The sequence below is a fragment of the Coturnix japonica genome, chromosome 7, assembly GCF_001577835.2.
Source record: "Coturnix japonica isolate 7356 chromosome 7, Coturnix japonica 2.1, whole genome shotgun sequence".
NCBI classification, from domain to species: domain Eukaryota; kingdom Metazoa; phylum Chordata; class Aves; order Galliformes; family Phasianidae; genus Coturnix; species Coturnix japonica.
Window position 1 is genome coordinate 24,095,597 of NC_029522.1, and position 266,909 is coordinate 24,362,505.

The window sequence follows — 266,909 nt, forward strand, 5'->3', positions numbered from 1 at the left end:
GATCAGCAGTTTCTGCCTGGAATCAAAGTCCGTCCTGAATTAATGCAAGTATCCAGAAAGAAATTTGGCAGATGTCAGCAAGTTTGCTAATAATTAATGATGCAACACATGCTGCAATAGACACTAGGCTAGGCTGAAGGGCAGAAACAGTGCTCAAGAAGAAGAAATGTAAAAAGAGAAAGTGGCTGGAGAAGGAAACTGAAGGCAATGGGGGAAGAAGCAGGGCTTTTGTTCTCAGCTGGCGTTTCAGTTCTATGAGGAGAGACTGCTATCCTGGATTATAATCTTTATGCACTGGACCCGAAGGCTCCTACCCCATCACCTATGCAAACCCCTCATATCTGACCCTACTTTGGGGCCTGCATTTGAAATACGGCTCTGTGCTCCCCAGCCAGCTGTTTGCAATACCACTGCAGGGCTGCATTCTGCAGGCAGGAATGTGCTGCTTGCTCAGATGCCCGGAAACATCTGTGCAGACAGTGAAACAGGCACATGGCAGGGTGGGAAGTATGGGGAGAGCAGAACTAGGGGGTGGGGAGCGGACTGAAGGAAGCTGTTTCAGATGAGCAAGCAAAGTTCTGAAAGTCTTCACAGCCAGCCACCAGCTCCCCAGCTCACCCCAAAGAAAGGGTCACTAAAGATCTGAGCTCCACTCCTGCTGGCTTTCTCTCCCTCCATGAACCCCTTTTGTCCACAGAAGAGCAAGGTCCCCGCTGTCGCTGCAAACCCCAGAGGCCAGCTCCCATGGAGCAGTTTATAGAGGCAAAGTCATTCTTGCAGCTTTGGCCACCACAGGGACAAGGATGAGAGCATTAGGGTGGTGGCCTGGCAGCCCCTGCTGGAGGCAGCCCTTGCTGCAGGATGCCCTGCAAACCCAGGCTTTATTCGTACTTGAGAAACCCCATTTCTTAGAGCTAGAGGCAAGTGAGTTGGAGAGATGCTTCAGGAAATGTGGAGTTCCAGGAGCGGCTCAGGCCTGAATGGGGTCGTGGGTAAAGTCAAGGCAATTATGAGGAAGTGCTCTGACCACGAGCTCTTGTTGCCTGTCAGCTCCACTAAGAGACATCTTCTGACATGAGCAGGGATCTTGTTAGTAGAACGGAGCCTGAAAGCCATCCAAAGCTGACAAACCTTTTCCAAACCACTAGCCTGGGCTCAAAATGCAGCATCACGGGATTTCCCTGTACCTATATTATGGTGCTGCTCAATTATATGCATTATGATATTTTTATCTCTCCCTCAGAAGCCCTGGGTGTTGATCACAAGTGATGACAGGAGAGTGGGCAAGGATAACCATCAACTTGGAGCCAGTGCCTACAACTTTGGGAAGCAGGCTAGGCAGCCTGGCCTCACAGAGCAAAACATCACCATTTCCAAGGATGTGCAGAGTGAAAGATGAAACAAGGAGCTTGGGATGACTGAGAGAATCTTTTCTCATTTTGCCTCACTGCTCTGTTGCATCTCACTGGGACTACAACAGGATAAGAAGCTGGAGGGGGAAACCCAAGAAGATCTCACCAATGCAGCTGCCCCTGCTCTGTCGGATTGCCCGCTGCAGTTGTATTTTCAGTCCAAAGTCAGATGCACCAGCTGTGATTTGGGATGGACAAAGATAGCACAGGAATCTGACAGTCATCAACAATGGAAGTGCCATTTCCTCCTGCAGCTAATGAGATCCATATTAGAAGCAACAGTTGACCTCAACAAATACAGTCAGCAGGAAAGAGGGCAAAAGACAAGGAATAATGTGACTTGCCATCCTTGCCAAACGGATCTAAGACTCGTTGTCCCCATGTCTGTCCAGGCTGGAGCCAACCCTCATCACCTGTTTGAAGCCTCACTTTCTGGCCAGCCAGAGAACAGACAGTTGGAAAGACCTCCAAGTAGAGCACAGAGAAAGATCTAGAGTTTCACTGTTGGTTGAATGGAATGAGCTGCTTTTGCCAGTTGTCAGGCAGCAATCACAGCCCAATGAATGGCAGAATAAACCAAGTTCTTTCTGCAGCCAAATTCCGTTGACACCTCCACAGGGTTGGTTTCCACCATCCATCACAACATCTGCTGAGATCCACGGGAAGGGGAGAGGGTGTAGCTCCCTGTCCCACCCTGGGTTATTTTCACAGCTGGGAAAGGAGGTGGTGGACCTGGATAAGAAGGTTTGAGGCTTTTCCAAAGCAGCTCACAAATGCTGTGAAACCAAAGCCAGAGCTTAAAAGCTGGAGCTCCAGATCAGCAGCTCCAAAAGTGTCATTGGCACTGAACCTAGAAGTGGATTGTGCCCCAGAAAGGCATTTCCCTGGTCCTGCCCAAGCAGGTTTTTTCTCTGCACACACATAAAATCTCCCAGCCAAATACCTGCCTCCCTCACTGGGGTAGAAACCTGAAAGAAATGCTCAGAGCTCATGTGCATTTGCAATGGCTCTAGAGGACACAGCCTCAGGAGGCACAGGCAGGGCAGTAGCTGTGACATGCAGACCTTCTTCCTGCCCAGATATAAGACTTTGGGAAAATAATTCAAGAGAACAAAGATGGAGCTGCACTGATTTACATCAGATGACTATGAGTCCCTTTAAAATCAGTTCCAGGTGAGCTGCGTGGAGCTGCCCAGAAGCTGCTCGCTAGTTTCTCTCTCTCTCCATGTTCCTCAGTGCCAAAACACGCTGAAGCTGAGGATTCACAGGCAATGAAAAATGGTTCCCTTGGGAGAAGCCGTTCCACGCATGCCTTCCCTATAAGCTATCCCAGCAGAGTGGCAACGTTTAGAAACCAAATTGGTCATCACTGGCAATGGTAGAACTGGACAAAAATAGCAGGAAGAAAAAAAAAAATATCACAATTTCCTGCACATTTTTCTGATTGTCCCACTAAAAGATGTCGGGCTGTCCAAAAGAGAAGAATGGTTTCAGCAAGCAAAACAACAGCAATCACCTGCTTTGCTAAGTGTTTGCAAATACCATGAACTGCTTTTCTTAGCCAAATGTCATTCCTTTCCACCACCATCAGCCACTTCACCCAGTTACTCACTGTGACTAATGGGAGGGGAAAGAGATTGTTGCCTTATCTTCCAATGGAGAAAAAAAAAAAAAAAAAAAAAAAAAAAGAATTTTAACTCTCAAACTTTCATTTTAGTTGGAAAGTGCTCTCCTCATCATTTCTTTGCCCCTCTGAACGGGTGATCCCATCACATTTGTGTCGTGGAATCATCTGGCTTTGGTCACTTAAATATTCAGCAGCAGAAGACAGCATCGAGCTTAATCCTGTCTGGCAAAGCATCAGGGGTGCCAAGACCTTTAAAACACTTCTCCCAGACCATCAGTGCTCTCGGGTACATCCTTCATCAGATCCTCCATTCTGCTATTAGAGCTGCGTTGCAAGGGAAATTTGTTTATATTTATTCCTTTCTGGGTTGTAGACATTGCCAGTACAGTCTTCAAAATAAGAAAAGAAAAACCCTCTGACTCGCTGCCCAGAAACTCAATCCCAAAAGCCTCCTCCCAACCTCTGTTTACAAAATTATAAGCTTTCTTTGTCCTAACCATTTTCCTGTTACAATAATATTCTTCATCTACTATCTGACTTTTTTTTGTTGTTGTTGTTCGTGGAAAATGTGATTTCATTGTGAAAGGATTTCTTATGAATCAATACAGCAAAAGGAACACAGAGATATTTGCAGTAAATCAACCTTGAAGCAGACACATGTAGAGAACGAGTTACAAGAACAAGAAGTAGATAATCCCAAGCCATTTCCAGAGAGAAGGAGGTTATATTTTCCATATACTGTATCTGGTTTTTGTGTCACAAAGCACGTCGGTATTTATATAAAGTCTTTTCTTCTTGTACCGTAGGGTTATGATTACATGAAATGAGTTTCCAAAAATTACAAAAATTGGCCTCCTCTAGGTAACAAATGGAAGAACTGAGATATTGAGTTCAAACCAGCTACAGCTCAGCCCTTTTTGAAGTTCGGAGCAGCAGAAGGCTGACTTCGATCCAGTGAGTTCCCTCCATGGCTGGAATGGCCGCAACCAGCTCAGAGCTCTGATTTTTCCAGAGCTTTGTAGCTATATTCACCCACTTCTCCACAGCTGGCTGGGTCTCTGCTTGGAGGTAGCCTTGCTTCTCCCCTTCCGTAAAGCAAACTCTGTCATCACCGTCTCCTCGGAGAAGATTTGGCAGGGCCCAACGCCTGGCGACTGGAGGAAGCCGCTGGATCGCAGAGTTCTTGGAAGCACTGGCGGGGAGCAGCCTGTCTGAGCCACGCACTGAGCTGGGTGTTAGGTACCAAGCTGTTCCCCTCAAGGAGAGACAGCTGAAAGCCATTTGGAGAGCATCTGGATGGAATCAGGGCTGGCTGCTGCCCAGGGGACTGAGACACATCCTCTGAGCGATTCACTCCCACAGTGACCTAAAGCTTGGGCAGGTAAATGAAGAAACTACACCACCTTTCCAATAACTCCAAGACCAGAGAATCAGGTGAAAATCATTCTATGGACTCTCCATTGAAGCATAGTTTGTGGACACTGCAAGCGTGCAGCGTTCTGCTCAGCAGCTGAGAAACCAAAGATAGTAATAGAAGCTCAGACGTGCAAGCACACAAGCATCCTGTAAAGAAATAAAAGACTTATCTCGGCTGAATCCAGCTGTAGGCAGGCATTTGGGGGTCATGTTCCAGGAGGGAGAAAGGTTCCTTGAACTTCAAAAACCACTGAGAAAGATTGGTGTGGTGTCTGGGGTGCCTATGGTGTGGCTTGTAGCCCATCTCCAGCCATGGTGGAAAGTGGCTGGGACCTGGACCAAGATGTCATCTGTGCTGTATCCTCAACACAATTTAATCTTAGAGTCTTATAAAACACTGGGCCTATCTGACCTGGCATGGGAATACAGCACCTATAAGAAGAGCACAGGACCACCAGACAGGAGGGCTGTGTGATTTTGAGGACAGCATCTGGTGTACCAAAGGTCTTCATATTCCATTACTACAGTGCTCACAACCAACTTGCCACCTTCTGTTCACAATTTTGCTGGGCTAATACTTGCTGTTTAATTACAGTGTGCCATCTCCCATGCCCTCACCACCAGTACAGAGCACTCAGCACAGCTGCAAGCTACGCTAACCCAACCTCATCCCTTTCTCTGTAGATGGACAGAAACAAGCAAAGCAGGAGCTGGATCTTCATTAACCTCTCTGGCCACCCCTCTAGAGCTAATTGCACTGAGGACAGGTGGGGCTCAGCCCTTACAGGTTTCACAGTCAGTACAAGGGACAAGTCACCAGTTCCTACAGATCACCGAGCAGCAGGCAGAATGCAACCATCACTGAGCCCCTCTCTATGAGGCTGAGGATAACTCTTCACCTTTCCAATGACAGAGCTGCCAGAGCTCTATGTGCACTGGCTGACTGCATGAATCTTTTTTCTTCCCCCCTCCCCCTCATTATTTTCCAGGAAAAGCTGGCACTCCAGCTGTCCCAGCGCTCCCTTGCCCTTAAAAACCTGCCTTTCTTCTTGCGTGTCAAATACACCGATCTATATGGGGAGCAGCACCAAGCCTGGAAAGCTGGCCTGAGGCCGGGAGAAATGTCAATAGGAGAGGAAGTATCTGTCACATCCACACACACAAGGCTCCATCAGCCAAGTCCTTTTGGCCTGCTGCTCCCACCTCCTCCTTCCAGTGGTCCCATCGGTAGGGACCGGCCGACCTCTAGTGGTATGAGCTCATAGTGCAAGGAACATCCAGGCTGGGAGGTGGCCTAGGTCCGTAGCTGAGCATCTCATACATGCAGAGTTTTCTTCCCTGAGTAATAAAAGGTCCCACACAGCTGGAGAAGTCTGTGGCACTGAGGGACACGGTTAGTGGGCATGGTAGTGATGGACTGATAGTTGGACCGAATGAGTCTTTTCCAACCTTAACGATTCTATGAAATGTGATGGGGAGACAAAAGGAACTGATGCTGATCATCCAGAGATGATTAAAATAAATAAGGAGGAAGTGGGTAGGACAGTATTACAGGATGGAAGCTGCTCCAAGAGCTCAGATCTCTGGCGTTGCCTTAGGATTTTGCATTACCAAATCCTTCAGCATCTGCAGCTCCTGGTCCACAAAGACCAATGGCTCTGAGATAGCACTTAGTCCAAATGAAGGAGAGAAGAAAGATGGGACAGCAGCAGGTTGCTGAGCTTGGAGAGCTGGAGGTGAGCATCCTTTGTTCATGCTCCATGCTCTACATGGTGATTTTGGAAAGGCTCCACATACTCCAGCAGTAAAGAGGAACATGCACCAGGGCCCTGTGGAAGCTCACAGTCATTGCACGAATGATAGATTAGAAAAGACCACAAGGATCATCTGGCACTATCTCCTTGTGGAAACACATAGGATAAGGATAGCTGAGGCCGGTGCACTTAGTGATGAAGGACAGCCATTGCCTGCAGCCCAGCAGCCAAGGCAGATAGCAGCCTGCCTAAGCAAGGCTGAGATTTCTCTCCCAAGGGAATGTGAGCTATAAAGATGTGTGAAACCCTATGCCCAGCACTATCTGTATCAAAGGGCTCAAGGGGGCTGCTTCAAAATAGGACCTTGGCACAAGGATCTTCTTCTTCTTACATCTTAGCGAGAGGCACAGTGCCAAAATGTCATCTTGGCTGCTCCACACATCCCAGGCATCCCAGACACGTCCTACAAATCTTTCCGGTGCTCCCTGGGGATCTCTACCCCCACCAACAGCCTCTCCCCGCTCCTCGCAAGGGAAGGCCCTGAGCACTATCACTGAGGAGCAAGGTTCCCAAAGCGCTACAAATAAGAGCTGTGGGTATGCTTGTAAAGGTCTTTAGAAGATAGCACTGTGGGCACAGACCTCCCTCAAGCGAGTAGAAGGGATCCATGGGGAAATGAGGAGCACAAAGAGATGCTGGAAGGAATTAATCTGACTGTAGTATCAGTTGAAGGAGAGATTTCCAGTGAGGTGATCATGGCTTGAACACTCATGACAAGCCAGAGACAGGCAAATGTGTGGCATTTTGTATGCACAGAACGGCTTCCAATTCATGGAGTCATCCACGGGTCATCAAAATCCCTCAGCAAAATCCTAGAGGGACCAGACTAAGTCCAAAGGCAGTACCAGTAGATCAATCCAAGATGCCTCATAGAGAAAAAAACTACAAAGACCATACCCTGAGTCACTGCAACCATTTGTTCCCACCCCACCAGACCTTATCCTTCTTGTTTTTGCCCCTGCCATCCCACTGCACTTGAAAAATCTCAGCCCAGAGAAGGAGCCCACACATGCCAAAGCCATTCCAGATTGCCTCAGCATTGGCAGGACATTCAGCCACAAATTGCCCCTCTCCGTGGCTCTCCCAAGTAGCTGCAGCACATCCCAGCAGAGCTCTGCCGAGGGCACTGCTGAATTCCTGCTTCTTCCTGCATACGGCTTTCATTACAGCCCCATTCTTCTGGCAAGGGCTCTGTGCAGAGTCACGAGAAGCTGCTCGCTGGTGGCTTGTTTTATCCAGTTGATGGAGGCTGGAAACAATGAGCTTGCAAATATTGCATTCCTCTCCTTCTGTTTTTCTTTCTTACAGAATGAAGGAGGAAATAAAGAGTGGGTAGTGCTGGAACACAGTCTGAACAGCGATGGGAAAAAAAAAAAGAGACCAGAGGGGCATTTCTGCTCTGTACTGAATATAGATGCATGCAAGCGTACCTGCGTGTGCTTTGCACATCCCCCTCTGGGGACCAACCAGGCTGTCTGGCTCCACACATAACTACAAACTCCCTGACTTGGAGGAAAACTCAGAGCAGAACCCCTACCACCAGGGACAGAAAACTGCTACCACAGTCACACATCTGTCCCAGCATTATCAGGATAGATGCACCCCTCTGTTCCTTCAACCTAGCTAGCAAAAACATGGAAGGAGTCCCACATCCAAAAGGATGACCCCAGATTTGGAGATAAACACTGTCTTACCTGCCATCAGCTGAGAATTTTCTGCTGGATCCAGCTGCCATCAGAGTAATGGAACAGTGCAAAGGCAGGTTGAGAGCCAGAAGGATGCACATCTCCCTAAGAATAGGGGGCTGCAATGAGGAAAAGTTGGGTCCCTCTTGATTATCCCACCACAAAGACACACTGGTAGATCCAACTGGAGGCCATCAGCACTACAGCTCAATACAGACAGGAGATAGAGCATGAATGAGATAGGAAATAAGAGCACAGCAGAAGCATTAAAAGAACTCCTTATTCTGAGCTAGGACCTTCACTAAATACTGCTTTTATTAAGCTAAGTGGATCAGGCTGGACTTGTTACCACTTCATGCCCACCTACAATTGCTTGCAGGTGGAGGAATGAGGATATGGTTGAACCTCTTCTAACTAGGGAGAACAGAGGTGCTTCGTGCTGCTTTATCACACCTGAGCATGTGAATTAGGCTGCCTTGATGAGACTTTGACCACCTGCCACGGGCTGTATCCCCCAGGAGATCCTTCAGGCTTCAGCCCTAGAGCCCAGAACATCATGTTTGCAGTAACCACAGTCCTCCGCTGGGACCCAAAACAGGTCTGTTTGGGGCATGCGTCAGCCCAAGGGCTCCATCCGCATCTTGGAGGCATTTCCCTGTAGATGGAGCCAGAACCTCACAAGGCAGAGGACAGCCCGGCCCTATACCCACCCCCGGCTCTCCCGGACCTCCCACAGCCGCCCTGCTCCGACAGGACAGGGGGGAGCCCCTCTTTTCTCTTTCCTCGGACACTCCCGGGGTTCCAGCTCTATTCCCTCCCTGGGTGAACGATCGTAGAAAGCCATACGATCCCTCTTTCTTCAGTATTTAACCCTGATCCTTTTTGTTGCCATTTTCTGTCCACTGTGTCCATGGAGAATGGGTAACTGCTGCACTGCAGATCGTATCTGTGCCCACCCCCAAGCAGGGACACATGCCCAAGATGATGATGCCCCTTGATGGCTTTTTTTCTCACCAGCAGCTCTATTACAGGCTTAGAATCATAGAATCAAGAAGGGGCTCTTAAAGGCCATCTAGACCAACTCTCCTGCGATGAACAGGGACACCTACCGCTTGATCAGACGCTAAGAGGCCCTCCAGCCCAACCTTGAGTGTCTCCAGGGGCAGGGCTTTGTACACTTGGGTTTGGCATTGTCCACATGGATGAACTTTGGTGCTGTATGCGTTGCCTATGTAGAATACTTTGCACCCATTACGCCCTGGAGATGCCAGCTGGTCCTTCATCCATAAATGATGCCCATGAAAGGCTGGGCTGGGTCACATCTTCTGTCCTGATGGGAACATCACTCAGGAGCCCCAGCAATGCAAGCAAGTCTGGGAGAGGGTAAATGAGAGAGAAGAGGAAACTGCCCTCCTACCCACCAGCAGCACCTGGTTTTACCCCAGTGTGCCCATCCAAACCTTCTGCAGGTGTGTACAGGGAACCCTCTTGTAGAGAATCCCCCCAAGAAATGCTCCTGGGTGACCCCCCCAAGCCAAATGAGCAGGAGCTGAAATGAGAGGGGAAAACATCTCAGCTTTAGGAACCCAAATGAAGGGGCCTGATGGGCAGGGGGGAGGCAATGGAGGCTCCCAGGGTAAATCTGGCAGCAGCCTGTGATGGTGACAGCAGGGTCACCAGCCTGGCCTGGGGACAGCAGCAACCTGCAGAGGAGGAGCCCTGAAATACCAGCACTGTGCAGCCCAGCAAGAGAGCGCGAGCGGCAGATAAGAACATGTTGAGGAAAAACACAAACCAGAAGCTCCTGAGGAATTTTGGAAAGGAAATGGGGAATTAACTGCAGAAGAAAAAAAAAAAAAAGAAAAAAAAAAAGAAAAAAAAGAAAGAATGAAAGGGGGAAAAAAAGCAGAGAGGGAGCAGGAAGGCATGGTGTTTGCTGGCACATAGCAAGCCTCTCATTCCCCAGTGCACAACGCACCCACCTGCATCCCTACTGCTGGTTTTGGGGTGCCCATAACCCACCCTCTTTCTTCCCCTCTACTTGTTTTACCCCTCCATCTCTGCACAGGCCTCTCAGCACGGGGTCCTCTGAGCAGCCCCCTCCATCCGCTCCTCGCCCCGCAGCTATTTTGGAGGAAGGCAGGAGGTATTTTTAGTGCTGCCGGCTCCCAGGAGAAGCTCAGAGCCTCTGAGCCGCAGCAGTGCTGGCGCCAGAGAAACTGCCGCTGCTCTGGCTGATATTTCTTGTCTAATTAAACTCAATCCATCCCGGGGGCCGGGGCTTGGCCACCAACTCAGCGAGGGAAGGAGCAGAGCAGAGAGCTGGGGGCTCTGATAGATGCTGGGAATTGCTCTGCAAGCACAGGAAAAAGCAGGGATGCGACTTGGGGAGGGGGAGGCTGCTTTGTTTTGCCAAGTATGGGGGAGCAGGATGGTCCCTAAAGAGGCAGTGAATGGAGTTTGAGGGGCACAGAGCTCAGCTCTAATGTTGGCGTTGGGTTGAAGGGGACATTGTTCATTACCCCCTCAGTGCCAGGAATAACAGGATGCAAAGAGCCCGCGCTGCTCAAAGGGAGCCCCATCAAGGAGGGATCCCCCCTTGTCAAACAAAGGCCAGAACAGAGCTGGAGCCACACGGCAGCACCAGCACTCCCCAGTTAACCCACATCTGGTGAGCAGCACTGTGGTTATGCTTTCCCCAGCCCACCTCTGAGGACTGGGGGGGGCAAGCTGTAGAAAACACAGCACCCCTGAGCTGACTGTTGTGCTTTCCGCCCCCCCCACCCCACCCCATGCTAAAAGAACCAAGCATTTATTCCTGTGCTCAGAATCCCAGATACACTCCCAGCAACCCAGACACCAGGCTGGCATTCCAAGCAACAGTATATTTTATATAACTGAATTTTGTTTTGTTTTGTTTTTTTACCACTTTATAGAGCCATACAATGAACTGCGGAGAATCAGACATCTGTACAAAGGGGAAGACAAAAGCAGAGTCACATTCACACGCGGACACGGTGCGACCAAAGTCATCTTTACACGCGCGACGACGCCATGGGCACAAAGATACAAAATATAACATATTTCTTTTCCATCTATATAAATACACAGAAAGGGGCAAGTCGGAAAGTTTTAAACTGTTCATTAACACTGATTAGCAAATAAATCCATAACGCTCCCAAAGTAACAAAGACAACAGGAAAAAGATAAAACCACACAAAAAAAACAGCACGGCGTTGGATCCGCCAACAGAAATGTTGGGTTGCTTCCTTTCGTTTCCCCCCCCCCCCCCCCTTTTTTTTCCTCCTTTTTAAGGAAAAGAAAAAAAAAAAAAAATAGTAACCCCAACCCAACCTCGCAATTTGCAAAACAAACGAACGGAATCAAACAAGCCCCTGCGGGCTCTTTTGCTGTCTGATCTCCCTGCCTGCTCCAACGGGAAGGGTTCCCATTTGCCGATGATGCCGTCTGGGTTTTTGGGGCGGCCGGCTCTGTACCTGCCCGACCTGCTGGGCAGGGTGTGCTCCAGTTTGGCTGTTTCACTGCTAAAAAATCAATGCCCGGAGGCTGCGGCCACATCCAGGTGTTTCCTGGAGGCTGGGACAAAGCCTGGCTCTGCTCGTGGAACCCCCTTCCCACAGCATCAATCTGCAGGAGGGGCTGGAGCTGGGTTTTCTCCCCACCAGACTCTTTCAACTCCAACAATTCCACAACTCTTATGATTTTCCACGCTTGGTTTGATCAGCACATGTTACACATCCAGAGCAACCAAAACCTGGCTTCATTCAGTTGGTTACATCCAATGGGGATGAATGGCTGGTTGCACAAGGGGTGCATCCCTCCAGCAGACAGTGACACAGCCAAACCCCCAGGTAACTGCCAAGTCAGATGGGAGACCCTCAGGAGCCTTCCTGTAAGGCAGCAACACTGACAGCGAAGGAAGGAGGGGTGAGAATGGGAAGGTTCTCCAAAGAACAAATCAACACAAAATAAGTGACATATGACAAATGTACACACACACACACAAAAAAAATTATATATATATTTATATATATATGTGGGGAAAAGTGCGTTTTTAAGGATATCTTTGGCAAGAATATATGCAGTTCTTTGTGCAGGAAGGAGGGATGTGTTGGTGTGTGTGAGAGAGAGAACGCCTGGCGGTGTGGTTACAATGGGACACGCGCAAGGTGAACGGCACAAGCTCAGCTCTCCGATACCGCGACTGCATGGCAAAGCCAAAGAAAAACCAAAGGATCTCTTCCGTCCCTTTTTGTAAGGAAAAATATTGATGCAGCGCTGGGTCCCCGACAGCCCGACTGGTGGGGAAGTTACAGCCAAAAAAAAAAAAAAATGTAACTTAAAAGGAGATAAAGAAGGAAAGTGCCTTAAAGGGAGCTGACAAACACCCGCTGACATCATTGGAAGAAGCTCTATGTTAAAAACTACACAATGGTTAACGTTCACCATTCGGACACAGGCTAAATCTCCGGCTTGAGCATCAGCATGGAGCCTTGAAGCAGGCGTGATGCTGCCAGCACCTCTGGGTGCTCCGATCTGCTTTGCCCTATGGGACGGGAAGGTGAAGGGGAGGCTGAAGCACCGAGGCAGCAGATTAAAATAAAATTACATTATTATCATCTCTTTTCTTTCTTAGCAGTGAGAAAACCAAGTCTGAAAAATAGAGACTTTCAAAAAATATATCTTTATATATCTATAAACACAGTGTTTCCTCTAATCAGTTACCGGCAGGGTGAGGAGATGATGGGTGAGATCGTCTCTCATCTCGCTTGAATTTCGCAGAAGGAGGGAATCGTCATTAAAAAATAAGATAAAATACGAAAAGGTCTTTGCATCCATGCGGACAGGGGGAGCCAGGAGGGGGGGATGCCCCGTCCTCCCTGCATCCCATCGCAGTCTTGCACCCAAATCCCCACTACGCATCCATCTCCTGCCATACACCAACCAGCCTCCGGCCACGCCGGCCCCTCTGCGCCCACGCCGTCGCTATCTCATGCACACACACACACGGTCACACGCATGTCCCCCGCGTGGCACCCGCACACCCCATCGGCGCTTCCCTTGCACCCAATTCACTTCTGACGTGCAGGTGTTTGCCCCCAGGGCGGGGGAAGGCAGATAGAACGGGGGGGGAGAATCGATGCGCGGAAAGCAAAAATATGGCCAAAAAAAATAATAAAAATAAAATAAATATTTTCAGAGTGTCAATTTAACCTTTTTTCCTCCTTTAAATTTTGTTAGCTTACAGTATTTTGTCAGTATAGCTCCTATATATATTATAGCTATGAAGGCAAGGGTGGTCTGAAGGAGGTGAGCTCTCTGGGGGGCTGCAGCAGTAGGAATCTAATTGTCTGCCCCCAGCAGGCTATCTGGGCCACTCTGCTCCAAAACTTCTCCAAACACAAAAACCACCAAACAACCTCTGGGCTTCTGCGCTCACAGCACAGTGCTCAGCTCTGCCCCAAACCTGCACGCTGCTCCCCACCAACCACCATCAGAACCATATCCAGGACTGGGACCTCTGCTCCCCAACACCACAACGCTCAACCATAAGGGCATGGGGCCCTCAGCCTCTGTGCATCCCCACACACAGGTAAAAGCCTGCAGTGCATTCAGGTTGCACACCTTCAACCATGGGAAAGGCAGAGTGTGGCTCTCAGAGGACCTGCGGCCTCCCCACCGAGCCGAAGCCGCCCAGCAACTGCTGATCCTTTGTTGTTGCTTCTTTTTTCACCCCCCCCCCTCAATAAATTTTCTTCCTTCTCTCTCTTTTTCTTTTTTTAACGTGGCCTCCAAAAATAAAAACAAGAGAAAGCGCCTGAGTTACTTGGAGTCATTCGCCTTTCGTGCAACTGGAACATCCATGCAATTTTAAAACTGCTTGCACATCTCCAAAGAGAAAGATAGGGCCGGCCACGGGTCCGCTGCTTCACACAGGAAACCCACCTGTGCAAGCATCTGCTATTATTATTATTATTATTATTACTACTACATTTTTCTGTTTCTTTTTTTTTTTTTCCTGTTATGAGAACGTGTGACAGGCCACAGGAGGAAACTGTCAAAGAGGACTGGGGACAGGAGGGAAAAGGGGAAGATGGGTGAGGAGGTGCTTTCCTTCCTCCACCAGCCTAGAAGCATCCTCCTGCTCCAGGCATGGAGCACAGGAGCTGCCCAGGAGTGGAGGAGATGCTGCCCCTCTGTGGGTGGACGTGCACTGTCTCACCTGCGCTGGGCTCTGGGCCAGCAGCTGAGGGTAGCCCAAAACCAAGCACCCAGGGGACAAGTGGGTTTGGGACCAAGGCATTGCATGCCCCAAGCAGGATGGCCAGCAGGCTTCAGTGTAAGCTGGCAGGACCCTTCTGCTGCAGCACAGCAAGGGGAGGTTTCCAACGGCATCTCCTCCAGTGTCCTGCAGACCTGAGCCCACGCTGCAGCAGGGCATTATCCCCTGCAGGCTGTGTCAAACATGCAGCAGATGTTCACCAATGAAGGCTTCTTTCGTGGCTTTTGCTGTTTTCTGTTTTTTTTCTCTTTCCTCCAAATGACAACCCTGAGATCGGTCTGGAGCAAACATCACCACTTGGTGAGGCCTCAAGACTGCGATGCCAAAAGCTGGGAACTCCTCTCGCTGCCACCTTCACTTTGGTCACCCTTCCCTGCAGTGGGACATGCATCCGCATCCTCTCCCTGTTTGGCGTTGACTTCGTGGCTCTGTTACGTAGGTGTGTGGTTTGATTCTTCTATGTGTGTGTTAAGCTTGTGTTGAGTTTTTAGGATTTTGGTTTGTTGGTTTTTTTTGTCATTGTTTGCTGTTTTCCTCCACAATTCCAACCCTTCCCCCCCCCCCCCAATTCACTTCCCTCTTCCACAATGCACTTCCTCACACTCCTTCTCGGATCAGCTCCAAGTCCTTCTCCAAAATTCAAGAATCACCCGCAAGCACCAGCTCATCTTTTCTGGCCGGAGCCAAGCATGACCCTGGAGACAAAGTTGACGATGGCCGCAGCTGGCTGGTCTGGGTCCAGCTCTGCAAAGAGGTGGCAGACGTTGTCTGTGGTGCTCCCTTGTTTCCTGGCCACGAAGCCAAAGAGCCTGGGTGGGGAGAAGGTGAGAGGTTCAGTGAGGTTTGCCAGCACTGCTCACCCAAGGAACAACACCACCCCCTTCTTCCAGCACGGCCAGGTCAACCCTCTGCTCTTCCACATCCATCTCATGCAGCCCACAAGGAAGCATCCTAAACCCCAAAGAGCCCACTTTAAGATCAGCCTAATCCTCCTCTTGCTGATGGTTCTTTGAAGACCAACACTGCTGGTCAAACCCTCTTTGCCCTGACCATCCCAGCCACTCACCCCATGACTGTCCCCAGACAAGGACCCTGAGGCACGTGAGGGATCCCGTAACACTGGAAAGGCCACATGGGGACAAGAGTGCAGACCCACACAGTGCTGCCCACAGAGCTGGATGAGACCATGTAGTTATTTCTGTCTATCTCTCCCCCAATAAATGAAATGCCTTTTTTTTTTTTTTTTTAATTAGAACGTGCAAACTGAAGTTATAAATATGGGGGAACAGAATGTGAGACAGGCCCAGGCTGTGGCATTTCTAATTGGAGAGGGGAAGCATCCCAGCAGCTGGACATCCTAATAAAAACTCCTTCGCTAACACAATAGCTAAAATTAGTGGGAACTAACCCCCGGAACTGGGCTCAGTTCCTGGAGCTGTGCTCTCATGTTTGGGTGAAACATTCCCATAGCAAGGAGAAGCGCCCATCCCTCAGGCAACTAAGTCCACCATGTGGGGGCATCCCCCAGTTAGGGGCCCTGGAGGAGATGCTCAGACCCAAGTGGGATCCAGACTGACAGCAAATGGGAGGAACTGAGCACACACTTACTTGGCTGGGCCACTGCCGTCAGTTTTAGTCCACCTGCAAGGAGAGTAAGTGTTAGGGATGGTGCCTCCTGCACACTATGGGGCCAAGGGGAACAGAAAAAAGCAAAGACCCTGCTCCAAGCAGCAGGGTGGTCTGGGGGAGGGAAAAGGGCAGGGGAAACATGCTCCCCAAGGGGCAGGCACTTACTTTCGTTCCTGGGGGTCCAAATCACAGAAGGTGACAGTATTGAGAGGATAGTGTCGTCGGAAGAACAATCTGAAACACAAGGCACAGAGCGTCATGGCCAGTCAGCCCCCACCTCTTCCCATCACAGCTCCCCTGGGTGTCCCCCAGGACACTCCACAAGTCAGGGCCAAGGACCGTGACCAGGCTCACATCCCTGAGGGACATCCTTCATGCTCCCAGTCCAACACCCTTGTCCCACGCATGCCTGGACTTTGGGGACCCAGGGACGCATTAACAGGAGGTCTTACTTCCTCTGGTTGTCTGTTAAGGTGATGCCTTGTGCAGAGACTTTGAAGTGGACAATTGTAGCAGTTGGCGTGGGGTCAGCCACCAGTGTCTCTGCCACAGCCTTAGAAATGGCCTGGGGGCCAGTGAGCGACTCCATCTCCACTGAATTGATGAACAGGACATTGCAGGCTGGAAGCGAAAAAGCAGAAGTGGGGTCAGCCACTGCTCAGAGCTACAGTCCCCCCTGGAGCAGGCCCCCTCTACTCACCTGCACCCTGTTTGAGAAGGTCTGTGGCCGAGTTGGTGGTTGATGCAGCATCTTTCTTTTCCTCCATGGGATCTAGAAGAGATGGGACACGGTTTCTGCACCCTGCCTGGAAACCTACTGAGTTCTGGGGGCAAATGCACTACCCCCCTTTCCAAGTGCTGAGCATTGGATACCGGTACTGATAGGGCACTGGGGGATAAAGGGAAAAGCTGAGCCTGGCTCTGAACCATCTGAGCACAGGAATGAGCCACGGCTCATAGCGCAGAGCATGTTCCCACTGTTGCTCCAGATGGAGAAACACAGCCCATGTGTGGTTCCTGGCTGGAGGAGGAGCTCCCTGCAGAGGGGCAGTACCACCCCATGCTGCTGGCCCTGGTTCTTACCTCGGTCAGGAATGACCAGCTTGCAGGGCAGGGCCAGAGGCATGATGGAGTGCTGGTAGACCAGAGCCGACAAGCAGCCTGCGGAGAGAGGGAGAAGGTGAGCACAGGGCTGGGGACAAGCCTGCCCAGCACAAGAGCTTATCAGGGTGTTGGTACTCTGGGTGGACAGAACCACATGTGGCATTTCCCCTCCCTGAAGCCACCCTGAAGTCCACACTGCCCAGCAGCATCACATCCCCCTGAAAGCTCAGGGGCAGCTCTTCCAGATACCTGATTGCTCTGCTCAAACATTCCAGCAAAGAAAAGGCATCCCAACCACACCTGGGGTACTCACCAAAATAAGGCTCATTGGGGCATCCTTTTAGTTTCACACCCCGTGGGCTGGTCTCGATGAGGAAGTGCCTCACCAGCTCGTTGGTGATGTCTCCTGAGAAGGGACCAAATGTTGCCACACCAGAACTGCCCTCATCTTTCTCCTCCCTCCACCATCCCATCTCAACCCCATGGGCTCACCTGCAGTCACCCTCCTGGAACCAGATCCTCTGCAAACCCCAAGCTGTGCTGTTAGTGGGCCATGCCCATTTCACTGTGCCAAAGCCCAGGGGGAGATGTCCCCCAGCCCTCTATGTTTGGTATGTCCCCATGCCCTGCATGCTGCCACATCAGCACATACCCAAGGGCAGTCTGGCTTGGTAGCCCCAGCTGCCCTCTCAATAGAAACAATAGAAAGCATCTCAGCGTGGGAAGGAGGAGGACACATAATACCTTTCTTGTTCTGCTGCATGACGGTGGGAGGTGGGGAAGCGACTTTCATGGCAAGGCCATAGGCTCCTCGGAAGGAGTGGCTGTCCCGGATGATGAAAGCCCCCGGCTCCCTGTCCTTCAGCAACGCGATGGCTGGGGGAGAGAAGGGCAGAGCTCAGACCTGGTGTGCTGAGAGGTGGCGTGCCCTCCAACACCAGCAGGCACACCCCAGCTCACTCCAAATCCTTTGCCACCTACACACCTTGCTCCCGGGAGATGTCTGGCTTGTACCAGTACTTGGAAGTGTCCTGCACAAACTTCACGTTGGCACGAGTCTCCGGGCTGATGTCTGCAGAAAGGGAGGAAGAGAAGGAAAAAAGTCAAAGGAGACTCTACCTAAAATCTCTGTGTGAGATTTGGGCAACTCCCGCTCCATTGGGAGTATGGGTACCTCCACCTCCACACATCCCCAACATTTCACCTTAACCCCAACCTCAACCTCACTGGGTAGCTCATGCCTCCCATGGGCTCTTTTCAGAAAGAATGGTAATGCATTGGCACAGGCTGCCCAAAGACATAGTGGAGTTGCCATCTGTGGTTCAGGAACCACAGAGATGTGGTACTGAGGACATGGTTAGTGGGCACAGTGGGGATGAGTTGATGGTTGGACTGAATGATCTTAGTGGTCTTTTCCAACCTTAATTATTCTATGGCTCTATTTAAAGTTCAGTGTGGGGCCTGGGAAGAGCCCTTTGTGATCTGGTAGGAGAGGCTCAAGCGCTTCCCATCACACTCACTGCTATACCAGCGCCAAGAGGTCCCTGCTCCCCATGGTGGCTCCTGGCCACAGCAGTCATGAGGCCTCTGCAGGTGTCACCGTGCCCACAAAGGGCTACCTGCTTGGCAGCCAAACCAGAGTGGCAGCTGGAGTCACTGCTGCCCCAGCACTTTATTTCCCTACTCCTATCAGCCCGATCTTGGCGTCACGGTGGCAGCTCGTAACGGGATCAGGGGACGGCGATACAGGCGTGGCAGCACACAGGGCACAGCACCCCTTCAGAAACAAGGATGGGGCCTGGAGCGTAGCACTGGGAGCTCCCTGGGGTGCAAACACCAGGAACGGGGCCGGGAGGTCGGCATGTCCCCACGGCAGAGAGATGCCGGGCGGATGCGAGCTGCCTGCAAGTGCTTTGATCTTCCCCATACACAAATCCCCATGCTGTTTACACCAGCATGACGGCGTGCTCCCCATGCCGAATTGGTATTTTTCCTGTTTGGATTCACCGTTCTTAAAAATAAAAAACATGAGGAAACAGTCCAAGCCTCAGCAATGCCGCAAGTTCACAGCTGGGAAGGAGTACATCAGGACATAACCTTGTGGGATGGGGATGAGAAGGGGACATGGGACAGCAGGCAGCTGCAGAGGGATGGAGGTGACAATATCCCTTACCTGGCATGGAAAACTTGGAGAAATCCGGCAAGGTGTGGGAGAAAGCCACGGCGCTGCCACTGCTGGGACTGGACATGCCACTGGAGAGGGGCGAGGAGGCCTTGCCATTGACCGTGGCATAGTTGGGCAGGCTGTTGGCGCGCTCACCGGCTGACATCCGCCTCTTCTCAGGCAGCGCGGGCTGCAGAGTGGGGCTGCCCTGGCGGTAGGCGGCGGAGTCTGGGGAAGAGGAGTGTGGCGTGCTGGTGCCAGGATAGTACGCCGGTGAGACAGGGAAGGATGGCGTGGAGGGAGGCTGGTAGCCAGATGCACTGCTCTGCCGGGACAGCGTCGGGCGCCTCTCCTCCGGGCTGGAGTAGCCGTACATGGGGCTGCTGGGAGGCACGGCCGTCATCTGATGCCGGGCAAGGCTAGGGCTCCCCGGTGGTGCATGAGGGGACATGGTGTGCCGGCCTAGCCCAGGGCTACCAGGTGTGCTGGCAACAGCAGGGTTGGCAGCTCTTCGCCCAAAGCCAGGGCTGGGCGGTGTGTTGGTAGCCACTGTCCGGTGTAGGGTGCGGGGGCTCCCTGGCAGCGCATGGACACCCACCACGCTGACCTGCGGCTGCTGCCGAGCCTGGGGGTCCAGCTGGAAACCGGCTCGTCCGTCAGGGTAGTCAGGACTGGCATAGGGAGAGCCCAGTGTTCCCGCTTGGAAGGATGATGGAGACGAGGTTTGGTAGCTGCTGTGAGCAGAGGGCGTCTGCGAGACAATGGGTGACCGGTAAGCTGGCTCAGCCACAGCGTGGGGAGGTGTAACCGTGCCGTGGGGGCTGCCCTCCGATGGGTAGCTGCGAAGCGAGGCACTGAGGAGAGATAGGGAGAAGATTCAGCTCCACTGTACATCTGTCGCTGGTTGGCCCCCTCCTCCAAGCAGGCACAGGAAAACTGAGGCATGGGACCAGCAAGCTGCTTGATAGCAGCAGTGGGATGGGTCCTGTCAGCTACAGGAAGCAACTGGAGGCAGCTTCACAGTTCCCACACACATCAATTCTCCACCAAAATATGGGAGGAAAGAGCCTTTTCCCAGTTCCTCTCTCAGCAAAACACCTGGATCTTTCATCTCCAACGGGCAGGGTGGAAGGGACAGGGATGAATGGCACCATCACACTACAAGGGAGCAAAGCTCCCAGGGTTATGGGGTTAGCACAGACCCTATGCCTCCTGCAGACCTACACCCCCATACTCACCCGTCCACGCTGTGGATGGGGCTGCTAGTAGAGACGGGGCTGGGCACAGTGAAGGAGTTGCCGAAAGCACCGTTCCTGGCAGGCACCTCCATGCCCACAGGCTGGGCAGCTGGAAGGTTCCCTGCCCTGCCAGTTGTGGCTGTCCTGGCCACTGACTCAACATAGCTCCTGGGCTCTGCAGAGAAAGAAAAGAGGAAAGAGATGAGCCGACATGGGAACTGGGCCATGCCCTTTCCTGTATCACCATTTGAGCCAGAAAAGATGCCTGAACTGAGCTCCTCCAGTCCCCCACAAGCTGTGCAAAAACATGGGGCTCATCTGTGCTTTAGTGCCCCTCCCTGGCACACTGAAGACCCTGGGCACAGAGATGGGAGGGTTGTGCCCACTACCATCCCCAAGGAGATACAGCACACAGGGCCAAGTGGTGTGACCCATCAACGCTCAGTGCCATGCCACAGCCCCCTCGACCAGGCTTTGAATCAGCGTCCCTCCCAGGCTGGGATGCCACAGGGCACACGTCGTGGTCATAATCATCCTCAGCCCCTAAAAATAGTCAACAGCACAGCACGGTACAGCCCACGCTGACTCACGGCGGGACCAGGGTGCTGCCCTGTACAACCCACCTCCCCCAGCACCTCCAGCATCTGGGAACAGAGAGCAGCCTCAGCTATTTCCACTGAAGCATCCAACGTTTTCCTCCAGCCCTGCTTGGAACTGGAGCCTGTGAGCACTCCCAATAAAAGCAGTTTGTCCCGTGCCAGGAGCTTGGGCTGGACATCCTTGCAGGTCCCCAGCTCCAGGCTGGCCATGCCCAAGGCAACTCCACAGCACTAATTAGCATTACAAACATTATTATTATTAGTCATAACAGCTAGGCTCTGGCTAATCCCACAGGCAAGAAAGACAGTGAGGCCAACACACAGCTCTATGCTCAAGACTGCAAGGAAAAATACAGTCATAGGTTTCCCTGATCCTCTCCAGGTCCCCATGCTAGTGTCCCATCTGCCCATAGGAGGAATAGATGCTGCGGGGCTCATTTCCCTGCCCAGCCCAGGAAAGAGCCAAAACCAGACTGAAGACGTCAGCTTGGGCTGAACACGCGGCAGGACACACAGTCAGAGTGACAGGGACAAGGCAGTGCCCAAGGAGACAGCCGGGGCAGCTGCAAGAAACACAGCGCTGCTTGGGTAATTAAATTAATTTTGCAGCTACTCACATCTCCCACCCGGCTCCCCACCCCAGCCTAAAATTAGCCAGACAGTACATATGAGTCAGCCTGCAAGAGGTTAAGAGCGAACGGCTGCGAAAATACCAATCCCTCCTGTTAACGTGGAGGCTGCAGGGAGGCAGGAACAGGGCTTAGGGACAAGGGCAGCAGGGAGGAGAGCCCACGTGTGTGCACGTATACGTGCCATGGTGACATGTGACACTGCAAACACGTGTTGGAGTTGTTTTGGTCAGTACAGAAAAAGAGGGAGGCGGGAAAAAAAAGAAAAGTTTAGGGCAAGGTATTTTTCTTTAGGCTGAAAACTCAGCTCTTGCTTCCTGGAAGAGGCTGCAGAGACGAGAAGACAGCAGGGGAACAGAGAAACCACGTGTCATCTGAGGGGTGGGCAGTGATTTGGGAACCCCAGTCGGGGCTGTGAAATACTCAACCTTGTGCCTAAAGCCTGTCCTAAAGCCTTCCCAGAAGGTGCAGGCAGCCCCATGCTCCTGCACTGCCCATTAAGGGGATGGGGAGGGGCTGAGCACATCCCACTGATCCCAGCAGGATGGAAACCCCATGGAACAGAATGCTGAGAGTGTCCTGGGATCAGGGGAGCTGCTGGTGGGGGCTGCATCCTCCCCAAACCATGTCCAACCTCTCCCATCCAAGCCACAATGCTGTAGGGTGAACCACTCTATTTTTTTTAGCACCCAAAATTACATCTTTCCCAATGAGCCCAGAGCAGTGCCATCACCCAACCGTTCCCCATCTTGCTGTTTGTCCTCGTGTCCTCAAACCGTCATTTCCACATTTCCCATAACCTCCCCAAAGCCAAAACACCAGATTCAGTCCACACACACCACCACATTATCCAGGAGGTTGCAAGACAGAAGTAAGGCAAGAGGTTGGCAGTGGCTACTTTCACAGCCACCACAAGGACACCCACGTTCTGGGCTAGCCACCAACACACCAACCAAGTGGGTTGAGAACCAAGGAAAGGAAAAGCAGAACTTCAGAGAGTGGGAAGGGAGAGGGCTGGGAGACACAACACAGGAGGAAAAAGCTGGGATTTGTCCCAGCTCTTCTTCCTCTGGTGCATCCAAGAAGCTATCACTGAAAAATCAGCCCTGAGACTGGAATATTTGTGTTGTTTTCCCAAAGCAAACACTTTCTCCAGCGTTACACAACGTGCAGGTTGGCGTTATTTGCATTTTGAGGAACTCCCAGGGAGAAATGCTGACAGAGCCGCAGGAAGTGCGGCAAACATGCTGAGAGGAGACATCCCCTCCCTGAGAAGGATCTGGAACAAATAGTTCCCTATCCTGGCCCCGAGGGCCCAAAGTTTCATTAAAGAAGAAAGTAAAACCACCCAACAACTGCAGGCGGCACTTGGGTAATGGAAGTCACTCTGTTCCAAGGCCACGTGCCACCCCAGAGGCACACCATTGCTGGGGGGAACCCAGGCACTGAGTACCCCAGGGCCAGACCGTGGCATCCTCAGTGCTCTGAGTGATGGACACTCACAGGGGAGAAAGCCAGGGAAGGAAAAGCCTTTCTTACCTTCTTCAGAGTCAGCTCCCGCCTCCCCTTCTAGCTCTGAGAGATGGAGGGGAGTGATGGGAGCAGGGCAGAGGTGGAAGAAGGGAGGAGTGAGACAGAGAGAGAGAGAAATCTGAGTTAAGGCAGCACTGCTTTGCAACAGGAGCATACAGAAGGCAGAGAAGAGCCCCACACCTTCCCAGCCCCACATATACCTTCAGCATCCAGACTGGCCATTCCAGAGATGATGTCCACAACCCTGCATCCCCATATCCCTACGGGAAGGTCCCTACAATGGCCTGGCCCAAGCACAGAGGAAGAAGTGCATTCTCCATCTGATGGAGCCTCCACCCAAGAGGTGTCCTCACAGATGCCCCCCAAGGAAAGCCACCCACCCACAGTCCCCACCCTGCACTCACCTCCCACTGGGTGCAGCAGGATGTCAGCTGGGTTATGAGGTTTCAGCCCCAGTGCTGAGAGAGGGGTCTTGGCCAGGCCGGGTGGAGAGCGCACTGTTGGCACCAGGGTGGGGGGAAACAATAGCGTTAAGGGCCGGATAGGAGGGGAAGCTTCAGAAAGGCTGGAGCTAGTGCTGCCCAGGCGGTAAGCCCCATCCCCACCCACTGTCTGGGCTCAGGACTGCCAGAAAGAGGGGATGCCCAAGTTTGTAGCAGCATCACCACTTGCTGACCTGCAAAGGTCAGAGTGTGCACAAGAAGTCTGTCCCATTTGGAGAGTGGCAGGAACAGAGAAGGGGAGCAATTCCCAACAGGGCAGGCCCAGCCCCCATCCCTCGACCTTGTCCCACCATAGGCACGAAACCTCCATCATCATCCCATTCCCCCTCCCCAGCCCTCCCATCCAACCCACCCCTCTGCCCACCCCTACACTCGGTTGAGTTGAGGCTGGGCTGTCCCATTACACCCCATTGCTCTAGGACTGCTAATACACCCACTACCCACAGAACAGCTCAACGGGCAGGTGATTATGTTTGTATAGAGCTCATTCCCCAAGGGGAGCCAATGCACATGGAAGCTCTGCACCCCCAAGCCCATACATACATACCAGTGGGAGCTGCCTATGTATGCATGGCGATGGCTATGGCTGCACCGGCAGTGCAGGATGGTTAGAATTAATGGGGCACGGTTGTACCTCCTATCCCCTCCTACCCTACAGATCTGCCTCATTTCCCTAGTGCTGCTTTCCAACAACCCTGCCAACACCCCAGAGCTTGCACACCCTCCCCAGCATTCACCTTGGAGCTTCTTCCACCATCAGCATTTGAGCATCCCAACTTGCAGCAGGGATGCCAGGAGGCGGTGGGTGGTAGGGAAGGCAACCCCCTCCCCTGAGGTCACATCTCAGGGCATCCTCAGTGTGGAGCAGCCAAGTCACTGGGAAACCTAGCTTTGGCAGGTGGCTGATTTCCCCCAGTCTGGTCCTTTGTCAATGCTGGCAGACAAACTATGGGGTTCTCCCAGAGCCAGGGACAGTGGTAGCAGTGCCCCCGTGGAGAGAAACAGTTCCTGCATCACCCCTGGAGAAACTCTAGTGAAGCCTGAAAGCTTGAGCTTCAGACTTCCTCCTTGATTTTCACTGGACAAGAAATGCTGCCTCTGGGCCACCTCCCCTGCCAGGCTGTTCTGCCACCTCTGTGAGTGACTCATCCCCCAAAATGAGTCAGTGTCCCGCTGCCAAGGGCCTGCTGGGCCCGAGGAACAACAGGGCCATTTCTGAGTTGCCAAATGCCCCGGGGACATTCCCACACTCTGATTGCTGTGTCCCATGAAACAGGACTCAAACACCAGTGGACAGACAGCAGCAATATGGGGAAAACAGCCTGATCTGCAAAGGGCATCAGCATTGCCGAGTGGGACCAGGGCACGGGCTGATTGCCAGCTCTAAAGCATCCTTCTGCGGTCAGCCTACACAAAGTTATTTTGGGAGGGCAGAGAAGTTACCATCTTTCCTATGGGTTTCCCAGTTGACCAGCTGCTCCATTGCACTGGGGGTCGTCACCAGAGCGAGTCACACAAACCCGGTCCCCACAAACCCACCACAACCGCACAGCTGGGGTTAGATAGAAAGGAACCAGAGGAGCAGAGACGGAACACATGCAACACCCTTTGCAGCCCTATGCCATTCCTGCCCTAAAAACAGTCAGTCAGAAGTGGGACAGCGTGCAAGAGTCTGCCCTGAGCCTCCAATCCTACATCCCCCGCTGGCCCCTTATTGCTCTGTAGCTTTTGTGCCATGCTGGTAGAAAAGATGGGGAGGTGCAGGAATGGGATGGTGCCATCCTTATGACCCTGCCCCTCTCCTCATTCCTTCTGCAGAAACACCCCAGTGAGCAGAGGATGGAGAAAAGCCAAGGGGACAGCGCCAGGAGTGGGATGCAGACGGTGGGATGAGAAGGAGAGAGGAGGAGGAGGAGGAAAGAGGGAGAAGAAGAGTGAGTGATTATGGTGGCAGTGGGTGTCTGGAGCCCGGAGCTGTCTGACCCTTGGCAAATCTCTGGTTTGACAAAAGCCACCCACCGAGCCCTTCCGCCTCCCGGAGCCGTGGCACTTACGGGAGTCGGAGTAAGGGGTTTGTGGCGAGACAGGGAAGGCTGGGGTGGGGGGAGAAATCTCACCGCCGCCAGAGGTTGGGCTGCTGGGGGAGGCACTCTCCATCTCCTCGAAGGCTTCCTTGTAGCTGTGGAGGTGAGGCTGGGGAAGGAGCAGGAGAAAGGGTTGGTCCCATCTGTGCAATGGGCACAAACCTCCAGAGGGAAAGTTTTCACCTCCCCATCAAAAACACATCGTTAAACCCCGACCCTCCAGGATGCTGCCTCCCAGCCTTCCCCCTCCCCACCAGCACCAATACCCAGCGCACCTCCTTGGGCCTCCCTCCCGGGTTGGCTGCGATGGTGCTGACCACCTCAGGTGAGAGGACAGTGGGGCTGCGGGGAGAACCAGGCTCCGGTGAGCTCTTCTCATAGTGGCTGTCACTGGGGGTTCGCCTTCGAGTAGAAACGGTGCTCTCCTCTGGGGACTTCTCTCGGGACTGCACCCCTATGGACAAGCACAGGGCATGGGAGAGGGATGAGGAGGTGCCAGCTAGGATGGGGCTGCTGGGAGATGCTCCAGGGCTTGTCCGAGAGGGTCTGGAAAAAGAGGCTTTGCCCAGCAGAGAGGGCAACTTCAGCACTCACCTGCTCCCATCCCATGGCAGCAGAGCTAGTTTTGAGCCAGATCAGATCTGCTCAGCAGCAGCAGCAAAGGGGCAAGCGAAAAAGCAAGCCAGGGCTGCGGCTAGGAGCTGGTTTGCTGTGTTACCCCAAACAAGCACTGTGAATCCTGACTTGAGTCCATAGCATTCCCTAGCATCAGGTGTGTGAGGTGTGAGCACCACAGAGCATCCTGCAAGCAGCACAGAGCTCAGTGTAGCACATCGGGTCCTGGCTGCCTGAGGCTGGTTAGCTCAAACCAGTGATCTCAGTGGGCTGGGAGAAAGGCCAGGAATAGAGGAGCTTCAGGAGTGGAGTGAGGGATGTGGCATGGCCCAAACACAACCTTCACCCCACCCAGCCCAGCACTGCAGCTTCTCATAGGAAGAAGTGCCCAGGGTGGTTGTGGTGCTGGGTTTGGTGCAGTGGGGGCCATGCAGAGCACAACTCATAGCCCATATGGGGACCATCCTGGGGGTCTGCATGGCAGCAAAGCGATCCCCAACCTCAGACGTGCTGCCGAGGTGACACAAGGTGACACAAAGTGACACAGGGACTGGCAAAGGTGACAGCACTGTCCCCTCTATGCTTCCTATGCACTCTGCTGAGAGGCAACTGCAGCAGGGTAGAAAAAGGGAGGGGAAAAAAAGAAAAAAAACAAAAACCAAAGTAAAAGGCCAGCAGAACACTCCAGGAAATGCACTTCTCCAACACCAACTCGTTTCCCACGGGCTGTCGGAGCGCAGGCGGCCATCAGCTGCTGCTCCTGCTCGCCTTGCGCCCGCTGACCTCTCCTCCCATCCACCCAGCGCACGGCCGCAGCCCCCGGCTCCAACAGCAGCGAGGGAGGGAGGGAGAGAAGGAGGGAGGTGGCCGGGTGCATTTCGAGCTAATCAGCGCAGTTAATGGCAGCAACAATAAAATCAACGCTCTGGGGAGCAGCGGCCCGGCTGAGAGGCGGGGGACGCGAGCCAACGGGGCTGGCTCGAGTCGCGGAGGCGGCCTGGAAAATTCCACTCGGAGCAGCTTTGAAACACAACTCCTCGATCCCTTCTGCAGGTGCTCGGGGGCCGAAGGCTCAGAGCTCGTGGTGGGGGGGTCCCCGGGATACTGTGCCGCAGGGAGAGCATCGCACCGGGACACCCCAAACCTGCCCGGCTCCTCTGGTTGCACCCTCCTGCCTTGGCTCGCTTTGGGCACCTTGTGCTCCAGCGCTGTCCCCCCCAGCATTGCTGCTCTGGGGTGTCCCAACCCTGAGCTGCTGCATGGGGTCAGAGAGAGGAACGTAGGGCCAGTCCCAAAAACAGGCTGCTTTTCGGTGCTCGGATGTCCAGCGGCTCAATCACAGGCTTTTTGCTGCTCCACTCCCCAGAAATGGAAAACAGACGGGGACGGCAGGGAGGGGAGGGAGGAGGGGAAAAAAGGGACTCATTGTTCAGGAGTCAGGAGTGGGAAACTTCACAGGCTGCTCGGAGCGAAGCCTGGAGGAAACCCAGGCTCTGCACACAGCCTCCCGACCCCTGGGTGATTTATGTGCTGGAAACTATGCTTGAAAAATAAACCCTCCTTTCCCGCAAAGCCGTGCCCCCTCGGCAGATGTACAGCCCTGCTCGGCCGCACAGCAGCTCTCCAAGGACGCCTTGTCCCTCTGTAGGGGCAACGTGCCCCATCATGGCACACCAGGAGTGGCCAAAAATGGGGAATACAGCATCCTGTCCCCATTCTCTGCTCTGCTGTCCCTTCCCCGGGGTGATGTCACTCCCAGGACCAGACAGAGGTAAAAACTCGTTCCCTCTCGGTATGGAGAACAGCAGCAGACGCTGCCCTGTAGTGCTCACCACAAGACCTACATTTTTCCATCCTAGAGTACTTCATCAATGTGGCATCACCCCAGAAATCACCACGGCACCAATGCAATATCCCCGCTGTGAGCAGCACACTCCAGCATTCAACCTTGCCTTCGATTTTCCAGCCCATCCCTAAAGAATTCACGTCAACACCACAGACCAGAGCCCAGCCCGGTTGGGGACAACTCAAGGACCAACTCAGCCATGTTCCCCTGTGCCAAGGGCTTGGTAGGCTCAGATCTCTTCCATCCTCCTGTGGGGCTTCCCCTCCCTCCATCCCACGTCCATGCAACACACGGAGCACTCAGCATGCAGGCAAGGAGGGGGAAGAGAGAGGGAAGAAGGGAAAAGGAAAGAGAAAAGCAAGGGAATAAAAGAGGAGACAGGAAGGAGAAAGAAGAATGAGTAGGAAAAAGAAAGGAGGAAAAGGAAGAAGGAAGGAAGGAGGAAGAAGTCTTGAGGAGGAGGAAGGTGGAATGAACAAACCAGAGGAGGAGAAGGACCGTTGCTGGTTCAGAGGAGGACGGGGGGCTTTGGTGCTCTTGTTGAGGTCCCTGAGCTTGGCGTTGTACTCTGCCAGCATACCAGGACAGGGTGCAAGGAGTGTGGGAGGTCACAGGGACATACACAGACCCCATGGGGAGAGGAAGGGGCAGACAGGACAAATGTCACGAGATACAACAGGGAGACAGAGAGAGAGAAAACAAGAGACGATTAGTCGGGCTCCAAGAGATGAGCCTGAGGTCGCCTGGGGTCCAAGGGAGCTTAAGCCCCACTTGGAGCTGCCCTCACATCAGCCAAACTGCCAGGAACATTGCTTCACCTCACCCCTCCCTTATAGCTCTGGGCACTGCTTATACACTAATGGAGAACTCTGTGGCTCCCAGCCACACACGGCCTTGTGCAATGCCATCGAAAGCCTGATACCATCCCCTTGAGGATGGCACCATACAGGGCCCATCCATCCTGAGATGAAAGGATGGAGGAAGGGGGCTTCAAGCACAGTAAAATCAGGGTGCTGAGGATGTAGGAGGTGTGAGATGCTCCTCATCACCGCGCCAGCACACGCAGGCAATTTATAGCAGCAGAGAATGTAAACAAACCCGTCCGTGCCTGACTTCCAACAGCGTCCCCTCCCAGGGCCAGTGCTGGCTTGGGGACACTTCGTTCCTGGTCAGGGGTCAGCCCGTCCACCCTGTCCCCACTGGCACAGACAGCCAGACTGGGGACAGGTGGATACAGGCTGGGGCCAACCCCATTCATCTCTCCTCCACGGGACACTGAGGTGGGACGGAGCCCAGCCCTGCACCCTGTCCTGGACCCCCTACACTGGGGCAGGATTTCCAGTAGATGCCACCGTGCATCCATTTCCCACCCACCCCAAACACTATCCCCTCCTCCTCTGAGGGCTCTCCTCTTCTCCACTCTACTTTTTTCCCCTACTTGTATCTGCTCAGTGGGTTATGGGGGGATCTTGTTAAAAAGTTCAGCCCAGTTGTACAGCGCAGTTTGTTCATCTCCATACCCTTGGATCTGTTTAAAGCCCTGGCTCCCTGAATACCTCTGTTGGTCTTGAACTCTCAAAATGGGGCTCAGATGGATGCAAACTGTCACCAATGCCCCTGTCCTACCCTACACAGTGCTGCCCCCCACCCTGGGGCAGCAGTGACTCAGCCCCAGTGCTGGGTGGGTTGTCGCTGTTGGATTTTTCCAGCCAAGCCCTCTTCCCCCTCCCTTCAATACCAGGCGAGTTTCTGGACTGAGCACAGAGCTGGAACGGACGGAGCTGCCAAGCCCCAGCATCACAAGCTGGCCCCAAGCCTGGACACATCCCCAAACTTTCCTAAATGTCGCTCTGCAATGAAACAACTGCTTGCTTGAGCAGCAGGAGTGAAGGCAACAGTGCTGCAGCAGCTCTTTCTCAGGGGCTGTGAGGGACCCTCTATGTCCTCAAAACCCCCATGCTACCAGACTCATCCCCACACCACCCCTATGAGCTGCAGCTGCTTGGGACACACGTCCCCTTCCCTGTCCCCCCAAGGAATCAAAGCATCCTACCTGCCACCCTGTGGGCCACCAGCCCCTCCAGATTCAAAGGCTCTTCTCCCGATCTCGACAGGTCTTCATAGCTCTCCAGACCCTTGTGGGGCAGCTGGCTTTGTGCTGGCGCAGTGGGGGACGGCGGGGAGGAGACGAGAAGCTGCTGAGACCCTGCAGGGCTGTACGAGGCGCTGAGCGGGAGGATGCTCGCTGGTGCACTGCTATAGCTCCGAGGCTCTGGCACTGGCTGGTAGCTATAGGGAGTATAGGTTTCCCGGTACTCATGTACGGTGTAGTCTGGCTCTGCAGTACTTCGAGCCGCAGGAACCAGTGGACCAGGAGAGTAGGCTTTAGCCAAGGGATCAGTGCCCACAGAGGTACCGAAGGACCTGGGCTGGACTACTTGTGGGGCTGGCTGAGCATAATGACCACTGAGTGGCTGTGCCGACAGCGAGGAGAGCATGGCAGCCGGCTTGTCCTGGCGGGCGGCTGAGGAGGGGACACTCTGCGACTTATGGACGGAGGGTGCAAGGTCCAGCATGAGGACATCAAGTGCTTCAATGGACTGCTCGATCTCCCGGCGCGATGGAGCCCGAGGGAACTCGGGCATGCTGTGGCTATGTGGGGGCATGGGCTGCAGCGGGCTGGGCTGGGGGCTGCAGCTGGACAGGCTGGGGCTGTGGCTTTCCAAACCTCCATCATGCAGCTGGGATGGTGGTCGGCTGCCACCCTGCTGCTGCCAGGAATTAAGGCCCCGCTGCACGGCCTCCCGGCTGCTGGTGCTGCGAGCCGGAGCCTGCGGTAACGCCGGGTTCGCTTCGTACTTGGCCGTCCCCACGGCTGGGAAGGACTGTGAGCGGTGGGCACTCGGTAGGTCATAACCGTACAGGTATGGCTGTGGCACCGGAGGCTGGAGCCAGGCCGGTGAAGCTGAAGCTGGCTGCCGCTGTGGGTATCCAGCCAGGTGCTCCTGCGTGGATGCTGAGGGCCGTAAGTGAGCCAGCGGGTCACGGAGGTGGTGGCCCATCAGGGTATTCTGGTTGCTGTAGGGGTACGCACCATTGGAGAGAGGCTCAGCCTCATAAAGCCCTTCCTTCAGCATCTTCTCAGCCCCGTTGTAGCTAGCTGGGCCATTGGGCAACGAGGAGAGGCTGCCCACCCGTGGCGCCTCATGGAAGCCAGCCTCGCTGGCAGTGGTGGTGCCGTCCAAGGACGAGAGCGTGCCCAGGCTGCCCACACTGTGCCCATCCTGGTTGGGCAGTTCATCATCCAAGATGTCCGTCTCCCGCTCAGCCAGCAGCGGTGTGCCAGCACCATTGACGTGCACCTGGGCCGGCACCACGTGGCGGCCTGGCCCGGAGGGCAAGCGGGCAGGTGCAGGGCCTGGTGCGTGGTTGTGCATGGGCGCCGTGCTCTCCAAGCCAAAGCCAACAAGGAGACGGTCCAGCTCCCGCTTCTCCTCGGGGCTCAGTACCGTGTGGCCACTGGGTGCCCCGGGAGCCCCCGGCTCATCCGTCCGGTCGGTCTTGGTGGAGGCGGTGGAGTTGCCTGAGTCGCTGCTCACCGACAGTGTGTGTTCCACGTGGTTGGGGGCTGCCGAGAGGGGGAGGCGGGCGGCGTTGACAGCGCCGATGCTGCCGTGCAGGGAGTCTTTCTTCTTCACTTTAGCGTAGAGGCTCCCGTCCAGGGGCCCTTGAGTGTGCCCAACCTCTGCAAGGGGAGAAACGAACACGAGACCCCAAATCAATGGCTGGCTCTCTGCATGTAGCTAATGGGTCCCATTAGCCGGTGGTTTCGATCTCTTCCGTGCCGCCGGAGTGCTTAACTACCAGCATGGCCGTCTCCTCCGCACCTGGTGCGGTCCCGTGGGCGCCGCCACACACAGACGCTGGTGCCAGGCCCCCTCCCCGCGCCCCCATGGCTCCGTGCTGTCCTTCCCTGCCCCACAAGCACTGCATGCTCCGCCGACGTCCAGCAAACAGCCCCCCGGCTCCGTGCAAAGTCTGTGGCTGTTCTCCTCCCGGCCCCACCGGTGGGGAGGGCTGGGGCTGCTGATACCATTGGATGTCGCTTAACTGCTGCACCCAAAGGGACGTACTGGGACACTGGAGAGCAAACAGGGACTGTGGGGGCAATGCATGCACACACACACTGCAGGAGGCCAGGTGAGGAGGAGATGCACGCAGTCAGACATGGGATACAAATGGACCCAAGACCCTCCCGCCCCCTCCCACCTGCTCCTTCCTCCCACTCTTCTCACAGACCACGCATGGATCCAGCCCAGCCACCCATCCTTGACATTTTCTTTCCTGGCTACAGCAAGGCTCCCACCCTTTCAAGTTCTTTCCCTTCCCTCTTTCAGGGCGGGTGGATCTGCTCCAGGCCTTCTCCAGCATCTGGACACTGCCCCAAAGCTCCCACACAAGCAGCATTTCTCCCCAACCCCAAGCACGCAGCAGCTTCTCCCTGGGGAGGCACAAGACATCACACAACTCGAAACCATACTATGGCAGTGTCACCAGTGGTCTCATGCCCTGCCCCAAGCCCCCCAGATCCCACCACTTCACAATGGGTCAGCTAGCCCCTTAGGGACACAGCGAGACCCTGGTCACTGCTGTGGCACTGAGGACAGCCCCTTTCACCATGCCTGTCCCCCGCAGCAGCACGCATAGCACCGGCTGGGCTGCAGACTCTTGTTTTTCCAGCTCCCCGACAAGGTTTCCTGGAAGGGGCTGCGAGCAGCATTAAACACTTTCTTTTGGAGGAAAAAATGACTCTTCGCTGGCCGGGGGCCAAGCGGCTGAGTCAGGAGCGGAAGACAGCCCTAATGTGATAGTGTGAAATCAGAGCACTCCTATCTGCGAGCAAAACACTTCCGAAAGCCAGTCCTGAGCTGGGGCACAGGGCCGCATCAGCCAATCCCCGTCTGCCCATGGGGACGCACTCACCCCATGCCACGACCCCTCCCCACCATACACAACGCCCAGCACACAACCTACCGAGCCAGCCTGCTTCAACCCCAGGAAAAGCCCCCTCTCAGCATCAGTTTTCCACTTGCAGATCTCAGTTGCCAACCCAGGAAGGCAGCTGAGCCCCAAATATCCTCCCAGTCTCAAAGGTGGGGTGATGCAGCAGGGACAGTAGGGTCCTCTCTGGGCACACAGTGAGGATGAGGATTTTTGTGCTCCTCCACGCAGCCACGAACTGGCAGCATTTGACTCACAGCAGGGAAAGGGGGAAAGAGGGAGGGAATCCCTTCCAGGGGAGGAAGAAAGGAAAAAGTGGCGTGGCCAGTGGCAGCGTCAATGCCAGAGAGGCTGAGACATCGCCCAGCCCTTGTCTGATGGCAGTGACGGGTGCTAGCCAGTCCCAAGAAATAGGGCAAGAGCCAAAGGGGGCTGGGATAAATAGGGCAAGGGAATAGAGAGGAAAAGGGAATAAATAAATATAAATGGAAGCACGTGGTTCCAAGGGAAAAAAAATAGATGGGAAAGGCTTTAATTAGTCTGTAGGCTGGGAACCACCCCACTGCTGGGCGAAACATCTCGAAAGCAGGGCCTTCAAGGGGCACGTCTCACCATGAGTGCCTGTCCCACCTGCCTTGCACCCTACAGCCTGATGAGAACACAGCAGTTTGTTGACATCCCAAGAGTGGCTCTGGAGAGGCAAGAGAGGAAGGCCATGCACCCTGCCCCACACCTGACTGCACACCCTGTCCTCAACCCCACGGCTCCCCTGGGCTTTGATGACAAGAGGTGAAAATCTGCTGCTCGCTGCCTCCTCTCCATACCACTCCTGGACCATGCTGCGGTGAGAAGTTAACTCCCACAAAAAACAAGAGAGGAGGGTACAGGCTGCCTCAGCCAACACTGCCATACCCAAAGCGGCAGGAATCCAAGTCCCCGTTTGCAAGTGGCCACAGCTCCCAACAAGGTCAGCCTTCATCCTGAAGGTCAGCACAGCTCCAGCCCAGAGGGCTGTTATCTGCCCACGCTCAGCTCCTGCTGTAGCACAGGGCTGGCTGGGGGAGAGTCTGGGGTCCTTCTCCTGCAGCCCCCCTCGCTCAGACTGGCAGAAAACCCAGCCCACAGCAAGTAACATCAGGAGAGCAGCTCAGCCCAATGGGTGGTAAAGAACACACGTCCCAGATCCAAGAACCCTATCTCATGTCTGTGCCCCACACAGCACCACGCTCCCACATAAATCCTGCACTCGTGCTGAGGACAAGGCTGGGCTACTGTCACATCTCCCCCAACCCAGTCCCCAGCAGCATCCCATCTGCTGCCACCGCCCCACCAGGTAGGACAACTCGGGATGAAGTAAAACAGGGAAGAGCTCACCTCTCCCCAGCTCTGATCTATTTCATGTGCCGATACAATGGCAAGGAGTAACCCCAGCCCCTGAACGAGGGGTCACTATGGCCATGAATTTCATCCCCCGCACCCCAAGCCCTCTCCTCTCCCAGCCCATCCAGCTCGAAGAAAAGCAAACGCGGGACTTACCAAACGGCACAGAGAAGAAAAAATCCTGAATGAAGAGAAGGAGTGGGCAGCAAAATCCCTTTCCTTCGCTCCTTCCAGGAGACCTGGCGAGGTGGCAGCTCGAGCGGCGCCTGCAGCCGGCTCCGTGCGACCGTCCAGGACAGGAGCTGATGGCCGGCGCTGGCTTTGGGCTGGCGTCTGTCCCTTTGGCTTTGCTTTCCCTCTCCCGGAGCTATTCCCCACCGTAACGCTGTGTCCCCGGGGCCAATTTAGGGGCACCCCGAGCGCAGTAGGGGGGGGATCGTGGGACTCAGACCTGGCGCAGCAGCAGGGAGCGAGGGCAGGATGGAGGAGGGAAGGATAGAAGAGGCTGGAGGCGAGGAGGTGCCGGTTCCCTCCCCTCTGCCCAGACCACACAGAGGCAGTGGGGAGGCGTTCGGGGGCTGCCAGAGCCCCAGCCCTGTTTAACCCAGCGAGGGGCGAGCCGCCATGGAGGGAGGGCAGGGAGGACAGCCGGACAGACAGCTCCTGGTTATGAATATTAAGTACTTCCTCCAGAGGCAGCCAGAGCAGCGCCACGTTAACCATTTCCTCGGCGTTCCAGACAGATGGACAGATTCCCCCCCCCAAAAAAGAGCTGGACAAACAGCCTGCTCCCTTCACACAGCAGCAAGGAGACCCCCAGCCCAGGGACCCTCCAGCTCAAAAGCCCACCCCCCATCCCTGCCCGGCTCTGGCGTCATGTCACACCTGTCCCCAGAAAGCTGTGACACATTCCGTATGGGAGGAGGGGGGTGGCCTTTTTGGGCTACACGTGATGCTTTAAGGAGGCAGACCCAAAGCTCTGGCTGGAGATGCGAGTTTCTCCTTCTTAAACAAGTGCCCAGATCAAAAAGGCACAGAAACCCTTCCAATGGCCCCCTCGGCCAAACCTGACCTCCCCTCGCACTTCCCACACCTCCACGAATGACAGTCATTTCCACCCAACTCAGAGCCCTGTTTCCTCAAACACTGGTGTGCACCATGCATCCTTGCACAACTTTTTTGCTTGCTTTTCCACCTTTCCATTTTTCACTCCACGTTCCACAGCTCTGGACGCACCAAGGACCCCCCTGACATACTCCAACAGTTTAAGGACCATTTAAAGAGGACAGAGAAGGGGCTGAGCTCCTACTGCCCACCGAGCACCCTGCCTGCATCCTGCTGTGACCCCCCCGCTCCAGCTCGACCATCCAGCCAACCCATGGATGCTTTGCCATTATCCCATGGGGAATAACCAGAAGAAAAGAGGAGAAGCTCCCCCTGGATCCAGCCCCAGCTCTCCGTGCCCTCCAACACCCACCCGCTGAGCCCTTACCTCGCTGCGGCCGGAGTGCGGAGCAGCAGAGATGGGCGGGATGGGGAGGGGGAAGCAGATTCCTTCGGCTTTAGTCAGCTGGCGAAAGCGAGAGCAGAGCCAGCGGCTCCCTCCCTGCCGAGCCCGGCCAGGGGACAGAGCCAGGCGCAGGGGGGAGAGCCTCAATGCTCTGCCGATGGCTTTAACAGCCCCAGCCTGCCCCATCTGCCTTCCCTGCCTTCACACAGCCCAGCTCGCCTGCTGCTCCGTGTGCCCCAGCTGTCCAAGTGGGCCCAAGGCAGCAGCCCAGCAAGACGCCACCCCCTCATGCAGACAAACCCACAGCCCTGACCCTATGGCAGGGACAAACCTGGGGCACCGACCCAATCCAGGGACTCTGTGACCAAGGGAAAGTGCAGGACTGATGCCCAAGCTGCTCCCTGCATGGGTTGGGGAGACAGGAGGGCACCAGCATCACCCCAGGTGGTTTTGTATCCAGGGCTGAAGCAGGTTGCTGGTACCCCCCATAAGCATGTCCACTCACATCCCACTGTGCCATCCTAGCCATGGGCATGGTGGGAGCAAAGCACAGGCACATGAGCACAGTTGAGCCAGCAGCATTACTCAGGTGGGGATTTAGCAAGCCCCCTGCAGATGCTGGGCTTTGCCTGGCCTCAGCTGTCCCCATTCCAGCAGCAGAGACAGGGCTTGTATAGAGGGAGGCAGGGATGGATATCAGGTTCAGCAGTTATGGGACCTGCTGGGTCAGGGACATGCATGGCACTTCGGCACAATTTCACGCTGCCCCAGCATGGCAGAACCCTCGGCCCCCTTGCTTTGTACTACCACAGCCACACATCCAGGTCCTAGGGATAATCCCTACCATTTCTGTGCCAGCCCCAGCACTCTGCTCTCCGCCGATAACAATCTCAGCCAAACCAAACCAAACCAGATAATAATCACTCCCCATCCACAATGCCAGTGTGTAGTACCTCTCTGCAGCAGCTCTCCAGCAAGCTGCAAGACCCACAGTGCTCCAGCTGCTCCCTGGAACCAACCTGGCCCCACCAGGAAGGACAAAACATCCTTCATCCACCATGAACAAGGGAGACCTGAATCCCAGTAACAGCCATCCCCTCCCTTAGCTTTTTCAGCTGCTGTAAGTATGGGGTGGGAACTCATTACAGAACCAGAACAACCACAAAGCTTCGAGGAGGAGGCAGAAGGGCAGGTGGAGCCACAAGCCACTACGTGGGGACAAACGACATGCATTGGGATGGGAATGGGGGGGGTTCCAGTGTACCCTGCTCTCACTAATAACCATGGGGCAGCCCAGGCCAGGCGAGGACATGGATAAAGCCAACAGAGCGGGTTGTGGAGCAGCCCAGCTGGGCCACAAAGCCAAACATGAACATCTGCTCGGTCAACCAGGGATCTTGCTGCACCTCAGTTTTCCCCACATCCACGAGGATAAGCAGACAGGCGGCAAGCACCAGGACAGCACCACCCGCAGTGGATCCTCTGCTATCCACCATGGGGTCACCCCGCAGCCAAGAAGCTTCTTTGCACCCAGCACGGACCCCAGACAGAGCCAAAGCAAGAGGGGGAACCCACCAGTTTGTGGCCGATCCTGACCTCCAGGCTGCTGCCTCCTCCAGGAGCCTTCGCTGGGCGTCAGGGAGTGGCAGTGGCAAAGCAGCAGCGCAGCAGTTGATCCCACCCCGGTGCTGGTCCCGTGTCCCCCCTCCCTGCGCCAACCTCCCCCCCCCCCCCGCCCCTCCACCGCCGTTTGCTTGCGCCTGGTGTGCCAGAAACGTTGGTGTGCAATTCTCTGACCAAATAAGGCGAGAACAACCATAAACAAGGACCCCCTTGCGCTGCCACCTCAGACACCGGCAGCCCCAGCCCTACAGCCGCCATGGCAGCCTGCTGCAGCCAGACATAGCAAAGCAGGGAATTGGGCTGTAGAGGAGGGATCCCGGCCTTGCTCCCCATAAAAGCAATGTCATCGTTCCCCAAGGCATGGTGACATCTCATAGCCCTACCAGCTGCCCGCGGTCCTGACCTTTCTCCAGGTGCTTCCCTGGCAGCGCTGGCTCAGCCCAGCTCCCCTCGGTGCTGTCTTCACGCTGGATGTTGAAGTTCTCGTAGGAGTCCCAGCGGATGAGCGGGTCGGATGTGTTGTAGTCCACTGAGACGCTGGGACCGTTCTCCAGGTGCTCCATGCCTGGGAGGACAAAGGACAGTCGGTCAGGGTGAACACAGAGCTGGCACATGAGGGATGGGGCCAAGAGATGGCACAGGGGATGGAAAAAGGGGAGGTAAGGTAGGAGGGTCATGGGTGAGTTGCCTTGGGACAGAGAGATGGATGGTCCAGTTGTATGAGAGGAGGTTCAGGATGGGTATCAGGAAGAATTTCTTATCAGAAAGAGTGGCTGAGCATTGGAACAGGCTGCCCAGGGAGGTGGTGAAGCACTGTCCCTGGAGGCGTTCAACAAAAGGGCAGACGTGGTACTGAGTGACACTGTTAGCAGGCAACAGTGGTGGTAGGTGAACAATTTAACTGGCTGATCTTACAGATCTTTTCCAACCTTAAAGATTTTATGGTTCTACAGGCAGGGATTGCCCTAGGGCTGTACTTTTTGGGGTGTGGATCCTCCTCGGGGGTTGAGCTGGCCTTACCTTGGATCTTCTCAGGGCCATAGGAGAACACAAACTCCACCTTTCCATATTCGGGGAAGCGTTCATCTGGCAGGGAGAGAGCAAAGCAAAGGGATATCACCATCTGTCCTTCCAGCAGCACATAGACAAGCACAACACACCTGCCCAAAGCACAGGGCACCTGCGCCACAGTATCACAGAATGGCTTAGCTTGGGGGGGACCTGAAAATCATCCACTTCCAACCCCCAAGCCATAGGCTGGCAGCCAGCCACTAGACCAGATTGTCCAGGGCCCCATCTAACCTGGCCTTGGACAACTCTCCAAGGATGGGGCATCCAAAACTTGTCCAGGCAACCTGTTCCAGTACAACACCACCCAGCCAGCTCAAGTGTTATCCTTGGGCAACAACACCCAGATTTGGGATGGTGCTGTCACCCGTCCCCACACCCATCATCGCATAGAGCAGGATGGCCCTGGTTCAGCTCCACCATGGCCAGGAATGGGGTAAGATCTGCCCAACACCAAACCCTTCCCTAGATCAGCAGGAAAGTCCAGTCTCTTGCAGCCTGGCATTTGGCATGGTCATTCTTGTCTGTGGGGGCTGCATACCCCAACAGTTCCCAGACAGTGAGAACAGCACTAGAGCCACAAGAGGAGTGGAAAACTGGGAGAAAGGAGAGAGAGAGGCTGCATCAGGCAGTGCAGTTACCTCTGAATGCCTCATCCAGGTCCTCCTTGCCAAACACAATGTCCAAGTCATGCACAGCACAAGTGTGGAACTGCACACGGAAAATGACATCACGGGTTGGGCTTCGGAACTTCTTGTGGTAGCACTTGAGCTGTGGGGATAGCAAGGATTCAATGAGCCCCCAGGCTGCCAGCATGCCCCTAAGGCACAAGGACCACTGTCTCCCAGCTCCCCTTGTGGATGGGATGAACTCCTTACCAAGATATCGCCTTTGAGCAGCAGCCCTGGCTCGATGGTGATGCAGATGCCTGTCTGGCTGTCCCCTTGCACGTTGCTGTGGAGAAGAACAGCGTGAGGACGTGAGCCCCCACTGGCCCCTTCCACCCAACCCCCCCAGTCAGGAGCCCAAAGCACAGGGCTCCCTTTGCCTCAGTTTTCCTTCCTGCAGCCCCACTGTGCACCACGGAGCTTCCCATAAGAAGTGGCGTCTGCACTCAGTGTTAGGGGACAAGCACAAGGGATGCGGGAAGAAGGGAGTTGGATTTCACAGGCAAGATAAACCTGGAGTTTATTATCGGCGTCCCATAAACAGTCTATTAAAAGCTGAAAGGCGAGGCTGGGGTGGCAGTAAATCTCAGCTAACGGGGATAGACGGATGGCGGAGATGGGAGTTCCTGGTTCAGGGGGTGGGATGGGAATACCCCAAAGGCAATGGGCTCTGTTCCCCTTAAAGGGGCCCAGCTGCAGGCTGGGTGTGGGGCCAGGAGCTGGGGGATCCGCATGGGATGCGGTCCCAGCAGAGCATCCAGGCAGCTGGAGAAATTAGCTACTTTGACTGCTCCCAGGGGCCCTGGGGCTGAGAATGGGGACACAAACCCAGCTTCATCTGGTAGCATCAGCAAAATGGTATTGGGATAAATTGCACAGAGGTTAAAAAGCGGAGAACTGTTCTGGGGCAGGAGGAGAAGGAGACTATTCTGCTGGCTCTGGGGAAGATGCTCCTCACAGCCGCCTTCCTGCAATCTGCTCTGTACCCAAGTGCCCCCCAGTGGGGTGCTGGCAGGGCATCAGCCCTGTAAGAATCCCATAGGGAGGGAGAACCATTAGTAAGGAAGTGTCTCACGTCATGCTGCAGCACAGAGATGGGTTTTACCCGGATGGGAGCAGCCCTGGCAGGAGGAGCATGTCTCTGGCTGGAGGCAGGAGAACCGCCTCTGCCCCCAAGGGAGGACGAGGTGTCCCCAGCCCCAGGCTCTGCACAGCTCCAGGCTCCCTCTGCTGATGCTCAGAGTCACTACAGCCCTCCAGCAGAATGGGCCAGGCCAGTACGGTCCAGTACGGCCAGTTCCTCCCTCAAAGGAAGTAGGGAGCCCCCCTTTTTGGTGGCTAAAAGGACTGAGCACTGGGATCACTGGGGATTTGGCTCTGAAATATCTCCACCCTCCCCCCCCCCTTAAAGCTGCAAGCCCTCCCCCGAGCTGGGCAGGAGGGTGAGCACCCTGCCAATGTGCAGAGATAGTTACTAGATCCCCGATGTGTAGACAGGCTGCATGGCCTGGTAGATCTTCAGGAAGGGCCGACAACCTGGAAGACATCAATGGGGGAGAGAAGGCGCGTTGTTAGCCGGCAGGGTGGAGGGGCAGGGATTAATCACGGGGTAGAAATCCAAACAGGGACGAAGCCAAAGCAAACAGCCACTCCCACCCCAGCCAGCCCGCACTGGTGAGGCCTCCAGCAGTGGGCAACATCTGGGATGGGCAGAAAGTGATGCTCCTGACTGCACGGGGCTGGGAGCAGTGTGGGAGCTCCCAGAGCCCAGGTGGGTCCTGCAGGACACATGTGGAGTTGAGATGGAGCCTGATGGGCTCTGAGCATGGCATCTCCTCCAGGTGCCCCAGCAGGCACTGGCAACCCAGTACTGCCCCCCCTGCCCAAAACCCAGTCTGGTGCATTCTCCAAAACACCATCAGAAAAGCCTTATTGCTGATCAGTACCCAGCCCTAAGCTAGAGCAGCTTCAGAGCGCATCCCTGCAGGGTAGCACCCTACTAAAGAAAAGGGAACAATTCTAGAGGGGAAAAGAGTAGAAAGCATTCAGATTTCCCAGAGTATTGTGCAAAGTAATGCCCTTGAAGAACAAGGAGCAAAGGCTCAGGGGCACCTACCACCCTTCGATTCAAAGTTGGGGATGCCGTGCATGATGACGTGGTGCAGGAAGAGGGGCTTGTTGTTCATCTTGATGCTGCCAGAGAGGAGCCCGCTGAAATAGTGGATGTACCTAAAAGGGAGGAGAGATGGCTCAGGGACAGGTCCCACAACCCCAGCCATGGGACAAACCCAAGGCCATGTGCCAGAACCCACCTCTTCTGGGAGGGCTGTCCCACCGGCACCACCTTGTCCTCATAGAAGCGCTTCATGGCAAACCTGTCCAGAGCCTGGTCAGCACTGCAGGAACAAGGGGGTAAAGAAGGGAAGGAAAGCATTGGTACCAGTAAACTGCAGTGCTGAGCAGTGGGTAGGGAAGCTTTGTGACTGTGCTACCGCTCTCACCTGGCTGAGATATTGCTGTAGTGCATGTAGGCAGCCACAACTACCCCCAGGCGGCCACGATTCCCCTGCGGGCAACAGAAAGGATATCACAGGGGTGACAGTGCCCATCAGCATCACACATCCCTAAATCTTACAACACACACCCCAATCTGCACACCAAGCCACAAAACACCAGGTTTCCTATGCCTCTCAGCTTGCTCAATCCCTGCAGCTCCCCCTCAGGGTCCAACCCACCTTGTTGTGCAGCACCACCACGTTGTGAGCCGCCGCGTTCAGCCACGTGTCCATCGCTTTGCAAATGCTGCAGATCTTCTCCAGTGCTGGTGTGTGCAGGTCGGGCCACCCAAAATCCAGCACCTGGGCAAGGAATGGGGGGTAGGGGGACAATCAAAGGTCAAAACCACATCACTTCTACCTCTGTAGTCCACTGTTGATGCCTCTCCCAAGCTCTCCACCAGCTCTCCTGCTGCCAAGACCCTGCCCTGAGCTTGGGAGTGTTGGGTCCACATTTCCCAGCTCCCCAATGCCCATCTCAGCTGCTCAGGGGACCCCGGATTCCCAGAGATGGAGATGATTCTCCAGGGGAAACAAGGGAGCACTCCAAGAGATTCAACCTTGGGCTGGTGGGGAAAGTCCTGGTGCTCTTTTCCAAGCTTTCTTTTCCCTGCCCTTTCCACTGCCCCTCCAGTGAGGCAGGAGGGTGGCTGTTGCTGCCCTGGGAGTTTGGGCAGGGGAGCTGTTCCTGCTGCCTTGCCCCAGCCTCAAAGCCCTCTGCTCACCTTGGGGTGAAGTTTGCTGATATCATGTCTCCGTTCTGACAGGTTGAAAAGCTTCAGGGAAGAGGAAAGAAAAAGTGAGGAGGTATCTTCTTCCCCAGTGCCAGCCCAACCTCTTTTTCACCCTCAAGCCTCCCCAAATATCCATTTCCCCAAACACATTAACTCCAGTAATGTCCTGCCACAGGGCACTGCCATGGCCAACAATTCCCATGGGGTCCAAAAGGGGCTGGAAAGCTCCAAGAAAGGAGAAACCATCTGTGTCAGTGCAAAGATCCTCACTCTCCAGCTAAGCACATCAGGGTGAAGACTGACTGGAGGTAAAGACGTGGCACCCTCCCGCTCCAGCATCCCAGCCCCATCCCCAGGCTGTCAGGTCCTCTCACCACGTAGTTGTCCCCATGCTTGGACTTCAGCATGTGGGCCACCTCACGGAGGTTGCTGCGGAAGCTCTGCTCCTCAGCTGTGCTGGGGTAGGAGACGGCAATGATGCGCTCCGTGATGTACACCAGGTCCAGCTCACAGCTGCTCTCCATGGCTGCTGTCGCACTCATGCTCCTGAGCAAGGAAGGAAACTGACATCAGGACAAAGCACTGACGAGAGGACACGGTGACCCTGCTCACCACCACGGTCATCTGGGCAAAGCGACGTGGGCTGAGATGCCTCGGGATGCAGGGATAGGGCTACCCTAAGGCTTTCCCCTGCTCCCTGGTCTCACAGTCCCCCCACCACCACAGGTCCCCATCCCTGCGGTACAGGCGTTAGGCTCTACCTGGATGTTTTGCGGTGTGCCTGCCCACCTCTGGGGGACCTCGTGGTGTCCTAAAGAGAGGAAAACAAGTTACTGCCATGATTCTGAGCCCATCAGTGGCCACAGGTCACCAAGTGCAGTGACACTTGGAGCACCCATGCCTGACACAACATCACCAAATCACATCTAATGAGCATCCTGGTGGCACCATGTTCCCACATGGACACAAGCAGCCCCCCAGCACACACAGACCTGGGGACAACACAATGGCAGCCCAATAACACCTGACCACAGGACAGGGCAGGTCTGCGGCCCACAGGAGGCTCACAGGGCCAGGCAGTGCCGTTTGCTTTGGCCGAGCCTAAAGCTGGGAGGAAATGTTTGAGCTCTCCAAGCAGGAAACTTCTATTTATGCATGTTCTCCAGCCTCAAAAATTTCATCTACAGTCGGTTTGTTGGGTGACTTTGTGACCTCAGCCAAAAAACAAAGCAAGGTTTCCAAAAAAAACCACTAAGGGAAAATACACTCACACCTCATTAGTTTTAGGATCTCGTACTAATGAGGAGGAGTCCTTTAAAGACTCATCTAATGCGGGTGGTGCATTCCGACTCCTAGGAAGGATCCAAACCTCAACAACCAGTAGAGCAACCATGGGGCTGCAGGAGGTGCCACCAACCCCAGAGGCTGGAGGAGATGCTGCAGAGACTCTCCATCCCCCCGGAGTGAGGGCCTCAGATCCCCATCCAAACCTGTCTCCCACCCTATGTCACCTCAGCACATCCCCACTCTCTTGGCAGCATCCAAAAGCCATAGGTCCTTCCTGCCTCCAGCCGCTGGCACGGTGACCTCAGCCACAGGGAAGGACGCAGAAACACTGAGAAATTCCCCAAAAGAAACAAAGCAACAAAGGGGGTTCCTGACTCCTCACTGGATATTTCCAGCCCTGGTGTGTGCGGAGGCGGGTGAGCAGAGGGAAGCTGTCTGCGTTGACTTTGGCAGGGCGTTTGTCTACACTGTCTTAGCAATTTCATGTCCACAGATTAAAAAGCGGATCCCTAGCTCTATGGACAGGAAAGCCGGCTTTGCAGCAAAAGCCTCCACTCCAAGGCCTCCGCTGGGCTCTACCACTGCCTCTGCCCATCACCTTAGGCATCAGCTTGGCCCTAGAACGGGGATCCAGCAGCACTGGGGGGTCATTGGATAAGGAGCAGACTTTTGGTTGTGGGATAGACATAAGTAAATCCCAGTAAGGTCTCAAGGTAAAGAGCAATCTCTGCCAGCACATGGCACTTACCAGGGTGTCCACCTGCCTGGTGACGCTCTGCCCTGGGGATGGCTGTGGAAGGGGTGAGAGTGAGAGAAAAAGGAGAGAAAGAGAAGGAGAGAGGTGTTGAGAGGCACATGCACACATGCAGAGTGATGGCTGGGGTCAAAGTTCCCCCCAGCTATTTCTGGCCCTTCCTAGGAAATGCTCCATGATGCCGCTTCCTTCCTTTCCTCCACGTGTCCGTTCTTCCTAAAAGCCAGGAATCCCTCGAAACCCAAGTGCAGCAGCACAGCAATGAAGAGCCCCACTGGGGGCCACTGCCCTCCTGTATCACCCTCGCATCCCCCATGGCACCACCCCGTTCCCATCACATCCTCACCCCATCATCTGCAGCAGGAAGGTCATTTCCAAGAAAAGCAGCCCCCAGCTTCAGCTGTGCCCCAAAACCAATGGGGTAAACAACAGCACAGCCCCACCTCCAGGAACTGCTCCCCAGGATAAACACAGAGCCACAGCGGAATGGCCAGGGTCCTGAGAAGGGGGTGCTCAGGGAGGAATGACTTCACTAGGATGTCACTGGCAACCTCTGGAGAGCTCTGAGAAGGGACTGTGGACTGGAAGAGGGTGTTCTGACCCCAAGTATAGGGGCAGGGGACAGTCACTGCCTGAGGACAGCCAGTCAGGTGGCACAGGGGAATCTCAGCCCTGAGACCAGGAGACAAAGGGGAGCTGTGCCCTCCTGCTACGATTGCTCCAAGCAAGGGGGCACTGCCATTTCCAGCACAAGCGACAGGGCAAAGCCCTTTCAATTTCCTCCCAAAGCCGCAGTAACGGTCCCAGCTCAAAGCCAACACATTTTTGCCAGCGATAAGTGCCTGCAGCAGCACAGGCAGAAATTAAACCCAGGGTAGATAACCACAGTGGGGCTCACGTGCTGCCCTCATGAGCTGGCAGGAGCTGCGCCGAGCACCCGCTGTGCCACAAGGTGCCCAGCTGGGGTGACAGAGCACAGCACCCAGCACCATGCCCATGTCCTGTAGGAAGGGCTCCTGTCACCCCAGCAGCTCTCCAGACTCACGTGTATCTGGCTGCTCACTAAATATCCCCAGGAGGGACAAAAAGAATGGGGTGACAATAGCTGGGGATGCTCACACTTGGCCTTAAGAGCCTGCAGCCAAAGGCACATCTGCTACAGCTATCTCCGGGCGCACAAGAAACCACCTCGCTCCAAGCCAGGAGGAGGGACACCAGAGCCTGGGATGGTCACGTCCCACTGCTGTCCCTCTGAAAACCCAAAGGGAGACAGCTTGGCACAGAGGCATCACTTACCAGCTCATAGTTGACAGCAGGGGAGCACGGGGTGGCAGCCTGCAAGGGAGCAGAGAGAGGCACCCATTAGTCCCTGCAGCACCAGGTACAGAAAGCGTGTAACATCCCCCTGTGCTCAGAGCACAGAGCTGAGCATACTGCAGCCCCAGACGGGCAATACCAGCCCCAGGTGGACAACCCCAGATGATCATTCCCAGCCCCAGGTGGGCAGCAAAAGGCTGATGCCAGGAGCACCTGGCACAAAACCCAGCCTGGCCTTCTCTGAGTACTTCTGCAGACGCCAGCTGAACAGCTCGGCTATTGTTACCTTAATTACCAACGGCAATTACTGGCAATTAACCTTGGGTTTTGCGTGCACCCCAGCAGCAGCATGCTGCAATGAGAGAGGCAGTGCTGGATTGGTGGTGGTGCTCATGAGGGCACAGGAACAGCACTGCAGGCTGGTGGGGGCCTGGGGATGGCAGTGGTTGTGGGAGAATGCAATTTGAGGCACCTCATCCCCTCCATCCCAAAGAGCATCCCCAGTTTGGGACTCCTTACGAGTCACCCCATGCCAAGCACTGACACGCCCAGCAATGTACCACCACCGTGGTATGGGGATCCCCTCACACCCTGCCCATCATCTCCCTCGCAGTGGACCACAAAATGGGGCTTTTGCCCCCAAACACCGCACTCCCAACAGCCGTATCCCACCCCATCCCAAAAGCGGAGAGCCTCCTGCCAGCAGAGCGTTCCCATCCCGCCTCTGTGTTTTGTTCAGGGGTTCCTCCTCCTCTTCCCGCTCCCTCCCTCCCTCCCCCTGCACATTATTATTATGATTTTATTCTAATGCAGAAACGCTTCCATAAAAGGCCCCTTTCCCTGCCCCGCAGCGCTGGCCCTACGCCAGCCTCCCTGGAATGTTCTCCGGCAGCAAAGCGGCCACGGACGGGGCCGGCACGGGGCCGCGCTGCACCCCACGTCCCCCAGGGGATGCTCACATAGGATCCCCCCACAGCCCAGCCCCCCCCAGCTCCCGAGGCTGGGGGCAGGGGTAGTCCCCCGACTGTGGGACACTGAGAGCAGGTAGGACACTGCCCAACCAGCTTCTGACTTCTGCACCTAAAGTTTTTCAGCTGCAGAATGGACAAAAGTGGGGTGGTTGAGGTGGGACCTCCCTGCTCTAATTCTCTGATGTCTAATATAGGGTTAGCCCATCCTTGGGACACTGAGCTCCTGATGTAGGCACACAGGAGCACCCCAGGAAGATGGAGAGAGACCACGCAGGTGACAGGGCCACCACCATCTCCTACGTCCCCCATGAAAAGGTGGGGGGTCCCACACACCCCCTGGACAGTTCTGCCCGACCGCAGCAGACACAGCCGCCTTTCTTCTCCCCGTGCCGGTGTTTGCATTCCTGCCGCACAGCTCGCGCCGCCACGACCCCTCCACCCGGCAGCCCTGCCCAGGAATGTGAGGAACGAGGCACAGTGGGGTGGCTGCCCAGCCCCCTGTGCCCCCCAAGTCGCAGCCCCCACCCCAGAGGTCCTCACAAGGACCCAGACATCTCCTCCAAAGTGAAGGCTGGGCAGCAAAATGCTACACAGCCCAAGTTTCCAACACAGCCCATGTGGACTCTCTAATGTCTCACATGGGATTGCGCACAGAGCACCACCGGGCTCTCTACATCCAACCATCTCACATCACCACACCTACACAACTTCACACCCTCAGGATGCCACTGCCCTGTCCCTGTGTCCTGCACAGCTCCCTCCCAGAGCCTTCCTCTCCCTCCTCCTCCAGGTCCTGCCTGAGCCACAGCATCCCCACAGGGCTCCCCCCAGTGCCACACAAACCTCCTTGTAGGGAACAGTCTGGTTCAGCATGGGACAGGCTGGGAGGCTGCAGGGGTTCCCCCTGGCCGGGCTGCAGGCACTGAGGGTGCAGCACTGCTGCTTACAGGGCTGGGTGAGTGCTGGCCCTCGTCCTGGCCGGCTGCCGGTGGGTCGCCTGGGCCCATCGCTGACGCATATCCCTTCCTTTGGGTGGTGGTTTTTGTTTTTCCCTTCCCCAGGAGCTCTGATAAACATCCCCAAGCTGTCTGATATCCGGGCCGGTACTGACCCTTGCAGTGCCAGGATCACCAAGCCCCGCTAAGCAGGGACAAGCAAAGCTCCACGCTGAGGCTGCAGTGGGGACAGTCCCTGTACCCAAGAATGCAGAGTCCATCACAACTTGGCAGTGGGCGGGAGGATGCCGGAGAGGATGGTGACTCAGTGACACTGTCCCGCAGGACAGTGCTGGGGTGGCACCGGAGGCAGCTGAGTGGAGATTCTGATTCACCCCAGCTGTCTCCTTGCACTCAGTGCCACGCATCACCGCACATCCCAGCTGCGCATCACCTCCCCAAGCACAGGGCTGGATGGCTCAATGGTGGCACCGAAGGCGACTGATGCACACAGTCACCCTCTCCATGCCACCCTTGGTCCCACCACGTGCTCCTGTGGCCAAGCCCAGCTCTGCACCACGCGTCCCTTGCAGCTCCCGCTAATCTCCTGTTTATGCAACAAGTCCCAGGCAGGAGGATGGCACATTTCCAGCTGCGATCCCACCCTGCATTGGGCAAAGCGCTGAGCTGTCTGCACAGGGCTCCCAGGACTGGGGGCAGCCCCCTGACACAGCTGCTCTGTGGGTTCCCCCCTTTGCTGAGGGTTGGACGTGTCAGCAGCCCCGGGAGAGCTTTGGCGGCAGCTGGGGTGAGTCAGGAGCCCGGGCGGACGCCGGAGCACAGAGGTCTCGCTGCTCCCAGGCTTCCCCCTGAGCATCCCCTTCCCGCTTCCTCCGACCTCACCATGTGCCTGACCCTGCAGCCTGGCTGCGCCCATGTCAGGCGCTCCCAGAGCAGGGTAGAGGCCATGGGCTGGGCAGCACCCCATCCTCGTGCCTGTGTTGTGCAAGAGGTACCGGCGGTTTGCAAGGCGGAGGATGTTCTCCTCCTGTCACTATCCCGCAGGCTTGCTGTGGGGTGAACCTCCAAGCATCCCACTGCAGTCACCCCGTAACTACAGTCCTGTTCTCCATGGGGACCCCAGCAGCATCCTTCCCTTGGGGACAGCAATGATTTCTAGCACTGCACGCAAAGCCACCACATTGCACAAGCCAGCAGCCCCGATGACGTGTGGGTGCCTGGTTAAGCTCACACCGGGGACGTGCTCCCTGCCTCGCGCCTCAGCACCATCCCCTTTCCAGCACCTCCTCGCTGCCGTTTCCAACAAACACCTCCAAGCACCAGCCCCATAAACACCCTCACAGCAAAAGTCCCCGGCCCCTGGCACCGCAGCAAACCCGAGGGCACCATGTAAGGGAAGGCAGAGGGACGCTGTGCAGCCGCCCCATGGTGATAGACCCAACCGGGATGGATTCCACCCTGGTGTTCCAGCAGTGGGGTCAAGGAGGGTAACAGCCCCAGGGCTCCTGGTGGCATGTCACTTGTCAGGCCGGCAGCCCCAGTGCAGGGGAACTGAGTCAGGAAGGCGATGAGCAGGGTAACTGCGGGGCCTCGGGCTCCGGCTGGTTTCAATTGAACCGGCAGCACCAAAATAGCCTTGATTTCAACCCAAATAAGGGTTGCTCCTGGCTCCCAAGGGTTTGAGCCATTGGCCCAGAGGTTGCAGAGGTTGGACTTGGGAATGAGGGAGGAAGCCAGCATCCCTGGATCTGTTTGGGATGAAAAGTGGCTTTTTTGGATCAGAGTGGAGCAGAGGAACTCCACATGCCCCAGAGTTGGGCTGGTCCTGTTCTGCCTCCTCCCGCGGGTGCTGGGCTCGGCACGGGGCTGGCCACGAGCAGAGATGTGCTGTGCTCCAGCACCTAAAAAGGCAACGTTCCCAGCACCGCTCCGGCCCTGAGGCCAGCGCCTGCTCGGCTGCGTCCCCACAGCCTGTCCCATGGCTGCTGTCCGTGCCCAGCTGCCACCCACAGGCGCTGCAACACCTGCGGGTACTGCCATCCCTGGGTGTAGGGACACCCATCACCTGGGTACCTGATATAGGGACCTGCTCCCAGTGTGCTCCTGGATGCTGGAGGAAGCCCTATGAAGGGTAGGAATAGGGCTGGGGCCCTTGTAACAGGGTCCCTGTAGTCACCAGCTCCACGACAGCTCTATCCAACAGGGCGAGGGGGACCCCAGGTTCCCCATCTCCCCAGAATGGCCATGGGGATTCACTGGGAGCAAGGTCACTCAGGGCTGCTTGGGACTGGGCTGTGCATGGATTCTTACATGGGACTGGTCAACAGTTGGATTCCCACAGTCAATACAGGGATTCCCATGTGGGATTGGTCAATACATGAACTTTCCCATGAGATTGGTCAGCTCCCTAATAATCACGCGGGACTGTGATTACAGTCTGACTACAGCAGGGATCCCACAGCAGGATCAGACCCTGCATGGATCCTCACATGGGCCTGGCCAGCACCTGGGTCCCCAAGTGGGCTGCATGAGAGCCCTGCATCACCCTGCACCATGTTGACAGAGATCTCAGTCCCATTGCAGGCTGAAGGCTGCCCCATACTGCCAGTCCCCCAAACTAGCCCCTCTTCTGGTACCCACAGCCCAAAGCAGATGACACCAGGGCCAAGCAGTGCAGGTGGGCACAGTGGACAGCTGTCACCAGCACAGGGTGCCACAGGGACACGGTGCACCAGGTTGGCACAGCACAAGCAGGAGGACAACACCATGCAAACCCCTCAGCTCTACTCCAGCAGCCCCCAAACCAAGCCAGGGCGCAAAGAGAGCTGCCAGCCCTCAGTGTGTGCTGGGGCAGCACCACGCGATGCTCCAGACCCCAAAAACATGTGACATGGGTGAGTGCAGCACCAAGGAGCAGGGCAGCGGGCCAGCAGCCCCATGGAGCATCACGGCCAGCCCTGCCTTTCCTGGAGAGGGGGCCAGCAGCTAACAGACACTAACAGAGTCCTCAGCGTCCTTGTCGTGAGGCTTCAGAGCTAAAACTTTTGGGGCTCACTTCCCCTGGGGGTGCTCCTGCTGCAGGTGGAGTGCATGGAGTGCACGGGGGCTGCTGGCACTCAGCACGCCCTGCAAGGACCCAAAGAGGGGGGGGACGCAGCCACCACCCCCTGCCCACGGCAACTCCATCGCGGCTGCCCCAACCGACGGGCACCCAACCTGCAGTAGGACCGACCCCGCTGCCCCCGGCCCCGCTGTCCCATTCGGAGCGGTTCTCTTTTTGTTGTTTTCCCCTTAAAAACAAAACGGCTGATGCCTCGCTCGGGCCGTTTCCTCTCCCAGGAACACAGCCCAAAAACATCTGCGCCGGGACCTGCCCTGGCGAATTTAACCCTCTGCGGGCCTGGCAGCACTGAGGTGAAGGAGCCGTGGCCGACGTGCCCCCCCCCGCTCCCCCCCCCGGCCCCTCACCACTCATTAACTCGTGGTTTAACCATTGACGGTCCCGCAGGAGGAGCGGAGGAGGAGTTAACCCCTGCGCTGCCACCACGGAGGGGCTGTGCGGGGACACGTCCGCGGGGCGGGGTAGGGCTGCTCGGGAAAGACCCCCCCGCACCATTGCCCGGAGCTGCGAATCCTCCTTGACCCCCTCCCCAAATCCCCCTCCGAGCTCGCCACGCCCCGCGGGACCCCCTTAAGCAGGGAACCGACCCACCGTGGCGTCCCCAAACAGAGCGGGCGCGGGGCGGCCACGCAGCGCACAGATGTCACGCGTGGGACCCCCCCTCCTCCAGCAGGACAGGGGGTGTGCAGGGGATCCCCGCGCCTTGGCCGTACCTGGTTCATGACGCTTCCGAAATCCATCCGGGGTCTCTCGTGCCTACATCCGAAGGGGCCGGCAGCGCTGCCTCACCTGGCCGAGGGGCGCGGGGGGCGGCCGGGAGGCTGCCGGGGAGGGGGGGTCGGGGGCAAGAGGGAGCCCAGCGTCGGCAGGCGTGAAGGCGGACTGCAGGCTGAGCCCCCCTCCCTCCCCGGGACAAGCCCGGAGAAGGAAGGAAGGAAGGAGGGAGGGAGGAGGGAGGGGAGGGAAAGGAGAGGGGAGGGTGGGGGGGGGAGAGAGAGCCGAAGGGTTTCGCTCCCCGCAGGCGGGACCCCGGCGATTGAGGGGTCCCCGCAGCCCCCCTCGCCCCTCCGCACCCCCAAGGCCGCCGGCTGCCGGGAGGTGCGATGGGGCGGCCCCGGCCTTGGGGGAGGGAGGGGGGTCCCGGGTGGCTTTTTTCCACCGCTCCCCTCCCTCCTCTCTCTTCTCACTCTCTTTCTTCTCTTCCCTCTCTCCGGCGCGCTCCCAGTCGGACGCGCACACGCCCAGCCCCGCTCCCCTTCGCCTCCCCCGAAAACGCCCTTAAAGGCAACCGGGAGCCGGGCCACCCCCGCGCCCCGAAATGCGGAGCGCACCCCCCGGGCAGCGCAGCCGGGAGGCCCCGGGCGGCGGGGTCGGGCCCTTATCGCCCCGCGTGACGCCGCGGCGTCCCTGTGCCCTTGGCGGGGGGGGGGGGGTGGGGCCCGGCTCGGGGCCTCTCTGCTTGTGTCCCCCCCCCGGCAGGGGGCGGTTCGCTAAGTCCAAGGAGGGTGCCCAAAAAGTGGCCCTTGGGTGCTCGCCTCGATGCCGGAGTGGGGTGAAGGTTTACCACTCCTCCTCCATGGAAAGCAAAGTGATGGAGAAGCCGTGCACCGTGGGGGTGCCCCGCGGCCCCACATCACGCTCCACTGCCCCCACCCCTCCTCTCCAATCTCGAGCCCCAGCTCAACCATGCGAGTAGGCGTGCGGGCACCGAGGACCACAGCCTGCCCTGCAGTGGCCCTCAGAAAGGCAAACAGGCTGGGGGGCTGTGAGCCAGCCACCAGGCCCAGCACTGTTGACATTTTCTCACCCAACACCTCCCCGTTCCTGTTTGCATTTCCGTCCTGGTGCTACAGGCTCAGCCAGAACACCAGTGCTGGCCCAGATTGCAGCCAGGGCACAGAGTGGCAGCAAGGGTCCCCTGCCTCTCTATCTCCGGGATGGGAGTGAGCTGCAGAGCTTTACATCAGCAGAGCATCCTATGGATTGCACTCCCTGTGCCAGCACAGCCAGGAAGTGCCCACATCCCATCCCACTGCAACCAGGGAGAGTGCTGCCTGCATATGGAGAAATTGAGGCACAGAGCAGCTGTGCAACCATAGGGATTTCCACTCATTAGAGCCAGGACCAGATGGGAAAGCATCAGCATCCCAGCAGGGTGAGTCGGTGAGCGGAGGGCACTGACAGCACATCCCTGTCCCCAGCCTGCAGGAGCTGTCCCCGAGGAGGAACGGAGCTGTCCCTCGGGGAGGTGATGTCACAGGACACAGCCACTGAAGTCCATAAATTGTCCCTGAACTTCATCCTTAGCCAAACACCAAATGCATCCCAGAGCCATCTCAGGTTTTGCGGAAGTAGGTTTAGTGCTAAGCCCCGTGTCAACCTACAGACACCCCCAGCACCCTCAGATCTGGCCAGTGACCCCCACCCAAAACAGCTCCTCCACATCCCAAAGCAAGCACACAGCCTGGGAGAGCACCTACACCCAAGGTGCTAGCATAACAAGGGACAAGGCAATGAAGAACCAGGAGAGAGGCTCGCCATGCCCTATGCCCCTCTGCTCACTTGTGCAATGAGCGTGGGCAGACTCAGCATCCCCACTCCCTTTCCCCTCCCAGAGGGTACAAGAAGGGCCCCAGCTCCTCCAGCAGCAGAGCCGACCCCCCCGGAGCTGAGACAGAGGCTGAATATTTTGGTGGTGACGTCAAGAAGGGGAAAAAGGAAACAGCAATGAAAAAAAAACCACCCGATCCCCTCCAGGACCCGCTGCATCCCCACGAACTGGGGGCAGTGCTGCCCCACACAGCCCCCGATCCCACACCCTGACTGGGCCCGTGCCAAGGACAAGAACACATTCCTGCCTTATGCTTCCTCCCTGCTCTGTTGTACAGACCCAGAGGTGTTGTAAATTACCTGTCTTGAAGGCAGGATTTGAACGGGACATCAGGGACAGGGATAAGTGTGATGGACACGTCCTCCCCTATGCCGTGCAGCACAGAAGCAGCAAGGCACACAGCCTGGGGAATGGACAGCCTGTCCCACAACATGACTGGGACACTGCTGTCCCTTCCCCATGTCCTATTTACCTGCCCATGACACAGGACCCAGACATACCCCATACATCACAGTGTGCCCACCACCCCGCATCCAGCCCACAGCATCCCCCCTCCCAAAGCCAAGGACCCAGTCCCCGTCAGAGGGGACAATAGGTGCCACGGGCACTGGGAGCTATAGCAGTGGCCAGGACGCGCCTCGCTGCCCAGCCCTGGCCCTACTCCAGCACCCAGTTTAATGATGGACAAACCCCCCTCCGAGACCCTGCAGGGGGCACTTGGAAAACAAGCCGGGTCTGGAGCGAGGCCAGTTGGGAAAGATCAGCCCCTGTGCACTGCTGTGCGATGTGTGCACACACACACGTGAGATGTTCTTGCACGGATGTTTTTGCACGCGCAGGGGTGAGGATGGGACCCAAGGGATCACACGCACCCAGGCTGTGCTCTGTGACTCAGTTTCACCACTTTTAAAGGAAGCTACAGCTCTGGGTAGGGGACTTAAGTGCAGGGAGGGATGGAAGAGGCGGACTGAGGGACTAAGACGCACATCAGTGTCCAGCCGTCTGTCCCCTTAGAGGGAGGGGGGAAGGTTTGCTAAGCAAGGAAAAATCCCTGAGTGGAAGGGCCGGGTGCAAGAAGGGCCTTACATGGGCATGGGAACGGCTTCGTGCTTCCCAGATGATGTCTGTGCATCTGCCCCAGCCCCCCCCAGTGCCGCCCACAGGCTGCAGGCACCCTGCCAGCCACCGCTGTCCCCATGGCCACCCCAGGGTCCCCAACACACACACCCCTTCCCACTGTACCCTGTCCATGTGGAGTTTTTAGGGGGCAGCAGGACGGGTCGGGGCAGGTTCCCCCACAGTAACTTGTGGCGTGGCCACAACAGCACTGGGGGGTTCCAGAGACAGCAGTAGCCAGGGGTGCTGCGGGTTCCACAGCATCTCCAGGGCAGGATGAAGAAGCACTGGGACACAAAGTACCATGCACCCTGGGACAGTCCCGTTCCCCAGTTCCCCCAGTTCTGGGGGCTCAGGGGTTAAATGTGAGGTGCTTCAGGTGGATGTGAAACTGCTTTCTCACTGTGCCAAGCCCCCTCCCCACTCATGCCCTCCCTGGAGACCCTACAATAACAAGCGATGTGAGTCAGCTGGCTGCTCGCCTGGCCAGAGGAGCCCCTCCCTGGGCACTGGCCCAGCAGAGCTGCACAGAAGGCCTTGGCCCCATGCAGCACCGCATGGGAGGTTCTCCAGCCTCCAGCAAGCATGGGCAGGGTGACAGAGGCTCACAAACTGCAGCCAGCCACAGGGCCAGCACCTTGGGTACTGGTACACAACCCCTTATCAGCCACCTGAGAATCCTCATCAGACATAGACATAGGTAACACGAATGCCACTTCAATCAGACAGCAATGTGAGCACCCCCCCAGTGGGAAGGTGGACCCCAGTAGTCCCCCAGACATCCACAGCCCCTCCCATGCAAAGCGGGGCATCCCACGAGGTGCCAGCCTTACCTTGCTTTGGCATTTGGTGTGGCAGGAGAGCTTGCAGCCTGTGGGAGGGGAGAAGGGGTCAGTGGGGACATGGCCACAGGGCTGCTCACAGGACAGGGTGGCAGCAACAAGGGGGGCACAGGCAGCAACAGTGCTGGGCACAGAGCACACACTGCGGGTGCACAGATACACACACCTTACTCATGTGCACACACACAGCCAGATGCACGAACACCACATGCGTGACCCATCCACCCACAGTGACAGCGTGCCAAAGGCGCTGTGCCTCCGCTCCCTCCAGCACTCAGAGATGAATAGCACAAATGCATGCAAACACAGCTTGCGATCTCTTGCACATGCACACGTGTGCACACACAGCTGTGTGCAGCTGTGCACATGCACAGTGGGGCTGGATGGGATGCTGACAATGCAATGCCAGGCGCTCCCCAAAGGGACACGAGGGTCCCTGTGCAGCATGCCCCATGGCCACACTGCACCCCCCCACCCCCGAGGCCTCGTCCCCCTCGGAATCATTTCCTGCAATGCAAGGAACACAGGAAGCCTCATTGTTCCCACGACCTGGAACGTTTCCTCCCACCACCCCTCGCACGGGGCTCAGCACCGTCACACACGTGCAGGGGGACAGGTCACCGCGTGTGCCACCGGGGCTTCGATGGGGACAGGGCCACGAGCACAGCAGGGGTGTGAGCATCTACACACGTGATCCTGGGACAGCGCCAGCACACGCTTGGCACACTCACAACCGCATGCATTAGCGTGCAAAAGCATCGCTGCATCCCCCTCACCTCGGCAGGTGCTGCCCTGGCGGGTGATGGCCTGCCTGCAGATCCCACACGCCTTCACCTTCTTGAAGCTCGTCATCTTGAAGGCGTGCGCCGGGGGGGACTCCAGGTCCTGGGGCTGTGGGACATGGGGACAAATAAGCACGAAGACCCCTATCCTTTGCCCTGCCCCACGCCGAGCTCTGCAATGTTCAGTTTCCCTCTGGGTTGGGGTCTGCCTCCATCTGCTCTCACCCCCCCCCCCCCCCGTGTAAACCTTGTGCCAACAACTACCCCTGGAGCAGCGGCCCCTTTAAATAGTCTCTGCCGCCCCCTGGCGGTGTGCTCCGGGGCTGAGCACTTGTGTGTGCTTGCACACGCGTGTGCACACGCACGGACACACCCACACGCACACATGTCCGCAAGTGGAAGCATGGGTGCATGCATACAGATGTGCGTATATACTTACACGTGTGTACTGCAGTGTGTGTGCATTTGTGCACACCTGACTGCACATCTGTGCTTCTGTGTGCGCGAGCAAGCACACGAGTGCTCGTCTGCAGGTCTGCGTGTGCGAGCACATCTGAACGCATCAAGAAGCCTGTGCAAATTGGCGTGCAAGCACAGGGAGTGTGCACGTACAAACGGGGATCCTGGCACTGCTGTGGGATGCCAGATAGAGGGGACAGCCCAGACTGAGAGGGGGGGCGTGACATCTATGGCATTGTGCCAGCCATGCCCACCCACCCACCATCAGATGAAGATGTGAGAGCCACAAATACGCCTTTTCATGCCAAGACTAATAGGATTAAGCAGAGGCCCCACAAACCCCGACTCTCCCTGGGCCACCTGGTACCCAAGTGTGGGTACCACCCCCCTCCTGCCCCAGTTTCCCCAGTACAGACATGGGGACACAAAGAGGGGGCACAAGGGCCGTGTACATGTGTGTGAGTGCACTGTATGCACATTCTATGGACATCCCCCCTAGCAGCCACGGGAAAAGCCCCCCCAATGGATGCCCAAGTCGGGCTCAATGCCCCCCCGGCCGGGGCTCCCACGCCGCAGTTGCTGGGTGACAGCGAGGCCTCCCGATGCCATGAGCTCGTTTGCATATGTAAAGCGGACCCCCCCCCCCCATCCCCAATCCCTCAGGGTGTCCGGGAAGAAGCAGTGGTCCCCGCTCCCAGGGACCCCCTGGAGATGTCAGTGTGTATCCCGCACGCACATCCCCACCGCAGCCCCTGCTCTGCTTTGTTAACGTCAATTATCCTCATTAGGGAAAGCGCAGCCCCCTCTGTTCCCACCCCACGGAGACCCCCCCCTCCCCCCAATTTGTCACACTGCCAACACGTTGGTGGGGGTGTCCCCAACCCATAGAACAAATGGGACCCGGCCCTTAGCTGGCAGGATCTGAGCATCATCCCTGTCCCCAGGGCTGCGGGGCACTTATGGGGGGTGAGGACCGCCTGGGGATGTCACCTTGAGACCCATGTCACCAAATAGAGCGGATGGGGGGGAGGACAGGGGACGGGATAGACAACCCTACCCACGGCTCCGCTAAGCAGAGGGACCCAGGGATGTTGGGAGGGGCTCCATGGGCTGGATGAGGCTCCGGGGAGAGGTGCCAGCTGCATGGACGCCTGGGTTCACTGCCCAGCACTGCAGAGAGGTGCGGGCTGGAGGGGGGGCTGCCTCCCCCCGGGGGACCGGGACACCCGCTTGCTCCATTCGCTTCTGCTGGTGCTGCAAAGCCGGGTTGGGGATGGGGCACGGGGGGTCCCAGCCCGGAGCATGGGGCACCCTGCAGCACAGCTGGCCCGGAGCCGCAAGCCCCCAGCACCCCCCGGCTGCTCCCAGTCTGCCCGGTTCCCCGCCTCCCAGCGCCGAGAGACGGCGGACTACGAGGACCGCAGTGGGATCCCGGATGGTCGTAAAGGGGAAACAGCCCCCAATCGCAACAACCCCCCCTCGGAGACACCCTCTCCATCCAGCCCAGCGTCCCTCGCTCCCACCGCTCGCTCCCCACCGCCACGCAGTCCGGAGCTGCTGCCCCCCCGCCCCCCCATCCCCAGCCGCTCACCGGATGCCCCCACCCCCGGGCCGCCCCCACCGCTCGATGTTGCGGGGAAGGGGGGTCCCAGTGCCAACGCAGCGCTCTGTCTCGCTTCTCCCGACCGGCTCCCGCTCCACCACCGTCGCTGCCCCCTCCCCACACGATAACACTCCCCACCCCGCTCCCCTGGTCCCGGAGCCGTACCCAGAGCAGGCAGGAGAGGCACAGCCCGGTCATGCTGCCCCGCGGCCCCGCCGCACCGCCCGCAGCCGTCCCGCTCGCTCCGCCCGCCCGGCCCGCCCCCGACCCCCCCCCAACCCCCCCCCCCCGGCCCCCGTATAGCTGGGGGACAAAGAGGGGGCAGCGCCCTCCCGCAGCAACCCCCCCCCACAGCACCCACCGCTGAGCCCTGGGGGGAGCTGGCAGCGAGACCCCCACCCGCCCTTCCCAAAAGGCTGCGGTGGCGGCGGAGTGGGGAGGGGGGTGGGGGGGGTTGCGATTGTCCCCTGGGTGGTCCCGGGATGGGAGAGCCGGGGAGGGAGCAGAGCTGTGCCAAATCTGAGCCGAGCCGGGGGCCTCGCAGGGGGGGCAGGACGGGAAAAGGCTGGGCAGCCCCTCAGCTCTATAGGGTGGGATTGGGGTGCTGAGCGGCACCTCCCCGCAGCCACGGGGGGAGGAGGCCGGCGGTGACTCCCGCAGCTTTGCGCTCAGGCGGGTGGCAGCACGGGGGGGTGAGTCAGGGCGGCAGGGGACACTCAGGGCGAGGGATGAAGACAGCGGGGAGCACCGGTCCGTACACCCACCCCCCACTCCCTTCCTTCACTACAGCCTCTCGTTGTTGCCCGCAAATGAAAGCCCCCGGGGAAAGCGGGGTCCCCGCCCCCCATAAATCACGGCGTCCCATTCAGCGCCGGGACAAGCCTGGGACCTGCATAAGGGCAGGGACAGGGGCATGCAGTGAGGACGGGGGGACACTGTCAGCGTGACGGGGTTCATTTAGGGTTCATTTTCCCAGCAGGGGGGCACTACACACAGCGTCCCCCTATGGGTATCAGTGGTGCAGGCTCACACCCCTTGCTCGCAACCCCTTCTACGCATAAGGGAGGCATAAGAGTGTCATTGGTGGGGTCCTGACCACAGCCACTGTGTCCCCAAGCCACCCCCATCTGCTTCCAGCAGCAGTGCCCCCACACTGCCCTTGGGTGCACATCCTGCACACACATAGGTGCACGCCACGTGTCCCATGCATCCCACACCCCAACAAGCTCACATACACACTCCATAGAGGGGCACAGAAGGGGATGGGACCCCCATAACACAGCGATGGGGACAGGGTGCCGTGTGGGCACAGGTGTTCCCCACACTGGGTGATAGTGGGGACAGGGATGCCCCATAAGGAGTGATCTTTTGGCACAGATATTCCACACACACTGCTTGTCCTCAGGCACAGGGCACTTTGCTGAGGACAGGGATGCTGAGCACACCTGGCACTGTATGGGAATGAGGACCCCTCCAGTGCTGGTTGCTTCATAGGGTCTCCTCACAGCGTGCGTGGGGTTCCCCCATTCCAGGTGCTATAAGGACAGAGGGATCCCAGAGCACACACCAGGTACTGCAGGGGCACAGGGATGCAGGTTACAGGGTGGGGGGGTCACAGTGCTGTGCCAGGAGAGACACAAGGAGGGACAAAGGACATGCCCTCAGCCCCAGGCACACACACACACGGTTTAACCCCTTGATGCCCACAGCCAGCTGACCCCCCAGCTCCATGCACCCCCCAGAGCCTTCCCCAGCTCCACGCTCCCGTGCAGCCCCCACCCTGACCCGGTGCACCGTGCATGCACGGCACCGCTTACCTCAGTGTGCCGGCAGGCACGGCAGGGCAGGAGGCAGGATACCAGGTATTTCCCCCAGCGAACCAAGGTGGCAAAGCACCAGCTCAGGCGGGTCATGGTGCCCCTGCGCGGGGGTCACCCAGCCCACGGGGGGGCACCGATAGCGGGGGGGAGCCAGCCAAAGCCAGCTGTGCCCCCCGGCTGTGCCGGGCTGCAGTGCCCAGGGGGTGCCCAGGAGGTGCCCAGGAGGTGCCCAGCAATAGGCACGGGGCTGTGCAGCAATGGGCTGGGGGCTGCGGTCCCACCAGGCCCTGTCCCCCCCCCTCGCTGGTCCCCCAGTGTCGCCTGCGCGCTGGCAGCCAGGCAGGGAGCACCGTGCCCGCCCATGTCCTGCAGTGCTTGGGAGAGAGCCAGCTCCGCCACGTTCCCCCTCCTTCTCCTCCTCCTCCTCCTCCCCGTCCCCCCTGCACGTCTGGATTACCCCCCCCACACACAGACCCCTTTTGTCAGCCCTCCTGCACACACCAGGTCCTGCTGTGGGGTGGGTGCTGGGTGCTGGCAGTGCCCCCCCAGCCCCTTGTCTTTTAAATGTGTGAGAATTGTGATGCTCTTTGAGTGCAGCCCCCTCTGTGCACCCAGCTCTGCCTCAGTTTCCCTCCGGTGCTCCCCAAGCCACAGGAGGAGATGTCCCTGCCATCATTCAGGGACCCCCTGGCCCCAAGACCCCTAAACCCCATTGGGAGGGGCAGATGGGAGGGGACTTGGAGAGTCCTCTATGTGCCCCAGGGTGGGCACAGGAATGGTGTTGGGAGTGGGGGGGACCAGAGCGCAGCCCCCACACCCCAAGCAGAAAGGAGGTGACATCACCACTCACTGCACTGTCCCTCACCCCCATTTAATTAATTAGCAGATGGCCCCCAACCCCCCCCCCCCTGCTGTGCAGCGCCAGGCCTGTGCGGGGCCATTAGCGTTATTGGCTGCGCTGAGCACGGGCCAGGCCTCGTTAATTGAATTGCACCCGCGCCAAGGGCAGGCGGGTGATGTGTGCCCCCCCCATGGCCCACCAGCACACCCCCTGGGGACAGGGACAATGCTGCTGGGTGCCACTACAGGAGAAGGGGAGCAGGGGATGGGATGCTGGGGGGGACCATGGCACACGCGTGTGCATCCATCCAGCACTTTATCCCCCTCCCACCCCCCCATGCAGGGTGCCACCTTACTGCAGGGTGATGTGGGGTGATGGGGACAAGGGGGCACTGCCCTGTGCTGGGGGGTACCTCACATCCTGACACTCATCAGAAAAGCGGCCAGCCCCCACTCAGCACCACTTCCTGCTTTCACTTTGGTGCCGCGCTCAAGCCCTGGATGGGGGTGGTGGTGCTCCCGCCCCCCCAGCCCCCCACCCCCCTGGCATTAAAGGTAGGGAAATGGGGTGCTGGGATAGGGGGTAGGATGTAGGGGGGCTGTGGGCCTTTTTGGGGAGCTCTGCTTCTCCCAAAGGGGCTCTGTACTCAAGGGATGTTGTTCCTGGGGGCTTTTGTGTGGGGGGGTCATTTTGCCAAGGGATGTTGCAGCTCCTGTGGCTGCTCTGAACTGGGCATGGTTCCTCAGCCCCCTCCTCAGAAGATGAGGGGTGACACTCAAAGCATTCCCAAACCATGTGCCCCCCCTGCCATGGGAGGGACTGGGGTCTCTCTAGGCCTGGCACTGGTCCTACTCCAGAACACCAGTCAGGAAGGCCTGGTAAGGTTAGCACCCATCAAATCAGCACCTGGGAGCTGGGGTTGGTGGGGCAGAGATGTGGGGCTGTGTGGGGCATGGGGGGTGGAATCAGCCGCTCCCATCCTGAACACTTCCTCCTGGCCAAGGTACAAAAGGAGAAGGAGTGTGAGTGTTGGGAACAGTCAGAGGACAGCAGCACCCAGCAGCACCTCAGGGCAGCCCACAGCTACCCAGGTAAGGGGCAGCTCTGCCCAGGGGAAACTGAGGCATGGCCATGGCCATGGGCATAGGCATGGGCAGGGCAGGCTGAAGGGAACAGACATCCAAGGGCACCCAAGGGCACTGGGAAGGGAAGCCAGGCATCATACTCTCCTCCCCTGCCATGGCCAGCCACCACCTGTAGCGACTAGCCCTACAGGTGTGCTACGCCCACAGGCAGTGCCCCTCATCCTGTCCCCTTGGTGCCACCCCCCAGCACTGAGCCCCCTATACCAAGCCTTCCACACTCCCAAACACCATACCAGCCCTGCAGGCAGCACGCTGTGCCAGGGGGCACTGCCCAGTGGAGGGCTGGTTTTGAGGGTCTGCATGCTGTGGGCCCTGTGCCCTCTCTTCCTGATGAGGGAGGGAAAATCAGGGGCCCCATGCACTGATCAGGAGGTGAGTAAGCAAGGGAAACGAGAGCAGAAGCAAAGGCAGTGCTTCCCCCATACCATAACCACATCCTGAATCCTAGGGGGAAGGGGATGGGGACAGGGATGGGGACAGGGTGGGGACTCAGCTCCTGTATCATCTGAGGAACGGGGCAGAGGCTTAGGATGAGCTGGGCATGCCATGGGACAGAGCCCACGGGCATTTTGATCAAGGCACATGGACAGCTAATGGGGCATATGGTGCAGCACCTTCACCCACTCAGTGCCCCACATTAATGGGATGGCATGGGCAGGGAAATGGGTGCCTGAGCCCACCCCCCTTCTTACCTTAGCAGTAAGCAGCCCCAGTGTAGAACCAGGGTGGTGAAAGTCTCCATCAGTGGGGCAGCGGGAAGCCAAGCTGGAATTTGGGGGTGCAGCGGTGCAAGCCAGCTCAGCACTTCCCATGGGTGCCCCTGCCTTTGCAGAGCCCCAGAGCTGGAGCCATGGCAGGGGATGGGGAGCTCAGACGCGTCATCAAGGACCTGCAGAGTAAGTGTGCCAGCATGTCCCATGCCAGCGTGTCCCCACGGGCACCCTCAAGCCATCCCGCAGCCACCTCTGCCTGTACCCCTTGCTCCTGCCGCTCCTCCTCTCCATCCCTGCGCCAGTTCCTCTTTAGCCCTCGGGCAGAAATCCCCGAGCTGGGAGCCGGGAGGACGTGGGGCTGGGCAGGCTGCCCAAGCCGTGCCAGCTCATCCCTGCCGCCCGACAGAGACCATTGCTGAGCTGAACAGCAGCTACAGGGAGCAGAACCTGCCGGTGACGGATGGCAGTCGGGAGCTGCACAGCCTCTGTGCCCAGCTGGAGTTCCTCCTGCAGGTACTCCCTCTCCTGGGGGGCACTGGTAGTAGAGGGTCCCCATGCCAAGTTTTCTGGGGGACCCTGGATGTTGTCATCTGTCCGTGGGCATAGAGACAGGCTGAGGGGCACAGGGACCCTCCTGGCAAGCTCGTGTCTCTTCCAGTTTGACCTCAAGGAGAAGAAGAGCTTCTTTGGGCAGCGCAAGGACTACTGGGACTTCTTGTGCCAGGGCCTGGCACAGCGCCGGCAGGAACATGACGGCATCCGCTTTGTCAGCTCGCTGGACAAGGTGGGCACGGGCCAGTGGAGGGCGTGAACAGGGCACCCGCTGGGTGGGCATGGTCATGGTCACTGGCCACATGGTGCACGGGCTGTGCAGGGGGTGCAGGTTGGCATGGTAGTGCTGCATCACCCTGCTCCCCTCCAGCTGAAGACCCCTGTGGGCAGAGGCCGTGCCTTCCTGCGCTACTGCCTGGTGCATCGGCAGCTGGCCGAGTCCCTGCAGCTCTGCCTGCTCGACCCCGAGAGCCTCAGGTGAGAGCATGGGGAGCATGGGGGGGGCTGTGCCACTGCAAGGCATGGCTCCCTGCTCTGCGTGCTTGGAAAGGATGTGTGAGATTCTGTTCTGGTTGCAGTGAGTGGTACTATGCCCGCAGCCCTTTCCTGAGCCCCCAGCGGCGAGCTGAGATCCTGGGCAGCCTGTACGAGCTGGATGGCATCACCTTCCACCTGGCCTTGCACAGGGCTGACCTGGACACTGCCTGGCCCATGTTCTCTGAGTGAGTGCTGGGCACATGGGGGGACGCTGGAGAGAACAGGGGAACCTGGGGCTCAGCATTGCTGTCTTGGTGGCCCTGAGCCCCATGTCCCCTCTAGGACGCTGGTGAGGCCCAGTGTGGTGAAGATGGCCCTGCAGACAGAAGGTAGCAGCACAGAGGTACACGAATGTCCTGACGGCATCACTCAGCCAATTGCAGTGCCCCACAGGGTGCCAGCCTGTCCCAGCCCACGGGAAGGGGGTGAGGAAGAGGGTGATATTGAAGCAGAAGAGGATGAAGACAAAAAGGAGGACATGCCCAGCACTGCCGAGGCAAAGCATGGCACCAATGCGGATGCCAGCCTGACCCCAACACCCAACCAGGGGCTCACACCAGGCTCCCCAGCCCATGGTGGAATGGAGGCATCCCTGCGAGCACAGGTGTCCCAGCTGCGCTCCGAGCTGGAGCAGCAGGAGGAGGCCTGGAGAGCCCGGCTGGAACAGGAGGAGCGGCAGCACCGTCAGAAGGAGGAGCACAGTGCCCAGCAGGTCCAGCTGTTGGCCCATGAGGCCGAGACACTGCGGGACACCAACGCCTTCCTCAGCCGAATGCTGGCCGAGGCGGCGGGTGGCCCGGGGGAGTTGGCACAAGCACAGGAGGAAGCTCGGCGGTGGCAGGAGGTGGCAGAGGAGCGGGTAGCACGTCTGGATGAGGCAATGGCAGAGGTGGCGGTGCTGACCTCACGCCTGCAGGAGTGCCAGGCTGCCATGCAGGCACGGGGACAAACAGATGCCCCAGCCCAGATGGCCGCCCTGGAGGAGGTGCTGCGGCGGGCACTGGAGCTTTCCCGTGGCCCACTGATGGACAATCAGAAAGAAGGGGACCCCAGCACTGCTGCTGGCATGGCGATGGTATGGGCAAGCCACAGGGTGCCCCAGTGTGGGATGTGGGTCTAGGAGACCTGAGCCCTGCTTATCCACAGCGCCTCGCAGCCCTGGTCACAGCAGCACAGGAGGAAGCCTTGCAGAGCAGGCAGCAGATCCAGGCTCTGCAGGAGAAGGTGGTGCAGCTGCAGGAGCAGCTCAGCAGGTGGGGAGGGGACACACTGCAGGATGCCCTACAAGCTGCAGGGGTCACCCCTTAGTGCCCCACTGCGACCCAGGGGATGGGCAGGGAGGGAGGGAGTGATGGAGTTGGGAAGGGAGGGAGGTAAAAGTTTGGGGATTGATGAGTTGGTGGAAATATGGAAGTGTCAGTGGGCAGGGTGATGGGGGAATTAATCTGGGGTGAACTCATGGAGGGAGAGATGGATTTAGGGTAATTTGATGGGTGGGCAGAGGGATGAAGGGATGAAGCTTGGGTGAACAGAGGAAGGAAGGAAGGAGGGAGGGAGGGAGGGAGGGATGGATGGATGGATGGATGGATGGATGGATGGATGGATGGATGGATGGGCAGGCAGAAAGGCAAAGGGATGGCTTTGGGGAGGGATAGATGGACAGCTAGGAAACAGGCGGATGTATATTAAGGTGGTTGTGAGGATGGAGCACTGGATGGCTTTAGGAAAGGATGGAGAGGCAGCCACCAAAGGGACAGACAGACCTTCTACCCACTGTCACCCTGGGGCTGGACTCAAAGGTGCCATGCCTGCCCCAATACCAGGGCTCGTCAGGATGGGGAGCGCTGGGCATCAGCCCTTCAGCGGACACAGAAGGAGGTGCAGGAGCGGGAGGCCATGCGTGGTGCAGAGCAGGCAAGGCAGCAGGAGCTCATCCGTGACATGAAGGGCCGGCTGCTGGAGCTTTTGCGGTGAGAGCAGAGTCCTGCCCCCTCACTGCCCTCTGTGCACATCCTGCCACCCCCTCCAATGGATGTGCAGCTGAGCTGCATGCACACGATTGCTCCCAAAGCCCTTTGCCCAGAGGAGGGCACCAGAGCCCAGGGAAATCCCACTTGCCACCCTGGGGAGGCTTGGTGCCCATCTTGGGTGCCCAGCTTGAATGCCAACATTAGGTCACTCACATCAGGCCATGTTCCCAGACATCCAACACTGCGTGAGCAGTGCAGAGACAACAGCAGTGACACTGTCATATGTGGGTTATGGGATAAATCTGGGCACAGCCAGCTGCTGCAGGGGGGCTGTTGCACAGAGCATGTCAAACACAGGAGCTCACACACACATACCGATTGCACATGCAACCCACCTGCAGTGGCCTGGTGTCCCACCAAGGATGACCTATTCCCTCCCTGCAGGGAGAAAGATGCCCTGTGGCAGAAGACAGAGGGCATTGACCCACAGGCACCCAGCCTGACACCCCGCAGTGTGGGGCTGTGTGCCCGCTGTGGCAAGGATTTCCGCCTCCTGTCCCGGCGGTACAGCTGCAGGTGGGCATGGGAGGATACCAGGGAATATAGCAGGGACACCAACCACTACCACACACCTACTGTCTGCTCTCTCAGCAGGCTGTGCCAGGACAAGGTGTGCCACACATGCTCCATGGACACGGGGAAGCAAGGGCGATGCTGCCTGCTCTGCTACCAGCAAAGGCACCCACAGGCTATGTGAGCTGGGAGGACATCCAACTTGCTGTGCCCAGGACATGGGGCCAGCGGGAAGGTCCTGCTGCTCTGGTTTTCAGGGTTGAGATGTCTTTTGCATGGCTGGCCCATGGAGAAGGAAACAACCAGGTGCTGATATCCCAATGGCTCCAGTGTCATCAATCCGTCGTCACTGCTTTGATGCCCCGAGGGGCACTGGGAGTGGGCGCGCTGCGATGGGGAAGTCTGAGCCCCCCTTGGGGAGAATGTCTGTTTATGGGGTGTCCTTGCCAAGGACCAGCTTCACCCCATCCTGACACAGGGAGTCTGCAAGGGGAGAGGGCTCTTAGCCAACAGCATTGGTTTCCTGCCAGGCACCGCTTGAGCAAGAGCTTTCCCAGACATAAAGGTGATGGGCTGGCCCTGATCTGCTGCTTTTCTGCCCTGCCCAGCCCCCTGCTGTCCCTGTCCAACTCCATTCTTCCTCCCTCTGTGCCAGGGACCCTCACATCCTGTTCCCAGCCTCACCCCTATCCCACACATCCCTGATATCCCCAGGATTAAGGATCCCAGGAAGCTGTGGCAGGGATGACAGAGGAGTGGTATGGGACCCCCATAGAGAGATGCTGGGGGATGCTGGGACAGGCACCATGATGTCAGAGCACATAAGGGGTGGGAGGAGGGATCCAAGCTGGGCCACAAGCCCCTCTTTGCTCTGGTACCAGCCCCAGTTGCCCAAGCTGGGGCGGAAACGCTCCCTCCACCCCATCCCAGTTGTGTAAGGGGCAGGTTCCTGGATCTTTGCACAATGCAGCACTGTGGGCAGAGGGTGTCCCAGGTGCTACCACCTTCATGGATTGCAGGGGGGAGGCAGGGATGCTTCAGTGTCACCAAGGACAGGGAAGGGCCACTAAAGACTTTTGCAGGGATTTGCTTTATTTGAGTTCAAATGGGTATTGGGAAGAAGGTGATGAGGGCTTGACCCCAGCCATGACCCAGGTGGGCAGAGGTGACACAGAGACCCGGTGCTGGGGAAGGACTCAGTGGTGGCACCAAGTGACGCCAGGTTGTGGTCCCCTCTGGGGACATGCAGGATGCAAAACCTCTGCAACAGCCTCTTGGGTAACAGCACTTTCCCGCACCCACTGTCCCCCGGAAATGCTGTGGCTGTCACCCCCCAGTCAACAGGAGTCATACAAGTGTGAAAACCTTGCCACCTCCTTTATTGCTGGGCAGCTATCATTGCCACACCAGGGCCATGATGTCCTCAAAGTCATAAGCTTTATCCCAAAGCACAGGGAGGGTGGGCAGCGTTCAGCATCTTTCCACTGGGACACCCGTGCTGATGTGCCTTTGCATGTGCAGTGTGACCGTGTGCAGCCCACAGTGGCATCCATCTGTGTGCCAGGGGGCCGTGCCCACTGCCCAAGGCTGAGTCTTGGGTTAGAATGCTGGGGTGCACAGGGTGTCAGGACTGCATGCACTGGGTCTTGGGGAGCAGTGGGGCTCAGAGGGTGGTGGAGGTGTTGCCAGAGGTTGAAGTGTAGGAGGCGCGGCCGTAGCGTGCCACAGCATCCTTGCTGATGAAACCACGTTGTGCCAGGATCTTGAGGAAGCTGTTGCGAAACTTCTGCCCGATGAAGGCATAGATGATGGGGTTAATGCAACTGTGGGCGAAACCAAGGACCTGCGTGATGGAGAGGGCTGTGTCAATGTGTTTCCTCCTCTCACAGGTCTCAGTGATGGCATGCGTCCTCATGAGAGTATCGCTCACCAGCGTGATGTTGTAGGGCAGCCAGCAGACAAGGAAGACCAGCACCACAGCTAGGATGACCTTCATGGCACGCTGCTTCTGGACGTTCTTGGTCTGCAGGAGGGTGTGCACGGTGACACCGTAGCAGAAGAGCATGACCAGGAGCGGCAAGGCAAAGCCAAAGGTCTGCGGCAGCACCCGCAGCACCACCCTCCACTTGGTGGTATTCTCATTTCCAATGCGCTCGTAGCAAACTGTGCCATTGCGGTCTGAGACAAACGCCTCGCGGAACAGCAGCACAGGCAGGGAGAGCAGCACCGAGAACACCCAGATGCCCACGCAGACAAACTTCACCCAGTGTCTCTTCTCAGTGGCAGCGCGGGTGGCGTAGACGATGGCCAAGTAGCGGTCCACGCTGATGCAAGCCAACAGCAGGATGCCGCTGTAGAAGTTGGATTCCTGCAGCACCGAGATGGCTTTGCACATGACGGTGCCAAAAACCCACTCGTGGGCCCAGTAGGCAGCCCAGAGCGGCAGGCTGAGGGCAAAGAGCAGGTCGGCCACAGCCAGGTTGAGCAGGTAGATGTCGGTGACGGAGCGGTTCATGTGGCTGGAGGTGACCACCAGCACCACCAGCCCGTTGCCCACCATGCTGAGGAGGAAGACCAAGCAGTAGATGAAGGCTACGAAGTATTTGTTGGCTACAGAACCTTCATTACGGCATGGGGAAGAGGAGACATCGATGTCAGGCAGAACCAGGCTGTAGTTGCCATAGTCAGAAGTGTAGTTGTATAAGATATCGAAGAGTTCATCGGCGTAAAATGTCCCCATTTTGCCTGCAAAGCACAAAGCAACGTGGGCTCAGGGCACATCCAGCACTTCCAGCCCCCATTGCTCTCCCACACCCCATAACCTCACCACACCATACAATGAACAGGCTCATGCCTGAAAACTATCCCCATACGTCCTCCTGCCCAACAGCCCCGTGTGGACTGCTTCACCTCAGCACTGTCCCCTCCAGGTTCAGCCCCAATGAAGGATCCCTCCTGAGTCCCTCCGGTTGGTGTGAGTCCTTTGAATCCTGATGTCCTCCCCAAAAACCCTTCTCACACCAGCTCCCCGAGTGCACCACAGTACCCAGAGCAGAGGAAACACGCTTCTCCCCACTATATTTTTGGCTTCTCCTTCCGATTCCCCACCCAAATTCCCTGCAGTTCCTATGGGGACAGATTTCTGCCCACAGAAGGGGAAGTCTCCATTTCCTCCCTGGACCCCACGCAGAAAACTACTTGGGGACATCAGCTCCCCCCAGGGTTGGGGTTACCCTACGTGGAGCTCAGATTATGCTATGCAGAGCCCTCCCTGCACCCCTTGCCCAGGTAAGCAGGGTGCCCCATGGCACCCCATAGCCAAGCATCCCACGCACTCACCGCCTCTGCTGCACCCCAAATCTTCTCCCCTTCCCAGCTCCAAGCCCGGCTGAGGTCTGCCACGGGATGTTACCCCAAAACGGAGACCCTGGGGAGCACGGGGACGTGCCAGCAGGTCCCACACCTGCACCAAGTGAGCCAGGCTCAGAGCTGGCACTGCCGCTTTATGCAGCGCAGGGAGGAAGCAAGGTTGCAAAACCTTCTGCAGCACGAAGAGGAAGCGGCAGCAGAGGGGACACCTTCCCTGCACCCCCAGCCCAGGGCACAGCACACCCGCTTTGCACGGCTGGGGGGGGTTCGTGGGGCTCTGCTGGCCATGGGGCTTCACCCCATCCCTATGGGTGCTCCGGGGACACCCCATATTATCCTGGGGCGCTCTCACATCATTAGTATAACGCTGGGGGGGCACTGTAGGGACTCCATCATCACACATAGGGACTCCATCATCCCACACAGGGACTCCATCACCCCACATGTAGGCAGTCCCCATTCCGGCTCACCCCACCATTCCCCCTTCACACCCCACATTCACTCCCGACCCCCATCATGTAGGCGGTGTGTGTTGGGGGGGGGCGGGACGAGCCCGGAAGTGACGCGCGGGCTCGAGAGCGGAAGCGGCGGCGCAGGCTCGGGCGGGTCCCCGGTGCGCGCAGCGGGCTCGGCTCCCTCCGGCCTCGGAGCGCTGAGAGCCGGTTCCCCAACCCCGGTACCGACATGATCCTGCTCGAGGTCAACAACCGTATCATCGAAGAGACCCTCACGTTGAAGTTCGAGGGCGCGGCCGCCGGGTAGGGCAGGGAGATGGGTCGGTGAATGAGGCCGGGGCGGGGCGGAGGAGGAAGCGTTGCGGCCTAGTGAGGCCTGAGGGAGGGGAGGGGGATAAGGAGCTAAGGGATAATGTCTATGGGAGAGGCGTGGGAGGGGCGGGTGGCACCGAGCTGGGCCTTGGGTGTGAGGTATGACAGGGCAATGGGGACATGGGGTGGGGCCGGCAAGGGTGGAGGGGGCTGAGGTGGTGGGACTGAGTGGATGAATGGAAGATTGTGTGAGGCCAGGCTCCATGGGGTGCTTAGGGCTGGGATTAGGTGAGAGTGATGGAGCTTGTGGTGTTGGGGTGTGCCATTGGGATGGGAGGTGTTGGCAGGGTCAGAGGATCCGCTTGTCCTGGCTGCTGGCATAGGGCTGCTGAGCATCTTGGCTTTGTGGAGGTTGTAGGGCAGTTGATCTGCACCTGTATCTTTGGTCTGGATCATATAGTCCCCGGGGAGCCACTGAGTGTTACTGACAGCAGCGCTTCAGTGCTGGGAAGATATTGTCTGAGCATAGTTCAGCTTGAGACAGTCATCTCACGTGAATGCCCTTATCTGCAGCCATGCAATCTCCAGAAAGAGATGCTGCCTTAGTGGTGGTCAGCCCTTAAATGGGATCTAGGAGACGTGGAGTCAAGCTCCACCCCTTCCAGGAGCACAGCTGAATTACCTTCACCTGTGCTCCCACAGCTCCCACTGTGCTGCCTTGTGGGATCACCACGCTGCTCTCTTCCCTGCCATCAGCCTCTTCATGTGATTATTTAGTGCAACATATCCCCAAAGCACCACACTGGGAGGAGAGAGCTCTTGGGTGCTGCATTTTCCATTAGGAAAAAAACCTGAAGTATCTGGAGGTTAATAGTGTGTGTCAAAAAACACTCGTTCACCACAAGCTCATATGGAGGCGTTCTGCTGGTGGGAGCCTGTGTGCGTGTCCCTGCATCAGTCCAAGTGCAGCAGCAGCAGTGAATGGAGGATGCAGCCATCAGGAGACTGAGTGCAGCTCAAAGCCCTGACTCAGTGCAGCTAGAGCTGAGGTTACTCACTCACCTCCAATCTACAATGTTTCCATTTTGCTGTACAGCAAAGCTTGTTACTGCCTCAGCGTGCTTGCCTGGCATACCAATCCTTCCTGGATCAATTTGCTGTGAGTGTGGCCAATGATATTCTGCCTCTTGTTCTATGGGCCGTCCTTTCTTTTGCATAGAAGACCAGCTAAGTGCTCCTTCTGGATGAGTGTTGCACCCTCAGAATGTTGCTGGAGGGGAGGAAGTAATTCACTTCTGCATTTTCTTCTGTGCTTGTGCTGTTCTGCTGTCCAGGAAAGAACAAGGCATGGATGAAGGTCAGAGATGAAACCAAGGAAAATGGAAATCTACTTCTCTGAACAAGTCTTTTTGGGTACTGGTGCTATGCCATGCCATGTTTATTCATGAGATATTTCTTTTCCATCCAGCTGGTGTTCCAGGGTCATCCTGTGGCATTGAGCTTGAAGGCAGGAGGGGATTTGCTCTGTTTGGGTGACCGTCAACCCAAGATGTGTCCTGGGGATGGACCCAGGGTGGTCAGGGCAAGGACACACTCCAAGGGATTAAGTGATTGAGAGGAGTAAGTCACTGTGAGCTGACCCTGAGTTATCTGCCCTGCAACTTGAATTGTGCAGATGTGATGCACAGTTTATCTAAACTTGCTCCATGATGTGGGCACTTCCCTCTCCTTCTGTGACTGTGCCATGGATCCAGCAGCTCCCTGAGCTGAAAGATTAGTCTGTCAAAGTGCTGAAGTGGGGGAATACCTGGGAACAATAACCTATTTTCAAGGTAAAACATTTCTGTCTCCTGTGTTCACTTCTTTTTAAAGCACAGCAGAGAACTACCCCCCCAAAACAGATTTGCCCTCCAGTTTTGGTCCACTCTGATCCCAGCCAAACTGTAGCAGAGGGCTTGTGTTCTTAGGTATGGTTCTTCAGCCTTACATTGCTGGCAGTTTAGGGCAAGCTAATTAATCATCTGTCTCAAATTGGTACTTACTGTTTACCTGCTGTGCAGGAGAAGAAATTGCATAGGTGGAGAACAGTGTGATTTTTCCCTTGGTTGGAGGTGGAGGGGAAACATATCTCATTCAATGTTAGGTTTCTGTAAAGCTTTCAATAGGGGCAAATTTGCAGGGTTTCATGAGTGCTGGTTGAATGGGAAAACAGCTGAAGCTTCAACTTCTGTGCTGTAAACCAGTTCCTGTAGGCTGCTTGGAGAGTTTGGCTGCAACTGCATCCACATCCTCTGTGGTATTTCCCATTTGTGGTCCCTGTGGTGCTCACCTGCTCTGCAGTGGAGTGCTCTGGCCTTGCTGGGTGAAGGTGGGTGATACGAACTTTGTGCTGCCAGTGCTGCCTGGGAGTGACTTCCTTGTGGGGTAGCTGGGGACAGCACAGGGATGGAGGAGCTCAGGCAGCCCAGCATCTGCAGAATGGCCAATCCTGGAGCAGGTGAGAAGCGTTCAGGTGATGTTTGCACTTTGGGGTTCGGTGCAGGATCAGCAGCACCTCCTGCAGCTGCCGCGTTTGGTGCAAGACAAGAGCAGATATCAGCAGAGCCTGCAGACTGGCTGCCGTGCTGACAGTGGAAGCTGGGGTCCCAGCAATGCTGTGGGTCAGCACACATGGGGACTTCCATTACCGCACAGCAAAGTGCTTCTCAAGTTTGTGGCAGGCGTGCTGTGGGAGCTCTTTGATTTCATGCACGCTTACAGCTCACGCAAAGTAGCTTTTGTTAGTCGAGTGGGGCCTGGGGAGAGAGGGGGGGAGGAACAGCTTTGGATAATTTTAGACATTGCTCATAATTTTTTTATTGGGGTGACCTTTCTGGAGCGAGAGCCTGCAGTCTGTCACTGAATCTGGCTCACTCTCATCCAACAGTGCATCAACTCGGTGATCTGCAGGCTCTGCTCAGAGCTGGAAGCTCGAAGCTTTGAAATATTCCCCCCACTCCTTTCATGAGGTTTTTTTTCCCCCCCCCTCCTCTGGAGCGAGATATTCTAATATCTGTGTGCCTGCAGCTTTTAAAATAATTGCCATCTTCCTTTATTGGGTACAAACCTTAATTGCGATGTGGGAGCTGCTTTAGTCATCTATCGATGTGGTTGTTGGCCAGGCTCGCATTTGCATGCAGGTCTGTTTAATGCAGGAGATGAGGGCTCTGGCTAATTACACAGCCTTCGTTCTTCTGTTCTTCAATTTGTTGTAACATATGGCCGAGAGCCTCCGTGGCCTGAGAATGAGGCAGGGAAGTTTGGAGGCTGTCCGAATCAAAATTGAGGAACTGCTGTCAGGAAAAAGGAGATTTGTTGTTGCTCTTAAGTGCTTGTTGGCATCTCTCCATGGGTTCTGTGGCTCCTCTTGGATGCGCTGCTGTGGGGAAAAATCTGATTTGGAGCTGGCTTTGCGTTAGATGGACTTTGGTGCAGGAGCCATTTAGAGATGAATAGGGAATGCAGGCAAGGGGGAATGCAGGCAAGAAGGAATACAAATCCATCAAGGCCTCTTATTGTTCTAAGCGGGGAGCAGCTGGGATTTGGTGTGGATTTGACTTCAGACCTGATAAGCGTTATCAGAAAATGGGCAGCCGCCTGTGCTTGGAGCAGCTGCCATTTTAGCTGTGGGGGTCAGGCAGGGTTTTGCAGAGAGCTCTGGGTTTGGTGTGTAGCAGGTTGAGGAGCTATCTTTGGCTGTTCCTGGTGGGAGAATGGGTGTTACTGGTCAGGGAGGGAGGCTGCAGTTTGGGTGGTACAGGTTCAAGTTGCTCCCAGCACCATAATGGGGGGCGAGAGCTGCTCTGCTGCGCTGGGGTGATGGTTCAGGCTCCTTTTCTGTCAGGGTACTTTTGGGGCTGAGAGATATGCCCCATGAGGCAGGAGCATCCTGCAGCACGCAGGGGCTGTGTGGCTGCGAGGAGCTCTGCATGCTGCTCACGTGAGCGCTTCCTCCATGAGGCTGCGTGCTGGTGAATATTCAGCACCCCAAAGTTCCCTTCCCTTACCTGCTTCTCCTTTAAGCCTCTCCTCTCTTCACCATCCTCATCCTGAGCCACTTGGGAAATCCATGTGAAAAGAAGTTCTGAGAAATTCATGCTTGCGCAATGGAACACACTGGAGTCACATCGTGGCTGCCGTAAGCTTTTGTGTGCAGAACAAAGGCTCTTGCACACAGCTGTTAACCAACTTTGGGCCTGCAATGTTACAGCTCCCTAAATAACCAAGTTATCCTTCTGTTGTCTCCCAAGCTACTGTCCCTGTTGCTCATTGTCTGTAATTGTTTCCCTGAGTTCTTCAGGGTGAGGTGCTGTATTTGGAGGGAGTGCTGTGAGCTGGATGGCAGCTCTGTGTGTGCATATAGAATTGGCTTCGAGAGATGGATCTAAACTTTAAGGGTACATCCTCTTTTTAATATTCCCAGCTCTTCTGTGCCTGACTGTGCTATCTTTAAAGCTTCCTACATAGTTTTCTTTTTTTATAAGATGTATATTGCCATCCAAGCTGATTTCTAAGTCTGGGTGTGGTGCTCTAAAAGAAGAACGTGTCTGCATCGACTGACCGTATGATATTGGTAGGATTTTTCTTCCATCTCTGCTTTCGTCAGTCCTCAGTGAGCTTAGATGCAACTTGGGGAATCGCTCCCCTTTCAAAACTGAGTGTTAAACGTGCCACAGGAGAGGCTCCAAACTTCCATCTCTGACCAGCAGGGAAGAAGGGAGGATAAGAGTGAAAGAGGTCTCAGGTAACTGGTGCGGCTCAAACTAAAGGAGCTGCTTTGGGTGCACTCACGCTGCTGCTTTCAAGTCGCACAGTTTTTATCTTCAGTGATGCAGCACAAAAGACAGAGGCTTTCCTGTCTCCCAGCAAAAAGGGATGTTGCTTTTCACAGCTGTAACAACTCTCAAGAAGCAGCAACGCCTCATCCTTTCCACTTATGGCCTCAATTTCCACTCAAATAAGGTTGGAGTTGGTCTCTGGGTAGGGTAGTTGCAACCTCAGGGCTGCCTTAGCACGCTGACTTTGACCTGGGGAGCACATTCAGTTGGTTCAGGTAGGTGTGAATGAAAGCTGAGACTTCTCAGGGCTGTAAAACAGATCCAGCATCATTAGCCTGTACTCTGTACTGGCTGCTTTTAAAACCTAAAAGGATGTAGGCTGTGAAATAAAGCAGTTGATTGGCATTTTGACCCTGTTCTCATTTTCTGACCTGACTGTCAGTGCTGGAGGTAGCTTTGCATTGCTCCCTCATGGAGGATGACCCATTAATAACAGTCCTCTCGGAGCTGCTGAAGCACTTACATAGTGCCATCCTCAGCAGATTCACCTTTCAGAAGCAATTTAATTGTTCACAGGATCCAACTCTTCCAGAGATCTTAGACTTTGGCACTTAAACTGTAAGATGTTATAAAATCTTCATACCTCAAACATGAGAGGCTGCGTGCCTTAGGTTTGCAAGATGCTCTTGTTGCTGATCCTACAAATAATAGCAATCTCTGCCAGCTTCCACGACTGTTTTATATCATTTCTAGTAAGACTGATTGTTTTAGGAATGAGCTCTCAAAGGTTATCTGCTGCTTGAACAGCAGGGTCTGGGGGAGTTTTCAGGTAAAACTGTTTGTGAGAAATGAAATGAATCACCTTTCCTTCACAGCTTGGAGACTGCTGTTGGACTTCTCATTTACCTCTTCTATTCTCTTTGCTTTTTAGAAATAAACCAGAGGCAGTAGAAGTAACGTTTGCAGGTAAGCTCCATAATGCTTCTGACTTGAATAATAGGGGACCTAACTCAAAAGGCCTACCCGTGGTTATGCCTGGTGTGCTCAAATGCAGCCAGGCCAGTTGGGTGGGGGGCAGGGAAGAACTGCCCACTTTGCTTTGTGTGAGTGCTGGATAGCTGGTTTACTTTGCCCATTCCCCAGTCCTGCATTTGGTGCTGTTATGTTATTAGGTCTTTAGCACTGTCTGGTTAGGACTGTTAGAAAACTGGCTTGGGGTGACGGGCAGGATGAATTTATAGCCTGAAGTTTGCTCTCTAGAATGGGAAGTGTCAAGGAGATACAAGCATTCATTCAGTAGCTGATGTGTTGCTTCTGTTATCAAGGATCTATGTAAGCTGTGGAGCTCTGTGGGGAAGTGGAGGTAGCTGGAGGGCTGCCTTTCTCTGCCTCCTGCCCTGGCTGCCTGTTCTGCAGTGAAGTGAAAGCTGTCTCAGCAGGCACTGCCTGAGCTGTCTTTGCTCTGCTAATGGAGGTTATTTCCTCCTCCAGGCTGTAGCTTTGGCCTGGTGGGCACGTCTGTCACTTTGTGTGCTGAGCATCCAGAAGGCTCCCATCTCTGCGTGTTTGTGTCCTTGTGCAATGAACGTGAGCAGACTTGAAAGGGATGCTAAATGACACTAGGCTAGATCTTCCCATGATGGACAGGTGTCATATCTATTTCAGCTCTTTGAATGGTAACAGGTTTCCCTATGTGACAGTAGTTAAGTACAGCTTTGTCATGTGTCTGTGAGGGCTGAGGCAGAGGGAATCATGTCACTATGCAATTCCTAGAACACCACTGTTTCTTTAGAAATAGGAACTGTTCCTTCCCAGGTTCCTCACGTTTGTCTCACTTGCTTTGTAGACTTTGATGGAGTTCTTTACCATATTTCAAACCCCAATGGAGACAAGACAAAAGTGATGGTCAGTATTTCTCTGAAATTCTACAAAGAACTTCAAGAACACGGTGCTGACGAGGTGAGTGAACTTCTCTGGGCATCTGGGGCCTTGAGGCTACAAGTGCTGTATCAGAAGAGGCCGTGCCCTTGTGATGTTCAGATTTAATGTATAGAGAAGTGTCTGTATTCCCGTCTCATGTTGAAGTTTCTGTGCTGACCAGGAGTCTTGCTTTGCTGGAACACAAGGACAGAGTGTGTTCCCACACTGTTGTGAAGAAGTAGTTATCTTTTATGAGCCGATAGCCTGAAAGGTAAAAGCACAGCTAATTCTGAAAGTACCTTCAAAATGACTATGAGGCCTGGCAAAAATAGTTTCATTGGTTGATGATCTGAGCGCAATGGCAAGAGAAAGCACCAGATCAGCTCTGGATTCCCACTGCAGTACTCTTCTGACTCTAAGCCCACTTGAGAGCAAGTTACAGGTTCCAGCTGTGTGTACAGACCTTGATCTACAAGCTGGCTGGTTCCCCTTTTGCTGCTGCTGGGTGAAGTTAGCAGGTTCAGTTCCTGTTGAATGGGCCCCGGCTGCTGAGGGCCATTTATGGTAGAAAGAAGGCGCCTCTCTGAGCTGTGGTTGGGTCGCAAGGCAGGAAGTGTGACTCAGTTCCCGAGTTAGTTTTCAAATCTCCTAATGCTAGTAAATGGAGTTTACCCTGCAGGTTTTTGCCCTGGGGGAAAACAAAGAAACTGCTCTGTGAGCTTATTGAGAATCTGGCAAGAAGCAGGGGATTCGAACCCAAAGGGAATTCCTACACGTTGCTACAAGACCTACTGAAGTCAGAAAAAATGTGACTGAGCATCCTGCTTTCTAGGATCAACATTGCCTCCTGTACTGCAGGGCAGTGGGAGCAGCCCCACTGCAGGTGCTGCTGCTGGGAAGCCAGAGAGCCAAGCAGCACAAATGCTGGAGCCTTCCCAGCACGTTTAGTGAGGATCAGTACAGTGGATGTTCCCAGGTGAAGCGCTATGGTGGGTGAGGGACTGATGTTCACTGCAGCCTTACACCAGTAGTCACAGTGGTGGCTGAGCTGTGGTGTGTGTTCCTTTTCAACTCCAGCTGCTGTGCTGAGAGTGAGGGCAGCTGCCAGCCAGCTTGTCAGGCTCTGAGAGGAAGACAGGATCTTCACAGGACTGCCTTGGAAGTGCTGACTAAATAGAAATAACATTTTTAAACCGCTGTTTAACAAACTATGTGTCTCTGTGCTTCCGTGGAGAAGATGGAGCTTGTTTCTGCACTTCCTCCACTTGGTCTTTGGTGAAATCCCACTGTGAGAAGCCAAAGTGGGGTTCCTGCTAAGAGAGAGCGTCTCCCTAGGCCAGGCAGGCTTTGTGCTGGGGAGGTTTTGGCATGCAGAGAGCCTGTGCATTCTCTCTGTGTGGTGGAGGGCGTCATCCCAGGAGGGCCGGTTCTGCCACAGCACTGTTCCATTCTTCTGTGCGAAATACCTCCTGTTCCCAGCCCCCTCATTGATACAGAGCTACAGCTCAGTTGAAAATTGCCATTGATGTAAAATTCAGCAGTGATTATGCTTAAAGAAAGGTTTTTGCTGTGCTGTGGGCGTCTCTGTTTCTGGGAGGCATCCAAGTTGCCTGGCAGTCTCCTCTCCATCCCCATCTGTCCCATGGAATAGACTAAGACTGGGCAGGTAACTTCTTGGACAGGCCTTGCAAAACCCCAGCTCTAAATGTGCACAGGAAAGGACAGGGTGTGCTTTGTGGTGCTTCTCCATCCCAAACCCCCCCAAGAGCTGCCTTTGTGATGAGATGGAGGGTTGTAGCCCCCAGAGCTGCCGTACCAAACTGACAGTTCTCTTTGGAAGATACAAGGCATACAGAAGAGATTTTCTTGCCCATGCAAGTTCAAGACCGACAGGGAGCTTTAGAAAGTTCTAGTTTTGACTACTGTCATGCAACATGCTCCCTGTCAGTGGAGATCAGACAGTAGGAGCAGGTAATACTACTAAAAACCGATGACTTAGTATTTGTCCAAGTTCACTTAAGAGTAGGGAAGGCAGATGCCTGTAATTTGATGTTTTTACATGGAGACTGAGCATTACCTAGGCAATGCAAGAGGAAACAGCTCTGATAGCTTATGCTCACAATGTCTATGTTTTTTTTCCTAGGTGTTGAAGAAAGTCTATGGAAGCTACTTGGTAAATCCTGAATCAGGTAACCCTGCTGTAAAACGTACAGTGCATGTGATTGCAGTTCCAAAATGGCTTAAGTAAACTCCAGAATGCTCAGACGAAGGCTATACGTCAAGAGCTTAATGCTTGGGGCTTTCTGTACAATGAGTGGCAGTAAAAAAGGTGTCTTGCATACATCAAGGCTGAAGTTCCTTGCAGTATAAGCAGTAACTCTCAGTGCAGCCCTCCTCCAGGAAGCCTCTGTTCCTCACAATTGGGGTCTTTGTTCTTCTCAAAGACATTTCATGAGACACAGGAAAACCATGGTTACCTGTGACAGCATCTCTTCCTACTCACTGTGAAAACTTAGGAGCGGTGCATTAAGCACGTGTTTCAGAGCTAGAGAAAGAGCCCTGGGAACGTTTCCATGGTCACACATCGAGTTCAGGCACAGCTTCTGGCAGTGGTTGTTGTTGGAAGCAGTCACCCCTGGGGTTTTTGGAAGGCCTTAAGGCGAAGGTGGGACCGTAGCAGCAATGCTTGGACTGTAGGTGCCTCCTTCCAGAAAATGTGTCTCTGGTTGTATTAAGACCCTGCATTAAGGTTACTGTCTGTTCCTCACCAGGTTACAATGTCTCTTTGCTTTACGACCTGGAGAACCTTCCTGCAGACAAAGATGCTATTGTGCACCAAGCCGGCATGTTGAAACGCAACTGCTTTGCTTCGGTCTTTGAGAAGTATTTCAAATTCCAGGAAGAGGGCAAGGAAGGAGAGAAAAGAGCCGTCATCCACTACAGGGATGATGAAACGATGTAAGTGTTTGAGTGGCACAGGACTGGAGTCTGACAGCTGTCACTATGCTCTGCTTCTACTTAGAGCTGTAGGATGCAATGGAAAGTAGGGAAATCCTATTGCTCAGTGCTTTGGTATGGTAATAAGGGCCTGTCCTAGGCTCTGAGGATTACCCAGTGACTATAATGCTCACCCCTCAGGCTGCAGAGGTGTTATACAAGAGTCTCTGTTAGCAATAGCATTTGTGGCTGCGTGCAGGAAAGGTATTAGCCACTCCCATCAAAAGTGTTTTGCTCCCTGTAAACACTGTCTTGAGGGAGGGGGGGAGTGTTTCAGCATCTGTCTGAGCTTGTCAAGCAGCTGCTTCCTCATCCAGTTGCAGTTCTGGCAGTTGTATTCACAGCTGAGTTCTCCTCTTCTTGCCCACTCTTGCAGGTATGTTGAGGCAAAGAAGGACCGCGTCACGGTTGTGTTCAGCACGGTATTTAAAGACGATGATGATGTGGTGATTGGAAAGGTGTTTATGCAGGTATGGAAAATATCTGATCCTCAATTCACTTCTCACTTGGAGCAGCAGTGCTGAACAAGCACATGTAAGACAGAAGGGATCTCAAAGGCAATTTAATGCATGTAAGTGCCCTGCAGGGCTCCAGTCTGCCCTGGGTTGGCAGAATGTGCTGGTAGGCACGGAAGTGTAACTACTAATCCAGGCTCTTGCATTGTTGTCTTAATTATTGATGGTCTTGCTGATGTGCACAGTCAAACATGTTATGTATTGCAGATGAAAAACACCACATGAATACTTCAATATCCACACTAAGGCCCTGGCACATAACCAGCTGTGGTATAGAGATCACCTGGTAGCAGAGGAAGGGAGCATGACAGGGAGGCTGTAGGAGTAGAGGGGATGAGGCAATGTGCTATGCCTAAGAAAGTGCTATGAGTTTGTTTCTGCTGATCCTCAGAAGCTGCAAAAGGACTTGGATCAGGAGCAGCTCAGTGTAACTTCTCATGTCCAGCAGTGGGATCCTGGATTTGAGCTTTGAAAAGCTCTGGATTTGCTTAGTTTACATACTTGAATCGGTTGTCATAATGCCGAGTATTTCTGGATTCAGCTGCCCTTTGAAACTGTCACTTAGCTGGGAAGCATTCAGAGGGCCATAGTAAACACTTTGCACTTCTGCTAGTGATGGTGTCCAGCCTGCAGAGATTGAGACATTTGCTTACACCTGGGGATGGCTCTCTGATCTGATCTGAGCTGATTTGTGTGTTAATCCATGTTGCCTTTCTGTCTCACCTTCTGTCTTCTATTGGGCTTGTGGACAGCATGATGCTGGCCCAGTTTGCTGGATACCAGTTTATGTATGTTGGAGTCCATTCTAACAGGGTCTGTTGTAATGGCAGTAGTGTGTATTACCTCACAGCTTTGCTCTTTGTGTGCTGTAACTAAATGCAGGGCATCTGCTCTGGCTTTGAGGTTTCCTCCCCCCCAGCATATCCCACAGCCTGAAATTCAGCTTTATAAATCCAGGAGGGAGGTGTGAAGTAAACAGAACAGGGTTTGTGAGGCTCTGGGGGAGATGGCAAAGCTTCAACAGAGCAGCTGTTCCAGAGTCTGCGCGTCCGAGTTCTTGGTTTTTTACAACAGCAAACCTTATTCCTGCCTGGCCACAAGAGTTTCCACTCTGAGTCACACTGGCTCCTTCCCTCCAGCTATTTCTGTTGCGTAATGCAGCAGCAGCTGCATATCTGTTCTCTCATGGAGAAAATTTGGCCATTAACTAACCAGCAAAGCCATTTGAACCATTTCAGCCTCTGGTATAAACAGGGGGAAGTGCAAACTAAGCATTTCATGAAGGAAACCCCAGTGGTAAAACTTGGCTTTCCAATAGAAGAGTTCCAGCCCTTCCTGGGGTGTGCTGTGCTGTCCTGAGAAGGGAGGAGAGGCCAAGGGTAGCTGGCGATGCACAGGCTGGGCAGGTCAGCGAGGCAGAAGGGTGTTTGCTCTGCCTTGGGGCAGGGAAATAGGGTCTGGACTTTCTGAGCCCTGTTTCGAGATGCTTTTGAAACTACATGTGAGATGGATGTTGTGCTGCTGTCAGAGAGGCTTCCGGTGGGAAATGGTTCTCTTTGCATCCAAGTGTTGTTTCAGGGCTCTTTTAGAGTTAGGAGAAGCAGGTTTCACACACAAGCTTCAAACCCTTTACATGCCTTTTAATGCCCAGGTAAAGATATTTGGTGGGAGATGGCTGAGTCTTTAAAACTGGCACAGTTGAAACTCTGCAGCTCTTTCTCATGTGTTTCCCTCCTTTGGAATGATGGCTGCTGCCCACTTTCACTGGAGGTATTTGGAGTAGGAGCTGTGCTTTCTCATATCTGCTTGCTCAGCCCAACGTGACCTGTCCATGAAACACTCCTACGTCCCATGACAATAAACATGATGCTGAAATCGACACGAGCTGAGGGCTTGTACTAGGTACACATAGAAACTTGGGAGAGCCATGCATTTTAGTTCGATTTTACTGGAGAAAAAAATGATTGTTTTCCAGAAGCTTGGCCTGTTTAGATTGGCCCGTGGAGGGAAAGCTGGGAAACCTTCTGTTCAGATGCCTTGTGGGACTGGGAGATGTTTGCTTTTCTCTTGTGCTGCCTGGTGTGTCGCAGTGGGACTCACCTTATTGTTGTTTTGTTCAGGAGTTCAAGGAGGGTCGCCGGGCCAGTCACACAGCCCCACAGGTGCTCTTCAGCCACAGGGAGCCACCCTTGGAGTTGAAAGATACAGACGCAGCCATTGGCGACAATATTGGCTACATCACCTTTGGTAAGCAGGCAGTTCTGTGGCATGGGGATGCTCAGGATAGAGAGAGGTTCTTGCTGCTGCGTGTTAGTTCACCTTCCCTGAGCGTTCATGGGAGTTATTGGGCCCAAAGGAAGTTGCATTCCCCAATGGTCAGCATCTCTGCTGCATCAAGTCACCTCAGCTCTGCTCTGGGCAGCAGGGGAATAGATAGTAAGCCATGTGAGATCAGCCTATAAATTGGGTTCAGCACTTGGGAGTAAGAGACGTTTGGCTTTGTTGTGATACTGCAGGTACTACAGGCTTCTTTCTCATAGGCATGTGATCTGTAACTGTAGATGCCTGGGCTGCAAGCTGTGCTTCTCCTGCTCTGCCCCTCTGTTTTAAGTCTAATACATCTATCTCTGATGAAGTACCTTCACCTGCCTGCAAAGGTGCTGCTTTGCTGGCTAGCAGTCATTTCCTCCTGGGCAGTAGCACTGATGACTGACCTGAGGAGTCCAAACCCTGCCCCTGTTCAAAGGGAGCGATCTCTTACAGAGAAACTGGGATCGTGGTTGAATATGCCGTTAGGATCTCCCAGGCCAGCATGCCTGCACGTTGGAGCTCAGAGACAAAGCACAGACATACAGACACTGCAGAGGAAAGCAAAGCCTGAGCTGCTCTACTCCCACGCTGGGAATGGTGCCCTGGGTTCAGGCACTTAATCAGTCATGGCAGGGCTGCCTAGTGGCAATTCTTGGACTGCTAGCAAGACTTCCTCCTTGTCTGGAGGCAGGCTCTCTGTTATCTGATCTGACAGTCCCAGGTGAGATCATCACTGAGACAAAAGGTCTTTCAGCCCTTGGATCTGGGACACTTAGCACAGCACCAGACTGAAGTAACGTGTGGATGTCGTCATCTCTGAGCACTTGGCCTTGTCTGTGTCCTCCAGCTGCATCCAGGCTGCTACAAGAGACATGAGCGTGTGACTGTGGGTGGGAAAGTGCTGCTAAGCCTCATGTTTAAAATCGCCAGAGCTGCTTAATCCCAATACGTGTCTCAATATTGGGCACAGCAAACAGGCATTCAGAGCAGCATGCCCTATAGCCTGTAGCACCAGAGCACCCTGAAGGGCCCGTTCATAGCTTCAGGAAGCAATAACAGTTTATGTGGCCTCTTTCCTTTCAGTGCTGTTCCCCCGTCACACCAATGCTGCTGCCAGAGACAACACCATAAACCTGATCCACACATTCCGAGACTACCTGCACTATCACATCAAGTGCTCAAAGGTACCACCATGGGGATATGGCTGGGGAAAATGGGAGGCTTGGCCCATCTCATCTGGGGGGACTAAGAGGGAGAAGCATGGAGTAGGAGTACCCTCGTTCCCCCACCCTGGGAGCTGATTAGTGCATAGCACTGCCCTGCACAATAGTGCTAGGTTGGCAAATGGTGCGTCATCGCCTTCTTCCTGTTCCTTGGTACAAGCAGTGCCTGTTCGCCTCCCATCCTAGCAGCAAAGTAGGATTTTTTTTTCCCCCTTTTCAATCTGTGGTTTCCTTTCTGGGTCTTAGCTGTGAGTACGGGATCCTGAAGCGGCCCCGTTTTGTTCCTGCAGGCCTATATTCACACACGTATGAGGGCAAAAACATCAGATTTCCTCAAGGTGCTGAACCGTGCCCGTCCAGATGCAGAGAAGAAAGAAATGAAAACAATCACGTGAGTAGCAAAGCAAAACCTTGTTAATCAGGCTTCCCTGCCTGCAATCAGCGCACTTCTTCACAGCTCAGCATCTCTGCTCCTAGGTTTGGGATAGTATGGGATGGCCATTTTGGGACCTGATGTCCGGTACTTGCAGAGCATCTTCCTGCTGTGAGCGTGGCCTGGCTTTCCCCAGATCCTGTGGCCAATAGCTCACTCAGGCTGTGAGCATTCCTGGCAACTGACTCCCTTTGGCAAATAAAGCAGCCCAGAGCAATGCACACCAATGACGGTGGTTGTGTAGCATGTTTCCATCATGACACTGGCCTCTTGATCCCAGAGCTCCTTTGCATCCTGCTATTTCCTCTTTGCTTTCTGCTCTGGGGTGTTGGGGTTGTACCCTCTGTGAAAACCAGCCCCTCCCCATAGCAGTGTGGTCCAGTTGCTTGCTGCAAGCAATGCCTGTGAGCTCTGAACCAGCAGTACCAGTATATCTTTGAGAGCTCAATGCAAGCACGTGCCCACAAGTCACCTTGGGGCAACCCAAGGCAGCTCTGAAGGCCGCACTGACCTCTCTCTGCATCCTTTCAGGGGGAAGACATTCACGACCCGTTAACGCTGGGGGTCACTGAGGCTACTGTGGAGGACGAAGGTTGGGGCACTTGCTACCCGATAATCGTAGCTTTTAATGTTGCACCTCTGTGGGCTCATAAGGAATTCAAGCAATCGGGGTCTGTTTGTACGACAGTTTGGGAAGTAATCTGCAGAAACGAGCTGTGCTTGCGAGGACTCGATCGTTCCAAGAAACAAACCTTAATTCCAGTTTGATTGACTTCATTTCTTTTCTTTTTCTTTTTTTTTTTTTAATTTTGGTTTTTTTTTCTTTTCGAGCTGTTTCGCTTTGCAATATGTTACCGGAAATAAGTTGCAGTATTTCTTATGAGAATAATGCAATATTAACTTGTTTTCTTCTGAGTATTTGAGTTCAAAACTCCTGTATCTGAAGAAATACTGTTGGGGTTCATTAATAAAGGAGATCTTTCTATCTTAAGGAACCTGTAGGGTTTTGGTTTGTCAATGCACATGGCCTTGCCAAGGAAAGGGGCTGACTGGAGTCAGCCAGGCTGAGAGGCAGCGTTGTGGTGTAGGAAGAACAGCCCCTATAGCTAATGCCTAAAATCCCTTGGTGGGACAGAGCACATCTCATAAGGTCACCCTTCCCCCAGCAAACAGAGTGGATGGGATCCAGGTTAAGTGAAATAATTTATATATAAGACATTTTCATACAAAACCCCAGACTCGGCCCTCAGTTTGTGAGGGCGAAGTAGGGCAGGCTGAAAAATTACAAAGCACGTGCTGGAGAAGGGGGGTGAAACCCATCTCCCCTGTCCCGCTGTACATGAGCAGCATGGCAGAGCCAGGCCGCCATCCCTCAGCACTGCCGCTAGCGGTCAGGGCGCTGCACGCAGAACACTTTGGCTTGGTGGTCTCCGGAGGTCGTCACCACAATGGAGGCATCCCTGGAGGAGAGAGATAGGGCTCAGCAGCCAAACTGGTGGCCTTGGACAGCTCTAGCTGTGAACACCCGTACTCCATCCCCTGAGACCCTTCAATGTGAGCATCCGTGTTTGCAGATGATACACTCCAAGGCTCAGGCGTTTCCTGCACCCAGCAGCCTCAGGGAAGGGTTGGTCCGGGGGGTCCCTACTCACTTGTTGACAGCAAAGTCGAGGATTTCAGCAGAGTGCCCTCGATACTCGCTGATCATCTTCCCTGAGCGGGCATCCCAGAGCCGCACAGCCCCATCCAGGCTGCAGGTATACACCACAGCGGAGTTCTCCTCCCACAGCAACTGCACAATTCCTGACTGGGAATGAGCACGAGGAGGAATAACACTCAGTAACAGTCCCAGCACACCATCAGACTCCACTCCATCCCTCCCCATAGCAAGGGGTCAGCCCTCGTGACCAAGATGCGACACATCCTCTGTGTGGGACCACAGCTACCTCAGGGGAAGCCCACGAGCAAAGAGAAGCACGAATTGGGAACCAACCCCAGGAAAGCCCCCCCAGGCTCTAAAAGAGGCAGCGCTGGGCTACCAGAGGTGGCAGCTGGGCCCAGAGATAATGAGGTACAGGGTAGTACCTCATGTTGGCATTTGTGCCTCAAGGTCTGTGTGGAGAGATCGTAGATAGCCAGTGTACCATCCAAGTAGCCAACAGCGGCCAGTGGCATCCTGCAGAGAGGAGAATGAGTTTTATGAGGACCTGGAGTAAGCAGGGAATTAAGCGTGTGAAGGATCGGGGTTGAAGGAGCACTGAAATGAAGAGGGACAACCCAATGATCAGAGCTGGAACCACAAAACATCCCATAAGGAAAATCATCAGTGCCCCACTCACACGTTACAGAAGCCCAACGACTCCACTGAATTGGACTCTGCCTCCTCGCCCTCACTCACAGGGGCCTTGGGAGCCGCACTCTCCATCTTGAACACGCACACCACCTGGGGGAGGAACAACGTGAGTCCTCACGCCCCAACCCTCCCAGCAGCAGAGAAATGGCGGTAGTGGTGGCCAAGCACGCCTCCTGCTGGCCCCAGATGGCCATCGCATTTGGCTGGCAAAGTCCAGCGCCATCCCGATCTGGACAGGTCATCCATATCCACTACTGAGCCCCACAGGTGGGCACGGACTCACCTTGCCCGTGGCAGAGTTGACCAGCTTGGCATGACAGTCCACTGAGCCTGTCAGGATCAAACTGCCATCCTGGTTGGTGGCCACACATGTCAAGGGGTCCTGGTGGCCGTCCTGGCCTGTGGAGATTAACACGAGGAATAAGTTACGCCCATTCCTACTTAAACTCCACGCACCTCGAAGCCCAGCACACCTCACCCTGCAGTATCTGCACTGCACCCACCCCATGGTGGCATCCCCAGGGCAAGGGACGGCTGCCACGAGGACACTGCACCCAGCACCAGACTCCTGGCAGCCTCTAACCTCTGTACATGCTGCCTCTTCACCAAGGCAGAGCTCAGAGTTTGTTGCATGGGGGATGCACCCCAGGTGAAAAATCCCTTTCCCACCTTTCAGAACATGCAGTGAGGTTCCCTGTTTCAGATCCCAGATGCGCATGGTCCCATCCTCGTATCCCACCACGGCTCGTTTCCCTGGGTAAAACAGAACGAGCAGATAGAGGCAGAGCTTCCCACAGCCCTTGTCTCCCACCTCCCTGTTCCTCACCGTCAGGCAGGATCTTGCCACACGTGGCAGGGCATGCAGGGCCCTGGAAGGTTTTGCAATCTCCACTGGGGATCTTCCACATCCAGGAATTGCCATCAGCCGTGCCCGCTAGAAGGACGTGGGCCTGAGGGTGCCACTCCATCCACTGTTCAGAGAAGGGGACAGGCAGCGTCACAGGGTTGTGTCCTCACAGAAGGGAGGAGAACCAGAGCTGGGTCCCACTGTTGGCCCCCACGTTTCCATCAGGAGCAGAGCTTCAGCCACTCACCTCCAGGTCCCCCACCTCAAAGGACCACACTTCTTCCTTGGTGTCCACCCGCCACACTTTGACCAGACCAGACATGTCACCCGTGGCCACAAACACAGAGTCATGACTGAAACCGGCACAGGTGACAGAGTCCTTGTGTCCTAGAGATGGCAAAGAGTACAGACCATTCTGTTAACAAACACCAGATATGGAAAACAATCAGGAGCCCAGCTCCAGAGGAACATCAGCTGGGGAAGAGCAAGTGCTACCAAGACCCAGACTTCCTACTATGGGTCCCCTACTATGGGACCCATTTGAGCAGGGGCGCCTGGCCCCAGCCCCTCACCTGAGCACTCGAACAGCAGCTCTCCATCGCTCAGGCGCCACACGAAGGCTTTATCATCTTCCCCACCCGTCACCGCCAGCGTGTTGGTCTTTGGGTCGAGGCTGACGCAGAACACTGAGGCTGCAGAGCGGGGACATGCAAACACCACAGAGTCAAACCCCCCGACGGCACAACAGCTACTAGAGAGCCCTCAAATCCCCTTGATAGAGCCAGGAGAGGGACACAGTGCAGCTTCCCAACCCAGGGAACCCCCATGGCTCACCTGAATGCAATGAGAACGTGACCTCGCTGTCATCCTGCACCTCCATACCATCCTCCAGCCCCTCATCGTCCTCTGTCTCCCATCCTTCCCCGTCGGGCTCCTCCTCTCCTTCATCGCCGAACTCCACGTCCTCCATCTCCGCAGCCAGCTCATCTGCGGGGACCGACCGTCACCCCCCGCCCACCTCCACCCCAACGGGCATCCCCGGCCCCGCAGGCGGAGCAGGGCTGAAGGCCCCGTGGTGGGGATACACCGCGAGGCCGAGCCCCGTGTCGAGGCGGCCCGGTGCCCCGTGAGGAGGCGGGGCTCCCGTCTCACCCGGCCCTGTTGGGCCCAGCTCCACCACCTCGATGATCTCCTCGTCGCCATGGAAGTCCAACGCGCCGGGCCCCGCCGCGGGCTCCATGCCGGCCTGCCCCGCCGCCACCAACACCACTTCCGCCTTCCCCTTACAGCCAATCACAGCCCGATTTTTCACCTCCGCCCCGCCTCTTCCTCCAGCGCCACAAGGGACTTCCGCTCTCCGCGCAGTGCACTGTGGGAAATGCAGTTTTCTCTCCCTTCATATCCCTTTCTATCCCAGCGCGGCGGACTGCAGCTCCCGGCATGCAGCGGGGCCGAGGGAGCGCGGCACGGCCCAACATGGCGGCACGGCCCAACATGGCGGCGGCTGGCGGCGGACTGCGAGGTAAAGGCAGGTGGGGGGGGCGGGCAGAGGGATGGCTGTGTGTCACAGCGAGACAATACGCGGACACACACACACACACACACACACACACACACAGAGACACACAGCTACACCCGGTGCGTGAGTGGCACCATAAGACACGCCGCCATCTTGGATAGGCCATGCCCCATTTGGTTAAGCCACGCCTTTTGTTGACCACGCCCCCGTCTTGATTAAGCCACGCCCCCTCCTGGTTGGCCACGCCCCCCGTGCTGTAGCAGGGTGGGGGCAGCAGGACCCCCCGTGTCCCCCCATGTCTCCTACACGAGCCCTGTCTCCACCCAGGGCTCCTGGCAATATCCAGGCGGGGGGCTGAGGGCCGACTGAGCTGCCACCGTCCCGCAGGGCCGCCCGTGCCGCCCAAGCCAGCAGAGCCAACGGGGCGGCTCCCCGAGGGGGTGGAGTACATCCCCACGAGGAAGAAAGGCAAGAACCCCATGAAGCCGGTGGGGGTGGCCTGGTGAGTGGGGAGGCACAAGCTTGGGGGGGAGGCTCGGCACTAGGAGACACGGTGTCACGTCCCCTCCCTGTGTCCCTCCCTGTGTCCCCTCCCCGTGTCCCCAGGGCCATCGGGCTGCCGTGCGGCATCATCCTCTTCCTGCTGGTGAAGAGAGAGGTGGACAAGAACCGCCTGGAGCAGCTCCACATCCGCCGCAAGATGCTGGGAGCCAACGTGGGGGACTACGAGACGGAGCGCTACCGCCGGGACACATAGACAGGAACCACAGCAACACAAGGACTGACATGGGGACACCTCCCTCCCCGCACTCCCAGCCCAGGGCCCTGCCCGATTCACACCGGGGCCAGCTGGAAAATTAAAGTGTTTTATTGAGTATGTGTAACAATTGAGAGAGGCCAGGCCTGCAGCGGAACCAGTAAGGCCTGGCGCCTACCAGGGCTGTGCTCACGGCCGAGGCTGTGTTTAAGGCACTGAATGGAGCCCAGGCCCCCAGGCACAGCCCAGCACTGTTCCATCCCCATGGACCAGAGAGCCCCAGGGCCCAAGTGTGGGACACAGGGAACCCTTCCCTTCTAGCAGGCCACAAACTCAGGGTGCTGAAGCGCCGAGGGCACCCAGTGGAACTGTACACAGGCACCAGCTTCAAGGCCTATTTACAAGCAAGCAGAGCACCCCTGATGCTGGCAGCACCTCTACCCATCCCACCCATGCGTACAGCCCCAGCGTCACCCCTGGTCCAGCCCCTTGGAGCCCTGGTGGATGGCCCCATGGGGACAGCGGGGTGGCAGAGGGGCTGCAGGCTCTAGCAGCCAGCAGTATCCTAATGGGGATTCCAGGAGCCTGGCTAGTGAATGGGGAGCTGGGAGGGGAGCAGCTTGGTCAATGGGAAGAGAGAGCAAGAAGCTTTTTGAGGAGGGTTAAGGGGTCCCAAGGCAGGGGCTCAGTCTCGGCCCACAATCTGCAAGAGGAAAGTGAAGATGTAGATGATATCAGTGTAGATGGTGAGGGCTCCATAGATGTACTCCTCGGGGCTCAGTGTGTTCTTCCTGTTGCCCAGCACCAACTGTGTGTCGTAGGCCAGGAACTGGGGGCAGAGACATGGGGGGGGGCGTCAGGTAGGGGAGCCCTGCATCCCTCCACGTGCCCCCCCCCCAGCATGGGGCAAGGAGGAGGAGCATCGACTCACCAGGGTGAAGGCAATAGCCCCGATGGCTGCATACAGCATGTGGAGCCAGGGAACCTACATGGGGAGGGAACATGGGGACATGAGCCATTCCACCCTCTGTCTCCATGGGGGAGCAGCCCCCTGCAGCCCCCTACTCACATATTTGAAGGAGAGGACGATGACCGTGACGAGCCCTGTCACCATGACCACAATACCCAGCACGCAGAAGAGCCCCGGACATGATGTAAAGTCAACCTGGGGTGGGGGAGAGTGGGGAGGAGTGTCACAGGAGGGCACTCTCGTGTCCCCATCCCCACCCCAGGGCACACCCCCTCCTCACCTTGGTCTGGAAGCAGAAGATGGTGACAATGATGGCCACAATGGCAGTGATGATCATGGCGATGAGGACAGCATTAGTCCGGTACATGCTGAGGGCAGAGAAGACAGCAATGTCACCACATGCACAGCCAGGGACAGAGACCCCAACCCTCCCAGAGCCCCACTGGGTACCTGGCAATGGTCCCTGTCATGAAGCCCATGGCCAAGGTCTGCAGGATAGAAGGGCTGAGTCAGTGATGGCAAAGCAGGGGCAGACCGTCCCTTCTGTGGGACACGTCCCTGCTGTCACCCCCAAGTCCCAAACCCGTGGCCCCCTACTCACAAAGATGCTCAGCAGGATGATGTTCCACGGGAAGCGTCTCCTGGGGATGAGAGAGTTGAGGAGCAGTGAGATGGTATCAGTTCCCATGTCCTCATGTTCTCAAGCCTGTCTCACCTTCCACAGGGACAGGTGGGGTCCCTGGGTTTGGGTGGCACCACACCAGTGCAGACGGTCCCCATCCCTCAAAGCCCAGGGAAACCCTCAGACATCCACGTCCCCCCCTCCATGTCCCCAGCACTCACCGGGGGCCCTGGCAGCAGACCAGCACCAGGTAGGTCACCAGGAATACAGCGCTGCAGAGAGACAGAGAGCTCAGCCCAAGGGACCCAGTGGCAGTGGGGGGAGTGATACTTACCCAGAGGGTGACAGGGACCCCATACTCACTATGAGGCGTAGTAGATGGCAGCGTTCCTCTGGACAAAAGAGCGGACAGGTGAGCTGTGGGGTGGCAGGGATAGGCATGAAGTTGGCACACACAGTGTCCCCCTATGCCCAGCATCAAAATGCTCCCCCCCAGACCTTGAGGTGAGACCCCCCATCACCGTCTCACTCACACAAAGGTGAACATGGCGATGATCCCCACCGTCACCAGCAGCTGCACTGAGATGATGGCATAGACCTGTGGGAGATGGTGGCAGGCAGTCAGCACTCAGCCTGCTGTCCCCAACCCGTGCCCTCCCCCCAACACAAAGGCTGCTCTGACACCCCAGACTCACCTTGCGGATAAAGGTGTGCCGTACTTTCCTGTCATCCCAGTCTGCCGTCTGGATGGGGGAGCTGCCTCCTATGCCATCACCTCCATAGGTGTCACCTGCCAGGGAAGGACAGCACAGCTCACCCTATGTGACAGCACACCAGGACAACCTCCCCATAACGGAGAGACTAGGAACCCCCCAGCACTCATACCCCCACCCCAAAACAAAGCTCCCCAGCTTACCAAAACGCATGGGCATGGTGGGCATGGCCATCCCTGGCTGTGGGTATCCTCCTGGTGTCCCATACCCCCCTGGTGCTGCATACCCCGCAGGTGCCGGGTACCCCCCTGGCTGTGGGTACCCTCCGGCATAGTGGGAGGGCTGGGGGTAGGCACTGGGGGGGTACAGAGGGTTCTTGTCGTCGTATGGGGGGGGTGCGCTGGGCTGTGCCATGCCAGCTGCGAGCTGTCCTGCTGGGCACCTGGAGACGAGAACAGAGGGTGTCACCGTTCCCGTATCTCCTGACGATGGGGAACACACGGAACACAGGGGACAGTCATCACAATGCGCCCTGCTTCGAGTGCAGGACAAACACGGCCCTTTAATAGTGACCTCTGGTTAATGAGGGCTGGGAAGCACGGTGACCAGGTCGCTTAGAACCCGGAGCCACCTACATTCCCACGTTCTGAGTCCCTGGTGTGACGTCATGCAGTGGCTGTGGGCAGGGCACGGCCACGCGGTGACTCAAGGCACGCTGGGGACGTGACCTTTGCGGCTGGCCCTGCCATCACTGAGGGCAGCAACCCCGCTGTCCCCCCAACCACCATGGGTACAAACTCTATGTTGCTCCCCACAAACAGTGCCGAGGCTCAGAGCTGGGCACAGGGCTGTGGGTCAGCATATGCCACCACAGTGTTTGGACCAGGGATGGTGCCAACACCTACCGGGCACAACTGCAGAGGTGGGGGCACTGGGACCCCACGCTGAGCTGTCCTTGCAGATCCCACTGCAGCAGCTGTGCTGGGAGCAGGGCCAGCGCTGGGCTGACTCCCCCAGAGCAGGAGGAGAAAGGCAGGAACACCAAGGCCAGGAAAACAATGGCGCTGCCAGGAGCTGTTGCCAGGCTCCTGCCCCACACCCTCGGCGCTGGCAGGAGACCCTCCACCCCTCCCATTCCCCCCCCAGCGCACCAGCAGTGACGTGAGCAGGACTTGGCCCCAAGGGAACTGGGTGGGACCGGGCTCTTCCTGCAGCATTGTGCCAGCTATACTGGGTGGGATGGGATGGGGGGGCACACAGGGGGAGCACTCGGTGTCCATCCATCCATCCCAGCGGGGGCGGCTGCCCGCCCTACAGCCATGCCGTCATGTTTCCCATCACGGTGACGGTGGTGCCAAAAATAATCCATCCACGTGGTTCCCAAAGTTTCGCTTTCAACACTCTGCAGTTCCTCCTGAAGCACTCGGTGCCCGCTGGCACCCCCTGCTCGCCCACCCTGTACCCCATAACCCCCACCCAGGCTCCAGCCATGAGACCGAGCCCATGTGAATGCCTCCAACAGGAGCAATGCCCAGCCACAACCACAGCAGAGACAAGGAACCAGCCCGACGGGTCCCAGCCGCACCCAGCAGTGTTCAACCCCACCATCCCCCCCCCAAATCCCCACTCCATGGGCTGTATACACCTCAAGGGGCAGCTCCATGGGGTCACCTCTACATAGCCCTTATGGCAAAACCCATCTCTGGGCACAGAGAACCCCAAAGCGTGACCCGTTTCCTCTTTCAGAACAGGGCACCGAAACCTGCGGTCACCAGCCAAACCACGGGGCCATCCCAGCCAGCTCAGTGACCCCGTGGCCACCAGCCGGTCCCCACAGCTCTGCCTGGCACCGTGACTCAGCACTGATAAGCTGCAGGCAGCAGGGGGAGGGGGGGAACCTCAATACAATGGGGACACGGGGTGCTCCACGCAGCACCCAGCAGGGCAGAGAACCAGCACTCCCCACTTTCCCTGGGGCTTCCCCAGGGTGGAGCAGCCCTGGAAGTGCTCTGCCTTCCTAGAAGAGCTTGGGAAATCGCAGCAGTTCGGCACAGCCTGGTACAGCACGGCACAGCTTGGTACAGCACAGCACAGATGCCCCTATTGCCTCCAGGCTTGCTGCCCGGCTCAGCTCACCCATGACATGAGTTTGTGGGGTCTCAGCCCTGCAGTCCTCTCCTTCCCATCCCAGGGGCACCAAGTGTGTGTGCCAGCTGTCACCTCCTGTCCCCAAGCCGCTGAGACCCAGGTGTCCCTATGCAGGGAGCTGCCCCCATGCCCCACAGTGCCCACCCCATACCATGTCCAACACTGGGCTCCTTCATGGGACACCCCTCCCAATAGCAGGGTGTCACGGCACAGTCCCTATGGGAACCCCAGCCCACCGCTGTCCCTATGCCAAGCAGGCTGGGACTTTGCCCCCGTTCAGCTGAAGCCACAGGTTGCCTCGCAACACGCTGGCAGCCCCATCCCACCCAGTGGTGAGGACTGGGATGGGACATGGGCACAGAGCCCCCAAACAGAGCACTGGGGACAAGGATAGGGGAATACAGGGATGATCCCCCCAGCCTAATCCCCCCTGCCCCCCCCCCGTCCAAGCAGATTCCCATCCGCTCTGAGAAGCTCAGAGGGAGGAGGAGGGAGGGGACCACACATCACAACAACCAATCCCATGGGAACACGGTGTGTCCCCCACAGCTCGGAGATAGCACCTCCAGCCCCCAGACGGGTCCACCCCCCCCAACCCTCTCCAGGGGGTCGTGTCATCCTAAATAGCACCGGCGAAGGCAAAGGGGGCACAGAGGGAGCTCCAAGGGGGGGGTGGGGGGAGAAGCCTGGGTGACGTCGGGGGATTTCGAAGGCAAAGAGAGCGGGGAAACAGGCAGAGAAGAGGGACGGAGAGGGTCTGGGAAGGGTCCAGGGGCGGGTAAGGTGGGTTAATAGAGCGGGGTTTGGCTGGGGGGCATCGGCGGGGCGGGTGGGCAAACAGGAAGTGGTTTGGGAGAGCAAAGGGACCCCGTCCGAGCTGGGGGACACCCGAAAGGCCCCGAGGGACTCCGTCTGTGCCCTCCCCCCTCCCCACGGCCCCACTCGTGCCACGGACTCACACGGGGACAAGGGCCGGGGGCCGCGGGGCCTCCCCTACCTGCTGCGCTGCTTCGCGGGGCTGGAGCTCGGCCGGGACGGGCCGGGACAGGGCTGTCGGGGCGGGTCCGGAGGGACGGACAGCAGCCGCCCCGCCCCGGGCCGCCCCGCCGCTGCGCGCCCTCGTGCGACGGCTCCGGTACACGGCAACGGAGCGGGTACAGAGCGGGGGGGGTCGGTACCGAGCGGAGCGTCCCGCCGACACCCCCGGGGCAGCGACGGGAGGCGGGGACGCCCCACGGTGCCGCGGTGGGGCTGAGCCCCACGGGGACACGCAGCTCCCCGACCCCACGGGGGACCCCGACCCCGGCACCCGCGGGGTCCCCCTTCCCGCAATGACGTCACGCGGGGGAACCCCTCCGGCAGGGGGCGCGCGAAGTGGTGGCGGGAACGGCGAAGGGGGCGCGCCACGGAGTCACGGCGCTCTCCTATTGGCTGCCGGGAGGGGGGCGGGGCATGGCGGGGGCGGGAGAGGGGCATGGCGGGGGCGCGCTGCCGGGCGGTGCTGGCGGTTGGGGTCGTTACGTGCGGGCTGGGGGTCGCCGCCTGGCTCGGCCGCTGCCCCGCACTGCGCCGCATCGCACGCCGTGCCGCCGCCGTGATCATGGCGCTGGCCGGGCCGCTCGTCTTCCGCCTGGGGTGAGTGCTGGAGGGATCCGCGGGGCTCTCCCGGCGGGAGGCGGAGGGAGGGGAACGGCGGAACCGCTGCCGTCGGGGGGGAGAGGAAAGGTTGAAAGCGAGGGGCCGCCACGGCTGCTCCCCTTTGTTCTGCCCTCGGGTGTCGGTCCCCACCCACCAACTCCGTTCTTCCAGGCGCATCCCACACCGTGCCATGATACGATAAGCAGGTGCAGGGTGTAGGGCCCGGGGAGGTTCCTTGCGAATAGGGATGGGGTAGAGATGGAGGTTTGAGCACGTCACGTCCTTCATGGCATCCGTCCCCAGCCCTGAAATCCTCCTGTATTAATAGAAGGGGTTTGAGCTACCCCGGGCCCAGCGCCTGTTGGTCTTACGTGGCATATGAATGGGAGTGCTTTTCGCTTCCCTTTTCTGCAGCCCCTTCTGTTTTGTTCTCCTTGTTGCCCAACAGTGCCGTGTGTGTCCCCTAGTTCCTGAACCCAGTGCCCATCACAGCTCTCAGTGTGGGATCGGCCTCAGAATAGGGCTGTGTCCCATGCTCACAGATGGTGGGACTTCTCCAGATGTGTATACAGGGCTGTGAGGGAGGGATATGTGTTGAATCCCCTGTCGGGGCTCCCTGTGCCCCCCACAGGTACAGCCTGTACGCCCGCACACGCCTCGGCTTCCTCTTCTACAAGCGGCAGGTGAAGAAGGCCCGCGAGCGCTTCCCCCACGGCCACTCAGTGTCCCAACCTCTGGGCTTCCGTGGTGAGTTCTGAGCTCCATCCCTATTTTGGGTAGGGGGCTTCAACCTTGTCTTCATCGTACCCTGATGTCTGTCTGTCCATCTGTCCTTTTCAGGGGTGAAAATCGTGCCCATCCCTGTGCTCTCCAATAACTACAGCTACCTGGTCATTGACACAGACTCTGGCCATGCAGCTGTGGTCGACCCCTCTGACCCACTGGCTGTTCAGGTGGGATTTCACCCTCTCCCCAGTGCTGTTACTTTGGTGTTCTGGGAGTTGGAAGCGTATCTGCCCCTAATGTGTAACCCACAGTGCACAGGGCAGGTTGACAGGGAGCTGGAGGTGAACTAGCACTGAAGTGTTCCCCCCACCCCATACACATGCACCCATATCTCTGTCCTGCCAGGCTGCCATCGAAGAGGAGGGGGTGATGCTGGAAGCTATACTCTGTACACACAAACACTGGTAAGGGGGTACTGGGAAGCTGAACGGTGATCAGGGGTACTGGGGATACCTGTTGGTGTGGGGGGGATCCCAGAGCAGAGCCTGCTTCTGTGGGAGCAGAGCAGCTGGGGGTTGAAAGGCTGCGAGCCCCTCATTTCCAAGTGTTGCTGAGATGGGGAACCCCCATCCCTCACCTGTACTGGGGATGCACTGACCTGTTCACCTGCAGGGACCACAGCGGAGGGAACGCGGCGCTGCTCCAGCAGCACGGCTCCTGCAAGGTGTATGGCAGTGCTGCCGATGCCATCCCTGAGCTCACCCAGTAAGTGCTGCAGTCATCCTCCCATCTCTCTGGGTCACCCTTCCCTTCATAGTTCAGCTATGAACCCTATGGGGGCTTTTTGGGATGTGACCGTGCCCCCCCTCCCTGCTGGCACAGCCCTGTTGGGGACAGGGAGAAGCTGAGCGTGGGCTGCCTGACTTTTGAGGCTCTGGCCACACCGGGCCACACAGTGGGGCACACGGCCTTTGTGCTGGATGCAGGACCCTTCGGGGGCCCCCCGTGCCTGTTCTCCGGGGACCTGCTCTTCCTGGCTGGCTGTGGTGAGTGCAGCGGTCCCATATTGCCTGACTTTTGGGCATTGGAGTCCTGAAGGGCTGCGGGAAGGGACACCCCAATTGAACCTCCCTCCCCCAGTGATGGCGGCTGTGTGTTTGGCTGCAGGAAGGTTGTTTGAGGGCTCCCCTGAAACCATGCTGGCCTCCCTCGATGCAGCCGTGGGCTTGGGAGAGGACACGCTGCTGTGGCCGGGTGAGCATCCCCTACCCTGAAACCCCCAAATCTCCCCTTTCCATCGCTATGGGGTGATGCTGAGGTGCCGCCCCCAGGCCACGAGTACGCACTGGAGTGCCTGAGCTTCGCCCGCCTGCTGGAGCTGGACAACCCTGCGCTGGAGCAGAAGCTGCTTTGGGCCACGCAGCAGCGGCAAGAGAAGAGGAGCACGGTGAGGACCCACCCACGGGGCCCTATTTGTGACCGTGGGGGTGACGGTGTGGCTGAGCTCTGCCCTCTACCCCACAGTGCCCCTCGACGTTGGGTGAGGAGCGAACCTACAACCCCTTCCTGCGCACACACCGCCGGGAGCTGCAGGAGGCTCTGGGGCTGCAGCAGGGCAGCGGGGAGCACCACGATGCCTTCAGAGCCCGGGTACTGCGGGAGGTGCGCAGGAGGAAGGACCTCTATAAGGCCACCTCGTGACCCTCCCCACTTTGTGACCCTCCTCTGGACGTGGGGGTCTTCTGGACTATGTGATTTTCTGCTGTGAATTTTCCTCCTCCTTAATCCTGCTGGGAGATACAGGGAAAGGATGGACTCCCCCCATAATACACACACCCCATATGTGCACCTCATAGGTGATCCCTCCCTCTGCCCCCCCTTTCCCACACAATCTCTTCTCTGGGGGTCTGTACCCCCCCACACACACACTTCTGGGGCTGTAGGACCAGCACTAAGGGCTCTCCTTATTTCCCTCCCTCTGTTTTATGGGAGACCCCAATTCACCCCCCAGCACCCAACCAGCGCTCAGGGAATCCCCCATTCCCCTCACTGCTGTGTCTCCCTTTGGAGGTGGAGGGGCAGGGAGGAAGCCTGGGTGGCCATCATTGCCCTAGAGCTCCCCCCGTGTCCTTATCCACCTTATACACTGGGATGGGGAGCACAGTACTGGGGGTGTGCAGGTAGTACTGCTGTACTGAGGACCAGATACCCCTCTCCCCCCCCCCTAAATAAAAGCCTGGATCAGATTTGTGCCCCCTCAACCACTTTTGTTCTGTGTTTGGGGGAATACCCCTTTGCCCCCACCTTCCCATAAGATTAATAATTGCTGTGAGGTTGTGGCTCCTTTAAGAGGTGGGGGTGGGCCGTTCCTATGCTAACGGCTGAGCGTCCTAAGGGGGGGGGGACGGGGGCAGCTCGGGTCGATAGGTCCAGGTCTGAGGCTGGGGGGAGGATATTGAGGGCAGCCCGAGGATTGGAGTGGGTGGGGGTGGGATTTAGGGGAAGAAGACCCCAGACTTCTATGGGGAGGGGGGAGAATAAGGGTTTGGGGAGGGGGCTGCTACGCTTTGAGGGGAGTTTGGGGGAACTGCAGTGTTTTGGGAGGGAGGGGAAGGGGTGGAGGCTGTGCTCTCCTATAGGGCTCTGTGGGGGACACCTGGAGGAGCACTGGGGGTGCTGCCCTTCATTGGGGTGGAGGTTTGGGGGGCAGAGCTCTCAGCAGTACCCCATCACTGCTGTCTCCCATCAGAAGACTCCACCCCCATGGAGGCTGCTAAGTTCCTGAACAGCATCGGTGGGTGCCAGCCCCCACCACCATCCCTCAAGGTGAGCAGCACCTGGGAGGAGGCACTCAATGACCATCCCTGTGCAGGGCTGGAGGAGCTGGAGCGCTGCTTGTTTGCCGAGACACTGGTACTGGTGGACGGGGGGGGACAGCAGCAGGGACACCTCTGGGTGACGGCCCAACACGAGCTCTACGAGCAGGAGGACCAGCAGGTGAGGAGCTGCCTCCTGCTGCAGGCGGGCTCCAAGGGGCTGCTGGATGGCGTGCCGTATTCCTGTACACTCACAGGTGAGCTGGGGACACTGGAGTGAGATGTCACCATCCCACAGGCTGGGATGGCATCCTGGGGTGTCCCTGTCCCTGGGTGCACATTGCTCTGCTCCCACAGGGTATGTGTCTATGCAGCTGGAGACGCTGGAGCAGGAAAAGCACCAGCGCTTGGAGGTGAGCAGGCAGCTGTAATGGAGGCATGTCCCTTAGCCCCCCTGTCCTGAGGTGATGCCTCTGCCTGTGCCCCTGAGCCATCCCTCCTAGCTGGTCCCCTACCCTGGGTGGCAGTGGGGATGGGGAATTTCCCACTGTTTATGGCACCCTGGGGTCCCTCTTCCCCTGCACCATCTGGGAGGGGTGTTGGGGTGGCTTTGCTTCCCCACAGTTTGGAGCACACCCCATGGAGAGGAAGATCCACATGGTGCAGCAACCACACGGGATGACCATCACCGTCACCACCCAGGAGGGAGAGGTGATATCCCCCACCTCCTCCTACCCTTTCCTCCTATCTGGATAGCAATTGGGATGCATCCTGCAGGATGTCCTATGGGGTGTCCCCACAGGCAGAGCCACAGCACCAGGTGTTCTCCTACGACTGGGCCTCACTGGGGGGGCTGCTGGGGGAGGCTGCCAGCCTGCTGCTGCTGAGGGTGCTGGCGTGCCGCCGTGCTGTGCCCCCCGGCATCATCTTCCCGGCCATCGACAAGGAAGGCAACCTCTGCACCACCACCTATGTGAGACCCTTGGAGGGGGCATGTGTGGGGAACACAGGGCTGAGGGTTGGGCACAGAGTGATTTTGTGTCCCTACAGCGCTCCCTGGGTGTGCAGCAGCAGCCGGTGGGCTCGACACAGGTGGAGGTGTTGGTGGTGGAGAGAGCCCTGCATGCTGCCCAGGGTGTTCCAATGGTGTGGCACCACAGCCTCCTCCCCAGCGGGTATGGTGCCAGCTCTCGGGGGACTAAAGGGGGGGAAAACAGACTTGGGTGTTGGCACCAGGATGGAGGAAATCAGCATTGGTGCCTTTCTGCAGGCATTTGGCTCGGCAGGTGCAGGTGGGGTGCCCCGTGATTGCAGTGCTGCAGGAGGCACCTGTTCTTAGCAGCACAGGTGCAGAGCCCCAGCCTCTCTTCCCAAAGCAGCTGTTGGACTGGGAGGAGGATGCCCAGCTGTGCTCCTGGTTCCTGGACAGGAAGGTGAGGGGAGGGACTTGGGGATGAGATTATGCTGCTCTCCAGCAGGATTCCCCCTGGGAAGAGGCATAGCACCTCCAAACCCTCTGCAAAGTTGGGGAAGGACACGTGCTCCCCCCTTCGGCTTGGCGTGGGCACAACCCTGTCCCCAACCCCACAGGAGGAGCTGCAAGCATCCCACAGCACCTACGTTCAGCAGCATCCTGAGCTCTTTGCGCTGCTGGCTGACTTCCTACAGACCCTGCTGATCCGCCAGCCCCCCGACCCCATCCTCTTTGCTGCTGAATTCTTTGCCCCCTTTGCCCGCCACAAGCCCCCTGGGCCCAGCTTTGCCTCCTCCTTATCCCCCAGCCCCTTCTGCAGCATCTCCTGTCCCAGCCCCCCAGCTGAGGGGGATTAAAGGTGTCAGCAGTGCCCCTGCAGTTCTCTCATGTTGTTTGGGAAGCTGAGGCATGGGAAGGGCTGGGAGGCTGAGCTGTCAATGAGTGCCACACGGCTGTTTAGGGCTTGTTTTCCCCACAGATGCCTTCCTTTGGGATATGAAGTACCTAGGGCTTCCTATGGAGCAGAGCCATGTGTTCCTTAGGGGTGTCACTCCCAGGTCCTTCCCCAGCCACGGGGACTTTGTGAGGTGCAGCCTGATTCACACCAACACTAAGCTCCCAAGTCTTTGGGGTGAGGGTGTCTCTCACCGCAGCACCCAGCACGCTCTGGATGACCCCACACCCACCCCGAGCCCAGGGTGCATTTTGCCCTGCTCACGTGCTTGTGCAATGCGTGCTGCTTCCTCCTCACTCCCACTCCTTTAGCCTTTCCCCTACTCCAGTAGGGTCAGCTACTCCTCCATTGTGAGAAACTGTCCGTGTTCCCCACTCCAAGCAGCAGGACCCTGGCACATGCTGAGGGGGTGACACATGGCCACAATGCTCACCCTTAGATATGTGTTTGCAGATGAAAGGGAGGTTGCTATGCCCTATGCACAGGGTGGGGAACTGAGACCCAGCCCCCCCCGCCCCGGGAAGCCCTTTCCCAGCCCAGGTCTGCAGCAAGTGGGGAAGGAGCACTTCCTCCTCTTCCTCCTCCTCCTCCCCTAGAGGGGGGCTGGGGGCTATAAGAGCTGTGCACTCGGTGCAGCACCCAGAGGTAGGGGTTCCCCCGCACCATGTCTGGATCCAGCCCTGCTATGGCATCACTGGAGCCAGGTGAGTCTCACCTTGGCTGGGTACACTGTACCCTCTGCATCCACTCCCTGTGGCTCTGGGGCTGGTGATAGATGGGCTGGGGAGAGGGCTTTGATCTGTTCTGGAGATGGAATCTGGCTGCTTTGGGCTCCCAAACTGGTTGGCTCCAGTGGCTGTCAAGCCCTGTGGAGCTGTGGGGCTTTTCCCTGGGAAGATGCTACATCCCCTCCTGCTTTTCCTTCCCTTCTCCTTTTCCTTACCTCCCAGGCCTCACCGGGTCCCTGAACCGAGTCCAAACCAACCCAAGCAACATCCCTGTCCCCCCACATCACCCCGTCCCCCATGCTCAGACCTACCTGGATGAGCTCATCAGCATCCCCAAAGGCAGCACGGTAGGTGCAGCAGGGAACATTGGGTCGGGTATCACAGGGGACATATCTGGGATATACCCTGGGAACCTTGGTGTCCCACATCCAGCAGAGTAATCGCAGTCCCATTCCCACACTTGGAGCTTTCCCACTGGAAAAACCAAGGCAAAGGGCAGCGATGCCCCGCTCTGAGGGACACCCCATCTCCCTGGGTTCCTGTCCCAGGGGGTGGCCAAGTCCCACGGTTCCCTCCAGCAGCCTGGGGCCCCTCCAGCCCCAGCTGCTGCCTGAGAACGGAAGGGAGAAGGGGAAGGGATGGGAGTTGTGAAAGTAGCTCACGGGAGTGGGATTGCACAAGGTGCCGTTAACGGCACAAGAAGGGTGACAGCTCCATCTGCACTGCAACAGATTTCAATCCAGTGCTCAAACTGTCCCCCCCCCCCCAGTGAAGAAGGGGGTGTGTGTGTGGGGGAAGAATAGCTTCCATGCACAAAATGTGCCCACGTGGTAATGCAGGGCTCCCCAGAAAGAGGGCACCAGTAGCCCAGCTGGGAGCCACCAGAGCCCCACAGGACCTGCCCCATCCCCACTGTGACCCACCACCCCATTGCAGCCCGGCTTCAGCTTCAGGAAGCTGTGGGCTTTCACTGGCCCTGGCTTTCTGATGAGCATCGCCTACCTGGACCCAGGCAACGTGGAGTCAGACCTGCAGTGTGGGGCCGTGGCTGGATTCAAGGTGAGCCCCAGACTGCTGGGTGACCCCACTGGGTGCAGGGTGCTGCTAACCACCAGCTCCTGCTGCCCTCCTCCTGTCTCCCCAGCTGCTGTGGGTGCTGCTATGGGCCACAGTGCTGGGACTGCTGTGCCAGAGGTTGGCCATTCGCCTGGGTGTGGTGACAGGGAAGGACCTGGCAGAGATCTGCTACCTCTATTACCCCAGGGTGAGCACCCCAGGGGATCGCAGTGTGGGTGAGGAGCCCCTTCTCTCCCACTGCTCCCCAGCCCCAGTGACCCCCTGTGGCCCCACACGCACCCCATTGCCTGGCACGGAGACAGCTTTATCCATTCCAAGCCCACGTGAGGACACCCGAGTCCCAGCGTCAGAAGCAGCTGCAGGTTGGGTCCTGCCCGTCTGATCTGCACTCTTCTTCTCCCTGCGCTCTGAGTACCCCAGATGCAGCCCCCCCATGCACCCTCTACCCACCACCCCTATCCCAAGCCTTCCATGTCCAGGTCCCTGCAGGGCTCAGGCACGTCACTATGCATCCCCATCCCCTCCAGGTGCCCCGTATCCTGCTGTGGCTCATGATGGAAATCGCCATCATCGGCTCAGACATGCAGGAGGTGATTGGGACAGCCATTGCCTTCAGCCTGCTCTCAGCTGGACGGTAACCACCTGCAGGGTGCTGCCAGGTCCCACCCTCAGCCCTATGAGGGAAGCAGCCCACCCCAATGCTCCACCAACCTGGCTGACATCCCTGCTCTCCTGTCCCATAGCATCCCACTCTGGGGTGGTGTTCTCATCACCATCACAGACACCCTCTTCTTCCTCTTCCTTGACAAGTATGGTGAGTGCAGGGGCACTGGGATGGGGGGCTCTCACCCAGGCCCCAGGGTTTGTCACCCATCGTGTCTCTCCTCATCTCTTCCTTCTGCAGGGCTCCGCAAGCTGGAGGCTTTCTTCGGCCTCCTCATCACCATCATGGCTCTGACCTTTGGCTATGAGGTAAAGGCCCCCCAGCCTGTAATGATGCCATGGAGCTGCTGGGGTGGAGGCAGCTCACAGTGCCCCTTCCCAGTATGTGATGGTGCGGCCAGCACAGACAGAGGTGCTGAAGGGCATTTTCCTGCCCTACTGCCCGGGCTGTGGGCGAGAGGAGCTGCTCCAGGCTGTGGGCATCGTTGGTGCCATCATCATGCCCCATAACATCTTCCTGCACTCCTCCTTGGTGAAGGTGAGAAGGGACCAGGGGACAAGTCCCCCATTGCAGGGACGTGGTAGGGGTGAATGGCTTATCCCATAGGGGGGCTGTAATGGGTTCCAATGTTGCGCATCACCTGCCATGCCCAGACCCGGGCAATTGACCGCTCCAAGAAGGAGGAGGTGAAGGAGGCCAACATGTACTTCCTGACCGAGTCCTGCCTGGCTCTCTTCGTCTCCTTCCTCATCAACCTCTTTGTCATGGCCGTCTTTGGAGAGGCTTTTTACCACCAGCGCAATGAGGACGTGGTGAGTCCCTCCGGGGAGGTGGCAGCTGCACCAGGGGTGGGGAAGGGCAGGGTGGGCACTCCTTAATCATAGATGGAGGGGTGGATTGGATGGATGGGTGGATTCGTAGCCATGCCACACTCACCATGTCTTGCAGCACAACAAGTGTGTCAACAGCAGCGTCAGTCGCTACGCCAGCATCTTTCCCATCAACAATGAGACTGTCTCTGTGGATATCTACCAGGGAGTGAGTGGCACTGGGCTGCATCCCATGGCCAGCTGGCCTTAGTGGCACCGTGCTGCCTCTGGTCTCCCAAACTCACCCCCTTACTGTGCCAAGGGGGGATACTTTGGGATCCCCATCAGAGCGTTGCTGTGCAGGGCGTCATCCTGGGCTGCTATTTTGGGGCTGCAGCGCTCTACATCTGGGCCGTGGGGATCCTGGCAGCAGGGCAGAGCTCCACCATGACAGGCACCTACGCGGGACAGTTTGTCATGGAGGTGAGCGGGGGACACGGTGAGAGGTAACTCAAGGCAGGAGTCCTATGGGCAGCCCGACCCCAACAGGGGTACTTGGCAGAGAGATTTCCTCTGGGCAGAGGGTTCATTTGGGGTTCCTGAGAGCCAAGATGGGGTCAGAGCCCCCCCATCGCCGCCACCCCACCGAGAGTCCCCCATGCGAGGCCCTGCTTTCCTAACGAGCCGTTTGCTTAACGAGCAGGGGCTGACATCTAGCGGGGCCCTGCAGCCCTGCAGGAGCTGACAGCCACAGGGAGGGGGGACACGGCCCTATAGGGGCTCTATAGGGCCGATGGCGCATCTTTCCCCGCACCCCCAGGGCTTCCTGCAGCTGCGCTGGTCCCGCTTCACCCGGGTGCTGTTCACTCGCTCCCTGGCCATCCTGCCCACCCTCTTCGTGGCCGCCTTTAAGGACGTGAGCCAGCTGACGGGCATGAACGACCTGCTCAACGTGCTGCAAAGCATCCTGGTGAGGGGTGGGCACGGCCGGGCCCCCGGCCCCACTGCGATCCCCCCCTCACCCCGATCCATTCCAGCTGCCCTTCGCTGTGCTGCCCGTCCTCACCTTCACCAGCCTGCGTCCACTCATGCGTGACTTCACCAACGGGCTGTGAGTGCCGGGGCGAGGGGGGAGGGTGGGACACCTCCACGTCCTCAGCATCCCGGTGGCCCCATAGTGGGTTGAAGGGTGGCTTTGGGCTGCACAGCCCTTCTATTTGGGCTGCACATCCCTTCTATGTGGGCTGCACATCCCTTCTATGTGGGCTCTCGCTTGCCCTGCTTACCGGGCTGGGTGGCACAGGGCACTGACCCACTCGCAGCCCGGGGCAGGTGCTGATGTCCCTCATCACGGGGTTGGTCTGTGCCATCAACGTGTACTTCGTGGTGGATTTCCTGCCCACGCTGCGAGGCCTGGGCTACCTCATCCCCCTGGGGCTGCTGCTGGCGGCCTACGTGGCCTTTGTCGCTTACCTGGTAAGGGCAGAGGGTGGCTGGGGGGTGTATGAGGGGGGTGAGGGGGTGACTCTCCTACAGCCTCCAACGAGTGCCCCTTTGCCTCCAGCTCTGGACGTGCAGCATCGCGCACGGAGCGCGGTTCCTGGCCAGGGGACGCTACAACCGGTTCAGTTTCGATGTCAGCATTGACGGTGCGGGGCTGGCAGGGCCGCAGTGATGGGCTCCGTCCTGCTGCCACAACGAGCCCCGGGGGCTGTAGGCTCCTTAATGCCGGCGGGCACAGCCCGTGGGGAGCCCGCTCTGCTCGTTTGGCTGCGTGCAAACCCAGCCATGGTTCAACCCCCCCCATCTCTCGGTCCCATAAGTGGCGACGCCTGCTGGCTGTCCCACACTGGGGCTGCTGTCCATAGCGCTGTGTTTGCTGTGTCTGCCGGGTGGGGGCTGATAAACGTGACGTCCATACCCTCCATAACCCGATCTCCTCCTCCTCTCAGTGTTGGGTCGGTGGGGGGGGTCCGCTCATTGCTGCGCCCCCCACCGCGGCCCGCACTTGCGAGACGCTCCCTGGCTGTTTCAAGGCCCCCCCCCCTTCCCAACGTTCCCCCCCCACCCCATGACCCCCCCAGCCCCTCAAAGTCCCTCTATCCCCAATGGCACTCATTGAGGTGTGGGGCTATTTAGGGGTCCGGCCCCCTGACCCCCACCCCCCCCCATCTCCCCATAGCTCCCATCGGGTAAGGATCATCCCCCCCCCCCTCCCTGCCCCGGGCACCGCGCTTGTTTATGTGAAGAATTTCCCCTTCCTTAAAAGGGCGATGGCAGAGCGGGTGGGGCGGTGCCTCCCCCCCCTTCCACCCGGCTGGAAGGAGGAGTCGGGCCGGTGGGGCCCACCGCAGTGCCAGGGTGTCCTCGGGTGTCCCACCCCTCACCCTTGTATGGGGGGCTGGGGGGACACACAGACCCTGTGGGCTCTGAAAGCATAGGGACGGCAGGGGACGGGGTGTCCTAAAGGTGGCCGAGCTCGCGGTGTGTTGGGTTAGAGCAGGGGGCGGATGTAGCTCTAAGAGCCTGAGGGATGGCCTGGTCCTTATGGGGCCGGAGGGGTCCTTGCGGTCACGCTGTGGTCCTTATGGGGCCAGCATGAGCTCCATGCCTCCATCCCATCCCCAGCCCCGATAGCGCAGCCGGCTGGAGGGATGCTCCGCGGTTTCGGAGCCTCGCTAATTGCTTTAATTAATTAGAGGCCGGGCCTCGCCGTGCTGGGGCCGCAGTCACCAGGGCCGCCTGCTGTCACCGCAGCTCCAGTCCCGTGCTCAGCATCACACAGCACCCTGCGGGGACCCCCCGCTCCTCCTACACGGGGCGTGGGCCGGATGGGGGACGGTGCGTGTAGGGCGGTGTGTGTCTATATGTGTGTTTAAGCTGTGGGGTTGGCATTGCCCTTTTAAGGGGTTCCTTGAAACCGCGTCCGGGTTCCATGTTTGTAGCAAAAAACCGTGCGGAGGAAACTCCATGTTGTAACAAAGTTTCCTCCGCCGCTCCCCGCAACTCCGCCGCCCCGCGCCCGCCCCCGCCCCCCCATCCCGCCCGCGCCTCCCCCCCCCTTTCCCCGGGGGGCCGAGCAGGGGGGGGGCAGCTCCGAGCTCCTGCCACCCCCATCCACCCCCCTCCATGGACCACCAGTCCATCATCACCCAGCTTAGCAAGGAGGAGGTGACCGCCCCGCTGCAGGAGAAAGGTAATGCCCCCCCCCCCCTCCTCTAAACCAGCCGGCGTCGGGACCCCCCGCAGCCCCCCCTCCTCCTTCCCTTCCCTCCTCCCTCCGCGCTCTTTGCTTTAGGGGAGGGTTGGGGGGCTCAATCTGGAAAATCACTTCTCGGTCCCCCCCCCCCCTCTGCTGCATGTCACTATGGGGCACAAGCTGACAGCCCCCTCCCCCCCCACACCTCTCCTATAGGGCCAAGTTCAGCCCCTTCTCCCTGCGTTGCTCCCCCACGTGCCCCCTTTACCCCCCCCCCCCCAATGCGTGGCGACGGGCGCGGAGCGTGTGATGAGTTGCGAGCGGCCTCAGATGGAGTGAGGCCCCGTGGGGCTGCGGGGACACGGGGAGGGGGGGGGTACGCGTGTCATTCCCCGTCTGCGACCCTCCTGGGGTGATATGGGGATATGGGGCGGGGGACACGGGGAAAGGCAGCCCCTGCCCCACTTGGGGGGGCTCGCAGGGCTCTGTAAGGCCCGGAGGAACGGAACCGTGGGGGTCGGCAGCCGTCCCGCCCCCCGGCAGCATCCCGGCCCCGCTCCCGAGCTCCGGGTTTGGGCTGGGGCAGGATCCGGCCGCCCTGGGGGTGTCCGTGCCTCAGTTTCCCCGCTATCCACCAATGGGAGCTCAGGAAACAAGAGCCCAGCGGGGTGTGCTTCGCCTCCATTGGCTCCTCGCCTTCGGGACGTTTGTACCAGCCAATGAGGAGGCCGAATTGTTGGCGGGGAGGCGGGAAGAAGGATGGTTAAGCTCCTCCCCTTGTGCTGGGCCCCGCCTACAGCGCGACCCACTCGTGTCCGTGGGGTCCCAGCACCCTGCGGGGAGGCGCCCACCCCGAGTGGATCCCCCCATCATCAGGGTAGGGGCCGCTCCTGTAGAGTCCTGGTGCTGCCCCCATCCCTATAGATGCTCCCCCAACCCACAGGTGCCCAGAGCCCCCCAGCCGCTGCTAAGAAGCCTCGGGGCCGCAGCATCCTCCAGTCCTTGTTCTGCTGCCTGTGCCACGATGACGCCGAGCCCTTCTCTGTCAACAACAACGCCCCGCTGCTGGTGGAGGAGAACGGCTCCGTGCCTAAGGTACCCCCCTTCCACAGCCCCTACCCATAAAGGGGACGGCTCCAGGGGCACCCAGCCCCCTTATAACTAAAGAAGGGGTCGCTGCTGCCTGACCTGGGCATAGGGCAGAAGGGAAGGGGCTGCCCCTTGCTCCTCGCCGACCCCCTGGCTGTGCCCCCCTGATACAGGCTGCAGTCAAGCACCTCCTGCCCGAGATCAAGCCTCAGGACGCCAGCAAGTTGTGTGTGGTCATCGACCTGGATGAGACGCTGGTGCACAGCTCCTTCAAGGTGGGAGCGGCCCCATTAGGGTGGGAGGGAGGTTTATGGGCCACGGGAGCCCCCCACCCCACGCTGACCCTGCTGTGCCTTCCACAGCCGGTGAACAACGCCGACTTCATCATTCCGGTGGAGATCGATGGCATCATGCACCAGGTATGGGGCTGTGCACTGAGGGCTTGGGAGGAGTGGGGGGGTCTGGTGGGGTGCCCCTCTCTCAAAAGAGGCTGGCGCTGGGTTCAAGTAATCCAGGATAGGCTGTGGTCTGGCAGTCAGCCTGTTCTAGGTTACTTGGCTCCGGAGCCCGCCCGATGCTTCGCCCTGGAGATGCTGGGGACAGCGGGCACCCCCCTGACTACATCCAAGCAGCGTCCCCTCCTTTCAGCACAGGGCATGGCCCCTCCCTGCTGCTGGCTGGGGTCTGGATATGGTGCCTTTTGGGGTGGGCACAGGAGGGTGGTGCTGGCACCCCCCTTAGTGTTAGTGTTAGGGTCCCTCAGTGCCTGTGCCTGCAGGTGTATGTATTGAAACGACCACATGTGGATGAATTTCTTCAAAGGATGGGAGAGCTCTTTGAATGTGTCCTCTTCACTGCCAGCCTGGCCAAGGTGAGTGGCAGCTCCAGGGACGCTGTTGTCCCCTTCTTTGGGCACCGTGGGTCCCGGACAGCCACACACCTGTGGGCATCGTTTGGTCTTTGTTCCCCTTGGTGACAAACCCATGGACACCTCTGGAAACTGGGTATCAGCAGTCCCTCTTGGTGACCACCCATAGGCACCACCGGTCCCCCTTGGCCACCCACCCATGGGCACCACTGGACCTTGGGCACCACCGGGTCCCCCTTCACCACCCACCCATCGACCTTGGGGCCACCAGACCCATTTGTCCACCATTTGTCCCCTTGCCCAACCACCCATGGAGACCTCTGAACCTTGACCGCCACACTGGGCACCTTGATTCCCTTTGGCCACCCTCTGACCTCCCCTCTCCCCTCAGTACGCAGACCCTGTCGCCGACCTGCTGGATAAGTGGGGGGCGTTTCGTGCCCGGCTCTTCCGCGAGTCCTGCGTCTTCCACCGGGGCAACTACGTGAAGGACCTGAGCCGCCTGGGCCGCGACCTGCGCCGCATCATCATCGTGGACAACTCGCCCGCCTCCTACATCTTCCACCCCGACAACGCTGTACGTACCCATGGGACCGGCTGGGGGTGGGCTGGGTGGTGGCCCAATGGGGACAAAGAATCCAAGGTCCTGAGCTGGTGGCCGTGCCCACAGGTACCGGTGGCCTCGTGGTTTGACAACATGGCAGACACGGAGCTGCTGGACCTGCTGCCCTTCTTCGAGAGACTCAGCAAAGTGGACGACGTTTACACAGTGCTCAAGAAACAGCGGACTAACAGCTAGTGGTGCCCCAGTGGGGCCGGTGGCGGTGGCCCAGTGGCAGCCTCGGTGGGGATGTGTGTGGGTCCTTGTATCTCCCCATCACCACCCCATTCCCCGCTGCGATGGTCACAGTGGGTGCCCCACACAGAATGGGTGCCTGGGGGTGACTCGCTGGGGACATGTTTGGAGAGGTCCCGTCCTCTTGTTGCCCCCCCCTCCCCAAAACGGTTCTCAGGTCCTTTTCCCCTCCACATCCCTCGGAGTGGGGAGGGGAGTTAAGCAGTCGCTGCTTTCCACTGCCTTTTGGGTGAGCCTGGTCCCCACAGCCTTTGCCGAATTTGGGGACTGGCAGCCCTCAGCCCCCTGCCTGCAGGGGGCCACCCCCAAGTGTGGGTCCCATTTGTCTTGGGGTCACTGCCGTGCCCCCAGCTCTGCCTTTTGTGCAGCTGATACCTTTGGGGGGGCACCACTCCACCCCCCCCCCTTGTGCCTTCTGGTGCCCCCTCCCCACCTCCAGGGGTGAATTTTGGGGGGGCTGAGCCCCTGGCTTTCAACACCTCCGTGTGCCTTGGGACACCATGTCTCTATGTGTCCCTCCTGCAATAGAGGTGCCTGGGGAGGGGCTACAAAATTACCCCCCTCCAACCTCACTTTCTTCCCATGGGGGGGTGGGAATTCTGATGGCCTCAACCCACCCCCCCCACACACCCTCCCCCAGTGCCACTGTGGCAATGGGGGCCACTCCGCTCACCAGCAGAGGTCCCCTGCCTTGGGGGGGGGGTCACACACTCTATCCCCATCCCTTCTCAATGTCACCAAAGGATGGGGGTGGCCTGTAGAAGCCTTAAGGTAATATCCCACCCCCGCCTCCCCATGGCCTTAAAGGAGCCCTGCCCCCCAACCCCTTGCCAGTGGTCTCCCTCCCTTTGAGGGGAACGAGGGCTCTCAGGGAGGGGGGGATTTTTAAGTGGAGGGAGAGCATATTTTCTAGAGTCAATTTATGGACAATGATATATTTTTAAGGGGGGGGGGAAAGCAACGGTCTCCCAAATAATCAAGGGTGCCTTTTTACCGCTGTGCCAGGGAATGGGGGAATCTTTTGGGGGAGGGCTTTTTAACTCTCCATTGCTGTCCGTCCGGCCCCTGCGGTGCTGCCCTTCTCCAAATGCTGGGGGCCAGGGTGAGGGCCCCCCCGGCTCTGCCTATGGCTCCCCACCCTGCACCCTGCTCCTGCAGTGGGGTCCCACTCAGCACTTTATTGGCCACATCAGGCAGCATCCATGGGTGCACCCCTGGGTGTGTGGGGGGAGGGGGGCTGGAGATGGGGGTGAGGGGGGGGCGGGGGGGCTGGGGACCAGTAAGTGCCTTGGTGTGATTAAAGCTGTCCAACCCTCCTGGAAATGGGCTGTGCTGATCTGTGTTTGTGTACATGTGGGTGTGCAATTGTGGCTTGTGAGTGTGCATGGGTGCACACTGTGCACACCTCTCTGCTGTATGTAGGTGTGTACAAGCCCCATATGCAACCCATGTGGCTGCTGCAGGGATCCCCACTTGGGTCTCATTGGGTGCTGGCGGGGACTATGGGTGCTCCCATACTCATTAAGGTGCCAAAGCCCCCAGTGCTGGGGCGCAACAAGTGGAGGTTGGGTGCCCCCCCAGCACAGCCACCAGTGCCCTCTTTGGCCCCACGCCTCTCCTCCTTAATGAAGCCTCTGTCCTCCTCCTTGGTAGCTGTGCTAATTGCTGAGTTTGTTAGCAGCCCTGCGTGGGGCCCGAGGAAGGGACTCACTGCTGCTGTCCCCTGTGCCACGCTGACGGGACACGAGCAGCAAGCAGGGGTTGTGTACCCAGGTAAGGGGGCACTGGTGTGGGAATGCACTGTGGGATAGGTGGGCTTGGGGGGGCAGAAGGCGTTGGGGAGTCCATCTCCTTGGCCTCAGGTTGCCTTTTGTTTGTGGCTGAGCCATCACCATCCCTTTTGGTGATCCCTGGGGCTGCAAGGGCACAGGGTGCCGCTGGTGGCACAGTGCTGGCTCAGCAGGGCAGGGGCAATCATGCTGTGACAGTGCTGTGATAAGCGTAGGATGGGTGACGCCTTGGTGCCAGCATTCCACAACCCCTCCTGCGTCTCCAGGGCCACCTGAAGGCTATCAGGTAGAATTGAGGTGGAAAAGGGCAGTGATGAGAGGGTTAGGGATATGTCAGCCCCAGAACAGCAGTTGTTGCCGGAGGACAACCCCATTCTGACCATGTTGGAGAGTCCCCAGTCCCCATCGTGTCCTCTCTCTGGCCTTGAGCTGCTCCAACCAAGAGACCTCTGGTCAGGTCCAACTTGTGGGGAGCCCCAGTGCCAGGCTGGTGTCAGCTTGGCACACAGCAAAGGAATAGAGTGAAACAGAAAGTGAATGGCTACAGGTAGGATCCGCCCCGTGCCTACAGCCCCATGCTCAGGTAGGGCAAATAGGACAATTGCCCCTTCCTATGGGGTTGGAGCCATTGGGGGTGGCTTCAGCACAGCCCCATAAGGTTTGGCAGCTTTGAATCCCCTGTGGTTGGGATTGGGAGCATCTCTGCAGCCTGCTTGGTTCCCATCTCCCACAGGGACACGGCCCCTGGGAGCTGCCCTGTCCTTTCCCCATGCGTGGGTTGGGACTTTGGTGGCTCAGTGCCATGGGAAGTGGGTGCCACCCAGGTGTCATTACCCTGAGAGTAACGGGGCTCTGTGGGCTCCTTTGAGGGATGTGGGGACCTTGACTCGAGGTTCTTCCTGCCCTTATATGGTGAACATGGGCTGGGACAGCTGGGGACAAAGGTCTCTTCTCTGCTGGCACCCCAGCACTTCCCCTAGGTACGCGCACCTTGTGCTCAGCTCTGCAGGGAAGGTGAGGGGATGGGGATGGGGGGACAGTACGTCCCAGTGCCAGCGCTGTAGGTGGCACTGGGATGGGGTGGGAGCAGAGACCCTCTGCTGGGGCTCACGAGGGGCTCTGTCTGATTGGAACTCTGAGGTGATGGGGGTTCGGGAGGAGGATGTGGCACGGCAATGCCATGAGCACAGGATATGTGGTGTGGGGGTCCATGTGCTCATCCATGGATGCGCACACATACCCATGTAGGATCGTGATGCCCATGCCATGAGCAGGGACAAAGGGAGAAGGGCCATGGAGCTGTCAGCCAGGTGTGGCTCTGCAGGGGGAATGGCTCACACAGCCTGGCCCTGTGCCCAGGCAGCAGGGCAGGATGTGGGGACATGTGGACAGTGGGACGCCACGCACACTTGGCATGACCCAGGATCCCCACTCACCACCGGGAGGGGTTGCACCCTGCTCATGTGCCCATAGCCCCTATTGGCCCCCTGTGGCTCCAGGGCGGTTTATGGCCTGGCTGGCTGCAGGACAGCAGATGGCTGCAGCCTGGCTCTTAATGAGGCTGCCCGCCGTTAACCCTAACGAGGGTGTTGGCAACAGGTCCCCCTGCCTGCAGCCAACACCATGGTGGAGCTCAGCAAAAAGGTCACCGGGAAGCTGGACAAGACCACGCCGGGCATCCAGATATGGAGAATTGAGGTAGGTTCCGTGGGTATGGGGGGCTCGGCCCAGCCAGGCTTTGGGTTTAGGACCCCTGCAGGCTCCCATGCTCACCTGTCCCCTCTTCCAACAGAACATGGAGATGGTGCCGGTGCCCACTAAAAGCTATGGCAACTTCTACGAGGGGGATTGCTACGTGCTGCTGTCGGTAGGATGATGTAGGGTCTCGGGGTGCTGTGGGCTGCCCCAGACATGGGGACACTGGGTGCATGGCTCCTAGTGGGTTCCCCATCCTGCAGACACGTAAGACTGGGAGCGGCTACAGCTACAACATCCACTACTGGCTGGGTAAGAACTCGAGCCAGGACGAGCAGGGGGCAGCGGCCATCTACACCACGCAGATGGATGAGTACCTGGGCTCTGTGGCCGTGCAGCACCGTGAGGTCCAGGGCCATGAGAGCGAAACATTCCGTGCATACTTCAAGCAGGGACTTATGTAAGTTGCCAACATGGGCATCACATTGCTTGCCATGCTTATCCTCCCTGCCTTACCAGAAGGATCTCTTGTGAGAGTGGCCTCTGCATCAAGAAAAGGGTAGATGTCACCTTGAGCGACATAGTTTCATGGTGTGGAGGAGATGGGTTGATGGCTGGATTGAATGATACTCGAGGTCTTTCTAACCTTAATGATATTATGACCCCTTGAGAATGTCTCTACTCTGGGGAGGTGGGATGTTGACCTGGATTCCGTTTCACTCTGTCAGTTCCTCGTACCAGTGGGGAGTGGTCCCCATATATATGGGTAGGAGAAGATCCTTGCTGGAGTGGGAAGGGTGGCCCAAGGCTTATGCTATATCCATGTCCCCTCAGCTATAAGCAGGGTGGAGTAGCCTCAGGCATGAAGCACGTGGAGACTAACACCTACAACGTCCAGCGTCTGCTGCAGGTGAAGGGCAAGAAGAACGTGGTGGCTGCAGAGGTGAGACAGGGGATGTGGTCACCCCACAAAGCCCCAAGCAGAACAGGGAGGAGGGAGCTCAGACCCTGCTGGGAGGGTTGCTGAGCAGGGTTACTGTGTGTGCCTGACCCACTCTGTCCTGCTGCAGGTGGAGATGAGCTGGAAAAGCTTCAACCTGGGCGATGTCTTCCTGCTGGACCTTGGCCAGCTCATCATCCAGTGGAACGGTCCTGAGAGCAATCGTGCTGAGAGGCTGAGGGTATGGGGGGGGATCCGGCTGCTCTGTGCCCCCAGCCCCCATGCTGGGACCCCACTGTTCTGATCCTTTCCATGGGTGTAGGCGATGACCCTGGCCAAGGACATCCGGGACCGAGAGCGTGCGGGTCGTGCGAAGGTCGGTGTGGTGGAGGGTGAGGATGAGGGGGCCTCACCGGAGCTGATGCAGGCCCTGACACATGTGCTGGGGGAGAAGAAGAACATCAAGGCAGCCACACCTGATGACCAAGTGCATGAGGCGCTCAACAGTGCCCTCAAGCTCTACCAGTGAGTTGCTGGGGATGGGTTATCTATGGGTTATCTATGGAAGCATCTCGTAGGGCTGTGAGGTGTCAAGGTGATACCATGATATTGGCAGCAGGGAGTCTTGCAAGCCCCATCCCTATGGATGGCAAGAGAAAGGGGGCAAAGCCACCAGAGAGGGACAAGTCCTTTGGGTGCTGTGGTAGCAGTGGGATCCCCCAGTGCCAATGGGGTTGGTACCCAACAGCTTTTACATAGATGCTTGTGCAGATGTTGTGGATGCCTTCAAACACAGAGGCATGTCCCCAGTAAAGCTGACTGTCCCCAAACCATCTGACATCCCCTTGTCCCTCACCAGCTCTTCTACGACTGGGGTAGGAGTGGGGATGGCAGTGATGGCAATGGAAGTGATGGAGACAGAGATGAAAGCAGAGCTGAGCTCCCCAGCCCTGCCACCCCCATGTAGGGTTGTGGAAGATGTTTTTCAGCACCACTTCTACCCTTCTTCTCTCTCTCTCCCCACCAGTATCTCTGATGCCAGTGGGAACCTGGTCATACAAGAGATAGCAATTCGCCCCTTGACTCAAGACATGCTCCAGCATGAGGTGAGATGCTCAAGTGCAACGCCCGTTTTCCTTGGCAGCTTTTAACTCAAGTGTCCACCCAAGCGCCTTTTGAAAGTATGAAGCTGCCCTAGGTTCTAATTTCTGCTGTCATTCCCCCTCCTAGGACTGCTACATCCTTGATCAAGCAGGTCTCAAGATCTTTGTGTGGAAGGGCAAGAATGCCAACAGGGAGGAGAAGCAGCAAGCAATGAGCAGGGCCCTGGTGAGTGTTTGGGGTGGTGGTTTGGGGTTTATTGTTCCCTAGGAGAGGCTGGGTATTTCCATGTCCAGGTACTGGATCTGGCTCCCCTCAGGGCTTCATCAAAGCCAAGAATTATCCGGCCAGCACCAGCGTAGAGACAGAAAATGATGGGTCTGAGTCTGCTGTCTTCAGGCAGCTCTTCCAAAAATGGACTGTTCCCAACCAAACCAGTGGGCTGGGCAAGACCCATACTGTGGGCAAAGTGGGTGAGTGCCACAGGGTGCTGGTCCCATAGGACTGGGGGGATGCTCAAGGGGGTCCCCATGCCTGGCTCAGTCCTCACTCTTTCCCACAGCCAAGGTGGAGCAGGTGAAGTTTGATGCCACCACAATGCACGTCAGGCCTGAAGTGGCCGCCCAGCAGAAGATGGTGGATGATGGATCTGGGGAGGCAGAGGTAGGCTGTGGGAAGGAGGGGGGATGCATCCATGGGGTGCGCTGGGAGATGCCGTGGGAGTGCAGGTGCTGTGGGGCCAGGGATGCATCAGCCCTGGCAGCAAAGTGGCACCATCCCACCAGGTCTGGAGGGTGGAGAACCAGGAGCTGGTGCCCGTGGAGAAACGGTGGCTGGGCCATTTCTATGGCGGGGACTGCTACCTGGTGCTCTACACCTACTACGTGGGGCCCAAGGTGAACCGCATCATCTACATCTGGCAGGTGAGACCCCATCCCCTACCCAGGGCTCATCCTCAGCAGGACAGAGCCATCCAGACAGATGGCCCCATGCACAAATCCCCTGTGGGTTGTCCCCTGCCCCTCTATGGCCTCCCCATTCCACCTGCATTTCCCAAAGAGACAATGTCCCCACACAGGGCCGCCATGCCAGTGCGGATGAGCTGGCTGCCTCTGCCTACCAAGCCGTCATCCTGGACCAGAAGTACAACAATGAGCCTGTGCAGGTGCGCGTCACAATGGGTAAGGAGCCGGCCCACCTGATGGCGATCTTCAAGGGCAAGATGGTGGTGTACGAGGTGAGCACGGGGCTGGTGGCAGGGTGGGCAAACTGGTGGCTGTGTGACCTCTTCCTATCCCTGCTGTTCCCAGAATGGCTCCTCACGGGCGGGCAACAAGGAGCCGGCGCCCTCCACTCGGCTCTTCCACGTGCACGGCACCAATGAGTACAACACCAAGGCCTTCGAGGTGCCCGTCCGCGCTGCTTCTCTCAACTCCAATGATGTCTTTGTGCTCAAGACACCCAGCAGCTGCTACCTCTGGTATGGGAAGGTGGGTATGGCCTCGACCAGCTCCTCCTTGTTCTCCAGGGGATGGGGTGGGCTCGGTGCTGGAGCTGTGCTGCTCGCTCTGTAGGGCTGCAGTGGAGACGAGCGTGAGATGGGCAAGATGGTGGCTGACATCATCTCCAAGTCAGAGAAGCCGGTGGTGGCTGAAGGGCAGGAGCCGCCCGAGTTCTGGGTAGCTCTGGGAGGCAAGACCAGCTATGCCAACAGCAAGAGGTATGAGCTCTGTGTGCCCAGCCCCTCGGTGGGTTCTCCTAGTGCCCCCAGTCCCTGAGCCAGTTCCCACCACAACTATGTCCCCCACCAGGCTACAGGAAGAGAATCCCTCTGTGCCCCCCCGGCTCTTTGAATGCTCTAACAAGACAGGCAGGTTCTTGGCCACTGAGATCGTCGACTTCACCCAGGATGACCTGGAGGAGAGTGATGTTTACCTGCTGGACACTTGGGACCAGGTATGCTGGGTACATAAGGATCTGTCCTGTTGGGAACAAGCTCACATTCCCAACAGGATGAAGGACCTGCAGCAGTCAGAGGCGGTGGGATGGGAGCACGGAAACCCAATCCACATGGTTTTCAATGAGGATGGGCTCCCAGCATCCCTCCTTGGGGACAGATTCTATGTCCCCAGCCATGGGCAAGGTCCCAAAGGGCCATCCCCATGCTGGACATGGTGACTCTGTTGTAGATTTTCTTCTGGATTGGGAAAGATGCCAATGAGACAGAGAAGGAGGCGGCAGCAGTGACAGCACAGGAGTACCTGCGGAGCCACCCCGGCAGCCGTGACCTCGACACCCCCATTATTGTGGTGAAGCAGGGCTATGAGCCCCCCACCTTCACCGGCTGGTTCATGGCCTGGGATCCCCTCTGCTGGAGTGTGAGTCGGGGGCTGGAAATAGAGACTTTGGGAGATGGGGACAAACCTGGATGAGGCCCTGGATGAGAGCACTTCTGTTCCTGCAGGACAAGAAATCCTATGATGAGCTGAAAGCTGAGCTGGGGGACAACGCCAGCATTGGGCACCTTGTGTCAGTGAGTGTCATAGGGAGAGGGGCAGTTGGGGCTCTGACTAACACGTGGCACAGCAGGGACTACCTGTGCCCTTGGCAGGCAGCACAACAAGCTGCAAGAACACCTTCACGTGAAGGGACAAAGGTGTCAGTCCCATAGAAGGCAGCCCGGTAGCTCTGTCAGTGCTGTGACCTTGTCCCCCCCACCCACCCAGGGGCTCACTTCCAAGAATGAGGTCTTCACAGCCACCACCACACTGGTCCCTACCAAGCTGGAGACCTTCCCACTGGACGTGCTGGTGAACACTGCAGCTGAGGACCTGCCCCGGGGTGTGGATCCCAGCAGGAAGGAGGTGAGCTGGGGGTGAAGCGTGGGGAGGCTGGGGGGAGCCCTGTGGCTTGAGCTCATCCTCCTCTTTCCCCCAGAATCACCTCTCTGACGAGGACTTCAAGGCTGTTTTTGGTATGACCCGCTCTGCCTTCGCCAACATGCCCTTGTGGAAACAGCAGAACCTCAAGAAGGAGAAAGGACTCTTCTAGGAGGGGAGGATGAGCCTGCAGCCACTACATTATTTTTACTTAATAAAATGGATTTGGAATGGGGCTTTGTTGTGTGCTTCTCTGCCCACCCCAACACCTGCATGCAGCTCAGGACTAAAGGTCTTATACACAGCCCGAGGCACTCCCTTCGTTATCAGTGAGCTCATGCATAAAACTCAGTAAATACTCATCAGTATCAAAGGTAAAAGCGACAAGCCATGGTACGGGAAGCACAGGGATTGCACCTGCTGGGATGGCAGGCATGGGGTAGGGCCTGGGGAGCAATGGGGATGATGTGGGGTGCACCACATACCCAACAAGGGTTTTAGAGCGCTGGGGCAGGCAGCAATAAGATTTCAAACCAAGAGAGGGCTAATAAAGGTTTTAATTGCACAAAAGAAAACCAAAAACCAACTATCTACACATTGTTTAAACAGCAGGGGGAGAGGAACAAGAGCAAAATCTGTAAAGAATGAGAGGAACAGGTCTGCTAAAACACAGAGAAAAGTGCTGCTCCACATCAACAGTGTAAAGGATCAGAAGTCGGGCTGCAGCAGGCAGACACCAACCCCAGCATGGGGTGGCTTTGCAGCATGTCCTCAGCTGCACATCCCTGGGCACCCCAGTAACACCCAGCAGGGCTGAGGTCCCATATTCCTTTAGCTCTCTTTGGCAGGCGGTTACAGGGAGAGTTAGCTCCATGAAAAGAAAACAGAACAGTTGAGTTCTTCCATCACTGAAGAACACAAATCCCCACATGCCTGGTGCCAGGGTGAACTGCAGCAATGCTGGACTGCTCCATGCAGCATGCTGGATTCATACCCCAGTCACCGTGCTGCAGAGGATGGGAGGGAAGGTGAGCAGGCATTTATCATCAGTGCTGAGCAGAAGTGAAAGGTGATGGCGCAGCCACAAGCTTCAGAGCCCTGCTCCTCGTGAAGCAGCTGCAGTCAGTCCTTGCTCTGCACAGGCTCCGGTCCATTGACACGAGCGTTCTCACATCTATCAGAGTCAGAGGAGCAAACTTGGATCAAATCATCGCAGCCATACAATGCAGGGAGAGAGGAAAGGCAAGATGGCAGCTCCTTGGGTTTGTGTGCTGAATCACACTTGGACTACGCTAAGCTGATTCAGGAGTGGGTCAATGTTTAACCACAACTCCGCAGAGCTGAGGAAAAGCCTAAGAAGGGTTTGTAACATGTCAGACTCGTCACTACTGCACACAGTCAGTCCTGATCCATCCCCACTCTGCACCAAAGAACCCTGCGCTCTGGCAGCCAAGTGCCTGCACAACCAGCTGCTGTTGTGCTAAGGGCTGGGAGCATTTGCAGGGCTCTAAAGTTATTTCCTCTCTGGAGCAGCCTGTGCCAGAAGCCTGCATGCATTAGGGGACTGTCACTGAGAGTCCCTACCAAAACACAAGCCAGGACGGGGAGAAGCTGAGGGAGAAGCTGAGTGTTCTGCTGTGCCAGGAAGGGCTGAGTACAGAGGGTCACTCACCCCCATGGACAACCCCCATCCCCAGCAAGAAAGAGGCTCTGCAGCCCCTGCTGCCAGGGTGACATGCCACCAAGGGCCAAAAAAAAGCTTGAAGTAATTCACAGATGTTTGCAAATTCTTTCCGGGCTACAATAATAAACAAGAACTTTGTTTTCACGGAACGTGGACTGCTGGGTTCAAGCATCAGCTTTCTCACCTCATTCCAAGCAAAAAACAGGTTTGAAACAAAAGTTAGAGCACTGGGAATTTGGGCAATATTGGCTTTTATTAGAAATTAAAACAGAGCACAGTGCCTTCAAAACCGTCCTGAGAAAGGAGAGCTGACTGCTGATCCTGCAGGAACACCATTAGTTATGTACAGCACTAGCATTGGATGCAATAGGGGAAAACATCTGCCCCTCGGATGGAGCAGTTCATCACCTCCCCAAGGACCGACAATAGAAAAGTATAATGCTTTGTAATAAATTAACATATACACCGCTTCGGCTGCAGCTCACAAGGTTCTGGTTACAACCATTCACCCCTCCCTTAGGAACCACAAAGATGTCACCCTGGCTGTGCCCAACGTGCTCACCTAAAAGGGACCAGGAGGGCCCAGAAGGGCTGTCACTGCTGCCCCTCATTGCTGCACATGAGGTGAGGAGAGGCCACTGAAGCATTGCCCTGTAACAGCCCATTGGGACGAGCCCTGGTACTGAAGTGCCCACTCCGTTCTGCACAGATGGTTCTTCCTGCTTTGCTTCAGCTGATTTATTCCTGAGAAACTCCTAATGAGAAGTTTTAAAAAAAATAACCCAGAAACTACCTCGACAGCAAAGAAAAAAGAGGGTGTTTTGTGTGTTATTCTTTTTAAACAAGGAAGCCTTTCGCCTCTAAAACTCAAGCTGCAAAAACCAGAACTAGAGGCCAAAAAGAGCAACTACTCTGCTTAATAGCAACAGTTTCTCTGAAGTAAGGAAATGCCAGCAAAACATCTGCCAATGCTAAACAAGTGCGAAGGTGCTAAAGAAATTAAGTCAATAGGCGTGTTTTCTTTTTTCTCCCTGCTGAAACAAGCCGTTAAATGAGTATTTTGGAGCACGCTCCATTACCTGCTCTGTTAGCACTGAACACAAGATTTCCACCTGCTTTAGTCACGCAGCTGGAGCACCCTGCACTGCTCAGTAAGAGCAGCCACAGGAGCTGCAGTGAAATCCCTCCTTCTGCACCTGGGATGGGGGAAGACCAAAGAAAGACCATGGTTCAAGCAAAGAGGGGCAAGCAAGGAGCTGCAGGCCCTGCCTTCTTCCCATCATTGCCGTTTCACTATGACTCATGGCTGCACAGAACGAGGCAAGATGAAAAAGCTGCCGTAGTTCAGCTTCTCTTTTCCACCCGCTCCAGGTGTCACCTACACCAGCAGCTTGGGTCAGTTACATCAAAGCAAGCCCTAAGCAACGCAAACTTCAGCAAGGAACACTGCACACCTCTCTTCTCCAAACTTACACAACAATGTAGTGAAGAAAACGCTATCGATAATACTCGTCAAAGAAATCACATGTATAATCTCACCGCTAAAAGGAAGAGACAGAGCTGCCACCAGGTATGCAATACATTCCGCAGCACCGAGAGTTTGCTTCCTGGAACTGCAACGTCACCAGCAGAGAGCTTACAAACCCACCAATGTCAAAATGCATCAGCTCAGGCACTGTGCAGTGAGGTGACCGCTGAGTGTACTCGGTGAGCCGGGCTTCCCAACACAACACACGCCAGCTTACAGAATCTATTGCTTAAACTGGCATTGGAGAAGGAAAAAAAGAAAACCCAAACGAAAAAGAGCCGAGTGATATGTCAATCTTCCCCATCACACCTGGCCGGTGAATGGGCTTTTTGAAGTCTCTTTTTGCACAGCTTTTCCTTTCCCATCAGTCTGTGAGCAGCTGTAGTCTTGTGGCTTCGATGCAACTTGTTAAGGCTCCACGCTGACAAAACTGTTTGAGGAACAATCAAAACTTCACCACAGGAGGATCGCTCCGGGATGTCAAGGTTGACAAGCGTATTTCGGGCCCAGAGAACTTGCACAGATGGTTCTGCAAAACACGAGCATCCGAATTTCTACCATTTGTCTGTTGCTTTAGCCCTGAGCTGTTGGTTACTCCCTCACGTCTGGCACAAGTTCAGGATCTTCCGTGCTCCTCAAGAGGTACGAGGTGTTGGACTCCTCACAGCGGCTGCCGGATCGATCTGCCTACTTCCATGCTAAGTGGCTGTGCATTTTTTTCTGTTTCTAGCAATTCGTCGAAGATATCCCTAGAACACAAGGGGAAGAGCAAAGCGAAACTTACATACAGGAAGCAACTGCCATGCAATACGGCCCCGAGGGAATCAGCAACTGGATTAAATCCACAAAGCTCGAGGAGAAAGGTGTCTTATCTGGCATTTCTCAGAAAGGCTCCTTGAATCCCCAAGCATTTTCTTTTCTTTTCTTACAATAAGACCACTGGGAAGCCCCAGAGAACAGTAACAACAGTTCAAGTAAGTCTGGGCTAGTAATAGGATCTGAAGGAACACAAGACACAGTCTGCAGAGATAAAGTAGTATCTTTTACTACAGCGACCAGTAAAGACAGAAAAAGGGAACAAACTGAGTTACAGAAGCCCTTCATGGGTAGCGTTCCTGATAAAGTATTACTTCCATCTACAAATCTCATCTTGCTCACGTCCTGAGGTGACCACGGCTGCAACAATACAACCACTAGCAGCACAGGTAAGGGCACTTCCAAATACAGTACCAGAATGCCCCAAGCCACTTACTTGTGCATGTAGAAGAAGATGTAGCCACTTCGGTCTCTGTCACGCTGAACAGTGGTTTCTAGAGTTCTAGACACCTCCAGGTCGTTGTAGGTGAACCAGGTCTGCTTCTTGATATCATAGGCATCGCTGATATAGTGGCCTTGAAAACATAAAACGCGCTTTTCATGCTGCAGTCCAGCCATTAAGCTGGTTATAGCAGGATGCCTTGCCCCACCAACCTACATCAGATTTACAAGGCTAAAACATCCCTAAGACCCTGAATGCTCTGCCTTTGCTGGTCAGTGAGCTGGTGATAAGCAAAGGCAGTGTCACAGATCCTACAGCCAGCACTGCACCCAAAGGCCTCAGTTTGGCACAATGACACCCCTACCTTGCATCACTGCCAGCAATCCACAGTTAAAGAGTTGCTTTTTTTGTCTGCTCTTGCTGACCAAACTCCTCCTCTTTACAAATAACCCTGATATGGTAATTTTGTCTCTCAGGTTTTCAATCTCAATAAGAGATGAAGAATTAAACACATTGTCTTTTACCTGAAGATGATGTGCTTCCGATGTGGCTGACAATGCTGATGAGGCGATAGGAGTGAGGCAGCTCTCCTGTCTGAAAACAAGGTCCAGTTAAAGAGCTTAAGTATTCACTTTTGTCCCATGTAACCTATGGGCAAGATGAATTATACCTGAGATATGGGCTTTGGCTATTGTGTTTAAAGCTGCAAAAGGATTACAGCAACAGACACCCTGACTCACAGCAATGCAAGAGTCCTTCAAGAAGCAGGGAAAAAGCTCCTTACTTTCATTTGATCTTTGAGCAACCCAACAAAATAAATGATACAAACGCAAAGCAGCCACTCTGACCTCAGAACAGATGCTGACATGAGCTCTACTCTGCAAAGTTCCCTAAACAACCACTTCCTATGCAGCTTCCACTGATGTCAGAAACAATCCACCAAATAAACATGGATAAGCAAAAAGGGAATAGCACATTTACTTCTGAAATATTAAGGCTTAATGCTCGATAACAATATAACTCCACTGAGCTGAGTCTGGAGTTCCATCCTCTGCAACACTCCCCATATACAATTACTGTTTCCTTTTCATCATTATTCATACCTTAGAGAAGCTCAGAGGGGTCTCTCTGCAGCTACTTTTTTCTTTTAATAACACAACAGAACAGAAAAATACACAACTACAAGGGGTCTATCTTCTCCCTTATCAGAAAGGAGCTCTTTAAAGCTACCTAACACTGTGCCGATGGCAAAGAAGGGGCTGTATCTCTCAGTTAACATTTGGAATCATAGATCACACCTCAGCGTTTCTTTTCAGCTCTTCTGCTTCAGCTTCCGAGTACTCCATGTCAAGCACATCCTCATTCCCAGAGTCCTCATCAGAACCAACACCGTCCAGGAGACAGCTGTTAAACTCTAAACAGCAGAGGAACAACAACACTGCATGAGAATCCAAGCAGGGAAACACCCGGAGCATGAAGCCAGACCCAATCCTGAGAGCAGCAAGGCCAGCTGGGTCGGGGAACTTCAAGCTGAGCAAGGAGAAGCTATGAATTACAGTTTTAAACTACAAGCTGCATTAACAAAGTACATGTTTCAGTTTAAACTGGCATCCAATTGCTGCTGCTGGCAGCAGGCATTTTTTCATTGTTTTCAGCCCTAAGAAGGGCTGCTCACCACAGGAACTTCCAGTTTGCTTGGCTGAGCAGAATACAGGCAGCGCTCTGCAAAGAGCCGGAAGGCACCGCAGCTCCCTGTACACACTGTTCCTAACTTCCTGGGATTCTGCAGCCACCCGACTAATGCAAGGGTTTGTACAGTGCTCATTAGAAGTGGCCGTGCTTACAATGGCTAAATTAAAGCAGCTGTGAAGTGCAGGAGGGGGGTGAGGAGCTGTGATTAACAGGACACCACTCAGGATTGACTGTTGTTGTTTTTTTGGAGGACATCAGCACTTATTGCTCCTCAGAAGCAGATAAGTTCATCTGGTCACCACTGAAGGTCTTTCGAGGTGCTCAAGCATCTAAGAGCACCTTACCACAACGCTTCCTTACTATTCCCACTCCCTTTTTAGAGCAGGAATTTCTTCTCCGTTATGCTTTGCCCTGCCAGGCTGCATGCAATCACTCACATGCCAGCCCCACTCAGGTGTTAAGCAGCACCTGAGACTCAAGACAGTCTGCAATTGGGAAGGACAGACCCTATGTTGGTTTTCTCCCATCAAAAGGGCCTGAAATCCCAGCTGTCTTACAGCCAGGAGCTGCACTCATACACACAGAGGTCTATTTTACTTCAAAAGCAACATGCTGGAAAAACGTTAAATAAGCTTCACCTTGTAGACTTAATTCCGTAGCTCGTTTAAGGTCATCATCCTCTTTTTGTTCTCGTGCCTCCTGATGGGAAGAGAACAAAACTTAGTTCATTGAGACAGTTTGCTGTTTAAAATTCTTGTGGTGCCCTTTTTTCCATTGAAACTGTGCCGCTCTGGTTTCTACAACAAACCTGACACTGGAAATTAAAGGTTCCGAGTGAAGAAGTGTTTGCAACCAGCAAGAGTCCCATGTTCTCGTTCGACAGAACCTGGGACAAACCTTCATTAGGGCTTGTCAAAGCTCCTGAAGCTTGGTATGCAGCAGAGCAAGCCCCCACTAACATCAAACACTTTCACTGCATCATTGATTTGAAAAGCATCTGAATGAGTTTGCTAAGGAAAGCTGTCACACACAAAGCTCCTCACACTGGAGCAAAGTTGAGATTTCTGCCCAAAGACAAAGTTGTTAAACTCAGACAGATTTTATTGGCTTTTGGCCATGGGAAAGTAGAGACAATGTTCTGTGTAACAGGTGGAATTCACAAAGGCGGGATGCAAAAAAGAGTCTGTCAACAAATCCTTCTTATTTTCTTGGATAGCATCATGCTCCTGTTCCTCTCCCAGCACTACAGGAACACTTACTGTGCTGGCTTCTTAATTCAGTCCTTGAATGCCTCCTGTGCACCTGAATGCAAAGCCCTAACTACATATTTCAAACCAAGGTAACCGCATTTTCATGCCAGATTCATTAGAATAGCAGATTTTCACTTCAGAATCATAGCAGAGCAACACTCAAAAGGCAGTTTTACGTTATTAACATGAGGCCTTTTATCTCACTTGTTCTAAAGCATTTAAGGATCTTCAATGAACTACTCAGTGGTACTGAATCAAAGCTACATCTGGCGTGGAACATACCAACAAACACCTTATAATGAGGAATGGGAGAGAAAATCCAAGAGCCATGGAAATATGGGATCTCACAAGGAAAACCACAACAGCTCTGGCATTAACAGAGAGCAGACAAGGGGTATCTATTTAAAGACAGACCAGGCAAAGTGTTTGTTGCTTTCCCAGGGGCAGTTAAACGTAGAAAACAGTTCCAGGTCTTGTAAATCTGCTGGAAGCAGAGCTAGAACATCAGGTTCTCTCAAAAACAAGAGCAGAATCCCCTTTCAGTCACTGTGTTAACACAAGGTTTTCTTTAGCCATCAGCTTACCAGTGCTGGGGAATGTTAACTCGAGGGAGCAAATTACTTCTTACTTGTTCTTGAAGGCTCTGAGCCAGCGCTTGCTGAAGTTCTTGCTCTTCCCTCTCTCTCTCCATATCATACTGCTGCAGCCAGTCAACCTCTCCCCGCGAGCCTCCTGGAGTTTTGTTTTCCTTATTCTCATCAAAATCTTTAGTTATCTCAGTGAAATTGGCAGGACCTGAAGGATCGGAAAGTACAGTTACGCTTTTCTGGGTCTCCTGTTTGTAAGCACAATCCTTGCAGCACAGTGACATCTATTGACAAGGAGACCTCAGCCATAAAAAAACAAAACATGAACATCAACAGTTTGAAAAAGCTCCAGAAAGAGAAGCCTTGTAATTTTAAGTGCTGTGAGATGAATCATTTGATTAATCCCTGAGCTGACCCTCTTCTTTTATGCTTACTCAAACAGCAACTTCAACTAAAAGGAAGATGTCACACACCACTAGGTTCCTACAGCCACAAAGCTGACACTTGAATTGCTCTAGAAGTAACCAAAGATTAAAAAAGAGAGGTTTGCATTGCATATTATACCTCAGAGTACTACAAGCAAAGCTACACTTAAAGTCTAATCATCTGTATGAGAGAGGGAAACAAATCTCAAGCACTCCTTCAATTTGTCAGCTTTTACTTCAGGTAAGAGTTCAACCTTGTGAACAACTGCACCTAAAGAAGTGAAAGATTAAGACTTCACAATTGAACTTCAAAGCAAACAGAGTATCACAAGTCAGGTTTCTGGTTTAATTTTTTGTTTTTACACCATTTCTGGAATGAACGCTCACATTCAACCACCGCACGCATCTCATTTAGTTGCAAGACACTTTCATTCTCCTTTTTGCTTGCAGGTGAAAACATTAGGACCTGCTCCAAAAGTCATCATATCATGCAGCAACATGTGAAACTTCAGAGCTCTGCCCTATGCAGACTTCAACATCTGCTCATTAGTTATTGGCAAGGATTACACAAGGCAGAGTCTTACCAGCTATGACCTCTCAAGTGTAAGACCACGAGAACCAGAACTATAATCCATCAGTCTAATCCTCTTAAGATGAACAACTAAACAGAATTTATTACATGATCTTTGAAGATTTCTACTGTAAGAAATCTTTGATTTAATTTCAGGATCTTGTAGCAGAAGAGACATCTGTTCTACTTAAACTTGCCAGGGTCCTACACTCTGGTTTGTTTGTTTTTAAAACGCTGCAAACAATTCAATGTTTATAAGAAATAAGATTACTAATGATAAAATAGACTGAATCAAGTTAAATCTTTAATATTTAGAATCACTTTGTGTGATAAAGCAAAGCATTCTTTGACTTCAAGCTTCCTCCAAGCAGAACACAGGGCTGTGAACTCATTAGGTGTTATACTCAGCTGCCATAACTGCTAACCTGAAATACAAAGATGCACGTCTCATTTGAATGCCAAACAGTATGGTTTGAATAGTACTTGTGTTTTTGACCATACGCAAATACAGAAAGCCCAATTCAATGCTAAGTGTCTAACTGAATTCTTAATCAGAAAAGATAGGCATCCATTAAACACACTTCCTGCTTAAACGCCACAGCCTCCAAATAATTGCATTACACCTTTCAAGGGAAACTTAAAGAGACATTGCTGCTGCCAGGCTCTCACAGTTGCCTTTCACAGCCATAGTTATGAAGTACGTGTAGTTGAGCACAAGCAAGGCTGACCATGCATCTGGTTTTCTTAGAGACCAACCAACCTTCAACATGAAAGTTGTCAAGAACTGTCCAGTGAAACAAGCTTGATTTTCTCTATTTTTGTTAACACCAAACCTCCTCGTTCTGAGAGGAGAAGGAAAAGATGTTGTTTTCCTGTTTTTCTTCCATGCGAGTGGCGTTAAACATTTGTGTGAAAGAATGTAGCACATACACACTTCATTCTCCTTCAGCTGTGAGACACAGTTTCCCCACAAGGAGATCAAAGAGTCTTCCTGTACTTAACCCTGTTTCTGGGTCAGAGGCCATGCTTTGCATACTGAGTCTCTCAGGCTCGCTACTCTCATTTAGAAAGAAAAAATATAGTTATATTCATTAGCAACTAGAGAATAAAATAACTGCATTAAGGAAAGCATTCTGGTCTCACACAATGCAGACATCACACTTACACCTCAGCAATCTGAATGCAGCAGCTGCCGAGATGCAACCACTTGCTGATGACAGAGGATTAGGGCCCAGACACTGCCAAAGCTTCATCATTTGAATTGTCTGGTAAGGCAGGGAGTGAAAATGTGCGGTAATCAGGAGACAAAAAGATGGCGATGAACTCTGAAGACAACCTACCTTTACCACAGCAGCGACTGCCATGTAAGAAAATACACTTTCAATGAATTACAAGCTTTACATATTGGAAAACTGTGAGAAAACTGAGAAATTCAGACAGTTTCAGCAGAATGCTCACATCTGGCTTCTGCCCTCCAATATTACCAGCCTGCTGCTATCAGTAACTTGCTTTAGTTCATCACAGCACAATTAAGGTGGTTACTTTGCCTTACCTGATTCTAATGGTGCTTTGGGTTTCTCTGTCTCCATCGTTTCCAGGTTTTCGGGCAAATCCTGAATTTCATCATCTCCAAACCCGGTGTCTGGGCTGCTCGTGGGCTTATCCTCATCGTGGCTCAGAGACAGAGAAGCTTCCTTTTTGCTAATCTCTAAGACAACTGCGAGCAGCTCATCATCGCTCATCCCATCAAAACTAGAATTGCCCAGCTCAGGTTTATCGCCCTCCATTTTACTCCTTTTAGAACTCTAAGAAATGAACGGAGTTATGATTAAATACTTGAATGAACAGGTATACAACACCAGCTTTACGCTTCCACATAGATTTATTATTATTATTAACCCCAGGATGTGGGGACTTTGCCCTGTCAACATTAAACAGGCAGTTCTGTGAGTCTCAATGGAGACCCAACCTTTTTGTAGCTACATTCACTCCAAGGAACAATATTTAAGTATCAACTACAACCAGTTTTTACAGGCCCTGTAGATTAACACAGCCAAGGCAACTCTTCCCCTCTCCTTCAACACCTTTGAGTGCTGATAAATCACAGCAAGCCTCTGGCGAGTCAGTGCTGAAACCCTGAGGGCACAAGTTGCAAAACTGCAAGTTTATTAACGCAGCAGGCTGAAGCAGCATCTGAATGGAGCTTGAAGAAAGGATGAAAGAATAGGAACTGAAATCAGGCTGCTATGAAGTGGAATTAAAATTAGGTCTGGCAGCGCAGACTTGCCGTAAGAAATCATGGGGGGTAAAGGACACAACACAGTGCTTGGCAAGTCAAGAACAGAGTTAATCAGGAAAAGCAGGGAAACATCCTTTATTAAGGAGAACAAAATGGCTTTAACCTGAGAGAAAGGAAGAAAACTCCTGACCTGACTTTGTCCATCATTATTATTGTAGTTATTTTCCTAAGGCAGATGCTCATTGACTCCAAATCCATCCTGATTTGTAACCAGTGTAGGCATTTCCATCATTTTGATACCAGCTGTTTTATCAGGAGGTTATCCTCTATGCTTACATATTTAAACAGCTACACTACTTACCATACTTGTGGGTATGTATATATTTGCATTTGTATATTGCATTACAAGCCATAGTTTTCTAATGATTATTTATGAATTCATCGAGGTCTTACTCCAAACTGCATTTGGATGCAACTCAGAACTTTGTTATAAGAACAAGAATCCATCTTACTGCTGCTTTTTTACTTACATACAATAAGCGTTTGATGAGTAAGACTGATTTTACTGAGCAAACTCCCTGCATTAAAATTGGCTTATCAAACAAGATTAGCAAATGAATTACCCAACTGAATTGCTTGTTGAGTCATTACTGCCTCTGACAATCAGAATTGATAGATTTTAGTCTTTTTCCTCCCATTTTATTTGTGCACCGAATAGGAAAATCAGGGTACCTGCCACTCTAAGCTTTCTGATTTCCCCTCTGCACCTGTAGACTACTACTGTCAAAACTGGTTTAGCTCTTCAAGCAAACTCTGGTTCCAGGGGCTCTGACAACAGCCACCACTAATTCAGCATCTGGACTTTAAAGACTTGGCAACAACAGTGCATTATTTGAATACAACTTTTCCATTCGAATTTATTTGCATAGATTTTAAGCAGCTTAGGCTTCAATTTGGGTTGCTTTAAAGAAATGTATTTGAAAAGTACTTAAAAATACTACTTCACCTGCAGAGCCAGAGACCTCAGCTTTGCCCTTGTCAGCAAGGTAACTGGTATTTACACCTAGAGCCCAATGTTATGTATCCCAGCTGCTCTCCTACATGGCAGGACTGCTTTTGTGCAGTGCCACGTATGGGACACACAAGGCCCTAACACAAATGCACTGAGAAACATCCTGATAGTAGCTCTGCAGTAACAGAGATGCCATGCCAAGAACCAGGACCTCCCAGGACAATGTGGTTAACAACAGCAGATGGCTGCTCAGGTCTGTTGTGCTCAAAGCACCAAGTAACTTATACGGAATCATCTCCACCACCATCTCTTTCCCACAACAGGCTGGAAAGCCTCCCATTAATTTGCTATTCAAATTAATGGGCTTTATTCCCACCATCTTTGCACGCACAGGGCTGTGATGGTGATTACTTTCACTTCCTCACAAACAAAATTTGAAGAAGAATCATTTAAGGCAGTTTGGAAAGGGGTTCTCTCTGTACAGAAGGAGCACTTCAAAGAGAAGCCAGTTTAATTGCCCCACCCACAGCCACCACAGATGTGCTACTGCAAGAGAGCAGTGGCTCATTCTGCTTCTGAGAGCAAGATTTTCTCAGCTTACTCCCAAAGCAAACCATTCCATCACTTAATATCCTGAACATCAGGAAGCTTTCCCTAAAGTATAATCTAAAAATTACTGTCTGCAATTTTAGTCTATTGCTTCCATCTACCGAAGCCAAGAAAAACAGCCCAAGTGCTTCCATTCATTGCCTTCACTTCCTTGAAGATACACACTCTGTCGAGGTTTTTCCTTCCACTAAAGGACCCAAGTTCACTCGACCACTCTTTCCTCCAAAACCTTTCTTTCCAAATTGTTGGACCATTCACGTTTCACTCCACTTGCTTCTTTCCAATTAATCTTTAACTCATTTCAGTGCTAGATCCAGCATTCCAGCCACAGCTCAATGGTGAGGAAAAAAACAAAGGCCGATTTCACTTACCCTGTAGGCTATGCCTCCCTTATATATTTACCTTTTCAGTCATCCTAATATTGTGACCAACTGTTGCCCCTTATTCCTTTCTGAAGGCCCGCTGTTTTCCCAGCTGTTCTCATCCTACACTGTCAGCCCTGCTAACATTAGTGCCTTCAGCCTGCTTTATACTGAACCACCCCTCCTATTTTTAGGCAGTTTCTCAGATCATTCTAACTGTACTTCTGAGCTTCGGCACACTTGTAGTCCTTCCCAGCTCTGTCTTCTGGAAATTCAATACTCATTATTTTATCATTTATTATATATATCACACGGATCAGGATCCTCTCGTTAGATGAGAAACTGCAGGTATCCACCTCTTTGCATGTTTTTATTCAGCCACAAGAACTTCTCTCAACTGACTATTTTGTCTTGCCCAATGCATACTAGCTCTAATTTAATCAAGGGCTTCGCTGCGTAATTTTATTATTGACACTCCATTACAATTCTGTATGGAAAAGTCATTAGTGAAAGCTGCCCAAAGGACCAGCAAAACTGCCAAGCAGCTGGTATACACACCCCCACAAGTGCAGTTACAACACAATTACCTCTGTTCCCAGTGGGAACCCAAGACAATTGTAGAGAGGTCAATTAGCTGGCATGGCAAAACACACCCTTTTAGCATCACTGCACTAATTAGGAATGAAAACATCTTACATCAATTTCATTATGCTAAGGAAAACACAGGCAAGCCACAAGTACTTACAGCTCCTTTGCATACTGAAGTTTGTACTTTTTTTCTCCCCCCCCCCCCCCCTTACCTTTTCTGGCTCTTCTTGAGGCTGTTGCTGATCTCTAAACTGTATGTTGCACACCCTTTGGGTATTGGCAACAGAGCGTTTCAGGGGCTCATCGTCACTGTCTGAATCCACATAGAGAGCTGCAGAGCTCTTTGATTTTAAAGTATACTTCCTGTAAATTAAAAAGCACAGCTATAGAACTTCAAAGCACTGCACAAATCCGTTTCATAGTAATCAATGAATAACTGCTACAGCAGATTTTCAGGCTGTGGGGAGATACAATTTAGGGAACAAGCTGCAAGTGTTGAAAATAGAAATTTACCAACATGCAGGCAATAAATAAACACTTCATAGCTTGTTTACCCCACAGCCTACCAAGGGTTGCTTTTCTCTTTCACAAGACACCTGTTACACGATGTAGCACAATCGCTACAGAATTACACAAGCCAAGAGCCAGCACTTCATCACACAGCAGTCCTGGACAGCATTCATTTGAGACAAGGCCACAATAACAGGTAGAACTCAGCAGAAACCATTTACTTGACTCCTGAAGTTTACAAAGCTGGACGCAAGACTTGTCACATCAATACTAGGATATACTCACATTAATACTAGGATAGAAAGTTGCAAGTCTGCATAATTTTTTGTTTTCCAAAACAAAAAAAGCTCCTTCACTGGAATAAATCCTTGTTTCTTTAGAGCAGAAGATGAGAGACTTTGAGTCTGAGATACGTCCTCAATTAGGAAATTTGTTCTACATGCATTCCACAATGTGAAACTCACCAGTGCAATTTCACATTTCCCACTATGTCAAAAACTGGCCTCTCAGGCCATAATCACATCCTCCCACCTTTACAAACAAGCTCAAGGAGCCAACCACCTGTTTCCTAACCTCATTGCAGCTCCATAAATAAAAACAGGGAAAAAAGGAGTCAGACTGAAGAATTAGAAAACAAGTTGTTTCTTATATGTGTGGTTTGTGACAATGAATGCAAGGCGGTTTAAAATACTTGGCACTGACCCATTATCTGCACAAACAAAACGCAGCTCTCATCAAACCTTCTCCATGAAAAAATTCTTCTTTGCTTTCTTTTGAGTTCCCAAAGGTTCTCAAGAGAAACGCTAACAGGACTGTGTCAATTAGGCAGATGGTAGCATTAACATTTCTTTCAGCTAACACTTAACACCAATAAAGCTCAGATATCAAAAAACAGCACCGAAAACAACTTACACAACAGACAGCACAGACAAAGAACTATGCAATTCCAAAGTGTCTCAAAAGCCATGCCATGAAATGCCAGGCCAAGAGCATTTCAAAACTTTCACTCACCTACAAGGTGTAGAAGTGCTTACAGTACAGGAATTCACCATTTGGGAGGCTTTCAGGGGACGGGAGCTATTACAAAAGCAAAGTATTTATCGCAGCAGTTAGTCTTTAAAACAATATATGTTTACATGTCTGCTGTGCATGCAAATCCATGTTCAAAGCAGCAAGTAGAATACCATTACGTGCTTGCTAATTGCTTGTTTTTAGAGTAAGAACTCCACGATAGCATAAATATACACCAGCAGTTCAAAACCAGATGTAATCCTTTAAATTTGCACTTCTTAGCGATGCACCCTTAGGGACAAGCTCTCAAATCAAAGGCGTTGGACTCCCACGCCAAGGGAACTCTTTCCTCTTTCCCTGGTTCCCAGCAACACTTGAGTTCCTGCTCCCAAACCACAGTCTCTTGCTGCTGCCTGGATTAGCTGGTTTTCTGGCACATCCCACATCTCCATTTCTCCTCTAGATCTTCTAAGCAAATCTCCTGCTCCATTTGATCCTTTTATGGACTCCCTGAAGTCCATTGCTACCACTACACCCATCGAACACATGGTTACCAACACAGGAACCATTTCCATCATTCTCTTCAAAGCAAGGCAATTTCTCCCCAGCTTTGTCACCTTTTCACTGTTTGGGTTAATCAAAATGGTTTCAACAATTACCAAACGGGCAACCATTGAAAAGCCATTTAAAATATGTTTTAAAGCATGCCTGCATTGGTTAGCTTAAACTTTTCATTATGTTTAGGAGGTGAAGATTTCTAGTCTTAATGCAAAACCTTAAGAAGCCTCGAGGTAAATCTCAAACTCCACTAAGTATCCAGCAAAAGACCACGTGCTGTATTGCTGAACAGATACCAGATGTATTCTATCTCACTACATTTACAGCATGTCAGAAGGCAACGCAAGGCAAGAGACCTAAGGGATTTCTGTTTCTTATTCTGACACATTTGTGTGACTTCTGCTACTTTTAATCTCTGTGTCTCAGGACAAGCAGCTGTACCAAAATAACTGCCCTAGGGAAGAGTATTTTCAACACATGAAGTGCTCAGATACTGTAGTAGCACAGTAAAGACAATGAAAAATGAATGACATTGTGAAGTGTGCAAGTGGAAATTAACAGAAAAAGGAATGATGTCACGCTTTCTCAGCAGAATTAAGCATGCTGCAAACAAAAAGAAACCTAGATGTTGTACCAAGAGGCTAGATTAAATATCTTGCACCTGAGGCTGCATAATTTTGATGGTTCTTTATGCAGACGTCAGATGGAGTAGATCTGACAACTGACAACCTCACTGTGGGTGCATAACACAGCATGGGCAGAACCTAGGCTGTACACTTACATTGCAGAATGGGCACTCCAGCCCAGCGTCAGTGGCAGCCTGGTGCTTTCTGTACAGTGTGAAAGCAGGGTTAAGTATCTTGGAATAACCACCTGCTGCCCAACTTTATGATTGAGAGACAACTCTACATTGAAGCTGTATCGTTTCAGATGAAGAATCAGAACCCTGAAAAATATGAGAGAAATACAAAATCGCAACGTTAATCTCAAGATACAAGTTAGAAAAGCTATTAAAAATCCAAGTGATTCTGTTTACAAAAAGTGCATTCATGTGCTTTAAAACAGATCATCGCTTGGGAGAGAAAGAAAGAAGCATTACCTCTCTTTCTTATCTAGTAAGAGATGCATAATCACTCTCCCATCCACCTCCCAACTCCACACAAGGTGCAGAATGCAGGCTGCCAAGAGGCTTTCTGCTTTGATCTGCACCACCTTGCTCCTCAGGCAGGCAGAAGCAAGCAGCTCTTACCAAACACATTATTCCTGCTTCATGGTGACAGGCGTAGAAAACAAACAGAATGTTATTATTCAACGCACCACCAGTGATCGCATATTACTTGTAGATATTTGACAGAGAGCACACAGCTTCCCAGAGTTGAAGAAGAGCTGTGCCCAGTGGAAGACATTCTCATTTTATCTGTCATAACACTTCTAAAGAAGAGCTTTTCATCAGAACAATATAAAGAGCTTGAAAAAGCTTCCTTGCACTGAACCTCCTCCCTTACGCTGTACTTTGTACCAGCTACTTAGATCAGGCAGCTGCATCAACACTTACACTGTCCTAATAGCCAAATATTTTGACAAACGTTTTGCAGCGTTGTCACAGTATCATCATCACAGTTAAGAAAAACACAAGCTATGCTTTTAGCAGAACATCAAGTTACCATGTTCTGTACAAGCCTGCACCACAGGACAAGGACAGTGGCCAGATAAAGGCATCCAACATTCTCTTTTAGCTTTACATCCCATCAGAAAATGATCCCTACCACCAAGTAATAAACAGAACCTCACCACAAGGTCTAAAACTACTGAGCATGCCATTAACCCTCAAAGTGTTTGCATTCTTTCTTGAAGCGCCATGTTTACTGAGAAACCAAGGATCAGCACAGAAGAACAAACCAAAGCAAAACCCCCCACGTGACTTCTGATAAGAACATCCCCAGCTCAGTCTAGCACGTCAGATCAACTGGGCACTCAATATTAAATGCAGAAAACCTGTTTACTGTTCATAACTCTCTCCTGAGAATCCAATAAAAGGGGAAAATTCAGGCCTCCCTGCGTAGTGACAGAGGAAGGAAGAAGCGTTGCAAAGGGTACTCAGCACATAGAAGGTTTTCAGAAGGAAACTGAAGAGCAGTGTGAAGAAATTACTGCCTGTGTGTGGGTCTTCCTCACATGCTGGCCACCATACATGATGTTCCATCCCACTATTACACAAGTTCATGCTTCTGCATGCACTTTTGGGGATGTGTTTCCAAGAAAGAAAGAAACAGATGTCAGCAATTACCTGGGAAGCCGATTGAATTTGTGTGTGACAACAGCAGACTTTCCATTGCATTTCTCACAGGAATACTCTATTTCCTCCGCCTGTGTTAAAACAGAACAAAGACTATGGAACAAACTAAGCACCACACAGTTTTCAACAGAAAGGACATCTCTTCTGGTGGTCATAAAAGCTCCAGAAGAAAACAGCTATACTAAAAGTCATATTAATCTTCAATGTGATCTGGCAAGAGGGCACCCAAGAGCAACAAGGGTAGCAAAACTTAGAATTTGACAATGTATCTGCTAATGCAAGTATGATGAACAATATTTTCCTTCCAATTCTGCTGTTTGTTTATGTATATGAACTACGTACCCGAAAGAAGAGGTCAAGGGAATCCTGGATCGACCGAGGTGGAAACAATTTCTTTCTTCGAGGAAGGTCAATGGAGAGGTCATTAAACCGTTCCCGTTTGGTGACTGTTTCACCACACCTAGCAAAGAAATGTGCTTATGTAAGCCTGATAAAAAATAAAATTATCAACAATTTATATTTTTCAGGTTAAAGTAGCCTCCTGGAAAACAAGTGTATCATGCTCTATTTTATCCATATCAGAATGAAATTGGTTCATGCTTATGATAAAGATGAGTTTGAGGATCTTAACTTTGATGATTCAGTAACTTTAAAAAAGACAAACCAAAAACATGCTGCTAACTTATTTCTATTTACAGCGGATGTCACAGAAAACACAAGCTCTTCCTAATGAGAAAAGCTCAGAAGCACACTTACGTTTTACAGATGATAGAATGCTGAACCTCAAACTCTAAGTTACTGATAACCGGGCAAGTATAAACTTTGGTAGCTGAAAGATCATCAGAAGCCCGTCCAGGTGAGCTATCATCATTAGGGACTGGTTCACTCTTCCAAGTTTTGTTCAGCTTTTCCATGTCCTCTTTCAGCTGGTCCAGACACTGGCTCAAGAACTCATGCGCATCCTAGAAACAGGACAATCTCAACAAAATCGTTTTCTAGAACTCCAATCATTGTCTCTCACCAGTGGGTGAGGGAAATTACATTTCTATCCATTACCTTCAGCAACAATAAGGCAATTTAAATCTAGCAGAGGGCAAGCAACATAATTCAATCGAAAGCTCAACTCGCTGCCAAATGGAGATGAAGCCTGACAGGAGTTCAACACAGTCCAAACAAAGGACAACATACACAATTGGTTCTAGACCATATGATACTTACATTCTGCATATATCCAGAGAATCTCTCTGCAGTAGCTGAGATGGCACTTTTCACCCTCTTGAGCAACTCCTTCTTCAACTCAGGGCTGCTGACGTCCTTTTTTGCTAGGAGATGGGCAAAGCGACTGCAGAAGTCAATGCAATGAGACACTGAGTGGCTGTCCAGGACTTCAGACAAATGCAATAAAACACATGGCATCTTATTTGAAGGGTTTCTACAAGGTTTTACCCTGTGATAAGGGAGTTTCATATGGAAAATACTTCAGGAAATGGAAAATAACCTTTCATATTTCAAGCATGTGGAATTCTAATTAGAGATCACGCACTGGAAAAGGAGCCAAACAAAAATATCCAGACTCTTCTAAGGTAAAGAGGAGAGCCCTATAAGGCTCTATTAGCTTAATTGTTATTTTTCTTCACAAAAAGTGCATTTTACCTGATAAGCGCATTGAGCGGAATTTTTTTCCATGGGATACCCTGCCTGAGCAAATCGTTAGCAAAGGACTGGATTGAAAACAAGGACTGTAGAATGGCATTCATATAGCAGGTGTTTCCTAAGTTAGAAAACCTGAAAAACAGAGAATTAAGCATAGTGTGTACATAAACGTATCAAGGTGCCCATGTTAAACAGCAGTAACACCACGTAGGATCATCCATCACCCCAGGTAGCCCACACTTGGCTTTTAATGGAGCTTTCCTTCTGCCCTTCACACTACAGGAGGCAACGTCTGTCAGGAAAGCATGAGTTACTACAATCAAAATATTACGATGTGTGCAAGTGCACAAGATAGAAGAGCGAATCATTGAAGCAGTGTCAAAGGAATGGCAATTATCTCAAGTTATCCTTCATTGATTTCAGGATTTCTATCTTTTGCCCCATGGGGCAATTATAACAAGAATATGCATGTTCTAATGACAAAGGCATGCATGCTAGATAAAGAAAATTAAACCTACCCCTGTAATTGCTGCTGAGGGTGGGTGGAAAGGGGCACTCGTGGTTTGTTCCACCCAGTGTAATCTTGACTATATCTCACTTTTTTAACAGAAAGAGGGGCAGGTTGAGAAAGAAATCCCAAGCTCCTTTTGGCTGGAGTAGTCTGGCTGGATACGCTAGACCTAAAATCATAAAAGAATAAGAAGGGTAGGATTCCTATTGCTCTGCCTTAAACAGTAATACTTCAGGACACCACAACTGTATCACCACAGAGGACAAGGACTAGCAAAGTCACAGGAGACGACTAGCACCTATCAGAATGACAGAGGTACAAAAAAGCAAACTGCTATTCAGAACACTTGGTTAAATTTCCTTACATCTACAGGGGTGTATGCAGCATCACTTGAACCAACTACAATTCAGGTATCATCTAGATCAGTCATTCACAGTGACTATAAAAGAGTGATCTTAAAGTCCATCTGTTTAAAGCAGTACTGTAGTTGAAAGGTATTAGCAGAGCAATAGTAGATGGGATTTTAAGCTATACACATTTTATGCATAAAAGCTGTGTAATAAGTGTTAAACACACAGGAAACAGAAGATCCTAATTCCTAGGAAAGGACTGTCATTTACAGCTCAGGGTAGTGAATCAGTCCTACCTGTCCAGGGTGGAACTGCTAGTGGAGTGCTCTTTTGATGAGGACCTACTACCATAAAAGGTCGATGACTGCAGCGGTAAAACACCTTTATAAAAAGAAATAGAGAGGTAGGTCACCTTGTTTCACATAACTCAGCCAAAAGATTTCAAAATTTATCCTCCAGATACATTAGAGAAAGTGTTAAAGCAAGTATCTTAAAAGTACTACCACAAATATTGGTAACACGTACACAAAAAGACCCTGGATTTTGAATTTAACTTTATACCATAAACACAGAATTGCAAGGGTAGGAAAGGACTCGCTAGAGCAAGTCCAGATTCCCTGCTAAAAGCAGGTTCCCTACAATAGGTCTCACAGGTCTCACAGGTAGGTCTCACAGGTAGGCACATCCCTATAGGCCTTGATTATATCCACAGAAGGAGACTCCACAATCCCTATTACATCCATACTGAGTCATAAGATATTTAGAAGTAACTATCACTAACCATTTTAACTACCTGAAAGACAATAAAACACAGTCTTTTGTTCAAATATACAAGATACACAATACAGAAAGCCCACTAACAATTTCCAACATAGCAGTCTGAAATTCAATGTAAATATATAGAAGTTGAAACACTTTTCCATCCCTCTTCAAATTCCAAACTAAATTACTACACACTCAGGGCAAAATACGATTGTTTCATTGTTCCAAAATCATCATGAGATGATTTCAGAATTAAAGTCCTGAGATTATAATCAACAAAGTGGGGTGCTTAGTAGCTTACATACATTCTGTCCATACTACAGTGTTTCCTGTAAACCTTTGTTACACGCACCAGCATCCAACAGGAAACTCTGGTACAAAAAAGAACAGAAATTCTGGTCCCAAAGAGTTCCCTCTGCAACTTCTGGGATAGAGGTAGGAAGGATAGAGGTAGGGAAGTAAAAGTAACCAGTACAGACTCCGAGTATAAAAATCTACCACAATTTGCATGGGCATTAATGGCACAGAAGAGTTTTGAAGATAAACAAGAAAGAGGGTGAGAGGAAATTGAGACGTTTATAGGACACCCCTCCCAAAGGGAAGGGCCACTGGGAACAAAGCATGAAGCTGCTTGTTGAACTTTCAAACAGGCAGATACACTCGCTGGCCTCAACAGTCAAGTACAGTGGTCAGGGTCACACTAATCAGCAGTGAAAGATAAGCTAGAGTAGGCTCTGAAAGCAAAGGAAAGATACCCATGTCTTAGATACTGCTCTGTAGGAAGTAGAAATGTTGGTGGCACAAAGAAAGCAGACCAGGAAAACAACCTCTGAAACAACTTCCTAAGCCAACAACAAAGCAAATAACAGGTATCATATCTGGATTTACTTTTATTTTTACCTGACGTCCTAGTTTCCTCCTCTTGCTTCAGTTTTAACTGTTTCTCTCTGCTACTGTTTAAGTATTTCCATGATGGATCGCTCATGGCGGTATTATTCCTGTAGATATACAAAAGAGCAAGTCAGAGATGTTACAGAAGAGACAGGATAGCCCTGGTTGACATTCATGATTTGTTTTAAAGCATTCATGTCAAGTAATAGAGGTGTTAGGTCTAGTGAACAGCTAAGTTTTGCTCACAAGTTTAACCAATTATTTAAACAAGACTTTTTACTTACGATTAAATGCAACTGCACATATAGGCTGTATTTTCCAAGTAACAATTTATGAGATTTGTCTTAAGAATACTCAAAATCAGTAGAAAGAAGCTACCCATAGCTATGCAGCTATACAGGGGACAATTCAGACTGAGCTTATAAAAGGTGGCACAAATTTTGCATGGTCTCCTGCAAAGCAGCAGCTAGATCAGGTTGTATTTCCCTCATTAACTCTGTAGGCGAGTCTCATTTCAAGAACTCAGTGTGTTCAGAAATCAACTAGAAGCTGGCCTGTACTATGTTGCCAACACAGGAAACACCCAGAACTTCCTTTACAAATGCATAGAGTTTAGATGAGAAAGTAGAAACAACAGTTACTTACGTTGAAGAATCATTCTCTTTGGGATAATCTTCACTCATCTCTGAACTTGGAGGTTGTGCTCTTTTCCTCTTTTCACTAATGACAGGAAAGAATTTGAAGTGGTCACTCTCAGAAAGGCAAGTAAATGATCCTCTTCCAACAGAAGAGCATTTCCCAGTGCTATGTGTGTTTCACCTACCTTCCACAGTTTTCACTTCTATAACATGGCACACAGAGAACATTTTGGACTGCCCACCTTCTAAGCCGTTTATAAAGCTTAAGTGCCTGTGACCAGCAAGAGGCTGGAAAAGCACATTTTAACATCCTTGTAAAAGTAACAACAAAACCAGAAGAAGAAGCAAACTCTATTTTTCTTCTAGGCGCAGCAACTGTACTTGCAGTTCTCTAGAGACCTAAACTTTTACTATGCCACACGCACAGTTGGAAGAGCATGTGGAGCCCTTACCGGCTCTCCAGCAAGCCTGTTCTGTGGGGGCCCGATGATGCTGGAGATGCTGCAGCATTCACCCTGTTGCTAGGTGTTCCAGTTCCATTGGAGCTCTTAACGGATGCCCGAGCTTGGGTGCCCAGTACTTTGCGAAATACATTTTCATCCTTACTTTCCACAGTCACCCTTTTGGGAGTAGCCTGCAAAAGCAAAACGCAGACAATAAAAACAGTGAAAAACAAGAGCACCACCACAAGCTTCCAGTAGCATTTACACCACTGCTTGACTTGCCACAGTGTAGCACCCAAAAGCAGAAAAGTGCTACTTGTGATAGAGCAAGAGATTCATGTTCATTAGACTTATCAAACTTTTGACTGTACTAATGAAGTCATAAGCATGAAACTCCACAGCAGTAACAAACTTCTCACGTTCCAATGATAAGTCAGTTGGGCACTTGAATTTAAACCTCCTTTAAGTACTTTGAGATTAAAACACCCAAAGCACAACTCCTAACCACCCTCAGATCAACCCTGGGTGGCATTAAAAGGAAAAAGTATATAAAAAGCACACAATTAAAACAGTGCCTTGACAGCCTTGGGCTGATGCAACGAAATGAGCTAATAACACATTGACTAAGGAATGTGTGTCAATTTGACATGTGAAAACTAAACATGCCTTATCTTACCAAGGTGCACACAACCTTAAGAGCTTTTACTGTGAGACTGCCCTTAAGCAACATGTAAAATCTGTTTTGGGCCAATGTCAAAGAATACTTGCCCTCAGGGCTGTAAGGATATATTCACAGAGATTACAGCATAAATTAAAGTTGGTAGATACACCGTGGTGGGGAAAAAAGGAAGAAGTAAAGTCTGTTAAAGAAAAAGTACTTAGAACACTCAGTACTTAGAAACAAAGATGTTCCAAACTGAGAAGCAAGCCTCGACCATACGCTCTCCTTCAATTGCTGCTTCTCTTTTGCCTGACTGATAGCTCAGCGTGAGGAACATATGCTGTTTTCTACATGCAGACGTTGACCTTCCTAAAGCAAACAGACTATGAGTCTCCTTACAAGCAAGAATCATCATCACCAACCATCCTGTGCACATCTATTACAAGCCCTGGACATCACAAAGACTTTGGGTGCAAACTAAATATTGACAGTGTTATTACGACATGCGATAAGAGAATGAGAGGGGGAAATGAATTAAGATTAGAAAAGAGGAAAAACACGAACAGTTGAACAAACCTGATTCTCTATATGAGAGAATTGCCTATTAGCTTCCTTCTGTGTGGTCCTGCTGCCCAGCACACCTCCAAAGCTGCCAGATCCCTGAGAGGGTTTCCCAGCTGACAGGAAAAGTACACAACGTTTGATTCAATGCTCATTTCACTGACCAGCATTTGTATGTGTAAGGTGTGTAAGGGCACTTACCGGTGTGAACCCTGTCTTGATGGACCGCGTCCAAAAACACCCGCAACTCAGTGGCATCTTTAAGCGGTACCTTATCGATGGTCAGGAAGCTGCTATCCTTCAACGCCAGCATCAGGCAGCACAGCTTTCTGCCATTGGGTCGTAAGGTCACAGACTTAATGTTATGGCTTAACTGAAAACAAAGGAACCACCGTCACCATAAAGAGGCCAAAATACAGATTCAAACAAACCACTTCAAATTGAGAGAGAGGGTAAGAGGCACTTGCACAGAGATACATCCCCCTGCTCTACTCTAAGTGAGCATTAAACCTCTCAGCCATGAATGCCATCAGTCACCTGGGAGCTGCCATAACCCAAAGGACAGCACTACTATGGCTCAGCAATCCCTACATTCCCGGTTAAGCTTTCTGAAACTTGCTCTGCCCTTGAGTGTGATGGTTCTAACCCAAAGGAATGACAACATCCTGCAGTCCCCTTCAGCTGCCCGAAGCTCCTATATCTGATTCAAAGTGTTATTTCAAGATAGGAGAAGTTTAAAAGTCTTCAGTTTTAAATGTTGGGCACAAATTTCTACTCACTTTATAATTCTCTCACAGGAAAAACAGATTTGACACAGCTCAAAAAACTTGGCTGGGTAGCAAAACATGTAGCCCATGTACAACACTGTAACAATTCCGTGGTGTCAAATGTTTCGAGGTTATGGTCCTGCAGGAGGGTAGTTTTAAAGAGCTCCTTCTCTCCATTAATTCTGCTGCACCACTGTATTACGACATGAACCAACTGCTGCTTCCTGCCAGGTCACTCACAAGGAGGTGGAGGTGGAAAAGGAACCATACGTGTGTCAATACAAAAAGTCATTTTCAACTCCTGCGTCCTTTTGCACTTAGTTATTCATCTCTGTCACTTCTGTGGCCTTTCCTATGAACTACACGCTGCTACACAATGACATCCTTGCAAGTTGAAACCACAGCCAAACCTCGCACTGCAGAGCAAGAGGCTGCCCATCAGATTGGAGCCTCCTCCTAAAGTGGCCCAACCTGAGTATTGCCACACAGCTGATCCAAATAGTGATGGCCAATCCAAGTGAAAACCCTTCTCCAAGCTCCCACAGAGCGCCAGAGCCAGAAGAGAGGCAGACACAAAGCCTATCCCTGCAGGCATAGACAGCTGCTGGGCAGGCTCCCACAGAACCACAGCTCCAGGCGTTAAACTACCAACAGCAAAACTCAACCTGGTAGAACAGAGCATGAACGAGAACCTTGGGAAGGCACATAAGGAATAAAGGAGCACAGCACCATGGTCAAACAGTGGGATTCCACCTCCAGGCTGCACACAAAGAGAGAACATCCCAAAACAAGACTTGAGCCACGGCTCCACACCTGCAGCTCGGCCCTTCTGATCCAGCAGATGCCATAACACCAGAACTGAGTAACTCAATGCTACACCGAGGGATGGCCCTACTGAAGGAGGCAGTATGAGCAGTGACAGCCGGTAACCGGGCACGGCAGCACCCACCTGGAAGGTCTTTGGGATGCCCCTCATGCCGTAGTGCACCACCAGGTTGACTTTGTTATCCTTCTCCACCACCTCGAAGCAGCCCTCCTTCCACCTGGTCACTCCGGTCTGCATGCAGTACAGCCTCACGGGGCCGTGTACTTTCAGCAGGGCCATGGCGGGGCCTCACCGACACAACCTGCGGGGATCACAACACGTGTGGAGCGGGACCGCCACGGACCGGCACTCACCGACACGCCGAGCCGCGGCCTTCCCGGGAGTAAAGCGGGGAGAAGCTGAGTGGGGTCGGTGAAGGGGGAGGCGGCCCCTGTGGACGCGGCCCCGTCACGGTGTGTCGGTGCGAGGCCCCGCCGTGAGGGGCCGCGTTGGCTCCCGGTACCTGCGGGGCGCGGCGCCGGATGGCGGGAACCGGCTCCCCGCGCGACGCACGGCACGCAGGCGCGCGCGCGCGCCGCTGACGTCAGCACGGCGGCGCCATTCCCGGCACGCCCCGCAACTGCGCATGCTCAGAAGCGGTGCTTTGCCTTTCCCCCCTCCCACCGGCGCGCATGCGCAGTTAGAGAGCGGCCTGCTGCCCGCTGCGGGTTGTGCGCATGCGCAGCTCGCCCTCCTGCAGGCCGCGTCCCCTTCCCGGTGTGTCTCTATGGCGGCGGGGGCCTGAGCGGCGGCACCATGCACAGCCTGGGCACGGCAGCGGTGAGACGGCACCGGGACGGGGATCGGCCTCTAGGGGGGGTAACGGGGCTCTAAGGGCTACTTCGGCGGCCCAGCTCCTCGTTCGGGTCTCAGGAGACGGCGGGAGGGCGAGGGGGGGGGAGGCCGCCTCAGAAGTTGTGTGTAGGCCTTGGGCTTCCACACAGCTTTAGGGTGAGCAACAAGGAAAGAGGAAATGAGGAGGAAATGCGGCTTTTGGTTTTAGCTAGAATGGTGACTGAGCATAGTAGAGCCTTTGGGCTGGGGAGATAGCAGGACACGGGGAAATGGTTTTAAGTTGAAAGAGGGAAGATTTAGGTTGGATGTTAGGGGGAAGTTCTTCACTAGGAGAGTGGTTAGGGCCTGGAACAGGCTGCCCAGGGAGGTTGTGGATGCCCCGTCCTTGGAGGTGTTCAAGGCCAGGTTGGACGGGGCCATGGGCAACCTGATCTATGGGGTCTCTATGGGGGTCTATGGGGGTCTATGGGGTCTCTATGGGGGTCTATGGGGTCTCCTGGGCAACCTGATCTAGTAAATGTGTATGTTTGGTGGCCCTGCCAGGCAGGGGGGTTGGAACTACATGATCCTTGAGGTCCCTTCCAACCCGGGTCATTCTGTGATTCTGTGAGATAAGACTGATACTGGACATTGTAAGCTTAATAGCTTGGAAAATCTGCTTAGTGCTCCCTAGGGATCGTAGACACACCGTTGTGCTTTTAAAGGGTCGATATATTTAAGCTTGCAGGAATTGAAACTTACAGAGAGTCTGGCAAAATAGATGGAAGCTTTAGATAACATGGCTATAACAACGTTAGTGCTGCACTGCCATCCCAAATGGAAACAAATGAGCTCAGTCTGTTCGCCCTCTCTCTCCCAGCTGTGGTATCGGTGTTACCATTGGGATTGTGTTCCTTGTACAGCAGATTGTTAGGGTTATTATTTCTGTGTGAGGTTCTAGGGGGGGGAAATGAAGTAAAATAGAGTAGATGAGGTAAAAAAAGGGGATAGGAGGAAAGGTGAGCAGGTAGAAGGTATTAGAGGCCTGAGATGTCGGGATTGGTAACAGCATATCAGCTTATATTGTAGCCTAAATGGCAACTTCAATCCTCTATATATCCCACAGGATCATAAGCATAATGTGCGGGTAGCTGAGCAGGGAAACTGCTGTAGGAATAGGAGAGAGAAGGAAGGCTCTGGGGGGGTGTCCCAAAGACATGGTCTCCCTCCAGCAGCAATGGGAACTTCATTTGGGTTCCTGTTGCTGTCAGTTCCTGAGCTCTGTTGTGTTCACTAAGGAGCATTGCTGGCACTGTGGTACATGAAGCATTTGCTTTAATGCATGTTTGCCTCCAAATAGTTGGTCTGTATCACCACGCTGTCTGTGTAGGCCAGAAAGTGAAACATCTGTCTTTCAGCTAGGCGAAGGACTAAGCTTAATCTAAAGGATCATCTATATCCACAGTTTCTTAATGCAGCTTGAGTCCCTCCCTCCCCCAGCCACTTCCTCAAGACCTTTTTATTTCTTTACCTTTGAGGCTGTGAGAAGCGTTTGGGTGGGACTTTGCTGTAACAGCTGTGACTGAAGTTTTCCTGTCTCCCTCCCAGCCTGTGCCTACAGCACTGGCTCAGGTGGACCGTGAGAAGATCTACCAGTGGATCAACGAGCTGTCCAGCCCTGAGACGAGGGAGAATGCACTGCTGGAGCTGAGCAAGAAGCGCGAGTCTGTGCCTGACCTTGCCCCCATGCTGTGGCACTCATTTGGCACCATTGCAGCACTCCTTCAGGTGGGTAGGGCAGAGCTCAGCTTTGTTTCGTGGCACAGTGCTGCCACACTGCACAGCTCTGTGTGGCCACGGGGTGGATCTGGGGAGGCGCTGATAGTCCCTTCGTGCAATTACTGTGAGTATGATGGCTGCTGGATCACATGGTGAGAGGAACCACACAAGGAGGGCACTTCTAATGTTTTCCATTAGTCATTTCTTGCAAGGTAATGTCCTTAGAGACCAGGCCATAAGATTGTTGATGAGATGGCTTAGACAGGTGAAAGGGGAGTAGCCGAGTTCTTCTGTGTATGAACTTCTTGTAGATAATATTCCTTTTCTATTTGTAGTGGCATAGCAGAACCACAATAGTTTTACTCCTAACATCTCTGCTTTGTGCTGTGGAGTTTTTTTTCTTTATTTTCCTATGAGTCTGAGTACTACTTGATCAAAAGGTTGCCATTACAGAGCCCTCATGGGGGCAGTATGGAAGTACTTGTAGCTCACTGCTCCAGAGTACCTTGCAAAGAAAACTAAGTGCATTTCTGGTCAAAGCGAGTGGCTCAGCTGAGCTCTGGGTAAACTACAGCTGATGTCTGCCCACCTCTGCTGGATCTTGTCATTTCATTTGAAGAAGAAAGGAAAATGGTGCAGGATAGGCAATGGCAGACTGTGAAAACAGGGTGGCCCTGAAACAAGTGAAGAAAATGCTAAGGGAGCCATAGCTGGAAACAGACAGTTTTCTGAATTGGATTTCTCACCTTCAGCTGCTTCCCCTTCATTGAGTTAGAGGAGTACCAGCAGCTATGGTATGAATGAAGTGCGTGTGCTCTGCCTCTAGGCACAGGAGCAGCATTCCTCTTTGCTCCAAGAATTCAAAACAAAGTCATCCCCACATCCGCAAAGAGCCAGGAAGTCAAATAAGCCCTTTTTGGAGAGGGTAGCTAAAATTAAAGTCTGGCTGTATTTCTGTTGACCCCTCATCAAACTGATTCTGGCATAACTCTGCATGCATAACTCATGCATGCATTGCTTTGCAGCATGGTGTTTGCTGTGTAACTTCAGAGTGGTTCTTAGTGAGAGCAGACTAGAATCTCATGTCACCATAGTTCCTTGCTGGGCAAGTGTTCTTGTGCATCTTGCTGATATATATATATATATATATATATATATTTCTCTTTTAAATTTTCTTCACTTATTACTTTTTTTTCTAGGAAATTGTAAATATTTATCCATCAATCAATCCTCCAACCTTGACTGCCCATCAGTCCAACAGAGTCTGCAATGCTTTAGCTCTGTTACAGTGTGTTGCATCTCATCCTGAAACAAGGTGAGTGTTTCCAAGTATGAAAGTTTTCTGGAGTGTTGATGATGTTGACAGCTCTGCCATTCTGTTTGATTGTAGAAGCACATAAATTCCTTTCTGCTCTTTTAGCAAGAGAAGTGGGAAAATAGGCAGAGCTGGAAGATAGGCAACTGACTGCTGCTTTCACTTGTTTGCCTGGATTACCAGGATGACAGCTTTATTATTGGTTTTGAATGCTTTGCATTCCTTGAATCATCCTAACATCCTGCAAATTACCAAAATATTGGGTTGTGACAAACCCTAAGAGTTCAGCCAGAGACAAAGCTGCCTTTGTGCTGAGTGTTACATGCAGGATCCTTGTTTTAATGAGCTTACGGTTATTTAGACCAGCTGCCCAAAGAATGGAATGAGCTGGGCTGCCTTTCCCAGAGACTGTGGCAAAGGAGCAAAAGCAAAGCCACACCTGCAGCCTCCAGCTTCAAGTCCTCGCAGTCTGTATCCTTCATGTGTCAGCAAGGAAAAAGATGGTGTTAGTTCAGCCCAAATCTACCCAGTTCTGAGAAGCAGAAGCAGCATTGTCTGTCAAGAACAGTCTGAGGCTGTGCATCATAGTTCTGGTCTGTGTGCTCACTTTGTGTTCCTTGTCTCTTGTGGGTGTTCTCCCTGTCCTACAGGTCAGCGTTTTTGGCAGCTCACATCCCTCTCTTCCTGTACCCCTTCTTGCACACAGTCAGCAAGACGCGTCCATTTGAGTACCTGCGTCTCACAAGCCTTGGAGTGATTGGTAAGCAACAAGACTAATGCAGAGCAATGCTTTTCTAATGAGCTGGATGTAGATAAAGCATCCAGTGGGTATAGAAACCTGCACAACTGCAGTCAGGTCTGGGATAGGAACTGAGATTTTTTCCCACTTATAAGAAAACCTTGAAGTCTGGATCTGTTGCCAAAAACTTGCTGTTAAAACAAGTATCTGCAATTTTGTTGTGCCTTCACCTTTAGCACAGGAGTCTGGGATGAGATGGTGCACGTTGGGCTTTCTTTGGCATTTTGTCATTGATTGTCTTGGGTATACTTGCCCTGTCATCCATCTTTTCTCCTCTTTTCTGCCCAGAGTGTTTCTCTCTCAATGCATAAAGAGTATCTTGAAATAGGTTTCTTCTTCTGAGAGGCTGCTGTTGAGTGGCTATGAGTCACTGGAGGTTGTGTTACCACCAGGGGGAGAGCCAAGAATGTATCCCCTTTCTGAAAAACAACCAGCCCAAACCAGCTCGATTACTTTTATGCTGCCAAAAATGATATCTTCTCCAGCCACATGCTGCAGCATATTTAGAATGGGAGTTGCTCTGTCAGTCATTCACATCTAATGATTCCCGGCAGGACACAGCACAACCCATCTTTGATAGGCAAGGGTTTTTTTTGTTGTTGTTGTTTTGTTTTTTAATAATTTATCATTTATTAAATTTGCTTTTTGTTTCTCTTTCAAGGAGCCTTGGTGAAAACTGATGAGCAAGAAGTGATAAACTTCTTATTGACAACAGAAATTATCCCCCTGTGCTTACGCATTATGGAATCCGGCAGTGAACTTTCCAAGACGGTACCTGTTGTTTTTCTAAAGAGTTTCTGCTGTTTATATCCAACTGAGCGGGCAGTCTGGAACCTGCAGAGTTGGCTGATACCCTGTTGCCATCCTCGGTGGTGTTTTACCCCCTCAAAAAACAAACTGAACTGAGTGTTCCTTGAACGTGGCAGTTCTGCTAGGAAGGATCTTGCTGCTCTCAGCTCCCAGTCTGCTTAGTAGCTCAGCAGAGTCACCTTCAGTGCTGAGCTGGATTAATTTTCCTTTTGCCTGAGGGAACAAATGCTGTAACTACTTGGTGCTCAGGTTGAGAAGCAGCTGTTGGTGGTGGTGATTGTAGAGATGTTCACCACACTGGACAAGTTGGTTACCCCAATTGATCGTGACCCCTCTCTACCATGAGTTCAGCTCTGAGGTTGGCTGGCCACAGGTTTCAGTCTGTGTGCTTCTCTAGTGAAGCCTGGTGACATATCTGACCAGGGCTCCTCCAAGAAGTCATGTGTCTGGTCATGAATCAGTAATTCTTGAGATGAAAAGCGAAACCAGCTTGATCAGAGCCAAGGGCTGGTTGCTTTTCTTTGTGGCCATAATACGAGGCTGTCCTGAGCAGCCCGGTGCTAGTTGCTACTTTATGCAGCCTGCACCCAGTCATCTGGTATGCAGTGCTTTGCATCTATCTTTTTTCCTTAGCCAAAGTTGCCAACCATTGTGCAGTGTCCTGCATTTCATTTTGGCTTTAAACTTTTTAATTCAAGTACAGCGTTTTCTGAAGGGCCTTTCAGCTCTGGGACTGCCATGAAAAGAGCACAGCACAAAGACTGTTCTTTCTGGGCATACATGAGTTGGTTTTGTATGTTCTCTTTTCTGCTTTCTTCCTATTCTAGGTTGCTACATTTATTCTTCAGAAAATCCTTCTGGATGACACAGGGCTGGCATATATCTGTCAAACATATGAGCGGTTTTCCCATGTTGCCATGATACTGGTAAGATTGTTTCTTCTGCTTGAACAAAACTAATAGTTGTATACACACTCTAGCATTCAACTTCTTTAGCAGCTATTGTACTGCTCTCTGGCTGGAGCACAGGGGGAGATGGGCAAGCAGTTCTTGGACTAATTGCTTGTAAGCTCTGTAGCTCTCTTCTCCTGTGTATTTCCTTTGTATAGCTCTGGTTTACCTGATAGGAGAATATATATTAATTGTAACATATGAAATCCTTGAGGTAAATCAGGTAAACATCTCCAGAGAATAAGAAGGGTGTGAATTGGTCTAATTTTATGTAAAGGTGGTGGCACAGGTTCAGATTGTGGATCTGCTTTCCATCTTTGTCTCCCACAGCAGGTTAGAAGAATATAAGAGGTTGAACAAAGGAGTAAGAGCAGAGCAAGCACGTCTGATACTTGCCCTCATAACAGCCTCCAAGCTGCTTTTTTGCTTTTGGATTTCCAGGACCAGCTGTGGCTGTGGATTTTCTATGCAGTAACCCCCAGTGTTTATCCAGTTCTCCCCTTGAACTGCATATGCAGCGTCCTTTACCAAGGATCTGTACAGGTTTCCTGTTTGCTGCCTGGAAGGCCAACCCCAGTTTTGTTTGTTTTGAACCTGATTCCTACTAATTTCTTCAGATGATTCTAAATCTTCATGTTAGAATGCACAGAGAGCAGCCAGTTTGGCCATTCCTTCTTGTCCCCTGTGAAGGAAAGCTTTAGGTTACCCATATTTTGTTCATCCCAAGTATAATAGCCCCAATGGATTATTTCCTTCAGCTTGCTAAAATCCATCTGCTCTGAAACAGCCATTACCCTGCTTTTGTGTGTGTTTGCTTTTTACAGAGCCAATCTCAGGAGAAGAAAACAGAGCATTAAGTTAAACACTTTGTAGTCCTGGTTCTGTGCCCGAATTTTGATGCTTTCATTGGGAATATTTATTAGTACATCTGTTTTCCCAAACTAACTCACATGTGAACAGCAAAATATGAATGCTGCTGAGCTGATATCCAAAATATCCCATGTGATAACAGCTTCTGTGGTTGTGGAAGGGATCAGCTTTGGCTGCAAGTACATCCAGCTCAGGGGCAAGCAATTAAGAAATAGAAGCCCTGGGGTGGGCGATGGGGAAAGAGACCAAGAAAGAATCTGTGGCTGGGAAGGGTATGAACACAGAAGGATGTGGATGTGTGAAGGTCTGTTAGCATGGGAGAAATGCTGCTTGTGGTGTATTCCCACAATAGGTTGAAACGCTGACATGGTAAAGATACAAAAGTGTTCGTAAGACATTTGTTCTGTGTTTCAAAAATAGGGATAATGTACTGCTGTCTCCTGAGGGTGCTGGGTTGCTTCCTAGTCTGCTGATAAATGTGTAAGATGCTCTGCAAGTATTAGAAGCTTTTAAGAGGGCGAGTTAATAATTCCTGTTCAGGAGCTCTCTGACCTGCTGTTCCTTATTTTGAAGAAATCATGGTATCCAGGGGATAGCTGAGAACAGGAAGCTTCCAAAAGGGCAGATGAGGCAGCCCCCACTAATTGCTAACTGACTAAAAATCCAAACCCAGGTGAATTTAGCTAATGGGGAAAATGGTCAGTGCTACCCGGTGTGGTTTCATAGGGGGGGGAAAAAACTTGCTGGGCAGGTCTGATTTGACTCCGAATCATGACTCAGAGCAGGTGTGTGTGAAGGCATCTGTAGTGTTCGCTAGGCTGGGTGTGTTCAAGGCTGCAACCACATGCAAAGTCCTGCACTGTGTGAGGAAGAGATGTGTGCCGTCAGCTAACGGTCTGGGCCCTGTGTGTGGCTGTCCAGCTGAAAGCTGGAGCTCTGTTGAACAGGAGGCCAGGGTGATGTCATGGTCTTTCCCAGTCCTTGCTAATGGTGAAACTGTTGAGACAAACACTAACTGCTGGCACTGGCCTTTGTCACACAGGGTAAAATGGTCCTGCAGCTCTCCAAGGAGCCATCAGCACGGCTGCTCAAACACGTCGTCCGCTGTTACCTTCGCCTTTCTGATAACCCCAGGTAAACATTTAAGGAGTCAGGATTCCTTGTCTGTCCTTAAAACAGCTCATTATGGAAAATACTGTGGGTTTTTTGGTTTGGGGGTTGTTGTTTTTTTGCTAGCTCCAGGAGCTTGTATGGTACATGGTAGAAACAGGGCCTCTTTGGAGCTTGGTCAGATTCAAGCTGGGCAGGTTGCACAGCTTGAACTCAGCTGCCTGAGTTCAAACGTTGCTTGGTCTGGGTATGAGGGGAAGACAGAGCTGGAAGGTGTGCCACGCTCTCTCTCTTCTGCATCATGTGAACTGGTAGCAGTAAAAGTAAATGGATGAAATTCAACATGAAAGCAGTTTATATTTCCTCAGCTGACCAGCAGCTCTATCCAAAGCTGCTGAGTTTGTATTTGCTGTCTTCCCCTTCTGGCTTTATGCTGCTATTGGCTGACAGCCATCAGGACAGGCACAGGGGTTTGCTCGGTGGGATCTTGAGGGACGGGAGCCATGCTGGTCAGCAGGACACCACATGCTCAGTGATTCCCTTGGCTGGGAAACCAGTGGGGTTTGCTCCCCTCTTGCCCCTGTGAGTTTATTTGTTGGGCCCCATTTCTTGTCTCTCGATGTAGGGCACGTGAAGCTCTCAGGCAGTGCCTTCCCGACCAACTGAAGGACACCACCTTCGCCCAGGTCCTGAAGGATGACACCACCACAAAGCGCTGGCTGGCTCAGCTCGTCAAGAACCTGCAGGAAGGTCAGGTCACTGACCCACGGGGCATCCCCCTTCCTCCGCAATGACTGCTGGGGGGGGTGGGAGATCGGGGAAGAAACAGCTCAGGTTTACAAAGAACTAGGAACAGATGACCTCTTCTGTAACAAACTGGGCACGCCAGCTGACTTTCAGTCTGCCAGCTTGTCGGACCATTCCACCCAGCCAAAGGCTGCTCTGTAGCAATGCAGCACGCCTCTGGGGATCACAACACCAGCAGATACTGATACCACAGCTTCAAAAGAGTCAATAAAAATCATCTGTAAAGATCCCCATCTCTCCAGGAGGCTCGGCTGGTGTCTGTCCCTGCATCAACAGGCAGGGGGTAGCACAGACGTCCACTCATCCAGCTAGCTCAGACTTCATGCAAATAGTGTGTGACAACGGGTGTGTGCCACAACCCTTCAATTCCTTGTCACTTCTTGTTTACACGTCTGCTTAGATGAGTGAGCTGAGTAAAAGCCCATCCAGTTGTTTTCTCCCCTGTACAGGCTGCTGCTCAGCCCCAGGTAACCCGGGGACAGCTTTCTTCTCTGCAGGCACATCCTCGCTCTCCATCCATCCTCTTAGCACAGCAGGCTTCTCTTTTTCCTTTCCTTTGGCACAAAGGCAGCAGCTGGAGCCGGGCAATGTAGCGCTTGCCCCATGAGGAGGGGTAGATTACTTGTGATGAACCTGTGTGTCATCAGCTTGGTTCTCAGGGCTCCGAGGGGAGGAGAAGACCGCAAGCCTGTGGTTCCTGTGCTGTAAATAGTGCACTGCTCCTGCGGCTATTGACGCAGCTTTAGCCGGCAGCTGAGTGCTGCTGCATGCTGGCTGCTGATCTAGCAGAGCTCTTGCCCAGCAGAGATGCTGCCTGCCTTGCCCAGTGATCAGCAGGCCCCTAATGCAGGACGGCAGGGAGCTGCGTCCTGCAGGCTCCAGGTACACCAGCTCCCACGTCCCCTGCTTCCTGCCTCAGCCCCGATCACATGCCTCCCAGCTCAGCTTTGCCACCCGAGTGCATCCATTTCAGCTTTCAAACCTGCCTCGGTGTCTGCTTCAGTCCCACTGCAATTAAACTGGCAGGACCGGCAGCCACTTACCTGCCTTCCCTGCACGGAGGGGTGGTGTGGCGCTGGCAGGGGGGGCTCTGGGGCTGTGTTTCAGCAGCCAGCTTTGCTGGCACTTGGCTGCAGACAAGCCTGGGCAGCGGCTCATCCCCCTCCAGCAGCCCATTTTGCTGATTATCTGCAGTGTTGTGCCAACAGTGTCTTAAATCCCATCTGGTTTCCCCTCCCTCTTCCCGTTGCAGCCTTTGCATAACGAGGGCAGAGCCCGGCCTATTCCTTGCCCTTGGGTTCCGTTTTATAACCATTGCCACCTTTTTTTTTTCCCCCCTTCTCCTAACCCTGACCTTGATGGGGTGTGAAAATGCTTCTGGTTTTTGTAAGTTCGGGTTAATAAATAATAAAACCCCAGTCAGCACAGGTTGCTCTTGGCCTGGTCTCTTGGGGAGGGCAATGGGGGAGGGAGGGGGGATTATTATGGGTGAGAGAAAGGAGGGCTGTGCCAGCTCCTCGCTGCCCTTCTCATGGTGCTGGTGGCCTTTGGGAGGCAGCTGGCTGTCACCGAGCTGCTGGAAGTCTCCCCTTCTATTTAGGAAGGTAACGTGGTTGGGATGCTGGAGCATTGGGCGAAGGCTGCTGCTTGGTCCCACTTTGCAGGGTGTGTTTGCAGCTGGCACACGCTGTCACCCTTGTTATGGTGTCGGAGCCTGTGCTGCTGAGCTGGGCAGGGGAGGAGATGCTGAGGGCACCGTCCCTGCGTGCCCGGGGCAGGGCTGCGCTGATCCTGCTGGTCTCTGTACCCCCGACCCAGGCTGGAGCTGGGGAGGGACGGGCCAGGCTGGAGCCGGACCCCCATCCAGGGCCCCGCAGCCCCCCCGCCCCCCGGAGCGGCGAACGCGGCGGCGTGACCTTAATCCGGACCGACCTTGAGGGAGCGCGGCTGCGGGGCCGGGGCCGTGCGGGACGCGGGGCGTGCGGGGACCGTGGGGGCGGGCTCGGCGCTCCGCAGCTGCCAAGGGGCGGGCAGCCCGGGCAGCCCCGGCCCCGTGCGGCTGTAGTCGGAGGAGGCACCGGCGGTACGGCGCGACGTGGGGAGGCACCGGACACACGGTACGGGGCTGGGGGGCAGTCGGGGCTGCGGGGCGGGTGAGCTGCGGGCCGGGGGTGACGAGTGCCGGCTGCTGCTTCTGCTGGGGATCAGGTGTACCCCCAAGTCCCGAGCCCTGCACCACCAGTGCGGTGCTATCCCCGTCCCTTGGGTGCCAGTTAATTCTCCCTGGGGTGCTCACGACGCTGTCCCCCCTCCACGCGTGGGGACCGTCACCTCCGAGCGCTGGAGCGCGGCCGCCCGCAGCTCCACGCTGCTGGCCGGGAGGGAGAAGCGGCCCTGGCAGGAGGCAGCAGCCCTGCGGGAAGCTCTCGGGTCGAGTTTCCAGTCGGAGAGCTCTGGCTCCAGCCTCTGGCTCCTTTCCCTCTCTCCTCGACAGAGGAGCAAGGGGTCAGAGCCGAGCTCTGCACGGCGAGGGGTCCTCGTGGGCGCCGGGTGTGCTGGGGAGGATGAACAGCCGCAGTCTCGCTTTGCACTCACAGGGTCTCACCTGCGATGGGAAAGGTCTGCTGTGCTGTGTGTGGGGCAGCCCCTGCTGCCCTGGTTGGAGACGGGCTGCCCACCTTTGGGCAGTGCCTCCCTACACGTCTCTTTGGCACAGAGTAGGGCTGACACTGTGGGATATTCATTTAGTTCCAAAACCCCAACTCCACTACTGGCCCAGCAGCCAGCAAGCAGCCCCCTGCGCGCTGCCCCCATTACCTGTGTGACCAAGCGCTGAGCTCAGCCCTGTTGGTGGCACCAAGCCGGTTCCTGTCCCGGTATCTCCTCATCCTTGACGCCTCTCCCTCCAACCCGGCTTCCCAAAAACATGCCTGACCCTGCACTCACACGGGTCTGGCAGCTGGGCTTGGCAGCTGCCTGCACGCTGACTGCACCCGCTATTCCCAGCCCCACAGTGCCGGGGCTGTGCTGAGTCAGGGGCCTGGGGTACAGCCAGCACCCTGTGCCCCTCACCCTGAGTGGGACTGCAGCCGTGACAGGCTCCCCTGCACCCACATCCCTGCCTACCGGCTGCACTATCTGCTCCTTGAGGGCTGCTCAAGCATCCGGGCGATGAGCACATCCAGCAATTTATCTCTGGTCTAATTAAAGTCTTAACAGCCTCATCAAGGACTTATTGTCAGTCTGGTTGCATTTATAGTCCCGTGTGTCCCTGCTCGCTCTGGCAGCGCTGATGTTCCGCTCCCATGGATCACCAACTCAGGCTCCTCTCTACTAAACATGGTGCAAGGCTGTCCCCCAGCTCTGGGGCTCTCCCAGGCTCCCTGTTTTGCCAGTTCCCAGGGTGAGGGAGAGTTCAGATCCCCTCCCAGCTCCGAGGCTGCTCTTGCAAGTTTTTCCATTTTCCCCCCACACCTTTCAAGCTCTGGCTTCCCGGTAACGCAATTAATATTGCATAAGAACAACGGGACGAACTTGACACTTAACGAGAGGGTGATCCGGTAGGAGGCACAGGCAGGTGTGCTCACATTAGGGCACACGCATACACCACCTGCGAGTGCTGGGGACAGACACCCCCCAGCAGTGTGTAGCCCTGCTCCCCAGCCCTCTCTTCCCTCCCCAGCAGTGCCAACACGGAGGAAGCAGAGCCATGGCATCGCTGCTGTGCAACGCCCGTGAGTGTCCCGGCAGAGGGGTGCGTGCGGCAGGGAGCTGGGTGGAGTCCATTCCTCCTCCATCCCGGGTCCCGGAGGTTGGAGGGAGTGAGGTCCAGCCCCTGCTATGCAGCCCGCTCTGCCCCCAGGCATCCAGCTCACAGAAACACTGGAGAAGATGCAGCAAGGGACGCTGATGCGTAAAGTTAAATCCAAGAGCTGGAAGAAGCAGAGGTTCTTCAAGCTGCAGGATGATTGCATGACCATCTGGTACCAGTCCAAGAGGACGGGCAAAATTGAGTCTGCCTGTGAGTACCAGCTGTGGTGTGTTGTCTGTGTGGGTCATTGGTAGGATTCAGAATGAACAGCGGGGTGAAAGTATGGAGACTCCTGAAACTGTGCTCGCAGAGAGTACTAAGATTCAAAGGAGGCTGTGTTTGTGTCAGGCTCTTCTCATCCACATCTCTCTGGATGAATAGATGGATGGGTAGTTCAGTGGGTGAGCGGGTGGGTGGGTGGAGGAATGGATGGATGGATGGATGAGTAGCTCCATGGATGGGTGGGTGGGTGGGTGGATGGATGGATATATAGATGTGTAGCTCCACAGGTAGGTGGGTGGGTGTGTGGGTGGATGGATGGGTGAGTAGGTCCATGAGTGAGTGCGCAGATGGTTGGATGGCTAAGCAGAAGAAGAGATGGTTGGAAGGACAGATGCCTGTGGGCAGTCCTTGTCCACCACAGACAGACCCCCCCCTCCCTCTGCCCCAGTTTCCATCAGCGATGTGGAGACTGTGCGGGAAGGGCACCAGTCAGAGGTGTTGCAGAGCCTGGCTGAGGAGTTCCCCCCTGAGCGCTGCTTCACCATCGTTTTCTACGGGCGCCGGGGCAATCTGGACCTCATCGCTGGCACAGAGGAAGAGGCGCAGTGCTGGGTCCAGGGCCTGCGCCAGCTCATTGAAGTGGCCACCAGCATGGACCAGAGGGAGAGGATAGACCAATATCCTTCCCATGGGCACTGCGCTGCCCTTCACGTTCTGCCCTTTCCCATCCCCTCTCTCCCCCAAGCCCTGCATCTCCAGCCTTGTCCTAGCATGTAATTTTATGAGTATCCCCATCTGCACCAGGGGAGGGGAGCCTGCACCAAAAGAAAAAGATCTGATGCTCCCCCACCCCAGCTCTCTTATCCAAGGCCCTTTTCCTTAATGCCGGTCCTGCTTTCTCGCACGTGGATCCGTGACTGGTTCCAGAAAGCTGACAAGAATAAGGACGGGCGCATGAACTTCAAGGAGGTGCAGCGTCTCCTCAAGATGATGAATGTGGACATGAATGAGGACCATGCCCTGCGACTCTTCCAGGTCAGCATCACACCTGAGGGCAGGATGGGCTGGAGCTGGCTGCACAGCGCTTCCCTTCCTTCCTCCCTTCCTTGTGCCTTCCACTGGCAGTGGTGACCCATCGTGGGCTGGGCACCCTGCGCTGTTGATGCTGAGTGAGCTCCCTTGCAGGCTGCCGACAAGTCAGAGTCAGGGACGCTGGAAGGAGAAGAGTTTGTGCTCTTCTACAAAGCCCTCACGGAGCGTGAGGAGGTGCAGAGCCTCTTCCAGGAGTTCTCTGAGGACGGGAAGAAGCTGACGCTGCTGGAGCTGGTGGATTTCCTGCGGCAGGAGCAGCTGGAGGAGGAGGGCACAGAGGAGCTCGCTATGGAGCTCATTGACAAGTACGAGCCCTCAGAGACAGGTGAGAGCCTGGAAAATAGCTCTGGCTTTGGGGCCCACCACCCACCTCCCCAGGGCCAACTCCATTGTTCCTAATGCTCCAGCCTGGCCCAGGGTGCCAGGAGCTACCAGCAGTCTCATTTGCTCCTACCCTGTCCCCCTTGTCCCTGATGTTGGTTGAGTCTCTTGGTCTGCCCACAGCCAGAGCTCGCCATGTGCTGAGTGCTGACGGGTTCCTCATGTACCTCTGCTCCCCGGAGGGCTCCATCTTCAATCCTCAGCACCGGGCTCTGTGGCAGGACATGACCCAGCCTCTGTGCCATTACTTCATCTCCTCCTCCCACAACACCTACCTGATAGAGGACCAGATCCGGGGGCAGAGCAGCATCGAAGGTTACATCAGGTAATGGGCTGCTCCCTCCCACCTGCCCCCAGTACCACCAGTGCCATGGCCATGCCCAGGAGCAGGGTCCCTTTTGGAGATGCTAAGCCCAATTTTTCCTTCCCTGAATCTATCCATTCTTCCCTCCCTCCCTCCATCCATCCCTAGATGGGTGCCCTTACCCTGGCAGATATCCCCTGGTCCTGCAGGGGTGACACCACAGCCAGAGGGAGGGCAGGGGGCTGGTGCCCTGGCTGGGGTACCGGGGTGACTGCCCAACCATAGGGCTCTGAAACGGGGCTGCCGCTGCCTGGAGGTGGATTGCTGGGACGGGCCGAACGGGGAGCCCATAGTGTACCACGGCCACACCTTCACCTCCAAGATCCCCTTCAGGGAGGTGGTGAGCACCCTGGGGAAGTACGCCTTCCAGGTAGGGCACTGGGCAGCCCTCAGTGCGGTTGGGGTGTGTGGCTGAGGTGAGGGGCAGCGATGGGGCAGTGCTGGTCAGGATGGTGGCCGTGTCCATGCCCTGGGGATAGCACTGAGGGACTGATCTGCAGCCCTGTGCTGTGCTATACGGGATCCGGGAGCTGATCTGGTGGGGTGCAGGGGTGAGAGGGGGTGAAGAGGGGTTCTAGGGGCACTGAGGTGGGTTGAGGGGGGTGAGTGAAGGTTTTGGGAATCCAAGAGCATTATGGGCTCCTTCCTGGAACTGAGCATGCATATATAAGAGCTGGCAGCTGTGCCCGCCTCACCAAAGCTGAGCTGTAGCCACGCAGCTGAGCTGTGCTGCCTCACAGCCCTGCAGAGGTGGCTGCTGTTGCCCTGTCCCCCTCCACCTCTGCTCACCCCATTGCTGGGGGGGACAGAAGCACTCACCCATTGCTCCCCAGGCTTCTGACTTCCCAGTGATCCTGTCCCTGGAGAACCACTGCAGCATGGAGCAGCAGGAGGTGCTGGCCCAGCAGCTGAAGGACATTCTGGGGGAGCAGCTCCTCACCGCCACCACTGATGGACGCGTCCCCACCCAGCTCCCATCCCCGGAGGTAATGGGCAGAGCAGGGGGAGGAGGTGGCTCTGCCGTCCCCCACCATCCTCCTCCTGGCAGCAGGGACAGCACAGGAGGAGAGGGGATCCCAGCACCTCAGGCTCCATGCCTCTCTATTCAGGAGCTGAAGCACAAGATCCTGCTGAAGGGGAAGAAGATCGGGAGGCTGGAGGACACGCTGGATGGGCCAGGGGATGAGGTGCCCGATGTGTCTGATGATGACAACGGGGCAGAGGCAGAGGAGGAGAGGCGGAGGATGAAGGTGGGTGGCCTGGGATGGGAGCTCTCAGCATCCTGTGGGGTTCCCTGCCTGCTCCATCCTGATACAGTTGTGCCTTACAGAAGGACAGGGAGAGCCTGGCACAGGCCTTGTCTGACTGCGTTGTCTACTGCAAGAACGTGTCCTTCCGGGGTTTCCAGGAGGCTCGCAACCACTCCCGGCCCTCCGAAATCTCCTCCCTCTCTGAGGCAAAGGCCAGGAAGCTCATCCGGGATGCAGGTGAGGTGGAAGGGGCAGTGGCATGTGGGGAGTGGGCTAGGGTGGAAGGCAAGTGTCTTCTGGGTGTAGGGAGAGAGCCTTCAGACATTGGGCTTCCTTCTGGTTTGGAGAAAGAGGGCCATAACTGGGGTGCTTGGAGCTGGCTGGGTTTTGTTGGGTTAGAAAGTGAGGCAGGAGACCTGGGTTACTTGGAGGGGAGAGGGGGCAAAATAGGTGGGTGGAAGGATGGATGAAGGGAAGGGTAGAGGGATGGATACATGGGTGGAGGGATAGGTGGAGGGATGGATGGCTGGGCAGGCAATGCATGTGGCTGCACAGACCAAAGGATGATCTCACGCTCCATCCCTAGGGAATGAGTTTGTCCGGCACAATACGTGGCAGCTGACACGCATCTACCCCAGTGGGATGCGGACAGACTCCTCCAATTACAGCCCTCAGGAGATGTGGAACGCAGGGTGTCAGATTGGTATGGGATGTGTAAATCAGGGCTCTGGGCTGGGGAGATATCCTGGGTCTCATATGAAGTGGCACCATCAATGGCTGCCTTGATGCCAGCTGGTGCCAACCCTGTAGCTCTTGCCCTGGCCCAGGGGCATGTGATATCAGTACCTCATCCCCTGTGTGTCCTTGCATCTCTGGCTGTGGGGACAGGCTGGTTCTTGCCTACAAAGCAGGGCATGGGGTCTCCAAATTGCCCTGTGCCATGCTGAACAGATTCCTGGCCACCTTCCCCCAGTGGCCCTTAACTTCCAGACAGCTGGCATGGAGATGGACCTATGTGATGGGCTGTTCAACCAGAATGGCCACTGCGGCTATGTGCTTAAACCACCCTTCATGAGAGATGAAGGGACTCTCTTCAACCCCAGTGACCCCAGCACCTGGCAGGGCCCCGGCCCTGTCACCTTGACAATCCAGGTATGGGTTGATAAGGGATGCTGAGGAGCTGTGTGTCAGTGTGCTGGGGCTCTGCCTGTCCCAGCTGGGCAGAGCCATCCTGCATGTTCCTTCTGCACAGGTGATCAGCGGGCAGCAGCTGCCCAAAGTGGCCAACAGCAAGGATGGAGCCATCATCGACCCCCTGGTGCGCGTGGAGATCCATGGGGTGCCCGCAGACCAGGCACACCAGGAAACCAAGTACATTGAGAACAACGGTGAGCTTGTGGTATGGGGACCCACTGTGCTTGTCCCTGCCCTGTCACCCACCAGAGCCTGCTCTGCCTTAACAGGGTTTAACCCCCACTGGGACGAGACCCTTCAGTTCCAGCTCCACGTGCCTCAGTTGGCCCTTGTCCGCTTTGTGGTGGAGGATTATGACAAGACCTCCAGGAACGATTTTGTGGGTCAGTTCACCCTGGCTTTTGCCAACATCAAACCTGGTAAGTGATTGCTGCAGTTATGCAGGGAGATGCTGAGGGGCTCAGTTAGGTGCTAGGGAGTGGGGCGGTCAGCCACGGCCTCTCTGTCCCCTCTGCAGGCTACCGCCACATCCATCTCCTCTCCAAGGACGGCACTGGCATCCCACCCTCTTCGCTCTTTGTCCACATCCGCATCACTGAGCCGCCTGGCCCTGAGCAAGACTGAACCCACGGTGCCAACGGGACCTGGATAGAAGCCATAGGGCTGGCCTGGATTTGGCCCCATACAGTCGTGGCCACAGAGCCGACCACACCACCCTGTGTAGTCAGTCTGTTTGTGTAGTCCCTGTGTTGTTGTTGCTGCTGTGTCTCCTTTGCAGTGGCCTCTGGGGGCTGGAAAAATGGCAGCATGTCAGGTTTGGGATGCTGCCTACTGCCCTCCCTTCCCAGGCCCTTGTATGGGGGTCTATGCTGGTGTATGTCCTTCTATGTACAGCTGGATGTGGCCACAAAGAGGAGGAGAGCTGGTGCATGGGGCTGGTCCCCAAAGCTGGGGAAGCAAGGCTGGAACAAAGTAAACTTCAGGCAGCGCTGGGAGAGGAGCCGGAACTCACTGCACCCTGACCCAACAAAGCCAGTCAGAGCCCCCGGCCTGCACAGTCCCAGTGGTGCTCCTGCCCAGTGCCATGTTACTTACCCTCGCCGTGTCCTCTCTATGTAAGCAACCTAATAAATTGTTCAGCGACAGGCAGCGAGCAGTCTGGGTACAGTGGTATTCTGTATAGGGAGTGGGATTTGGGACTTCTCTCAGCAGACTATGCCTTTTGCTGTAGGAACCTGCTGCCATGCTGCCACGCACACAAGGAAGGCTTCCTGCTGGAGTTGTCCCAGCACCCTGGTCCCCAGTGCAGCTAGGAGAACCCCAAACAACCTGAAGAAACAGGATCAAAAGGAGCCAAGAGATTCCTTTTATACAGCCACATATCTTACATCCCATATACATACATGTCTATACACACACACTGCAGCTGCAAGGACTCACTGGGAGATGCTATCCTTCTCTGTGAGGCACTCTCCCTCCTGCTGCAGTGCAGGTTGCCCCATAGCCGGGCTCTCCCTCTGCACAGCGTGGAGGTGGACGGTGGGTGTGCTAGGGTCTTTGCCCACCCCTTGGCTGGGGTCTCCAGCCCCACATTCGGGGTGGTGCCTCTGGATGTGTTTGATGACCTGGAACTTCTGCTTGGCCTTGTAGGGGCAGTAGCGGCAGAAGAAGGGGTGCTCGTTGGTGTGGGTGAGGTAATGGTGCCGCAGGCCAGCTGCCCAGCGGAAAGCTCGCCCGCAGGCGTTGCAGACGTACGGCTTCTCCTCGCTGTGTTTCTTCAGGTGGGTCTTGAGGAGGAAGCGGGTCTTGAAGGCCTTGCCGCACTGCTCGCAGATGAAGGAGCGCGTGTCCCGGTGCCGTGTCTCCTTGTGCACCCGCAGCGCATCTGCCCGGTTGGTGCGGTACTCACACTCATCGCAGCGGTATGGCTTCAGCCCTGTGGCAATAGGGACAGTGCTGGAGTCAAGGGGATGGAGTCTATCTCCCTCGGCCCTTCCATGGGGTCTCAACATCCCCATAATGGTCCCAAGGACCCTCCCTACACCCTATCCTTGGTGCTAGTGCTTACTCCCCTGCAGGCCCCCCATGGCTCCCCCATTTCCAAGGTCCCTGGGGTCTGTGTCACCCCACTTTTCCTCTCATCATCTTCCCAGCACTGGGGTGCAGCTCCAGGGCATTGTCCCCAACCCATCAGCACGCAGGGACATACTGAACAGTGCCTACTACGTCCCACCCAGGAAGTGTGGAGTTGGGTTTATGCAGCCCCATGGCCCTCCCCTGCCAGCAGAGCTGGAGGTACCCCATGGCCACACTCACCTGTGTGCTTTGTCATGTGGTACTTGAGCTGATTCACCCACTTGCACTTGTAGCCACAGTCTGGGCAGAGGTATTTGCGCTCCTCCTTGTGGATCCGCATGTGGTACTGGGCAGAGAAAAATGGGGCATGGTCAGGACAAGGCTATGCCACCTGCCTGGGGGGCATGCAGGGACAATTGTGAGTGACCAGGAGGGCTGTGTGATAGCCTGACCATGGGGTGTCCCACAGAATGGTCAGTATCAGACCCTGCTACTGCTGAGCTCATTCTGTCTCAGGACACAGGATTTTCTTCCTACTTTGGCACTTAGGGCACAGCTCAGGCTGAAACCAGACCAGCAGAGCTAACCCTGAGCTAGCAGCCTCACCCAGGTGGCCCCAAAGGGCTTCAGCTCAGCTATTAAAAAAGTCAATACCTCTTTTAGTAAAGACAGGCCATTTTCCTTCCATTACCTCACGCCTGGCTCTCTTGTTCTAGGAAAGGCCCTTTATGGTGTGAGAGGATGATAATCACCTACAAAGCGGAGCAGAAAGAACATGCAGCTGCTGCCCCCCAGTATCACATTGCCCTGCTTCAGTACCATCTGCTTGTTTATCCCCACACAAAACTCAGGAAAGAACAGAGAGGACAATACCTCCACTTGTGATTTCTCTATCCCCAAACCTCCACGTATCTCCCAAGCCATCCCCAAGCAGGATGCTCACCTTGAGACGTGAGGGGTCAGCACAGGTGTACTTGCAGAGGTGGCACTTATAGGGCTTCTCACCGGTGTGGATGCGGATGTGCCAGGTGATTTTCTGCTTGTTCTTGGTGGTGTACTCGCAGTCAGAGCACTTGTAGATGCGTGTGCCCCCGTGGCCCTTCATGTGCTGGTCAAAGACAAGCTGATGGCAGCAGGCAAAGTCACAGAAGGGGCACTGCAGGGGTCTGTCCTGGGGGGCGGCCGGCTCGTGGCTCTCCACGTAATGCCGCACCAGCTGCTGCCGCTCCTTGGCAGCGAAGCTGCACAGCTCACAGCGGTGGCTGAAGTGCTGCTTCTTGTGCTCCTCCAGAGCATCCCGGCTGGGAAAGCTCTCCTTGCAGGTGCCGCACTCCAGGTGAGGGTGCTGCTTTTGCACATGGCATTTGAGTGTGGCCTCGCTGTGGCACACGAAGCCGCACTGTGGGCAGCCATAGGACACCTTCTCCTCGTGCCGCCGCAGGACGTGCTGCTTGAGGGCTGTGTCAGAGCTGAACCGTGCCTCACAGCGGGAACAGCCGAAGTTGAGCTCGCCGTGGTGGCAGCTGTTGACATGGCGGGTGATGTCATTCTGCAGGTAGCTGCTGTAGTCACACAGAGGGCAGAAGTGGGTGGGCGTCTTCTCATGCACCCGCAGGCGGTGGATGCGCAGCTTGGAGTTGGTGCCGAAGGTCTGGTTGCAGATGCCGCAGGCAATGCGGCCCTCACCGGTGTGTAGAGACTGGTGGGCCTCCAGACGGTACCGCCGCGTGGTGCTGAACTCGCAGTAGAGGCACTTGTGGGGCTTCACCCCCTCGTGCTTGATGCGCACGTGCTGCCGCAGGCAGCGGGCCTGCTTGCAGGTGAACTCGCACTGGCGGCACTGCAGCTGTGGCCGCTTGCTGTAGTGCTTGCGGTGCAGCTTGCGGTGCAGCCGCAGGGCTTTGGCCACTTTGGAGGTGAAGGGGCAGGAGGCACAGCGGAACTCTCCCAGCACCACGCAGCCCCTCTTCTTGTGTGTCTTCATGGCCCGTTCCTGGTGGCAGGTGAAGGAGCAAGTGGAGCAGGAGAAACGCCTCTGTTTGGGCAGTGCAGCTTTTGGTGGAGCTGCATCTAGCACAGGGTCACCGGGCTGCCCCATCTCAGTGCTGGCCGTGTCCCCCCCCAGGAGCTGGGTGCTGTGGGATCCATCCTCCTCAGGATGCAGGAGGTGCTTCTCAGCACAGTGGTTCTTCAGGGCCCGCTGGGAGCGAAAGGTTTCAGGGCACAGTGAGCACCATAACTGCTCCAAGCTCCGGCAGCCATCCTCCACGTGAGAGGTGATGGTGGAGACACGGGAGCAGACAAAGGAGCAGGCATTGCAGCGCAGCTTCCCATCCTCCAGCCGGTATTTCTCAGAGGGTTTCCCAGCCTGTGAGGGACACTCTGTTCTGCTTGTCTCAACTCCATCCCCTTGCTGTGAGGGCTCTTCTGCCACCTCTGCACCGTCACCATGGAGAGATTTCTCAGGGGAAGGACAGTGTGACTCCTGCTCCCCAGCAAAGGCACCATCCGATTCCTGCATTTTATCAGGCATCATTTCAGCTTTCCGGGGGGACTCAGGATGTCCAGGCTCCTCCATGCCTCCCCTGTCACTCTCTGCTGTTTCTGTACCATTATCACCCAGTTGTCCAGTCGGACAGTGCAGTCCTGCTGCCTCCACAACAGCCGGTTTGAGCACCTTGTTCTTCTTCAGGAGGACTGGGCATTTTTTGAGGAGGTGGGTGTTGAGTCCCCTCTGCTGCTTAAAGCTGGCACCGCACTCATGGCACACAAGTGGGGTGCGGTGGCTCTGGCAGCTGGCTTTGGAGTGCAGGGACATGGACTTCTCCTTCCGTGTGATGTAAGAACATTTCTCACACTTAAAGATCTGACTATCCGACTGCACCACCAGCATCTGGACCCTTCCCTCCAATACCAGTGTCTCTGCCTGCTCCTTGTCCTGCTTCCGCAGCGCCTTCAGCACTGACTCTGAACTGCTTCTGGTGTCATTGCTGGAGGTGGCCACATCCTCTGGGACAGGCGGATGGCTCTGCTCACCTGTCTTCGACACACTGAGCCAGGCCTCAGGTGGTTCACCTCTGCTGTTCTCTCTCAACTCTGGGCCTGCATCCAGCTTGCTGTGGTCTGAACATGACCTCTCAAGGTGGCCTGTGGCCTCTCTTACGGTGTCATTTTCCTGGCTGGCACCTGCTGCTGCACTGTCCTCCAGCCTCAACATCTCATCCTTGTGTACATCTACCTCCTCTTCCTTATAGTCCGAGACATCTTCAAGCACACTGTCATTGTCCTCCAAGCCAAGGTCATCCTGGGAGCCAAGCATTTCATAGGCGGCAGGAGGCTCCTTGCAGGATAGCATTTCTATGCTCTCCGGCTGTGCCATGCAGGCATCTCCAGTCAAATGCTCCAGGATGGGATCAGATGAGACATGCACTGTCTCCAAGTGCAACGTGCAGCTCTCTGTCACATCCTCAGCTGGGCCCACAGCAGTGTCACTCTGCATGCTGTCATCAATTGTGCAGCTCTGCTCCCCCTTGCCCACAGCTGTCTGAGTCTTACAGCTGCCCTCCAGTGGAGCAGTGTCCTGCCCCAGAAGGGGCACCATGAGCACTTGCTGGCAGCCCTCTCCACCCTGGGATTCCAGCTGGGATGGCTTCACCTTTGCCCACTGCTCCTTGCTAGAGAAGGGGGAGCTGACATCCACACGCAGGGCTGCTCCAAGCTCATAGCCAAAGACAGACTCAGATGAGCTGATCTCCAGCTCCTTGCTGGCATAGTTTTCCAGCCAGTCCTTGTCACCAGGCACATAACCGTGAATCTTGCGCTTGTGGAAGAAGAGGCTGGTGTTGCTGAAGGTGCAATAAGAGCAAAGGGCGCAGCGAAACTCCTTTTGCTTGGTGTGCTTGCAGTTCTCATGGTTCAGCAATGCCTGCTTGTACTTGGTCTGGTAGGCACAGTACTGGCACCGGAAGATGGGCACTTGGTAGTTCTGTGAGTGCTTTGCCTGCATGTGTTTCTGCAGCTCGTACTTGCGCTTGCAAGCAAAGCCGCATACCTCGCAGATGAGGCTTTTGCCTTGGTGCCGCAGCTTATGGCTGCTCAGCTGGTCGGCACGGTGGCACCGGTATGAACACTGGTTGCACTGGTACCTGTGGAGAAAGCAGAAATGGTCAGGCAGTGTGGAGAACCAGAACAAGCTGAACCCTGCCAGACATATGGAGTCCTGCTTCCCCATATCAGAAACCTGCTCTTAGGTTTGCTGGGTCTGACCTCTGCAATTTGGGCAGCTCAAACCACAAGCAATTCCTCTCATAACCCTTGGCACTGTTGGTACCTCATATCCTCAGCCGGGGAATGGGAGATAAGAGTCCCTGGGTATCCCAGAAAGTGACCCTGTCACTCCTGACACACGCTTCACAGCAGAAGCACCTCCAGCATCTGTGGAGGCAGGCAAGGCCCTCAGGGCAGTAAGGCAATAGTGAAGAAGTAAAAACATTTTTTGGCAGAGTCCTGCACAAGCCCAGACTGGCCTTGGCACAAAAACAGAAGCAGAATGCAAGAACTCGTTTAGAGCTGCACTAATGTAATGATGGCACTGAAGCACCTGGGATACCTTTGCCTCCACAGCACTATGCTGACGACAACCTGCAAGCTCAAAGACTGCATTTATTGTGTGCTCAACAGAGTAGGCAGTAGATGCAGCCCAGCAGGCTCCTGTAGCAGTATCTGGGGAGCCCTAACAATGTTGCCAGGTCAACCAGCCTAGGGGTAGTACCTAAGATCACCGGTGTGCTTGCGCATGTGGACATTCAAGTAGTGCTTCCACTTGGTGATGTATCCACACTCAGTGCACATGAAGTTCTTGTCTTTGGAATGGGTCAGCATGTGCTTGGACAGGTAGCTCACATCGCGGCACGTGAAGTCACACAGCTCACACTTGTGAGGCTTCTCTCCTACAGAGGAAAGATAAGTGTTCTCAGTACAATAATCAGATATATGGCAGCCTCCCCTAAGGGTAACCAGATCAGCTGGAGCTTGGGATAACAACAGGGATGGGGATATATCATGACTTCAGCCAAACAAGACTAGGGATTGGTGGGTGGCAGAGCCACCGATGGGACCCAGGAATCCTGATCCAGCCCTCCCTGACCACCAGGACCAGCACAAACCCATGTCCCAGCTTGGCTCCAGCTGCCCCGCAGCAGGCACCCACCTGTGTGCAGCAGCATGTGCCGGATGAGCACCCTCTTGTGTGCAGTAGCAAAGGCACACTCGGTGCATTTGTGAATCTTCTCATTGGCGTGCATCTTGCCCACGTGGTCATGATACTCCACAGGGTTGAAGGTGGCATAGGGACAGAAGCTGCACTGGAGCTGCTCGCTGCCTGGGTGCCCCTGCTTCTTGTGCTTGCGGAAAACATGCTTGTTGGAGCAGATGAAGTCACATTGCTGGCAGTGGAAAGCATAGTGGGTTTTCCGGTGAGCCTCCATGGCCTCAGCAGTCCCAAAGAGCAGTGAGCAGGCATGGTACTTGCACTCCACTGCCTTGATGCCGTGAGCATCCTTGAGATGACGGACAAACTCCTTCCTGTCCTCCACACAGTAGTCACAACCCTCTTGGAAGCAGCTCAGCCTCTTGGGTTCAGCTTTGTGAGTCTTCAAGTGCTCTTTGAGGGTCTGGCTGAGGCGAAACTTCTCCTTGCAGACGGGGCAGGAGTAGACATCGGAGTAGAAGTTGGAAATGTCCTCATGCATGCTGGCCATGTGGCGATTGAGGGCATTCTTCTCCACCGAGCTGTAGTGGCAGAGTGGGCAGCGATGCGCCTTCTCACCTGTCTCCCGCATCATGTGGATTTTCAGCTTGCTTTTACTGGTGAAGTACTTGTGGCAGTTGGGGCACTGCAGGCTGGGGTCAGGGAAGTGCAGGTGGAGGTGCTCCACCAGGTGTGTCCGCTTCTTGAAGCACCGCTTGCATTCGGGGCACATGTGGGTTTTGTAGGAGTATGCTGAGCCCTCTGCAACAGCTCCTGTGAGAGCAAAGGAAGAGCCATCAGCAAGAAAGAGAAAGCACACAAGCATAGGCAGATGTTTCCTCTCTCATCCTGCTGTGTTGGGGCATGGGCTTATCACATACAGTCATGCAGCAGCCAGGTACCTGCAGGGACCGTCCCCATCCTGAGCCACCAGCATGGTTCAGGTGGGCTCTTTCCAGATTAACACTTACAAAAGTGATCCAGCACAGCCTAAATCAGACCTGCTTGTATGTCCCCCAAAGCCAAGCAAATCCCTCAGGTTCAGCAACAGGAATGAATGCACCTAATGGGCAAACAGACTGCTGGGTGGCACAAGATCTGTTGGCTCCACTATGCTCCACTACTTGCTCATAAGCAATAGGTCCAAGAAGCTCTCAGCACAGCCTCACAATCGTACCTTTGAAGTGCTGAGCCCAGGTCAGCTTGGCTTTGGCAGCAGCCTCTTTCCTGTTCTCTTTGGCACTGCCCTCACAGGGGCTCTCTCCATCCTCCTCCAGTGAATCGTCTTCATCACTCTCTGAATCCTCTTCTCTGGCAGATGCTTTCAGCTCCTCCAAGGAGCCCTCCCCAGTGCCTGAGGGATTTGCTGGCCTTGTTTCTTCTGAAGTAGCTTCCCAGTCAGGGTGGCAATTTGCTGCCTCCTTCTGCCCTTCTGTGTCGGGGAGGAAATACAAGAGACTGTGATGCTGCAGGTGGGAAGCAGCCACCATCCCTAACCCAGACACATAAGAAAAAACTCTCCTGGCTCTCTAAGGCACTTTGATACTGAACCACTCGACTCTCCATCCCTCCAGCAGCACAGCTTTGCCCTCTCTTCCCACAGCTTTAGCTCCAAACGCAGTCCCTGCAAAGCCCACAGGCTCCTGACCCAGCTTGGGTCTCTGCCCAACTCAGCTACACCTGATGACAGAATGCAGAGCTGTTGGAGGGGAACTGAGCTGGGGATGCTGCTCATCACAGATGTTTCAGCAATGTGGCTCTTCCTGTGCTGCCAGAAGAGCTTGGCAATAGCTGTGACAAAATCACAGCGGCCACAGTGGAAGGGGAAATGGGTGCGGTGGTGCTGCTCCACGGCTGGGTGGCTGGGGAAGAGCAAGGGGCAGGCTCGGTAGGTGCAGGACACAGGGCAAGCCCCATGCAGCAGATGTTGATGGCTGCACAGCTGCTTGCGGTCCTCTGTGGCAAAGCAGCAGCCCTTCTCAGGGCAGGGCAGAGCTCCCTGCAGGCCACGGTGGGTCGTAAAGTGCTCCTTGAGCTCACCAGGCTGTGCAAACACCCCCTGGCAGATGGGGCACAGCAGGCACTCGAGAGCTGAGCCCTCTGGGATGCCTGCTACAAGTGGTTCTAAGCCCCCTGGCTTATTCTGGCCCTTACTGGTGGGTGCTGGCAGCACTCCAGGTAGCTGCAGGTGCTCTGGTGGTGGCAGTAGCAGGCACTCGTGCTGGGACAGCGAGGAAGCCTCCGGGAAGCTCTGGCCACACCTCTCGCAGAAATACAACTCCACCACCTTGACCAGAACCTCTGCACAGAGCAAGGATGATCATGAGAAAGGGCTTTCACCAAGCCCAGAGCTTGGGACCAGTGGTTCAGTTCCAGCTCTGGACAAGAACAAAAATTATCTTGCATGAATTACAGCTTTGAAAACAACAGTCCTCCCTCTGCCCTGGGAATCCCATGCCACATAGTCCCACTGCAGAAGGAGAGTCATCATGCAGGTGACCACTCTGAGTGGGTCTGTCCCTTAGCACCTCTGAGGCAGAGTAATGCTGCTTGGCCTTCTCTCTAGCAGGACGCCCCACGGTGGACAGTGAGCTGGGTGATGCAGGAGGACGGAGATCTCCACCTGCATCCTCCAAAGGCTCAGAGCAACCCCAAAGCCTGGTTTCCTGGGCCAGTCCTCCCCACGTTGTGCCAGACTCACACTGAGCAGCAGCATCTGTTCACGATGCACACAGGGTCAGTGTGACATCCCCATGATGCTGACCAGAAGGCACAGTGCCCAGCTGACCCCCCCATCCCACTGCTCAGCACCGAATGCTCTGTGCCCTCCTCCCCACACCCTGTACCGGTGCCGCTGGCTGCGTTGCTCAGAGTCACGTTGCCAGCTACAGCCTCGATGAAGATCTCTACGTTGCTTCCTTCGGACGCAGCCCCTTCCCCAGGCAACGACGCCTCTGCCAGCACCAGCTCCTGCCTCACGGGCAGCGGGGCAGCCCCAGCAGTGGCAGTAGGGCTTCCCATTGCTCCTGCTACTCCCACTGCACCCGGGGAGGGCAGGAGCAGCTCAGAACACAGGGCCTCCATCTCCTCGCCTCCTGCACTCACTGCCCCTCACTCAGAGCCGGGTGCGGGGCAGGGGGGGGTTCCCTGGCTCTGGAAGAGAAGAACGAGATGGAATGATGAGGGATTTCAGAGGGTGAACCAAGGGCCTCAGCACCACCTGAGCCAGGGGCCTCACGCAGGGCCTGCAGCCGGGCAGAACACCTCATCCCCAGCCCAGGAGCAACGCAATGCACTCAGGCCTAGCCCCGACCCAGTGCCCCCAGTACGGCCCCTCCATTGACCCCAGTCCCACCTGCAGACCCGGCCCAGCGCATCTCGATGGTATCCGGCCGCACAGAGCGCCTCCCTACCGCCACTTCCGGTCCTCCAGCGGGTGAGTGGCCGGGAGCCGCCGGAAGAGGAAGTAACCATAGAGAGCGGCACGGCGGCGGGGAGAGCGGCGTGGAGGTGAGGGGCAACGGGCCGGGCCTGGCCTGGGCCTGGTCTTGGCCTGGTCTGTCTCGGCCTGTCTCGGGGTGAGGGTGCTGTGCTGTGGGGTAGGGCCCTCTGGGACACGGGTAGGGGCTGTATAGTACATTGCTTCATCACTCAGCCCACCTGCACTCTCTGCCCACACAGGTTGGCTGATGGACTGTGGAGATGCTGTGGGAAGAATCCCGTTAACGTCCCATTATGCCGTTTTCTGACTTTATCGCGGCGCTGAAGGACAACCCCTACTTTGGGGCTGGGTTTGGCCTTGTTGGAGTGGGCACGGCCATGGCGCTGGCTCGGAAAGGGGCTCAGGTTGGGTTGGTGGCTTTCAGGCGTCACTATATGATAACGTTGGAGGTGCCTAGTAAGGATAAGAGCTACCAGTGGCTGCTGAACTGGATCTCGCATCATGCCAAGCGTACGCAGCACCTGAGTGTTGAGACCTCGTACCTGCAGCATGAGAGCGGGCGCGTCAGCACCAAGTTTGACTTCGTGCCCAGCCCTGGAAACCATTTCATCTGGTAAGGAAAACCACAGGGAGAGGGAGAAGCAATCTGTGGATTCACCCTCATTTTGGCAAGGAAAGTCCAGTTTGGAGGGCTCCTAGAGGCAGAGGAGAGAATTCTACCTCTTTCTTGTGTCTGAATTAGGAGAGGAGATTGGGAGTAGTTTAGGGAGTTTGACTGCACACAAGGGCCATGAGTTCCCCTTACTGAGCCCAGGTCCCCACCGTACCTGCTTTGGGCACAGAGAGCAGCACCATCGCTGGCTGATCTGACTGAGAGGAGAAAGGCAGAGGCTGACACTCACACTTGGTGATGTGGCTTGTGGCTGGAGGTGGGTTCCATCCCTCACTCTGTTCTCTTGTTCCAGGTATCAGAACAAGTGGATTCGCATTGAGCGCAACCGGGAGAGGCAGATGGTTGACCTGAACACAGGAACCGCCTGGGAGTCTGTCACCTTCACAGCACTGGGCACCAACCGGGAGATCTTCTTCAACATCCTCCAGGAAGGTCTGTAGGCAGCTGTATATGGCCCTACTGGGAACAGCCCCCTTCCTGGTGGCACCTGGGATGTCATAAGAGAGCCTTTTCCCTGCCAGCCATTCCCTCTGCCTCTTTCTGCAGCCCGGGAGTTGGCTCTGCAGCAGCAGGAGGGGAGGACAATCATGTACACAGCCATTGGAACGGAGTGGAGGCAGTTTGGGTTCCCGCGCCGCCGCCGGCCTCTCAGCTCGGTGGTGCTGGAGACGGGTGTGTCAGAGAGGCTGGTTAAGGATGTGAAGGAGTTCATCGACAACCCCCAGTGGTACATCGAGAGAGGCAAGGCTCCAGCACGGTGTCCTCTGTGCTGTGTCCAATGCATCACCTTACCCCTGTCCACAGATAGCACAGCTGTGCTATGCGAAACCCCTCGTGTGTCTGAGTTCTTCAGCCTGGACACAGCGCAGTGCTCTCACCCCAACTGTGACCATGATGTACCCACTCGTTTTCAGCTCTTAACAAAGAGCCCTTAACATAGCCAAGCACAGGGGAGAAAGGAAGGGACAAGCATAATCAGGGGCCAAGCAGAGGCTGCTGCTTATATCCATCCCCGCAGCTTCTCAGCACCCTGCTGCTGTGCCTGCTGCAGCCCTGTCTCGTAGCAGTTTCCAGCCTTCTGTTCATCAGCCTCTCTCTCGGCTCTGAGGGAGAGGTCTCAGAGTAGCACAGCTGGTTCCTAAAAGGACACTGTCTTCCTAGGGATCCCATACAGAAGAGGCTACCTGCTATACGGTCCTCCTGGCTGTGGAAAAAGCAGCTTCATGTGAGTATTGCTAGCTGTGTGACAGCAGTTTTCCTGCCAGCTGCCTGCTCTGATGTGCAGCAGTGTCTGATGAGAAGATGTAGGTGGGCTTGGGTTTGAAATCCAGCAGTGAAGGAGTGGGCTGTGTCACCATTGTAGATCAGAGTGACAGCACTGTGTACAAGCTGGCCTGACACTAGGGCTCACATCCACTGTCCTTGCCTGATCCCCACTGGGGAAAATGTGCTCTCTTCTGCTACTGGACAGGGAGAGCCCGTTCTTCAGCTTCCGCTGCCTTCCTCTGCTCCAGGCTTTCTTCCTGTGATTCACAGCTGTGTTTTGTGTCCTTCCCAGTACAGCGCTGGCAGGGGAGCTGCAACACAGTATCTGCCTGCTGAGCCTCAGTGACCGCAGCCTCTCTGATGACCGACTCAATTACCTTATGAGTGTGGCACCACAGCAGAGCATCATCCTTCTGGAGGATGTGGATGCTGCCTTCGTCAGTCGGGACCTCGCTGCTGAGAGTGAGTGGTGATCTCTTCCTGGGCCAGGCATTGGGATATATGCTGGCTTGGTACTGGCTGACAGGGAGGGGGCAGCTCTCAGAGGTCTCATGACTCAAGCTGGAGCTCACTCCATTTTGGCTTGGCCGTATGAAGGGAGCATTGGGTCCATAATTCCAGAGGTATCTCAGGCAAAGATACTTGTTTGAACATCTGACTGTTTTCAGCATAAGGTGACCTTCCCCTTCATTCTCCTTTCAGGTTCACAGGGGTGCTGTCAGGCAGGGATGTTAAATGGGCTGCCAAAAAGGAAGAGGCAGAGGTTCATCCTAGGGGGATGGAGGGAGCAGAAAGCTTGGCTTGTGCTTCAGGTTATAGGCAGGTAACCCTCAAGACTGCCAGATAGATATGATCTCAAACATCTCTGTCCACAGACCCTGCTATGTACCAAGGCATGGGGCGCCTGACCTTCAGCGGCCTCCTCAACGCCCTGGATGGTGTGGCCTCCACAGAGGCCAGGATTGTCTTCATGACCACCAACTATGTGGACAGGTCAGAGCTGCACTCTGGGAGGGAGAAGGTGCATGTGTGGATTTATTTTTGTGGGCTGCATAGCAGGTGTCCTGGTCCTTCCTCAGGATGCATCATCAGGACTACCTCTTGCTGGGGCCTCTTCCTCACTGCTCAAATTGTATTGTGCTGGGTGCTTCCTTCAGGAGAGGTTCCAGCCTCCTGCCTGTAGGGATCTGTGGGTTTTAGGCTTCTGGCTGTGCTGAGTGAGAAGCTGGTTCCATGCAGTCCATTCAGTCAGTAGGATGTGGCCTGGGCTCATGGCACGTATCTGTGCTCAGGAAGCCAGCTCCTTTAGGACACTGTTGTGGTGGGCTTTGCTTGTTCTAGACTGAGGTAGCCTAGATCACTGTTCAGACAGCATTCCTGGGACACAGATAAGAAGTGACCAACTTGTCATCATCAGGAGCCTACCATTCCCTTCTTTTGGGTTCATTTCCTACCTTGACCTTGGGAACAAGCCTATTCCCTGCCTATACCACAGTGCACAGGGCCTTGCAGATAGGGTGCTGGCTGTGCTAGCGTGGAGGGGGGCTTCTGCTAGACCCCTCTTGCAAAGGCACTTGGGTCATGTTATGAAGGTACCTCTGTGTCTCAACAGGCTGGACCCAGCCCTGGTGCGGCCTGGACGCGTGGACCTCAAGCAGTATGTGGGCCACTGCTCCCGAGGGCAGCTGGCCCGCATGTTCCAACGCTTCTATCCCGAGCAGCCCCCAGCTGCAGCAGAGCGGTTTGCCGAGCAGGCGCTGGCAGTCTCCAAACAGATCAGCGCTGCCCAGGTACAGGGACACTTCATGCTCTATAAGACAGATCCTGGGGGAGCCATTGAAAACATACGCTCCATCCTGCCGTGACCTAAGGTGAGCTCTGCCCTGCCATACTGTGAGGCCTGGATAGAACTGGGACAAAGACTTGGACCATCCTGGGGATGCTGTGGAGCTGCCCAGCCACATGGGCTGAGGTCTCTCTTTACCTCACCAAGGCCTTGTCTTTTTGTTAAAATATATGGAGTCAGAGCTTCCAGTTCTGCATCAGAGTGAGGGCTCTTGCTGCTCCCTAGTCTTGGGTGCTACTATACAGACTCTGCTCACTCCCCTTGTGCTGGGAGTGTGAGAAGCTGCCAAGGCTTCCAGATGTGACACCATAACTTATCAACCCCTTGCTTCTGGGCTGATACTCCAAAAGAGAATTTTCCAGGGGCAAGACATTGGGGTGATGCACTGCTAAGGAGAACTGATGATCTTTGAAAGGAGCGCAGTCTTCATTGATTTATGAACATCTTTGTAAGGTAAATGCTCAACATGGCTCTTTGCCCTCCAGTCTGCTTACTTTTGTGTGCATGCTGACTGTACTTCTGCCTGTTATTTGTCCCACCGTCCACCTCCTAGAGCCCTTGTGTCACGGGTTAAGCGAAAATCTACCTGCGCCTGTGACGGGGGGGGGGGGCAGCTGTCGCACAGGGCTGATGGCCCAAAAAAGGAAAGGGAAAAAGGGAAAAGAAATCCTGAAGGCACATCACCTGTTTTCCATCTAGTGTATACAAGCGCTTAACGACTCCTGAATCGAGCTTGATGGCATCAGTTATATTAGTAAGAACCTGTTCAAATGAATGTGATGTCTTCTTGTTAAGCAGAATCCGACCTGCCTTCCGTGGTTTCACTCCACTTCTGATGATAGTGACTAATTTAGGCCTAATGAAATCCTTATTTTCTTTTGTATCTGGAGTACCTCCTTTAGCAGTGGCAAGAGACAGCACTGAATGAGAAGTAGAAGTTGTCTTAACATTCACTGACCAGTTTGGGTTTACATTCTTCATGTACTCCAGCTTCTTGAAGGGCTCTATTGAACCACATACATAGCTTTCCCCTTCTACTAGCTGGTCCAAGGAGGAAATCTTTTTAGAGCCATCGATTGTGTAGATTGTTCTCACTCCCTGGGGCAGATTCACATTGTCAGACAGAGTTCGGGTCAGATCAGCCAGCAGAGCTTCAAAAGATCTAAAGCACTGGCCCAAAAAAGGAAAGGGATCTGTTCTGAAGGGATCCTGGCTTGTCTCTGAGGTGCAGTTCCTGATATAATATAGAGGGGTGCTGGAAGGAGAGACTGACTTGAAGGATCAGTCTGGTTTCTGGCACCTCAGGTCCTCCTGAGACTGATTCTCTGGGGGATAATTCAGTAACCCCTTTGAGAAGAGAATTTGCTTACACTATACAACTGGTTTATTTCCTCTGTTTGCGGCAGGGCTGCCATCAGCCTGGGGCTGCTGCATGCTTTCTTCTTAAAGCTGATCAAAATCTGTGGCCCTGGAAAGGCAGCAGGGGAGGGAGTGGTGAGGTCAGTAGTGCAGCCAGGCCAGACTGGTGTGAAGAGCAGAAGTCCTCTATAAACAGCCCTGAAAATGTAGTTGTGGGGGGGAGGCCTGATCCAGGCAGGTTCTGTGCCCCATCACCAGCACCACCAACTCACGTCCTCCCCTCCACTACCCCCATGAGAGCACAGGAGGCAACTTGTGTCACTCTGCTTGCTTTTAATAGTGTTGTTACAGCCACCATCAGTGCCTTTCTGTCCAGCCTGAGCACTGTTTCCAGTTTAGCCTCACAACAGCCCTGAGGTAGGTAGGTCAGTAACAGCACAGCCCCATCTTAGGAGTAGGGATACAAGTGAGAAGCCTCAGGGCATGGTGCAGGCACCATTTCTCCCTCATTCTAAATCCCCAACCTGGACAAACTTTTAGAGAAGGGAGCTGGAGACAGCTGCTGCTTTGAAGTTTCTCAGACCCAGAGCAGGGAAGGCATATCACAGCCTTGCTTTCCCCCAGAGCATCCCACCATCCCATTCAAGTCAGTTAAGTGCTGTCTTGTGACACAGTAGCTTTCCCAACAATGAGAAAGAAAAATCTGACTCACTGAAGGATGCCATGGAGCTTGGCAATTGGAACGTGGTGATGTTTGCTCTGTTAAAAGCACAGTGAGCAAAAGGAAGATGATAGTTGTCTGTGTGAGAAGAGGGGCTTGTTAGGGGACAAAGTGCACAAGCAAGTGTGAAGAAATGAGTATGGTCCAGGTGAGCCAGACAATGCAGGGAGCCAGCATCTTGCTATCCAGACTTTCCCTGCACGTACAGAATAGGAGGGAAGGGAGTAATATCAAGGACCAACACTTTGTTCCAACCAGTTAAGAACAGGAGTTGGAGGGCAAAGAAAACAAAAGGAACAGGCTCCAGAGAAGACCCAACAAGTTAATTTAATAGCAGTGTCCCACTTCAGAAATTTGGGATTCCTGTCATGTCTCTGCAGCAGGACATAGTCTGAATCTGAAACAGCAGCAGAAGGAACTGCAAGAAAGCAGCTGAAGGACAGGGCAGAAGCTCCTGCTAAACTCAAGCTTCCAGGGGGAGCAGGAGCCAGCACCAGGTCTCAGTCACTGGACAGTCCTGACCTGCCTCAGTATTGGCTTAAACTTAATCCAGCTCTGGCTGAGGCTGGGAGGAGTCATGATATACAAAGGACTTGCCTGGCCAAGCCTATGAGTTGAGCAGCAGTCTGCACCACAGAGGAAACAAAGTCATCTCTAAGGAGCGGGGACAGCAGCTCAGAATGTGCTCCAAGAAGCACCAAAGGATGCAGCAAGCTGAGCTGCAGGTTGCTGCCCTGGCACAGCCTCACCGCCTGGTGCCATCATGGCTCTGCAGGCATGCTCCGTTCCAGGGAAGGTCCTGCAGGGCTTCAGCTCTGCTGTAGCACCATGCCAAGCTAGTTCCACTTGTTTCTGTAGGTACGCATGTTTCTTGGCTCACAAAAACAGATGATGAATGCATGCTGGTCCCTGGTCAAGCCCTCCTCTGCCCCCTGCATCTTTCAGGAGCAAGGCTGCTGTGAGCTGTCAGAAGTCAGCTTCTCCTGTGGTGGTGACAGCCAGTTGCTCACACCAGGCAGCCTATGCTTCATTCTACATGAACCATGGAGACTCCACCTGTCCCAAGCTGTGCCAAGTGCTTCCTCTGTCCCAAGCTGTATGGTGACTCCTTGTGACCGCTCTACCAGAACCTTTGCCATTCTCATTTATTAACAGCCCCTTCCCAGCCCAGCCCCATACCCCTCCTGCTAGGAACTGCTTTCCTTCTCCCCAAAATGGGCTTCTCGACGTCCACTGGGCCTGAACACTCCTCGCCCTCTTGGTGCTCTGTGGTAGGAGCCACGATCCTGCGCTCTGGACCTTTCCCACCTCCCGCAATCCCAGGGCCTGTGGTGGCCTTGCCAGCCAGGAGCTGCTCTGTGATTGCTGTGGTTGAATGCCAGGTTCTCCTTCTCCCTGCTTTGGGCCTCAGCACCTTGCTCCGGGGTCCAGCTTTCCATGTTATGGTGTTCCTCTTTCAAGTCCACTGCATCTACTGCTGGTGAGGGATCTTCAGGGCACAGCTCCTTTCTTTCAGCCAAGGCAGCTGCCTTGCTTCTGCTGTGAGGTTTTGGAAACTCCTGACAGCGCCTCCCAGCAGGTCTTCTCTCTGGTCTCTGACCAAAGCCTCTGGGCACCCTGGAGCCATGGGACAGATGACAGGCTTCCCCTGCCACTTCCTGTGAGTTGCTGCAGGACTGCCTGCCTTGGCCTCTTGGGCCTGGTCTCTCCCCTCTGTGCCTCTCCCTCTTGCTCTGGGGTTCCTTGGGCACAGCAGATCTCTCAGGCTGCCCAGGCTCTGCCGTGCTCTCTGGAGCCCTAGCTGGCTCCAGAGCTGAGGTCTGGCAGGATGCCTGAGGTGTGTCCACATCGCTAGCACTCACCAGTGGCTCAGAGGCAGCAGCTACCTGGCCTGGATCAACAGTAGCTGGAGGCTGAAAGAAAGAAGCCAACAGTTAAGAAAGGGAAAGGACACTCCCAAAGCAGATGACAGTGTTTGGCCCTTAAGTCCAGGGACATCCTTGCTGACGTGGAGCTCAGCAGCTCTCTGCCCCCAGTGCCATACCGCCTGGAGGCTGATGAAGTAACGGTTCTTCTCTGCTTCAGGATCAATGATGCCCCCTTTCTCTTGCTGTTTCTTGAAAATTAAGCGCAGTTCTTCTTGGTGCTGCAGCATCTTGGCATCTGGTCTGTATGGCTCCTGAGTGGCAGACAGCAAGAGGGGTTAAGGGCTCTGTCTATACGGGTAGTCAGTTAACAACACCACGAGCAACTCCCCAAACCCTCATTTGATCACACAGCACCCAAGCAACTGGTCTTTACAACATCTGACCCACTGAGCCTACAGATTCACGTGTAGTACTTACACAGAGAGAGGGAACACCCACTATTCCCTGACTTAGGGCCTCCTGCTTTGGAGCAAGATGCAGAGCAGCTAAAAACGAAGAACCCCAGAACTCACCACACAAGCTGGAGTCACTCACCTGAAACTGATAACATCTCAGTGGGTACAGGGACATATTTAAGAAAACCTACAGTTATTCTCTTAGAGCAGAGAGAACATAGAAAATCAAGCACTCAGTACTTGATGGCAGAATTGCCTCTCTCTCCCACCATATCTGCTTGCTTTGGAGAGTAAGCCAACAACACTACATATCCTCACTGCCTCCATATGCAACAGCTACATATCTTTTGCTTCCCTCTGCCTTTATCACACAGAAGGGCTGCAGTGGTCCCCCCTCTGAACAGAGCACAAGATGGAATTTGTATGTTTGTGTGTTTTCCGAGAGTAACTGGCAGAGCACATTAATCAGCTCCAGCAGACACTGTTTGTTCATGGATAAAATGTCCCAGATGACATTTTAGCTACCCAGAGAGTGGACACAGCCAGGCAGATGAATCCCCATCTCTTACCAGTGGGTGCTGTGGTGGTGGCGCTGCCTTCAGGGCACAGAGGTCATAAATCAAGGTTTCCCGGCAGACAGGGCACTGCACGCCGACTTTCTGCAGGGAGGTGAGAGGTGAAACCCTAGGCAGCAGCCCAGCCCATATACATCGAGAGAATCCCCAGGGTGGAAGTGAAACAAACAGGGCAGCCTACTTCAGCTAAACACAAGCACTTTTCTACTAAGGCAGGGAGGCCCAGGGGGATTCCAGTTTCTAATTATGATTGGAAAGGGCTCCTGGGGCTCATTTGGTCCAATCTCCACTGATTCTCTCAACACAGGCACCATGCTAACCATGCTGCACATGGCTGCTGAGTCAGGCTGGCCTTTGTTCCACATCCCACAGGGAGTGACAGAGAACTCATGAGGGCCTGTGCAGGGGATCAAAGCCAAATACCTGTTTGGGGGAAGGTGCCAGGTGCTGTTCTCTCTCCTCCTGCTGCATAAGAATCTCCTCCTCCATGTGCTGTGCATAGCGGGCCAGGCAGTGTGAGTGAAAGTAGTGGTAGCACTGGGTCTTTGTGAAGGCTTCTCTCTCCTGTGGAGGAAAAAGGGTGTTCACAGGGTGTTCCCAGCACCGAGCTGAGGTGGGTTTTCATTCCCATGTCAGCAGGGATGTTATTGATGGCAGAAATACATAGCTTCTCCCACTGGGCTTCATCTGACTCACTTCTCAGCCAGCACGAAGAGCTGGAATATGTATTCCTACCTGGAATCCATAGAGGCAGATCACACACTGGCCATGAGGAATATTGTTGTCAGTGAGAATCTCCTTCCCCTTCTGTCAAAGCAGAAAAGCAAGCATTTTTCTCACTGGCCTCCACATGGGCCCAGACTCAGGGCTCTCCCACCTCAAAGGGAGTCAAAGAATGGTGTGCGTATCTGGCTGCCTCCCTTCTCCCCAGCTCTCACCTCAATCAGCTCATACAGCACCTCTGTCCCCAGCCTGGCTTCAGCAACATTTCTGAGGGTCTGTAAAATCCTACAGCAAAGCAGCACAAATACTTAACACAAACTTTGCCACACCTTTTCACTCTTCCACACGCCTGTCATCACCCCACCATGATAACAAGAGAAATAAAAAGAACGCCATCCACCAGGCTTTGCCTACAGTGTAGGATGAGCGCGGATGCAAGCACATATTCCCGTGCTCTAAGGTTTTGTTGATCTGGTGGGAGCAACTTTAATGCCGTGCATTGACTGGTATCTGGATCTCTGCTGCACCAACAACGGGAGCACAAAGGCAGCAGCAGGCTGTGTGAAGACTGAAATGAGTTGCAGTGATGTCTCTGTCAGACCTGGATCAACATCTCTGAAGGCCTGAGAGACTTCAGTTTACGTTTCAGGTGGACCACAAGGGAACAAACCATTCCTCAGCATCAAAGCTGACATAAAGCTTAACTCAAGGTGATTGGAGAGCTGTATGTATGTGTTAAGCTGACAGGGCACCCTAGAGGCATAAAGAGAAGGCTCTACAGCACTGTTAACACCACCACTCTGCTCTCCTCCCTCTTAGCACTCACACACAATCACAGAATGACCCGGGTTGGAAGGGACCTCAAGGATCATGTAGTTCCAACCCCCCTGCCTGGCAGGGCCACCAAACATACACATTTACTAGACCAGGTTGCCCACTCACTTCTGGATCTGCTCATCCGACAGCCCCCGTGGGTTGCTGATGGAGATGTCCGGAGCCTCGTTGGGATACTAGAAAACAAAACCAAGCAACAAAACCCCAAACGCACCGAGAAAAGCAGAGATAAGGGGCAGCAAGGGGCCCGGTCGGGATGGGAGCCTACCTGGGGGGGCACGGCCAGCACCAGCGTGCAGCGAACGAACTGGGAGTCCTGGTCCTGGGCCGTGGCGGGGTGCAGGGTGATGCTCAGCTCCCAGGGCTCGGCCCTAAGGGCGGGCAGAGATAAGAGATAAGGGGCGGCCGGGAGCAGGGCCGGGGAGCGAGGCCCGGTACGTACCTCGCGCTGCCCCGCACCACCCGCAGCTCCTCCAGGTAGATGGACTCCAGCACCTCCACCTCGGCCGGCAGCGCCCTGCGGAGCACCGAGCGGTCAGGAAGCCACAAGCAGCAGCCCCGGGGAAAGGCAGGGAGGGACAGGGGGATCCATTACCAGTCCGCCGCCTCCGCCTCCTCGCCGGCCGCCGCCATCTTCACGGCCGACCCGGATGCGGAAGGCCTCAGCTGTTGCTAGGCGATGTGGCGGCGCGGCCTGTAACCGCGTTGTACTGCGGCCCCACGGCCTGTAACAGCGTTATACTGCGGCCTTAAATCGTCGGTCCGTGTTGTGAGGAACCTCGGCCCGACCCCGGAGCTCCGCCATGGAGAGGTACCATGTGCTGGAGGTGATCGGAGAAGGCTCCTTCGGACGGGTGTACAAGGGGCGGCGGAGGTGCAGCGCCCAGGTGAGGAGAGAGATGGGTCTCTATAAAGAGCCCGGCTCTATCTTAGAAGCCTCCTGCCAGACACCGGGTTAATAAAGCTCAGCCCCCCCAGTTTCAGCTTGTATGCCCTGTTATCAGCCACCTTGCTACCCTGGTGCCCCAGCTAGGACCGCTCCTGTTTGTCAGTGCACTTCTGGACCAAAAAATGGCCACTGTAGCCTAAAAGTAATAAGAAAAGGGCAATAATCTCTTCCTTTAGAAGACAGCCTGTAGTCCTGCTCACACAGCTCAGGTACTGAGTACTGAGTACTTATACTCCTTGCTCCGGCCCTATGAACGTGTCTTGTTCTGTGTGTTCACCTAGAAAATAATGAGTCCCGCTTGGGTTAAATGCAGCCCCTGCCAACGCGGGCAGGACACTGCTCTGATCCCAGCTTTGCTTTGGAAGGTGGTGGCTCTGAAATTCATCCCCAAGGTGGGGCGGTCTGAGAAGGAGCTGAAGAATCTGCAGCGGGAAATTGAGATTATGAGAGGTCTCCGTCATCCTAACATCATCCAGATGCTCGACAGCTTTGAGACTGATAAAGAGGTAATGGGACCCGTGCAGGGCAGGTACTTTTGCTTGGTGGGGTGGGGGCGTGGGCTGTCATCTGCTGTCACCTCTGCCTCAGGAGATGCTGGTGACAATATTCCAGGGCTCTAGCAGCATTTCTATCTAACCAGGTTTTTTCAGTGCCCAGCTGTATCTCCACTCTTGTTGAGTGCTGCAGACCTGCCACCAGGTATTCTACTCCCTCAGGTGGTTTAATTGGGAACTCCTGCTCTATGGACACGGAGAGACCTTATGAGGGAATAGACTTAGGATTGTGACCCGGCCTAATGATTGATATTTGTCTGAGCCCTCCAGTAATTGGGCAGTAGATAAAAAATATGCTCAAGGGAGTGATTCTACCACTGGGCTCAGAAATACCATTATATGCTTATCCTGTTCCTTTACACTTCCCTGACTTCTGCTGCGTGTTTATATGGGACATTGGTAATCACAGCCTGAACCTCTGATTAATCAGCTGAGCCAAGTGTCGGGTCAGGTGTGGGAGCACAGTTGAGAGTAATTTAGCTGTGCTCCCAGAAGGGGTGAAGCTTGACTCCACCTCCTCTAGACCTCATTTAAGGGCTGACCACCACTAAGGCAGCGTCTCTTAGAGATTGCTCCCTGGTGGAGATTGCCTCAGCATTTCCCAGTGGAGCCATACATATTGGTGACGTTTTTCTTCATAAATAACCTTTTGAATCTCCGTTACCATCTTTGTATCATTCCACCTTACAGTGCTCTGGATAAGTAGAGCTTAAAGGTTCAGCAGGGATGTGTCTGGGGGTGTGCTTAATGCCTTCACGCTGCTCCTTCTTCCAGGTGGTGATGGTGACTGACTACGCAGAGGGAGAGCTATTCCAGATCCTGGAGGATGATGGCAGTTTGCCCGAGGACCAGGTGACTGGCCATATAGGCTTTACTGCAGGATGGAGCGAACAGGGTTTTTCAGCAGGCAGAGGGTTCTGCTGTTAGAGTGGATACGTCAAGGGGGTGAAGGTGTCTTTGAAGCTTTGGCTGGCAGAGTTTTTGAAGGGGATGAAAAGGCAGCCGGATTGCAGGCAGTGTGTTATAGTGGTCCCATAGACCTCGACCTCCCTGTTCCTTCTGTAAGAGCCACAACACATGGCTGCTGCCTCAGCCTTTGGCTCACTCCTCTGCCAGGGAGGGGCTGCTGGCTCAAGGCTGGGGCTGGTCCCTGCCCCAGACAAGGCAAGGGCAAGAGTTGGGGTACTGGAATGAAGCTCCTGTGTCTCTGGCAGGTGCAGATCATAGCTGCCCAGCTGGTCTCTGCTCTCTATTACCTACACTCCCACCGCATCTTGCACCGTGACATGAAACCCCAGAACATCCTGCTGGGCAAAGATGGTGTCATCAAGCTCTGTGACTTTGGGTGCGTATGGGTGACCAGCTAAGATGGGTGTGTAGGCTTGGGGCTTCCAAGGGGTGTCCTGGAGCTGTAGACGAGAAGGGGAGGTGTGGAAGGGGACTTGCATTCTGCACATATTCAGGGGTTAGCAGGGGTAGGGAATTTGGGGCTCCAGAAGGGACAGGATATTGATGACTCGCGGGGTCTCCTTGGGAGCTGCAGTGGCTGCTCTAGCCTGAAATGTCCACCTGTGTTTTGCTCTGAGCAGGTTTGCACGTGCCATGAGCATCCACACCATGGTGCTGACTTCCATCAAGGGCACTCCACTGTACATGTCCCCTGAGCTGGTGGAGGAGCGGCCGTATGACCACACAGCAGACCTGTGGTCTGTGGGCTGCATCCTGTATGAGCTGTTCACAGGCAAACCTCCCTTCTACACAAGCAGCATCTTCCAGCTTGTCAGCCTCATTGTCAAGGACCCTGTCAAGTGGCCTAAGGCCATAAGCCCAACCTTCAAGGTAAGGAGCAAAGCCTTGTCTTAGCACCAGTCCAAGTGTTTCTCAGGGTGAGCCAAAGAACCCAGGAGTCCTGAGTGCTCTTTCTGTGGGAGACTAGTGGGAGCACTGTATTCATTTTTGTTTGTTTGTTTTTTGCATGTGTGGTGTCTGTCCTTGGCACTGTGCTGCCTTGTAGAGCTTCCTGCAGGGGCTGCTAATGAAGGACCCTCGCCAGCGCTTGTCATGGCCAGAGCTGCTCTCCCACCCCTTTGTTGCTGGACGGGTGACTGGTGCGTACCAGATCATTTCCCCTTCTTATTGCCTGGAGACTGGGAATACCACCCTACCATTCTTTTTTTTCCTACCCTGGTCTTTGCCTCCTTCCTCATAGTTTGCACTGACCACTAACCCCTAGCTCCTGCCCCTGGGGTTGCTCTGGGTCCCTCAGGATTCTCCTGGCATTGCGGAGCTGGTTGCTCTCCCTGTGTCTCAAGAAAGATCTGCTGAAATTCTGCTCCTGCCTTCTCAGTGATTGATGACACAGAAGAGCATGGGATTTCAAACCCCTTCACCACCAAGCTGTCCCCAGAGCTACAGGCCCTGAAAGAGCAGCAAGCCCATTCCCTGGCCCCTAGGAGTGGTCAGTCCAGGATCCTGAGAAAGGCTCGGCAGAAGATGGCTGAGGAGGCACAGAAAAAGGTGGAGAAAAGCGTGGGATTCTCTGGACTGCACCCATGGTTATGTCAAAAGAGGGGCTCTTAAATGGGACCAAGGGGAAAGACAGGAGGTGGGCCAGGCTGGTGTAATGGCCACATATGAGGCAGGATTGTGGGGCCGTTGGTGTGGTGCAACTCTTCTCACTGAGTCTGCCCTGACCAAACTTCTCTGCCATCTACCAGGGGCAGCTGAAGGCAAAGACTCCATCTATGAAGGACTCTGGCAAAGGACACACCAGACATAAACCCAGAGAAGCGTTTGGAAAGGCAGCTCTTGAGGAGGGGAAGGAGCTACCAGCATCCTTCCAAGAGAAGAACTCAGGTGTCCTGCAAGGAAAGAACAGCATGTCAGAGTGGCAACTGGAGGAGCCTCCTCCCAGCCCACGGTGAGGGAAGGTTGGGACTGGGAAAAAGAGAGGAAAGTGGGGTAGCTCATTGACTGGGCTGTTTCCTTGGCCAGGGAGCACAGCATCACACAAGATTATGAGCGGGAGTTTCCCCAGCCAGAAGCACCTCTGCAGCTTGGTGTTGGCAGAGCAGAGCTTGAGGGCAGGCAAAGCATTGAGGCTGTGGACCTGGAGAGTGAGGTAAGACGGTGTCCTGTGATAAGGACATGAGGGCCCGCTCCCTAGGGCGTGATACATAGACTCTGGGGCAGGCAGGATCTTTGGCACCAGCTTTCTCTTCTCCGTGGTCAGGAGCTGGGGAGTGATGAGGAGTGGCAGCACCTGATCGAGGCCACAGAGCCCTTGGCCATGCAGCTGAGCACACCTCTGAGCCTCCTGAGGGACTCAGCCTTCCGGCACCGTGTCCAAGCCCGGCTTGCAGAATCTGCTCAGCAAGTGAGTGAGCTTGTCACAAGGCTTGTCCAGCTGACTGAGGCTGGGACATGGATGCTGCCTTCTTTCCTGGGATTGGGTTGGGAGCACTGGGAGATCCCCTTGCTTCAGCTAGCAAGGAGTCCTGCTGCTTCCCCAAGAATCAGAGCTGCCTCACACAATTTGTCATCTGTTCCACTGTTGTCCCTTGCCTTAGAGGCTGGGAGGCAGCCACATGGCTGATGGAGAGGCCATAAGTGCTGCTGAATGAGTCTTTTTGGCTTCTTGCTGCCCAGGTGCTGGAAGGGATGCTTGAGGGAGCCTCCCATCTCCGTTCTGTGCTTCGTGTTGTGGGAAATCTCCTGGCTACCCGCTGTGACTCTGAGCTGCTGAACCTCTTTTGCCAAGAGCTGAATGTGCCATTGTCCTTGCTGCATCTGGCCAAGCAGATACTGGAGAGTGGCAGAACCAAGCAGGTGGGTGTGGAACCCCAGGCAGACTGGGGCTCCCTCAGTCCTGCAGTGTGCCTGTGTTGTCACAGGTCTCTGTGTCCTGCTGGAACTGGTTCACAGCACCAGTGTCTCTTCCAGGCCCTGTTTAGAAGGAGAAAGATCTTGGCAAGGAAGGATCCTGCTGCAGTGGTGTCTGCCTGCCAGCCTGACAATTGCTGCCACTTCATGTTTCTTTCTGCTTCTTGCAGCAGCCCTGGTGTATTGCAGTGCTGACAGACCTCATCATGGTGACCACAGGTTACTTCAGTAGCGAACGCAGCCTGGAGAAGAGTGGGCAGGACAGGTAGGGGCAATGTGGTGCACTCTGAGGTCTCTTGTGGCCACAGTAGGGACAGTCAAGAAGTAGGCAGGAAGGAGATGCTGTTATGTGGGGAAGCATCATGACAAACATCACAGTACTTACAGATAAATACTTTCCATGGGGCTAACACGGGAAGGCATAACTGATGAGTCCAATTGTGCCACTTGCCCTTTGCAGCCAGGGCTGTAAGGAGCTGATCAGATCCTGTCCTCATATTCAGTGACTATGTTTATCTGTTCTCTTTTGCACTTGCTGCCTCCCCAAGCCTACAGACCTTCCAGGAGAGTGCCAACTATTTCCTATCCCTGCTGCCGGATCTTCTGGCTGAGCCAGCTGACAGTGAGATGAGACTCTGCCAGCAAAGCCTCCTGGTAAGAATGTCCCTGTCTCCCTATTCCCCATTCTGTCCTCCCCTGACCAAAGCTGTGGGCTTGGGTGCATGTGTTAGCAGGGAACGCAGCCTGCTCTAAGCTATGTAGCCTGATGCATTCTTGTCAGGGCCATTGTTGGTTTTTTGTTGGTTTTTTTTTTTTTTTTTTGTGGGGGAAAGGGACACAGGGTGGATCACGTGCAAGAAGAACCTCTCTGGGGGACACCTTTCTTGGCTGTGCTTTCATCAGCACCCTTCTCTCAGCTAGCACATGGCTCCTATACAGTAACAGTGGGATTTGAGTGGCTGGAGAGGAGACGTTGGTCCCTGAAGCTCAAGCACAAGTGTTCTTCTCCCATCTCTGTTGTTTCCCCCCTAGTTTCCTCCATGATTGTTTGTCTCTACCCTCCCACTTTCTATCTGCAGTAACAGCAACCTTTGTGTCTCCTGCAGTGCTTTACTCTGCTCTGTGAGAGCCTGGATGCGATGTGCTCCTCTATCTCTGTCCCTTTCTATGCCAGCCTACGAGAAGAGAATGAGCCCCTGTTGGACAGACTCCTTCAGGGATTGATCTCTGAGCAACCTGCTCTTCAAGGTAGCACTAATAGCGGTTTACCACTTTCTCCCAGGGCTTCCCAGTAGGTTTTCCTTCTCCTTCAAGCCCTTGAGCTCTATCAGAGCACTGAATGCTGTTGGCAGGAGAAGCTGGCTGAGCTTATCTGCCCAGATCGCTCAAACATCTGCCACCCGGGGCTCTCCTCTCCCTGAATTGCAGATCTCACCCTTCTCATCACCCAAACATCTGTTGGCCTCCAGCTCTATCCTGCTGTTCCTAAGCACCCCTCACCTTTAGGGCATGTGTACTGAGCTCTGTCCTTTGCAGGTGCCGCAATGGAGGCCAAGTCAGCTCATGACCAGAGACAGTGTGTGGCAGACCTTTGTACAGCTGTACTGGCAGCTGCCTGCAGCATCCCCCCAACACAGAGCAGCTGTTGGAAAGCTAAGCAGCAGGTCAGGCCACTTCTCTTTGCAGGGCAAAGATGTGTGGTCTCCATGGGAGCAATAGCCCTTTACAGGAGAATCTTTTTTTCAGCAGTAGAATGTAGGGTTGGGGTCCTCTGAGTTTGTTGGCAGAGGGGCTATAATTTACAGGTGGCTACACCTGATCTGAGAGCTGACCCTCAAGAGTCTAAGGACTGGGGTTAGGAACACAGGGGAGGGGGAACTGTGGGTTCAGCCCTTTATGGTTCCCACCTGCCTTGTGTTAGCCATTAAGTAAATGAGTCTAAGGACTCCTGAGTCAATTAAGACTCATGTGTAGGGCCTGACATAGGGAAGGGCTAAATAAGAGTAGATAACAGAGAAATGCAAAGGATTCTTTTAAGTTTGTGATATGAACTGTAGAAAATCTGAAATCAAATGAAACTGAATAAGAGGGAAAACAAGAATAGAGTAATTGAGTTCAACTCTAAGTCAATGTGGAAAGAAGCAGAGCAGGAATCTTACCTTACTCCTGTCAGTTTAGGGACTGTGTATCACAGCAGTGCTGGGTCATGGCAGATGAGCATGTCTGCATGAAAGCAGGCACTGCTGTGTAGGAAACAATGTCTTCTGTTAATCTGTTGCTAGTATGGAACTTCTTAGTCTGTGCAATGCTTCAGGTGCCTGAAGTGTATAACAGGCTGATTTCTACAGGTTGCTCAGGAGATTGCTGGAAAGCTTATGGATGGAGAGAGCCATCAGCTTGGGAAGCTGCTGGGGAGGCTGGAGCACCCAAATTGTTCCTTGAATGTTCTCAAGGTAATGACATCATCCATTTATCTGGCTGTTCCCAGAGGTATCTGGTCTCTTGGTCTGGGATTAGGAGCTTGGGGAAGTGGGAGCTGTAGATTCAGGCCTTATTATCTCTGGTCTTCTTGAGTAATTAGCCATGGAGTGTGACTAGGATGGGCTTGATCACTATGTGTCTGTCACCTGGGCAGCTATACAGCTTTCCCTTCTGACTTGCAGATCCTCTACACTGGCTGCTATGCCAGCCCGAATCTGTGCCAGCACCTGGGGAGGAGCCAGCAAGTATTTGATTTCCTCATGCAGCTCTCAAAGAGCAAGGTAGAACTTCACTGTGGCTCTTGTGATTGGGTAGGAGTGCAGGCAACCGTGACCGATTTCTTTGGGTGCTGCTTACATCAGGCTGGGTGTTGTGGGAAGAAAAGAGTGTGATGGAGCTCAGTCTGTGGAGTGCAATTGTTTTTCTTCCATGTTTCAGAAGCATTCTCTCCTCCCCTTCCAGTCTTTCTGTTCCCTTTGACTCCTGTTCTCTTGGCAGGTCCCCATGGCAGAAGTGACTCAGAGGGTGGCCTGTGAGGGCTCCCTATGCTTGCTGGCCCTGCTTACCCTGCAGCCCCAGGTCTCTCCTTCCAGGTAAGCACCAGCTTTTATCTGTGGGTAAGGTAGGAGTGTTCCCTGTCCTGTACAAGCCTCTGCCCTACACCCTACTTAGAGCTAGGCTTCTGGTGCTGCTGATCCCTCTGATTCTGACACCTAGATGGATGCTGGGGATGCACTAGGGACCCAGAATGGGCAAGAAACCTTTGTGAATCAGGAATCACTTGTCCTCCTGCAAAATGGTTTCTTCCCATCCTTGGGAGTATTTGAATGCTTCTGCTCAGTTGGATATAGAAGCCTGGAAATATAGTATTGTGAGGAGGGCTTAACTGTCAGTGTCTCTCCTCTGGTTCCCTTGTTTCAGGCTTGAGGAGGTGGTTACTCTGGCCCGGGATCTGCTTACTCAGTCTCCTGTCATCTCTGTTGTGGTAAGTGTCCATCCTGCCAGAAGTACTGTGAGGAATTCTGCAGAGTCCCACATCCCACTTGGGTCTTACTGTTGCTTACTCATGATGGGGTGGGTGCAACTGATCTGTCCTTGCCCTGGTCTAATGGATTAAGAGTAGGTAGGCAAGTCTAAAGGTGCTGAGCTCTGTCTGCTCCCACAGGGCGCTGCAGCGTTCATCCTGACGCAGCTTGATCAGCGTGGGGTGCCTGTGGCACTTGAAGGAAAAGAAATCTTACCAGCAGTGACAAACGCAATGATGGAGCCTGCTGAGGTATGGATTAGGGCCTGAGGAGCAGAGGGGCCTTGCCGTTGCCCCAATACAAAGGTTTGCAGGCAAAGACGGGGTCAGAAGAGTATGGGGTCTGGTGCTCAGAGCAGTGCTCAGATCCAACCTGTCCCACATTCTCTTACAGCTGCACTTCTCCTTGCCTATGGGTGCTGGTCTCTATGATGGGATCATTTTCCTCCTGCTGAAGCTACTTGCACAGGTACCAGCCTGCCTTTCTCCTTTTGCCTGGACTGGGTGTTGGGATGCAGAGTGTGGAGTGGGTGGGAAAAACAGGAAATAGTAGAGCTTTGGCTGAACTGTGCAACCCCATGTATGTCACCTAGGGTTGTTTGTGGAGCCCAGGGGGGTTGATGGGAGGATGATGGGCAGAGAGGAGTGATTCATGGATGTATCACAGTGGGAGAGAGCAGAAATGCCCTGAGACTGGCACCATCAGCAGGGGCAGGAGGGCTGCCAGGTTGCTTGGTTCCCCCTGTACTCTTTCGGCCATCCAGCCCTGCCCTTCCTGGGACCATGGGGCTTTTAGGGTCATGAACTGGAACCCTGGAGAACAGCCTGGAAGCCTCTTAATGCTTTTCTCCCTACATGTAGGAAGATGCGACTGTGGAGCAGAGCTTTGCTGCCTCAGAGTTGTGGAGTGTGGTGTGGCATTGTGTTTCTGCAGTGCTTTGCATGGGTGGTGGGGCAGCGCTGGAAGGAAACAGCCCAGGAGCAGAGCCAGACTGGAGCCTGCTCTCCCCTCAAGGTAGGAGCTGTGGGCAAAAAAGGCATCTGTCCTGTTCTCTGCTCTGCATCCTGCCCCCAGGCTTACTTGCATCAATGTTCTCGTTAGCATCTGATCCTTAGGGCCAGAGGGCTCAGGGGATGTTCTTGAGGGTTGTTGACCTCCTCCAGACAGTGAGGGCTCTATGCAGCACAAGGAGACAGAAGAGAGGAGACTAAAAAAGTCTTCCCTAATTTTGCCTCTCTGCCATGCTGTTCCTCCTGCAGGCACACTGCTTTTCTTAAGCCTGGCCCTTTTCATCTTCACTCGTGAGACCCACCGGTGCCTGCCTCATCTCACCCAGTCCCATGGCGTCTTCATGGTGATGCTGAAGACACTGCTGTCCCCTCGCTTCCTGGCGTGTCTGGCAATGACGTGAGTTGGAAAGGCTGAAGTGAGCAGTGCTCAACAGCTGATATTTTGTTTCTTTACCTCCTTTTTTCCCCTCTCATAATCTCTGCATTAAGCCCGGTCTCTCTAACAAATTCAGACAAGCAGGGGAGAACGGAGAGGCTGAGCTCATCCCGGCTGTAGTGATTCAGGCCTGCCAACTCCTCTGTTTTCCTTTTGCCCTGGACGTGGATGGAAACACCATAGCATTAGTCATCGAGGCAGTAAGAGACTCCCAGATCCCTCTGCAGCTACTGCAGGTACCCTTCTACCCCCACATTTATCTTCCCCTCCATATTCTGGACACAATTCCCTACATTACAGCCCATGCTGGCACTGCTGTTTGTGCCCACATGGGGACGACACTTGTGCCATACAGCCCCCACTACTGTGTCTCTTTTCTCCTTAGGTCTGCTGTCACCATCTGCCTTTCTCAGACACCGAGCTTCCCATGAGCCTCTTATGCCGCCTTGTTGTGTCCGATGAGCAGGTCACAGACCAAGTAGCGAGGGAGGCTGCCGCCTCAGAGCACATCATTGCCTACCTGAGTACTGTCTTGTTTTCAGGCAGCCTCACGCTCACAACTGATCTCCTGTCTCTCTTGACTCACGTGGCTCGGACCTGTCCAGAGCACCTGCCCTTTCTCCAGAGGATTTTAGGGGGTTCAGATATGTCTTACCAGGCACTGACCCACCTACTCAGCCACAAAGAACACCCCATACGGGCCAAAACCTGCTATCTGCTGGGCAACCTGTTCCGTCACAGCTTTCCCCAGGTGCTGCAGAACCAACCTGGCTTACTGGAGAGCCTGCTGCTGTGCCTGGCTGATGAGGACGATGCCGTGCGCAAGGCAGCCAGCTTTGCGGTGGGTAACGCTGCTTATCACGAGTCCTCCCCAGCCGGGACTCTGGGCAGGGCTGTGCCCAGGCTGACACAGCTGCTGAGAGACCATCAAGCCAAGACACGCTGCAATGCAGCCTCAGCCCTGGGCAACTTGGGCCGGCGCTCAGCAGGGCTTGGGGAGCTGCTCATTGAGAGCAGGGCCCCACACATCCTCCTGGAGGTGGCCTGCAGGGACCCACAAGCCAGAGTGCGGGAGGGAGCGCTCATGGCTCTGCGTGCCGTCAGCCAGCACCCTGGGATACAGCAGGTACCTGCCCTCACCCCTACTATGGTGGCATTGAGGGGATGTGCGGGGTTGACTGATTGCTGTGCTCTGCCCACAGGTGCTGCAGTCCCTCGGGGCCGGTGACCAGCTGGCTGCACTGGCCAATAGCAATTCCTGGCCTGTAGCTGGGGGCAGCCCCCGGCCTTCATCTGCACGGCACTGCCAGAAGCTCATCCGGCTCCTCACACCTCTGCAGAGCACCTGAGGGAGCGCAGTGAGTCCCTGCAAGCTACGTGTGCCTGCACTGCGCCCTGTGCTGCTGGGAGCCAGCAGTCAGTCACCTTAATGCACTGTGATAGAAACACTCCTTGTGACCCCAGCGCCCACAGGGGGCTCTGAGGACGATGGCACCTTCCACATGCTGCTGTTACAAGCCCAGGCTGCGTATGACAGCTTAGAAATGACTGCTTAGACACGTCACACTGGGCCATTATACCGCAGGACCCTTCCCACGTGCAGCCCGTGTCTGCGATGTGGACCCGGCCGTCATTAGGGCCCGTCTCATCCGCCCCGCCTGCAGTTCCCCGCACGGCCGCCAGGGGGCGCTGCGGGCGCGGGGCGCGGTGCACGCCGGGCTGCCGGGACGCGCGGTCACGTTGTGAGCGCGGTGCCGGCCGGGATCCCTATGGTAACGGCGGGCGGTGAGTACGGGCCGAACACACAGCGCCGGTACCGGTGAGCAGCGGGCACACGTGCCGGTGTCCCACCTCACGGCCCCTTTTATCAGCGGGGCTCCCGCTTTAAGGCCTCCCCCCCCGGTAAGGCCTCCGTCGCGGCCTGCAGCTTGTGCCCTGGGGTGAGGCCTTGGCTGGGCCCAGCTCTCGGTGCCCGCTGTCCCTATGGGTGTGTGCATTGTGCGGCTGTGAGCTCCGGGTCGGGTTAAAGGGGCGATTCAATGAGAGCTCGCTTCATTGAGGCTGTTAGAACATGAGTCTGCATCGTGTTACCGGCCATTCCAGCAGCTCAGGTACTCACAGTAAATCGCCGTTTGGTTTTTTTGTTGAAAGCTTTTAATTCTGAAGCTGAATAGGTCCTTATGAAACGGGTGTTGGCTTTCAATCCTGTTTGTGTTGTGTTGTTCTTAACTCTTTCCTTCAGGCATTAATGGAATGCTGTGGAGCTTCGAGTGAGGGATGTGGTGTGACCTCACATCTCCCTTAGGGGGGAAACAAACCCTCGATCCTTTCTAACTGTAAAGATCTGACTTGGTTTCACATCTGACTTGGTTTCCTTTCCTCTCCTGTGACTTTTGGATGCGTGAGGCTGACAGCACGTTATCAGGTCAGCTCGCAGCCCCATGCATTCGCAAGCTCTTGTTATTTTAAGCGTGTCACCACGGCTGAGTTTAAAATAACCTTCCTGTTGAATCTCACGTGTCAGAGCCTTGCTTTGTGCCTGGGCTCTTTGGGGCTCGTCCTTACTCTAGAAGCAGCTCTGCTATAGGAACCCAAGGGTAGGGCTGGAGGAGCTCTGCTCCACTGCTGCCTCTCAGTGGGGCACACAGAGCTGGAGTCCCTGTGCTGTGTGAGTCCTGAGGGCTGTGGCCGTGCTCCAGCTGACGTCCTGAGCAGGCAGCGTGGTAATAAAAGGTGATAGCTGCACCTGCTCACAGTTATTCAGCTTTACAGTCACCATAATGGTGACAACCTTGGCCTCTTTATTTATTGCGTGTTAATAAGCCCAAGCCAAAATCCATTAATTACCAGTAATGATGTTTGGGTTGGACTTCCAACCCTTGCCAATTCACCCTGGGAGCAGAGCAGGGCTTTTCCCAGCTCATGTTTCCACAATAAAACTTCCAAATGTTGTGCTGCTGTTGCCAGTGGGGACTGCTGCCCTTTGCCATAGGGCTAAGCTGGCAGAACCAGTGGCTGCACCGAGCTGTGATCTTCCTGGCCAGACCCCTGTCACAGGCACAGGTGAGTGAAATGGAAAGGGGAAGCCTCACTGAAGGGTGCCCAGCAGTGACGTGGTGCTGCCCAGGGCCATGGGGCTATGACAGCTGCTGTCCTATAATACCCACTGCCTGGTACCTGAGAATACTTGCATCCCTTCTGCTGCTTCTGGATGTTCATTAGATGCCTCACTGAGCTGTCCTTAATGTCACCCAGAGCAGAGGACTTCTGGGCAGAGGCTTAATGCCCATTGCTTGAGTGTGCCCATTGCTTGAACGTCTACTGCTTTCCTATCAGGCTGATGCATCTTGTCCTGCTGTTGTACCGCTGTATAAGCCTCCAGTGCTCGTTAAATCCCTTGTTACAGCTCTATCAGGACAAATCACTTTTATTTTTATACTGAGATGAGGCGGGCATAGCTGCAAAGCCTGGAGGGATGAAGTGCAGGTGGCTCCTGCTGGGTGGGCACGCATGGCCAAGCTGCTAGCAAGGCATGGTGACCTTTCACTAAGAGTCCCTAGCAAGTTAGGATGCTGGGGACGCCTCCATTAACCTCTTGATGTTTTAATTTTAGGATTTCACATCAGTTTTCCTGGTGCGCTGGGGTCACTTTGGGGTTTGAGCGCGCTTGTTTGGCGGGTGCCAAGCTCATACACTTGTTTACTGGGGGAACTCGAGCCGAGCAGGTGGCAGCATCTGAACGCAGCCTCTGTGCCCTGTGCTAATCACAGTGAATGTCACAGCACGGCCGGGCTGCTCGCTGCACAGCGATCGGGTAACACAGCACAACCCAGTTCAGGAGGGCACGTGCAGCTCCTGCAGGAGTGCTTTGGTGAGTGCTGTTGTGCCCATGGGGCCGGAGCAAAGAGTCTTCAGGTTAGCGGGATGCTGGTGGTTCCCCTGCTGCCTTCTGGAGGTGGCGCTGCTCACCCACAGCTCTGAGCATGGAGCTGAGCCTTTCTATACGTTCTGATGGGGTAGTGGCTCCTGTAGGGTTCTGTGTGGTATGTTTCCATCTCATACAGCATCTGGTCGAGATGCTGTATGAACAACACGTATGGGAGATTGGGAGCATGTGCAAGGTAGGGGTGAGCCTGGCCAAGCCCTTTAGTGGACCTGAATTGCTTTTATAGTGCTGCAGAGCAACACTTCTGGTCTGGGAGCTCCATTTCAAGTGCTGCAGCCCACGCTTGATTTTCAGGTGACAAAGGAGTGTGTGCTATGCAAGAAAATGAAGGGAGTGGGGGGATGGTTAATGCTCTGCTTACCTTTCACTACTTTTTTTTGGGTGTGTTTTTCATTAAGCTTGAAAGCAGTTTCTTATCGCGGCTGTATCCAGGGGCCCTCCAGGCATGAGTTAAAGCAAGACAAATATCTGGCACGAGCTCTGTTTTTTCCTTCTCTTCTCCCCAGGCAAAAAGAATCATACAGGTGTAGTGCAGTCGTTTGAGGAGGATTTAGGGCACTGAGAACTGTGCAGCATTTTGTCTGCTGGCTGCTTCTTGCAAGAGGCTTTTATGTAGGGCTGTGATTAAGAAGAATGCGTGTGTGTTGGAGGAGTGCACAGGACTTTTCCCAGGGCCCTTTATAGTTGTCCTCCATGTCCTCTGGTGTCAAGTGAGATGCCAGCTCTTCCTTTGCTATGGTCTGGCCCAGAGGGACCTTTGGGAAGCCTTGGCAGGTGGAGGGACATGGGTTTTTGTGCCACTTGGTGCCCTCCTGGCAGCAGAGTTGGGCCTGGCTCTTTAAGTCCAGTGATGCAGAGACATCCTGCGGGGGGCCAGCTTTGCTGTGGCAGAGCTGTGGGGTAAGGAGGAAAGCAGATGCGCTGCTCAAGTCACCTGTTTCATGTGGTCATCTTGTTTCAGGCCAGTGAAGATGCTGCAGTAGATTACAGATTTGCTCTTGCCTCGTTCTATGGCTCTACATGGCCTCAGCAGGACCACAACACAATAACCTGGGTCCCAGGCAGGAGGAGAGCTTTGGCCTCAGGACCGAGCCCCCTCCAGCAGAGCGAGAACAACAGCGCCAAGTGTGGTGCCTCACCCCTCAGCAGCAGGCAAAACCCATCTGGACTTTGGAAGGGCAGCACATGGATGCCCACCAGGATCGTATCCCGCTGCCCTCAGGGATCCTTTTACAACAATCCTGCTTCTTGTACCCTCCATCACCGTGCCCGTCGCATCCAAGTGAAAGTGCCCAGCCCTGCCCAGAGCTGTGTGGGAGCACGCTGCTCTATCAGCGCTCCTGTCTGAAAGCCAAACCCTACCACTTTCCTTTCCAGACCTCCCAGGACACCAGCTCTGTCCCGGGAAGGGCAATGTCTTCCTTGCTGATGGAGCCCTTCCTGCCACCTGCACTACCTGAGGAGCATGCAGGGTCTGGGCTGAAAGGCTCTGCCCGCTGCTTGGGCTCAGCTTGCCCTCAGCAGGCTTCCAGCTCCTGCAGACCAGTGCTCCACAGCCACTCTTTCCTACAGCCAAGCAGTGCTAAAGTGCCTTTGCTGCAGTCACCAGGAGTAAAGAAGCTGAAGAACACCCCCAGTTTTCCCATCATCACATGGCCACACTCCAAGGCTGATGGAGACTGCTTTTTCCGTAGCCCTGCAGTGCAAAGCAGTGACCAGGAACAAACCTCTATCTCCTCACTGACCCTTGTGCCCAGCAGTGTGACCCTCAGGAATAAGCAATGCTCTTGGCCACTGGGGGATGCTGATAGGAAGGTGCACAGCTTGTGTGAGGCCGAGCCCAAGATCAGTCTCACAGCAGCTGTGCAGCAGCTGGTTGGACAGACTGCCACCTGCAGTGGCTTTGGACATGAAGTCAAAAGCTCTGGCCTTAGGAATGCGGGCACCCTGTCCAATAGGGACAGGTCGGGGCATCACATCACAGCACAACTCACACCAGAGGAAACCATTGCTCCCCTGAACTTGGAGATGGGCAGCCATTGCCTTAATGGTGACTCAAGCCTTATAGGCACCGATGGTGCTGTCGTCTGCACTAAACGGGTCAGTGTTCATCTGCAGGCCTCCCGTGCCAGCTCTCCCAGCCTCAGTTCCAACTGCCAGCTCACAGGCACAACGACCCTGCATAGCAGTGAGCAGGGAGCCGGAGCGGAGCCTCCACAGCTTGCTGCCATCTCTGAAGTGGCCACTCAGATGTCCAGCATCCAACTGGAAGAAAAGGAGAAGTGTGCCTATGCGGTGCTCCCAAAAAAGCCTAAGTGAGTAGAGCATGGGGGATGAGTGAAGCTGCAGGGAGGTGGGGTTGTTTGCTCTCTTCCCTCCTGCAGGTGACTCAAATGCTTCCTCTGTCACTGGCGTGTCATCTAGTGGCTCTGTGGCTCTTGTATCCAGGTTAATAGCTCTAAATAGTGCACTGCAGCTTGGCATCTTTGTCTTGGTGTCAGAAGAGAGCTGTAGCACATGGGGGAATGGAATGAAGACGACAGTCAGCTTCCCAACCAGAATGGGCTTCCTGAAGACCAGAGCTACAGACAGCAGCCTGTAGAGTGCTGAGGGTGCATCTACCACAGCAAAACAGGGGTCTTAATTTCACTGCCATAGGCAGTTGCTGGGTTAGGTTTATTGGATTACATTGCGTTACAACAACTCAAAGGTGTCTGTGTTACAATCTCTAGCCCATGTTCCTGTGGACCAGGTTATAGGGTTTGTTGTGTAACAAACTCCCTGCAAAACACAGGAGGAGATAATGCTTGGCATGCTTATTTGTTGCAAACTCCACCCCTTGTCTTTGCAGACTGGTTACTGGCTTTTACGCCCACTGCTTGTACCACATTACAGTGATGCAAATTCCTGATAGCAGGATCAAGGCTCCTTCTGGAGCCATCTGATGTGCTGTGGACTAAAACCAGATCTGTGCCAAGGAATTACAAAAATCAATATAATTTATTGCTGTTTAATAAACTTTTAATTGCCAATACTGGTATTGAAGGAAAAAAAAAGAGAAGGCTGTATAGAAATAAAACACTTAGGAAACACCCCAGCTTCCCTTCAGGCTCATCTCTTCCATTCTCTGATCTCCAGCCCCACTGCTGCATTTTGCCTTCAGTGAGGCAAGGGGCAGTGCAGGAGACTCTGTCAATGTGATGTGACTCCATTTTGTCTGCTGTTTCCAGTTCTCTGCACTACTGATTCATTGTAGGTTTCTTGACAGTCAATGGTCCTTTTGGGGTCGTAACCTTCTCCTGAGGACTCTCTTTTCCTGCTTGACAGGCAGTTTTTGCCCCATCTCCTGTCTGTGGCATTGGTGTCCCCTTGTCACTGCATTTACTACCCTCCTTTAAATATATTCCTGCAAAGGCACCAGAAGCTCATTTCATTGCTGTGTGGCGATTACAGACAGTGCAGCGTCTGAGTATACATATGCATTGATGGATGTTGAGATGTAAACCAGCCTCCGTGTGACTGCACGTGTAGGTGCTCCCCATGCTGTTTTCACCTTTATCCAGCTGCATCCTGCTTCATCTCTCCTAGGAAACGTTTCGAGTGCCTGTCCCAGCCCACTGAAGATCAGGAGAAAGTGCTCAAACCAGCTCTTGTCTGCAGTTTATTCCCTAACGTGCTTCCAACCATCTACTTCAGTACTCGAGATGAGAGAGGTGAGCTGGGATGTGTTGCTATGCCACGTTCCAGCATCCTGGATCTCCTCTGGCTGTTGTTTTACGTTGCATGCTAGTTCCATAAAGAGGATTACAAACCCTCCCTGCAGGCCCGGTGGCTGTGCAGCAGAACATAGGAAGTGTTGTTTCTAATCAAGATATTGCGTTTGGTTTCCTTCTGTCATTAACTTTTGGTCTTCTTAGTGGAAAAACTGCCTTTGGAGCAGAGGAAGCTGCTGCGATGGAAAATGTGCGCGGTCACGCCGGATATCGTGAAGGAAACCATTAAGAGATCTCACTTCAAAGTCAGCGAAAGTAAGTTGTGGGAGGCTGGCATCATCTGATACGTCGTGTCCTCCCTCGCCTCTAGCTCGTGGGCGTGAGAAGGCAGACTGCTTGTGAAGAGCAGAACAGGAATGATATAGGCTTGGTGCTGCAGGATGCTGTGTTCCTGCTTCTGCCTGTCCAGCATGCACTTATGGAGTCCAGGCAGAACCCAGTCTCCCTCTTGGCTTGTCACTAGTATAAACCACAAGGATGTATTCCTTGCCTATCTGGAGCATTGTGTGGGGCAGTAGAGCTGCACTTTGGATGCTTGAGCTGTGCCTCTAGGTGGTGCTGGCACTCTGAGGAGGTTAACACTCTTCTGGTGCCTGCACCAACACCGCTGCCCCTTGTCCCTGTGTACTGAGGAAGAAGCTGTCCTTCACTGTGACTGTAACTGGGGAATTCACTGAGTTGGGATCTTGGTACTGAAGAGACGTGTAGGGGAGGGCTGGGGACACACTGAGTGTTCACAGTTGTGATCTGTACTCTGGCATGTGATCTCCTAATGGTATTAACAGGACTCCTGTGTGTATCAGGAGATGTCTGCCCAGTTCATTTTGAGGCTATAATGAGACATGTAGGGCAGACCAAGGCATAGAATATCTCGCAATCCTACACATCCCTCTGCAGGGCAGAGCTGGTTAGCTAACTGCTTCACTCTCCTGCTGGAAAACAGGAAGGTAAGGGTGTTTGGGGATTAAATCTGTTCCTCTCGCTCTGCCCAGATCCTTGCACCAATCCTTCTTGTGGGCATATGACCCCTCGGGGGGGTCATATCCCTCTCACAGCCCTTGGCTTGGAAGCTTTGCAGTGCCACTGTGACTGCTTTGTGCTCTTGCTGCGTGCTATCCCTGGCACCCTTCTGCTAGCTCCAGGATGCTTTTGGGTTGAGAGGGTGTTGTGGATGGCAGGGTACTCAGTCACGGATTATTGTTTTTTCCTATAGAAAGCTATGACTGGCTGGGTTGTTGGGGCCAGCACATGAAGTCCCCTGGCTTCAGAGCCATCAGGGAGCACCAGAAGGTAGGAGACGTTTTGTGCTGACTTCCTTTACGTGTGTGGAGAGTGCTGGGAGCAGTTTGGGTGCCTTCTCTTCAGGGCCAGGTGTTTGCTGTGCAGGCTGTCCTTGCAGTGTCACTTTAGCTGTATGGCAGCTGGTATTTCTGTTCTGGGAGATGAGCCCAAGAGGCAGACACACATAGGAACTGTGTGAACGTCTCTGCTGTGAGCATGAATCCTGCACAGACCAAGGCTGTAGTTAAGCTGTCTTCACTTGTGGCTTTGTCTAACCACAGTTATTGTTGTTCGATGTAATCCTTCCACTGGTAGAGCTGAGCCAGTGCTGGGTTCAGAGAGGATGTATCCCCTGGCCAGGGGGTGATGTGGAGAGGCAGGGGCATCTCACAGGATCTGGGTTCCTTTTCAGCTAAACCACTTCCCTGGTTCATTTCAAATTGGGAGAAAGGACTGTCTGTGGCGCAACCTGTTGAAGATGCGAACTCGTTGTGGGAAGAAGGAGTTTAATTTCTTCCCCCAGTCCTTCATCCTGCCCCAGGACATCAAATTACTCAGGAAAGCATGGAAGGAAGGAGCTAACCACCAGAGATGGATTGTGAAACCAGTAAGGGAAAAGCAGCACTCGGCACCCTATCCCAGCATAGCTGCAAGGAGAAGATCTGATCTATTCTTGTTTGTTTTATAGCCGGCATCAGCAAGAGGCGTCGGCATCCAGGTTATCCACAAATGGAACCAGCTGCCTAAAAGGAGGCCACTGCTTGTACAGAGGTGAGTGAAAAAGAAAGCAAAGTTGACAGGCAGCCTGGGACCTCCTAGTGTCTTGTCTCAGACCAGATCTGGACAGTTGTCACTACCCAGCAGAGCAGAAGCATCTGTTTTGTGTCTGGACACCTCTACAGGCTGAGCATAATGGTGCTGCTGGAAGTGTGGCTCTGGCAGCTGTAGCTGGGTTTACTGGGATGCTGCTATTTCTCTGTAAAGTTTTAAGGTCTTGGGTATAAACTGTGTGGGAGATCTTTCCTCGCTCTCATTTTGACTGCACTGCACTTAGATTGGAAGTGCTGTGCAAAAAGGTTTCACCCCATCTCCAAGTTGATGCCTGTTTTTGCCGAGCCTTCTGAGGTGGTGCCAGGAGGTGCTCTTGCATGCAGAAGTGGTAACTCTGCTGCTGCTTGCTTCTTTTGCAGGTATTTGCACAAACCCTACCTCATTGATGGGAGGAAGTTTGACCTGAGGATTTACGTGTATGTCACTTGTTATGATCCCCTCAGAGTCTACATGTTTGAGGATGGATTGGTTCGCTTCGCCAGCTGCAAGTACGTTGTACAACAGTGGTACAGGGGGTTTTCCTTGTTCAGCCAGTTGTGGCTCTGGCACCCACCTCAGCTTGGGCAGGAGGCAGTCACACTATGTATAGTGGATGCTCAGAGCTCTAGCTTGCTTGAAGGAGCAGTCTTGAAACGCACAGGTTCACTGCAGGCAGAAGGAAAACATGATGTTTTGCTAATCCACCTTTCCCAATGCTCTGGTCTTTTATGACTGTGAAGGTGGGATTGCAGCCTGTTCTGTGCCTCATCCTTTGTCCTCCCAGCTCTGGGTCTGTGGGACAGAAATTGTGGAGGCAGCCTTGTTCCAGGCTCCCTGGGAAAGGGCAGCAGCAGAGCTGATGTGCAGTCAGACAGAAAGGTGGTGTCTGAGAACAGAACTGCTTGCACTGTGGGCCAGGAGGCAACCCGTTCAAGCTCAGACTGCTTGTGCTGCTGCCATTTCCTCCAGGTACTCCTCCTCAATGAAGAGCCTCAGCAACAAGTTTGTGCACTTGACCAATTACAGCGTGAACAAGAAAAACGCCAAGTACAAATCCAACTTGGATGAGACTGCGACTGCGTGCCAGGGACACAAGTGGTAGGTTCTGTGAGGAGGGATCTGTCAATGCACGGGGTCAGCTCTTTCTGTTCTCTGTTAAGTCAGCCTTTTTTCAGTATCACTACCCAGAACTGGAAGGTGTTTTCTGTATCATCTGCTCCTGCCAGGGGAAATGGGGATAGCAGAGTAATTTTAATTATCAGGACATGATGTTGAGGAACTGTGGTGCTGCTTTTGGTCGTTTCAGAAGAAGGCTGAGGTCCTGCAAAAAGTTTCTGTTCCCTGTGGTCCCATTGATGGACTGATCCAAGTAGTTAGGCACTTGTCTCTGATTCCACAGTGATGTTTAAACTCTTTTAAAAATAGTGCAGGATAGAGTTCTCAATTTGTGGGCCTGGGCTGGCGTTTTTCACTTCAAAGGGAGCTGTGGAGAGTGATTTGGTGTAATAAAATTGCATTCTTATGCGTAGACCTGCTGCTCAGTAGTCTGTTCCTCTGCGGGTACGTTGAGAAGGGTCTGCTGTCCCCAGCATTTGAAATCCTGTGGGACTGAGTTCGTGTGTTTTTTGGTACCACCATGCAAGTCAAAACTGGCTGCTCCCACATTAAAGATGAGTGGCTGTAATCAACTCCGTCTTGTGTGCAGGAAGCCTGACCTTTGGATTCCTGGCCATTAGCCACACAGTCTCATTTAAGCAACATCTGAGCATCCTTGGCTTAGTGTCAGGGTAACTTGCAGTGCTTGGTGTGATGTGGGAAACTCCTATAAAAGCACAAACACTCTTCCCCTACCATCCTTCTTGCCACATTTATGAAAAAAAATTCTCCACCCTGAAAGCTTCAGTGAAATGGCTGTAACTAAATGGCTTTTGGGGGTCCTGATGGATTCCTGGTGAGCTGCTTCACAGCACTACAGAGGAAGGCCTGCAGGAAGGGAGGGTTTGCTAAGGACATGAAGGGGGAGGGAAGAGAAGATCTGGAGCTGACGTACCATGTTCATGTGCTAATTTGGGACTTACTACTCCAGTACTGAAGCAAGTCTATGACAGATTTATGGTTCTGGTAGCTTGGTCCTGCAGGAACAGGGGCCAGGATTGGGAGAATTGCAACCAGGAGTGGAGTGGTTTGAGAATGGTAGAAGGATGCTGTGGTCAGGAGAAGTGGAGATACATCCCTTAGCTTCTTGCTAAGAGCCCTGCCGTTTTCACTTACCTGGCAGGGCAGCAGGGGATACAAAACCACGTCTTTTGCTTTCTGCCTCCCAGGTCGCTCAAAGCTCTATGGAATTACCTGAAACAGAAAGGAGTTAACAGCGAGGCCATCTGGGAGAAGATTAAGGACATCGTTATCAAAACCATAATTGCGTGAGTCCTGGTGCCCCTTGCTCTGCTTCTGGCTGAAGGGTGCACCCCTGGCCCCTCTGTCTTTTCAGCCCCTCCTAGTCTGGTCCTTTGGCTCTTAATCTGAGTGCTGCCACCACTGCTGGCTTCAGTCTATCTCTCTAAATCCTTTATCATGTCCTCTTAGCTGTGTTCTTGCTGCTGTAGCTGCAAGACATGAATAGACCTGATACTTCCTGGATCCACCTACAGTGCAGGGGGGAGGACCAAGAGGGTGTAGTATACATGGTACCCTGCCCAGCTTGCACCCACTGCATCACTTGTGCAGGATGCTTCAAAATAAAGGTCCCTTGGTGCTAGCTGAATCTTCTATTCAGAAGTGGATCCTGTCTGACAGGGGGGTTGTTCAGGATCTGATATTGGATTCATACGCAGTGCAGCAGCAGCTTGCGTGATGGCTTTGGTCTTTCAGCCCATGCATTCCCACAGTATGTGGCTGAGTGCACTCTCTGAGTTGGCAGTGTGCTGTGAACAGTCAGGTCTCTGCTGCCTGTCTGTTAGAAATGAGCGTTTTCTCTTTGCTTGCAGATCTGAGCCGTATGTGAACAGCCTGATGAAGATGTATGTGCGGCGGCCATACTGTTGCCATGAGCTCTTTGGGTTTGATATCATGCTGGATGAAAACCTCAAGCCCTGGATCTTAGAGGTCAACATTTCCCCAAGGTAAAGCAGCTTTTCCTTCAAAGTCTGTCTCTGGGCCAGTGGGCATCAGACTTTCTTTTACTATAAAGTAGATCTGGCCTACGTTGTCCCCTGCACTGAAAGATTGCTTTGAAGACTCCTGCTCCTAATTGCAGGAATCAAAGTCCTCCCTGTCTACAAAAGCAGCATCCATCCATAGCTCAGAAGCCTGTGCTGGGCATGCCTCAGCTAGAGCCAGGGAATAGTACATTTAAAAAAAAAAAGAAAAGAAGGAATGTGTCATGTAAGGAATGGGTGATGGCAGAGATTTCTTTGTGTGGGCAGAAGTGCTTGGCAGCTCTGCTGCTTCATGCACCATTCATTCCTCTCTTGCTTGTTCCCCAGCTCCACCTGGCCATGTGGTCTCAGCTATTCAGGTGGGGCTGGGAGCTGTGGTGTGCCTGGGCACAGCCTGTCCTGCCTGTCAGAGTTGGATGGGCACGAGCCGGGCATAGTAGGGATCACAGGCTGGGCTCTAGGGGTGGATCTGCCAATTTCCAGTAACCTTCTGGGTGGAGGGACATGAACAAACCATTTGTGGTGGGGAGTCCTGAGGGACACTCCAAAGGGAGTGACCTCAGAGCCATGGGGCTCAGAACCTCTGTTCCATCACTCAGACTGCTGTGATGTTTCTTTCCTTCAGCCTTCACTCCAGCTCCCCTCTGGACGTGAGCATCAAGGGCCAGATGATCCGGGACCTGCTTAACCTTGCTGGCTTTGTTCTGCCCAGCGCAGACAGCGTAGCCTTAAGTCCTGATTCCACCTGCAGGTCAGCCCCATTTTCTTTTCAGGGCAGAAGGGCAAAGCAAGCTTTTCTCTTGGAGGGTTTCATTGGGGGGTGCACTCAATGCAACAGATACTGGTTTCTATACTTTGAGAGCCTGTGCTTGCTAGTCCTTCAGTTGGATGTCTGAGGGACTTGCGTTATTGCCTGGGTATCTGGTTCCTGCAGTCTCCTCAAGGAAGGATTTATGCCTGATTTACAAGTCCATAGTTGGAAGGGAGAGCAGGCCAGGGTAATTCATGCTTGCTCTGCAGTTAGTCAAGTCCTCCTTTCCCTCTGCCAGAACTAGCATGATGCTGAGCTGCACTGCCTCTCCATCTGCTTTGAGGGCTGGCTGGCTGTGTTGGGGCTGGATCTGCTTACCCCATCCCCCAGAGCTGACATGCTGCCGACTTGAGCAAGAAGAGCACCTGTTATTTTGCAAAGGATAGAGCAGTCTGTTCCTTAGACAGAATTACAGGTGTCAGAGGAGGTAGACCTGTGGTTGTGGGTGTACAGTCTTGTCTTGCAGAAGATGAATTATTTTTTTTTGCATAAAGCTGATTTCTGAGCATTTCCAAGCCCCTTTCCTTCTCCACAGCTTGGGATTTTACTGGTTTCAGACCTTGTGCTGTGGGAAAAGGAACCAGCCCCGCTCTGCAGCAGAGTGGTTGCTATGCGTACACTGCTGAAGGGACAGCTTTCTGGGTTTAGCACCAGTACACAGTGATGTCTGGGCACAAAAGTAGATGGGACTCCTGCCCTCTGCCTGCTCTGTGCCTTCAGCAGAGAGGAGAGGCTTGGAGCATGGGCCCATTCCAGCCCAGGGAGCTTTCGCCAGCTCATCTGTGGCACTTTGATCACAGGCTCATTTGCAGCTTGCGACTGAGGTGATGAAGGGCAGGTGCCCTTGGAGGAAACTGCGGAGGATTAACCAGATCCTTAACGTGGTTCAGATGATGCATTACCAGAGTTCCTGCATCCAAGGACAGGCTTGCTTAACTGTATCTCCTGCCCTAGAAAGGATGTGAGAGAGGTTTTGCTTGTTTGTTTGTTTTGGATGTGGGCACAATTCCAGTACATTTATGTGTTCCCAAGAACCATGCAGTGCAGCCTCAGGGCTCTGTTTGGATCTCTGCGCTACTAATCATCGTTGTGGCAGCAGAACAAGTTAGCTGTGTTGATATAAGTGTTAAAAGGTGTTGGGCAAGTATCTCCCAGCCTCTGGCATCCTCGATTGGTTCATTTGGGTGCTTAGAATAATTCAGATGCTTGCTGGTCAGATCGTACAAAAGGCCAGGGTTTCCCATAGTATATGGAACCGGAGATGCCTTTGAGTATTGGGAATTCTTGGATTATGCATGAATGCATTAATCCCCCAGTGTTCCCCATTCTTTGTACTGATTAGAAGTATACCCAGGCCTGGTGTATTTGTAGGGAGCTGCATCTCAGGTGGGATATAAACCTGAGATCCATCCAGGCTTCGAGTACGCTGAATCAGGTCACAGTGCATTTCTGGCCCTTTTTCATTCCATGTGGGCAGGAGGTGATTGTTAATGTTTTCAGTGAGCGAGCGCTATAGGGCCAGAGCAAGCAGCTGCCAGGATCTTCCTTGTTGCCTTACTCTCATCCTACATGGATCCCCACACTGATGCTTAAGGCTGGGGATGCATTACTGATCCCAGAAATAGTGAAGTCCTTGGAGGAAGCATTCTCTCTTTTATGGCATTATCCTGAGGGCTTCATGCTGAGAGGAGCCTTGCGACATCAGGACTTTGCTTTGATTACTTAAATATTCTACTGCCTTTTTGTATTCCCAGTCGGGGCAATGCTTTGAAGGGGAAAACCAGACCACGCTCTGAGTGTTTCACAGCAGAGAAGTTGAAGAAGGCCTATTACTTGACACAGAAGGTACCTGACCAGGTATGATACAACAGTCAATGGTACTGAAACTGCCAGAGTACTGCCAAGCCACTGTCTCAAACAATTCCAAATCTGTTTCAGTCCCATTTCCTGGCTGGTCCTTTGTGTGGAGACACCCAGATGGTGGGGGGGCACCTGGGCTTCAACAGGTTGCAGGGTTGTAGAAATAAGGCAGCTTTGCTTCAACTATTGCTGCCCTGACTCGTATTTGCATTGAAGTGGACATGTGCTGGTGGGATACAGTACCCACAGGTGCCCAGATAGGGTCTGAGCGCTGTCCTTAGTATGCCCTTCTGTGCAGCTCTCACTGCATTTGCCGGTTGACTGTAAGCAGTTTAGCTGGGACACTTCCCTTGTGTGCAGCATGACAGGCTCTGTAGCAGAGGCTGAGTGGCAGAAGTGGGGGGTTCTCATCAGCTCTCAGCACCACTGATGTTTAGATTCCTTCGTTTTGCAAGTGGTCCGTGTCCCAGAGATCTCAGGCTTGGGGAGGCCTCTTCCTGGAAGGGTTTGCAGAGGGGGGAGGTAGAAAAGGGAACTGGAAAAACATAGTTCACTTTTCCCTGACTCTGAGATGCTCTTGTCTGCAGGATTTTTATTCTTCTGTCTTGGACTTCCTGACCCCGGATGATGTTCGTATCCTGGTGGAAACAGAAGATGAGTATTCCCGGCGTGGGCAGTTTCAGAGGGTGTTTCCCACTCACATCTCCATGCGCTACCTGCACTTCTTCGAGCAGCCTCGGTACTTCAACATCCTGGTGACCCAGTGGGAGCTCAAGTACTACTTGAATAAACACAAAGGTAACCACCATCTGAGAGCTGGCACAGTTACCTGAGTCAGGCAGGCTGCCTGCCTGAGGCTGTGGGAGACTTTTGACCTATGCATTTTGAGAAGGAGCTGCCTGCCTCCACGTTACCCTTAGGAAATATATTCCCTTCTCAGAATACTTCAAATGCTTATTCTGAGTTGATCAAAGATCTGGTGCTGTGTTTACCAGCACAATCAAGCATTTCCAGGTTACTTAGGATATCCTAGTCCGCAGCTAAAGCAGCCTGGATTCTGCCTTCACCCTGCAACTGGCCTCTTATTCCATACCATGCCTTCTTTTGAGGAAGGAACAGCTTGAGTCACTGGGGTTTGTCCCTTACAGGTGCTTTGTGAAGGCAAAATTAGGCCTGTTTGGTGAGTCTACTGCTGCGTTCTAATGTATGAAATAGCGCCAGCACGTAGGCAGGAGAAAGGAGCATTTATCTGAAACACAGGAAATCTGGCTCTTATCTCCACTTTTCCAGGACACCTCAGTTATTCCAACAAAAAGCGTCTTTTAGTGAAGTTTGCTGGGCCAGAACATTTCCTTCCTACTCAGAGCGATCCTCATCAGGGCAGTAGGAGGGGCTGTTCAGGAAACAAAACCGAGTTGTGGTGTGAGATGTTAGAGAACACAGAGAGCCTGTGGTTCAGAGTTCTCCTTCAAGCCTTAGCTGGAGTGGTTTCTGAAGGAGCCAACCCTCTACTGAGACAACTGTATGTGCTCCTAATGTGACTTTACCTACTGCACAGCCCCCCCAAAAAAACAAAACAGAAAACAAATAATTAAAAAATGGGGTGGGGGGGGTTGGGAGGAAAAGCTTTTGTCACTCTTCAGTGGTGTTTAAGCTAATATCAAAGGGGTCAGTAACTGTCTTTCACAGAGATAATAACCTCGTAGCCCTCTCCAGCTGTGCTGTCAGCATGTGTCATTCTTTACCTCGCTAATGCCTTTTCTGGATGCTCTTCTGTCAGTTGGAAGAAAGACCCTGTCATCGTCTTCACTGAAGTGCTGCCCAGAATTCTGCTACTCAGACTGAGCCCTGGCTTAGTGCTCCAGCATCCTCTTGGCAGCCCTGCAAACAGCTCTACCCCTTTGCTGCCCTTTATGAGCAAAACCCAGCCTCTGCCCCCTTCGCTTTCACACTCGTTTCTCACAGCCCTCATCTCTCCCTGGCCAGCAAGTTCAGAGCTTTGTCTGGTGCCCAGAGCTGGAGCAGGGCTGCCCAGCTGTCCTGCTCCTCTCAATCCCCAACACATGGTTTTTTTCCAGGGTCCTGGGGCATGCTGAAAGGTCACTGGGGAGCACAGTTTGGGAAGCAAGGGGTTCCTCCTATAGCCAGAGCTGGTATCATATAACAAAGCACAGTAACCCCAGCTGGAGAGCATCAAGTTCCTGGTCACTGCTCTGCTGGTTCATGAATCTCAAGGCACCTTAGCCTCATCTGTGCTAGGAATGGAGCCCAGGTCTTGGCCCATGTGTGCTTGCCTGGCCTAAATGTTTCTGGGCAGGGAGGAGATGATGCACTTGGTAGATAGTGCTCAAGGAAGAAGCTGCCTGAGCTGCTGTCCTCTGGGAAGGGAGCTGGTGACCACAAAGCTGCTCTACGTGTGCACTGTAGAAACTTTCACCACTGCAACCCAAATCAGGTGCTGTTGTTGGCAGGCACCAGGCTCAGGGGACTTGCCGATCTGGTCCAAATCAGCAAATCCTGTGCTGCCCCAGTTTCCCTGTGTAGCTGAGCCTGTTTCTTGGTGTGTCTGACTCCTTGGGAGGAAGGCAGGCACTGCAGCAGCCCACGTGCTGGCGTTCAGCAGTGTTTGCTCATACAAAAGGTGAATGCCCTTGGTTTACCCCGTGTTTGCTGGGGCTCAGGCATGCGTTCAAGTTGTTACTGCATGGTTAGTTCACTCTGTGCAGCATTTTTTGCATTCCCTAAGCTGGGGGAAATGGAGCTGTCTATGAGCTTCCCAATTCATTCTTGCTTCTTGTCTGTTCTGTCAACTCCCAGGTCTGGAACTACTGAAGAAATGGTGTGTCAAAGGCTACCACAATGGGGCAGGGACGGATTTGGCCCAGATGGTGAGCATAGCTATGGATAAACTATGGAAAGGTTGCTGTGAAGAGGGAGGCAGAGAACCTGTGAATCTGTGGCTTGTCCGATTCCGGAGCTCTTTCTGCTTGCTCCACTTTCTGTGCCTCCTGCCCTACCTGTTTGTGCTGTTCCTCCCTCTCTGCTGAGGCCTCCAGCAGTCTGGAAAAACCCACATTTCTCTGTCTCCCTCGCTAATATAAAATCTGCGCAGTAGATCAAATTGCAACCACTTTGCATCCAAAAATTGTTGGGCGCAATGGGCACAGCCTGACATATATAGCATCCGGCCTGCCCTTTATTCCCCTTGGTGAGGGAACGATCTCCGTCTGTCGCACCTGCGCCTTAGAGCAGGCTGATCCAGTGAAGAAACCCACTCTTATGACCTCAGGATGCTCTGTTCCCACTTACAGCAGAGACATTCATTAAGCAGGGAGAGAAGACTGCTCCGTTTGCTATTCTGGGAACAGTCTGGTGGCAGTGATGATGCGCAGCAGTGTTGTGAGGCAGTTGAAGCTGAAGCACAGTAGTGCAGCCTAAGCACATCCCAGCCTGTTCTCTGGGCACTGTAGGTTGGAGGGTTTTGTCGTGGCTTAAATAGCCTTTTGGTTGTCTTTCTCTCTGTCCTGCAGTGGTCGTTGCCAAAGTCCTTCTTCCTCCAGAAAAGCAGCGGTCAATCAAATGGCTTCAGTAAACTGGAACTGGACAGGCTGGGGTAAGTTTTCCCTGGCTGGGATGCGCACTGTGTGGCTTTGGGACTGGTGTCCAGAGAGAGCTGGCAACAGGAAAAGCAGCTTTGTTTCAGTGGAGAGAGAAAGTGGTTGATTTACAGGGTCTGAGGCCAGCATAATTTATGGAGTGCAACTGGTAGGGCTGGCATAATGTCTATAAAACTGGGCTTGTCTCCTTGGCACTGTACGCCCCGCTCAGATGGTGCAAGGCCCCGGAAAAGCTGGAATGGGTGGTTTGTTGGGGAGTGGCTGTAATGGTCCAGGATATGCTGACAAGATGTGTCCAACAGGGACCTGCACCACCTTGATGGAGAGCAGAGGCTCTGGCCCAGTGTAGGGCTGGGGGAGCAGGAAAGTCTGCAGAGCTGCTGTGCTTTGCCAGCTTCACTGAGCTGATACCCTGAGCCTCCGGAGTTAAGGGAAAGGAGATCTTGTGCCCAGGCAAGAATGTGGTTGGGTCTTCATGCAGCCAGGGAGACCAACCCCTGACCCTTTTATTTCTCCTGCAGCAACTTTCTGTCACCAAACAATGGAGACCTCGTGAGATGCCTGGAGCCCAGCCCTGCTCAGAGCTTACCTCTCAACAAATGCACTGCTGGAGCTGACCAGAAACCTGATGGCTGCCTCTCAGGCACCGCTGCCCTGGTGCAGTGAGCAGGCAGCTGCCTTCCCTCCCTGGGGACACCTCAACCTACCTCAAAGGAAGAGACAGAAGCTGGTTCTGGAGCACAAGTCCTGTGGAGCTCCCTGCACTGCACTCTTGCCCGTGGGCTGGTCCTGGAGAGAGCCGTGTGATTCAGTTTTTAGAAATGCCAAAACCTGGCCAAGTTGGATTTGTTACTGTTGTTCAGGCCTGATGCGGTGATGGTTTCCTTGTTGGTGTAGGATTTGGATGAGCTGGGAGGCAGCTCCCTCTCTCCTTCCCTCACCAGTATGGGTTGAACCCCTCCTTGCCTGTGTTGCTTTGCACTAACCCTGAGCCCCAGAGAGCCGGCAAAGTTGTCTGCTCTTCTCTTACTGCAGGCCAAGGCAGGGGAGGACCAGCTACCACTCTGCTGTTCTGGAAGGAGCAGGGCTTGGGCCTTTCAGCCCATGGGTTTTTATTCTGAGTACTTGTGCCCGCATCCTCTGGCTTCTGCCCACTACTGGGGAGGGAGCAGCCCTTCACTGCAGTTGGCTCTGCGGTGCTCTGCAGTGTGCACACTGGAGATGGGTGCTACTCTCCTGTTCTATTTTTCCCCTTCGTTTCTCAAGATGTTTCCATTAAACTTTTGCACATAGCTGCTCTTGTGTCCTCTCTGTCTCATCACACCTGGTGGCCCCTTCCATGATGAAGGCGCAGTGGGTTCTCGGATGGGGTGCTGTGGGGCTGGTGCTTGCAGAAAGCCCTTCCCTCTCCTTTCCCCTCAGCCCCCCATGCCCGCAGCAGGCCCTGTTTTCTGGTCTCCTTGGTGACAATCTCATCGCTCCTCGGCTTCTCTCCAGCACCTGAAAATAGCCACCGAAAGTGGAGATGCCTGCTGCCAGCACTGCTGCCGTGGCCAGGCTGGAGCCAGGCCGCCCCGCTTGGGGCTGGACGCCTACATCTGCAGGCCAGTATCACACACAGTGAGGCAGCCTGGGGGGGACCCTTGTGCCACCCCAGCGCCACTGGCTCATCCCCAGCCCTGAGTCTCCAAGCTCATACCTCCTCTTTTTCTCCCTGCCTTTGCTGTAGCTCTTGGAGTAACTCTTTGCTCCTCACACCCCATACAAAGGCATGGGGGTGCTTGCAGCCTCCCCTGCATCTCAGGGGTATTTTGGGAAGCTGTCGGCTGTGATATAGAATCATCTGCCTGGCACCCTTGTGGGGGCCTGTGGCCCTGCTCCCTGCCATGACCAGGGTCCAGCTGTCCCCTGGGGTGAGCTTGAGCCACCCTGTCTCTATGGCCAGCCATGGGTCCGCTCGCCCACGGCCACTCTGGGGCTGGCCCGGCAGCAGGCCAGGGTGATATTTGAACCTTCCTGAAATAGAAATGAAGCTGGGAGCAAGCATGGGGTGGGAGGGGGTGGCCCATTGGGGTAAGGAAAGAGGTTTTGGGGCTGGTGACATGAGATCTGGGGGCTGGGAATAGGCTGGATGGCAGCAGGACCCCAGGATGGGCTGTGGCATGGGGACAAAGTGCCCAGCCAAGCTGTCCCAAGCTGTGCTGGCTGCCACTTCACCATCCTGCCGTACATGCAGTGCTGTACCCCTGCTCCTGGTGGGGCCGAGTCCCACTCTGGGTGGTACAGACTTGGTGGGCTGGGGATGGCTTTTCCTCCTCTGGCCATCCATCCATCCATCCCCTGTGTCTCCAGGTGCAGCAGGTGCCGCAGGCTGAGACAGCAGGGTGACGCTGTGGGTGCTGCCTGGTGGCCGTGGCCCCCCCGCATTGATGGGGGCATGGCTGGCATTGCTGAGTGACACCCTATCTGCCAGGCCCCGGCCAGCCGCAAGCCCAGAATAGCAGCGCTGTCCTGCAGTCAGCATGGAGCAACTCTCCAGCCCCGCCGCTCCCCAGGTACCCTCAGGACGGGTGGGGGGCCAGGCTGAGTGGCCCCCACTTGGGACCAGCCACGCTGGGTGGGGGGTTGGCGGCATCTTATGGCTGGATCAGTGTGGGGACAATGACACAGGGCACAGTGTGATCCGCCTGCCTGCCCCAGCTGCTGGGGAATGATTGGGGTGGGGGGCATTTGTTTAAGGTCACCTCCCTGCCAGGGCAGCTCTGACCTCCTTAGAGAGTGATCCATGCGGCTTTGTTGCTTTAGGGTGGCATGTAAACATTGGCTCTGCTGCCAGCTCAGCCTGTGCTGCGTGCTGCTTTGTTATGGTAGGGTCTCCTGGGGGACTGGTGGGGGTACGAGGCCAACGGGCTGGTTATGATCGTCTCCCCTCCTGCCTGGGCTGCCCCTTTGTTATTGTAGGGTCTCCCAGCCTGAGGCTGGGCATACCTAGCCCCGTGTGGCAGGTGGGGCTGGCAGGGCTCTCAGCATCAGAGGAAGCTGGAGTGGGATTTACACCTTGAGGACCGGAGGAGGGAAAGGAAGGGCATGGGGTTGCCTCGGCTGGGATAGTGACAGGAGCGCTGTGTGTTCTGGCATCCCACGCCTTGCACCTGGGATTCTCCTGGAGCGGACGACTGTCCCAATGGGGCCTATGCTGGCAAGGAGCAATCTGGGGCTGCACCCTGGGGGAACCAAGCAGTGAGGTGGGGGCAAGGTGGGCTGGCTGCTGCTGACCCCCCACCTCTGTATGTCCCTGCAGATGGTGCTGCTGGATGCTGCTGCCTGCCCTGTGGAGAAAGGTGGGTAGCAGGCAGGGGGAAAAGCAGCGCACAAATAGATAGCAGGTGGGGCTGGCTCACTCATGCAATGAGTGCATAAGCCCTTGGCTTGCTTGGGAAGCCGACGTCACCCCACTTGGCTCTGCAGAGTGGGCTCTGGGGGTTCTGCTGGCCCCAGCAGCATCCCCTGGTGTGGGGGCACTGAGAGCCGGCAGCTCAGCTCATTACTGGGGCAGGTGTGCCCACAGGGTTCCCAGAGGCACTGCATCCCAGGGGGGAAGAAAAGGAGGAGGAAAAGCAAAAGGGCTCCAGGCCTGTCAGTTTCACTCTGGGCAATGAGATCCTGGGACTGGAGCCTGACAACAATTTCCAGACCCCTGATGCTGAGGTCTACATGCACTTCATGAGGAGTCACTGCTGCTATGACGCCGTCCCTACTAGCTGCAAACTTGTTGTCTTCGACACCACGCTGGAGGTGAGACCACAAGGATCACTGGGGACTAATTGAGAGTGGGGGGGTCCTCAGTGTTCTCCTGACCCGCTCCCTGCTCTGCTGGCAGATCAAGAAGGCCTTTTTCGCCTTGGTGGCAAATGGGGTGAGGGCAGCTCCGCTGTGGGACAGCAAGGTGCAGAGCTTTGTGGGTGAGTGCCAGGGCAGCAGAAGGACTGCTATGGGATGTGGGCAGAGTGGGCAGCCCCGTGTCTCCACAGGGATGCTCACCATCACTGACTTCATCAACATCCTGCACCGTTACTACCGCTCGCCCCTGGTGAGTGCTCCAGACTGTGAAGGGCACGGTCCTGCACTCAGGGGGATGGGAGGGATGCTGGGGAATGAGGCAGCCCTTAGCCATGCCATCCTGAGTAGGGCATCTCCCTGTCCTCAGGTCCAGATCTATGAAGTGGAGGAGCACAAGATTGAGACGTGGAGAGGTAGAAGCTGGGGGTGATGGGGAATGTCTGGGCTGGGGACATCATACTCAGTCTGGGGGTGGCTCTAGTGTGGGACACCACTTGCAGCTCTCTCCCTTTGCAGAGGTGTACTTGCAGGGCTCCTTCAAGCCACTGGTCTACATCTCCCCAAGCGATAGGTGAGCTCCTGCCCAGGGGGGAGATCTGGCAAGACCCCCAGCCAGGGGTGGGCACCATCTCAGGGCACCGGGGGGCTTCTGGGCACAGCCACATCCCCCCACCCGCAGCCTCTTCGATGCCGTCTACTCCTTGATCAAGCACAAGATCCATCGCCTGCCTGTCATCGAGCCCATCTCAGGCAACGTGCTGCACATCCTCACCCACAAGCGCATCCTCAAGTTCCTCCATATCTTCGTGAGTACAGGATGGAACAGAGATGGGTCAGCCCATCACTGCAGGGTGGGGTGTGTGCATGATGCGTGCTCACATGTACTGCCCGCTTCAGGGCTCCACCATCCCCAAGCCACGCTTCCTAAAGAAGACAGTGCAGGAGCTGTGTGTCGGCACCTTCCGTGACGTGGCCGTCGTGCCTGAGAATGCTCCCGTGTATGCTGCCCTGGAGATCTTTGTGGACCGCCGTGTCTCCGCGCTGCCTGTTGTTAATGCTGCTGGTATCTTATAGCTCCTACCCTATGCCAATCCCAACATCCCCTCCTAACATCCCCTCCTCACCCCACTGCTCTGTCTCCTTGCAGGCCAAGTGGTTGGGCTCTACTCTAGGTTTGATGTCATAGTGAGTATTGAGTGTGTTCGCGTGGCCGTGGTGGCACATGGGAGCACATCCCGAGCACCACCATCCCTCTCAGCACCTGGCAGCCCAGAAGACCTACAACAACCTGGACATCAGCGTGCGGGAGGCGCTGCGGCAGCGCACCGTGTGCCTGGAGGGGGTCCTCACCTGCTACCCTCACGAAACCATGGAGGACATCATCGACCGCATCGCCGAGGAGCAGGTGAGCTGCAGGGACACATATCCCTTCCATTCACCCATGCCATTCCCTGCTCACTGCACACCTGTGATGCTCTGCACCCACAGGTCCATCGCCTGGTTCTGGTGGATGAGAACCGGTACCCGCGGGGCATCGTCTCCCTGTCTGACATTCTCCAGGCCCTGGTGCTCACTCCCGCAGGTATCGATGCTCTTAACTCTTAGCCCACGACGCTCCATCTTTCTCCATTCGCACCCTCCATTTCTCTCCACTTCAGGTAGGCGCTGCCCCTCTGCCACTGCAGACCTGGCCAGGGAGGGGGGTCTGGGAGCACTGGGGGTGCCCAGGTGGTGGCAGTGGGACCAAGGTGATGGTTGTCCCAGGGTCTCAAGGTGGGATGCAGGCTGTGCAGCTCTTAGGGCTGGGTGATGGTTTTGGGGGTGCGATGCACCCCAAGACAAAACCCGTCCTTTTGGCATCGCCTCCTGGCCTTCATGCCCACCTGGTCCCCAGCAGTGCCCCATGCATAAGGTGACAGGGCTGCATTAAGCAGGCATGGGACCTGCACAGCGCCCACACAGGTGGCAGTGCCAGGAGGAGACCATCAGTATGTCCCCATCCAGACCAACCCCATCTCCTTCACCAGGGCTTGCACACGAGCCTGGGATGGAGGTTGTCCCTGTGCTCTGTGTCCCATGGCTGCAGGGCAGGATGCAGTGCCATGCTGCAGGGTGCCCAGCCTGGTGCAGTGCCCGCAGGGGGTTATGGCCTCGCGTGCTCTCTCACCCTGCAGGCATTGACCGACACTCGCTCTGAGGACACCAGGGAAGTGCCACAGGCTCATCCAACGCGGGGCCTCTTGCTTGGGTACCACGGGGCCATGGAAGGAGGCTCGGGGCCCAGGGGCTCTCCATGGGAGGGCTGCCCACCTGCCCCGGTCCTGGGACTCACTCTGAGCCTGGGGCCAACTCCTGCCAACCTCAGGGAGGAAGAGAGTGGGGGAAAGAGGGTCCAGGGGGTGCCTCCAGACTGCGGGCACATGGGGATGCTCAGTAGGCACCACACTACCAGGAGCTGTGCAGCTGGATACAGGGACACCTGCGTGGCCCTGGGGGACCTACAACTTCCCCACCCCCCCCCTCCCAGCGACTACTGTCCCCTCCTGCTGCAAGACTCCAGTGCTTCAGGTCCCACTGGCTGTGCTGGGTGACTGGGAGGAGCGCACGGATCAGCTGCACACACAGGCTTGTCTTTTGTAGGGTCTCCAGGGCTGGAGTGTCCTGGTAGAGGTGCTCACAAGGGGACCCTGTACACTGATAGGGGGGTGGGGAGTATTTATTTATTTGCCAGTCTCTTCAGCCTTGCTGGAATAAAGCAGCCTGCCCTAGGCACCGTGTTGTGGCCTTTCTGGGCACACAGCCTGGCACGGCTCTTTGGGATAGGGCTGGGGATGGGGTGCCCACCTCAGGACAACCAGAGGGATGGGGATGTTGGCTCACTCTGGGGCATGAAGCTCAATGGCTCCACTGGGGCTGAGGTGACCCTTGAGCTCATCCTTCCCCTACTGCTTTGCCCAATGCCCACATCCCCATAACTGCATATCTGGGAAAAAACAGCTGACAGCAAAAGATCCCCTGTGCTCTGCAGTCCCCGTGCTGCCATGAGACATGGTGCCCGCACCCATCCCTGTAGGGTCACCTGGCTCCATCCCTTGGGAGCACACACAAACCCTAAAATCCCACCATTCCACCCCAACACTGTGCTGGCAGCTCAGACCTGCACTGCGAGGAGGGGGGGGAAACTGAGGCACAGAGAAGGGGCTGGGGCCAAGGTCAGTTATTCAGGCAGGACCCCAGGCACAGCTCCACACGCAGTGACACAATCACGGGACGAAGAACACCCAATGGCTGCAAACCCCTCCCTGTGCCCCCACCCCAAAGGACTCCTGGGCATGGGGCAGGATGGGGGCACTCCCAGTAGCATGTGAAAGGCACAGCGATGCCCTGAGCTCAGGGGGCCCCCGGGCGAGCGATGAACTCCAGGTTGATGGGCTTGTCAGCCACCAGGACGATGCGGGACACAGATGTCACCTCCACACCACGGGGGTCCGGCCGCACCTCGAAGGCTTGGATGATCTGTTGGGGCAGACAGAGGGGCAGCAGTGCCTCGGGACACCCCCAGGCCATCCAGCATAGCTCACAGTGAGCTGCCAAGGATGGGAGCCTCACTCACCCTGGCGAGGGCCAGGTGCATCTCCAGCTCAGCAATGCGGCGACCAACACAGGCACGGACCCCGTAGCCAAAAGGGATGGAGCTGAAGGGGTGGTGGGGGGAACCGTGTCCCCGAAGCCAGCGCTGGGGCAAGAAGCGCTCTGGCTCAGGAAAGTAGGTCTCGTCGTGGGACATAGCATAGTGAGCCAGTACAAATAGGGTCTGTGGGGTGAGAAGGGGTTAATGGCCTTGGATGCAGTGGGGTCCCCCCAGCACAGCCCCCACTCACGTTTTTGGGGAAGTGGTAGTCTCCGATGACGATGTCCTTCTCATAGAAGACCCTGGCGTTGGTGGGCACCACGGGGTACACCCTGGGCCAGGACAGGGAGAGAGGTGTTGTGGGAGATGGACCCAGTCAAGCCCAAGGCAGGAACCAGGGGGAATATCTCCTGCTGACTGATGGCTCCACCTCCCTTGCTAGGGAGGAGGTGGGTGGCTGAATGCGGCCCCAAGGGGCTGTAAGCCAGCTCTGCACCCTGGCCAATGCATCCATGTCCCACTCCCTGGATCCACTGCTAAGCCCATGCCCTCATGTAGGGGAACAGGCTGTGTCAATCCAACCCTACTCCCCCTAACCCAAAGTGGAACAGCGGCTGTACCTCAGTGTCTCCTTGATAACAGCCCGGAGCATCGGCATCTTGGAGATATCCTCAGCACCAGGAAACCGGTCTGGGGGCACAACAGCTTTCAGCTCCTGATACAGGGTCTCCTGGATGCCCAAGTCCCGGGAGAGGTGGTAAAGGGCCCAGCACAGCGTGTTGGAGGTCTGGGGGTGCAGAGGGAAAACAGGATTGAGAAGCAGTGAGAATGGGGAAACCGAGGCATGGAGCAGACAGGTGGCAGAGGGAGGTACGGGGTCTCCACCGACTGCTTCCCTGCTCGTGCTCCTAGCACTGGGATTTCTGGGTATGCCCCGGTGGCCCTCACCGTGTCCACGCCGGCCAGCAGCAGCTCAGCCACACTGCCATACACCTCGTCCAGGCTGAGGTGGCCGCTGGCCAGCAGGTAGCTCAGGTAGCCCTGAGACACCTCCTTGCCCTTCTCCACATGCCCCTCCAGCTCCTTCATCTTCCGATCGATCAGCCTCTTGCCTGCAGGGATGGACACCCGATGCTGACATAGAGGGTGGTGAACCCCAGGTGGTCAAAATCACCGCTCCCCATTTGGGATTACAGGGGTCCAGTCCCATCTCCGTGGCTCACCAAAGGCGAAGATGGTGTCCCAGCTGTCCAGGTAGCGGTCCCAGAAGGGCAGCACCTTGCGGCTCCAGCGGGGCAGGACGGTGGCGAAGATGGAATTCTTGAACATGAGGTTGATGGAGTCGATGAAGTGCTGGGTCTCGGTGGGGACCTGCTGCTTCAGGCACCCAATGCGGGTCTCGAAAAGGATATAGGAGATCCCTGCGGGGAACAGGCGGCATCCAGAGCCCCGCGAGGATGAGGGGAGCGGAGCAGGGCTGAGGCCCCCCTACCTTCTAGGGCGAAGCGGTACAGCAGGTTGGCCACGTCCCCCACCAGCACCCCCGAGGGGCTGCGGCTCCGCTCGTCCCGCAGCCGCACCATCAGGTCAGACACCACCTCACCGATGGCATCCGCGTACAGCACTGCCTCCGAGGGCTTCAGCAGCCGCTTGTTGAGGACCTGCCGCAGGCGGTACCAGCGCTCCCCTTCCCTGCATGGATGGGGCTCAGTGCATCCCCAATCCTTGGGAGCGTCCTGCACCACACCACCCCGATCCCTGGCGATCTGTCCACCCACTGTGGCCATACCCCTCTGCTGGGGCTAAAGGAGCAAAGGGAGCTCCTATCCACATCCCCACACCACCGTGGGGCCGGACTCACTCAGTGAAGGGTCCGTAGGGCAGGCGTCGTGTGTCCCGGTGCTCCTTCCATAGGGCCATGTCGCTCCGCATCGGGTACTTGCCCTCCTGCCGCAGCAGCTGCTCCAGCACCACCGGGCTCCCAATGTTGATGTTCTGGTAGTGTCCAAAGGTCGACTTCCAGATGGGGCCATAGATGCGCCGGGACATCAGCTGCAATGCATGCACAAGACAAGGTAGGGTGAGTGGTACATCGGGGCAAGGGGCAGCACTCAGCACAGGGCACAGTCCGGTGCATGGCACAGAGTGGTGCATCCATCGTCCACCCCAGGGTGCGTGGAGAGCCTTGGCAAGATCCAGAGAGGATAGCAGGGGCAGAACCAAGCGCTATGCACAGAGCAGGAAGATGCAGACCCGTTATGCTGGCTGTCAGCAGATCCACAGCATCATCCACACTGCCAAGCCCAAGGACAGTCCCCATGCCTTTGAACCCACCGCCGATAAGGATGGTTAATGATCAGCACTGGGCACAGCGCTGAGGCCACACGAGGCCTTGGGGACACACCATCCAGGGGACATCCATCAGCACTGGTCCTTCTCTGGGCTCAGAGTTCTGCTGTGCTCATACCCCAGCTCTAACCCTAATCTCACACCTGCCAAAGCCATGGCCCTCTCAGAGCACCACTACCCCAGGCACTCTGGGGTCAGCTGAGCACTCCCTTGCCATCCACAGGGACATTTCCAGCGGGTGTGTGACACCTTGCTGGGCACCAAGAGCCCCTCTGGAGCTGAGCTGAGCCTGGGGAGCTGTGAGCACCTTACAGGGAAGCCCCGGTCCCCATTCCCCCTGGCTGCTGGGATGCACGTGGTACAATCTCCCTTGGTGACTGCGTCGCAGCCTGAGCCCAGATTCATCTGGATTCGTCACCACCAGGAGACAGACGTTCCTCGTGCGTGGTGGCAGCAGGAGGGGGAGGGACGGCCACCCCAGTGCTGCAGGCAGCACCCCAGGAAGAGGGGCCTGAGGACTAGGGCCACCCCAGGAACGGGAGGCTGTGGGTTAGGGTCAAAGTCTCTGCTATTAGGTGATTACAGTCACAACCCAACACAGTGCAGGCCTTGTGCAGCAGGGCTGAGAGAAGCTGCTGGGATCCAAGAAAGGCACCTCCGGAGCTGTCTGCGAAGCTGGGCCTCACTTGAAGCCCCATGGAGCAGCAGAGACCCATGCCCTGACCCCTGCTACCCGGTGACAGCCCCTTCCCCAGCAGCAGTTCCTGCTGCTCCGCGGTGCAGGGGGGCTCCATCCTGTGCTTCTCCCGTTCTAATCCTGCACTCAGCTCCTGGACGTGGCAGGTTGGAGCTCCTGGCCACCGGAGGGTGGATGCTGCCTGGCTGACGGCCAGCCAAGCCCATGGCTTGTTTCAACCGATGTATGAGGAAATGTTCGGAGAACGAAACAAACAGCTCCGCCTGTTCCTATTCTGCCTTCCCAGGCACCACCGGCCCCACGTTTAACCCCAGTGCTACCAGCCTGGGGTGCCAGGACCCTGCACGCAGCCCCCAGACCATCGGGGACTGTTGCCGTGCCCAACTCAGGGACTGGGGGCAGCTGGTGGGGCCGTTGGGTGCCCCTCTCTGTGCATCACCCCAGGGGTTGCAGGGCGCTCCGTCCCCCAACGCTGCCCACCCCCACGTCCCCGCAGTCACTCAGCGCTCACCCCACGCCGGTCCCCGCACATCTGCCGCAGCATCACTCCCCCCCCCGCACCCTCTGAGCATCCCCTCGTCTCCACGCCCCCCGGGACCCCCCAGGCACCTGCAGGCGGTGCGTGTGCAGCAGGTAGCCGCGCAGGAAGAGCCAGACGAAAGTCCTGAGCAGCCCCGGCCCCGGCAGCTCCGCCGGTCCCTTCAGCCGCGCCGGCCCCGCCGCCGCCGCCGCCGAACTGCCGGTCCTGCACGGCGGCTCCGGGCTGATCGGCGGCGGCGGGCGGAGGCGCAGGGGCAGCAGCAGCCGCCGAGTCCCGCCGCTCGGGCCCGCCATGCTCCGTCGGCAGCGCACGGGACGGGGCGGTGCGGAGCTGTGCGGGAGGCGGCACCGGGGGCGGTGCGGGGGGCGGCGAGGGGGCGGCACCGGCACTGGGAGCCGGGTAGAGGCAACGCGAACCGAGTGCCGGGTACCGGCTGATGCACGGAGGGTACCGGGTGCGCTGTGTGCCTCATCACCCTCGTGCAGGGTGATGGCTGCCGCGCACCGAGAGCCGAGCGGCAAACACTGAGTGCCGTGCACTGATTGGGGTGGCTGTCCGTCCTGGCCTGCCCTGTCCTAGCTATGGCAATCTCACCCCTCGTCCCCTGTTCCCGCCCGGTTCCCATCACCATACTTCACTCTGCTCCTTTTTCTGCCCCATTTTTCTTCCCATCTTTGCCCCTGCCCATCCTTGTCCCTTTTGCTCCCCCCACCGTAGTGCATCTCCTGCAGTAGCCTGGAACATCTTGTGAACCCCGGAGGGTCCCTTGGGAAGGTCTCCAGGACACAGGAACAGTGACAGGGGTGTTGTTAAGCTGAGGTTGCCCCGAGCATCCATCCCTCCCACCCTGGAATAGCGTCTGGGAGCGGAGTGAGGGCACAGCCACCCCGCAGGGAAGCCGATGAGGCTGCAAATGGGAGAGCCCGGCACGTGCATTGTGGCTGTGGGCACCTTGCTGGGGGTGGCTTTGGTTTGTCACAGTGATGAGGGAACACGGCACCAGCTCCAGCCCACAGGCAGGGCTGCACTGCAGCGGTGTCCAGGACATGGCCAGCCTGGCACTGCCAGCAGAGCCATGGGCCACGGGCAGGGCACTGCTCTGCTCCGGGCTGCTGTGATTCTGGCTGGAACATCCTGGTGTTAATCATTAACCACCCTTATTGCATGGTTGGTTCAAGGTCCTGGAAGGAGATACTCTGTCCCCAGAACAGCTGGACACTTCGGAGCCCAATGGGTGACTGTGTCCCTGTCCCACCGCGTCCTGGCTGCGGGAACAGGGAATGTCCCAGGCTGGGCTCCAGGATTCTGATGTGCCCCGTGCAGTGACCGGAGATGCTGCGGGCAGGGAGCTGAGTGCATGCCGGCACCGTCAACACAGGACACACAAATGTGAGCTCCTGCCGCCATCTGATGGCTGCTTCCAGCCAGCTCACAACCAGGAAGCCCCCAAGGGCCCCGCCTGTCCCATCCTGCCGGCGTTGCGTTGCCCCTTGCTGAGCAGCGCTTAGCGCCCACCTTTTCTCTTGGGCAATCCCGTATCTCGGGGAGACCCCAGCGCCGGGGTGGGTGCAGAGGACCCCGGCAGCCGCTAGGTTGTGCTCCCGCATCTCCCACCGCCTCGCTCAGCCCCGTTCCCCCTTCCCAGCCGTAGGACCCGGTCCCGCTCCGCGGCTCAAGCCGTGACATCCCGGGTGGCAGCACCCAACGCTGCTCCTCCGCTCACCCCGCTCCCAGCCCGGGGTGCACCGTGAGTCACCCGCGGGCAGCGGTGGCAGCGGGAGGCCCGAGGCCACGGGGATGGCTGCCAGGGCTGCGGGGGAGGCCGTGCGGGAAGGAGAGGGGCGGTGTGTCAGGCCGCCCGGTGGGGACTTCCAAAAGGAAGTGGCTGAGCTGTGACACATCTCCAGCAGGAGAATGTTGTGGGGGTCCTGGGGCACCTCCAGCTGCGGGACAGCTCGCTGGGTGGGGAGGGGCTGCAGGTGTTGCTGCGCTGGAGGAGCTCTAGGAAGGGGCAGGCAAGGCAGAGGCAGGAGAGCCAACCCAGTGCTTGTCCGTGGTGATGGAGCTATGGGACCGCTGCTGTTCTCCGTCCCCATGCAAACATCCCTCACCCCACCCTCCGGTCACTGTGCACTGGGTGCTGCTTGCAACGTGGTGGGTCCTGGCTGCAGCTTCTTTCCGTGACTTGTGCAGTGTCATCTATTGGCTGCGAGCTTTTCCCAGGGCTGCATTCGCTGACCCCTCTTTGCAGTCACACAGATGGGGATGTTTCATGGGAGGGCATCCCCTGAGTCACTCTCAGGAAAGCCCAGGCTGCAAGAAAGGGTCCCAGGACCATCAATAGTCTGTATGTAGGGATGGCCATCGTGCCAGCTGTGTGTCACCACACTGTCACCGCCTGAGTCACAGGCTGTGTCGGGGTCACTGGGGCTGTGCAGCTGGCAGGGGGAACGTGAGAGATCAAGGAAGAAATGGAAACAACCCAGATCTGGGTCAGCTGCATTAGAACTGAGTTTTGCACCAAGCACTGGGATAGCCCAGCTGTTTAGGACTCAGCTCCCACATTGACCTCTGTGCCCCAAAGGCTGTGGGGCCATGAGGCTGGAGCAGACCTGGGGCCGGCGGCAGGCACACAGGCAGGCTGTTATCGGGGAGACGGGAGGCAGCCTGGGCTGCTCTCAAGTGGGCCAGGCTGATTAGTGCCTTCAAGTGCCTACGGAGTTATTCTAAGTCAAGTGGGCGTGAAGGGATCCGAGCTCGCCAGCCTGGGACCGGCGTCGGGTGAGGGACCTGGTTCCCCATCACCTCCGCTCCCAAGGCTCCCAGCAGCCCTGTGAGGTGCTCCCTGCTCCAGCTGCTTCTCTCTGTCCCTCACTCCCACTGCAAAAGGCTGTTTGCTCCAGCCCAGAGCGAACCTGATTTTATCTCCTGACTACAGTTCCCTTGGCTGTGGGCCATGGTCGATTCCTCCTACGCAGGACTTGTAAAGCCCACTGGGGGACCCATGCACAGAGCGGGCTGTGTACGCTGCCACATGACATCATACTTACGGCCTGCGGGGGCCCAAGGACATCCCCTCCCAGCGGCACTGCTCCCAGCCTGCCCGAGCCATGTGCCTCCTTGCTGGCCCTTGCTGGGCAGCATCCCGCACTCCCTGAGCTGGGCAGAATGGCACACATGGGCTGGGGGAGTGGGACAAGCCCCAGTGCTGTGTTAGTATGGGGAAGGGTGCTTTTAGCTCTCCTGGGCTCACCAGGCTTGGTTTTTCCCTATGGAGTGTGAAGAGTGGAGGCTGTGCTAGCACTGAGTGTGGGCTGCTCAGCAGCACAAGGTCAGGCCCTCCTAAAGTTGTTGCTCATAGTGAAAGACAAATTTTCTCCCTCTGGGACAAGGATGTTCCTGTCTCTCCCAAGACAGAGCTGGATCTTTGCTGCTGTTGCACAAAACTGAGGCTCTTGGGAAAGAGCAACAGAATCCAGAGCCAGGTTCTTTAAGGAGTGCTGGGCCCATCACCCATCCATCCATCCATCCATCCATCCATCCATCCATCCATCCATCCATCCATCCATCCATCCATCCATCTCTCCATCACTCCATCACTCCATTCATCCCTCCTTCCCTTCCTTCATTCATTCATCCATCCATCCATCCGTCTAATTGTTCCGTCCCCTCATCCACCCTTTTATCCACCCATCCCTCCATTCATCCCTCTCTCCCTCCCCTCATCCATACATCCATCCCTCCATCCTTCCATCCATAACTGGACCCTTTGTCTGATGTCCAGCTGCTCTCATGCCTTTGGTGCAGGGGTCCCTGAGGCTGACAATGGAGGATCAGAAGTATCTTGAACCCCAGCAATGAGGATTTTTTGGCAGCTCCCAAGGCCAAAGCAGGAGTCTGTGAGAATCTCCATGCCCATGGGTGCACAAAATGTTGTCACATGGGCATGAGTTGCCCTTACTGAGGCACTCCTAGGGGTGTAGCACTCAGATATGAAGGAGTGGGCTGGGGTCTGTCCCCATGCAGCCCCTGTGTCCCCCCCCAGCACCTGCCCACCCCTCCACACCATTACCCTGTGTCCACAGAAGGGGACCGTGTTGTTTTAATAAGATCATTCTCCTCCCGCCGTGAGGTCGCAACCCCGGGCTGATGACATCACATGGCGCTGCCATGGGGACGCCGGGATGTCACAAACACAGCGCGATGACCTCACTGCAGGAGCAGGAGATGGGGCCAGGCTGGGTTTGATCACCGGTGTCCTCGGGAGCGAAGGCGGGGAGGGATGCTGGGAAAGTATGTGGCTGCTGCGCGCCGCGCTGTTTGGGTTGGAAGTGGCCACGCTTTCCCCGCAGCAGGGAGGGCCAGTGCCCTCTGTTCCCCCCCACGGGCCCCCTGGTTGTGGCTGGGGGGGCCCTGATGTCAACACCCTGCAGCTGGACCTCGCAGCACCCATGCACCTCCACAGCCCATGGCATCATCCAGCCAATGCGGGGGGACACCTGGGCTCCCCATCTGTTCTGCACAGTGTGCGTGGTTGGCTGTGTCCCCCCCCCGCCCCCCCGGTACCTCCCGTCATTAATTTCCATCAGTGGCCAAGTGGGTCCGAGGCAGGGGGTGGTGGTGGGGGGGGGGGGGGGGTGGCCGAGAAACACAGTGCTTTCCCCCTGATAGCAAAAATAAATACATTAAAATTCTTGCAGGAGGCAGAAGAATGCGGGACGGCAGGAAAAAATTGTTTTATAATTTGTAATAACACAAAAGCCAGAGGGGGGGGGGGGGGGGGAACGACGAGCTGCGAGAGGAGAGGGAAGGCTGAGACAAAGGGTTGGCTGTGGCAGAGAGGGCTGCTTCTTTAGTGGCAGTCCCCCAAAGGATGGGGTCCTTTGGGTCCCAGTGCAGAGGAGGAGTTGTGGGGTTACATGCTGCCGTGGCTCCCTGCGTGGGTCTCAGCATCACTGTGCCTCAGTTTCCCTTTCTGAATGGTGTGTTATCATCCCTGTACCCCCACAGGGGACAGTTCACCCCATGGCTGATGCAGCAGTGGAGACGTGACAAGGCGAGTCGCTGTGTGCCAGGCACGCACCTGCTGTCGGGATGGCCCCCCCTTTTCAGGATGAAATCAAAGGGATTTTTCTGCCCTTAGGAAATCAGATAAAGGCTTCTCACCTGCCCCGCGCTCCCTTTGCGGTGCAGATGAAGGCGGCGGGGAGCTCAGGGAGGGGGACAACAGGCGTTTTCAACACGGAGGCAGATGAGTTGTGTGTCACTGCAGCACAGTGTCAGCCTCAGCGGGAATGTCTCCTCCCAAGGAGCTGCCTATCCATGTGTCCCTCCTAAACTTAAGGCAACGAGGATTTCACAGGACAGATGGGATAGAAGTTGATGGCTGAAAGCAAAAGACTTGCAGGGGGTGGACACGATGCTGGATGGAGTAAGGAAAGCTTGAGGCTGGTCGCCACCCCAGGGGTGCAGAGTTGGAGGCAAGAGGACAGGGAGAGCCTGGGCTGAACCCTGGGTAGCTGTTCCCGATGTTATTTGGGGGAGTTAAAATTGAGGTGGCAGCCTATGGGCATTGATCATCCCATCTCCAGCCCTGTCATGGCCCCCTGCTCCCTCCCCAGCCCCTCGCCTCCTCCTGCCCTACACAGGTCTTACTGCCTGCTTAGAGCCATTCTGGGGGCTGTGTTCCTCCTAGCCCCAGCTGCACCTGAGATCACCTTAACCAAGCTGCTCCCCCCGATGCTCTTCTTTTGCACCTTCTCTGCTCTGTTTGCTCTTGGGGAGCTCCTTGACCTGTCATCCCTCTAACCCCAAAGATATCTCTGCAGAGAAGGAATGCTGAGAGGCTCTTGGGGGTGTCTCTTGTCATGAGTCTCCAGCTAAAACAGCCTAATGCAATGCCAGTAGTGCCAGGTTTGTGCCAGGCAAACCTCACTGGAGAGAGGAAACCGGGGCACCGGAGGGTTGCCAGACGTGAGCAGTGAGAACCAGGCAGGGGTGCAGGTGGCAGCGGGCAGGCTGGACAAGGCAGGGCAGTTCGAGGTGCCCAGGAGGGGCTGTGACAAGCACGGCAGCAGGGACGTGGTGACAGGCAAGTCGCTGCCACCGTCCGTGCCTACGCCGTGCCCAAGGTCTGCGTGCACGGATCTGCGCTTGGCATCCCGGAGTCCCCCCACCCGGCCCGCCCTGTCCGTCCCCCCGGGCTCCGGTTTCCCTGTCGGAGGCAGATGCTTTCGCAGCCCTGTCCCTCCTCCTCCTCCTTCTGCGGAGCAGCCTCCTCGCCGCGCTCCAGCCGCCCGGAGGTGCCTGCCCAGCCCGGCCCCCCCCCGGCCCCTCTGCGCCGGGCTGGCGGAGGGAGGCAGCGGGCAGCCCCGCAGCCCTCCCGGGGGGCTCGGAGGGGGCTCGGCTCTCCCGGCTGCCCCCCAGCCTTGGCAGGATGTTGCCCCGCTCTCGGACCCAGCTGGGGCTCTTTTTCATCCTCCTGTGCCCCGCCAACATCATCGGGCTCTGGTGGTGAGTATAGGGCATCGCGGGGGGCGGACGGGGAGGGGGATTTCCGAAGGTGTCGCTGGATCGAGGACCGAGCCCTCGGGTCACCGCTCCCAAGGGGACAGCGGGGCAGCAGAGCCACCCTATGGGGTGTGCGCTGCCTGGTTTGGGGTCCCCAAAACCGGTGTCGGGGGGCAGCGCTGCTTGGGGTTTGGGGACCAGGCCTCTCCCCCACAGCCTCTCCCCGCACCCCGAGCACTGAGTGCCTTCGGGGCAGGGAGGGGCCTCCAGACCCCTCCAATAAGTCAACTTTAATTAAAAGCCCGAGGGTCCTCACGGCTTCCCCTGGCCGCGGCGGGGACAAAACCCCCGTTTGTAATGGTGCCTTCATCAAAGGCAGCAGGGACGGTGCCTCGCAGGATCCCGGAGGGGGTGGGGGATTCATTACAGAGCTAGGACCCAGCCTCGGAAAGCCCAGGTATCTGTCGAAACATGAACTATTTAAATCTATTAAGAATTTCACCCAGCCTGTCTTTATCCGGTTTTAAGTGCTTAGATTCCAGCTCCCCGGCGTGCCGTCCGGGCTATCATTCATTATCTGAGGCTATTCGTCTCCACATTGTCACACTCTTTTGACCCCTAAAATAAAGCTCTCCGTAAGCCTTTCCCCTCCCGTTCCCCCTCACGCCCGACACTGATTTATTCCGCAGCTTCATCTCTTCCACGGGGCAAAGCGGGGGGAACGGGGGGGCTCGGTGGGTACGGACGGTGCCGTCACCCCGGCGTCGTGCTGGCAGAGTTGCTGGGGAAGGGGTTAAAGCGGGTCGTGGCATTTCGGTGCAGGAAGGCTCGGCAGGGTACGGTGCGTGCCGCTCTCCCTGCTCCCCACCGCTCGCCTCCGGACATCTGCGCCATCCCGGGGCACGCTCCCTCCCGCCGGCTGAGCGCTGCGTTATTTCCTTGGCTCGCTCTCAGCCCGCTGCTTTGCGCACGCAAAAGGCTGTCCTTCCATCCATCCCAGAGGCTGGTGACGGAGGGAGAAAGAACTTCTCCTTGCAGTCCCCCCGTGCGTGGGGGTCTCGGCGTTATGCCTTTGCATAAGAGCTTTGAGGGCTGAGAAAGAGCATCCTTGCTGCGGTCGGGCTTCCTCAGAGGGATGGCTGAAGATACAGGCACGCTCATCCCCTGTGCCCTGCGTCCGTGTCTGAGGAGAGGCAGGGGAGAGAGGGACGGGCAGACGCATAGACCTGCGTTCAGAGGGGAGAGTGGTGTCAACAGGGAAGCTGTGTCACTGTGCTGCAGGGCACTCAGTCTGCACCAGGCTGTGGTCTTAGGAGCCCAGGGCATATTCAAGGCAAGATTTTGGTTGAGAGAGTTTGTGCTTGTGTCCATTCTGTGTGGCTCCCCCACTCGTAAAGCTGTTCCTGTTGTTGTGTCACCATTGCTGATGCTTCCCACTCACCTGCAGCCCTCCAGACTGACCAAGTTGTTCTTAGAGGCACTTTGGGGCGAGCAAAGTCAGGAGATAAAAGAAACAGCCCCAGCATCAGAGCAAGGAAGAAAAGAAACCTCAGCACCTGCAGTGCCTTGGTCTGTCCACTTGCACCCATGGGCTTCCCCTGCTGCACCCTGCCTGGGGCTCGTGGTCCCTTCTCCCCAGAGCTACCCACTGTGAGCCCCATGCACCTCCACCAGCCTCCTGTTTTGCTCAGCCACCCGACCAGCATCGCACTGGCAGAGCATGGCCGAGCCTGTAAGGGCAGGCTGCTGGGCTGGCATGCTTTGGGTGAACACCGTGAGTCACTTGCTGAATCTGATGACCCACAGCCGCCACCTGGCTGCCCTCAGCCCCCCAATGCCTGCAGGCCATCCCTGCATGCCTCAACCCTGGCATGCCCAGCACGGGTGTCCTGTCCTGCAGCACGTCCCAGGGCAGCCACAATGAGCTAATACCCCTTTTTTTTTCCCATCCCAAGATATCCCAGGCTCAGACATCTTTTCGTGGCCACCACCTCCATGGGTGTATGCACCAGGAGCTCAGCCCTCAGCTCTCGCATCTCACAGCTCTTTTCTCTGCGAACAGGTGCAGCAACACCTCTGGGCTCAGGGGCTTGCCTGGGCACCACAGGTTTCTGCAGCCCTAAGCTGGGATGGAAATATGGGTGCAAGGTGAGCTGTGCCTTTACCATGCTGCACAAGGGTCCCACATTTCCTCCAAGGAAAAGCACATCGCCCTGTGCACTGAATCCAAAGCACAGCCAGCATCCTCTCTGCTAGGAGATATCCCCATGCCCCTGCTCCGTACTGCATGCTGGCAGCACAGCCCCAGGTCAGTGGGATGGGAATATGCCCTTTTGGGAAGGAGCAGAGAAGCCAAATGCACAACCAAGGTGCGCCTTAGCATCCCTCTATCACCTGCCTGTAAACCAGGACCCCACAGGCTCTCTTTTTGCATCGTGCCCTGCACAGGAGCCCTGCTCCATGCTGCCCAGGGTGCCTGAGGGGTGAGCCAGATTTGTGCCAGGCCCTTTGGTCTATGATTTTGGCTGGGAACTGGACTGGAGGCTCTGTCACTATGAGCACAAGTCTTGCACCAGGAGCAGCAACTTGGGTTTCCATAGCACACCTGGGCTCAGACTATGGGAGCCAACACGGTGGCAGCTGCATGTCAAAGGGTAGGAAGGTTTGTAAGGCAGGTCCAGGTCCTCTGTCATGCCTCATTTTCCCCTTTTGGTGTTGAGGGCTGAATCTCTTGCTAGGAAGCACTGCAGAAATCACTGCAGTCCTCATTCTGAGGGGCTGCCACTCTGTGCCATTCTGGCAGTGGGCACAGGGATGCTGCGGGGGTACTGAGCCTCGTGAAGGGCTGCAGAACCGAGGTGCCCCGGGTGGGCTTGGGGGGGCACATTGGCGACCCAGCTCCATCGCCAGGGCAGGGGGAGGAGTGCCCGGCGGCAGAGGTGGGGCACCTTAATTGTAGATGCGGGAGGCCTTGGAGCAGGACAAGCTCAGGCAGATCTGGGCCCCGCGCCGGAGCCCTTGCCAAAGCAGTAGCAGTTTGGCAGCATTTTTCTTGCCCTTGTCTCCCCCCCCCCCCCAAGCCCCACAAAGCAAAACAGCTCTCAAGCTCCCGCCAGCCTCCCCTCACAAAAAAGCAGAGCCCAGCGGAAATTAATATTGCACAGGACTTAGGCAGCCCACCCCATGCCTTGCTGGGTTGGCCGGGGCCCGATGGCCAGGGGTGGGGACCCCCGCGGTGCCTCTGGGGCCGAGCACTCCCCGTCCTGCCGGCCCCTCTGATCCGGCATGGCTGGGGTGAGCTGCAGTTCAGCATTTGATCTGAGGGCCCGAGGGCTCACGCATCGTTTTTATAAGATGTACAAAGAGTCCTCGCTTAATGAAAGTCCCATCCCCAGCTCCCCTTCTTCCCCACCCCGCTGGATCAGCCAGCTGAGCCTTCCCAGCTTGGGATAGGAGCTTGAATGGATATTGTGTGTTGGGATGGGGTGGGACCAGATGGGATGGGTGAGATGGGGTGGGAATGGATGGGACGAGTTGCCCATATGCTTCAGTTTCCCCATAAGTAAATGATTTAGGAGGGAACCAAGCACTGTTGTCCCATGATGCTCCCCCAGTTGCCCACCAAAAGGACAGCAAGCTGTGGGGCTGTGAGTTCCCCAGCAGACCCATGGGCTTGCCTCAGTTTCACTCTGGCAGCCACATTCACGGGCTCTGCATTGCTTTAGACCTTTAAACCTCCAGCCAAAGTATCAGGGCTCATTTTCCTGGCTGAGAGGACATGTCAACCCACACCCAGCCCTGCTCGCAAATGTCCCCATCCCAACCTCTGTCCCTATCTTTTCCAGGGATGGATCAGCCTGCTCCAGACTAGGTGTGGGGCAAGGGCAGCCTGCACAAAGTTCCCACCCCAAAACTAGGCTTTAGGAGGGGCTTTGTGGTTCTTGCAGCCCTGTGTCCCTTACACAGCCCCCAAGCTGAGAGAGAGGGAGAGAAAAAAGGAAACCCAGGACATACTTAAACACAGAGATTCATCTTGTGATTTTCGAGCCCCTGGGGCTTGGCCAGACTATAAAGGCTTGTCTGGGTTTGGAAGCAGCACTCGGCAGCAAGTGGGGCTGCACCCAAAAACACGGCCTGGGAGCTTCCACTCCAGGAGGGGATGGGGATGACACACAGTGCCTGGGACAGGACACTGCTGGCATAGGGATGAGAGGATCTGGCTTGCAGCACTGGGGCACAGCAGCTTCCCTTTGCAATTCAGGTGGCCCAAGGAGCATGTGCCGGCCAGAGGCACCCAGCATTGCAGGACGGGCAGCGTGGGCAGGAGGCTGTCAGCACACAGCGTGCCCGCCCTGTGCCCGAGGCATCACTGGGCCATCGCCCACCCCGGCACAGGGCACGGGGCACAGTGCCGGCAGCTGTGCAGCTGCGTGAGGGCACTCTGGGCAAAATGTGTGGGGGAAGTACAGGAATTTCTGTAGCCGGCGGCGTGCAGTTGTGCTCAGGCTTTGCCTTCCAGCCCAAGATGCGTGCGTGGCTCTCCAGCTGTGCTGGCCAGGAGCTGCCTTTGATAGGGCCCCAGCTGAGACTTGCCCTCCCGCGCTGGGATAAGCAGAGCCAGCACCACTCTCCAGCCCCACAGCTTGGGATCTGCCCCATCCCCATCTGGCTCTGCAGGGCACAGCATCCTCCACACGCTGGGTGTCCCCGGCGGTGTATCCGGCCGTGGCTGGTGCTGGTTTTGCTCTGCTCGCTGTCCCTCCTGCAGGGCAGTGGGGAGCCCCCTGGTCATGGACCCCAACAGCATCTGCCGCAAGACGAAGCGGCTGGCGGGGAAGCAGGCGGAGCTGTGCCAGCTGGAGCCGGAGATCGTGCAGGAGGTGGCCAAGGGCACCAAGCTGGGAGTGCGGGAGTGCCAGTACCAATTCCGCTTCCGCCGCTGGAACTGCACCAGCCACAGCAAGTACTTCGGCAAGATCCTGCAGCAGGGTAAGGTCCAGCCTCACAGCTCCTAAAAAACTGCAGCCCCCGGGCCTCGCACCTCCTGGCACAGCTGGGGCAGAGCCGGGAGCGTGAGGACGTGTGTGCACGCAGAGGGGGTTGCTCAGAGCTCTGTGGTGCAGCCACGCTGCCGGGACATGTCTCCCTGTGTTGTAATGAAGCAATTAGCGATGCTCCCAGACAGCACGGGGCTGCGCACAGCCCAAGAATGCACCCTCGTCTGGCAGTGATTTACTGCTCCCTCAGGACCCCACTATGTGGGGAGGGAAGGGGGTCTGGGTGGGAGGTGGCCCCGCAGGTGCCTAGATCATGCAAACCCCTTGTCCTGTCCCCGGGGCATCACCTCTGTGTGCACTTCCCATACCTGAGGCATGGCTGTAGGGCAGGATGAGTCAAACACATCCACTGGTCCAACCCAACGCCACTGCAACGATATCAGGGTAGGAGGCTGAATGATCAATAGGAAGAGAGAGTGCTGTGCTAGCAGGATCGCTTCCATGGGCACCAGTCCCACATCAGTCCCTGTGCTGGGAGCATCGTGGGTGCTGGTGCAAAACCAGGAGTCTGCTCCTGGAGCTGACCGCTAGGAACAGGAGGGACAGCTGCTCCCTAGGTGGTGCAGCTGGAAAAGCAGCAATGTGCCTGGTTCCCTTTCTTCCCACAGACTTGCCCAATTCTGAGAGCATTTCAGGGCGTGGGATGTGGAAGCAGCTCTCCTGCAGGCCGTGTGTGCTGTCCTTCCCTCCCTGGCCCATCCTTGTCACCACACAGCACTCCCCTGCAGCACTGCAAGGACACATCCCCTGGCCAGCTGTTTACCAGCCGTAGGGAGTGAGTGACAGTGCAGGGCTGGGGGGCAGCCTGAGAGCTGCTGGGGTTGGCAGTGAGCAAGAAGCTGTGCACGTGTGCAGGGATGGGGTCACCATGAGCACACGTCACACATCTCCATCACATGTGTGGTATGTTGGTGGGTCGGTGTTTCTGTGTGGGGCATGGCACAGCCATAGTGCTGGGGCTGCTCCTGGCAGGATGAAGCTCCTAAATTTTGCCGTAGGTGTGAGGAAACACCGTGTTCCTGTGTCTCTTATCAGAGTTGACCCCAGTGACCACATTGATGCACCTCCCCAAACTCCCCTTTCCCTCCCTATATGGATTGCAAAAAGAGTTACATCTGCCATTGCCCTTCCCCCATGTCCCTGTGCCACCCTAATTAATGTGTCCCCACCCCCTGCCAGCCCTGCCCTGGCACCCACCTGGCACAGGGTAACCCATGAGCCCCCCAGCAGGGTGCTGCACCCCCGCTGCCAGAATCCCCCGCTGGCTGCGGCTGCGAGCGGCAGGTCCGGGCAGGGGAAGGATGCTTGGAATTTGTGTCCCGGAGCACAGAGAGACAAGAGCAAATACTAATAATAAATAATCCTGTGGGGTGGAGGCTGCGCTGGAGCAGGAAGGGGGGCGGGCAGAACCCCATGGTAAAGCAGGTATGGGGGTTGGAGTAGACAGGATGGCATCCTCGCTGTCACCTTGCACCTTGTCCCTCTCTGTCCCCCTGCAGATATCCGGGAGACAGCCTTTGTGTATGCCATCACGGCGGCTGGCGTCAGCCATGCTATCACACAGGCCTGCAGCATGGGTGAGCTGCTGCAGTGTGGATGTGAGCTGACACGGAGCCGGGCACCCCCATCACCCACAGCCGGGCCGGGCACCGAGGGCACAGCCTGGGAATGGGGAGGCTGTGGGGACGACGTGCAGTTTGGCTATGAGAAGTCACAGCAGTTCATGGATGCCAAGAGCAAGAAGGGGAAAAACGACATCCGTGCACTCATTGATCTGCACAACAACGAGGCTGGGCGCTTGGTAAGGCTCCATGCACTCCCTGCTCCCTTTAGCATCACCCTACGCTCCTTTGGGTGAAACACAGAGCATCATCCCTACAGACCACAACGTGGCTCGGAGTCCTTTGGGAGCCCACCTGTCCATCCTCCCCTTAGTGATACCATTAGACTGGGGACGCAGGGATGCAGGGATGAAGGAATACAGGGGTGCTGGGATTCAGGGCTGCAGGGAGGTAGGGATGCAGGGTTGCCAGGAGGCAGGGATGCCAGGATGTTGGGATTCTAAGATGAAGGGGTGCTGGGGTGCAGGGAGGTGGGTACCAGGGGAACAGTGGGGACTCAGCATTGCTGTCTGTCCGCAGGCAGTGCGCAGCTACATGAGGACAGAATGCAAATGCCACGGGCTCTCGGGCTCCTGCACGCTGCGCACCTGCTGGCGCAAGATGCCCCATTTCCGTGAGGTGGGCGACCGCCTGCTGGAGCGCTTCAACGGCGCCTTCAAGGTGATGGGGGGCAACGATGGGAAGACCCTCATCCCGGTGGGTGACAACATCAAACCTCCCGACAAGCAGGACCTCATCTACTCGGCCGACTCGCCTGATTTCTGCTCTGCCAACCGCAAGACGGGCTCGTTGGGCACGCGGGGCCGCGTCTGCAACAGCACGGCCATGGACACCAGCGGCTGCGACCTGCTGTGCTGCGGGCGTGGGCACCGCGATGAGACCGTGGTGCTGGAGGAGAACTGCCTGTGCCGCTTCCACTGGTGCTGCGTGGTGCAGTGCCGCAAGTGCTCCGTCCGCCAGGAGCTCAGCCTCTGCATCTGACGGCCTCTCTGAGGGGCGAGGACACTTGGGGGGCCACCCCCAGGATGGTGCAGAGGGCGCAGGGACGCAGAGAGGTGACGCAGTGGGACCTTATGGGCTGGGGGACTGTGAGCTCAGCTCTGCGGCTGGATGTCCCTGCAGCGTGGGGATGCTGTCCAACATCCCCATGGCCTTGCAGTGGGGCTGCAGTGTGGAGCTTCGTCTAATAAAGCTATTTAAAGCCAGTGTGCCCTCTGCTCGCCTCTCCGCAGCAGGCACTGCCACCCGCCCCAACACCGTGGTGATGGGCTTTGTGCACATTGCCAGTGCTCTCTGTTCTTCTCGCTCTGTCTCCAGCCACCTTCTCTGTAGGGCCTGGCACTGCAGAGCCCCACGCAGTGCTGCTGGCACCGTGGGGTTGGTGGCATGAGAGGCATTCACTTGGCATACCATGGGCCACGTGCAGCCTCACCTGGGGGGCACAGTGCCAGGTAGAGCTCGGAAACCCAAGCAGCCCATATCCTGCTGGGCAAACCTGGGGCTAAGAGCAGCAGTGATGCCCACCGACAGACACTGGCGGCACGCTCCTTGCCTGCCCCATCCGTCAAGCAGAAATCAGGGTGCCGATGAACCATTAAATTGGCCCAGGGAGCGCTGGGGTGGGAGCATCTACATGTCAACTGCAGCTTTAGAGCTGGAAATTCCCTCCTGGCTCCAGGAGAGGGGCGGCACGCGGGGCTCCCGGGAACTCCCGGCCGCACGCATGGCCCTGGAGCACATGGGTGTGCGTGCCAAGGTGCGTGTGTGAGCAGGCAGCTGCAGTGTGCACGCTCATGTTGCACGCCCACGTGTGGTCATGCCTGCACGTGGGTATCCGATTCCATGCGCACACCCATCGCTGTGTGTGTGAGGATGCCGTGTGTGTGTGCAAAAGGATCGCCCACGTGGCCCCATGCATGTCCATCAGTGCGTGGCAAATTGTCGGCATGCGTTTGTCAGTGACCCCGTCCCCGTGTGTTTGTTTGCATGCATCTTAGCTCTGTGTCACTGCTGCCCTCCCTCTGCACTGTTCCAGTTGTTCTGAATGCTGACTCGCTGGGAGACGTCAGAGTGCAGGGGCTGTTCTGGGTCTGGGAGCAGCATTCCTTGGCTCCATCCCAGCCTTCCACAATCTGCTTCCTCTGGGGCTGCCTCGGTTTCCCCACAATGGGCTGAACATGCATGGCACTGGAAGACTGAATGCACTGAATGCCACCTAAAGCCTGGGGAAGGCAAGAGATTATTTTATGGGATCTGACCTGTGTCCTCCCTGCCATTGCCCCAGAGGCTGAAAACCCCAAAAATGTAGAGGGGAAGAAGAACCTGGAAAATGGAGATCCCAGCGTCCTGGGACCCCTCATTTCCCTAGTATCCCCCCAGACGCCCAGTATTGCCCCAGAACTCCTTATGTTTTCTCCTCTCCAGACCCTTAGAGACCCCCATATTCCCCAGAGCCCCAGCAGCATCCCTGCTGTAGCCGTGGCAACGCGGGTTGTGGGATGCTGGACGGGGAGCGTTGAGGAGCACAGGGAGGCCGCCAGGGGGAGCCCCGGCCCGGCCTGGGGGGTCAGGGGGTGGCGTGGGGATGTATGGGGGTGGGCATGGACAGGTTGTGTATGGAGGGACAGGGAGGGTTGTGGGGGGGGAATGATCCCAGACCTTGGTGCTGGGCAGTGTATGCTACAAAGCTTCCCAAGGGAAAAAGGGAAGTTGATAGTATGTTAGTTAATGATAATAACAATGCTGCAATGTTCATGGCTTCGTTTTTATTTATTTCTCAAATGGGAAGAGCACAATTTTCCCTTCCATTGCTTGAGCTGAAAACAGCTGGACAGATTAATTCAATCAAACTTGGGGAGAAAAAAAAAAAACAAAAACAAACCCTCTGGACAGAGACCAGAAATAGAATATTTGGGCCAAAAGAAATAAATAAACAAACAAATAAATAAATAAAATCTTTTTAGGAAAGTTTGTAGTAATACAGACAGGGGGAGGATGGGAAACCCGGATACTGGCTTGGCTGATGGAAAGCTCAGACGGCAGCACCCAAAACCATCCTCAACCTCTGCAAAGTCCCAGCCAGGGCTCCCACTGCCCCACTGTTCTGACACTGCTCTCCTGGGGGCTCCCATGTCCTCCCAGCCTCTGCTCCAGACAGCTGCTGCCACCACCCTGCTCTGCCCCTGCTCTCTCCAGCTCCAGGGACAGATGTCACCCTTACAGTCATGGGACCCCATCCGTCCTGAGCTGCCCAGCACACCCCCATCCCTATGCCCCAACCACCACCCCAGCCACCAGCACACCCTTCTGGGACGTGCTCTCCCTGCCACAGGCAGGGCTCTGGGCTCACTGCCACATGGGTCCTCTTCCCAACCATACCAGCACCCCGACCCACAGGCTGTCCCAGCCCCGGGCAGCTGGGCGGACAGGCTGGGCTGGCTGTGTGGCCGGGTGGCTCGCACCTGAGTCATGGCAAGCAGCCTCAGGCAGGTCGCCGGCCATGAGCCAGGGGGAGGGCTGTGATGCTGGGGGCTCTGTGGTGAGTAATGCCACTGCCAGGGGCATGGTCACCCCGTTCCCACCCCAAACATTGACTCACACAGCCGTCACTCCAGTCCCATAGGCAGGGGAAGTAGGAAGATGGTAAGGAGTGAGCTGTATGAGTTCCTTCCTCCTTCTCCTCCTGCTCCAGGTCCCCATGCTCCCGGTATCAGGATGGGTTCCTGGCCCAGTGCTTCTCCACCACCATCCATCCAGCAGCTCTGCCACACTCAGGGATTCCCTGGTGTTCCCTCCTGCACTGACCTCTGTGAGACTGTCCATGGACTTCCCAAATCCCCATGGGTTCCATAGAGTCCAGTACCTTGCACAAACCTGGAACATTTCTGGTTCTCTGAGCTGTATGGCTGGGGGTAGGTTGTCCCAAAGCAGAAGGGGCTAAGGAGTTTGCAGTGGCCCAGAGGAGCTGTGGATGTACTGTCTCCCTGCAGTGCTCAAGGCCAGGTTGGATGCGACTTTGGGCAAGCTGATCTATTGAGATCTGCTCCAAATGGCCTTGGGGTCGGATGAGAAGATTTCCATGGTCCCTTCCAAATGGGGAAAGAAGCAGGGAAGGAGGGGGCAGATCGGCTGGGCAGGGGGATGAGAAGGACAGAGAGAGATGGAAGGAGGGAGGGAGGTGTGTGGAGGGGGTAGGGGCGAGGAGAGCACAGCTGTTTCCAATCCCCCGCATAGAGGACCTGTAGCCCAGGCAATGAAGCCCACAGTGTGCCGTGCCAGTGTTCCACCACCACATTTATTGCCAGTCCTGTGCCCTCTGCACAGGATCCTGTTCTATGGGCTCTTATCCGTGATTCCCAAGCCACGACAAATGCTCAGTCCTGTGTTTAAGGGCTTTGCTGGCTCATCTGGCACTTCCTCAGCCCAGGGACACTGTTGGGACAGAAGGATCAACCTTCCCCCTGTCCACTTCTGCTACCAGCACTGAGTTGGTGGAACGTGGGGCTCCTCCCGCAGTCAGTGGGAGCATGTGGGTGAGATGCTCGCTCTTGGAAGCAGTTATGTCGTTAGGGGCTGGAGGAGGATGAAAGCGTTCTCCCTCTGGTTTGCCTTGGCATTGATCTGTGCGCAGGATCCCAGTGAGCACACAAACATCTGCTGCACCACAGCCCGGGCACTGGGGACTCTGGAACTGCGGGAGATGCTTTCCATGGGCTCTGCCCCTGCAGTATGGACCTCGGTGGGGATGCCACCGCTGGCTCCCACAGTCCCCGAGGGAAACATCACAGCCTTGGGGCCCAGCAGCAGCTTGCAACTCATTGCCCAAAGGAAATGCATTTTCCTCCCCGGTGCAAACAGGAACCGACATGCCGGCAAAGCTGGCAGCTCCCGCCAGCGCAGCTGTGCCGGCACAGAGACACGCGGTGCCCGCCTGGGGGGAGCACGGAGCCGGCTGTCGGTGTGGCGTGGGGGCCGTGGTGGCTGGGGACAGCGGGAGCTGCGGGGGCACTGCCTGCCCCTCCTGGCCACATACACCTGCTGGCTCCCAAGGGGTTAATTAAACCCGAGCTCAGGGGACCGCACTGCCCCCTCTGCCAGGACGGGATGCAATGAAGGTGCCCACTGACAGCCCACTTGATGCGGCTCTCTGTGTGTGCGCTCACTCCATGCCCCGTGTGTTTACTCTCTGCCATGCACACTCCCCCATGCAACACCTCACCCAACTCACACTGCACCCACCAACGCTGCACAAGCAGCACGCTCCACACATGCACATTCACACCAAGTACACGCTCGCCCCATCAGTACTTGCTCACCCCACCAGCTGTGCACAGCTGCCATACGCTCCGCACACATTCACCCTCATTGCTCCCACTTTCTCCTTGCACACGCACCACGCACAATCCATGCAGCGTACACACTTCCCCTTGTCACGCCCCCCACACCCTATGCATGCTCACTCTGTTACACACTCTCCTGTACTCATGAATTCTCTGCCCGTGCCCCATGCACACCCACCCACACCCCGTGCACACCCACCCACACCCCGTGCACTCACCTGCACCTCGTGCACACTCACCCCACACTCCGCATACGCTCACCCCAAGCCACGCACAGTCAGCCACTCTCTATGCACACCCTTTGCACACTTACCCAGCTCATCCATGCCCACAGCCTCCTGCCCCGTGCACACTCCCCGACCCCCTCGCACCGTGCACACTCACCTTGCACCCCTTTCACCAACGTCTGCGCACACGACCCCCGCACCCCTCACTCCCCGCTCCCCACGTACCCTTCCCCATCCCGCACGCCCCGACTCGGTTCCCCGCACACTCTTCCCCGCTCCGTGCCCGCTCCCCCCGCGCCGCCCGCTCCCTCCCCGCCAGGCTGCGTGCGACACGCCGCCTCCCCGCCCCGCTGCCACCCTCTCTGCCCCGTCCTTCCCCCGCGGGCTCCTGTCTGGACGTGTCGGGACTCGGGCTCCGGGCGCTGAGTAATGCTCGGCGCAGCGCGATCCCAGGCAGAGCCGCCGCCGCCGCCGCTCCGCGCCCAGCGCTACCGGGGCGCTCCGGCCGCGACCCTGCCCGCTCGGCCCGGCGATACCGGCGGGGGGGCCCGCGGCTCCCCATGTGCCTTCGGGCCCCGAGGGAGCCCCCGAGCCTCTTGCCCGGCCACCCCCCCCGGGCGCCCTGCCCACGCCCGCCGCGGCCCCGGAGCCTCGGGGCGCCCTGGGGAGCGGCGGCCGAGGGCCCCCCCGGCCCCCCGGGCCGCGCCGCTATGGGGGGCTGAGGCGGGAGGCTGAGCGCGGCGGGGCGGCGGTGGGCAGGGCGGGGGGCACGCGGCCCTCGCTGGGCTCGGAGGGCGCTGGGGCGGCGGGAGGCGGCGGGGGGGGCATCCCGGGAGGATGGCAGAGCCGCCCCGGCGAGCCGAGCCCCGGCGCGCAGGGAGCCAGTGAGAGGGAGGAGAGGGGAAAACACAAACAAGCAAACAACCCACAACAAACAAAGCGGGCAGAGAGCAGCGCCGAGCCCCGCCGCCCCTGCCCCAAAGGCGCCCGCCCGCCCGCAGCCCGCACAGCCGCTGCCCCAGCGAAGATGCGCCCGGCCCTGGCCCACGGACTCTGCTCGCTGCTGCTCAGCCTCTGGGTACCCAGGTAGGAACTGCCCCCATCCCCAGCGCCTCGACCCCCGGCGAGCCAACGCGCACAGCCCCGCTCCGGGGTCGAGCCGCGGCGGGGGCTCCGCGGGTCCTCCCCCTGCTGCGGTCCTTCCCCGGTGCGGTCCCCCCGCCGCCCCGCTCCCCGCGATCCGGCCGCTGTCAGGGTCGCTGCTCCCCCCGGCTCCGGGTGCTTCTCGTCATCCTCCCGGCCCGAGTCGCCCCAGCGGCTGCCCTGTCTGCCTCAGTTTCCCCGCTCTGCCTCGCGGGAGGCCGGGGAATGCGGGAGCGGCGCAGGGGGCCGCTGCCGCCGTCGAGGGAGAGATGCCGCCGGCATCACTGACTTCGGGCTCTGCACCCGGGGACCGCGCACCGGGGCGGGAGATAAGGCCGGTTCCCCCCCCGCTACACCCGGCGCTACCGATCCCGAAGGCGAAGTGGGGCGGCTGGGGGCCTCCTGCCTTCCAGAACGCGGCCCCCCCAGCACTCACCGCCCCCGTTCGGCTCCATCTCCCCGGGGTGAGTGGGAGCTCCCCTCTGCCCGCTCTGAAACTTGTGTGCTGCAGGCAGCCAGGGGTTAACGCTGCTGCTGGTGGGGTGGAGTCCCCCGCCCTTCCCCCTCCCTCCAGCCCCTTTAAATATAATTTGTTAACGTTGGGACTTGTATTAATTAAAGCAGCAGCCGCTGCAGCCTGTGACCTGGGGGCTTGTCACCGTGAAATCAAGTTTAAATCCTGATTTCAAGGGGGGAGCGCTGTGTCCTCCTAGGGACGGTGACAGTGACAGTGACAGTGACAGTGACAGTGACAGCCCCGTGCGGGTCCCCGGCTCCCATGAGCTCTGGGAGGAGCGAGAGGAAGCAGGACCTGCCCTCCTCTATTGAGGCCCTGCAGAACGGCCTCTGCCTCAGTTTCCCCTCTGTGTGTGCTATGGGGAAAATGACATTATCCATCCCCCTCCCTGGGGTGCTGCTGGGTGAAGGTGGTGGGCACTGGGGCTGGCTCAGGACAAGCAGGGGATAAGGTCCTTGCTGTGACGGGATGGGTGTAAACACACTTGGGAAGCTGGAGACAGCAGCAGCCTGACGCTGACAGCTCCTGACCTAGCTGTAATTCTGCAGGGACGCCTGGGCTGAGCCCTTCCTCCTTGCCTCCCTGCCTCTGGAGCTGCTTCTCTTCTGCACCCAGCAGGGCTTGAGGGAGTAGAGGGGGAGCAGCCCTCCTCTGCAGGGCCTGGCTGCTCTGTGCGGGAACTGCAGTCCATCCTGCAGCATTCTCCTCCAAGTCTCAGTTCTGTAACCAAGCTTCGAAGGGCTCCTGCACCCTGCTCCTCCCAGATCCCACCTCCTGGTTGTTCAAGGGCACAGGGATCCCTGCCTGGAGACTGAGCTGTCCTGAGTAAGGAGCAGTGCTGGACCCTGATGCAGGTGCAGGATGCTAAGGAGCATCCAGGGCAGGGACCCGAGCCTGCTGTGCATCCTGCAGATCCTTAGCTTGCACACTGTGGTCCTACCCATCTTCTTCTCCACATCTGCCTGTGCTGGCTGTACCACCCTCCTGTCTCCCACACTTCATCCACCTCCCTGTCTCACAAGACAGCATCTCTGCTTGGAGAAGTAGCTGCACCCCACTACCTTGTCCCCATCCATCTGCCAGCGCTTTCTGCTCTTAGAAGTGACTGCTCTCGTGGTCAGTGGGGCTGGGATGTGACTGTGGGTGGGTTTGGAATGACTGCTGGAAGCTTGTGAGTAATGCATCAGAGTGCTCAGCTCTGAAATTGCCAGGAAGAAAAAGGCTGGTCCCTCTGGTCACCTCCCTTGTGAGGACCAGCAGTACCATACAGTGGGTGCAGCGTGGACAGAGCCAGACCTGGGATGGATCTTGTGCTCTGGAGTCTTTGTGGATAGACAAGCCTGGGGGAAAACCTTCAGCTTACTGACTTGCTGTCACCCACAGGCAGCGGGCTCTGTGTGGGGAGAGGAGCATCTCCCCTCCCATTTGCCCCCACAAGGTCTTCCCCCTCCCCAAGCTCTCAGCACCTCACTCACCCCAAGCTCACACATTTCCCTTTTCCCCCCAAGCTCCTGTTCCAATGAGATCCTGGGCCTGAAGCTGCCATCGGAGCCGGTGCTGAACGCCAACACGGTGTGCCTGACACTGCCGGGGCTGACGCGGAGGCAGCTGGAGGTGTGTGTGCGGCACCCTGACGTGACAGCCTCAGCCATCCAGGGCATCCAGATCGCCATCCACGAGTGTCAGCACCAGTTCCGGGACCAGCGCTGGAACTGCTCCAGCCTCGAGACCAAGAACAAGATCCCCTACGAGAGCATCATCTTCAGCAGAGGTAAGGGCCAAAGAGCCTCTCTCCTCTTCCTCATCTTTCGCCCAGAAACTGCTCTCAGGAGCCTCACAGACTCCTCATGGGCACTCCACATCTCCTCTGTAGCCCAGGGGACCAGGCCAGGTCTTTGGCATCCTGCAGGTGAAGGCAGGGATATGAAGAAGCCTGAAGACCTGCCAGAGCAAGCAGCAGCAAACCTGGGCTCTTTTCCACGTGTCTTCTTTCTTGTCCTTGTCCTGAGCTGTCCAAAACTTTCCAGCATTCCCCCCCCTAACACACACACCATAGATGTAGGTGGATGCCTCACTCTGGGATTTGGTTTGGTGGATGGACTGTCCTATGCAGGAACAATGTTTTGGTGTATCATGGTGAGCAGAAGCAGCGGGAGGTAGGTAGGGATGTAGCCCATCATCTTGGTGCCCTGCATTGGCATTGACTGCCCAGAGCTGAGGGCTCCCTGCCTGTAGGACTGTGAGGCATTGGATTACCTGGGGACAGGCTCCCCTGGGAGCTCTGCTTTCTGCACAGCACAGATCAGGGTGGTGGCACGATGGTGGAACCTTCTGTAGGACTTGAGTGTTCCTTCTTCCTGTGCATGGGACCTGGTGCTCAGCACACAGCAAGGTGCTTGTTGGTCCAGGCCATGGGTGGGAGAGGTCAAGGCAGTGCTGGTGGCAGCACCAGTGCCTCAGTGAGCAGTGCCCAGGTTAGGGCCTGGCAGGGAGGGTGGGGACCAGCAGCCCTGATAAGCATCGTAGTATTTCCAGGTCTTGGAGGAATGTATTTGTTTCTGTTCTCCTCAGGAAGCAGAGACACAGGCACATGGAGATGTTTCTGTCTCCTGCTACCAGCACTTTGTTGTGATCCAGGGGAAGGAAGGAGATAAGGATCCTATGTGGTTGCTCAGAACCATTTTGGCATAGAGCAGATCTTGAGGCTGATGCCCTGATCTGCTTCCAGCCCACTCAGATCCCTCAATACTGGAGCTGGAGCTCTGGACTCTGCTTTGAGGCTGTCATAGACACACAGGAATGGAACAGCCATTGGAGCAGGGATGCAGGGTGCATCTCCCACCCGCAGCTGGTAGGAGATGTGAAGCGAGGGGTGCAGGCTCCATGCAGCAGGCATTAATGCATTTGGTCTGCAGGGAGCAGGTCTCTGCCCCATCCCTGCCGTGCCTGGGAACGCAGCGCGCTCGAAGGATTGTTGTTTGTAACCCGAAGTGACAGACCCCTTTAATCTTTCATTCCTTTTCCCACTTCTTCTGCCATCAGTTCAGCCGTGCGTGAACCTCACTTTAAATTATTTGTAGCTGCCTTCTCCTCCCGCTCTTCTCGCTTCTCCCTGCTCCACCCCGTCCTCCCACATCTCACACATCTCCCCAGCACCCAGCACCACATACCCAGTCCAGTCCGGTCTCACAAAGCTGGGGCTCAGTCCCATAGACTTGATGCAAACCCTAGGGAGCTGGGAACAAACAGGGAGGCTTCACACTGGGCATGATGGGAGCCCCATTCTGTATGGAAGAGTGGGGAAAAGGATGCTGATGGCCAGCAGGGGCAGGCGTACAGAGATGTGCCATGAGCTGTGGGCTGTCCCTGGTACCCAGGGGCTGTTGGCTAGGTTGTACCATGCATGGTTGCGTGCCATGAGGTTTGCTGTAAGTGACCCTTGTCCTGGTACTGCACATGCCAATGCACTCATGGCACAGTGCAACACTGACACTACCTGTCTGTGGGGCAGAGGCTACTTGAGGGGTACTGAGAGATCCAGTATGTCCCTTTGCTCATCCCAATCCCATCTATTTAGAGCTCTGAAAGAAGTGGGAACTGTACTCTGTCCTGGAGTGCAGTGCCCCTCTGATTTCCTTTGCAGCCTTTGGAGGCTGCGTGAGGTTTGCAAGCCTGTGTCCTCCCAGGAAAGACACCCCAGTGCCAAGGGGGCTGTGGGACCCAGCCAAAGCCTGATTCACCCAGCAAGGAGGGGGGGGACTCCCTGTCAGGCTGGGAGAGCCAGGTGCTGGGTAACAGCCAACTGTGATCTGCACTTGGTAAGGGCAGCATGCAGCAGGCAGGTGCTGTTATGGCCATCCAGAGCTTGGGACACCAGCACCCGGCCATGCAGAGCCCCAGCCAAGCACCAGTGCCCACAGACCGCAGTGCCTGGCCAGGTACAGCTGCAGCTGGGCTCTTGGCTGGGTTTTTGCTACCCTCAAGCAAGCTGAGGACTTTGCCCACTTGGCCCTAAAGCACACGCAGGTGCTATGGTTACTCAGCCACATCTCTGCGGGTGCCCACAGTCCCTGGATCTTCCCCCAAGGAGATGGGCACGAGCAGTGCCCTTGGTGATGGGCAGCATCTTTTCTCCCTGCAGCCCATGGAGCTCCTGGCTGGCAGTGCCATGGGCAGATGGGAGCTGCGTGCTTGGAGCGAGGGCTCCAGGCTGTCCCTGGCACGCCTGGGAGGTGCAGGGAGGCAAGTCGCGATCTGCAGGGAGCCGTTTAGTGCCTGGCGTGGGGCCAGAGCCTGGCAGGTTCACCTGCAGTTTAATTAGAGAGAGGGGAGGGAGGGAGGGAGGGAGCAGGACTGGGGGAGAGGCGGCGTGTTGGGACCAGCCGGCTTTTGCGGGTGGTGGTGGGAGAAGAGCTAGGAAGAGTTTTATGATGTACAGCGTCCAGCTAGCATTGCCCTAGGAGACCATGGAGCCCATGGGCTGGGACCACCTCCTTGGTCCCACACCCTTCTAAGAGATGGAGAAGCTGCTGTGCGCCCGGCAGAGTGCATCTGGGGCTCCTGCTAAATGTCCCCCATTTCTGAGGTGCCCAGAGACAGAGAGCCATGATGGAAAATTTTCCCTGCTAAAGAAGGTACTTAGGGATCTGACCATCCCAGGTCTGACCCTTTTGGACTCATCATTGGCATAAGGGAAAGAAAGATCTCTTAGTGGGTGCCCAGCAGTCCTTCAAGTACGTAATAGGCTGGGTCCTGGTTGTGCTGTCAGGGTCTTGTCCTCCATTCTCTCTTCCAGCAGGATGCAGTGCTTCCCACAGCTGTTCTCCCTGCTTCTCCCATGGCTACAGCCTCATCTGCAGTTCCTGGAGGGGTCTGGTGGCTTTGTCACCATCAAGGTCTTAGATGACTGGGGCAGATGGAGAGCCTCCCTCTGATGCACATCACGCTTGGCTGTGGTTCTTGGAAAATCCTCCCTTGCCCAGACTGTGGTTGTCACCTTCAGCCACCTTGCTCACTGCTTTGCGGCCACATCTGGACTCTTAGAGCAAGGACCATGAGCTGACCCTGGATGCAGAAATATACTGGCTCAACTGCAGCCTGGGCATTGCCTGAGCATTGTCTGCCCAGGGCCTGGGAGATGGGGACCCCTCAGCCTCTTCCATCCACTTCTGCATAGCTGGAGGGCAGCAGGGGAAGGAGAAGAGCTGGTGCTTGACCCCACGGGTTTCCCAGCTGTGGAGGGCACTAAACCAACTCAGCCTCTTCACCAGCAAGGAGACAGGCTTGGTAGACAAAATGGGTGGGGTACGTCTTCTGTCTGGTCTCCAGAAGGGATTTTAAGGAGATGCTGCATGGGAAATTGAGTTAGGTTGGGAAACTTGAGAGTGGGGCTAACGGAAAGGCAAGGCTGGAGAGGAGAGCATGAAGCTGGGTATAGGAGCTAGGCATGAGCAGAGGCAGGCAGGGGCACAGAGTGGGGAGGCGGCAGAGGGGCTCAGGGATGGAGAGGGGCACAGGGGCTGTTTGGGTGTGGAAGTGTTACCAGCACTGCCTCCCCGGGAGCTGCACCATTACCTGCCTGACGAAAAATGTTGTTCAACTTGTGCATTGGAAGGGACTGGCTCAGAGCAAGCTTGTCCGACACCGAAGAGAAGCTGGGAGAGGCTCCTGGTTGCTTTTAAGCAGCGCCTCGTTAATTTTTTAAATGCGGCGGTGTCAAATTAGCACACAAAAGAGCAGCACGACTTTAAATGCAGGTTTCCGAGATGCGTTTCATTTCCCTTTAATAAGATCATAGCGTTTGCTCAGCAGGCGGCCACGAACCACGGAGGAGGCATGCGTGCTGGCGAACATCTCCAGCACCAAGCGCACACGTTGGGCAGCGTCCCTGTCCCTGGCCGCCCCATCTGCAGCTAATGACATGTGCGGATGTCCTCGCTCTGCAGCGTGTAACGACAACCAGCTGCCTGCCCTGGCAGGGCGCGGTGCGGTCGCGGCACATTCTAGAAGTGGGGATGCACGATTTTTCCAGCCTTGTATCACATTTATAGGAGATTTCCACAGCTGGGAGGGAGGTGACCATCCTTTGGGGTGCACCCTCTCCTTGCTTCCCAGTGCTGGGGCTCAGGAATGGGCCACTGAGTGCAGCTAGAGGGGTTCTGCTGGTGCTCCGTGAGCCCACCCTGAGCCCCCCTCTCTCCATCCTTGCAGGCTTCCGGGAGAGTGCCTTTGCTTACGCCATCGCGGCCGCCGGTGTGGTGCACGCCGTGTCCAACGCCTGTGCCCTCGGCAAGCTGCAGGCGTGTGGTTGTGACCAGAAGCGACGGGGCGACGAGGAGGCTTTCCGCCGCAAGCTGCACCGGCTCCAGCTGGAGGCCATGAACCGCGGCAAAGGCATGGTGCACGGTGTGCACATGGAGCACATGCCGGCTGAGACCCCCGGCCTCCAGGACTCCTGGGAGTGGGGTGGGTGCAGCCCAGACGTGGACTATGGGGAGAAGTTTTCCAAGGATTTCCTCGACTCTCGGGAAACCTACAGGGACATCCACTCGCGCATGAGGCTGCACAACAACCGCGTGGGGCGGCAGGTGAGTGGCATCAGGGCTTCCTTCACAAAGCCATGCCATGCCCTCACTCCTAGATATATATTCCTGCACAAATAAGGAGCAATCTGCTGGGAATTCCCCAGGAAGGAGTGGCAGTGCTGGGTGCAGCAGCTCTGCGGTCTTCTCCTCTCCTGGGGTGGGAACACTGAGCTCTGGTTCCTCGAGCAGTGCTTGGTCACCACATGCAGAGTGCTGTCCCTTACCATGTACTGGCCTTACCCACTGCATCTTCACCTTTGAGGATGCTCAGCGCGTGCATCACGAGGGTTCTTTGCATGTAGAGAGGGCCAGCACATGCCTGGCTCCCAGCTCACCCCCTGCATTGCCAGGGGAGGTGACAATGCCACCGAAGGCCACTGTTGGTGGCAGTGGGATGTGGGTTTCTGTACTGTAGTGGTTATCACATTCGCCTGATACATGGAAGCATCCTCCAAGTCAGATGGGCACTGGTCATCACGGCCTTGAGTTTGCATAGGGAGCCCGAGGGCAAAGGGTTGCCCCAGAGCTTCCTATGCAAACCAAAGAGCCCAGCATGCAGGAGGCTCTGCAAGCCCTCCTAACCCGCCAGATCAGAGAGTAAGAGGATGAAAGGCAGCCTGGAACTACCCATTACCCTCACAACAAAGGGCTATGATAAAGCTCTTATGAGCGTGTCTGGGAGGAGCTGGGAATGTGTGAAAGAAAGCACCAGCGAGTCAGGGCATGTGCTGAACGCGGGTGTCTGTGAGAGGGGAGAAGGACATGGCCAGGATAGGGATGCACGAAGGAGAGGTGGTGGCAGAGTCCTGGGGGACTCATGAGTGCGGTGGGCTTTTGCTCTCCATGCAGAGGGAGAAGCCGCCGTCTACAGGCCAGGATGCTGCCACGCAGGGCTTGGGATGCCTGGCACAGTAGCTTGGATGGTCCATGTTGTGTCATCCATGCTCCATCCCATGAGGACTGCAGCTCTACAGACGGGTCTTCCTGGTTCAGCCACGGGAAAGGAACATGGGAAAGAGAGGGAAGATGGTGATGACAGCATGTTCCCGGGATGGCAGGAGCAGCTGGTGTTCCCTGCTGGCACACCCAGGGCATGGCAAGTGAATCGGCACAGCTCACGGCCTGCGAGGCAGAGGCTGTTCCCAGCAGGAGACAGGGCTCTCCGCAGGATGAAAGCCAACCTCCAGCCCAGCCCAGACCTCTGCGCCATGTGCCCAGAGCTCCAGGCGTGTTTCCCTGACCTACCTTCATTACCATAAGTGCTTAGCAACGGGGAGATTTACTCAAAAACAAGTGGCAAAAAATACCCACCCCCACCAAAACAAGGCACTCCTTGTGCACGCATCTCCCCCAGGGATGGAGCAGGAACAGACAAAGTGCACCTAGCACAAAGCAGGGTGGCCAGGGATGGCTGGGACATCATGGGATGTGGCCTTGCATGGGGCCACATATCCCCTCAAGCCCCTGTGGAGCATAAGAATGCAATCATACTAGCACGTTTGGGATGCTGTGTACCAGCCCCAGCCTGGCTTGGGCATCCAGAGGTATTGGGGTGTCCCTGTAGGAGGGGGATTTGCTGGGGCTAGGGTCAGGTAGACTTATTGGGAAACTCTTTCTCTGCATGCTGAAGCTGGGGCTGTGCAGGAAATTGCTTCCCAACCACGACAAAACTGGTGGCAAAGTGCTTCAAAGCACCTGCTGCCTTCCATCTCTCAGTGCTTTGTAATTTGGAGCTAATTTCCCTTATTATGTAGTTACTTCTGGGCCAAGGAGTGCAGTGTGGGGCACGGGGACTGGCCTCTTAACTTCCTCTCTGCTCCTGAGGTAGCAGCAGGAGATGTTCAGTCCCTGAGCCAGGGATGGAGCTGAGGGTGGCACAAGCTGCTTCCATTTAAGATGTGCAGTGGCTCTGTGCCCATGGGGTCACTGGGTGTGAGCTGTTTGCCTTGGCGTGGCCAAAGCAGCATCCCTGTCTGGGATGGCACACCCTGGCTGCTGGCACTGTCCCCTCCTCCTGGCATAGCTACCGTGGTCCTCCTTGTCCCTTGGTTAGCCACATTCCTCAGCCAGCACAGCAGTATAGAATCCCAGAACCATCAAAGTTGGAGAAGACCTCTAAGGTCATTTAGTCCAACCATCAACCCATCCCCACCATGCCCATTAACCATGCCCTTGGTGCCACATCTCCACAGTTCTTCAGCACCTCCAGGGACAGTGACTCCACCACCTCCCTGGGCAGCCTGTGCCACTGCATCACTGCTCTCCCTGAGAAATGTTTTTTTCTAGAGCACTGACTTCTGTGGGAGCAGATACATGGCAGTGGCCTCCCTACATCACAAGTCAGGACCGTGAGCATCTCTGGCTTCTGCTTGAAATTCGGCTCTTGTCATAACATGGTACACCCACATGGTCCATCCCCAGGGAGCTCTGTGTTGTTTTCTCCATCCCCCAAACGCCATATCTTCCCCGCTAACCCCTCTGTCCTGCGCTCCGCCCCGCAGGTGGTGATGGACAACATGAGGAGGAAGTGCAAGTGCCACGGCACCTCGGGGAGCTGCCAGCTGAAGACCTGCTGGCAGGTGACACCCGAATTCCGCCTGGTGGGGTCCCTCCTTAAGGACCGGTTCTATGGTGCCACTCTCATCCGGCCCCACAACCGCAATGCAGGGCAGCTGGAGCCAGGCCACGCACGGCATCGCCGCCGCGCCGGCATCAGCGAGCTGGTCTACTTTGAGAAGTCACCCGACTTCTGTGAGCGAGAGCCAGCGCTGGACTCGTTGGGCACCCAAGGGCGCCTGTGCAACAAGACCAGCCCAGGCATGGACAACTGTGAGAGCCTGTGCTGCGGCCGTGGGCACAACATCCTGCGGCAAACCCGCAGCGAGCGCTGCAACTGCAAGTTCCACTGGTGCTGCTTCGTGGCGTGCGAGGAGTGCCGCATCACCGAGTGGGTCAGCGTCTGCAAGTAGCTGCCTGCTCGCCCCAGGGTGCCGGGGACGAGCTCGCCCCGGCACTGGGGAGTGATGGATCTGCCGCTTCCCTCCTCTCCGGAGATGCTCAGCACGAGGGCCCTCTGAAACCAGCACTTTGTCATTGTCACCCAGGGTGGGGGCTGCTTGTGCCCACCCAGCCCCGCAGCACCGGGAGCGCACAGCCACGCTGTACAGACTGCCGACACCAGCACCGCTCGGGGGGCACAGGGTGGGCGCTGGGATGGGGTGGGGTGGGATGGGGATGGCAGGGCACGGGGTGGGAGGGCAGGGGGATGCACTGGTATCGCACATAGGCTCCTCTGGCTGTGTGCAGGGCTGCGCACTGAGTGGGATGGAGACGGAGCATCCCTGGGATGGAGGTGGAAGCTTTCCATGGGATGGAGATGGAGCATCCCATGGGACAGAGGGGGCACAGCCCCCCAGCTGGGTCTCACCTCTTGTAGTGCAGTGGCATGCCAGAGAGGAGGGTGCCCGGGACTGTACTGTGCGTGCCTGTTATTGTATGGTAAGTTATTTCCTGATTGTGAATAAAAGTGGATTGGAGACAGTGCTGAATGCTCTTCCTCCTGTCCAGGGCTTTGCTCCTGAGTGTGCTAACAGGATGGATGGGGCCTGCAGGACTGCTGCCCCCCAACAGTGCCCTGCTGCCATCACAGCCCTGGGAGCTGTCTGGGCACACACTGGACCCCATCCAGCCATGGAAATCCCTGCTGTTGGCCCCATAGCCCTGCTACTGCCCCCGTGCTGCTGGGAGCTGCCAGGGGCAGGGACAAGGATAGGAGTGAGGCACTGCAGACTTCAGACATCCGTCCTGCTGGCACCCCACTGCAGTGGCAGGGAGGGCACCCATCCAGCCTGCTGAATCACACCACTGGTATCTCCCGGCTGATAGCTTCCCTGCTCCTCCCACAGCTTCGTGCCCCTTGAGGCTATGCAAAATAATAAATGAAGGGGAAAGAAATAGAAATCAAGGGGGAAAATACCAGGCTGGGAGGAAGCATGTGCCCCAGGTGTAGCAGGGAGGAGCCCTGCGTCCTTGTTTCATAATGCTTCTGTGGGCACCCTGAGACCTGCTGCTGGCTGGGCATGAAGTGTGTCATGGGACGAGATGTGTTTAAAGATGCAGAGAGGGATTGCAGTTGTGGACCATTCTCCCAAGGACTTAACTCGTCCCCCAGCTCGATGTGCAGGTAGCTCCAAGGCATGGGCTGCCTTATCACAGAAGCTCCTTTGCTTGTGGGGCTATCTGGCTCCCAGTGCAATACCAACACTCAGATCTGCTTTGCACCTTCCCTTGCTGTGCATCTGGGACCCACAGGCAAGATGCCAGAAAGCCTGTGGTTGCAAAGAGTGTCCCTGTGTTTCACTAATTGGTAAACCAGCTGCCAAGCACCCATCCTTCCAACCACACAAGAAGCCTGCAGGACACCTCCTCTCCCATGATAACTATTGAGCTCCCAGAGCCATTTTCCAGGCAGGGCTGGGCTTCTTGGGGACTGTGTATCTCAAACCCCACCTCTTCCAGCTTGAGTGCAGCCTTCCTCCTTCTCCAGGACAGAAATGCAATGCTCCCTTGACTTGGGGAACTCAACATGGTTGACTTGTCACTGGGGGTTCTTTCCATGTCCCTCTGTCCCATTTGCTTCATTCTTGGCTGGCAGATAGGATTGGTCCCAGTCCCCCAAAGTGTCTAATTTCCTCACATTTGCATGGGGAGGCTGTTCCCAGCCAACCATGTGGACAGGTGGAACTTACACCAGTGTTGGAGTGAAGGCAGGAAAGCCTTCCATCTCCCTTAAACCAACTGAAGTAAATCTCACTTGTCCATGCAACTACGGAGAGCAATAGGAAACCTGACCTTAGCGTGACCACCAAAATGGCAATCAAGAGACCTGAGCTGATCACTCTGAACTTCTGCCAGGTCTGGTGCTGGATGTGTGGCTGCCCAGTTGAGGGTACCCCATGCTGATGCTATCTCAGAGGTCGGCTTTGTGCCCATTGCCAGACACAGCATGGAAGAGCCATGGGGGCAGCACAGCAGGTTGTGCTGATGCTTTCCTCTATCCCCAAACCCCAGCATGTCTCCTGATTCTGGAAAGCTCCAACAAGGGTGGGGAAGGTCTCTGGGGGTGGCAGGAGGGAATGGGGGGGCTGGGACTTTCCCCAGGAGATCACAGGAGGAACTTTGGCTGGAGGGTGGGGGGAACCAGTGAGGAGTTGCTACATCATGCCCCAGTGAGTCGTGAGTAACTCCTCTGGTATTTATTCCTTGCACAGAACAGTCATCACAGCCAGATCCTGCCTGGGGGAATCACTACACGGGAACACCCAGCCCCATCCAAATTCCATTCCTTCTCCCAGCAGAGCCTACATGGAGCAGAGCCACGATAGAATGGCTCCCTGGAGCCCCTGCACCATCCCATCCCCTCACTGAGGTGGCATAAGCGTGGACACCAGCACCTGCTGCTGGCAGGCAGAGCATGATGAGCTGCCAACCATCACCAGATCTATGGAAGCAACCGAAGAATAAACCCTGGCTGCTGGACTGCTGTTCTGAATGGAACAGCCTCTTTCTTGCCTTGCTCTGGACAGCTCGCCCCCAGCAAGCTCTCTGGGTGGGAGGCAGGTGGCCACGGTCTGAGAACACTCCTGAGAGCCTGGCTGGCACCCTGCTGCAACTTGAGCTGCAGAGAAGTGCTCCAAGGCTTTCCTGGAGTTCAGCCCCAACATGTCGTGCTTGGCACCAGCACCCGTGCAACCCCCCCTCGAAAAAATAAAAAATAAATATAAAAAAATTGGCCCTAGCTGACCCGTTTGGCAAGGCAAAGTACCTACAGCAAGGCAGCTGCTGGCTCAGGAGAGGAACCCAGGACCTTGTTATGTGCTCCCAGTGCCATGGTTGTGGGGAGATTTGGACCAAAATGCCTTCAGTCTTGCACATCCCATCATCCAGCACCAGAAGAACACAACAGTCTCTAGCACAGACCTGTGAGCTTCAAGAACAGGACACCCTCTTCTTTTTCTTGTCTGCTGTGCAGAGATCTGCCTTGGTTGGACAACACTGGCTTTTCTTCGTCCCCCATCCAGAGTTGAAGAAGAGGAAGGCAGGTTCCACGGACAGGGAGGGATGTCAGGGTTCCCCAGAAACCCCAGTACCCTTCTTCCATGAGGCAGATGGAGGGGGCAAGGGAATGTGACAATTTGGGGCACACATGGAAAGGGGGTAGCGCTGCAAGGATGGATGGAAGAAAGGAGAAAAGCTCTTCTGAAATGCATGGGGAATGCCAGGGGAGACTTCACTTGTGCCACTGCCATTCTTCCCACCATGGGGATAGAGAGGGAGATCACAGGGGGCAGAACTGGCACAGAAGCAGGCAAACCAGTGCTGGGGAGGTAGGAGCAGGTGGCTGCAGCCAGGGGATGAAAGTGCAGGGTCCTGGGGGGAGGACACAGAAGAGGTGCAGAGGTAGCCAGCACAGCCAGGTGCACAGGGAAGGGGTGGGGGGAAAGCAGGGAAAAGAGGCCAAGTGCAAAGAGAGCAAAGGGGGTGGAGGAAGAGAGAGCACGGCCAGAGAGGCAGACTTGAAAGGGGGAGTGAGGCAGGGGAGAGATGAAAGGGCGACGGCACGGGTGCTCCTGCCTCCTCCCTGGGGCTCCCTGGGCTCTGTAATCCCCGGGGAGCTGCCTCCTCTCATGTGGTGGCCTGCAGCTGTGTGCGGTCGGCTCAGCCCCACTGCTCCGCACAGAGGGACTTTCCAGGAGGGGGAGAAACCAACACAAAACACATGACTTAACCATCGCCTGCAAACTTCAGCGCATGCGAGGTCTGGGGACACCCCAGTGTGCATCCCACTGGGTTTGAAGCCAGCCGCAGGCGTGTTGTCTTCTGCCCTAGGGAGCATCCTGGTGGGCAATGCTCCAAGGTGGTTGCACACGTGGCAAGCAGGTGGGATGTGCCTGGATCAAGCATCACTCATGGTCTCATGGAGGGCCCACAGATGCATCCCAGGGCATAGGTGTGGGTGCAGGAGCCACATGTGCTCTGTCCCTCTCTATCGTGTGCTGAATTGCATCTCCAGGCCACCAGGCTTGGCATTAGGTTGCAGCAGGACTTAGCAGACAAAGCTAGCTCCCATCCCACTGGGTCACTTACTCTGTGGAAGCAGCCCTCCCAGTAAATTCATGACCTGGGATGAATGGGATATCTCCATTGTTTGTGCCCAGTTCAGGCCATTGGAGTGGGGCGCTTATTTGTATGAGGGGAAGGTGCCGCTGGACACCCCTGAGTCCCTTGAGAGAATTACACTCTCTGTAGGACCCTTTCCTTCCAAAGCCCCTCACAGAGCTCTGTCATCTCAGCTCCATGGGCATCACCTCTCCATGGAGATCCCAACAACTCTTATCTATTTGGGTACCTCTGAAAGTGCACCAGCTTCCTCCAGAATCTCCATCCTCCAGCAAAAAAAAGGAACATGCTGTGGGGCACCGAGGTCCTGCCCAGCCCTCATACACCATCCCCACATGCTCTGCACCTGTTATGGAGTCTCACACAGCCACTGGCCCCATGTAAATAGCAGTGCCAGGTAACTTGCCTCTGCTTACTGCTTACACATGTTTCTGGGCATGGTGGACAGCATGCTACTCACAAGCATGAGGACACATCCACGTGACGCACATCCATGCCACCTGCATCCCTGCTCACTGTTGCTGCAGGATCCTGATGGATGCGACAGTCTGCAGCCCTCAGCTACTGTCCATTCACACCATTTGCACCACACCATGAGCATATTGTCCCAAGAGGCCCCAGGCTCTCTGCTCACTTGCAGCTTCAGTCCAGGAATATATCCCTGGGGGCATCCTAAAGTCATGCTACCAGCAATGAGAATGACGGAGTGCATTCAGCCAGCAGCTGGGGAGCTTGCAGTACTGGTGGAGTTTGAGTCAATGGAAGTGACAGCTTTCGAGGAGATCAGTCCCAGCCCTTCCAGTTACTCTGTCCCAGCATTGCTATCCTCCTAGTTCCTGACTCCAGCTGCATCCTCCTGACATACCCTTGCCCATGCTGGGTACCCATGATGGGGTGCCACTGGTCAGCAGTTGGAACTCCCCAGGATTTTTTGACTCAGCTCCTGCCCATCCCTCTGTGGTGATGCCATTTCCTTGCAGCATCCCTCTTTGCAGCCACAGCCACTGTGAAGCCCCAGGCTGGCTTGTTGTCACTGACCATGGACCGCAACATCCCTCAGCCAAGCAGCACGCTGTGTGAGCGAGCCCAGCTCCAGCTGCTGGCTCAGTGGGCTCCCTCACCAGCTGCCCGTGTCAGGCTGCAAACAAACAAACCACCACCCAAGCACCGAGCCGCAGCAACTCATCCCCTCCTCACGGCGATAATTACAGTGAGGCAGCTGGTTAGCCATGCCGTGTAAACACAGCGCTCTCCTCCACCACTGGGGCAGAAACAACCTCCTTCAGGGGAGCAGTAATTTCACGAGGGGGTCCGCATTGTTGTCGTGAGGGCTGTGGCCAGAGGCTTTCATCTCGGCCTTTTGATGCAGGGCAGGGTAGAGATGGCAGCCGGCAGCAACACACCTCTCAATTTTCCAACCCCTGAGTGGGGAGTGGAGCCTCTCTGCCCTTCCCAGCCCTCAGGCCAGCTGCTGGTTCCCTCTCCCTCGCTGAGATGGGTGAAGGTGCGGCAAAGGATGAAGGATGGAGCTGCAGGGGTGACCTTGCACCATCCCTTCCAATGCTGTAGCTGCTCTAGAGCTAATGGACCAGGAGCAAGAGCGCACATACCTTCACGATGGGAACCCTTTGGAACCAACTAGAATGGTGTAGCTGACCATGTAAGGTGACCAGAACCTTGGTGATGTCACCTCTTACAGAGCAAGCCCAGACCATCACATTCAGAATATTTCACCCCTCCCACAGGCATGATACCACATCTCCCATCCTGTCCCTTTGGAACCAGTGGAGGGGTAAGATGTTCCCTCTGGGGAAGGAAGTGACATGAGTCCTGCCTGGCTAAGAGTATGGTAGATTCTCCTGTGATGCCAGCAGACACAGCCACCCCATGGCACTGCTCTCATGCATCCATGGGTGTTAAATCCACAGCTCTGAACCACATCCAGCTTGGGCACGTGCACCTGTCAGAATCCCTTCCTTGCTATCCATCATCTAGGGGGAGAAGGGAAGCTGGTGCCCCCCAGTGATGCCCACCCATGCCCACCCCAGCGCCCAGGGAAGGTGCTGGCTGTATCTGGGTGCCACTGCCAGGTGCTGCAGGTAGGATCTGCCCGGCACCCCACTGACGTCAATTGGCCTGCAGCACTGGGAGCACCTGGGAGCTGCACAGAGAGCAGGTAATTGTTAAATACAGGCTGAGATAGGCTGAGTGCAGAGGGCAGGAGGCCAGGAAGGTGGCAGACACCTCACCAGGGCTGGTGTGGTTTACACAATCTGGGCTTTGTTCATTATCTCCCCAGGCTCTCGTGGCAATGAGTTAACAACCCATGCTGCCTTGATTACAGGGTGCTGTGCAGAGCCTTGCAAAACCTTCCCCAGCGCTCTCGCCTCAGCTGGACACAGTGACAGGAGAGGGGACACAGCTGGGCTGCAGCTGCCCATCACAGCCTGGTGTGTCCTGGGCTGCTTTCTCCTTGGGGCAGCAGCACCAGGCTGGGATATGTCACCTTGGTTACAGTCCTGCCTCCAGCACGAACATCACCTAGGACAGAAGTTTTGGTCCACACTGGCTCCCCACACAGTGCTCCTGAGGGCTCAGAGCATCCCCATCACTGCTGGACAAACAAGTAAGGTCCTTCACACCAGATCTCAGCCAGCAGATACCCAGGCTATATACAGATGCACAGCTGACCCCAGGGGAAGCCCTCATCTTCCCAACAGCACTGTCTGTGGGCAGAACCACAGCACTGTGCTGGTTCCTGGGCACCAAAAGCCCCACGCCATGAAGCAGAACCTCCTGTCCCGCAGGTAGAACCTGCCCTCACCCTCACCCCCAGCACAGCTACACACACGCCATGCTTGTCTGCTCACTGTTTCTCACTGCAAGCAGCTGCCAGCCTGCACGTCACCTACTCGACAGGGCTGTCACTTTCCCACATGCAAGCTCACATGTGTCCCTGGGACACACCAGCAAGGGCCCCATACCCTGCCTTGCTGACTGCAAGCTTCAGGCAGATCCCCGGTGCACCCCCTGCCATGAACCAGACACAATGCTCTGTGCTAAAACCCTGCAAAAAAAGGAAAACAGGGCCAGGAAGGGGCCAGCTCACACAGTTACCCCCGCCAAGCCAGGCTGGGACACAGTTCTCACCATGGGACCTTCCCACCAGTACAGTCCCCATCTGGTTTTCAGCTGTGTCTGTGCAGGAGAGGTCTTGGTGCAGGGGAGCTGCCATGGCCTCTGTGCACAGTGTTGGTATGAGCCTGGATCCTTGTATCGCTGCGAGAAGCAAAAAGGGGTGACCCGTGTTATGCAATGTCCTCTCAAGTTGCAAGAGGCTGCATAGCATCTCATACCTTGCACCATGGGGTCTGTGACCTACTCTGCTCCATTGGTGCATCTCCTTGTATGCATCCACTGCATTTTCTTTCTGATTTGAGACAACCTCTCCATCTCCAACACAGCGAAGATCCCACAGGGGAAGGGGGGAACCCAAACCACTTATGAGAATGGAAACACTTTGCATTTTCTGAGGCCCAGCAGCATCTGCAGGAGCAGAGCCTGGCTGTGGCCAGCTCCCTGCAGCTGCCTCTCCGATCCCACCAGCCCTGGGGCACGCGGGCAGTGACAGGTGAGTTGGCAGCAGCCCCAGCTCCGGCTTCTTCTATCGTGAAGAGCTGGCAGACATCAAGGAGAAGCAATTTGCTGGGATTCTTCTGGCCAGGCGTGCCCCACCACCCACACTCCGCTCTCACCTGTGCGGACAGGAGGCACGTGCTCTGATGTTTCCCGACACCCGGCACTGCTGCAGGTTGTGGTCTCTGGGCAGGGGCTGGCTTTGTTCCTCCCCGCACACCAGCTGGGAGCTGCGTCCGCCTGCAGGACTGTTGGAAGGGTTTGCCCTTCGCAAGGTTAGACACCAAATGCATGGGGCTTTCACAAAGAGCACTGAGGCAGCTTTGATTCATACAGGACCAAACCGGCTCCAGGAGAGCAGCGATGCTCTGCCCTTCCCTGTCCCACAGCTCCCTAACATCCTTTGGCTGTAGGCAATCCCGTTGCATAGCCAAGCTTCCCTTCCACACTGGTGCTCTGAATCACTGAGTGTCATGCTGTCACATCTCACATCCCATGCAGGGCAAGCACTCCATCTCCTCACAGCTCCAATCTCCCAAGCCCAGCTTGGGGGGGACCTGCCCCATTATCCCTTACCTAAAAAAATCAATCTTGGAGGCTCATGCCTATTGCCGAAGAGCCACCACCACTGTGCAGCCAGGGCAGGCGTGCACAACCAGCATCTGGCATGGCTCCGTTGCACACCCCCTGCCACCGCCTGGGCTTAGTGACAGCCCAAAGTGCTGAGTCAGCTGAACTGGGAAAGGGTGGCTCCTGCCCTCACAGCCAGCAGGGAGGTTGTAAGGGATGGGATGGCACAGGCAGCATCCCTGGCCCAAGAAGGGGGGCTGGGAACACCCTCCCTGTGGCTTCCCTCTCAGAAAGGAGGGAATGACGCTATGCGCGCAGGCTGTTCCTAAGGGAGGAATGTCCTTTCTTCCTGTGCCATGTTGCGGCTGGATAAGTACAGCCCTTGGTCTCGGTGGCCTCTGCATTGCAAAGTGTGCCTGGCACATCTGGGTTGGATGCTCCACAGCTGCCAGGGCTGCTCCCTCTCTCTCTCTACTACATCTGTGGCTGCAGAGTGGCTGCAGAACGGCGTGTCACAGTGCTGGTGGCATGGCACAAAATGTGGCTGCATGTATGATGTATATGAATGCCCCTTGTCCCTGCATGCACACGTAGGTGCAGGTGTGCACAAGTGGATGTGCACACATGTATGTGCATGTGTATGTGCATTCACTGCCCTCTGTTGAGTTTGCCTGGGCTGTCCAGCCCTCACTGATGTTCTGCCTCACTCTGGGCCAGGCTCCACCACTGTCGCCTTCCATTGTGCCATCAGTCCCATATGGAGTTACTGATGCACCCCAGATGTCTTCTGTCCCCACATCCCTGCAGCCAGGCATGGCCCCATGTACTGGGAGCAGGGTGCTGCAGGGGCAGGCACAGGGTAGCAGTGCGCCCCTGCAGTTGGGTCCAGCCTCTCTGCAGCATCCCTGTCCATCCAGAGCTGGAAGCAAGTCCTCTGCTCCCCGTGGGCTCTCCACAGGGTCTGAGATACATCCAGATGTGCTGGGGAGGAGCTCCCCATCCCTGTGCTTTTTATTCTACTCCCTCACGGCCAGCCTGTAAATGGGCTGCTTAATTCAGAGCCTCTGGAAGAAAGGAGGAGGGAATCTCTGCTTACATTTGCACTTGTAAAGCAAACAGTCCCAGGGCATTCCCAGGCAGGGCAGCATGACTGTCCGCGTGGGGATTGTTAGCATTGCCGTTGTGTCATTTCGGCGTGGGCAAGATTTTGCTGGTGGTTTGGGAGCTAGCCCGAGTCAGGGACATTGCCAGCAGAGCTCAGCACACGGGCCGCCTATTTGCAGAATGCATCCAACAACCTGGAGGGGGTCTGCACTGGGGGCTGCATTTGCACAAAGAGCAGAGCGCAGAGGTGTGTGCATGCGTGCATGCATGCACGCAGCCATGCCGGCACCCTTGGCTCGCCGCACACCTGTGTTTGCATTGTGCTTGCCATGTGCATGGAAGGGCACGTGTGCGAGCTGGCAGCTCAGTGCAGTGCGTGTGCTCCGCGTGGGCCGGGCGTTTTGCTCAACACATGCCTTCATCTGCAGCTGCGGTTTTGATTCAGAGAAAAGCCGTGCTTTTGATGCTGGTGCATGCTGGGCTCTGCAGGTATTTCACGCATGCTGCATCTCTGTGTGTGTGTGTGTGTGTGTGTGTGTGCACATGCATGTGTGCACGTGTGCGCACGGTGAGATCAGTGTCTCAGCTGGAATCTCTGCCTCCCAGGCCGTGTTATAGATGAATACACTTGAAAGCATTTTTTTCCCCTTAGCCACCAGATTTCACTCAGAGAAGAAAAAGGAACTGGGCACTTTATCTTCATTAGCAGCTGGGAGCCTCTTGGGGCGGCTTTTGTCTGGGAGAAGCTTCCTCCGCCCCTGCTCTTATCCCCTGTCCTCACTCATTAGCTCTTTGGAGAGGGGAAGGGAAGGGGACTGGCTGCTGGGCTCCTGTACCTCTGTCATGTCCCCAGGCCTCTGTGTCCCCAGCCCCGTGGATGGGAGAGGACAGGGCGAGTACTTCTCTTTATCCCTTCTGGGAGACCTCAGAGTCATTTTAAGGCCCTGAGAATCCCGCTGAGCTGGAGGTTAATGGCACAACTGGGTTCAGAGCAGGCTTTGGCTGTGGGGAGGGGGATGAAGGCAGCCCCATGGCCGAGCCCCCTGGGTGGGGGCAGCCCTTCCCTTCTGGGGCTGCTCATCACCGCAGAGCATTCATGCCTGCATCCCTTAATACCCAGTAACCATGACAACTGGAGCAGAGCTGTCATCCTGTCCCCAGGCCAGCCACCACAGGGGTTCTGGTGGAAGGGCCTCGGGGCAGCATCTCTCTTTGAATCACTGTTGTACACCCCATAATGCTGCTGCTGCTGGGCCATAGGGTGGGGGCAGTGCCACTCCCCAAAGGGTAGAAGGGCATCCTGGGGCAGGGATGGGGCAGGATGCTGTAGGAGGTCTCCATGAGAAGATGGGGACAGATTGTCTCTTCCCACTAGCTCAGATGCTGGGGGTTCAGTGAGACGGTGAGGCGGGGGTGTCAGGGGGCGGACTGCCTTAGGTAACATTCCTTCCCACTTAAAAGGAGTCATAAATCACTCACTCTTTATTAAAAGCCCTGCTCGACCGGGGAGAGAAATGTCAGGAGCATAAATCACCTCCACCTCTCTCACGGGGATCCCGGCTCACCAGGGGGTGCAAGACAGGGACCAGTCTTCCCTGGGGAGGGCACAGCGTGGCCTCACATCTATCCATGACACGAGTGTATTACCATCCCAAAGTATGGAAACAGGAGCTCCCAAAAATCAAACCTCCCTCTGCAAACCCAGGGTGTAGTGTGGAATCAGAGAAAAGGAGGGATATTTTAGCCCGATCTTTCTCTCCTGCCAGACCAAGGCACCCCGAAGTGCTGGGCACCCTGAATGCTGGGATGCTGCGGGCACAGAGCACCCTCTCCTGGGGAAAGAGAGCCCCTTCTCCTTCCTGCGCCCATCCCTTACTCAGAGCCCAGCTGAAGCCAAATCCCCGCCCAAGGACTGTGACATCTTGTTGCCAGGCAGGAGTTTGCCCTAAAGGATGGGGACGGTCCCCATTTTGCATGAGGCAGAGCAGAGCAGAGCACGGAAAGGACGGCTCGTGCAGCACTACAGCAGCACGCACGGAGGTAGCCATGCTCGCCTCACTGTCTCCTGTTTTTCCAGTTG

At 55.3% G+C, this 266,909-nt stretch overlaps 23 protein-coding genes and 1 long non-coding RNA gene across 76 annotated transcripts; 14 read left to right on the forward strand and 10 right to left on the reverse strand.

Moving 5' to 3' along the window:
• Positions 1-3,504: 3,504 nt before the first annotated feature.
• On the reverse strand, positions 3,505-8,699 carry LOC107317042. Its single transcript, XR_001556688.2, has 2 exons — positions 7,964-8,699; positions 3,505-7,619 (listed from the first exon to the last, which is right to left on the reverse strand). It is a non-coding gene; the product is annotated as an uncharacterized LOC107317042 (long non-coding RNA).
• Positions 8,700-10,819: 2,120 nt separating this feature from the next.
• TNS1 (tensin 1) lies at positions 10,820-63,355 on the reverse strand. Of its 18 annotated transcripts, none has more exons than XM_032445933.1 (34): positions 63,059-63,355; positions 56,493-56,607; positions 55,708-55,745; positions 46,079-46,117; positions 44,777-44,818; positions 43,503-43,552; positions 43,116-43,287; positions 42,733-42,783; positions 42,188-42,310; positions 41,954-42,018; positions 41,765-41,848; positions 41,569-41,681; positions 40,928-40,988; positions 39,663-39,738; positions 39,426-39,555; positions 38,737-38,802; positions 38,120-38,281; positions 30,256-31,947; positions 28,684-28,770; positions 26,017-26,195; positions 25,712-25,850; positions 23,559-23,651; positions 23,161-23,196; positions 20,394-20,568; positions 19,165-20,009; positions 17,977-18,063; positions 17,736-17,867; positions 17,305-17,397; positions 16,971-17,048; positions 16,588-16,659; positions 16,340-16,508; positions 16,053-16,121; positions 15,867-15,899; positions 10,820-15,067 (listed from the first exon to the last, which is right to left on the reverse strand). In XM_032445933.1, the coding sequence occupies exons 1-34, from the start codon at positions 63,176-63,178 to the stop codon at positions 14,923-14,925; spliced, it is 5,631 nt and encodes a 1,876-aa protein (XP_032301824.1). In that variant the 5' UTR covers positions 63,179-63,355; the 3' UTR covers positions 10,820-14,922. The 18 variants fall into 18 exon arrangements, with proteins under 18 accessions (XP_032301824.1, XP_032301827.1, XP_015724493.1 ...); XM_032445936.1 differs by having other exon boundaries at positions 25,775-25,850; positions 63,059-63,352; XM_015869007.1 differs by lacking the exon at positions 63,059-63,355 and adding an exon at positions 58,726-58,810.
• On the forward strand, positions 61,662-67,026 carry RUFY4 (RUN and FYVE domain containing 4). 2 transcript variants are annotated; one of them, XM_015869018.2, is made up of 12 exons: positions 61,662-61,775; positions 62,225-62,312; positions 63,199-63,262; positions 63,486-63,592; positions 63,738-63,863; positions 64,002-64,108; positions 64,210-64,353; positions 64,451-65,243; positions 65,315-65,421; positions 65,992-66,138; positions 66,583-66,714; positions 66,790-67,026. In XM_015869018.2, the coding sequence occupies exons 3-12, from the start codon at positions 63,217-63,219 to the stop codon at positions 66,893-66,895; spliced, it is 1,815 nt and encodes a 604-aa protein (XP_015724504.1). In that variant the 5' UTR covers positions 61,662-61,775; positions 62,225-62,312; positions 63,199-63,216; the 3' UTR covers positions 66,896-67,026. The 2 variants fall into 2 exon arrangements, with proteins under 2 accessions (XP_015724504.1, XP_032301831.1); XM_032445940.1 differs by lacking the exon at positions 66,583-66,714 and having other exon boundaries at positions 66,793-67,026.
• Positions 67,027-67,782: 756 nt separating this feature from the next.
• LOC107316955 (C-X-C chemokine receptor type 1-like) lies at positions 67,783-70,654 on the reverse strand. Its single transcript, XM_015869065.2, has 2 exons — positions 70,051-70,654; positions 67,783-69,456 (listed from the first exon to the last, which is right to left on the reverse strand). The coding sequence occupies exons 1-2, from the start codon at positions 70,538-70,540 to the stop codon at positions 68,375-68,377; spliced, it is 1,572 nt and encodes a 523-aa protein (XP_015724551.1). The 5' UTR covers positions 70,541-70,654; the 3' UTR covers positions 67,783-68,374.
• On the forward strand, positions 70,639-86,053 carry ARPC2 (actin related protein 2/3 complex subunit 2). The gene is made up of 10 exons (XM_015869075.1): positions 70,639-70,838; positions 76,596-76,630; positions 77,511-77,623; positions 79,728-79,773; positions 80,356-80,542; positions 80,958-81,051; positions 83,217-83,343; positions 84,490-84,590; positions 84,920-85,020; positions 85,594-86,053. The coding sequence occupies exons 1-10, from the start codon at positions 70,765-70,767 to the stop codon at positions 85,616-85,618; spliced, it is 903 nt and encodes a 300-aa protein (XP_015724561.1). The 5' UTR covers positions 70,639-70,764; the 3' UTR covers positions 85,619-86,053.
• AAMP (angio associated migratory cell protein) lies at positions 85,876-89,566 on the reverse strand. The gene is made up of 11 exons (XM_015869066.2): positions 89,415-89,566; positions 89,097-89,249; positions 88,835-88,954; positions 88,510-88,649; positions 88,242-88,386; positions 88,085-88,168; positions 87,699-87,814; positions 87,402-87,505; positions 87,148-87,238; positions 86,715-86,869; positions 85,876-86,522 (listed from the first exon to the last, which is right to left on the reverse strand). The coding sequence occupies exons 1-11, from the start codon at positions 89,500-89,502 to the stop codon at positions 86,447-86,449; spliced, it is 1,272 nt and encodes a 423-aa protein (XP_015724552.1). The 5' UTR covers positions 89,503-89,566; the 3' UTR covers positions 85,876-86,446.
• Positions 89,567-89,585: 19 nt separating this feature from the next.
• On the forward strand, positions 89,586-99,616 carry PNKD (PNKD metallo-beta-lactamase domain containing). Of its 2 annotated transcripts, XM_015869070.2 has the most exons (12): positions 89,586-89,784; positions 90,109-90,283; positions 90,388-90,496; positions 92,446-92,453; positions 97,261-97,376; positions 97,470-97,582; positions 97,761-97,819; positions 98,028-98,120; positions 98,238-98,401; positions 98,523-98,609; positions 98,687-98,802; positions 98,880-99,616. In XM_015869070.2, the coding sequence occupies exons 1-12, from the start codon at positions 89,703-89,705 to the stop codon at positions 99,054-99,056; spliced, it is 1,299 nt and encodes a 432-aa protein (XP_015724556.1). In that variant the 5' UTR covers positions 89,586-89,702; the 3' UTR covers positions 99,057-99,616. The 2 variants fall into 2 exon arrangements, with proteins under 2 accessions (XP_015724556.1, XP_015724555.1); XM_015869069.2 differs by lacking the exons at positions 89,586-89,784; positions 90,109-90,283; positions 90,388-90,496; positions 92,446-92,453 and adding an exon at positions 96,460-96,626.
• TMBIM1 (transmembrane BAX inhibitor motif containing 1) lies at positions 90,632-96,117 on the reverse strand. 2 transcript variants are annotated; one of them, XM_015869068.1, is made up of 12 exons: positions 95,989-96,117; positions 93,047-93,285; positions 92,826-92,920; positions 92,664-92,728; positions 92,494-92,547; positions 92,352-92,402; positions 92,110-92,149; positions 91,959-91,996; positions 91,789-91,876; positions 91,608-91,703; positions 91,470-91,523; positions 90,632-91,367 (listed from the first exon to the last, which is right to left on the reverse strand). In XM_015869068.1, the coding sequence occupies exons 2-12, from the start codon at positions 93,255-93,257 to the stop codon at positions 91,224-91,226; spliced, it is 936 nt and encodes a 311-aa protein (XP_015724554.1). In that variant the 5' UTR covers positions 93,258-93,285; positions 95,989-96,117; the 3' UTR covers positions 90,632-91,223. The 2 variants fall into 2 exon arrangements, with proteins under 2 accessions (XP_015724554.1, XP_015724553.1); XM_015869067.2 differs by lacking the exon at positions 95,989-96,117 and adding an exon at positions 93,749-93,855.
• Positions 99,617-102,758: 3,142 nt separating the features above from the next.
• SLC11A1 (solute carrier family 11 member 1) lies at positions 102,759-107,059 on the forward strand. Its single transcript, NM_001323232.1, is given in 15 exon segments — positions 102,759-102,803; positions 103,050-103,174; positions 103,764-103,886; positions 103,972-104,091; positions 104,432-104,538; positions 104,648-104,718; positions 104,809-104,876; positions 104,950-105,105; positions 105,222-105,380; positions 105,517-105,606; positions 105,741-105,860; positions 106,198-106,347; positions 106,415-106,488; positions 106,700-106,853; positions 106,942-107,059. Coding segments are annotated over 15 exon segments (1,668 nt in total). The 5' UTR covers positions 102,759-102,763; the 3' UTR covers positions 107,053-107,059.
• Positions 107,060-108,440: 1,381 nt separating this feature from the next.
• On the forward strand, positions 108,441-112,712 carry CTDSP1 (CTD small phosphatase 1). 2 transcript variants are annotated; one of them, XM_015869172.2, is made up of 7 exons: positions 108,441-108,573; positions 109,520-109,671; positions 109,839-109,940; positions 110,028-110,084; positions 110,444-110,536; positions 110,925-111,110; positions 111,204-112,712. In XM_015869172.2, the coding sequence occupies exons 1-7, from the start codon at positions 108,507-108,509 to the stop codon at positions 111,330-111,332; spliced, it is 786 nt and encodes a 261-aa protein (XP_015724658.1). In that variant the 5' UTR covers positions 108,441-108,506; the 3' UTR covers positions 111,333-112,712. The 2 variants fall into 2 exon arrangements, with proteins under 2 accessions (XP_015724658.1, XP_015724659.1); XM_015869173.2 differs by lacking the exon at positions 110,444-110,536.
• Positions 112,713-113,143: 431 nt separating this feature from the next.
• On the forward strand, positions 113,144-120,030 carry VIL1 (villin 1). Of its 2 annotated transcripts, none has more exons than XM_032445883.1 (20): positions 113,144-113,162; positions 114,779-114,877; positions 114,972-115,046; positions 115,138-115,334; positions 115,709-115,817; positions 115,945-116,055; positions 116,137-116,339; positions 116,842-116,920; positions 117,045-117,143; positions 117,235-117,388; positions 117,478-117,578; positions 117,701-117,838; positions 117,994-118,152; positions 118,226-118,405; positions 118,490-118,635; positions 118,727-118,871; positions 119,105-119,293; positions 119,380-119,448; positions 119,642-119,779; positions 119,853-120,030. In XM_032445883.1, exons 2-20 carry the CDS (start codon positions 114,803-114,805, stop codon positions 119,964-119,966), a joined length of 2,481 nt encoding a protein of 826 aa, XP_032301774.1. In that variant the 5' UTR covers positions 113,144-113,162; positions 114,779-114,802; the 3' UTR covers positions 119,967-120,030. The 2 variants fall into 2 exon arrangements, with proteins under 2 accessions (XP_032301774.1, XP_015724657.1); XM_015869171.2 differs by lacking the exon at positions 113,144-113,162 and adding an exon at positions 114,114-114,193.
• A 303-nt stretch (positions 120,031-120,333) lies between these two features.
• Positions 120,334-146,657, reverse strand: USP37 (ubiquitin specific peptidase 37). Of its 4 annotated transcripts, XM_015868951.1 has the most exons (24): positions 146,540-146,657; positions 146,161-146,338; positions 144,646-144,817; positions 144,460-144,560; positions 143,232-143,413; positions 142,787-142,861; positions 142,151-142,248; positions 140,785-140,869; positions 140,146-140,307; positions 139,628-139,759; positions 139,193-139,316; positions 138,731-138,936; positions 138,317-138,434; positions 137,966-138,045; positions 136,460-136,624; positions 135,121-135,186; positions 133,812-133,962; positions 130,342-130,594; positions 127,835-128,001; positions 126,595-126,655; positions 125,563-125,678; positions 124,789-124,858; positions 124,259-124,397; positions 120,334-123,755 (listed from the first exon to the last, which is right to left on the reverse strand). In XM_015868951.1, exons 2-24 carry the CDS (start codon positions 146,314-146,316, stop codon positions 123,668-123,670), a joined length of 2,967 nt encoding a protein of 988 aa, XP_015724437.1. In that variant the 5' UTR covers positions 146,317-146,338; positions 146,540-146,657; the 3' UTR covers positions 120,334-123,667. The 4 variants fall into 4 exon arrangements, with proteins under 4 accessions (XP_015724437.1, XP_015724439.1, XP_015724438.1 ...); XM_015868953.1 differs by lacking the exon at positions 135,121-135,186; XM_015868952.2 differs by having other exon boundaries at positions 146,161-146,600.
• Positions 146,658-146,723: 66 nt separating this feature from the next.
• CNOT9 (CCR4-NOT transcription complex subunit 9) lies at positions 146,724-156,717 on the forward strand. Its single transcript, XM_015868965.1, has 8 exons — positions 146,724-146,856; positions 148,459-148,638; positions 149,829-149,944; positions 150,595-150,704; positions 151,405-151,514; positions 152,381-152,479; positions 154,416-154,507; positions 155,109-156,717. Exons 1-8 carry the CDS (start codon positions 146,833-146,835, stop codon positions 155,275-155,277), a joined length of 900 nt encoding a protein of 299 aa, XP_015724451.1. The 5' UTR covers positions 146,724-146,832; the 3' UTR covers positions 155,278-156,717.
• Positions 156,718-157,299: 582 nt separating this feature from the next.
• On the forward strand, positions 157,300-164,927 carry PLCD4 (phospholipase C delta 4). 6 transcript variants are annotated; one of them, XR_001556645.2, is made up of 16 exons: positions 157,301-157,407; positions 158,973-159,024; positions 159,153-159,311; positions 159,772-160,000; positions 160,229-160,358; positions 160,509-160,740; positions 160,920-161,121; positions 161,386-161,530; positions 161,994-162,146; positions 162,270-162,410; positions 162,491-162,647; positions 162,997-163,113; positions 163,384-163,562; positions 163,663-164,023; positions 164,122-164,719; positions 164,836-164,927. XR_001556645.2 is itself a non-coding variant. In XM_015868959.2 (16 exons), the coding sequence occupies exons 2-16, from the start codon at positions 159,000-159,002 to the stop codon at positions 164,226-164,228; spliced, it is 2,262 nt and encodes a 753-aa protein (XP_015724445.1). In that variant the 5' UTR covers positions 157,301-157,407; positions 158,973-158,999; the 3' UTR covers positions 164,229-164,760. The 6 variants fall into 6 exon arrangements, 5 of the variants coding, with proteins under 5 accessions (XP_032301713.1, XP_015724445.1, XP_032301712.1 ...); XM_015868959.2 differs by lacking the exon at positions 164,836-164,927 and having other exon boundaries at positions 163,663-163,798; positions 163,874-164,023; positions 164,122-164,760; XM_032445822.1 differs by lacking the exon at positions 164,836-164,927 and having other exon boundaries at positions 157,300-157,407; positions 162,494-162,647; positions 164,122-164,760.
• Positions 164,928-164,947: 20 nt separating this feature from the next.
• ZNF142 (zinc finger protein 142) lies at positions 164,948-174,381 on the reverse strand. Of its 5 annotated transcripts, none has more exons than XM_015868937.2 (8): positions 174,284-174,381; positions 173,775-174,081; positions 172,106-172,360; positions 170,890-171,702; positions 170,452-170,629; positions 166,624-169,825; positions 165,921-166,026; positions 164,948-165,540 (listed from the first exon to the last, which is right to left on the reverse strand). In XM_015868937.2, the coding sequence occupies exons 2-8, from the start codon at positions 174,010-174,012 to the stop codon at positions 165,041-165,043; spliced, it is 5,292 nt and encodes a 1,763-aa protein (XP_015724423.1). In that variant the 5' UTR covers positions 174,013-174,081; positions 174,284-174,381; the 3' UTR covers positions 164,948-165,040. The 5 variants fall into 5 exon arrangements, with proteins under 5 accessions (XP_015724423.1, XP_032301710.1, XP_032301709.1 ...); XM_032445819.1 differs by lacking the exon at positions 174,284-174,381 and adding an exon at positions 173,083-173,229 and having other exon boundaries at positions 172,106-172,357; positions 173,775-174,038; XM_032445818.1 differs by lacking the exon at positions 174,284-174,381 and adding an exon at positions 173,083-173,229 and having other exon boundaries at positions 173,775-174,038.
• Positions 174,329-178,648, forward strand: LOC107316916 (mitochondrial chaperone BCS1). Of its 3 annotated transcripts, none has more exons than XM_015868962.2 (8): positions 174,329-174,438; positions 174,610-174,983; positions 175,336-175,475; positions 175,590-175,784; positions 176,205-176,268; positions 176,602-176,771; positions 177,185-177,302; positions 177,922-178,648. In XM_015868962.2, exons 2-8 carry the CDS (start codon positions 174,664-174,666, stop codon positions 178,172-178,174), a joined length of 1,260 nt encoding a protein of 419 aa, XP_015724448.1. In that variant the 5' UTR covers positions 174,329-174,438; positions 174,610-174,663; the 3' UTR covers positions 178,175-178,648. The 3 variants fall into 3 exon arrangements, with proteins under 3 accessions (XP_015724448.1, XP_015724450.1, XP_015724449.1); XM_015868963.2 differs by lacking the exon at positions 174,329-174,438 and adding an exon at positions 174,483-174,506; XM_015868964.2 differs by lacking the exon at positions 175,590-175,784.
• A 68-nt stretch (positions 178,649-178,716) lies between these two features.
• On the reverse strand, positions 178,717-179,436 carry LOC116653667 (serine/threonine-protein kinase DCLK1-like; the record flags this gene model as incomplete). Its single annotated transcript, XM_032445809.1, has 1 exon — positions 178,717-179,436. A coding segment is annotated over one exon (699 nt), but the record flags the coding sequence as incomplete, so codon positions are not given.
• Positions 179,437-180,023: 587 nt separating this feature from the next.
• On the reverse strand, positions 180,024-185,378 carry RNF25 (ring finger protein 25). Of its 2 annotated transcripts, XM_015868960.2 has the most exons (11): positions 185,286-185,378; positions 185,133-185,207; positions 184,959-185,061; positions 184,799-184,866; positions 184,072-184,141; positions 183,869-183,940; positions 183,557-183,697; positions 183,128-183,217; positions 182,698-182,703; positions 182,280-182,414; positions 180,024-182,148 (listed from the first exon to the last, which is right to left on the reverse strand). In XM_015868960.2, the coding sequence occupies exons 1-11, from the start codon at positions 185,321-185,323 to the stop codon at positions 181,423-181,425; spliced, it is 1,524 nt and encodes a 507-aa protein (XP_015724446.1). In that variant the 5' UTR covers positions 185,324-185,378; the 3' UTR covers positions 180,024-181,422. The 2 variants fall into 2 exon arrangements, with proteins under 2 accessions (XP_015724446.1, XP_015724447.1); XM_015868961.2 differs by lacking the exon at positions 182,698-182,703 and having other exon boundaries at positions 180,538-182,148.
• A 91-nt stretch (positions 185,379-185,469) lies between these two features.
• Positions 185,470-197,538, forward strand: STK36 (serine/threonine kinase 36). 3 transcript variants are annotated; one of them, XR_001556644.2, is made up of 27 exons: positions 185,470-185,577; positions 186,005-186,145; positions 186,968-187,045; positions 187,408-187,538; positions 187,783-188,032; positions 188,208-188,301; positions 188,541-188,710; positions 188,911-189,113; positions 189,188-189,314; positions 189,426-189,569; positions 189,842-190,021; positions 190,246-190,340; positions 190,624-190,729; positions 191,182-191,323; positions 191,612-191,739; positions 192,424-192,528; positions 192,739-192,837; positions 193,055-193,149; positions 193,478-193,541; positions 193,722-193,832; positions 193,975-194,049; positions 194,442-194,595; positions 194,841-194,988; positions 195,104-195,263; positions 195,413-196,153; positions 196,230-197,138; positions 197,270-197,538. XR_001556644.2 is itself a non-coding variant. In XM_015868940.2 (26 exons), the coding sequence occupies exons 1-26, from the start codon at positions 185,494-185,496 to the stop codon at positions 196,374-196,376; spliced, it is 3,972 nt and encodes a 1,323-aa protein (XP_015724426.1). In that variant the 5' UTR covers positions 185,470-185,493; the 3' UTR covers positions 196,377-197,230. The 3 variants fall into 3 exon arrangements, 2 of the variants coding, with proteins under 2 accessions (XP_015724426.1, XP_015724427.1); XM_015868940.2 differs by lacking the exon at positions 197,270-197,538 and having other exon boundaries at positions 196,230-197,230; XM_015868941.2 differs by lacking the exon at positions 197,270-197,538 and having other exon boundaries at positions 190,249-190,340; positions 196,230-197,230.
• TTLL4 (tubulin tyrosine ligase like 4) lies at positions 196,717-215,578 on the forward strand. 7 transcript variants are annotated; one of them, XM_015868948.2, is made up of 17 exons: positions 196,717-196,812; positions 199,935-201,288; positions 202,562-202,686; positions 202,891-203,001; positions 203,960-204,036; positions 204,440-204,634; positions 204,716-204,798; positions 205,218-205,346; positions 205,807-205,935; positions 207,162-207,260; positions 207,825-207,959; positions 208,621-208,746; positions 210,561-210,663; positions 211,254-211,464; positions 213,484-213,554; positions 214,197-214,279; positions 214,805-215,578. In XM_015868948.2, exons 2-17 carry the CDS (start codon positions 199,994-199,996, stop codon positions 214,947-214,949), a joined length of 3,117 nt encoding a protein of 1,038 aa, XP_015724434.1. In that variant the 5' UTR covers positions 196,717-196,812; positions 199,935-199,993; the 3' UTR covers positions 214,950-215,578. The 7 variants fall into 7 exon arrangements, with proteins under 7 accessions (XP_015724434.1, XP_015724435.1, XP_015724432.1 ...); XM_015868949.2 differs by having other exon boundaries at positions 196,748-196,846; XM_015868946.2 differs by having other exon boundaries at positions 196,765-197,452.
• A 1,010-nt stretch (positions 215,579-216,588) lies between these two features.
• On the forward strand, positions 216,589-220,892 carry PRKAG3 (protein kinase AMP-activated non-catalytic subunit gamma 3). Of its 7 annotated transcripts, none has more exons than XM_015869209.2 (13): positions 216,602-216,838; positions 217,585-217,624; positions 217,840-218,078; positions 218,164-218,245; positions 218,315-218,373; positions 218,491-218,536; positions 218,640-218,694; positions 218,803-218,929; positions 219,021-219,186; positions 219,271-219,308; positions 219,382-219,528; positions 219,612-219,705; positions 220,298-220,892. In XM_015869209.2, exons 1-13 carry the CDS (start codon positions 216,806-216,808, stop codon positions 220,318-220,320), a joined length of 1,149 nt encoding a protein of 382 aa, XP_015724695.1. In that variant the 5' UTR covers positions 216,602-216,805; the 3' UTR covers positions 220,321-220,892. The 7 variants fall into 7 exon arrangements, 2 of the variants coding, with proteins under 2 accessions (XP_015724694.1, XP_015724695.1); XR_001556684.2 differs by having other exon boundaries at positions 216,605-216,838; positions 217,852-218,078; positions 219,612-219,781; positions 220,298-220,377; XR_001556683.2 differs by having other exon boundaries at positions 216,606-216,838; positions 219,612-219,781; positions 220,298-220,377.
• LOC107317020 (sterol 26-hydroxylase, mitochondrial) lies at positions 220,824-225,649 on the reverse strand. The gene is made up of 9 exons (XM_015869207.2): positions 225,410-225,649; positions 223,616-223,806; positions 223,247-223,446; positions 222,978-223,175; positions 222,703-222,866; positions 222,375-222,541; positions 222,005-222,086; positions 221,737-221,937; positions 220,824-221,639 (listed from the first exon to the last, which is right to left on the reverse strand). Exons 1-9 carry the CDS (start codon positions 225,632-225,634, stop codon positions 221,514-221,516), a joined length of 1,554 nt encoding a protein of 517 aa, XP_015724693.1. The 5' UTR covers positions 225,635-225,649; the 3' UTR covers positions 220,824-221,513.
• Positions 225,650-231,575: 5,926 nt separating this feature from the next.
• Positions 231,576-239,738, forward strand: WNT6 (Wnt family member 6). Of its 2 annotated transcripts, none has more exons than XM_015869239.2 (4): positions 231,576-231,854; positions 236,620-236,840; positions 238,408-238,709; positions 239,050-239,738. In XM_015869239.2, exons 1-4 carry the CDS (start codon positions 231,778-231,780, stop codon positions 239,509-239,511), a joined length of 1,062 nt encoding a protein of 353 aa, XP_015724725.1. In that variant the 5' UTR covers positions 231,576-231,777; the 3' UTR covers positions 239,512-239,738. The 2 variants fall into 2 exon arrangements, with proteins under 2 accessions (XP_015724725.1, XP_015724727.1); XM_015869241.2 differs by having other exon boundaries at positions 236,625-236,840.
• Positions 239,739-244,853: 5,115 nt separating this feature from the next.
• WNT10A (Wnt family member 10A) lies at positions 244,854-255,553 on the forward strand. The gene is made up of 4 exons (XM_015869244.2): positions 244,854-245,182; positions 247,265-247,527; positions 251,967-252,343; positions 254,842-255,553. Exons 1-4 carry the CDS (start codon positions 245,124-245,126, stop codon positions 255,307-255,309), a joined length of 1,167 nt encoding a protein of 388 aa, XP_015724730.1. The 5' UTR covers positions 244,854-245,123; the 3' UTR covers positions 255,310-255,553.
• Positions 255,554-266,909: the final 11,356 nt, after the last annotated feature.

Coding starts and splice junctions, on each gene's coding strand:
- VIL1 (XM_032445883.1), top strand. CDS start 114,803: ATGGTGGAGCTCAGCAAAAAGGTCACCGGGAAGCTGGACAAGACCACG. Junction 116,921..117,044: donor AAGACATGCTCCAGCATGAG/GTGAGATGCTCA, acceptor TCCCCCTCCTAG/GACTGCTACATCCTTGATCA. Junction 119,449..119,641: donor GCATTGGGCACCTTGTGTCA/GTGAGTGTCATA, acceptor CCACCCACCCAG/GGGCTCACTTCCAAGAATGA.
- LOC107316916 (XM_015868962.2), top strand. CDS start 174,664: ATGCCGTTTTCTGACTTTATCGCGGCGCTGAAGGACAACCCCTACTTT. Junction 175,476..175,589: donor CTTCAACATCCTCCAGGAAG/GTCTGTAGGCAG, acceptor CTCTTTCTGCAG/CCCGGGAGTTGGCTCTGCAG. Junction 176,269..176,601: donor TGTGGAAAAAGCAGCTTCAT/GTGAGTATTGCT, acceptor TGTCCTTCCCAG/TACAGCGCTGGCAGGGGAGC.
- WNT10A (XM_015869244.2), top strand. CDS start 245,124: ATGCGCCCGGCCCTGGCCCACGGACTCTGCTCGCTGCTGCTCAGCCTC. Junction 245,183..247,264: donor CTCAGCCTCTGGGTACCCAG/GTAGGAACTGCC, acceptor TTTCCCCCCAAG/CTCCTGTTCCAATGAGATCC. Junction 252,344..254,841: donor ACAACCGCGTGGGGCGGCAG/GTGAGTGGCATC, acceptor TCCGCCCCGCAG/GTGGTGATGGACAACATGAG.
- USP37 (XM_015868951.1), bottom strand. CDS start 146,316: ATGGCCCTGCTGAAAGTACACGGCCCCGTGAGGCTGTACTGCATGCAG. Junction 142,249..142,786: donor AAAGAGAATGATTCTTCAAC/GTAAGTAACTGT, acceptor GTATATCTACAG/GAATAATACCGCCATGAGCG. Junction 138,435..138,730: donor CATTCTATCATCTGTAAAAC/GTAAGTGTGCTT, acceptor TTTCTTTGCTAG/GTGTGGTGAAACAGTCACCA.
- LOC107317020 (XM_015869207.2), bottom strand. CDS start 225,634: ATGGCGGGCCCGAGCGGCGGGACTCGGCGGCTGCTGCTGCCCCTGCGC. Junction 223,447..223,615: donor CCCTACGGACCCTTCACTGA/GTGAGTCCGGCC, acceptor CCATCCATGCAG/GGAAGGGGAGCGCTGGTACC. Junction 223,176..223,246: donor GTACCGCTTCGCCCTAGAAG/GTAGGGGGGCCT, acceptor TGTTCCCCGCAG/GGATCTCCTATATCCTTTTC.
- STK36 (XM_015868940.2), top strand. CDS start 185,494: ATGGAGAGGTACCATGTGCTGGAGGTGATCGGAGAAGGCTCCTTCGGA. Junction 188,302..188,540: donor TGTTGCTGGACGGGTGACTG/GTGCGTACCAGA, acceptor CTGCCTTCTCAG/TGATTGATGACACAGAAGAG. Junction 195,264..195,412: donor TCCCTCTGCAGCTACTGCAG/GTACCCTTCTAC, acceptor TTTTCTCCTTAG/GTCTGCTGTCACCATCTGCC.
- TNS1 (XM_032445933.1), bottom strand. CDS start 63,178: ATGGGAAGTGCTGAGCTGGCTTGCACCGCTGCACCCCCAAATTCCAGC. Junction 42,311..42,732: donor TCAGCAAACTTCACCCCAAG/GTGAGCAGAGGG, acceptor TTCCTTGCCCAG/GTGCTGGATTTTGGGTGGCC. Junction 17,868..17,976: donor AGACATCTCCCGGGAGCAAG/GTGTGTAGGTGG, acceptor TCTCTCCCCCAG/CCATCGCGTTGCTGAAGGAC.
- CNOT9 (XM_015868965.1), top strand. CDS start 146,833: ATGCACAGCCTGGGCACGGCAGCG. Junction 148,639..149,828: donor CCATTGCAGCACTCCTTCAG/GTGGGTAGGGCA, acceptor TTTTTTTTCTAG/GAAATTGTAAATATTTATCC. Junction 154,508..155,108: donor CGCCTTTCTGATAACCCCAG/GTAAACATTTAA, acceptor CTCTCGATGTAG/GGCACGTGAAGCTCTCAGGC.
- ZNF142 (XM_032445818.1), bottom strand. CDS start 174,012: ATGGAGGCCCTGTGTTCTGAGCTGCTCCTGCCCTCCCCGGGTGCAGTG. Junction 169,826..170,451: donor AAGCACACCGGTGATCTTAG/GTACTACCCCTA, acceptor CTTTCTCCACAG/GTACCAGTGCAACCAGTGTT. Junction 165,541..165,920: donor CCACATGACAAAGCACACAG/GTGAGTGTGGCC, acceptor CTATTGCCACAG/GGCTGAAGCCATACCGCTGC.
- RNF25 (XM_015868960.2), bottom strand. CDS start 185,323: ATGGCGGCGGCCGGCGAGGAGGCGGAGGCGGCGGACTG. Junction 184,867..184,958: donor TGCTGGCCGTGCCCCCCCAG/GTAGGCTCCCAT, acceptor TTTGTTTTCTAG/TATCCCAACGAGGCTCCGGA. Junction 183,941..184,071: donor TGCTGTATGAGCTGATTGAG/GTGAGAGCTGGG, acceptor CTGCTTTGACAG/AAGGGGAAGGAGATTCTCAC.
- PRKAG3 (XM_015869208.2), top strand. CDS start 216,806: ATGGAGCAACTCTCCAGCCCCGCCGCTCCCCAG. Junction 218,930..219,020: donor TCAAGTTCCTCCATATCTTC/GTGAGTACAGGA, acceptor TGCCCGCTTCAG/GGCTCCACCATCCCCAAGCC. Junction 219,529..219,611: donor ACCGCATCGCCGAGGAGCAG/GTGAGCTGCAGG, acceptor CTGCACCCACAG/GTCCATCGCCTGGTTCTGGT.
- AAMP (XM_015869066.2), bottom strand. CDS start 89,502: ATGGAGCCCGCGGCGGGGCCCGGCGCGTTGGACTTCCATGGCGACGAG. Junction 88,169..88,241: donor TGGCAAGATCCTGCCTGACG/GTGAGGAACAGG, acceptor TGTTTTACCCAG/GGAAACGAGCCGTGGTGGGA. Junction 87,239..87,401: donor TCGTTGGGCTTCTGTAACGT/GTGAGTGGGGCA, acceptor TCCTCTCTGCAG/GATGCCACTGGCCGCTGTTG.
- LOC107316955 (XM_015869065.2), bottom strand. CDS start 70,540: ATGGGGACTGCCTACATGTGGGGTGATGGAGTCCCTGTGTGGGATGAT. Junction 69,457..70,050: donor TTTGGGGTGCAGCAGAGGCG/GTGAGTGCGTGG, acceptor TGTGCTTTGCAG/GCAAAATGGGGACATTTTAC.
- ARPC2 (XM_015869075.1), top strand. CDS start 70,765: ATGATCCTGCTCGAGGTCAACAACCGTATCATCGAAGAGACCCTCACG. Junction 77,624..79,727: donor AAGAACACGGTGCTGACGAG/GTGAGTGAACTT, acceptor TTTTTTTCCTAG/GTGTTGAAGAAAGTCTATGG. Junction 85,021..85,593: donor AAAGAAATGAAAACAATCAC/GTGAGTAGCAAA, acceptor GCATCCTTTCAG/GGGGAAGACATTCACGACCC.
- PNKD (XM_015869070.2), top strand. CDS start 89,703: ATGCAGCGGGGCCGAGGGAGCGCGGCACGGCCCAACATGGCGGCACGG. Junction 89,785..90,108: donor GGCTGGCGGCGGACTGCGAG/GTAAAGGCAGGT, acceptor GTCTCCACCCAG/GGCTCCTGGCAATATCCAGG. Junction 97,377..97,469: donor CCAACCTCTGGGCTTCCGTG/GTGAGTTCTGAG, acceptor TGTCCTTTTCAG/GGGTGAAAATCGTGCCCATC.
- RUFY4 (XM_015869018.2), top strand. CDS start 63,217: ATGGCAGGGGATGGGGAGCTCAGACGCGTCATCAAGGACCTGCAGA. Junction 65,244..65,314: donor CTGCTGCTGGCATGGCGATG/GTATGGGCAAGC, acceptor GCTTATCCACAG/CGCCTCGCAGCCCTGGTCAC. Junction 65,422..65,991: donor CTGCAGGAGCAGCTCAGCAG/GTGGGGAGGGGA, acceptor CCCCAATACCAG/GGCTCGTCAGGATGGGGAGC.
- WNT6 (XM_015869239.2), top strand. CDS start 231,778: ATGTTGCCCCGCTCTCGGACCCAGCTGGGGCTCTTTTTCATCCTCCTG. Junction 231,855..236,619: donor AACATCATCGGGCTCTGGTG/GTGAGTATAGGG, acceptor TCCCTCCTGCAG/GGCAGTGGGGAGCCCCCTGG. Junction 238,710..239,049: donor ACAACGAGGCTGGGCGCTTG/GTAAGGCTCCAT, acceptor GTCTGTCCGCAG/GCAGTGCGCAGCTACATGAG.
- TMBIM1 (XM_015869068.1), bottom strand. CDS start 93,257: ATGGCACAGCCCAGCGCACCCCCCCCATACGACGACAAGAACCCTCTG. Junction 92,403..92,493: donor GCCATCTACTACGCCTCATA/GTGAGTATGGGG, acceptor GTCTCTCTGCAG/CGCTGTATTCCTGGTGACCT. Junction 91,524..91,607: donor TCGTCCTCTCCTTCAAATAT/GTGAGTAGGGGG, acceptor CTCCCCATGTAG/GTTCCCTGGCTCCACATGCT.
- CTDSP1 (XM_015869172.2), top strand. CDS start 108,507: ATGGACCACCAGTCCATCATCACCCAGCTTAGCAAGGAGGAGGTGACC. Junction 109,672..109,838: donor AGAACGGCTCCGTGCCTAAG/GTACCCCCCTTC, acceptor CCCCTGATACAG/GCTGCAGTCAAGCACCTCCT. Junction 109,941..110,027: donor TGGTGCACAGCTCCTTCAAG/GTGGGAGCGGCC, acceptor TGCCTTCCACAG/CCGGTGAACAACGCCGACTT.
- PLCD4 (XM_032445821.1), top strand. CDS start 159,000: ATGGCATCGCTGCTGTGCAACGCCC. Junction 162,648..162,996: donor GAAGCTCATCCGGGATGCAG/GTGAGGTGGAAG, acceptor CTCCATCCCTAG/GGAATGAGTTTGTCCGGCAC. Junction 163,563..163,662: donor CTGTCACCTTGACAATCCAG/GTATGGGTTGAT, acceptor CCTTCTGCACAG/GTGATCAGCGGGCAGCAGCT.
- TTLL4 (XM_015868948.2), top strand. CDS start 199,994: ATGGCCTCAGCAGGACCACAACACAATAACCTGGGTCCCAGGCAGGAG. Junction 203,002..203,959: donor TCACTTCAAAGTCAGCGAAA/GTAAGTTGTGGG, acceptor TTTTTCCTATAG/AAAGCTATGACTGGCTGGGT. Junction 214,280..214,804: donor CTGGAACTGGACAGGCTGGG/GTAAGTTTTCCC, acceptor TTTCTCCTGCAG/CAACTTTCTGTCACCAAACA.